The sequence below is a fragment of the Pagrus pagrus genome, assembly GCF_965226575.1.
Source record: "Pagrus pagrus genome assembly, chromosome: 5".
Lineage (NCBI taxonomy): Eukaryota > Metazoa > Chordata > Actinopteri > Spariformes > Sparidae > Pagrus > Pagrus pagrus.
Window position 1 is genome coordinate 22,550,516 of NC_140189.1, and position 286,138 is coordinate 22,836,653.

Here is a 286,138-nt window from a genome sequence, read left to right on the forward strand (position 1 = left end):
GCCTTGACTTTGAACCCGCTTTTGTGGTAAAATGGTTCTGTCAAATGACATTTAAAAAACGGCTGTACACTCATGTGGGAGCAGGACACCGCTCCAGGTCTCCACGTACAGGTGATATGAAGGTTAAAACACTCCACGGCACATTGCTGGGCTTGTTAAGAGTCTGGAGTTGAGTAAGCAATTCCCCGCTGGTCCCGGAGACACAAGACACAAGAATTCACATCAACACTGTACACAGGACTCAAATGATGCAACTCCTTCTCTCTTCTCTCAGCATGGAGCAGAGTGGAAAGAAAGCAGCGAGCTTCACTGCGGGACATGATGTTCTCGGGGTAGAAAAAATGCATTTGGTCTAGTGTAGCAACGCTCCGCTCCCCTCCAGTTAGCAAACAGCTTGAGTGGACTGATAGCACTGATAGTCTTGAAAATGATTATATAAATATGCTATGAGAAGCCCTGTTCTAAAATTGTGTTCATCATCTTAAAAGTTTTTGAGTTTATTTTACATTTTGAAGCAGAAATACAATTTTTATATATATTTTTCTACACAGTTCTCACCAATACGCACATTCAGTTCACTCATTAAAGCTCCTGTTCATGATATAGTAATACTGACGCTTTGGGTTTCCCAACTTGTCTAACAGTGGTGGACTAAGGACGTTTGAGGGGCAGGGGCGAAAAAAATGAGAGGGGCCCCAGCACGCAGAAAGTTGTGATACATTTCACCCTAGAGCACATTTTATCTACAATATAGTTCATCAATGTTGCCAAATATTGACGCTTTGGGATTGTAGGTCGGGTCGGTCACCATCCCTAAGCGTTGACGAGTTGGGAATGAGACTCAAAATTCAAATTTCTTACAAAGTGGACCTTTATTGTTTAATCACGGGTCATGATTAGCTCAAAGGCAGAATTGCTCGTAAGGATTCGCCAGATTGATGTTCACGAATGAAATGCGGGGGACTGCCAGATGTTCCTGCAACACGTTTTGAAAATTAATCCGAAACCGTCTTGTATGACTAGATAAAGTTATTTACATCAATAGAAGAGCATTTCAAGTTAAACAGTGGAAATCTTCCCTCCTTTGACGTCTGGATCACTCCTTTTCGGCGAAATTAATTCCATTCCCTCACTAACCAGAGCCGCCAACTAACTGTCAACAACAGGGAGAGAGGGACCCAAAAAAAGCAACATGCTTGGACTGAAGAGAACTCACATCTCTCTCCATCTGTCTGTTTGTGTATCTTCATGGAAATCGCAGACACAAAGGCGGGAGCAACCTGACAGACCTGCAGTCTGTCTACATCGGTAATGAAGTGGAGGCGGCATCGCTAATTGGACTTGATTGACGCGGATTTTCTCAATGTTTCATTGCAATACACCAAATAAATTAAGCCTTAAAACTCTTCAATTATCTGCATGTGTGTGTCACTGTTTAGCATTTAGTGTTTTTATCTCACTTTGTCTCTTGGTTGATGTGAGGACAAAACTAATAAGCACTTTGGAGACCTCGCCGGAGTTTTCTTTCAACCAGATGAAGTGAGGGAGACGAGCAGACAGAGCCACTTCACTTTTACAGATCAAAAACATGCGCTTTAACCTCTGATCCATTTGACTGAAGAGTGCTCTTCTTGTAGGGCCGCTGACAGACTCTGGATGATATAACAGCACTTCACACGCTGCTGGAAAAACAACACTTAAGCCAGCAGAAAGCCATGAGAGTTTAAGGCAGAAGAGCACTTAAACTGTCAATAATAATTCCATTAGTTTTCAGCACATGGATATTCAAATGGAGTATGACTATAAATCTCCAAATGTAGTAAAAATGGGGCACACTAATGCGGTCTAATGCTGGATTCTTCTAGTTTTTGGTGCTACACAGAATATGTTGCTAAATTGTTCGCACAAACCAGGCAGGTTGAAGAAATGTGAAACTGCAGAACAAAGAAGGAGAATAGCTGAAAAGTTGATGTTTGGTATTTTATTTCATGATTACATCTCACTACAGCACAGCAGCAGTGCTGATGTGTGATAAGTTTAACACCACAGTAAATGGAAAGTGGGCATTGCGTTGATATAGAAACATCCGAGCAGCAAGGAAGATGGTTAATCATAGAAATTGAGGTGATAAAACAGAAAATAATATGAGAGTCCAGTGGTGTGTAAGCTATTGACTTCAAGAAAACACATCCAGCTTTAGAGAAAACAGATAAAACATCAGCAGAAGCACCACTAAAGTCTTACAGCACAGTTTTGTTTTGTAACCTTAACAGCCAAAGACAAAAAGTGGACCCGAGAGGCCTAAGAGGACAACAGGGAGATAACACTAGCTCAGTAATATAATCTGGCTCCAGGCAATATCTCAATATCTCTGCACAAAACTGAGGTAATGTGCAAATAATATGTGGTCTGGGTCAGTAGCTGCTGAAGTGTACATGATCGAAAGCTGAGCTAAGGCATGTAAACGTAGCATAATATCAGAAAAATTTGGACGCTGTCCAAAGTTTGAGTTACAGTAAAATCCAAATTCAGAGCTCAGACTGCTTTATTTTAGAGAGTTGCAGGAGAAGGTTTATAACCTCACTGATGAAAACACCTCATCTCTGTTTAATCCACAAAAATGTGTAAAAAAAAAAAAAAATTAGCTAGATAGCGTTAGCAAAATTTACATCACAACAAGGGTCATTTGCGCATGTTCACCTCTGGCTCTGGGTTGGGTTGCCAGGTACCATGACACATATCCCAAATATCTCACTATGTTATTGGGAAATTAACGGGAGAAATTACCAATCAGGAGCACAGCGAAAGAGAGAGAGTGAACAATGGGGAGCATTGGGTGTTCAAAAAATGGGGTTTCTTTTAATTGAATAAAATGATACATGTATCTTTGGTAACATTATACCACCAGATGGAAGTTTTCATCCCCAAATAACTCCCAACCTTAGCTTGTCCTTTTACTTTGCAGTTACAGAGAGCACTGATACATACACAGGATCATTTAAGTTAACCACCAACTCTGTCCATCGGGGAGACATGTTGTTTTGCTCTGAAGACTTTTAATGCTCTGGAGGAATTGAACATGCAGCACTAATGATTTATTGCTCTTCTCTGAAATCTGACTCTTACTATCGAGCCAACTTTTGTATCAATGTGTGTTTGCGTGCTCTGCGAAATAAATGGATGGTTGTGTGTGTTAGAGGCGACTGTGATAAAGTGGTCATTTATTTCTGTTTCAGATCCTGAGGATAAACAAACATGATGTCCTCCTTCCCTTTTAGTAATTTGATGGATCATTTGGTCTGTGTTGTGTGTGTGTGCATGTGTGTGTGTGTGTGTGTGTGTGTGTGTGTGCGTGTGTGTGTGTGTGTATGTGTTTCCATGTTTGGATATGCTTGATTGTGTGCATGTGCATGTGATTAGAGGGCTATCCACAAAAACAAATGAGCTGAGGTCATCTCATCCGTGACTCCTGGTCACGACACCAAATGAAGGTACGAGAGAAAAAGTCGAGTTAATACAGCTGAGGACCTCAGTATATGGGATTACAGGAACGTGTCTTTAAGCAAACCCAATGGCTAAGTATGTTTCTGCAAAGACACAGAAAAGTTCAATTACTGTTTCTTTATGTTGCACCTTTACATTTAAATGGAAAGGAAGCGTTGTTGGTTTGTAATAAAAACCCTACGCCTGGCACAACTAACTGCTAACATTATATCCTGGTGACTGGGCTGTTTCAAGAATGAAAAATAACAGACTACATCACATTAACAGTCTTACAGTGGTGACTTAAAAGGCTTAAGAAGACCTGGCACTTGTCGATGCTTTTGTTATGCTGGCAAGATCAACTGTGATAATTGGCCAAGATTCCTGTTCCTGCTGCAGACTATGCCTGTTTTTATCAAGTCATTTCTTTCAGAAAAGCATTCATACCAAAAAACTGAAGAGAAGGAAAAGAAGAGAGAGGGATGGACAAGAGCTACCTAGAGCTATTACCAGCACTATTTGCGACTGTTGAATTGAGTCTCTTTGAAAAGGTCATGGCTATAACAAAGCCTGTTATGGAGCAACACTCAAACAAACCAGTAACTCTGCTCTATATTTATGTTCTGATTACTGCAAGTCATTCCAGTGGTTACAGAAAATATTTAACTATGTTGCACATTTTATGGCTGATATGCATCATTTCAAAGGAGACATGTTCTGCTCATTTTCAGGTTCAAAATTTTATTTTGGGTTACTACTAAGATAGGTTTACATGCTTTAAAGCGCCAAAAACACATCAGTTTTCTCAGACTGTCCAGTCTCCACTGTCTGAAACTCTGTTATAGCTCCTGTCTCTTTAAGCCCCTCCCTCCTGAATACCCAGTCTGCTCTGATTGGTCAGCTCACACATGCCTGACAGCAACAGAACAGCTGTGCAAATCAATTCTTGCGTGCCAAACTAGCCGCCAGGTATAACTTATCTAAGTGTGTGATATGGTGATGTAGTGTGATGTCACAAAGTCACAGAAGTGAAGGCGGGACTACTGATGAGGCGTTTCAGGAGCAGTGTTTTCTGTGGGAGAGACGAGCTTCTGTTGTTTGATCTAATTAAGTTTCAAGATCTTTTATGTGCACAAGACCAAAAATAAACACTGAGGGAAAGGAAAAAAACAAAAAAAGTATAATAGATCTCCTTTAAATGTAAACAATAATTTAACATCTTTATAATTCTGCTGCCTCATGTTGAGAACACACATCAAATAAGGTTATTGTGTGACATGACACAAGTCACTGACATTGACACAAGTCTTTAGTGGCTGCTGACAGTGGCTGATTCTCTCTGTTTCCACCAGAAGTGGTAAATAAATTCCAGCAAAAATAAACATCCCACAGTAAAAGTGACTGTGGCGCAGGTCTGTTGGATCAGTTCTGTTTGGTCAGCATGTCTACTGGCTCCCGTCAGCTCAGTCTTTACAGTACTGGCAAAGCCAGGCACTGCTGTTAGTCCAAAGACAAAACAATAAAGCAAAATTTATGTTTGCTCGACCCGCTGTGGCTAACTGACTTCTGGTTTGTGTTTCTTCTGCTAAAATGTTACAGCTCATATACATGCCCACCTTCTCTATATCTGATTTAAAGCTATAACACCACAAAATGCCAAACAAAGACCTCATTCATTCTCCATCATCAGTATCACCAGAGCTGGAATCGCACAGTGATATTACTGTTAGCCCAACAGCTATCATATTTCTATGAGCCAAAAATCCCTAAAATAAATCACACTTTCATTTATTTCGACTTGATTAATCCCATTAGAGTTTTTACATTATTACAAACACCAACTGCACTTTCATTTTTGACTCCCTCATCTAATAAAATGAAACCAATAAAACTACCTCAACCTTGCAGTAGTTCAGTGAAAAGGTTTACTGAGTGCTCATTTATCATTAAAGCACAAAAAAGTGAGGTTGAATACAAGTTTAAGGTAATTAGTGAGGGGGCGGTTAATGGATAACATTTTTTTAGAGTCTTCTCACATTAATAATGTGATATAAACATTGAGAAATGTCATAAATAATTATTAATTATCGAGCCCCTATATGAACCAATTCATGAACACAGTCCTTAAAATCAACAATCTTACCCTTAACTTACAGCAAACGATGACCACTCATAATGACTCACAACTCAGATGTAATACTTGTAATGTGGCCTATTACATCAGACTATAACACTGATTTCATTACTTTACTTCAAGCACTAAATGCCCATTTGCAGTAACTCACAATGACATTGTAATGCATTATATCAGCTATTCTAATGTGTTATAAAATGATTAGAATTCATTACGATTATGAGCATTGTAACACGCTGTGATTGATCGTAATGAAGTCATTATAAAATGCTTTTTAATGTCTTGTGATTATTGTTGAATGAAGCATCCAGAATATTTATGACTGCTGAAGTATGTTCACAATGTGGTGTAATGCTTTATAGAAATGGGCTTCATAGAAAGTGTTACTGAGAAATCCAGATGTTTTACATGTCGAGCTGGATGTCAAAGAGATCTGTATCACTAGTTTGAACATGTGGGCTGTTGTCTGGGAATCAGGCTGCTGGTCTGATGTTGTTTGCTACTCCTCCTTTGTTTACGTTCTGCATGTCACGATGACCGAGCAACACGCAGCTCTACAGACAGAGTTCAGTCTGTTGTGTTGACTTCAGATTCCTGGTGCATCAAAGCTTCTTCCCTCACCAACTTCTCTTTCACTGTACGTTTCTGTTGTTTTGTTTGAAAACGCCCGTCGCACTCTGTCTTTTATCAATTCTGCTTTTTTTGTGCCATATTATACAAAACGTGCCCTCTGTTTCATCGTGGTTGTAACATAATGTTGGCACGTCCTGGACACCCTGAGCAAAAAAATACTGGAATTAATGGAATGTATGAGCACATTATGCAAGATTTATTATCAACCCTAAGCTTGAATTATTTCCCAACACAGCTCAAATTGCACATGGCCAAGAGGTTAGCACAATTCCCACTGCATGTACACGCACAGTTGTTATTGTATTCTTCACTTGGTGGATATAATTCTGTATTTCACAGAGGCGAGCCTATTTATCACAGCATTTGAGAAATTGTAGGCATTAACATGATGCTGCATAGTTTAAAATAATGGCCACAAATGGCTCTAAATAAGGATAATAACGCTGTTCAACTTCCTGTTAAAACAAGGATAAATTACACATTCTGTGTACGCTGAGCAACTGAAGTGAAGTATGGCTGCATTAGCTGACGTCCAGTAAAAAATGCCGTAGAAACAACCCTCACTAGCAGCTGTAGCACAGAAAGCATTAACGCACATATTTCAAATCATCCACCCACCTTGCCCTGCAGGAAGAGAGCTTGTTTCGCCCCAAAACCTCCATCTGATTGGTGAGTGTCTCTCTCTCTCTCTCAGTGGCATTCAATACAAATGTGTTTGTGCTGCTAAGGAGGTAATTATCTGTGTGCAGCAGAAGCAGGTGTCGTTCGGCAGAAAGAAAATATGGCAACAATTTTGTAACGACCCTGTAGATCGTATTAATATTTCTACTGTATGTGCCTTAATTTCCTCTGATTTATTTCCTCTGTCTTGTTGCCTGTGTGATTGGTTGCAGGTGTGTGTGGTTAACTGAGTGAATGAGTGGAGGTTGTCCAGGGAGCTGATTGGTCCAGCCCCCTAACCAGAAGTTAAAAGGCCCGCTCCTCCCAGTTCCTGTGGGGGCTCTGCTCTCTCCACTAAGAGCCAGACTGCCAGCATGTCTGTTTGTGTACTAGATGTGTTTTTAAATAAAACCTTCAAAAATACTTTGCTGCTGGTGGTGCTTGGGAGCTGGTCAGAGGGGAGTCTCATTTTCATGTTGCACCCTGTAACTATAAGATAGTGATGAAGTACTGAGGGACAACTTAGTAACTACTCAGTATTATGTATCAGAACCTTGAGTGCACACAAACAGGAACTAATGTTTAAGTAATCAGTAATTATTGAATCGTTAGTTTTTGCGCCATCTGCTGGTTGGTTTAATTAATTAGAAGCTACTCATGAAGAAAGTTTTCAGTATGATCGATGAACTAATCATTACCTAATGGTTCATTAATAGTCTGTTCTCTAGAAACTCAGTATTATCTACTTTATGGTCCTCCAATATGAACTATTCGGTGTACTTATTAATGATTCATTACTTATGGAGTTGTTCTTGATTCATTCCTTACTTATTTCTTAAGTAGCTATTAACTAGCAACCATTAGTTAATGAGTAACTCCTTATCCGATTACTCTAATCTTACCTTGCAGTAATTTCTTACTTACAGTTACTTAAATGCTGTGACCATTATTAAGTGTTGCAGAAAATAGTTCCTACATTAAACGGCTCACAACAAGAGCTGTGGTGCATTATTTGAGTAACTGGGTCATGATTAGAGACCTTTGCCAGAGTTAATATTATGTTTGAGTGCCATCTAGTTAAATTATATTAGAGCGAAGGCAGACAAAACCCTGCAACTAATGAATCTAGATGGATAAGTAGCGCTACAGGTAAGAGTAAAACAAAAATGTAGTTCTGATTTTGTGGAGAACTGTCCCTTTAACATCCCCTTCTCTATCTGCATGCAAAAAAGGAGCAGCTGTAACGTTAATGCAGTTATTTAACACTAAATGGCAAAAAGATATTTCAGCGATAACTATGATTATTGCGTGAGCTCAATTTAAATTCTGAACATCTTCTAACATTCAACATTATTCCCAGTTGCTGTTGCAGTGAGAGGAGACCTGGACTGCACTGAGAAAGGCTTGAGCCTTCACCTCTATTACTGTTTAACAAGCTACCTCAACAGCTGTGGCTGACATGCCTCTCCTAATGCTCCCTCTTAAAGCACAAAGGGGTTTTAGATATTACACTTCACCGTACTTAAATACATTTTGCCTTGCTTCGCTGTGGCCATCGAGGTCTGATCCTGCGGTAATATGAGCAGGCATGCAGATCTATTACCCGATGAGGTTACTGCACTGAAAACAAAGGATCTCATCCAAATGCATCGTCATGATTCCAATAAGCACGGCCATACCTTTGTTATTAGGAGACTAAATGCCAACGCACAAAACAAAACGTGCATTACATGGATATTACATGTCATTAGTGGCAAACTGGATTCATGGCAAAGAAGTGAAACTGAACTGAGAATCTGTTTAGCTCTGCGGATGAGACATGTCAACTGAAGTGAGTGCAGGTTTGGGAACATGTTGTCCGAACAGGCCGACACAGTGCCGACTGAACAATAGCCACTGGCAGAACAGATTATTTTCTCAATTAGAGGCTGAATAATAATGGGTCATTTTCAGTTCAGTTACTGTGTTTATCAGAAACATTTCCCCAAGTTTTGGCAAAATGATCCATTTTTATTATCCGTTTTTTATTATTTTGAATTCATGAATCCAACTTATAAACCAAGTAATTTCACTTGATGGTTGATTTGGTTGAGTTCTGTGGACTTAATGATATTTAATTAACATAAAAGTATTAGTTAGTTTAATCAAGTTGCTGTATCGTAGGCAACTGGACGTGTTTCAGTTTCTTGAAGACGTTTCACCTCTCATCCAAGAGGCTTCTTCAGTTCTGACTAACTGGAGAGGAGTTGGCAGGCTTTTAAACTCTGTGTGGGAGTGTCCTTACAGAGTCGTTAAGGACACGTGTGGGTCGTTGGTCAAACCAGCCTTTATGTGGGCTTCTAAGGCTAGGTGAGCCCAGGTGTGAATGGTTGTTAAGCTGTCTGTTAAGCTTGCAACTGCATTTTTATTTTACTTTTAGGTAAGATATGTCAAGGATTTCAAAAGTAAACTATCACTACATGTGACCAGGGAAGTGGAAAATCAGTCACAGTTTGGGGGTCAGTCTACATAATGACATCATTGTAAATTGTAATGTACCTTGATATTCATGTTTTTGTAATCATTTGAATTGCCAGGATAACTGAACACCAACTTACTGTAGGTCAAAGCAGCCACATCAACAGTCAACAACAGCGAGGAGATGAAGTGGGGGAGAAATTCCCCAGACTCCCTTATAAAATCACTCAATTTTGAGAGTTTCTGAGTTAGGAGAAACTTTATAAAGTTTGTGAAATGCTGTGAATGACAAAATCTTAATTATTTAGGCCTTCTTGTAAATTCGGCTTATGTTAAACGTACTTTTTTTTTTATTTGTGGAAAAAACATCATGTCCGTTTGTCCCAGTTCCTATGTCTATGCACATGACCACTGTGTCAGATCTCCAACATTTCACTCAATGAATCATTGTCACCTGAGTCAATAGAAATATGAATTACATTGTCTTTTTAAAAATTATACTTATTTATATAAGAAAACCAGGCGGCCACAGTGACAGGAGCATTTTTACCTACCACTGCCAACATTTATCCTGTATGTGGCAGGTGGCCGACATTAATTTCATTGCTGGTTCAGTGAGCAATCTGCCTTTATTTTCTTTATATTGATAGTTAATAACCGGACTTGAACATTACTCTTAATCATTATGCACTATTAGATGTAATCAAATGACTAAAGCTATTCAAATATTTCAAATTGAGCCTATTTGTAATCACTCCTGGATGTAGCAGGGTAAAAACTTTATGGAAACTGTCCACACACTGTATTGTTGTGTATTACTGTTTCAGTAATGACGCCTCTGGATCATAATTGTAACGCAGTGTATTGTAATCCCTTTGAGAAATAACAACATCTAACTCAGCAACAACATCTGTTGATAGATTATTGCTGCATCAGCACCTGGGTAGTGAAGCAAAATGCTTTGGAAGCAGAATCTGAGAGCTCGAGTTCAACGGGTTCCTGCAATTAGCTATTGAAGAATGAGGTGTGACTTCAGCCCTCCGTGAAGAAAATTGTGCTAAACTGGCAGAAAGAAAGAAGACTAACTTACTCGTACTGTACGAACACAAACACTCACACACATTTAACTTCATGCCACCTGGAGAGGGGTGTGCAGTAAAGTAATAATCACACGAGAAACAGTGAAAACTGTCTCAGAAATAAAATTCTTTGCAGTTTCCAGATACATGAAGACACTACTACGGACAACCATGGCAGCTCCAGGACACGATGGCCCTGCAGGACCAGATCGTATCGGCCTCCAGCACTGACCCAAACTGCTCAGTCCCACACCACAGATAATCAGCACTCTGCTCTTACTTAGTAAATGGGTGTTTTTGAGAGCGCGTGCTGGAGGAGTTGTCGTGCTAGACTCCTGTTTCTGCTCGCCTCGCCTCTAAGACGGCTCCCGAATGCCTCCAAGGTTCAAATAAGACTCAGCAGGATGATGCGAACTTTGTCCAGACTGTCACGTCTGGTGGTGGTGGTGTCTCGTTTAAAACACCAAAAACTTTAAAGAGCATGGCAGGTTCATGAGAGGACAAAGAGGACATATTTTGCGCCTGAAAAGGTCTGTAAAGTCAGACACACGAGAATGAACGAACTCTGAGCTTTAATCTTACCAGCTGACACTCAACAGGGTCGTTTTTTATGTCTGGCCTCCTCAAAACATGAAAGTGAAGGAGTCTGACTCTATTGTCTCATTAAATCACCAGACTTCAGAGTCGACATTTCTTAAATGTGATCTATTGTTACAGCGCAGCAGAGAAAACACAGCACATATTCACACATTCAGCAACACCTCCCAAGCGTGCATAGTGTCCCACTTAGACAGGCATACACACACGCATACACACATATAGGCTACAACACATTCATACACTCCTTTGTAGATAACATCAGAAAGCTAATGTGACGATTCTTTGAATCCTTTGTAGTGTCTGCGTGCATTCAGTCGCCCACTTACACTTACATAACAGGTGAGTGCTCAGTATTTTAACATAATGATCAAACGTTTATCCACACAAAATGAACGACCTTTGCACCCAAGACTGCTAAATTCTGGGAAATTTAAAAGCCATCGGACGCCACATCTGGGACAAGCATGGTGGATATTTTTTGCCTCCATGATGTGGTCCATATGATTCACCAATACAATCGCCGCAAGCTCATTCCTGCACGACATGTCGAGCAAACAGGACCATGTTGTTGGCGCCTCTGGAACTGTGAACCAGATGAAATGTCTCCACCAGCATTTTTCCCAAACACAAGACATACCACGATTGTTTGTTTACATTCTTGTCCCCAGAAATCCTTCCTCGGGACATCATGTGCATCATTAAAAGAAGGCAGATACCCCAGAAAATCTGCCTTTGTCACAGCCTAATGATGGTAGGTATGCTGGAAAATCACCAAGTATGGTTACTGACTGATATTGATTGATCTGTGAATACATTATTTCAAAATGTTGCTCACTAACTTCTTCTTCTTTGTCACTGCCTACGTTACCTTCAACAACTGTCAATCAGCAGTATTGCAAGAAACCAGAGGCAGGATATGAACTGTGGCAACAACAAATACTAGTGGCCCAAAACTCCACAGGGTGCCTTTAATGCAGTTACTCTATTACACTTTCTGTATGTTACATGTTCATCAAGTTCATTTTATACCAACAGTTGAAACAACAATCACTTAAAGGTTCATTAACTAGATTTTTATGCTTTTGATCATATCATGTGAGCTCCATTAGCAGATGGAGTTTGCCAGGTTGGATGGAAGTCGAAGATGGATGAGACGTATTTAAAAATGCTCCTTAAAAAAAATGATTCGAACATCTACGATTCCAGTGGCTTTTGTCAATTATTCCTATAAAAGGCCTCTGTTATCAGTCGGACTACAGTGGAGTGCTGTTGCACCTCTCTAACCCTTTTAATTTAAGAACCCGCACACCTGGTCTGATCTCATCCAGGTAGTCCAGGACTGGGTTGTCGTAGGCCAGCTTTGCCTTCCTCTGTGTGGACTCTTTCTTTGGGCAAACCGAGGTCGTCTGTGTCGAGATGTGCTCCTCTTCTCCTCCCTGACCCGCCTCGCATGTGACGCTGCAGCAGCCAGTTGCCTTGGTGATCAAGCGGTCGAGTGGTTTGAGCGAGTGCATCCACTGGGGCAAGAAGTCCCAAGTCTGGAGCTTGGCGGGCAGGCGACTGGGGCTGTGAGCCTGCATCGCATTTACCATGGCGATGAAGACGGTCACGCCCAGGAAAGGAGCCCCAACGCCTGCCATGACCCGCCAGCCTGCCAGCGAGAGGCCCAGCACCAGCGAGGGCAGGAGCAAGAAGCAGAGGAGAAGGTACAAGACTGCGAACCAGCGGTACTTAGCAGTGCGCTCGCCCAGGACACGAGACATCCTTATCGGCAGACGCATGAAGGGAAGAGGATACCACAGCAGAATGCCGAAGACGTTGAAGAAGAGGTGACACAGAGCAATCTATGAAGAGAAGATACAGAGATACAAGGTCAGACTTTAGACATTTAGTTCTCTATCTACTGTAGGTATGCAAAGGTAGAGGGTGCCCCATCATTAATCATTCCGATTTCTTTTTTCATTATCCTCTCCTTTTCCTCAAGACCAGGATCGCACGGTCGACAAAACGATAGCACTTGGTACAGCGTTTTTAATGATATACAAGGTTATATTTAATGCACTACAAGCCCACTGCAATCCACAATCTCCACGCTTATGTCCCTTTTTCATATGCAATCAGGAGAGAGGTGCACCTCACAGACACAAAAACGAGGCATAATGCGATTCTAGCCCGGTGTGTCTGCGTGATAAATACAGCACATGAAGCTTTAGGAAATCTGCTCCGCGCTACACGAAAGCTGAAGGATGTAATTCATCACAGTCAGCGCGTCGACACGACCGGTTTGCCATCACGTAACACTCATTCCATGAACATAAAACTAATTTTCACATCCTGACAAACATCACTGTTTTTCCTGGAGCGTCCACGTAGCTGCCTCCCAGACCTCCTGCACTCTCAGTTATGCATAAATAAAAACAGGATTTTTAGTCTGCAATCTACATAATTCACTATAACTTTGGTGTTTGTGTGGGTGAAAAAGACATTTGTGTCTCCAATATTGTTGTCTCACAGTCTGTGTTTATCCCGCTCTCTGAGGGGCATATCAGAGGAAAATATATTCATGAAAATACTGTTTTTCCTCCAAAGAGTAGGATGTTGGTATTGGAGCCTTCACTTTCTTTTCTCTCATTTCCCTGCTGTTTAAAAATGCCCACTATTTCTGATAAAGCTGGCTTACTTGTATGGCGGCTGCTAGCTTGTTCCCAGGACTGGCCAGAGCTGCCAGCAGGGCTGTGGCAGTGGTGCCAATGTTGGACCCGAGGGTGAGAGGATAGGCCCGCTCCAGGCTGATCACCCCAATACCTGAGGGAGACGGCAGAAACATGGGCAGTAAAAATATTTGCCGTGTCTACTACTTTCTCGTAAACTAGTTAATGAACTCGACAATGTCAATCCCTTCCTCTGGTGCCACCATGTTCGAATACACGCTGTAAAAGTGCCCTCTTCGATGCCCCTGTGGAAGGTAAAACATGATAAAGCACCCTAGGGTGTAAGTATCATGACTTAGTGCGCACTTGTGCCCTTTTTATCAAACATCCCGAGTCAGCCACTGTTAATGAGAGTCCCGACATCTTTTCTCCAATGTTTAAAAATAACTTTTGAAACAATTTGACCGAAATTGCATATTACAGTACATACGAAATCCATCAAATATAAAATCATTTGTATGTGGTTTTGAGATGAACAGAAGCCAAATATTTAAAAAGAAACAGTGGAGTCTTAGAGGCTGAAACGTACTTTTGCCAGATAAGATGACTAATGACAGCATATGACAGCCAAAGCAGGGCAATGCTGCTCTGCTATCTGCATTCAGAAGTACTGATATTGTGTGAAAACGGTTGTTCTCTATCTGTTATCTTCTATTTATTTCCAATGAATGATACTACAACATAGCAACAGCAAGTAAAATAAACAGAAATACTTAATCAAGTATATCTGTGGATTGGAAATCCTCCATAGTTTCTTTCATTTTAGCTTTTTCTTTGCAAGCCGATTAATTACTCCTGTTTAATATGAGAAATTATTCCCATCTCACATTTATCACTGTGTAGCAGGCTGATGACTCAGTCATCACTGATTTTATATGCTTCATTTAGCCAGTGGCATACAGTGCTGGTTACGCAACATGTTCTTACAAACTTCACAAGACTCGATCAGTGGAAATGAGCAGGTTTATGTCCTTATTTGGCCCTGTCGAGCTCACAAATGAGATATTAGCCAACACGGAAATTTGGGTTATTCTCTCAATAGAATGAAAACACATTCATTTTAAATAGTGCATAATACATGTCCAGAGCAATTGGGTAAACCTTGAGATTTATTATTGAATGTCTGTTTCGAGGTTGTGTCGTTAGAATTTATAACATGATGCAAAAACCAGCGGCCCAGTTTACAGCAGCGAGTCTTCCAGGAGCGACTGACAGTGACAACATAAAAACAAAGTGATCACATAAACTGATATACATGTAAAACATGAAATGAGAGGGTTTTAGTAAACATTTACAGTGGCTGTGATTTCAAGCCTCAAATGCCAGAAGCGGAGTCGAGGCAAGTAACACGACTGACTTCTGCACACTCGGGTCATAACATCTGAAACTCAGCACAGTCCGAGTCCAGTTTAATAAGACATTATGAGGGACAATCTCCCTGAAGGCGCGCACCAAATCAAAAGATAACTGCAGGGTCAGACTGAGAAGACTCTTCACAAGTCCAGCTTTCACTCTGGATACTCGCTGGGAACGCCTCGGGGTTATTAACAGCACTTTTTGGAGAAAACTGACCAAACCGAACAGAAAGTCCATAATCCATAAAAAAAGAGTTGTTGTCACCTTTGACAGAAATAAAACATCATGATGGTGCAAGTAAAAAAGTTATTTATAATTATTAAAGGGGCTTTGTGTACGAATTTTAGAAAAATAACTGAAATGATCAACAAAATGTGAATAAACAGCAGCTTTGACATTATGATGATTCTGAAGTTAGCGTGCTAACCAGCTAGCCCCGGCCCATCAAAGTTCAATGTGCCTTTGATAGCTGTGTAAACACTAACGCTACCCCGGTCCCCGAGCTACCAGTACGAACTGCTAGCTGCACGGCTAACTCTGCTAACTAGCTAAAGGCAGCTACAGTGAGCTGTTAAGCTGGTGACACGCTGCCCCCTATCTGTTTTGAGTATTCTTCTTAGTGCACTGATCTCATTTGAGACAATAAAGCTCATTGTTATAAATGTGAAATGTCCTGCTTCAATTTATTATCTTTATCATAAGTGTTCGCTAACTACATTTGAGGTATTATTGCAAAGAATGTGTCTACATGGGCCAACATATCAGTATTGGTAATATCTGTTTCAGCATCGGCCCTAAAACTCAAGTATCGGCCAAATTTGACTGCTTTGCCAAACCGTGAATTATATCTGAACGTGCTTTGTTATTTATGGATGTTATGTGATCTGATGCAATGAAATGAAAATTCTACCAATGTCAAACTAACAAAAGGACCACAAATAACCCATCAGGCTGCAATGATTAAGTGTCCAGTCTGCCTGACAGTATTTCAGTAGAGAGAATCAAGCGGAGGACAAAGGGATCAAATACTTGTTTAACACTACTCACATAGCTATTATACTGTAACAACCGAGCGTTGCTGCCGCAGGTTTCAGACTCAGACAGGGGTGATGTCAGTGTGCAAGGTTAAACTAATATATTATTCAGTATTTTAATGGCTGGAGGTGTTGAAATGTGCTGTCGGACTGTGGTCAGTGAGGTGGGTGGTGGAAGAGAAAGAAAACAGTAGATGTCCATGAGAGTCAGAGAAACCCTCGCAGCGAGATTTTGTCTGATTATGCCGTATTCATGCTGTTCTGATTATGCTTTGTTCATACTCTATGCTATTAGCAGCTACTTGTTGAATAAAGGCAACACTAAAGCGTATTAATCCTTCTAACTCAAACTGACAGCACAGATCTGTAGAAGCACCACTTCACCATCTTAGAGCATTTATTGCAGAGGACATGTCACTGATGATTACTTGCCTCACTGGCAGTAACGGATTTCTCACAAGTTTATATATTGTCAATGTTTTAACTTAATTCAATTCACGTGTGCAACAGCATGGATAGCTCACCTACAAGAGGAGTCATGGCTGAGGTAAACACAGAGCTACTCTGGACCACAAACGTCACCCCCGCACCCACAAACATGGCCATGTATCCTGACAGCCACCCAAACGGATGCGGCAGGTCTGTGGAGATAAAGACAGGACACACTGTAACACTTCTATGTGCACACCCAAAGCAGCTTATAAAGGTTGTCTTGCTTTGTTTCCTCATTTTTCAGACCACATGCTGCATATTCAACTGCTACTCGTTGATGTGCTGTCTAAAAGCTCCAGCGGCTCAACAGTATGCCCACCTGTGTTGATGACTTTATGGATGACCTTTGCTACTTGACCTTTAAGAAGAGAGTTGAGTAGCTTGACTAGAAGCAGCAGACAGGTGCAGAGGACAGCCAGAGAGCCTGCCAAGAGAATCAGGCCCACGCTGAGGTCTGACAGCTCGGTGGACGCAAACAAATGCCTACCTGCAGAGTGACAGGGCCAACAATCATCAGCATATTACCCCCCGAGCACCCAGTTTTATTACATGTTTAACAGGACCGATGGTGAAAAGAGATGGCGTGCTAGAAATACATAATTAGAACCACTGTATTTGGATTGCATTCACAAGCGAGTGCGTGGGTTACATGAGTTTGAACTCACACTTCAGTGAGGATCGGGACAAGTCAGGACCTCGGCCACAGTCGTCAGCGCTCACATTGCCAGTTAACTGTAGGAAGGAAAGAAAGAAAGAAAGAAAGAAAGAAAGAAAGAAAGAAACTGTGATGAAACACAAATTAGGAACACAGTTGTCACTGGCAGCAGTCACAGGCTGCATTCGGCGCCAATGTGTGACACAATGGTCTGCATGTGCAGGAGACAGCAGAAGAGACAAGCCATTACCATAACAAGGTCAGTCTGGCACCATTCTTTCACCAAGCTCCTGTTCCTCATGTCCTCATTTCCCATGGCGATCCCCGTGATCACACACTTGTCCAGCTGAGGGTCAAAGGAGAGATATTTCTGGTCTTTTGAGTGAAATCATTCAACCAGAAGGCCTGTTCCCAATAACAGCCTGAGAGCAGAAGATTCACCACTCACAATTATTATGAAAAGGAAACAAACTTTTGTAAACCTGTCACTTCAGACAACAGCAGGCCTCTCACATGTACTCATTTGCCAGCTGAATGGCAACTGTGTGTGCGGATTTCATCAACTGTCGCTAACTAGCTGCCAAGCTAACGCTGGCTAAATGAGTTGTGAAATACCCCGTCTCCAGCATGATTTTTTATGTTTCCAGCTGATTTGTTATCAGCCGCAACAGCATCTGCTGGTAATGATTTCAGTTTGTGAGTGTGTGTGTGTGTGTGTGTGTGTGTGTGTGTATTATATATTGTTATAATATTGTCTTGTTATTATTTTTGTTGCATGTAACGGCTGAGTTTCAGTCCTCCATACAACACAAGTGAGGAATATGATATCAGATGGACTATAGCTTGTTTAAACTGTAAACTTCTCTACCAGCCGTCTCCACCAACTGTTACTGTTTTCACTTTGTGTGTGTGTGTGTGTGTGTGTGTGTGTGTCATCATGGCAGAATGTGTTTCTGCAGACATCTACTGTAGTGAGTATTTTGGCAGGTGTTTATATGTGTTTCTATATGTCAGTCTGTCTGTCTGTGGACAGCTTTTTGTCAGTGCGATAGCTTCACAGCTGTGCAGGACACAGTCACGAAGCTTTGCAGACGTGCAGGTGTTCAGATCAAAATGAAGGCCGAGTTTGAAAATGGGTGTGGGCTGAGCAAGGGTGCTGAAACAAGGGAGGAAGCAGGAAAGTTCTTATGATGTGACCTGTAGATCAGAAAACTTATGTCACCTTAATGATGTGCTCACTGCCCTGCGTCCATTACTATGTGGCTGTAAACCAGTTAGCCAGACGCGCTAATGGTTGCAGCTTACATTGGTGAAGATCAACTCTGTCTTTACTTCTCTTTCTTACACTTATGCCCTCCAAACTCATCAAAACAAATGTATATATAATAGCTTCACCTGTATGATGAGCTTGGTGACTGGCTCGGTGATGACCTTTAGCAGCTCAGGTGCTTCCTCCCCAGATTGAAGCCTGAAGCTGGTGACCAGCAGGTGTGACAACCGGGTCATTAGGCCACTCATCACCTCCAGCGGCAGCAGAACCAGGACCGACAGCCAGTTGAAGCAGTCGTGGATGGTCGCCCCAGCAAAGGCACTGCAGTGGGTCACAATTTATTTTCTGCTGTAACTAAGGTCAGCCATCTGCGTGATCATCTACTCAAACTGATTGCTTGTTAATCTGCTTTTCATGGCTCAACTTTTATGATGTAATGAGCATTTTAGTTTCGACTCAGTGTGTGAGTATATTGTGAAAGATCAGTAAATCATGTTTATTTTACCAGACACAGATTAAGTAACGTGCCATCTGTTCGGTGCCGTATCTTTCATGCCAAAAGGTTACTGGTGTGGGATCGATGTGGATCGGTGCCATTATTGTCGCCGCTACAGAAATTAAACTCAGATGGAGCCTGAAGCAAAGAGGCAGCTGCTAATGCTTTGTCTTCTTCCTCCTCTGCTTTATACCTTGCACTTTTATCCATCTTTCCTCCATCTACCCACTTATCCTCTTCACTTTTTCCATTTCAGTTTCTCCTTCCCTGATCTTCAACCCCCGACACACTCACGCTCTAATTTCCACCACCTTTCTTCACTCACCGTTGAAACTCTGCCCTCTCTGCTGCTTGCATCATGGCCACTATGGTGTTCGTGACTGATGTCCCAATATTGGAGCCCATGATGATTGGAACGGCCAACCTCACTTCTAGCACTGTGACATAAGAATAACATCAAACATTGCAAATGGATGAATGTCTCATTTCTCAACGGTAATGCACGTGACCTTCTGTATTTTCATTTTAATGGCGATGAAAGGTGATTGTAATTTGTAGGTAAGTGGAGTCATGCTCAGCCTTCACACTCTGCAGGGGGTTTATTGTTGAGGGTGCCTCTAATGATGACCTACAGGGAAATGTGTATAAATGCACCCACTCATACTGACACCCTTTCTTGCCTCTGCATCTCCTTTTCTCTTTGATAATGACCTATTATCTTTCTCCTAGCTCACTTACAGAGAGGATTCAGAAGCACAGGGGCAGCCCTGCATACTGATGTCATTTCATTTAATGAAAGTGAAACCGAATGAAACAGGGGCGACCTCGGAGCCCGCCCCAGCAACAGACAGGTCGCAACCTCACCATGTAATGGTCTTATGAGGCACTGTAAAATGAATACTGATGTAAATGAGTTCAACGCAGTGAGGGAGGGTGAAATGGTTTGATTTGATAGTGGTTTTGATCCCAGTCCAACCTGCCAGATTACAATAACTCTCAGATGGTTTGTACACATGGCCACCACAGCACTGCGGGTCAGTCAGTCAGTGTGTGGTAATACTCACACAACAGACGCATTCAATCCTGCAATGTTATATCATTCAGTCCTTTTAATTAAATTGAAAGGATGACACTGATGACACTGATGATATATATCATATCATCCTTTAAACGTGTATATGTAACTGCCTCAAAAGGGCTCTCTATCTAAACAAAACAAAAGAGTTTTACAGAGTGTCAAGTGTCAGATGTACTTACCCTGGGTGTGTGCCGTTGCTCGCCAACGTTAGCTTAGTGTAGTGTACAGTAGTGTACAGTACAGGCTAGTGTACATAAACTAAACTGTCTGTTTGTGGAAGATAAACACTGGATAAGTAACGCAAATAAACACAAATGTTCCTGCCGTCAAACTCACTTCACTGTCGATGTATACAGCATTACACAACCACCGATTGAAATCTGATTGAAATCTATCTGAAGTGACTCAGGGACACATTTTCACAGATGAGGTGATATTTAAAGTTTTATTTGCTTTAAGCTTAGTGTCCTAGTCGACCTAATGCAACGCACAGCTTGCGGATAATTTGTGGATTTCTCTGGATTTGAACAACATTGGAAACATTTGGGATAATGAAAGTACACAACAACAAAATATATAACAAATATCTAATTGTTTTTAGACATTTAATGAAGTATTGCTACGCATTATATCTTTAAAACAACATTATGTAGAAATTGTCATTCTGTGCCATGGCTTTGGCGCCCCCTACAGTTTCTGAGTGCAACACCACCACCTCTCAAATACAAATGCAATTTATCAGATCTAATGTTATGTGTTGAAAACTTGTATGTTGAAGTAAACGTGTGTAACGCTGTGATCCTACCGTCTCACAGAAGTTACATAGTGCAGAAACAAGTGACAGAGACACCGTTCACACTATTACAAGACACCGTACCATCACAATGATGTAGAAGCTGTTTTTTTAAGGTAAAATGTTACATAATGTTGTTTTAAATTAGGTCACAAGATAGGCGAAAGTGTATATATAGAGCGACATCTTCCTCTGTCCTAACGCACCTTCATCTGCTCACATTTATGACTTTAACATAAGCTATATTCGCTAATTTGGTCCTTAAAGCTCAACAGCAAATAAAGTAACATAATTTACTGTATCCTCCGAGTGGAACACAGCGTGAGATTAGGCTGGCAGCCAGAAAACTGAGATTATAACCGTGAACCGCAAATTAATTAGATCTATTTGTTATTGCCACACATGCACCATGGGAGTTTTCCCTTTTTTACTGCTCTGTATCTGTTTCTCTGTTTACTGCAAAACCTTTGCATGTGAAATAAAAGCCCGGAGAGACCCACAGGCTTAATGTATATACAGGACACACACAACATATATGAGACTAAATGAGGCCAGCCTGGACATATTTACGCTTCAGAGTCTAATTTAAAACGTAAAAATCAAACTCCTCCTATGTGACGCTGGCACATTTACACACACTTTTACGCGCCTACTCACATCCGGAGGCCACCAGACTGACGACGATGGAGGAGGAGGTGGATGAGCTCTGGACCAGCACAGTCACCAAGATCCCCACCACCAGCCCCGCCACGGGGTTTGACAGCACTGCATTGTCCCGGAAAATGTCCCCTGCCACTTTACCTGGTTGAATATGCCGCCCACACACACACATATACACACTATTGGTCTCAGACATGACAGTTGCCAAGAGCAATGTTAAACAAGGCTCAAAGTGCTTGTTCCCCCGAATCCAAAAAGGTCAGCAGATGAAACTATGCATTAAATTATACAGCACTGCCCCAGTAGGACATTGTGAACTGGTCCGCAGTGACTCACTTATTTGTCAAACATCAACCGGCTGAGTCACTATCAGCCTGCTGAGAGAGCAGTGAGGGTGATGGTACTTACCCCCTGCTAACTGGAAGGCAGAGCTCAGAGTGTCCAGGGAGCAAACAAAGAAGAAGAGGAGGATGAAGAGGAGCGGGATCTTGGATACATTTATAAGGAGCTGCTTTATTGTGTTTGGACTCTGTGGAGAGCTATCTGTTCAAAACAACAACAACAACAACGAGAGAGACGGTTAGCCTCACAATGTGCCCCCAATCTAGAGTGAAAAGCTTTTTTAAAAAAATGCACCACAGATAAGACAAGAATGGGTTCTGTTTCTGCCCGCTGCATCTTCGCTTTCTTGTGATTTCTGGATGAGAGCGATAGCCTCAGAAAGCAATTTCACATGTAGGGAGCAAAGTCATCTGATGTACTACATTACCCAAACGCAGCCAAACACTGCTGAGTGGCAGCAGGACTTTGCCTTTGTTGCCCAGACTGCGTGATCCTGCTGTGTCTTCTGAGCATGTCCTTATCTAATGAGCATCAGCTTCTGCTGTTATCATCTTCTCAAACAGACCAGACCTGAGATGAATGTGTTATTCTCCTCTCCGTGCCACTCGTGTACCTTTCTCTTCAGGGAGTCTGTTAGCCTCCCTCAGTGAAGGTGTATTGGATTGGTGATTGGTATGTTGCTTGTAGCCCTCAGAGCTGCTGCTGAGGTCAAGGGTGGAGCCGATGCCAGACTCCCTGTCCTCCTCCAACGGGAGTTTGGGCTGAGTGCCGTGCATCCTCAAGCCTGACAACAAAGTTCAAGAGTGCACCCTGAGATCAGCTTGGGGCATTTCACATACATGGAGAACGGTGAACGGCGGGAGTCAAAACGTACAAGTTACCTCTGCTGTCGAGCCCTGTGCTGCGTGGAGCGGACACTATAGTTATAGATCGAGAGGACATGGTGCTTTGAATGCTCTGTGGAGACACGGAGGTAATTAAAATCACAGGATGACACCATTGTAGAGGGAATGTGAACGTGTTTATCAGCCACCTGCAGCAGTAAAAAAGAAACCAAATGAGAGCAACATGTCTGTAAAGGAGCCCATCTCCCTCCGCGGAGAACAAAGGCGGCCCACATTGTTCGTAATTGGCAGCTGTCCTTGATTCGAGGTCATATCGCACACCACAACAAATAAACGCCCTGTCAGAATCAATAAGGCAACATCAGTATCCATGGAACTCGTCTTGTCCTCCGTTTCCTGCAGCTGCGAGTCGGCTCTTAAAGGGACTCTCCACTATCTATAGAGCAGCGACTCCCTTCAAAGGTTTTCACCGCTCTCGCTTTAAAGAGACCGTTTTTCCCCCTTTTCATGTCAGCCACTTTGCCATATTTTGGGGACTCCAGTGGAGGAGGGAGTGCTAATGTGTCTCTTAAAAGCAAAGAGGATGGAAGTGAGTTGAGTAATTACAGCAGCCCAAATTACAGTCATTACAGTCACCGCTGCATCGTTCTCATTCTGTGCGGCATCCTCCTGCAGGTTGTGATGTGCAGAGAGGCCCTGCGAGCATATGTACGTCTGTCTGTATGTGGGAGGGTGTGAGACAAGTCCCATAGATTGCAGCTGAATAAACTCTGAATGCTCTTTTTTTATTTTTTTTTTACTGAACGTTATCCTCTAATCTGTCTGCCCCACGCTCGTCTGTTTGACAGTCTGCCACTCTCTCTGTTTCGGTGCTGCTTGTGAGTTTGCCTTTAAGTCGGTATGACTCACGTGTTTATTTCTAATTCTGTTTAGGCTTCACCAAAACTTTTATGCTGATTGCATTTTACTTGAAGTGGAAAAATGAAAAGCTTTAATGAAACATTTAGTAACTGTTGTCAGTGATTGATGGCTGACTTGCAAACATTTTCTGAAGGATGTGGAGGCCAAGGCTCAATTCAGAATAAATAATTAATGTCAAACAATAAAAGAAAATGCCAGCGTTGATGGTGAAAACCTATCTATCTATCTATCTATCTATCTATCTGGCTTCAACACACGATATTCTAGGAAAGTGTTACTTCTCATTAAAATGTGATATTGCCATATGCAGTGAAGCACCTTACCTCGTCTGAAACAGTCGTAGGTGTTGTGTGTGAGACCCTCGTGGAAAGTAAAGGATCAGAATGAGTGCAAATCATCTTTAAATAAGTGACCAAGTCTGTAGGTGTCAGGAGAAGCACCTCATCACATGTTGATTAACTTGCCCCATCATCAGGGACCTCGTCGTTAATCAATGACTAAAAAGCCTTAACTTAATGATGCACAAGTTGGCAGAATGATGTTTGCTCAACTGGGTATTTTTCACCTGATTTTGGGGGCAAAAGACTCCAAGATGAAGAGGACTGTGTTGTTTCAGGCTGTCCCGGTTTGACTGTGTAAGAGCAGGAGAAATCTGACATCTGGTGGAAAATGTTGGAATAGGAAAACACCAAGTGCATTCATATTATCACAGCCTGGAAAAGATTAAAGTCAGTGTATTAAATAATCATTTCCTGCATGAGATAAGTCAGTGCAAGTATTGCAAAAGCGTACTGTGTAATCTGCTTGACTTGTGCAGAATTCAGGTACTTTGCCAGGACTCAAGATCAAGCATGTTGTGATTGGAACTGAACTATCTTTTTTTTTTTTTCTGAGATCCTCTTAACACGCACGTACACACTACCCGCAGACAATGTCCTCCTCCTTCTCCTCTTCGCCACGAGAGAAGGCAGTGATGGCTTGATACCAGGGTAATTGTTAATAATTAGTCCAGCTACGCTTCTGTCATATCAGCAGTGTTCTCAACCCAATATGCCAAAACCTGCTGACCTCAGACATGCAGCCATGAACTCAGAGAAGCAGAACTTAATAACTCCTTAAACTGAGTTGTCACTTTCCAAACTGTTATGAGAGCTGGGAGCCAGAGAGAAAACAGCTCTGTTGTTGTTGTGCAGGCAGCTGGACTACAGCCAAGGATGCTGCTGCTGCTGCTGCCGTCAGTGGTGGCGAGGAGAGAAATCCTTGAGATTTGCAGTGGAAAAGAGAAACACACACATATGGACGCACACATGTAATCACTTTTGCACACACATGGCTAAATCTCCGGCGTGGTTCCAGAGCTCTTTGATAAAAAAATGATGCCGTTAATCCGCTCTCCAGATGTGCACGTCACAGGGAGGCCGCTGCCACCACTCAGCTCAGGGGATAAACCGAACAGGGGCCACCAGGTCGCCATGCTGCTGCTCAAAACACACCTGCCAATCACCGAGCCGTAGGTGCACGCTGTCAGCCCTCCTCTGCTCCTCAGGAGGCAGCGTTATCCTGTTAATCTTACACCGAGGCAACCATATGATGTTTTCTGTGAGCTCTCAGTCTGTTATTCTAGTGGAGGGAATCACAGGAAAATGTCAGTTAATTATCTGTGGATATATGGCAAAAAAACAATTTGTCGAATGTTTGTGGTTTTGTTTGTGTAACATATGCTGATGACATGAAAACTTAAGTGTAGCTGCATATTTTGTCCAGACACAAGCGCTCCAGGAAGCGGGTGCACAGGTAGAAGTTTGGAGGAGTCGATGAACAGACGACTGGTTTGATGAGGAAGCGTTAAAAAGTACAGAAATGTCCTGCTCAGATGTGAACAGTTATATTGTCATGTTATAGTCATGTTTTATGTGGAAGGAAATACATTCAATGAGTTTTGGCGAGTGACACAATGCAAACATGACTTTGTTTGTTTGAGAAACCGGCATGGTTGGCGTGGCATGAGTAATTGGACAGTCCCAGGTGGAGCTGAGCGGCTTGTATCCATGTACACAAGCATCCTCACTGACAACTATCATCATTTATTCCTTCAGTTTGACACTCTGAGCTCTGGGAGCACTGTATTTTATTTCATAGTCTATGCTTTGATTAAATATTTCAACAACATTTCCACTAGCGTGCTGTGTTTTATGTCTGTCCTGTTATTTTTGAACCACCTACCTGTCTCCCTGCTGTTTTTTTTTTTTTTTACCAGTGGTGTTTTTCTCATTGTAGACGAGTCCTCAGTCTTGCAAAATAGATTTTACTCCTTGTGTCATTACACCAAGATATTCAATAGTCGAGGATGCGATTAGTTCATCAATTGTCAGATGTTTTATGTAAACGGATGGCAGCCATTTTCCTCAGGATGTCATAGGCTGCTGCTGCCTCCCAGGTTGCAAGTCAAGGACAACGTAGGGGAATCTGACTAATGGTTATCATTTCACCACCTCCTGATTGATCAGCAACTGAAAAGATGATGGGCAGTGAAAATCTGGAAGGGCATCAGGCCATATTTCAAGGTACAGCAACATATCTGATCCCGTTGTATTCCTTGTTAACATTACTGTTTGAGCGTGTTTCACTATATGATGATGAAGTCATTCACTTGCGAGCTACGTGAGCTGTTGTCTAGAGGAAGCTGGAGTGAAATGGTAACAGTTCGTCACATTCCCGACATTTACACGACTTGCAACCTGGAACACAGCAGTGTGACGTTTTCCACGGCCTTTGAGCTTCCCACCCTGAGCGTGATGTCATAGGAAAATGGCCACCGTGTGATTTTTGTTGTCTTGGAGAGCAGCATAAAGACAGATTCACTCGACAGCATCACTTTATTGACAATACACATTCAGTTCGGTATGTATACGACACTCACAGTACAATGAAACAGCGTCATCACGGGTGTCCTTTTGTTTACATGCGATTGTTTCAGTGTGCGCGAGTTTGTGTTCAGTTTCACATTTTTCACACCTTCAACCCATCTCAAATTAACTACTTAGTTGTACTTACTTAAATCATCTAGTTCACTATTATGCTCATTATTGTTGCATGTTTCTCTGTGTACATATGTACATTGTTATGCATGTTGTTACGATGATCTTGTAATCCCCTCGGTCCTTCCATTTATCACTTTAGCTCCTCTGTGGAGGACGAGAGGATGTCAGCTCCGTCAGGACACTCCTGAAAAACAGAAAGAGTGTGATAGACACAATCATACTAATTTTAAAAAACACAGTCATTTTATCTTCCTATGTGCACAGCTCACCTTCACTTTCTCCAGCTCTGGTCTGCCTGGGAGTGATTTTTGCGAGGAAAAGGCCTGTGAGGTGAGGCAGGGCAGTCACATTAGATCTGTAAGAGTGAGGATGAAACACTCGGAGGTATAAATGTCAGACCGCTGCTCACCTTCCTCGTCTGTTGCATCTCCTCTGTGGATTTGGACCTGTTCTTCATGTGCTTTTGAGGGGAAGTGGTGGTGGTGGTGGAACACTAGAGAGACAAAGAGAGTTAGAGGGAGGACTTTATTAGACACCACGGGAATGACTCCTGTATGACAACTGTACTGTATCAGGCTTTCACACACCTCACTCGTCTTCTGTTCCATGGCGTTCAGCGCTGACGCAGGTTTCAGATGCTATGGTATCCTTTGGAGTAGTGTGGTTGTACGGCTATAAAGACAGGAGAGAGAAAAAAGAGGAATAATAATGGTTACATAGAGGGTGTTTTACAAAACACACGTCTGCAGTTACGGCCTCTTTTCACTAGATGGCGACTCTGACTCAGGAACCTTTGTTGTTTCCACTTCACTGATCTTTTTCTGGGTGATTTCTTCCTCAGGAGATTTACCCTGGAGTTTGGTGCCAGTTGTCACACTACTACACCCATTATTGTTTCTTATGAATTGTAAAAACAGGTGGAAACACACCTGTTTCACCTGACTGCAAGCTGACTTTTCTCATCCTGGCAGAACTCATAGAAACCAACGATAAAAATTGCTTTGCTTGATGATGATGATGATGCTTCCTATCCTGTTTCCTTACACGTATCCTTCTGTGACTGCGTGTTAGAAAATAAAGGCTTGTATGAGTCAAAATAAACAGCAGACACGCAGATTAAATGCTTTAAAAGAAACATCATAGGTGTACAAGGAGGGCAGAAGAAGAGCCAGACAGATAAACACCCTCGCACACAGCTGGAGCCATGCAGAACAAAAAGTGATGTCTTCACAGCTGAGAGGCCACAATGAATACCAGCCAACAGTCACATCCACAGCTGGTGTTTGGAGGCCGAGCGGCCGGGAACAAAACACCTCTGGGTCTGGTTCAATTCGCAGGAGACAGATTTTATTTATTCTTTAAATATCTCAGGGTTGCCTGTCGGTGCCCGCTTCTGTCTGACAACTGACGAGATAGATCAGAGCAGAATACTTCCTGGCATCTCTCATGTTTCCTGATCTGCAGGACCTTTAAGAGATGGAGATCAGATTCAAATGGCAAGGGTTAGGGTTAGATATCAGAGCGTTCTGATGATGTGCTGTCGAAGATTGCAGCTACAATCTTGTGGCCTCTCTCGACAGAAAGGCACGACAACTGAGTTCTGGTTGTTCAGCACTGGATTGAGCCAGTTGCGAAAAGTTTGGACGTAGCCTAGTTTGACCGCAATTTCGAACATACGTCTGAGTTTACGCACTGACAACATTTTAAGATGTTTAAGATGAAGACGTAGTTTCATCGTAGGCATAAGCTACCAATTAAAAACACTTTTTTTGCAATCATTATGTGTTTTTTATAATGTTACAACTTACCCTGGTACCCTGTTATCTACCCAGTAACAGGGTACCATTATATTACCTGACACAGTGTTGTTGTCAATATTTTGCACTAGCTGCAGATTAAGGTTGTATCCTGGTAGTTATTACCATCATATCACCATCATCTTAACACCTTAACATTAGCTATTAGCCACTGGCATCTTCGCTATTGTGTAACAATGTGTTCTATAACAATTGGGCACAAGAGACCTCACAGTAATAACCTCTGCGTTAACAGGAGTAGTTGAGATAACGTCTCTGAGGTGCAACCAAACATCAACGCAGCTTCAATATCAAACAAACTAGTTCCAATGCAAAGTCAAGTGTGGACTTTACACCCTAACTTAAGAGAGAGGGCTTCAGTACAGCAGGTGCAACGGGCCACAGAGCTCCTTCTGACTGATGAGGAAGGCCAGAAGACACAGTTGAAAGCTTCAGAAATACCAAGTAAGTGGACCCTATGCTTGTGCTGACCTGTTCTATTTGATCAAGGACAAGAATGCATCAGATTTTCCGTAACTTGAGAAGAAATATTACACTGGGGGTGTTTTTTGTCGCAGACTTGATTGGCAGTGACATTAAAATGTTTGCAAAATCCTGATTGGTGTGCAGAAATTTGTGACATCACCTTTTTCTTACCGAGCCCCGCCCACTTCAGACCAGTAAACGAGCGAAGATAAAAACAAAATGTGTAAAAATCTTTCAGGTAAAATAACCGAAACTCTTCCAATCGTATCAGATCGTGTGTTTGCGTAGGACCCCGTCATTCATCGTGAAAAAACACTTGAGAAAATGTGTTTTCAGGGCCTTTAAGCACATCAGTAGTTTGAGTCATGCATCATTATACTGATGATTCTTACTTCAAAGTATATTTAGATTTTTGGCCTTTGCAAAACGAGAATTTACGTGAAGCCGAGATAAAATAAAACAGAGAAAGATAACCATCTGATCTGACTGAACCGGCAGTCGGTTCTTCCTGCTGCTCTACAGGAAGCATTCAGCCCAGGGCTCATGAAGAATGAATGGGAGCTGATCGACAGGAGCTCACTCTCCCACTGTGACCGACCCAGTGGGGTGTGCCCAGCGTCTTTCATACATTAGTCCTATTATGCACATCCATGTTGGCTCAGTCAACACACCCAGGGGTAGAGAAGACTGTACTCCATGCACTCACTTTAAAACGTGCATTAAGAGGCCTTTGAGGATAATCTCAGCCTTGATGGCGGGGCAGGCATTCACCGAGTGCTCTCTCTGACCCGCTCACCGAGGGAAATGACCTAAACGAGAATGATTTGCCCGCTTGCTTCACCCGGTCTCTGCCCCCTGCTCTTTCCTTGGTCACCGTCTCTGCATCTTCGGTTAGATGAGGAATCTCCCCTTTGTGGGTGAAGGACCACAAAGGCTGGACTGAAACGCAATGGAAGCACGTGTCCTTTGTGGCTGAGGTAGAAAGCCCTGTGGCTTTGAGAAACACTTCTCCATCGATTAATCCACATGAGCAAGCAGCCAAACAACAGCCAAGGTGACATGTCCAAAAACACTACGCCTCTTTGTGGCACGCATACAAAGACTGGCACGCGCACAAAAGCACAAAATGCTCATACATTATTACGTGGACATGGGCATATACGCACACAAAAGAAACGCAGGAACTTAAAAGCTACTCAGGAACTCTTTCTGCAAGGATGGACAAATAGAATATTTTGCCTCGCAGTCTTTTCCAACCTTTTCCGAACCGAGGAAGGGGCAAGAGGAGGCTGATGAATCTGAGGTAGAAGAGTTTAATAGGAGAAAAAAAAAAGGTTAGAAAATGCTGATGTGAGCATCCGCATTACGTAAGAAGAAAATCTGTCCTGAAGATTTGAATCCACAATAGACCGAGATTGGCCCAGCTCGAATCTTTGAATGTTGGGTCAACACTAATTAACTCCCCAGCTGAGAAGCGAAATGCGAAAGGAACTTTTTAAGCTTCATTTCAGTGAGCGTGACAGAGTTTCACAAGAACGGGAAAGAGGACACTAAAGTCGAATTACATCCACAGCATCACTCCTGCTGTCTTCTCGAGCTTTGCCCAAAAAAAGGTCTGCTACGTGACGACCCGCTGGAGACACAATCACTTCTGATCGTGCCTCCAACCGGTGGTCATCAGTGTTCATTCATACATTCACTTGAAAGCTATAATGATGACCAGAAACATCCTTTCCTTCACCTCGGAGATGTTTTCCACTCTTTTGGGTCGACTAATCCCCATGATTCAAGAAATTGAACCCTGGCCTGACGTTGCCACCTCGCCACATCTGTGTTGTTGAACATGCTAATCACAGAAAATGTTGTGGAGGTAGATTATAGAGGTGAATATAGCCCGTATACTTGCACACAGAGGTGGTCAGAGCACCAAGGTGAACATGTGGGCAGTAACTGCACCGACAGCCGGTTAGAGAGCACATTAAGACGGCTCACAGTAGCAAGGACATTATGTCCTGTAATTGATGATGATGATGGGGTGTCTGTTCTGCCACGCTGGTACAGGTGTGACACACATGTACGCACACACACCAACTTCCCCTCCAGCTGGATGCATTTAGTCAGCAGTCGTCTGACACAGCTGCTCCCAGTCTGAATCACGCCTCGACCATGTGCATCTCACCTGATAACTAAATCCACTATCATTTTTACCACACCGATTACAGCCCGTCCTTCACCGGCTCTGCAGAATCTTTCAATGAGAGCTAATGTGCCTGCATTGATCTGATGGATTGGTTTTGTTTTACACCACTTATGTATTCCTCGGCAGGACCTCTCCAAAGGCACAGTGAGTGCCATTCAGAGCTCCCATTAGCAGAGGATTGAGTTCAGAAAATAAACACTTCCAGATATTCAAAACCTGTTTGTCATCTATCCCAATGCAGAATACTGAGAGCAGAAAATAACAAAAACAGATAGGGGGAAAGCCTCGGCGCGTAATCTGAATGAAAATATGAGCTTTTTCTATGAATGAGGAGATGAAGCGGTTTATCTCGAGACAGCACAAGACATTTAATCAAGCACAGACACGCAGTGAGTGGCAGGCAGGAGGAGAGGATGAATGATGGGAGTGACGGAGAGAGAAAGGGCAGGTAAATACATCTGCAGAGCGATCACCCCCCCCAGCCCCCCAAAAAAATGAGATTATAGGGAAATGCCTCAGGGAAATTCAGACACTCACCTCCTTTTCTCCCTTCTTCTCCTTTCTTCTCTCAGTGCAGACGTGCAGTGGAGTGGATGGCACTCCTCATCTCACTGCTGCGATGGTGTCTGCGAGAGCACAGCCCTCTCTGCCCATTCATAGCTCCGCCGACGCACGACTCATGCATGGACGCACACACACACACACACACAGAGAGAGAGAGAGAGACACACACACACACACAAAAAGGTGTGCCAATCACAGTTGTGTCCAGCCTAGCAGTCTGGAGCTCTGGGTGTGTCACACAGGTATCATACAATGCACATTAATGATGAGCTTTTTTTCATTGTTTCAGGCCAGTTAGTTCAAGGTGATGACATATGACAAGGTGGGTGAAAGAGGCTTCCCAAACCTCGTGCCGCCACATACTCTAAAATATGCATGCAGCTGACATCATCCATGTGGATGAATCCATCTATGACTCATCTACTTTGTTTTGTAACACATACAATAGCCAAATGCACCCCATAATAGTCCTCCCAGGCTCCTCAACTGGAAAACACCTTCCAGCAACAAGTCCGTAGACAGATGAAGCAGGTCATTGGCTACATAAAGAGCCAATCACGGCGATGCAATCACCAACCGTCACCGTGCAAAAATGACATCAGTACATGATGGCATTTTAGAGGGAGGTTTGATGTATCCTGTATAAAAGATGGCAGATAATATAATCAAAGGTAGTTTGAATTGACGTCCACACAGACACGATACACATCAGACTCGCTTTACATTGCATGAGTCATACAGGCAAGACCACCTGGGCAGCGGGGTCCGACCGCACTTCCTATGAAACCAAACCACGTAGCATTTGCCAAGCCACACTGAAGACGAAAAAAGCTGCAACCTCACGTCTTCCCCCCCGACAACGAATACAAGACAGAAAGGATCACCACATTTCATTATTCAACACTTTAATTCTTTGGATACACCCTGCGGGATATTCTTGATGATCACATCATCTATTTAATTCCCTGTAATATCACATTACTAATTCATGATCTGAACCTTGAAACGTAGTCTGAGGTGGCAGGAAAACAGGACTGGACCAGGGCTTCTCAAAGTGCATCACAGCAAACAAAATGCATTTAAGTACCGCAAACACACATCTGAAAACAGCAAGTAAGCACACGGAATGAAAATTAGTAATTTAAAATCTTTGAAAATTCATCTTAGTAAAAAAATAGTCAATCTTAATTCAGATAAAAGGAAAAACAATTGTGCAACACACTTCAGATCCTCCCTCCCTTCACAGTCCTGTGGCGAAACATGTTTTTGTTTAGAGTTCAGAGAAAAGCAACGTGAGACAAACTTTACAGCATTAAAAACAGCTGGGAACACTTAAGCAAACACATCGGCTTTAGGGTGAGCTAAAACTTATTTTCAAACATTTTGGATACAATAAACAATTCATAGCAAACATTCTTCTCACTAAGACGTGTAGTGTTTCACACTATAAATGCTTGCTTCTTCTTTACATATTGCCTCAAAAGGCCAATTAGCAGCAGCAGAGATGGAAGTACACTGCTGTCTCAGAGCTTATTTGTAAACAATTATAAAAAGTGCTTGACCATTTTTCAATAAAAACGAGTTTCTATCTTTTGACATGATTGGCAACATGAAGTTGCGAGACGTTTGTCATAGTTTCTTCCCCCCCCCCCCAACGCACAACAGTCTTTCAAAGTACTGTTTCCCTCAAGTCTTTGGGCTTAGATTGTTCAGACCCAGAGGTTTCCTCCGCTGCTCCAGCTGAACTTGGACTTAATGGCGACTTGACTTCTTTGTCCTCTTTGGAGTCGGCGGTGGGGGAGCTGGCCGTGCTGGCCTCGCCTGGACCCTGGTCTGAGGACTGCTGCAGGAACAGAGGGATCTCCAGCTGCTCTTTGGTCAAAAGGCCTCGCTGGTCATCAACCCTGCAGCACTGGGCCCTCGTCAGCATCTCCAGAAACCCTGACACAAACACACACGCACACACATGCAAAACATCATGCTAATGCTGACATTCGTCAAATGAATAAACAATGCTTCTATTTTTAATCTAGGGAAGACATTTACATTTTACAGTTGGGAGTATAAGTTAGGCAAAACAGACCGTCAACTTATTCTTGGTAAAGAACGTTCTATAAATCTCTAATTACATAACTTCTTTCATCTAATAGTATGACGCTGTTCAAACTCGTCCTGGCCAGGATACTAGGGGTTGGGCTATATGGATAAAATATTGCAATATGAATGTTTTGATGATATAGTATACATTCTGGAAATTCAACTGATTGAAAGTTTATTCTTGAGCTTTTGAATGCATCACACAATCTTCCTCAGCAGGAAGTGTTTTCATCTGCTGAGAAAATTTGTGTGGTACGACTGAAAGCTCCAGACAGGCTTTTAAACGCAGCCTGTGGTGGGATTGTTTAGTCAACAACTCAGAAACATGACTAAAAAAACAAAAAGACAAGGTACACTTCCTTTATGTTGGACCTCGTCTTAGTTCAAGAATGAACCCTCATTTCAAAATGAGGTGTATTCAAAGTATTTCACCACATGAGATGATCACTAATAGCTGTCTTCCATTATATATCACCATATCGCCCAACCCCAAACTGTTGAGATGGCCTACCCTCCATGTCGCGGTTCTTACTGGGCTTGGGCTGAGTCCTGGCTCTGTCCATCTGAGGTGATGATCTGGCCTCCACACCGCCTGAACTCATCGCTCCCGCCTGGGACCAAAATAGATTTCAGCGATATCAATGCATGTTTCACAGGAATGATTGTAAACTACAGGTTATATGAATCACACAGGATTAAACTTTCCAAAGATCAACGTTGATGCTTTCTAACAAGGATTTCAGAGGTGTTGTAAACCGTCCCCACATCCTCTTGGTCGTTACTTAAAGGATAAGTACCGTTTTTTACAACCTGGACCTTATTTCTGGCAAAACATATGGTCATTTACTCACCCAGATAACTTTGGTGTCATTCGGCGTCGTTCGGACGAAATTAGATCCAGTGTAGCGGCGATATATCCATATAATGGGAGAGACGGGGCAGCGACACACAGCCTCTATATAACGCATTATCTGCCACGAAACTAGTTCATTTCATCAATATTTTGTTATGAAATGCTAGCGCTATTAGCCTCTGAGTCCGGGCTCGTCCGTTATCAACATCCGGGGTCAAACTACAATAGCAGCTACAGGTAAACAAGCCGCGCTGTCGCGGGTGCGCGCGCAGCTCAGAGACGACATCTTCCAGGTCAGAGGTAGTAGATCAGCCTACAGACCCCGGATGTTGACAATAGACGAGCCCGGACTCAGAGGCTAATAGCGCTAGCATTTCATAACAAAATATTGATGAAATGAACTAGTTTCGTGGCAGATAATGCGTTATATAGAGGCTGTGTGTCGCTGCCCCGTCTCTCCCATTATATGGATATATCGCCGCTACACTGGATCTAATTTCGTCCGAACGACGCCGAATGACACCAAAGTTATCTGGGTGAGTAAATGACCATATGTTTTGCCAGAAATAAGGTCCAGGTTGTAAAAAACGGTACTTATCCTTTAAACAAGAAGGTTGAGCCAGACATCACTCCCTCGTTCATATACAACCTTTGTGTTCAAAAAAATATCATCTTCATTAAATTTTTATTTAGATAATAACTAAGAACATCCAGTTCAGTCAAACCGCTTTTCAAATTTCATTAATCATTAAAATTAAAAAGGTGTGTGTGTGACTCTGTCAGCAGTCATTTTCTTCTTCTATGATGGCAACAAGATGTCTATTAACACTGCCTCACCTGTGTGGCTGCAGCTGAACCACTCGCTCTGGAAACGTCTCTCCCTGTTCAAACCAAACAAAGACATAAATCAGTTTCTAACAGTACCCCCACCTCCGGTACAAAAGCAGTCAGTGATGATGACGCTATACAGCCCAACTTCCCCACTGTGTTAAACACTGACATCAGCCAGAGAAAACATTCTTGACAAGAATTAAACTGGTCCTCCTGGGATACCGCCACTCTGATCGAATCTATTGCCGGCTTCCTAAATGCAGAGAGGCGCTGAGGCGGGGAGCGCTGATCCCGAGTGAAGTGAGTTCTGGTCTCTCAGCAGTTAGGAAATGAGGTGAGTGAACACGGCACTAAACAAAACAAATGGACTCAGACATTTCAACCCCGGAGAAAACAATGAAGAGACAGAGAGAGATAGACAAAGGATTCAGAGTAGGGATAAAGGAAGATGCAGACAGTGATGCAGAAGATCCAGGTCAGTAAAGTGGACAGTGAAAAGACTTTGCCGCCAGCTAAGAGCAATTGAGAGCCAAGAAATGCAGAAACAATTGTCTCGGATCCAGTAAGAGACAAAATGAATAGAAAGCTCAGCAGGGTTCAGGCTGCAGAAGAGAATAAACAAAGTATTACAAATAAATCACCCGCATCAGACAACTAACAGGGGATGGAGGCACTCACCTCATTTCATTTCACTGAACTCACTTCAATCACTTTCTTTTCAAATGTGGCTGCTTGTTTTTGCTGCTAGTATTAAATCGTGTACACATCATCCTCTCTGGTTCACATTTAAAATAAAGGTGCAATACGTAGGAATTTTAGATGTAAACAATGAAAGTCACTAAAATGATAAACAAAATGTGAAGAAATAACAATTATGATGTAACTGTATGAGGTCTGTGTTGCATGCTAACCAGCTAACCCCGCCCGCCCTGGTGCACAACTCTCGTGCTAGCGAACACAGTCCAGAAATCTAGCTGCATAGCTAACTGAGCTAATTAGCCGTTACTCTCCCATATCTGTTTTGAGCATTAATTCAACCGGTGGCCAATTCTTACATATTGCACCTTTAAAGAAAGTCAATGGGTTTTAAAAAAGTTAAAGTATTTTAACCTTTAGCTTTTTCAAGCCGTAGCGTCTTATTGGCCAGTCTGAACACAGTGCCGGTCATGTTCACAGTCTCGTCGCTTCCAACCTAAAACAAAGTAAAACATGGAGGACTCCAGTCGGAAACACAATCAGCTGAACAGTTTTGTGGAAATTAAGCTTCAAGACCCCACAAAAGCGATGCATGGCACAGAGAAAATACACATGAACGGATTACTAAAATGGTGCAATCCCACTTCTGCGGTTAGAGAATAGTGAAACATATTCAGTTTCGAGTGTTCACATTTAAATTACAGATCTTAAATAAATATTAACATGCACATTGACGTGTAAACTGTTAAGTAATTTACTTAACACAAATACAAGATTATGACAGTGAGATTTTAGTTAGCACACTCTGATAGTGTAATTTTTTCTTTATCTGAGGAAGCGCTCAAGCACAGGCTCCAAGAGATGATCTCATTCGCTAATACAGACACTAACCATGGTGACCAGGGCCTCTTGCTGCTTGAGATGGTGTTTCTGGAGCACAGCAGAGAGGGCGTCCTGCAGCGTCTTACTGGACTTCACCATGATCCCCACTGTTTTACCAGTGAAGGCAATCTCCAGCCTGAAACACACACATGAATTTGAATAAGCTCCTCACAAAGTCGGCAGTAAAACCGAGTCAAATGCAGTGCAGCACACTGTAATGATGTAATGCAGAATACAATCTGCCACCCAGTTATATCTTAACAGGAAATCCAACGTTGATAATGTATGCGATGAAAATTATGATTAAAATGATTGCTGCAGAGACAGCCAGTCTCTAAGTGTGGTGTTAACACAAGGACTTTCCTCTGACATGGTGACAAGTGGCATGCTGAAGTGGGGATGTGGGTGTGAAAGCCTGCTAGGGTGACAAAGACAGAAAAAAAAAAAAAAAGGAAGTGACACAGTTGACTCACGCAAACGTCACCCTGAGCTCGAGAGAAACCTGCTGATCTCTCAGTACGGAGCAGTCCTGGTCCAGTGACAAGGGCTGCTGTAGAGGGAGCAAAGGTGTATCAGAGAGAGACGAATTAAAGTGGCTTTTAGAGATGTCAGCATAGACGTTAAAATAAGTTTCACAATGTTTCAGAGATGAAAAGAGGGAGTGAGAGGTTGAGAGGATGTTAGAACAGGAAGAGCGTAGTCATATTTCTCATACCGCCTGTTGCAAAACAACCGTGCAGCGAGATATTTTTTAACAGCTTCATGGTTTAAAAGCTGCGGCTGCAGCTGTACACAGAGCAGCTGAACGCTCACCTTGTCTTTGCCGTGAAGATAGATGATGACATCTTTTAGGGGGAAGCCCCTCTTCTCACACAAGCTGGCCAGCATGTCTTTGATGGGTTGGCCATTATGTGTGGGGGCTAGAGAGGCGCTGCCATCGGGTAGGTAGACGCAGCAGTAGCCCCCTTCCATCCCTAACCTACCCACACCACCCAGCTCCGGAGACCGGGGACTCGATCTGCCGTTCTACGTCACAGATGGAGAAGAGTCGAAGGAATTTATGAAAAAATTAAAAACAGTGGAGCTTAGATTTTCCTCTAAACTGAAACCTTGAAGAATACATTCTGTCATCACAAAACTTTAACATCGATTTCCTATAAGCCAGCACCAGCTCCAGACCCTATCGTCATAAATGCACTGACCTCTATCTGCCTGTAGAGGGAGCCCAGCTCCACACTGCTGCTCGACTTCACTGACATATGCAGCTCTTTTCCAGGGACTAAACCATGGATGTTGGATGCATCTACCAATGTGGAAAAAGCAGGAGAGAAGGCCAGGGAGCAATAAAGTCACAGGATTTACATCAAGACATAACTCAGAAGTACAAGATCAGCCATTTGACAGGCACTACCTCCCCAGGATCCTCTTTTCTGACGCTGCTTCTCCGAGGCACTCTTTCCACCTGGCAAGCTGTTAGAGTCTGACGTCTTGTTCTGTTCGTGACAGCGATGAAAAAATGTCAAAACAGCTAAATTATAACAAGATCAAATCATTTGTTTTTCCCTTCTCCGCCCCTGATTCAATTTCCTCCCCATCACTCCACCTTCTTGTCACTAAGCGAGGGGCTTCTGGTAGCCATGTCCTCCCAGGATCCCATGCGGCCTGGCTGAGGTAGAGGTTTGCCTTCTACACTTGCCAAGGTGCAGCTCTGGTAGAGAGGAGAGCGCACAAAGCGCCTGTAGCTGTCCATCTTCATCAGTTTAAATATCTGACACAAAGCAGGGACCAGTGGTAAACACAGTCAGACAAGACGCCAACAACAATGTATCACTGAGCTAAACTGGGATTGTGGACTCCAGACAGACCTGTGCTTGAGCCTTGTTGAACATGTCAGGTGTGGGTTGTTCCAGGTCTTTCTCCTCCGTCTTGGCAGTGTCATCGATGTTGACAGAGTAGGGAGCGCTCTCAGACAGGTAGGTGTCATAGATGGAGCGAGCTGCTGCTTTCAGCTACAAAACACAACAGCTAAATCAGACTCGATAGGTAGGTAGGTAGGTAGGTAGGTAGATGGATAGATGGATAGATAGATTCACTGGCTTGGTGTCTTTCCTTGTTGGGCATACCAACAATCAAACACGTCTTAAGTATCCACACTACAAGTCATACAATCAATAAGTCACTAAAAGGCAATTCATTTGCCAGAGAGCTGAGCAACTGCAGAAACTAGGCTGATATGTGGACAGTCAACAAGCCTGTCAATGTCTGCGCTTCCTGTTTCTTATACATTTCATAGCTGATCAATAATTCTGCCTGGAGGGAAGATTATAGCAGTTAAAGCTATAAAAAGTGTCAAGAAGTCAAACAACTTAAAAAGGATGGCTGAAAAAACATTTTGGTCAATAGAAAATGTATGATACTCAATAAATTGTTGATTTATCTGGCTTGCCAACTAAGGCTACACATGACTCACAATAGTGTAACATAATGTTACAGCTGAGACAAGATGTTGAATATTTACAGTGAGGGAAACAGTTTCCTATTGTTTTGCAATGAAGTGAGTTCGTGCAGTTTAAAACACAACACAGCAGCACGGTGAGTCACAATTAACAGGTCAAATGATTCACAGTGTAAAGAGGTAAAAGATGTCACCATACCTCATCCAAGGAGCTGGCTGGGATTTTCCTGAACTTCTCACAAGCCTGCCAGAATAAAATGTTCTCCGCACTCACCTCAGACTTCAAGAAGGACTGTAGAGTAACACACACACACACACACTCACATATATGCCACACCCTAACACTTTAAGTATTCCTGAACTTGTTGAAAATGACAAAAAAAAAATAACACTGTTGAGTGTGTCTCACCGTAAAGTGTTGGACTCCATTGGGGTCCGCCAACAGCTTCTCAAATGAGACGGCCCAGCGCAGCACACTGTTGGCGGGGCTGGCCTCTCCGCCTGGAGTCCCTGGGAGACTGGAGCTGCTGCCTCCGCAGCTCCGCGCAGACATGTTCAACTCTAAAACACATCCAGGCACAAACACACCCATTTATCAGCGCAGAAAGCATGACAGAACGAGACTGAATCAGATGGTTTCGTGCACAGACATGCTGCAGTTCTTAGAAATGTGGGTTTTTCATGCTTACCTCCATCGGACACCGCCTGGCTCTGTGAATAAAGAAAGAAACGTTACAAAAAAGTCTGATGAGATGGAATACACCTCATTAAGGCTTTCATAGACGACTAGTGTGGTATTATTTAATAATTCCTATGAAAAAATTCAAACATTTACCTTAAAACTCATATTGTCTCAGATGTGGCAATCAAGGGTAAACCACAGAACAAAAAGTCACCCAGATGACGACTGTGTGGGGATTTTCAGATCATTTAAATATTACAGCAGCAGCTTCACAAGCACAGCGTACTCAAATAGTACAAATACAGAAGCTACATACGTATTTTCAGACGCACACTGGCAGGCATACATTTAGGAAGTGAAATGTGAACGCCAGCTGCATGTGTTTTGCTTTCTGTTTTTTTCCTCTGTGACAATGTAGTGCAATCAGTCGAGGCTGTTTTCACAGGAAGTGGTTGTGACACAGATGACAATGGCTCATTCAGCTTTCCGAGCTCACAAAAAGTCCACATCTTGTCGAAGTTCTCCATGTTTCAATTTGAGCATTTGCACAGTTATAAATGCTGCCAAACAACTCGGCGAACCGTTTGCACGCAGACTTGTGCAGACAGCCGTGTTCGGATGTAACTCAAATATCAAAGCACATAGATTTTGATCAAAAATCCCCCGGGGAGGTATTTCAGATAAGAGGATCATCAGGTTAGCTGGCTCCGTTTTAACTGAATCTGAGAGAAATCCTGGATTTTAAGTAAGAAAGACTAACATTCACACATAATAGCTGCTCAAGAATCAACATGTATTGAAAATGCATATAGGGTTGGCACAGTGATGGCCTTTTCATGTGCGGTTTAAATCTTCTCTTGTTTGTCTGGTGCTTCAGTTCCCACCCCTCACAGTCCAAGAATACGCAGGTACCAACTATAACACAGCCCAGAGGTGTGAACTGTGAGCGTGTGTGTCCGTCTATAGTCCTGCGAATAGCAGCCTACCCCCACTGTACACTGGGTGTGGGTAGGTAAACGAGGGAAACTCCATTCAACATTTAACTAAAAATGTAGATACGCACGGACAAACAACCGATCTGAAGGGTTTTATTTCCACCGGATGGAGAATATTGTGTCACATATCGAGTGGCTTAATCCGAGTTCAATGTTGTACAAATTATCTCGACTTGAATCACTTCTGCTTATTTGTCGTTTGTCAAGGCAGTTTTTTGCTTTTAAATCGCGCTTTCATTGTGAATTGATCTGTGCTTGACATCCAAACTTTGTCGTTCATACGCACGCAGCTTCCTCAGTTGTAGAAACCAGACTTCGATGTTCCTGATCGTTTAAGCTCTGGGGTTGGTTTTGTGAAATGTCTTTACAATTAGACCTGGGCGATCTGAAAATACCCATTGGTCTATAGCCGGACATGAAATAGCCCCTGAATTTCTCATTCGCACCATTGAAACATAATACTTTATTCATGAAATGATCTTTTTTGGCCCAAGTTATACCACATGAACGTGCAGAGGTAATCGTCAGACGTAGCAGTAAACAGGAGGATCCTGCTCTCTGGAGTTATCTGCCCTGACTGCTCGAATATAGAGCTATAAAACACTTATCTTAATAAGAAATTAACATTTACAGCAGCTTGAATAATGACACCAAGTACCTTCTCCTATGCAGAAACAGTTGGACGAAAACATCACTTAAAATAAGAGGAACGTATCCACAATATTGTTGCCAGTGAGACAATATGCTGCATGTGTGAGAATTTTAGTCCATGCAGGGTGAAAGTTTAATCAAAGTGTAATTATGTTCTTGACAACAGCTCAAAGATGACAGCTCTTGGCAAATGATAAACTTTGCCCAAATAAGGTTGATAAGGGCTGGTTGTTTCTGCAGGTGTGAGCTCCACTGTGGCTCCACCTCTTCAACTTCTTTGCTCTACTGCTCAAACTCTGGCTCCAAAAACACAACATGTCGGTGCCTACGAACACACCCGTCAGGAGAGGCCTACACAAACACACTTGATCCAAATCAAAAGGAAAGCAAAATGATTCATCACTGTCCGCTTCGTTTTGCACACAGCGCAAACAATATCGAAAGATCCTCTGCAAATTCTTTCAAGGAGGGACGAGATATCTGCAGGAACGTTTCTGATCACAAAAAAAAACTAATCACTCGGGGCACCTTTTTTTAAACCACAGCGGCAGTTAGGTCTCCTCTGTGAAATACATCTTAATATACACTTCACACCTCTTCCAGACCCGAGCCAGTTTTATCATTGTAATGGTTTCGCGCAGAGTACACCAAAGCCAACTCAGCCTACACATGACAGATTGGCAAACAGGCATGGCTCGGTTTCCGCTTCTGACTCAGGCAGGCCCGGTCTGTTTTCAGAAGCTACCAACTGTAGCCACACAGCCGGATTAGTTCTGGCACTGCTGAGGAGTTGGGACAGACGATACAAGGCGAACACAAGACACTGCTCTGCTACGCTGGCGGTACTCGGGCCTGGGTGTCAACTCAGTATGAGCACAGTTTAAAAAGGCAGACTGAAAGAGCGGTCAAAATCTTCAAAAGACATTCGTGTTTTACCAAATAATTACAAGGATACAACTTATAGGTATTCATTACACAGCACACTGAGCTCCAATGTATTCATTTGTAACACAAGTACGCCTGAATGAACAAACCGCTGGATCCAAAGCTGCAGAACTGAACCGAACCTAACAAGAGGGCTGTCGACTCACCATGTGGCCGACAGGAATGCCGAGGTTATTGCAGTTCTTCGCCATGGCGGCCCAGACACCAGACTACAAGTTTAAGTCTTAACTCGAAATGCACTCTGTCAGGGGACACAGTGAAGTGCTCCACCCAAACATGATGCACACACACTTCATATACACACACACACACACACACACACACACACACACTAAAACCCATCACTTGGGTCTTCCTGTCACTTCCTGCCTGGAAGGGAAGTCTTGCCATAGCAACAAGCCACAAAAGAGGAAGTATGGTTACTATGATCAAACTGCTCTCAGCCTACGTCTTGAGAAACACTGTGATGTGGGAACAGAGACGAGCTGAACGCACTCATTCCGCTTTTGATGTAGTCACTAGACACAGCTTACAACCATTATATGATCTTGATAGCAATTTCGCAGCGACAATGCTGCATCTGAGAAGGGTTTTTTAATTTTTTTTTTTTTTAAACACGTCACGCTTACTGTTACTTAGACGTCATTGAGATCCAGGCATTAAAAATATAACGCAAACTTATTTTTTACTGCCATACAGTTGTTTTATTAAAAAACCAACATGAAACCAATAAGCAGTAAGTAAAGAAATGTAAGGTTAGTGTCGCTTCCTGGTCCCAGAATGAAGTTTGTTAGCGGTGCTCTGTGGATGGGAATACATGTAGACTTAGAAGTCACACAGTCAACATGAACATGTCCTGACAATACAGGCATTTTAATGGCTTGAAAGAGAGTGCCTTGGATAGGGTTGCAGCAATATACAGTTTTCAAGGTATACCGTGCCATAAAGGTTATTGACATGTATGGTATTGATTTCTAAACTATTAGTTTTGTTAAATAGTTTATATATATTTCAAGATTATATGAAGTTTCATGCCTGTCAGGACATAATATCAGGCTTTAAACTCATTGTCTCACTTTACACTGTTTAGGATATTAAAACATAACTTAGCAATTAGCCAAAAATAAGCAATTAAATGCATGCAAGAATCAAATAAAATATTTATACAGGCCAAAATCACAATCACATTGTCCTCAGTGGGCTTTAGCAAGCTTCAGGTGGTGTGTATGTTTCCCTCACTGCAGTGCACCAGCATCATCACATGACCTCCACTGTGCAGGTGTGTAAACTGCCGTCCTCATACCTTCTTGTCCGCCATGACGCCACTGGTTATGGTGCACCATTTTTCATATATCCTGAATTTCCATGGTGCTGCGACTTTGGCCAGGTGGGAGAACCTGTGACAAAACCCTCTGAGAGCGACCATGTCTGGTGAAACAAACACACAGAGAGGTGAAAGGCAAAGCCTGGAGTTCACAGGTCAGAGTTAATTAACAGCTGCGGCCATTATTACCCGTTAGCCGAGTCGTGACATGCGCAGAGCTGAGCGCGCAGGTGAACGAGGGCGCTTTAATGAACCATGTCCGCAGCATTAGCATGCTAGTGATTAGCTTTAGCATGCTAACACTTGCTTCATGTGTTGGGTTTTTATGATAATAACTCTTAGCTTGTAAACACGTTGATGCTAAACCTAGCATTGAATCATGCTAATATTAATGCTAGCATGTTGTTGTAGCTTGTTACATGCTAACATTTAGCATGTCAGAATGCTAATGCTAATGTTAGAGTACAGCTGAAGCTGCAGAGATTGTGTTAATATTAGTTTTAGAGACACAACTATCCTGTCATGTACTGAATATGTGACATGTAGATTTATTGATCAGCCTGGTGCTACATGAGACATCAGGGGATCAATGACAGAAGCCTATTTAGTACACTGTTATCCAGTAGGCTGCTCCCATTGATCAGTATTGATCAAGGACTGCTCAAACAATTCAAAATGAATTAGACTACATAACCGAAAGTGTGCAAACGGCTAAATGTTGATGCCATGACTCACCATGGAAAGATATTGGTTGCAGGTATTGCCCAACACTGAGATATGCTGTTATTGTCAAGTGTTACAATTGTGAGTATCTTCTCGCTAATGTAGAAAACTTTATCAAGTTATTGATGTTTGATAACTTGATATTTCCCTCAAATGCAGCTTAAGTTAATACGATTGTTACGTCAAAGTGTTAACAGGAAGTCAGAATAGCTCAGCCTTTTCTTTTGTCTGAGTCTGTCTTGCACATGTTTTTGCCCCTCATTGTTACTATAGTCTATATAAGTCTTTAACTAGGTTATGGTTTGGTATCCGGGGGTTAGGTTGTTGGGGTTTAGGTGAGGTTTTGTTTCGGTTAAGGAAACAGGAAACACAAATTGATGGGAAACCAAAACTGGCCTACCTTATTAATTCAACCTGTTTTGTATTACTGTACATTATATTTGATGAAAGAGTAAGATGGCTTTGAGGGGATTGGCATGTAAGTTATTTCCTGTCTGTGTTTTTGGTTTTGTTTGTTTTTTCACTGGTGCTGTTTTCCTCCCACAGTCTGAACACATGCAGGTTTGGTTAGATAAAAAGTGTGATTGTATTGAAAGTGTTTGTGTTTTGCAATCTGTCCACTGTGCACCCTGCCCTCTTTCCCAGTGCAGACCGGGACAGGCTCCAGTTCCTCATGACCCTGAACTGAGAAGTGTTGAGATTAAAGAAGATCTGCAGCACTCTCTACTGGCCACTGCGCAGATGAATATGGACGTCTCCAATGAAAGATAATATTGTATTTTTGAGCTACCTTTCTTGAAATTCAGTCACTTTGACCACAACCATTCTGCGCAAAGTTTGACATTACATGATGTGTGCAAAGACGGTGGACGATTTTCTTATGTAAACCACTGTTTGCTGGTAACATCTATATCTCTGTCTCTCTATAATCCAGTGTCTGCCTCTCTGTCTTCTTCTCTTTCTATCTGCGTGTTAAAGTCCTCTAATTTTAACCTCAACATTACTGTCGCCGTTCCCATCGCTCCCACATAGAAAACATGCAAACAGCGGTCTTGTTTGTGCCATAAAGTTCCAGGAACGAATTTATTTGCATCGCTATCACTGTTTATAATCATTCTGCCATGCCTCCTCTGATGCAAACACCATTAGGTTAGGCAAAGCAGAGCGGTCATCAGTCAGCTCTGCGTGAGGAGACAACACCACCACAGGTAAAAATATTATAATGATATTTAATACCTCATGTACAAAATATTAATGACAGTTTCTATTTCTTTAAAATGTTGTTAGCGTTTATTCTTTTCGACGTGTATTAATGAAGTGCATTGGTCTCATTCTAGTGTGTCTACTGTTAACTTACTCTGTAGCCAAAGCAACTTAATAATATGAGTCTTTTCCAACAGAGAATAGTTATGAGAGAGATACCTCTATATGTTTTGCTTGGTCATCTTCTCATAGGTAAGGAGCCACTTAATTTTTTTGGTTGTCAGAAGTATTGATAGTTAGATACCGCGAGTTTAAAACGATGCTGCTCTTCTATCAGATTTTCAACCCGAGGCTGCACAGATAGGAACATTATAACAAATGTCTAGATATATTTTCAGCAGGGGTGGAAGTAACTGATTACAACGACTCAGATTTCTGAAATGAAGTCATTGTTTTGGGTACTACCAGTATTTCTTCAAGTCTGTAATTTTACTCCAACATAAGTACGCTTTACACCATGTATCTACTTAGTTACTTAAAATGATAATTGACTACTGAGTACCATTTGAATTCATATCTAAACTTCATTTGCATTTTGGTAGTCAGTAAGGCTTTCTGTTTACAAACGGGCCGATGAAAACCCTGATATACGGATACAAAACACAAAACTCTGCAGCAGGCGCAGGTTTGGAGACGTGACCACTGAGCAGAGCAGAGCCGGAGTTTGGAGTAATTTAGACTGAAGATGTGGAGAAACAGAAATACCCTCTGACTGAATGCTGCTATTGATAATACACTAAACATCAACAGTTAAAAACTAATACTCTGAGTAGTGTTGGAGAAGAATACTTTGTACTTTTACTTAAGTATTATATTAATACCAGTAGTTTTACTTGTAATTGAGTAATGTTTCAGGGTTAGGGTTAGAAAAAAATGATCCTATTTTGTGTGCCTTGGCCTTTTTATTTTATTTTTTTGCCGTGGTATCAAAAGAGATATTGAGTATAGTTTCTGTATCAAAGTCTAAAATTCTGATGATAATTCATTACAATCTTAATATATACATATGTATTTTTAATTCTTTATCAATATATATGCCTGATGAACTCTACACATTTTAGGTACCGATGGCTCTGTCTGTTTACCTGTCCAGTGTCTGAAATGCAACGTCACAGGAGAAACTCGGGCAGGTAAAACAAAAAGAAAGGAAAGAAATCAACCAAGACTACATCCGGATATGTTACGTAGCAGCAAATGTACATGAACATTGTGTGCCATTAAATAATTGTGACGTTGGATGCAAAGGGAAAATGTTTTTAACGCTGTTCCTTCCATCTCTGTTACCCCTGTAGATTCTTGTCCGCTCTGCTCAAACAAAACGACAATGTGCATCAATGGTTTGTGCCATCTTTCATTTAATTTGTTTACCTGGAGATAAATCCTGTGAATTTTACACACGGTACACAAGAAACAGTAATCAACCGTGTTGTGTGGGATGAGGGTTTATTTATATTCTCAGAAAAACACCTTGCACATTATTACTTTGTCTCAAAATGAACCTTGTGAATACCTGGGATGTTTTATATTGATATCCCCTCTTGTATGTTGTGACTGTATTCATTTCCATGTTTACTATCTCCCTCTAGTACCTCCAGCGATTTCATCCAACTGCACAAAAGGTAACCTGTAACCATATCCTTGTCTGTGGCAGTGCACTGAAACTTCAGCTATCTGATTACCGAACACATGTTGCTTCTTAACACATATTTTTACTCTGCCCATCAGACTTTGAGGTCACTGTCAACAGCACTGGATCCGAGGCAAAGGAGGGTCAAAAAATCACTCTAACATGTTTCCATAACCTTCCTGATCTCAATCTGAGGTTTGGTTGGAAGAAGGATGAGGAGGAAATCCAGGACCGTGGAAATGGAAGCAAGCTGGTTCTCGAAAAAGTGTTGACACGTCACGCAGGCAAATATTCCTGTTGTGTGAAGAGCCCTTGTGGCAATTATACGTCTCTGCCACACGATGTCACTGTAAGCAGTAAGTAGACCTCACCCAGTTTATTTCAAACAGCCACAAATGAACTTTACCTCAGTAATGTAGATTGTGCATTTTGACTCATTAACCTGAGGCTTAAATAGCATTTTACATTTTCTCATTTGAAAGTGAAAGAGCAGAAACATTAACAGCTTTGAAGCTATTAATAAAGAAACGCGCACCCCTGACCCTTGATAGCACGCGTCCTTACTGTCTGTGTTCATGCCGTTGTCACTGTTTCCCCATCCAGACGAGACCGTGGTGCTCCTGGTGGTCTGCGGTGTTGCTGCTCTGGTCCTGATTGTGATTATGGGGATGGCTATGAAGTTCAAGCTGAAAAGAGACAACGGTAAGAGTTCCAGTTCTGCTCGTCTGTGGTATCAGACAGCACAGGGGCCTGATGGAGTAGAGAGGGAACGATAATGAAATAAAGCACTGCCTCGTTCTCAAATACATCTTCTTTAATGATGCAAATGATGACTTAGCACAAAGACTGGAAATGGGGAAACAGGGCTGGCCTGGCTCTGTCCAAAGCTAACAAAAGGGCACGACTACCCGGCGCCAAGAAATAGTCTGTGTCCAAAATCACTCCATACTTAAGATATAGTGTACTATATTTAGTATATGTATAAATGTATCCCCCGTACAGTACCCTCAAAATTCAACGATGAATATAAAAAACATTCTCAGTGGTGTGTACACTCATTTCTGCTCACAATCCCACAATTCAGAACGTTACAGTTGATAGATGCAAAAGTCCAAAATCTTAATGAACTCCTCGTTGTTGAATAATAAACTCTTGCGCGTCTGTTATGTATGGTTTAGTGAATGGGTTGACGAGGAAGTGATTTTGGACACATAAGCTCAATCACAATATCCCGCCTAATTCCTTAAGCACCTGAACCCTCACGGACTTAACTGACCTCACCTGGTCAGCGTTTGAGTAATAAATGTTGCAAAGTAGGGATGAGCGATACCAAACTTTTTAATCATTAAACTTTCATTCATCATTAATCATTAAAAGGCAAATCAGGTGACTCATAGCCTACCAGACATTAAAGGCAAATATTAGTACAATTAAATCAAAGTCTGTGGTAATAACTGTAAAATATAGTCCATTATTTTACATAAATACTATTAAAGTGTGAAATATGGACAGAATTGAACTGTAACTGCTGAGGGTGAGAACAGCACATATAGCTGGAATATTTTCACATCTTAATGATTGAGGATTTATTTCAAACAAACCAGGGGTTATTCTGGAAAGAGGAAGAAAGAGAGTTTTTCCATTCTTGACACTGAGTTTAATGTGTTTACTTATTGAGCTGACATTTGTATTTATATAATTTTAGCATTTATTTCTTTTAAGAAATGTTGGTATTGATATTTCTCTTAAGGAATCGATACCAAGTGAACAGCAAAGTCTGCAGAAATGCATGAAAAGTAGGGAAAAGGGGCTACAACGGTTGTGAACGCACCTCAAAGTCAGTGAGTGTGGACACGGGTATTGGGTCAAATTGTCGTTTTTACTAGGCTAGCTGTTTCCCCTCGTTTCCTCCTGTCTTTATGCTAAGCTAACTGCTGCTAATGGCTGCGGACTCTAGCAACACATTTACATATTTACAGTCAAGAGAGTGGCTTTGATCTCCTCATCTAGCTCTGTAAACACATTACACAGAGTCTCAAACCACTCCCTAAATGTTTGCATACTGCTAAACTTAGAATTACATTTGACTTCTCACATCAAGTGTGACACCTCGCTCTTCCTCTTTCTCTCTGCAGCTAAACACAAAGAGAGGATGAAGCAGAGAGCACAGGCTGGGCAGAGTAGCAGTCCAGCTCCAATCACACCGAGAGAGGCCTAAATAAGAACCAATTCATCATATTCAGACATACTAAATACATACATTGTTTCCTTATTTGCTGTAGTATTATTTGCTGTAGAAATAAACCCTCTATTAATCTCTGTCTTTGAGGCTAAGTGTGTTTGATCAGGTGAGGTTACAGGCTTATGTACAGCAGGGTGGATCCATTGTTTAGCACAGCGCTCGTGTTAGCCACGCCCACTGAGCAGAAAGCCTGTTCAGTTGAGGAAAAGAGGCTAGAAATGTTTTAATCCAGACGCAGGACAGGCATGCTCCAACTAATCCCACTGAATGCTCTGCTCACAGGAGGCACAGTACAGACGACCCACACAGAGCAGCTTTGCAGCGGCTTGCATGTAATGGATATATGGGATGTTAATGCTATCCACTCTTCTCCAAGAGAGGGATGGATGTGAGGATTTGAGAGTTGACTTATGAACACAGAAATAATAAGTTCCCTGGTTCAACAACATGATATAATCCTTTAAAGTTTGTGTTAAGCTCTATGCACACTGCGTGTTTGTGTTGTTCTCTATTAACAGCATTTTCCCCCCTTTAACCATATGGTAAACTTTTTTTTCTATTTTGGTGTGTGAGTGTGTCAGGAAGGACTGTTTATGCAGTTTCCTCCTATAGCAGGTGGCTGAGGGATAATCCAGGTAAAGCCAGTGCAAAGTGGAGATGGAGGGTTGGACAGAGGAAGGGGGAGGGCGGATGGGGTGGCCTTTGCATGGATGACTAGGGCTAATTCTGGCCTCCTAATCCCAGCCCCATCCACCCTCCCCCTCTTCCTGCTCGCTAACTCCACGGCGCAGTGAGGAGCAATTGACGCCCAGGTAGACGTTACTATCACATACACATATAGCACTTAACCCGGCCGAGTTTACCGAGGAAGAAGAGGGTGGAAATACAGGGGAGTGCTGGTACCTTTTGTGAATAGCTAACCTGGGTGACCTGGATAGCTAACACACCTGTGTGAGCTTCACTGGAGAATGTAGCTGCAGCCCTCCAGCCAAGCCAACAGGAAACACGCCACCATGGGAGAAGCTCAAAAGGTAAGTGATCTGATCTGAGGGAACCAAATGTGACTATTTGTTCGGCAAAGAGGTGACTCACAGGTGGTTATAACTCAAAGTGTGTACTAGTATGTTTAACGATAGTTCTGTTCTGCGTCTGATTTCTGGATGATCTGAACTGCCCAGCTTTTTCAAATAGAGTTGATTTAGTGATTATACATCTCTGTTTAACCTCCTGATGCCCCTACATGTACAGCTACATATCACCTTGAATCAAATATTTAAAGCTACAGTGCCTCTTGTCAGCAGTGTGGCAGTCTGCTGGTTGTGCAACCTGTCTCCAGGCTAATCACATTAAACAGCGCACCATTATATGAATGGAGCTCGAATCAACGCCAGTGCTTTTCTAAATAAGTCAACAGATTAAATATTACAGAATGGGGGTGGGACAGGGAGAAGGAGGGTTGGAGCTAGGTGGGTTTGTGGGTGGAGCAAGAGGGGCTCAGATCTGTGTCAGTGGTGCTGTATGCAAGGGGAGCTTTGACGTCATGTCAGAAAGAGGTCATTGGGATCAGTGTGAAGGTGTAAAGAGTGTCTAAAAACTGTGTATGATTATCTTGGATGTTTCAGAGTATATCAAACCACAGAGGAAAGGAAAGTGATGTTCCGGTTTTCTGAGATCATAATGTCAAAAATAGCTGTTTCTAAACCAAAACATTATAGAAATGAACTTCCCCTGAATAGAAGTACAGTCTAACAGTTGACGGTCTTCCCTGTCCTCCCATGCCCCGACCACTCCTCCCTTGAAGCAGGGCTTACTCTCCGTCATTGAGAAACTGAAGGGATCCACAGAGCAAGAGGTCAGGATAGTGCTCCTGGGATTGGACAACGCCGGCAAGACCACCCTGCTGAAGAGCCTCGCCTCTGAGGATGTGAACACGATCACGCCAACACAGGTGATTTAGACTTACACATCAAAAAGACAAAAATTACAACTGTGCGGCCGGTCAAAGATGAGGGGAAGTTAACGGTTAAAAGTCGAAAACTCACAAGAAATGCCACAGTCCACAATCCTCACCAACATGCTTGCAGTTGATGTTTATGTGTTTTTCATTTTAATCAATTCATCTTATCCTGAACAGCTGAGGCACTTTATAACACGATGTTCATCATTAAGTGTATTTTAGATAATCATCAGGTTGCATCTGCCAGAAATATTACACCAATATTTTGTGAACAAACAAATTACTGTTCTTTAAAGACCGATGCAATTTGCCTGCTGTCGCTGAATCAAAATCAGTCGTCACTTTTCTTCAGAGATGGATTTCTCTTGTCTGAATGAGGCTTTTCAAAGGATATTTAGCATTTTCATGTCAGTGTAACCCAGAATTATAAAAGGCAAGGGGATTGAATTTAATCTCGTGAGACCAGCTGGACCAGTGCACGCTCTTGCTCAAAGTAATGGGATTCAGATGACCTTTGCGTTCACACTCTGAAAATGAAATGATTGGTCTTACAGTACACACGCTTCAACCGCCCATCAGGAAAATCATGATTTGAGGATGTCGGATCATCCTGTTATACTGTATGTGAGGATTTCCTGATTTGCATGCTCCTAACACATTTCCTGACGGTGTTTATTCGACCTTTTTTGATGTGATTATCTAACCTCTGATACCCTCGCATCACAAGACATAGAGACACAGAGCGGATGTACTGCCAGGTCCTGAACTAGTGTGACGGCTCATCAGACAACAGACAGAGAGGATGTAGTCCAGTATGCCCCAGCAATAATCGCCACACAGCTAAATGAGACCTGACACATAAACACATACGCTGCACTTGATCCTTCCACTCTTATCCTCAGATTTGCTCCTTTAACTGACCCTCAGGATAAAGTTGTTATACAACCTTGCCTTGAAACCAAAAGGAGCCGAGTTATGAGAAACGGCTGCGGATTAACACAGTGACCACTTCCTCATAAACACCCAGAGCACATGTTGCGCTCCTGCTGATATGTAATAAGGTTACAAAGAGGAGTAACCAAACAGTGATTAATTTAACACACACACACACACACACACACCTGCGCTCGAGTACACTGCAGCTTAATGAATTGCTTCATAACCATTTGCGAGGCTTTCCAGGTGCTGCTTACTGTAACTGTGTTAATCTGAAGGCAGTGATGTGCAGTACAGTGACTCCAGCTTTGTGTTTCACATCAGGGTTTCAACATAAAGAGCGTTGCCTCACATGGCATGAAACTTAATGTGTGGGACATCGGAGGACAGAGGAAGATCAGGCCCTTCTGGAAAAAGTATCTGGAAAACACAGACCTGTTGGTGAGTGAATACACTTAGAATAAAGCCATTCAAATTAAATACGCTCTGGGGGGACATTTGCTTTATTGTCCATCTGCAAGTGGCTGCTTGTGGAAAACATAAAAAGCATGTGGAGCCATAAAAATCTTGGACACACACACAAAGAGTTGATTCAGATTGTTTATACTCAGTTTACTATACTATACTTTTACACCATAATTTATGTTGATTGAAGTACTTTAAACTGTATCTTATATTCTCAGTTAACACTACTGTACTCTACAGGAGCAACTGTTTGCTTTTTTCATCTGTGTTTATGTTTCAGCATATTTTTATTCTCACACATTTGCTCTTTCAGATTTATGTCATTGACAGTGCAGACAAGAAGCGGTTTGAGGAGACGGGACTGGTGAGCTCGATGCACAGTTGTCATTTTTGCATACAAATACACTCTGAAGGGAACCATATCAAAACTACCTTAAGTTAATTAAAGGTCACATATTGTAGAAAGTGAGATTTCCGTGCAGGTCTAGAGGCCATACAGAAACTGTGAAAGTGTCAAACTGTCATTTCCCTGAGAAATACACCCAACCTGTATTCAGAAACTGTGCCCTTAAACGAGCTGTCGGGACTTTTGTGACGTTGTGATGTCACAACTATACACTCTACGCCCCCAGCATGGCTGTAGATGCAAAAACACCATTTGAGTTCAGGCCTGTGAGAGCTGACAGGCACCAAAACACAGCGTTCACACAGAAAAATGTGTTTTTTGTACATGTAAGCGTGTAAACATTTTCTAATTGAGACCCCAAATCACGGTATGAACCTGAAAATAAGCACAATATGAGACCGTTAAATGAATATATATGAAAATCTTTGTTTAGTTTTTTTAAAAAATCGATAACCTCACAAAAATCTCACGTGTGCAGGAGCTGTCTGAGCTGGTCGACGAGGAGAATCTAAAGGGCGTTCCAGTGCTCATCTTTGCCAACAAGCAGGATCTGGCCACAGCGTCACCGGCCAGTGAGATCGCAGAGGGACTCAACCTTCATACGTACCGGGACCGTGAGTGGCAGATTCAGGCCTGCTCAGCTGTGTCTGGGGAGGGAGTTCAGGTCAGACCTAGTCCCAACATTGATTTATTGATTTCTTCTCTGACGAAACCTAATTAACCATATACAAGTGCTGCCTGCCTTTCTGCTGTACAATACTGTGCCGCAAATCAGACTTTTTTTCTATCAACAACCTCTCTTTACTTGCTTAGTTTCATGGTTTTGACTATTTTCTCTCTTCAAACTGTGGAACTTGAGTTTGATTTTAATTTCCCCTCCACAGGATGGCATGAACTGGATTTGCAACAACATTGTGAATAAGAAGAAGTGAAGACACATCCCAAACAACTGACCAGAGTCAAACAGAGAATCAGTATCACATAAGGGACTTGACACATATTTTGCTTAATTTAACATCAACACCTGACCTACAACAGGTGCTGCTCCCCTTCACAGATTTGATTTGTAATTCTCTTTCTTACAATTTGTGTCATTTTTGTGAATATTTTGCAAATCCAGCTAATTTAAGTAAACATGTTGGCTACAATAAGTGAATTGGCCACTTATTAATCCCTGTTCTACCCTAAATATGTATGTTTTTGTTCCCCTTATACCGAGGATCTTTGTCTGGTGAATTTGTGTGCTTTCTTGAGAAAAACTAAGCTGTGTGTGTAGCCATGTAGAACTGTTGGGGTTTGTCAGTTACATAGACACCAGTTCAGTGTGAGTGTAACGTATGTGTTTTGAGATTTTTGACAATAAAATGATTAGTCATTTGTGCTATTTTGCTTTCTCGATTTCAAGTCTTGGCTATAAGTGATCATGATTCTACAAAAATGTATAGAAACATGCACAAGCAATTAACATTAATGGTCGAATAACGGTTTAAAAACTGTCAGTGACTGTAAATGCCAACTTTGTCATGAGTGACAAGAGAAACAATAACGAGCTGATCCACTCCTGCTCAGCTGTCAATTTGCTTTATTTTCCACAAGAAGATGACAAGCACCTCCATTGTACGTAGAGAGAGAGAGAGACTAATTGAGAGGCGAGAGTGAGAGAGTAAAGAGTTTACAATTATACACCCGCGTGGCAGAGCGAGATATGAAATCTTCAAGGCACAGCAGAACAAACAGTGCAAGAAATTACATGCAGAGAGGCTGACTAATTTCCAGCAGGGAGACTTTTTATTTTTTTTCCTCTTAATGTTTGTTTTACATGTGAATTCTTCTGGGACCGTCACATAGCATGAAGTCTCTCTTTGTCAGGAGCCCTTTCCACAGAGGTGCTTGGCCATATGACACATCTGTATCCAACTGTGAACGCTGTGTTTCTCGCTTCAGAAATACAAATAGTCTACTGTGTGTGAGCAACTCTGGCATAACATCCTCCCTCGCCTTCTGTCTTGAGATCTGTAATAAAAACTTGGCTCAGATCATGTGTTTCAGAAGACTTTACCAACATGCGGTTTATCGCTACTGAGACAACAGCGGTCAAAAGGTTCACAGCCCTGTTGTCTTTCTCCACATATTTGTCCTTAAGACTAACCTTGGTGTAGGCTAAGTCCTCTTTTCAGCCATTTTGGCTCTACTCAGTTGGATTTAATGGATCTTTTGTGTCTATTGTCTGGAGCTGTAATTAACCATCTGAAAGCACTATAAAATCACATCAGCTGGCAGGCTTTGTTCTGCGTCCTCCTCTACGTGAAATAATGCTAATGAATATTTTTTCTTTTTTCTTTTGTCTGGTATTTATGAGTGGGTTTGAGGAGGGAAAAAACAGCTCCCTGGCTTATTTGCTGTATGTGTTACCAAAACGTATGAATATTGAATCATCTCCATGGCAACTAAAATTTGATGCAAGTCCCAAAAAATATTTTTTTTTTTAGGCATCAGCTCCTGAGGAGGAGCACAGCAGGGGGTGTGGGACCAATTACAAGTTGTACTGAAGGACCATTATGGCTGTTTGAAAGAGACCAGACAGCACAGGAGCAGAGCCGGTGGAGAGATGAGTTTGCTTTTCACAGTGTGTTGCTCAGTGTCGCTTCTCGTACCAACAGGTGGCAGTATTAGAGAGCCTGATCTCAGTGCTGAGGACGAGGTGTGTGTGGTTTGACACACTCTGATTTCACAAACTGCTGTCCCAAAGCCTGGGTTTGAGTCGGCAGATACTTTTATTCCTGCACAGTTAACAAAAACAATACCGGTTCATCACAGATGGATTTTATAAAAGCTACAGGTGGTTTGGGTGTGCTGTTACTTTAGTTGTGTGCATATTTCAAACTAAGCTCGCTGTCATCTGTAAACACATCCCAATATCTCCATTTGTATACTTTGACCCAGGGGTGCCCAAACTTTGTTCCTCAGAGGGCCAAAACTGAAGCCTAATGGGGGGCCATGGGACAAAAGCACCCATCGTAAAAATGCAAAAATGATACTCCGATCCAAAGCTCCCTTAATGGACTGACTTCCTGCACAAAGTGTCACTCTGCCTGCCGGGCCAATTGTGAAATGTATTAATAATTGGGGATCTTACATTCATAAAGAGCATTTTAGCTGACAAAAAATAAAACTGCATAAACAGTGATTTATATTATATGAATTTTTACCTTAATTTTGATGGAAATCAAGCCCGATGGTGGGCCAACTTTGGGCTGCCCTGCTTTAACCCTCTGGGGTTTATGAGCATTTTCTTAATTTTTACATATGAATTATGGCCTGCAGGTGGTCCATGACGTAGGCCTGGGTTTTGGGCCAGAATAGGGCCAGCTGTAGACAATAAATATACAGCTGGCCTAGATATGGCCATGTCATGGGCAACCATGTTCTGGACCACCTGTGGACCATAATTCATTGCTGTATTTGGGCTGAGTGTGAGCGGACCGTGTGGCCCATCACTGGGCTGGACCAATTATTCTACATGAGAAGGTACTTTGATGCCCATCTGTTATAAAATCCATCCAAATTTGCAGACAAATCTCAGCTCTCTGTACAGTGAGGCACCCATTTTTCCGTGCCCACTGTGTAAAGGGATATTCTTTCTTCAATAACCTTAAAATTTCTTATGAAAAGATTTACTTTACTCATGTGGACTCTACCCAAATATTAGTGACAGAGATGAAAAATTGGACTGATAATGATTTCATACAACATGAGAAGCTTCATGTGATGTGTGCAAATGAAGATGAGCATTAAAACATTTTTTAAATCAAATATTTACTGAAACAGAAAACACACTATTTTAAATGTGCACATAATGTGAATGTTTTCATGCGCCACGCTTTTTGTTTTGCTTTTCAATTGTCATGCCATGCAGCAGATCAGTTTCTGTCTGGTGAACGCAGCCGTACTCTTGAGGTGATATGATGTCACATCCATGCTAGTGGCCCCATCAGCAGGTGTTGCCATGGAAACCCCCCCTCTGTTACTCGTGGTCCAGCAGCCACCTCTCTCTTCTTCAGTCCAGCGCTCCCTCTCTTGTCCTCCATTTCTTTCATTTTCCCCAAGCTGTGCTCATCAAAAGAAAGCCTGCTCAGAGAGACAGGACAACAACACACTCCAGGTAGGAACAAAGCACACTGTGTCTGTGTTTGGTCGTCTGTTAGGAAGATAATTAACCTGCTGCTTTTTAATACATGGAGGTGATGTTACTACAATGAATAATGTTGGATTTTTATTATTATCACACAGAAATGTATTGTTTTAAGGTGAAAATGACACAAAGTTTTAATGCCATGCTTCTTCTGTCAATTTCACCTTTGCCTTTAACGCCACCCGAATTCAAATTATCACTGCATCTTATTAATGTGGGTGTTTATCTGTGTATGTGGCAACCCAAACTAAAAGATGTCTTCTTACTTAAAGCTACCACTGAGGGCACAGATCCTTCCCTTCATGCCAGAAGTCGCCCTCCTGGCCTCCACAAAGCCACAAACACCCACAATGACTCCTCCGCCCGGCTTTGCCCCGACGGCCTCCAGCCTCCTGAACACCAGCGTCACCACCACACTGCTCCCGTGGGAGGAGTTGCACATGCAAGTGCACACTATCCTGATTGTCGTCATCTTTTGTGTCGTCTGTTTGCTGCTCCTTCTTGCCTTCTTCTACGCCTTCTGTTTCCACTGCTCCATCAAATCGTCGCCTAAAGACTCGGGCAACAGATGCAGCTTGGACCGTGAGGACGCCACGTATAAGCGCAGCTCCTCTGATAACCAGTCAGTGGGGAACGTTGTTTGACTGAGACACTGGACCGGGATGTCTGATGTTTGACATGTCTATGAATGTATTTATGTTACGATTGTGTTGTTTTAGTGGCATGTGTTGCAGCACTGTAAGGCAGACAGTAGTTACTAATTCCCTTAGCCTACATTGATTTAAATCCTTGAAGTGCTATTGATTTGTTCCCGATTGATTTGCTGCATTTTGAAGCTAAAATACGAGGGCATGAAGAGATAAGATACAGGTACACATACAGCAACACACAGACACAATAAAAACATATCCACATCCATGAAGATGAAGATGTGTTCAATAAAAGAGGAGTAAACATATGCAGATGTGAGTCTGAATAACAATGCCTTTGAGTGACAAGACAAACAACAACAAACAGATCCACATGCGGCTCAGCAGTCATCTAGCTTTATTCTCACTGAGCTGACAAGCGTTTACATTGTGCCGCGGCTGTGTGCATCTGACGAGACTGATACAGAGCAATGGATTTAGACAAGCAAGACAAAGGGGAGAGATGAGAGACGGACGGAGGAGAGATTCAGAGTGATTTTATTGACGGGATGAAACAAGATGTCAAAACTACAGAGCAAACGGTGTAGAAAATGACCGAGTTTGTGTCCAGCTGAACCAGGTGGCAGCGGTACTGAAACATGTTACACAATGGGCGACTAATGAGAGGTAATAACTGGAGGGTTGTCTGCGCTCTCGTAGGGTTTTTAAAGCTCCGAGGCAGCTGTTTAAACTGATCAAAGCGATTGATTCCTGTATTGTCAGAGCTAAATAAGCACTGATGATGCTTCTGTGCAACAAAACACCCGCAAGGCCTCTAGAAATTTCAAGCGTTCCAGACTAGTCCATGTGAACTCCACCAAAAAGGCTAAAATAAGAGCAAAAGCAGCACTCCTATCTGACATTTGGCCTAACACAAAGCTTTGAGTGAGTCGTACAAAGAAAGAGAAACACGAATGAATTTCTGGCTTCGTTTGTTCATGACACGGAGCACATGGCGCTCTTGGAGCAGCGGGAGTCACAGGAGCTGGCACGGGACTCCATGATGGAGTCTCTGCCATCAGACTCAGGCGAGTCCAGTTCCAGGTGAGCGTCCTGCAGGCCGTCCTGCAAAGCGTCCTTATAGTGGGACTGGGGAGGTAAGAGCTCATTTTACCACACTGATAACAAAACAGCAAGTGTAAAAACAGCACTGACAGCTAACAGTAACACAGGGTGGGAATCATGGCGGATGAAAAAAGGGACTTAACGGGAATGTCTCATGACCTGATTACTCAAAATGATCCACAGACCTTGTTTCTAGGAACTATTTTCTTACTAGTGAACTACACCCGCCATTAACAACATTAATGGCTTCCTCCTCTGCTGAGCTGTAAAGTTAGCTAGCTTGGTTAGCATAGTTAGCAAACCTCTCGTCCATAGGAAGATGCACACTTCCTTCTACGCCGAGATACACTTGGCAGGTGTAGCCCACTAGATAGAAAATAGTTCCTAGAAACTGTTCGAGTAACCGGGTCATGATTTCTGAAAAGACACATCGCTCTTCATTTTTTAAAATGTATTTTTTGCCGCTTTGAGAATCACAAGCCGAGTGCCATCTAGTCCCATTATATTGGAGAGAAGACAGACATCTTTACAGCTGATATATCCAATAGCACTACAGCTGAAAGGAAATATATGTACTTTTGGATTTTGGCCTGAACTGTCCCTTTAAATCTGAGTCATCTCAGCGGCGAAGTCTAGTAAACCTGGCACCAGACAGATATTCTCTCTCACCTTATGAACCGACATCTCCTCCACCCGGCACTCCTCCATCGACTCCTCCAGAGAATGGCCAGATATCTCCATCTTGATGCGATGAGAGCGGATAGACTTGACGTCATCCTCGTCCTCCCCCGCCACCAGTGGGAAAACCTGGGGGCAAAGTCAGAAGGAGACTCGAGGAAATCAGACACAATAACGGAGGCAATGAAGCTTATAATACTCAAGCGTATCTTAGTTGGATATTTACCAGTCTCTCGTCGTCCCCTGTGGCCTCAGGGCCTGCGATGTTAGCCTTGCTGATGGCCTTACTAATGGTGTGGGTCTCAAACTGTGGACACGCTGCCTGAGCGTTCCCGTCTTTGTCCCTCTTTCCTTTAAGCCAGTAGGTCTCAATTTCAACATTTCCCTAAACGTGGACAAAGAGAAGGAAAGAGAGATTTAGGTTCCTGGCATACGAACAAATATTCAAAGAAATGCTGTCGTAGGAACAATTTCTGTTATGGAGGGAAGTAAAATGGCGGGTGACAGATTTTCAGAAGTCAGAATCCCCTGATGAAAAATGAGTCTTATTGGAGTCTGCAATCAGCCGCCTCAGAAACCTTTGGGAGTCACTCTGCTGCCATTATCACTGAATGTAGAACATCAAAGTCAGACCCTGTGAGAAAATAGACTGGCAGATCAACAAGCAAGCAGCAGCTCTGAATACTGAGTGTGCCGACTCCCTCCCCGCCATGACACTGTGAGTTATTAAAGGAGACATATTATGCTCATTTTCAGGTTCATCATTTTATTTTGGGTTACGATTAGAATAGATTTACACGGTTTAATGCTCAAAAAGCACATCATCGTTTTCTCATTCTGGCCAGTGCAGCAACACTATTCCCCTCTCTGCCTGAAACACTCCTGTTTCTTAAAGGGCTCCTCTTCTGAATTCCCAGTCTCCTCTGATTGGTCAGCTCACACATGCATGAGCTGGCTACGTATGTGATGTCACAAAGACACAGAATTAAAGGCAGGGCTACTGACGAGCCGTTTCAGGACCAGTGTTTCCTTTGTTTTTTGGGAGAGAGGAGCTAAGCATAATAAGTCTCCTTTAATATTATTTTATACAGATTGAGGACGTTTATTAAGTCTGGCTGGTTGCTGATACACACATCTTCCATAAACACACACTGATTAGTGAACGATTAGTTTCAAGCAGGATGCTTGTGATGTGCAAACGATATGTATTTGCTTTTAAGAGGAGATGTTCTGAACAACATCGTTACTGTCTGATGCTCATATGTTCCTCAGCAAGACGTAATAATTACACGTTTGTAATTGTGGCTGCGTGAATGCAATTAATGCTACAGAAGAGTTGCTGTGGAAACAGTTTTGACCCCTAACCTTGATGGTGATGGTTCCCCTCCTCTCAAAAATAAAGTGACTTCCTTTCAGGTGCTCGTAGGTGGCGCTGCTGAGCTGAATGTGCATCTCCTGGAAAGCAGATAAAAGAACACGGCAGTTCAAACAAAATTGCAGGAAACTGTCACTGTAGTCATCTCTTCTCATAACTTTCTGTCATCATCTTTCTCTACCTTTCCATTGCTCTCCATGGCAGAAGCAGTATGGACTGTGTCACCGTGCAGACCGTAACGTGGCATCTTATGTCCCACCACACCTGCCACAACCATCCCAGAGTGGATCCCTGCGACCAGAACAACAGGTTGAGTCCACTCAGTCAGACACCGGCATGATAAAAGGTCAAGACATATTCTACCCACCGACGCGAATCTGTATGTTGTTGCCATTCGAGGGATCCTTCAGGTGGTCTATGGAGCGCACCATGTCCAGGGCCATGTCACAGATGTTATGCGCGTGATACTTTGTCTTCTCCGGAGCCCCGGCTACCACCATGTAGGCATCTCCGATAGTCTCGACCTGGGAGGAGACATGAAGAGCAGCTGTTACGTCGCGGCGCTTATGGATAAAGTGCGATAGAAGGAGGGAAAATGCACGCAAACCTTGAAGACGCGGTGCTTCTCGCTGAGCGTGTCAAACAGCGTGTACATGGTGTTGAGCATGGAGACCACCTGCATCGGAGTGATGTGGCTGCAAATGCGAGTGAATCCCACCACGTCGCTGAAGAGAATGGTCACATCTGGGAACACCTGGAGGAGGAAGATAAGAAAGTTAATGAGCAGAAGGGTTGATGACGCACACACGCGGAGAGGTGAGGGAGGGAGGCGCTCGTGGGCCAAAGCTAAGCTGGCTGCATACATCACAGCAAGTGGTATCAATGTTCTCATTTAAGTCTCTGCAAGAAAGAACATGAGCACATTTCCAACAATGTTAAACTATTTTTTTTTTTTAAAGAGCAGCAAATGTTAAAGGCTGAAACTGTTGCTTCTCACTCACAGGCCAACAGTAGCACTATCTACTATCCTGACCTCACAAGTGTTTACAGCCGGCTCTCCTTTGCGCAGCCTTTTAGCCACCGGCTTGGGAATCATCCTGTACAGGAGGTCATCAGTCTTCTTCATCTCATAGTCCAACATCTTCATGCTCTCCTCCAGCTTACTAGACTTCTTTTGCTCCTGCATTCACAACGGGGAATAAGACAGAATAACACAGTAAGCATGCATCTGTTTCTCTCATCTCGGGTCTGTGGGCGGCAGGTGATAGGGGGGACTTCTAGACTGAAAGAAGGCCCTCAGAGCAACTTTGCATAATGCAGGGTGACATGCGAGCTGATCACACGTCTAAAATGCAGCTGCACTTCAGAGCGGAGTGAACCTGTATGAGCGCCCTCTTCAGCTCCTCTGACTGCTGCGTGCCCGCCAGCACCAGGTCTCTGCTGGAGTCGTGCATGCTCAGGTCGTTGATGTACAGGCCGGTCTTAAACATCGCACTCAGGCTCTCCATCCTAGACACATGAAAACAATGATTATATCAATATAATGCACTACATCTATGACATAATCTTTTTTTAAAATATCCATATGATGAGAAATGTTATTTTTAGCTCCTTACCCCGTGAATAATGTAAGCAGTGTGAGTATGGTATTTAACATTTCAGCAGTTTTGTCAATACGGGCATATGAGCATTTCCTAGCAAAACAAAATGTTTTCGAAGAGGAGGGAGATGTTTTGGTAATGAACTCTATGGAAAACACTCTCAGTTGCAAATGGGTTCCCATTAGGCTCACAAGAGCTGCACTGTCTGATTACAAGCTAATTAGCAGCTCATTTCATGCATGGTAAGTGCTGTTAGAATGGGCCCCTGATTTGATTCACTGCCCAGGCTTTTATTTCCAGCCTCGTAATTCACTTTAGCTCTCGCTGCTTTTTCTGAATGTTTTACTTTTCAACTGCCGCGTTTTAATAAAGATCTGTGTCTACGGGTGTGCGTATGTGCGTGTGTTTGTGAGTGTTCGGGCCGTACACAGGAGTTCCCAGGAAGATGATGGACTCCCACTCTGGCATGTATCTCATCTGTCCTTTTAGTCTAAGGCAGCGGCTCCCGTCGCCCCAGCTCTCCATCGCATTAGCGCTGTTACCGTCTAAAAGAGGAGCACGGGAAAATGCCAACAAGACGAACCTTCAGAGAGGGGTTCAGGTTCAATTACAGCACTGTACAATAATTGCACTGTGTTCGTCCTAATGGATTTAGCATTTAAGCATTTTTAAAGGAAAGGTTTGACATTTTGGTGTACACGCTAATCCGCTTTCTTGCTGCCAGTGCGAGGTGAAGATCAATACCACCTTCCTATCTGTTTGTTCAATATGAAGCTGGTGCCAGCAGCCAATTAGCGTAGCTTAGCATAGAGACTGGGAATGGAGAAAGAGCTAATCTCTGTAAACAAAATATGTGCGTATGAATGCAGAATCTGTGGGCAAGAGACAGGATGTAGGGAATCGGAAGCATTCTGGTTTCTGTTTATAGTCTGAGTAGTACTGACCAATCAGGTTTGAGCGGACTTTGGTTGCCGGCAGGTAAACAAGCAATCTCAGAACCCATCGCCTATCATCTGACACCTATTCCTATATATATATGTACACAGAGAGTAGCTGAAATGTCGTCTCACACCCATCCTCGCATCTCAAGTTGCTGATCGCACTGCAAACAAGAAAAAGAGGAAGTCTTGGAGCGGATGTCTGTCATCCGGATATCCACTAGCTACACCGCAAGCCCGAAAACATTGGCAGTGACTCCCAGAGGCTGAATCAGATGCAGATGATATCCGATGGGTTCAGAATTTGGGAAACAGCTAACCTGGTTCTGTCTTACAGCAATGACAATAGAGAGCTGCAGGGGTGATGTATTTTTGTTGGCTAACCCTGAAGTTACCATCGCCCCGGTTCCCTCAGCTAAAAGCCTTGGGGAGTTTTCCATTGGATTTTGGATTGTTGCCGAAAATAAGCTCTGTGGAGTACACGAGCTTGTGATACACATTTCGTTCAGCAAGATAATTTCACAGATAAACGCCACTGAAATCGCCATAAGTAAAAAAAAAAGTAACGTTAGGCTATAAACAAACTATACTGTGGTTGCATGACTTCAAAGCCACCTACGCTGAGCTATAGTTTACACACTTCACTGTAAATCGATCAATCTACAAGTTGTAAAGTCAGAGTTGGAATAGTTTGCAACAAAAGTCCACCTGTAAAAAAAGGACTAGTGAGTAGCTGCGTCTCGTGTTTGGCATGACGGCATTTAAACACTCATGTCACTCAAACGCTATAAATGAAACGTGGGGAATTTACCGCCGTTTTTTATGTCAGAACAAAACGTGAAAGTCCCTTCAGCTTGTGTAAGACACAGTACTGATTTCGGGCATTTAACCAAAACAAAAAAAGCAAAACAATTAAAAAAAAACATTGCTTCGAGAGGAGGGAAGCGGAAGTTCAAAAATGATTATTTTGGGTCTCAGGACTCATCCTGCAGCACTCTGTTATTGGCTTTCACAGTTCTTGTGCCAGACTATTTCTTGGACGGAAGCAGTGACGTCCTGGAGTATCCGCTGCTTGGCAGGCAGAGACAGTGAAAACAAGACTTAAGAAACCCATCCAAGGAGTCCTGCACATAATTCCCTCTGAAAAATTATACATTTTTTTCAGATTTTTCTACAAATTAAATGATCAAGATAAAACATGTTCATTAATTAGTGAGCTTTAGAGATGCTGGTAGGCATTTTTTTGTTACCTTTTGACACAGCGAGGCAAGCTGTTTCTCCCTTTTTACCATCTCAATGCTAAGATAAGCTAACCTGCTGCTGACTCCAGCTTCATATTGAACGTAAACACATGAGAGCGGTCTCCAAAAGCAAATAAACACATTTCCTAAAATGTCAAACTGTTACTTTAAAGTGAGATTCGTTTGTATTTTAATCCGTCTGTGCCTTTATTATGTTTTATTTTGTCATTGTCAGCCAGACTAGTTCAGTGAATGTGTGCTGCACAGGTCTTGTAATTTGTATTTTTAAGATAACAGAAAGGTCATGACCTTTGTAATCATCTCCAATGATGGACTGGAAAGCCATGAGCTCCACATCTACGTCAGCAGAGCGATTGGCATTGTCATAGTCGGAATCTGTGGACAGACCACGGGTAAATCTTCAGAGCCAGAGACATTCATATTCACACACTCCACCGATGAAAACCAGGGCTCGTCTCAGCTCAGCTAAATTCATTTAAATTAAGCTGAAACAAGACATCAAACACTTCCATTTCTGCAACTGCAAGACCTGCTAAACTCTCCATTTTAATTCAGCAGCGTTTGAAGATTACATGTCGACGTTCGAGCCGTCGTACGAGAACAGACATCCATTCTACAGCACACTAAAACTGGAATTGAACGTGTCTTTAGCAACTGACTGCAGTGAAACTGATCCGACCGCGAGCCCACCAGACACACACCCCTGCGAGACTTTGCATGGCTCCCACTCTTACTCTGGACTCGGTTGTGAAGGTTCCTCTCTCTCTTCACAGGCTCCTTGGACATGATCTCAAACAGGTTGTTGGGGTGGGAGATGATCTGTGTACGGATTAAAGCGGATATTTTTCGGAGTCATTGTTTTTATTAAAGAATGCTGTTTGACCTGCGTCGGCTGGAAGCGTTAGAGTTGTCCCTGTCTGATTCGGGGACATGTCCAGTGATGTCTTACCATGTTCCAGGTGAACTCCACTAGGGGGCGAGCCAGCAGGAAGGCATCATTGATCTTCTTCCCATCCAGATCAGGGAAGACTGTGGCCAGGCCGGAGCCAACATTATGCACCACCATGTCCTCAAAAAAGCACAGACCTGCTGTTACTAGTCATTCATTTAACGCCTCATGTAATCATTAACTGCTCTTGATGGTAACTCAGAGGGATTACCTGTCTGAAGACGATGTTAAAGGGGAAGACCTCAAAGAAGAAGTCAGAGGTGATGGGCAAAATCTCCTGCTCTTCCTCGTCCTCCTTCATGATGTAGCGGTAGGCTGAGTTGTCAAAGTTCAGCCTGCAGAGATCACATACGGATCGATATGTTAATAACAAACTGAGGTGGAAGACATATTCAGATCCTGACTTAGACGTGCAGTATGTAATTTCTGCAGCTTTTATTCACGTTACGATTAGTCACTTTTGCAGACTTCCTTCCTCACTCTCTGACACGCTCCTGGGAGTTATAGTGACAGGCATGACGTGAATGAAGAGCACTGTTACCTCGAAAAAACTGTGAACATTGTTGGAAACATTTGGGATGATGTAAGCAGACAACTCAACAAAATATAGAACAAAGGTCTCGTCGTTTTTAGACATTTCATTGCGGAAATGTTACATATTATATCTTCAAGTAAAAGTACAGGAGTATTATCGGGAAACTGTAATTAAACTATCAAATGTAAAGTTAATTCTGGCTCCCGTGACTGATATATTATGATATATTTCATCATAAGGTTGACAGTACTGACACATCAATACAGTAGCATCATACTTTTGTGGTTAGAGGACGAGTAGCTGCTTTAAATTGCTGTGTACACAGTGTGTGTGTGTGTGTGTGTGTGTGTGTGTCTGTACCTCATGGTGACATGGGAATAGTCTCCGACCATCTGCTCAGACAGCACCTCCACGTGGATGTCGGTGTCGTAGAACTGTTTCCCCATCTGCCTCAGCTGACCCATGGCGTAGTGCAGATAGCCTTTACGTTTACTCCTGCAGGTGACAGAGAAGTCTATTTAATCACACAGCTTTCTCTCTGTTTTCCCTCTCCCTCTACTTTTACATCTGATGCCTGATAGTCTATCAATCCTCCCTCTGCCCTCCTCCTCCTCCTCCTCAGACCTGTAGTGGAGGGTGACACCGGTGGCGGACTCCTCCTGGCAGAAGAAGGTAGGAGGCTGCACCTTGGGGTAGCTGAAGCGCAGGTACTCGTGGAGATTATCGAGGCCATTGACAAAGTCACGCACATGACGGCCCAGCACCTGTAGACAGAGGGCGACAGGCCATGTTTAAGACAAGTTACTATGCCTTTAATAGTAAAATAACCCCTGCTAATGTAAAAAAAAAAGTTATTTTGGCATTTTAAAAGACCCAGAAAAGACTTCAAATCAGGATATCTTGCACTTTTGTATTATTATTATTATAAGTCATCAACTGGGTATGTTTCATGGTGATGTCTATTTTTAACCTATTCACCAACGGGGGCGTCATTATGATACGATATTCACGATAACTGTGATATTAAAAATTAAATATTAAGCAAATACGTTCAGCAGTGTTCATCTTTTGTTTATGATTTCATCTGGATGCCTTTTCAGGAGTAATTTTCATAGATAGTAATTCATCTTTTTGTACAGTCATGGTTACAGACCCTCCACCTCCCTACACTCGTAGTTTGAGGGAAATCTATTTGCCAAAAAAGAGACAAAACACACAGCGCACAACATTACAGATAGACTTGATTGCTAGAATTTCTTATCAAGTTTCTATAGAAATCATGAGATCTTTATCAAGAATTTGTTTTGCCACGATAATCGTGTATTTTCAGAAAAACATCAAACTTTCCTATCTGTATTCTTGAGGTTTCTACAGAGGGGTTTGTTTATCTATCATTCATAGCCTGATTTATAAAACATTTTATAGCAAAAAACATGAGGAAAATTCAAAGGAAAAAAAATATTCAAAGAGCTGTTGACAGTATTTTCAGATGTATTTTCTCAGATATCAAAAACAAACTCAGTAGGAAGCTCTGATTCAGATATATCCACGAAATAAAAACAAGAATTTTGAAACCAGCTTTATCCAATGTTAGTCAACGCCTCATTTGTGTATTTAAACATAACATTTCAGAAAAAAGTGTAATACAAAAAGTCTGTTGTCTTAATGCAATAAGAGGCCCTCGCAGAAAGCCGGAGCTGGACAGAATCCAATGATAACACCCTTATTTTTGAGAATATGCAACACTGTAAAGGTTGTCCATTTATCCCTAATTTTCAGCTGACTGATTTGTCATTTTTTCAAATGTCTAAGGACTCCACACAGAGTCAAACCTACTGTTCATAAACACTCACATTGATCTCTTTATACTGGATCGACAGAAATATCAACACAAATTATACAAAAAGATAACAAAGCGAGGCAAAGGTTTTAAAAATGTAACCTTTCACTCGCACAACTGTAGTTTAAGGACACATGTTTCACTGGGTATTTAATATTTCTCTCTCACGTCTAACACCTGACAGGTTCGATATTTTTTCACCTTGAGGATCCTGTCATAGCCGTACTTCCCAACGAAGCCCAGGAAGTAGACACCCCAGGAATTCATCAGCTCATTGTATGGCGTGCCTGTCACTCCACTGGCTGCCTTTGCTATACGGGGAATCACACTCTCACTGTACACCTGCAGACACACACACACACACACACACATATATATATATATATAGACCTTATCGTCAGGAAGGAAAATATATACTTTGACAGCAGGACTACGAGGCTACAGACAAAAGTAGACAGGTTACACAAAGACAGACATGTAACACCTATGTTTCACTGTACCTGGTGGGTGACAAAGGAGTGCAACCTGACATCTGCTCGCTCCCTGACCAGCTTCCACACATCATCGCCGTACGACTCCTTGATGAAGTCGTGCAGACTCTCACACAGCAGCCCGTACATTATGTCTCTATGAAGGCAGCTGAATCACTTCCAACAGTCCTCCCAAAGGCACCTGCGAGCGAATGAGAAAAGTTCACAATGGCGACTTTTTGCAGCACTGCAGTCTGAATTTCAATGTATTTACCTTTCAGCATGGAGCTATAAAAAGCCATTTAACTGAGTGTTACCGCTTTTGTTTTCTCTTGGCATTACCTGTGGAGTTTTGAACTTCCTCAGACAAATAAGGTTTCATCTGAAAGCCAACAGGGCAAACGGTTTTAAAGGTGCCCTCGTTGTGCGACCTCTTGAGAGTGAGTGGGCCTCTATTGTTCATGTGTCAGCTGTCAGCGCCTGGTGGCTGTGCGCCTCTCTCTATGTGACATGAACACACTGCGGAGGCCACCTCTCAAACACAGATGACACCAGTCACAAGAATTTGTCCTGGTTTCATTGTCTTGTTTTTTAAGGAAATTACTCAATTATATCAATGAATAGACACTTGTTATAATAGCTCTGTTATAGTCTCCTTATACATCCTTTAATTCAACTTCAGAATAGAGCAAATGTAAATATTGTGTTCTTTTTTAACACATTATTATATAAAAGCTTCTCTAGCTGTATTACATTTGTGTTAATTAAGGAAAGAAAATAACAATTTAAGAGGGGGTTTAATTTTGAAACATGCAAAGTGAGAACTGATGTACGATACAGAAGTGTTTCAAACTATGGAATGAACTCAGTGATGAGTTTAAATTGTGTGGCTTGCTGTTGAGTTAAAGCTTTAAAATGTAGAATGATCAAGGATTATAATTTAGAGACATATTTATTTGTTTGTTTTTGTATTGTTGATATTCTGGGTTATTCTATGGATGGTTAAGGATAGGCAAAAATAAGACTCAGGCTTCAGCCTATTCCTTTCTCGGTTATTGATTGTAAGAAATCTGTGCATAAAAAAATGTTTTGTTTCTTACAATGTATGTAACTGAAATTAATTATTATATATATTATATAAGCCTCAGGTTTAGTAAAATTACTAACTGGTCTAATGTATGTATATGTATAGTTACAGTTTTAAGCATTAGCCTATTTGGTTAGATTTATTTATTTATTTATTTATTTAGCTTATCCAGTTTATTTCTCAGGGACAGCATATGTTAATGACCATTACTGTAAATATGCCAGAATTAGCCAAGAGGCTAGTTTTCATCTCCCCGGCCAGGTTTAGAGTTGGCGACCTAAAATCAAGAACCAAGTTTAAAACAATGATCCCACTGTAAGGCATAGCAACTGCAGTAAGAGCAGGACAAAGACATGGACAGCAATAAAAGCAGAGCAAATTACAGTGCGACAAAAAAAAAAAAAAAGACGGATTACATCTTTAAAATTTGGCCATTTTAAAATGATGAAACGTTTTTATGAATATGAATGTACTGAATATGTTCTATGGCATATCAAAGAAAGTTACTCCTCTCACGTTGCCAATTTTGTTAATGGTGACTTACCTAATATTTCTTCTTTAATGATGATAATTGACTTTTCACTTCTTTTAATTGCCCCCCGGGGACAAATAAAGTTTTTTGAATTGAACTGAATTGAGTTGATGAACATTATGATTCTGATGAAGTGCTCCTCTTGTGTCACGAGAACAAAGTCCTTCATTCGGCTCTTGATTAAAAAACAGCAGCAACCAAAACTCACACGACTTTCCCACACGTTGTAGAGTACACACAGAGCAGCTGTAGTTTGTGCCAGCGCTGTTTATGTTTATTATATTAAGGGTCATTTGATCTGACCTGCTGTAAATGCTGAATATGCTAAATGCATTTCATTCGCACAAATGTTTTGGGGCGTTTAAAGACAAAAAAGAATATTTTAGATACTTAAATTTTATGGCTGTGTCCATTTTATTTTCAATGCTTGACTTTGAAGTAAATTGTATTTATATAATATCACATTTTTTGCAATCCAATGAGTTACTGTTTACAAAAGTTGCAAACTTGTATTTAGTATCTGTCGACATATCAAAGAAATGTGACCCTAACCCTGACAGCACCACACACAAGCTCAGGTCTAAGGGGATATTAGTTTCTTTTATGAAGCAAAATTGCTTTTTCTACTGAACAAACCACTCTCAAATAAACTCTTAATGCTTAGTGACTATTCAACTTCAGTTGTGTGTCTGCGGATGACTCTCTGTGACTCAGGATGACTCCACATTTTCTTTCAGAGGCCAGGAGGCTTCCCGCTGCGGGGGCAGTGGCATTGTGGAGCAGGGCAGGTGCGAAATCGATATCCAATCTCAACACGGATAAGGAAAATGTTTTTTCCCTCCAGGCTCCTGCTGAGCTCAATGAATCAATTTGTGGGGGGAAAAAAGGCTGCTCGATAAAGACTTGAGTTCAAAAAGGGCAGCCGAATATAAAGTTAAAGGGCATCACTTCTGGTGGAGCACAACATGTGAGTTTATGCAGAACTCACTGGAGTTTCTCAGCAGTTGGTGAGCCGGAGAATGGACGAAAACACACGAGCAAAAACATTGTATTGTTATTTATTACAATCTTTTACAGCGCCGAGCAACTGAGAGGTGTGAAGAACGGCCACAACTCACAGCGGTGTGAAAGCAAAGGACGTCAAAGGTCTCTCACCATCGAACACGGAAGAATAAAACCACCGCAGAGTTTAACCTTTGACCCCAACCTGGAGAACTGAATCGCAACCTCTGATCGCAGCGACCTCAGCTGCTCCCTTAAAACTGTCTGTACATGGGAAACATGTGGTGTGTGTTTGTCAAGAGAAAAGGAAGAGAGAAAATAGAAATTGTGTTTGTTTGCATCTATGTTTGCCGTGGAGAGGGAGGACACTCTGAGAGCTCAGTGTCACTGTCTGGACAGCAGCTGTCAGCACGCACACACACACACACACACACACAGAGAGAGAGAAGGGATCAGATTTTTATTATCAAAGCGGCTTGAGGTCGGGATGTAAATCTTTATACTCGCCCCTTCCCCTTAATCGCCCTTATGTACCCCCCTCTCAAATACTCCCTCCATCCATCCTCACCCTCTTACCCCTCTGCTAAAATAACCCTGTGAGGTAAGCGCCCGAGGCATCCTGGGACGACTTTTATACACTGTTCCTTCTCTGCTGAGGAGCGTCAGAGCGGAGTGTGGAAGCATCCGGGATTTACCACCCGACCACCCAGACCGGCTCCAACACCGGACATACAGACAGGCAGGAGACACAGGTAAGCACCGAGGCGAAGGAAGGGAGTGTAGGTGTTTAAATAAGCAGCAACGGAGGGCACGGCTCATTGTGTGGAAGCCACCATGTCCTCGAATGAACTGTAAACAGGGACGTGGTGATAAAGATTAAGATGCACTGTGGTTTTGCTGCAAGGTGACACTTTTCTCTTATCAATTTTCGCTGGTTACACTTGAAATTAATGCAACAAAGACAGCTCACATTCACAAGTATTTCAATTTAAGAAGTGTAAGCAGAATACCAGTAAAGTTGCTGCCTGGTCCCATGAAGAAGAAACGAATGACTGGAGTAACTTAGTCACGACAAATTGGAGGTGCACTTGATATAATTTGTAGATCTATAGTTTATTTAAGTTTATAATGCACAGGAAACCCAGTGGTGGACTCAGGATGTTTGAGGAGCAGGGGAGAAAAGAATAAAAAGGGGCACCCAGGAGGGCACTTTCTTGTGTTTCATCTACCACAGGGGTATCCAGGAGGGCACTTTTTTTTTATGTCTAAACAAACAAAATAAACAAACTGTCTTTGTTAAAAACACAATTTCATACTGTTTTACTTTGTTTATATTTGGCGGACCCTGCCACCTGTCGAGCTTCAATCAGTGTTCTGGGGACCTTATTTTCCTCTGAGAACTGCTTGTTTATTCAGTTATGGAAAAGATGAATATTTCTGAGTTTGTATTATTACCTCATTAATATTGTAAATATTAAAATTTGAATGTTTGAAAGTTTGAATGTCTTCTCCAAATCTACGTAGTGCCCCTTTAAGGTGGGGAAGTATAATCAAACAAACTACAATTCCTATTTACTTATCATAACTCATGCGGACACTTGTGTGTCCATCAGGTGAAGAAGATGATGATGATGATGATGCAATCAGGCGTGGATGACATCACCAAGCAGAGGATGCTGCAGGCGAGGGCTCTGTCCCAGGAGGCCAGGGGAAGTAAGTTTGGATGCATTCGTGTATATTTTGAATGCATAATAGTTGGAAGTGAACTAATACCCATATTAGTTTTCATAAATATGTGTATTAGTATGTAAGCTGATACACTCATTAGTTTTGCATACTGCTTTAAACGTTGCATCAACAACTTGGTATGCTCTTGTGTGCTTACGCCCATAATCAAACTGTCATAGTGTGTGATCACAGCTGGAGCTGTCAGATGTAATTGAGCCAAACATCAAAGTGTGTTATCCCACCGCCCGGGGACACGAGCGATGTGGTACACCCAAATCCCAGGAGCGCCGGTGTGTTGTTGAAATTCTCCAAACATTCCAGCGGGGACCATCCCAGCTGCACTGTTTGTTTTCCAGCGCTGTCTGCCAGCTATGCTTTGAAAAACCGAGTCCCCTAAACTCAGCAAAATGTGACTCCCGAACACAGGCCGATCAAAGGCAGCTCCTCCAGGGTGGCACATGCCCAGACTGCTCCAAACACTTTTCATGTGCGAGAAACAGGGCCATCCACTCTTACAAAGTCTTTCATCCAGAGATCCTATTTATATGCCCAGTTACCCATGCAACCCTGGACCACAACACACATTGCACACCCCTTGACATCATCTCGAGGCTATTTCAGACCCTCTGCTGTGCCATGATATAACACGAGAAGAGACCCGGAGCAAAAGCTGAGCAGATACCAACTTAGTGATGCTGCGCACGGTTTGGCTTTTATATATCAGTGCCCCTCAGCTGTTTCAAGTTGACAGAAACAAGAAGATCAGAGGACATGTTAAGTTTCGCCAAAGGTCCTTATTAGTCTGTTACTTTTCCTCTTTCCAAACGTCTGCAAGTTTCTGTTAGCATTGCCTCCGCACTAACGAATATTTACGCATCACAGCATAATAACCGAGGTGCGTAGATGTCTCTACTCTGATATTGGCATTTTGAAAATCCAAAAAAGATATTAAATACAATCATTGTCTGTCGTGTCGTGGCAGAGGGCCTGAACCTGGGGAAGAAGATCAGCGTACCAAAGGACGTGATGATGGAGGAGCTGAATCTTCCGTCTAACCGAGGCTCCCGCATGTTTCAGGAGAGACAGAGGAGGGTGGAGAGGTTCACGCTGGAGAACAGTGCCGAGGGTGCTTACAACGCCGTCAACGTAAGGAACCGAGAGATGGAACAGAGCAACACAATGACTCCTACCCACTGAACCTACACACCCAGTAGGTAGATAGATAGACCGCTGTCTGCTGTTTAAAGTACAGCAACAGGCACCAGTCACCTATTACACCAGTCGCACCCACAAAATGGGGCGTTTCCACCTCCATGAATGAGTGACATGTTTCGAAAAGAGTTTAGAAATGAGCTTCATCTACACTTTCCATAAACTTTGGAAAACTCCTTTATATATCCTTTATATTTCTCTTCATTATCATAATTGCATCATAGCCCTTTAGCACACCCTCTACATAATGCCATCCCTGCATTTCGCTTTGCTTGCTGAAAATATGAGTGTGTGACAAATAAATCTTTTGAACATTCGAATGAAATCTTTCTCTGCCCGTTTCCAAGGTCCATCCACAGGCCGTTCCTCCCCCGCAGATTATCCTACAGCCACAGGGAGGAAAAGAGAACCAGGCTTTCTCCATCCCTGGTAAGCATAGCCTGGTCATGAATCTTCAGAAGACTGTAGCAAAGAAGGGCAGACCTGAGGTCCTCGCTCCAGGTAAATGGTTAATACAGAGTGAAGAATGGATTACCACAGGCTGCCACTGGTCATTTAGGACTAGATCACTGCGATGCCAAATGCCTGGGCAATGCATGGACACTGTCTCCCTTTGATCTGCTGGTGTTCACTTTTTATGTGCGAGTAAATTACTTTTATCATTTTCAGCGGCAGGAGAGTCGGCAGTTTGTAGAAAGCAGTTATCTGTGAGCATCTTTGCTGAGTGCGTTTTGTGTATTTGGCCCGACAGAAGGAACTGCTTCCCGTCCGACTGACAGCGAGCGCTGCTCTGTTTGTTATCAGGGGTTCACACTGAGATCTAATTACTGTAGCTCCTATTGCTGACGGGAGTGGCATCAAAGGGATTTATATGTATATTAGACCTGCTGGTGCTTTGTTGGGGCTTGCTTATTGTGAAGTTATCAAATGCCGTTGCAATTATGTTCAAAACCAAAGGAATACCCTTTTTTGTCAACACCCTATTATGCTTACTTTGAATGTAAAAGACAAAATCACTCATAATTAAAGGTGCAATATGTAAGAAATTAGTTGAAAATGTTAGAAAAACCTAAAATTATTAACAGAATGTGAAAAAAATAACAGTTTTGACACTGAGATCTATATATTGTGCTGTAGAGATATCTACTTAAGTTCTACCCGACCCGTCTAAATCCAATGTTCTCCTGGTGCACAAGCTCCCAGTCTGGACCACTACATTCACGGCTAAACAGGCTAACTAGCAAACAGCAGCTACAGTCAGTAGTTACTCTAATGATGGTTTGTTTTGTGCATGAATTCGACTGCAGGCCAATTCTTACACATCGCACCTTTACACTCAAATTCTGGCTTTATCTTGCAAATTGCCCCTTTAAAGTACGACAGCTCTAATTACGACCACAGTGGTAAATCATTTTTACCCACTCACATTAAGACTTTTGTTTCTGTCAGGATATTCTGGCCCTCTGAAGGGAATTCCTCGGGAGAAGTTCAACGCGACAGTCATCCCCAAATCCTACTGCTCCCCATGGACGGAAGCTTTGGGGGGCACAGAGGAGCTGCTGAGCACCCTCGATGCTCAGCTGCCCCCGCTCCCACAAAGACCTGCCAACTACAGGTGCTTCAACAGGTAAATCTGCATTTCCAGTTTCACAAAGGAGAACTCTTAAATTATTAAATCCTCCTCACAGGCACCGAGACCCACTCATCTTCAAATAGACCCACCGATGATCTCACCATGTAATCCATCACAATCATCTCCTCCCTCGGCTCCACTCCATGTTTCCACAGTTGGAAAATAAATCTAGTCTCTGGCTCGCGCCTCCTTGGAGTGTGGCTGCTTGATGGCTATTTTGAACCGTGGATCTTGAAAGATGACCCACTGGTGTTGCAGCAAGCTTTTAATGCCCCCCCACAAGACAAATTGCGCACGAAAGGGAATCACCTTTCTCTCTGCACATGAGGAATCGCATCACTCCGGCACGGCAGGACAAAGGTTAAGCTTGGTCAGATGGAGAAATGGAGGATATATGAAAGACAAACTCAGGACTTTACTCAATTAAGTCTGTCAATCACTCGGTTTCTGCCAGCCTGTCTGGAACTTTACCCCCTGTGGAGGGATCCGTTTACATCCTTCAGATTACTATGAAATTGTGATGCCCTATTTAATTCTGCACTCAGCAGCTACACAAGCAGAATAGGCTGAGTTTGAGTCATCCTGAATCCCAGGTGGTTTTCTCCTGTTGACAGCAGCAGTTAAAATCAGAGATGATCACATTGGGTCTCATGTACCATCAAAAGGTTTTCCACCTTTATGAGATGGAGTCCGAGTCCGATATCTAGGGTCCTCTTCTGCCAGGAGGATGAAACACAATGCATTCGGCCTGTTTAGTGACGTCTCTTCTTTTTGTTTCTCAGATCTGCCATGCCATTCGGAGGGCCTATGACCAGCAAGAGGGTGATCCCAGTGATTAGCTTTGAGGCCGTGGAGTCCCAGAAGCTGCCCGACATTGCTCAGGAGCGCTGGGTACGGCGGCCCAACTTCAACAGAGCGCCCAAGGGATGGGGAATGGATTACAACCCTGAATCTAATGAACTATGAAAAAAAGAGCTGATCAGCTAAAGACTGAAGCACTGACCTATGCATGCTTCTCTTCTGCTACAAAGATGATGCCTCTGTTAATCACTGGGCACTGCAGGGGAGAGAAAAAAACTCCCACATGATATAAAGTGGTTTGCTGCTGCTGCTGAGTGGTTTGATCAGCAACTCACAGTGCTGGAATCAGTTCAATACTACAGTGGAGCCCAGTACAATGGTGCTACAGGCTGAACAATTCAACCCAATTTTCTCTTTTGCTATTGTGCTTTTTCCTTTCCTTCAGTGCGTTATAAAAGGTTATTTTGCATGAAAAAGGTTTTGAAAGCTAAAAAGCCAGAAGTCCACGACAGCGGGAGAACCTCTGTCCCACAGAAAACACTGAAGTGCCTCTTCAGTAATCCAGCCTTTAAGTCCATGAATTCTTGACATCACCATGTTGTAGCTGAAAAAATAATAGTGCCGACCTGAGACACTGTGAGTGGTGTTGGCTCAGGCGTGTGTGAGCTGGCCAATCAGAGCGGACTGGGTATCGGAAGGGGGGCTTTAAAGAGACAGGAGCCAAAACAGGGCATCTCAGACAGAGGGGGAATACAGAGCTGCAGCACTGGACAGTTTGAGAAAACTGATGTGTTCTTATGAGCATTAAAGCATGTAAACTATTCTAGTAGTAACCCAAAATAAAATGTCTCCCCTTTAAGTATTATCTTAACAATGTTTCAATATCCAACTGCCCTCTTTCCTCCTTCTAGTCTCCATCTGATACGTACATCTTTATTCTACCATTGTATCGTAACATTGGTACGGCTATAAGAACAAAAGCAGGAGACAACTCTGCTCTGTTAAAACAGCACAAGTATTAAAGAATAATATACACTCTGAAATGATTAATGACAAAATTGTGTCATTTTAATGACAAGTGAAAACAACATTCAAAGAAAGCCTTTTACAATAAACAAAGTCATTATGCTGTGAAATATTAAAGTTTGTGTCAAATAAAAAAAAAAGACAACGCAACTGAAAATCAACAGGTTTTTAAAAATGCTCCTCAGAATTTTACTCCATGTGATACTGTGCACGAGTTGACAAATACAAGTTGAACCTACAGTATACATTTTTATATGTACAATGGCTCCAACCAAAGGAGCCCGTTAAAACCTTATGGCCCCTGACCACACTAGCCAGTATGAGTCTTTTACCATGTTAACCTCCGCTGTTCAGATGCTGTTTCACTGCGAGTCATGACAAATTAATCTTGTAACATCCTGGTTGTCGTCTATCCAGACACAGATGGTCCTCGTTCAGTTCATTCACTGCACTGCTGGTGGCATAATCAGTCAGATGTTATCCTGTAAGAAATTACTTCTCTACGCGGTGCGTTTCTCCCACGAGTATTCTGCTGCCTGCTTCAGGCCCACTGACTGGATCTGAAGTGAAAGGACCTGACCAGGTTTGACGAAAGGGGGGAAAAATGACACCTAATCACAGAATGATTTCACTCTAGCAGCTAATCGCCATGACGGGAGCCATGTGCGGCATGGGCACCCATGCGCTGAGGGTCCTGGGAGGGGTAGTGGATGTGACCAGGAGGTCTCATGCTCATTGGAGGGGGCATAGGTGGAGCCATGGGACCCATGTGGTGAAACATTGGAGGCCCAAAACCTGATAGAGCAAATGAAAAAGAGAATAAAGCATTAGGCTTCTACCTTTTCTCACCATTTTAACTCATTTATATTATGCTACATGAATTCTTCTCAGCAGCTTTGCTAAACTTTATAGTTTTTTTAAGTAAAAGGAATCATTTTAATAACTCTTCTATATCTGACATACTTTACTATCCATCATCTGTGAGGTCATGGTTAGGGTTTTACCTGGAGGAGGTGGGTTGATGCCTGGTGGTGGAGGAAGAGCAATGTTCATGACAGCGGGTGAGGAGCTGGGGTCCAGGTTGAAGTAGTTTGCAGGAGCTTCTTCATCTAAAGCTGGTGGTGGAGGAAGAGCTACAGCACAAAGGACAACAGAATTAAAGAATAACAGTCAATAATTCAGATTATTTCTACAAATCAATCCCAATTGTCTGGTATATTTGAGCAAAAAGAAGAGAAAGAATCAACAAAGGATAAAAAGCATTCAGTACTTCTTCAAATTACACTCGCATGACTACGTCAATTTGCACACATACACAGAAATTCAAACGCTTGTTGTATTTGTAGACTCACCTCCGGGCAGTCCAGGTACTGGATCCAGTCTAGTGCCCATCTCACTGACACCATCTTTGATGCCATCCTTTCCTCTTGCTGCCTGAGATCTAAAGAGACAACAGATATAAGAATATATTTGTTAATCACACCACTTACTTTGATAAATACCATTGAAGGATGTTGACTATTCATGTGCCCCACGCTGCACCAATTCTTTGCCTTGGTGAAGCTCTTACTGTGTAATATTATAAAAGCAGTGAACTTTATTTTTAATTGTGAATGTGATGGTAGCATTACTCCAGATGGTTTATTTCAAACACACGTGCTCCTTGAACATGGTGTGATCAGCTTCTTACCTTCCCCACTTGACAGTGAGCCTTCGTCCATTGATGATGAGTTTGTTGAAGGACTTCTCAGCAGCCATTTCAGCTGACTGCCGCGTGGCAAACTGGATGAAAGCACACTGCTGCCTCTGGACTATGGTAATGGTGCGAATCTCACCAAACTGGTAAAAGTGACTCCTGCAATAAAAACATACCGATAGTCTCAAAACACGGGCAGTAAATGACTGATATTGCTACAGATTTTTAACTATATTTGCAAAATGAGTAAAGCCAAATCTCAAAGGCCACAGGAAGAAGAGCTTATTATGGAATACAAATCCTTACTTGAGATCTCCATCTGTGACAGTATCTCCCAAACCGCCTATGTAGAGGGTGCTGATGGACTTGTCCTCTGGTGGGTCCAGTCGGGGCATAGTTGAGGCCCGTTTCAGCAGCTTGTCAGCCACTGGGTCATTGATGCCGTAGTAACGGTCCTTAATGTTCTGGTCAGCAAGAGGGTCATCAGGATCTGTGGGCTTCTCATGCCTGAAAGGGAGAACAAGAATGAGTTATGAATGAATTACAGTCACATTAAATAGTTAAAACATTTTTTTTCCCCCTTAGCAATCAGTACTAATACATTTAAATAGATACATAAAGATTAAAATCAGGAGGGAGAAAAAAAATCAGTCATTAAGACTCACTCACCTGTAGGGACACTCCTCCCCTCTCTTACACTCTCCCTTCACCCAGAAGGAACAGATGTGCGGCCGGTTCCTCTTATAATATGGTGTGGTCCGGGCCAGTTTCAGCAGCATATCACTAGAGCTGGGAGCCTTGCCCAGCTGACCCACCGGCCGTGTGCCATCAGAGTTGGCTATCTGAAAACACAGAGGTCCAAACAGATGGATTAGGGCTGTCCCTTTGTGGGCCTAATTTAGTGAAATTAAACCAAACCTCTACTAACTCACTCCCACTATTTCATGTTTCAGCATAAACTACTTTAAGGATTTGAAATTGGGGACAAAGAAAAGTGCAGAGGACATCCCTACAAGCTAGTTTTAATTATGGCAGCTGTATGAAAATCACAATAACGACAAAAGATTGTGTTTTCGTCAGCAAGCAGGTATACCTCTCTCTCCATGTTCTGTGTGTAGTACTCTTTGTTAACATCTGACTTAGGAACCTCATCTTTCACTGACAGCCCAGTGTCTCTGACCTGGATAGGCAAACCTGTAAAACACAAAGTGCGACATGGGAGTTAAAATCACTTAGTTACATAATTCAGTGAGCCATAAAAAATGCACACAGAATCAGTCAGAGACTCACCATACTCCAGGTCCAGCAGACATGTCTGACAAACATTTTTCATTTTACTGCAGGTCTGACAGACCTCTGTCTTCTTGAAACGCATCCGTGTCCCTGGACACCACCGGAACACGGTAAAGGGTCGAGCACAGATCTGTCGGGTGAAGAATTAAACATAAGAAATATTCTTATATTGAACATATAGGCTGAGCCGTGTTGTGTGCTGTATAGCCGAGATGTAAAGTGTAAATGCAAAACATACCTTGCATTCTTTCCCATACTTCTCCTTGGTCTGTAAAACAAAGCATGAACAAATCAGAAGTCTATAAGTACCAACACAACAAGTAAATAAACAATTCATTATGAAGAAACAGTAATGCACACTTACCATACGGATGTAAGGGTTTTCTCCTAAACATGTCTGACACAGAATTGGAAAATCCTGGAAGATAAAGGGAGACACGTGTTCATTTAACAAAGTCTAAGCACCATTTCTGTTATTCTTCTGACCCCTGATGTACTCGGCCTACATTCTCTGTTTCACTTTCTGCTGTGAGCACCAACATGTGTGTCTAAAGGGGGTGCAACAGGACTTGCTCAGTCTCACTTTGCCATCTGTTGAAGGGATGCTGTTTCACACCAAGTGCTAACTGCTGAAAATGACCTTGCTCTGATCCATCCCACTGACAGCATCAACGGCCAAACGCCTAAATATAAGCAGCTCTTGTGGCTCAAACGTCAACTACATGGTCTAAGGTTGCAAAGTTTATATTCCGGTGTCTTGGTAAAACCAACATTGGCCTAATGCCCTGATGTGTCAGGGCCCAAGTGAGGAAACTTGATTTGTTGCCTTATATAGTCGCGTTATACGAGCCTATAAAAGGCTCGAAACTACAAATGCTTCATGAGCAAATAATTCATTGAAGGGTTATGATTTGGTTTATAACTTCAGAGTTTTACACTGACGTTAAGTTACGATGACCACTTTTCAAATATGAGGACAACCGGAAAACAACGAGCATGGTTGACATGATAACTCAACAAGTTTTAAATTTAAATGAGAGCCGTTTACAGCAAAGTTGTTGTTTTTTTCCTGGCATTTCCCCAAGTCGCAATACAAAGTTATGATTGCTCTGTCAGACAAGCGGATATGGCCCTTAACTAGCATCGCCTGCCAAGCTAACTAACGTTACAGTTTCAGATTTTATGACGGTATGAGCCTAACTACCTTACCGAGAGCATGGTCCAAAACATCAGACAATAACCTCATTGTGCACCGGATTGCTTCGGTTTTGCGAAACTCAGTTACGAGTGGAAATCGTTACCTGGTTAGCGTTTCTTGACACCACTTCGTTTTTATTATTGTTAGCCTGCTAGTGCTAGCCTTGCTTAGCTTAGCTTGCTAATTAAGCACAAATCACATTGAGGTTAAATTACGCTAAGTAGCTTTTTCTTAGTCTGATGTCAAATGTTATCATCCATTCTCTGGAGCTCAATACTGCTGGGTACAGACGGAAGATATATGCTAAATGAATTGACGTTCATATACAAAGACATGATATGAACGTAGCAGCCACGCTTCTACTACTAGCTAGCTAACGGGAGGCTAACTAGCTACCGAGCTAACCCGCCAGGTTTAAGCCAAGCTGGCAGATCGTATGATCGTGTAAACTCCTCAAACTGAACTGGAAATTATTTTGTCCCAGTTGTACACCCTGCCGTGCGCCGATTAAACATACCGCGTCTTCCCAGTTCTGTCTGTTGTAGGTGTTGGATCCCAGGGACGTCGCCATTTTGAAGAGTGTGAGCCAAAACGGGCCAAACAGGCGAAGACACAAGAGGTGTCAGACCACAATGCACCGCGCCAGAGAGCCACGTTTCACCTTAGGGTGTCGCCCTAGTTCAAGAAACTATCACACAATCTAATTAAGAAAAATGTGCAGGCATATATGTATGAAACAAATACTCATGTATGGAAAGTAGCACTGTTAGCTGTATAGCTAACAGCTGTATAGCTATTAGGTGTAACGTGCAGATGAAAAGGTGTGTGTGTGTGTGTGTGTGTGTGTGTGTGTGTGTGTGTGTGTGTGTGTGTGTGAGACAGGAAGTAATGGATATGGACATTACATTTAGGCCTATCTGACACTTTGCATATTAAGACTTTGCAAACAAAACTTATGATCATATAAAATATGATGCAATGCTCATTAATAAATAGCTCAGCTATAATAAAGTACTTGTGCAGCTTCACACTTGCCGGCTACAATGTTAAATGTTAATGCATAATATGTAAGGCATTAGCAACACAGTAGCCTTATGTAATTAACACAAATAACAATGTATCAGAGGGGCCGCTCTGCAGAATGAGTACCTTTGACACGTAAAGCACATTTTGCTGACAATGCCTCTTTACTCAAGTGAGATTCTGAACTCATTTTTCATTCTGGTAGCACTTGTTTTAATTAAGTAAAGGGTGTGAGTGATTTTTCCACCTCTGTGTGTTTGTGTGTCAGTAACACAGACAGACGGATTGGCTCCTGTGTGTGAGCTTGCATAAGCCAATTGTGTAGTCCGCTTACCGTTTATCTATCCACCTGTTCCAAATCAGGTCAGGGTGTCTCTGCTGTGTGAAACTCCAATTAGTGCAGCAAAGGATGTTTGAGATTATTTAAGGACATTAAGCCCCTAATGTTTATTTAAGGTCAGGGTGAGTTTGTGGAGTCAAAGGACAGGGATTAGATACAGGTCTGAAGAGCTGGCAATTCTTTCACGGTGCAGCTGCCGTTCAGGCCAGAAAAGGAAGTCTGCTGTACTTTTAGGCTTCTTTCAAATGAAAAACAACTCGGCTCCCCTCTGCTGCTTCTCGTGTCTGAGTTAGATTCACTCACTCCAAAGTATAATCTGCTGCATTGTGCTGATCAGCTTTGTGACACTGATTACCGATCAACAGTTGATCCTGTGATCATATTCCATGAGAAAGGGTTCAGTGAAATCTGCAGTAGCCTCCTCCGCCTGTTTCCTTTGGGTGCTCTCTCTGCGTCTTACCCTGTGTTTAGTGGGACACCAAAGTAAACCTCCTGGCCATGGCCGTCTTTGTCTTAATGAGTCGCGTGACCCTATCTCCTCTATCATGTGATGTGGATGAGACAGCCAAAGCTATTTTAAAGGAGGGCTTTGTGTCGGATTCAGCCGCTCCGTAATCAAAATCACCACCAACCTCATGAGTCACAAGGTCAGACGACGTGTAGGTGTACTACTACATCACAGCTGCTCCGGGTGGCAGCTCCATTCAGGAAATGATATCCTCAGAAAGCAGTGTTGATGCTTCTGTTGATGTTATGCACTGTGTTTATTTATGATCATATTTATATTTTAAACTCATTTATAGGGCACAAATCTCTAGGCTCAAAATGAATCCAGTCTGGGTCGACAAAGCACCAACACAATACTGGGTCAGTACCAGTGGGGTGTTGGTGTCATTTTCACTCTACTTTTGGGTTCCTTCATCAAAACAATCCTTCTGTTGGATGGTTTTATAACCACTGGTACTCGTTACCAACTTCCAGCACTGCCAGAGTTGCTCTTCATTGTGTTTTTTCTCCCTCTTTTTAAAAAAATACTTACATTTTTCTCCAAGAATTTCCTTCGGGATTAATAAAGTTGTATTGTATCTCATCTTAATATTTCATTTAATAATAATTCATTTTTTAAACTCTTAATTTATGAACATTTTTCACACGATCCACAATGTAAGAACTGTGGACACAAAGAGCAATTAGGGACAAAAAAACAACAAAAGTATAGTTCCTCAGAATATCATATAACATAATGTCATAATAATATAAGTCATATAATGACATTGAACAAGTGATGTTAAAGGCATATTATGAAACAGAGATTTAATGTGTTTCCCTTTGATGCAACACTGATTATACAAAAAAACACATTTTGCACGGGCGCTTGTTGCGTAATCTGTATGATGTGGTGACTAATCATCACGACCATCCCTGAGCTCTTTCTATATATATATATATATATATATATATCATAAAAACTTTCAGGGTAATCCCAGTGTCGCAGCATGATTCAGTTCCGTGCATGTACTTCCAAACACATCAAGGCGTCTGTAATCTCAGTATAGAGGAGCAGGGGTGCAGATAAGCCCCTGCAGGAGTATGATCGCACACCGATTTCTTTGAGGAGTGTGTGTGTGTGTGTGTGTGTGTGTGTGTGTGTATGTGTATGCATGCATGTATGCGTATTATAAAGCGGGGGGGACATTGTGCTGTGCTGGCGCCCCCTGTCGACAGTTATGGGCCACCGCCGGTGCACAGGGCTGCAGAAAGAGAGGGGCACTCTCAGATTTCCAGATCTCTCCCAGCCGAGTCCGCTGTGCGCCGCTTGCCTCCACATCACGGCCGACAGCAGAGCGAGACGACGACGACGACGACGACGACCTGCTCCCGGCGTGCTTCAATCCCCGCATTCACCTCAGCGAGCCAGCGTCGTCCCATACCCACCGAGAACCCACACAAGGTGAGCACATCGACACAACACAAGTCTCGTCGCGGTGTTTTCGCACATGTTTGGTACACGACCGAGAGCCGCCGCCGCCGCCGCCGCCGCTCGGTCTCCCAGGCCAGTGCTAGTGAACGCTGTCTGGCGCAGACGGAGAATGAGGCCAGTTTTTCGGCCTGACTCTCTCCCCCACCTCCTCCTCCTCCTCCTCCCTCGGTCCTCCTGGCTGGAAACATTAAAAAGCCCCGGTGCTATGGTGGAGGCTCGGTGCTGTAGCTGAGAGAAAAGGAGGCTAACGCTACGTGTTGTCGGTGGAAGTTTGTGCTCCGGGTAGCGGCGGTGTCCGGCTGCCCCGCTCCCACATTTAATATCGGCATTCCTTTATCCAGCCCCGAGACCGTGATGCAGCCCGCGAGCAGCGACAACACGCCAACTTGTTTCAGTAACTTTGCAGCTGCAGAGTTCCTCTTTTCTTTATTATTATTTTTTATCAAATGCTCAAGTTAGCTTAAACACCTCCCTCTCCAAACACTGTAGCTATCTGCCCACAAACGGACACACACTGATGTGTCTGTGCTTGCAATGAAAAAGGCCAAACGATTTTGTGTGTGCAAATCGGAATTAAAGGTCGATACGACCGTCGGCCACCTAATCTAATAGCACTGCACATGACAGGGGGCTGATAAAAGAGCAGCGTGGGAATGCGGACGACCGCTTTAACATGACTCAATTTGTGCAAATGATGCCTGGGAACTTGTGTTTAATTGTGTGCAGGCTCTGTGTTATGACAGCTAGCTACCTGTAGGAATCATCTGATTACAGATAGTAAAAGATCTCAACACTTACTTTGTCCTACAAAAGAGATAACACTGGCTGTGCTGTGGTTTATGATTGCACTGTCAACATCCAGCTTCCAGTGTTTTCTTTTCATATGTTGTTTATATTTTGCACCATGCACCAGTGATGCAGGGTCTCCTCCTGAATGTGCCCTCACTGTGTGTGTGTGTGTGTGTGTGTGTGTGTGTGTGTGTGTGAGGCTGCTGTGTTACTCATTGTTGTGTAAGATGGAGCAAATGACTGTCTCTCCACCCTGAGAGAGAGAAAGCTGCATCTATTAAATACTATAAACACTTGACTCCGGCTCTGTAGCAAAAAAAAAAAAAAAAAGGGGCAGTCCAGACCTGCCTGAAATCTGTTGCCTTGGGGTGTGTGTGCGCGTTGCGAGCGTGCACCTAATGTGAGTGAGAGCTTACTAAAAGGAGAATGACTCACGCTCAGAATGTGTTTGGCAAAGTCATAAGGACTTTCCCTGCGTTTCGCCTCGGCTGCAGAAGACATTCTTGTGCTGCGAGTGAAAACTGCTCGTCCCTCTGGTTTCATGTGTCATGAGATTTTATTCGACCGGCGCTCCACACTTTTTTGCTGTTTCCAAGCCATGTGTTGTTTATCACATGTTCCACCCATCGTTGGTTAAAATAAAAAAAAATGTAGGGCTTATTCCATTTGCAGATTAGATTAAAAAGTATCGCAGTCGCTGTCATTTGTTTGTCAAATTTGTGGAGAGCTGAATCTTAAGTTGCGCTCTGTTTATCTGTGCCAACTGTTTGTCTGGTTGTTCTAACCCTCCATCTGACTGCTCCCACTGGCTGCCAAACATGCTGTGATCTAGCGCTTTCAGTTGATGAAGGCTGCCACTGCTGCCGCAGCCATTTGATCATATATCTGCATCTCTCTTCACTTTAGATATGCCTGTGAAATGCTGCGACTGGGTTACAATGCCTACACATTGAGGTTGTTAAAAATACTGTAGCCGTCATCGCAGTGTGTGACAGATCGTGTCACCGAGCAGGGATTGGCCGTTTATCAAAAATGAGGCATGATCACAGACGATTCGTCATTTTACATTTTAGGCTTGAATGGGGAACGGAACGACTTGTCAGTCAAAGCGTTGACTGCTTTATCGCTCATCTCCACCTGGAGGAGGATGTACGTTTTAGTCGTACTGCAGTAACTATACCGTCACATGTGATGCTACACAAGGTAACTGTTGGGAACTGCAGTGCCCAACAACATGCCAGCTCTTGTATTTTTCCATGTCAGTGCCCCTTGTATCCACGCTCAGTGTGTGGGGGGCAGACCTCTCTTTAGAGTGGGGCTGAAGCCAGGCATCTTTCCAAAACTCAAGTCCCCCCAACCCTCACTGCTGGGTATAAGCACTGCTTTGTGCCACAGTACTGCTCCCTATGGTTCGTATTCATATACTACTACAACACCACTGGCTCTCTGGAATCTACAATTGGATGTGTACCCAAAATAGCCCGCTGTTTGACAGACAAACTCAGATGTTGCCTCATTAAGTCAAACTTTCGGATTAATAATATGCCAGGATGCAAGAGGCAGACTGCAGCGTTGTAACCCGTAAAAACACTTTGTGTGGAGGTGCCTTTGCCTGCCTGGAATGTGGCTTTGGCATTTTCTGGCTTATGCCGCGCTATCGTGAAGGGTATTGGAGAGCGGGAGCTGAGTAAATACATTTCAAACAGCACAGCACAACCGAGTATTAGCAAATGATCCGATAGCATCTGTAATCCTCAGGAAAACCTGGAGAGTTGTTTTTGAATAGTGCTAGCTTCCATCAGATAGTTGGCAGGCATCGGGGGTGTCCACATGTGTGACTGGCTCGCAAGGCTAGCGACGCGGCTGACTACAGTATGCAGGCAGATCAGATTACTGAACGATTAGCCATGGCCTCCTATCCCCGGCCTGGGGAAATGATTTTCCACTGTCATAATTCCCCAGACTGAATTACGCAGGCCAGTGACTCAGAGATACTCAATACTACAGGCCTGAGTACTGCACGGCATAACTGTTGCTCTCTGGAGAGGGGAGATAGGTTGAGAGTGGTTGTAGCATTGAGGACGAAATAGGTTTCTAATTTGAATTTCCAGTTGAGCTCCGGTGCTTGCTCTCAAGCATGGAAGATAATGTAACCAAGCATCCAAGCAGAAAGGCAGCGTTTATTGTGGTGTTTACCCCTCAGAGTGGACTTAAACATAAGCTGGAAAACCCTCCTGAAACTCTATACTGTCCCTCACATATCCTTCTATTGTGAAGTCAAAAATGTGAGCACATGTCAGATGGGCAATGAGGCAGTGTAAATCAAGCAGGCCTCTGGTGGAATTTTGCTGAATGGAAAGATAGACGATGAAGAGAGAGAAAGAGAGAGAGAGGGGGAGAGAGGAAAAGTGGGAGAGGCGAGCCGGTGGAGGTAGGACCATGTTTCCAAGGTGCCTACCCCCCGAGGCAGGAATCTGATACATTCCAGAGGCTCCTGTGTCCAGACGAATAATGGTGACTGGGGTGTAGCGTTTCATCAGGTGACACATGATTGGAGCGTAAGTGCTGGGAAAGTAAGAGCTATGTCATATGCTCAGAGGTAGCCAGCTCTGGTTGCCTGAGGGATCGGGAAGTATGCCAGAGGAGCAGGGACAGGTTATGTGAGATATGGATTTATCCCCGGCAGAAGACAGCTCAGTTTTTATAGCTCCTCTCCTTATCACACCCGCCACCGTTTAGATACAGACGTTTACATCATTTTAGCCGCTTAGGTGACACACTGATCTAGAGCAAGCCACAAATGAACGACGCAGTAGGACAACCCTTTAGTTGTCTTTGGTGCATTATACTCCAATGTGTTCTGATTAGGCTCCTACAGGCCGTTAAACGGAATAAGGATTGGCATTTAAATGGCTTCTGACGATTAACGAAAAAGTCAGTCGATCCTGTTTAGCTGCTCTCCAGGCAAGTTGTGGCATGAAGCCGTATTCTGGGTCCACAGCTCTCTGAGAACGGTGCGACATTAAGCTTCAGAGGTCTGGATCGACACCTGTGATGATGCAGTATCACAGAAAACCCAATCTATTGGCTTTAATTTAAGTCTCGAAGAAGAGTTTTCATCCACATCTCCTAAGCTAAAGGCTATTTATACTGCAGACGCAGAAAAACACCCTGTTTTATTTAGTGGTCAAAAAACAAGCTGTCGAGTGTTAATGGACTTCACCTCAGCCATTCCGGCGGACCCTCGGGGTACAGCGCGTTCATACACTCGGCGAGGGAGCTCTCGGCACTAGCCTGTTAATGAAGCCATTTTCAGAGATGGAGAGATGCAGTAATGGGAACGCACCACTTCACTGCGGGATATTCTAACCCCGTCCTCATCATAAGTGCTATCAGTCATCGGATACGATTAGATTTTTTTTCTCCTTTTATCCATTTAGACTCTCTGAAGGGTGTGTGTGTGTGTGTGTGTGTGTGTGTGTGTGTGTGTGTCTCATTGGATTGAGACATACATAGCATATATATATTCAGAAACATGGAGCCTGTTGTATTTGGGTCAAAGTCTGAGAACAAGAAATCTGTGATGAAGACTGTTTTGCCAGTGTGTGTGTGTGTGTGTGTGTGTGTGTGTGTAGATTACACTGCGAGTCTGTTTTAAATGTTACACATTAGCCTTACGTCATTGGACCTATGGCTTGGTGCTTAAGCTCACAGAGTGAGTGGGGAGGGCAGACAGGTGGAGGAGAGGGAGGAGGTTGGGTTCTGTATGTTTACCCAGTTGTCTGGTGGCCTCGGCTGGGTCTGGCTGCACCACAGATACCACACACAGGCTCTCGCCTACTGTAGAAGTGTTGTTGTGTGCACGGCTGCACTCACTCATGCCTCAAGTTGTACGCCATGTTGGTGTAGAGCTGCAAGGATTAGTCTGTGGCTAAGCTGATCAAAAGAAAAAGCCAAGTATTTTGATAATTGATTAATCATTTTAGTCATTTTTCAAGCAAAAACATTTGCATGTTCCAGCTGCTTACATGTGAGGATTTGTTGCTTTTGGTTTCTTTTTAATTTAAAGACGTCACTTTGGGCTCTGGGAAACTGTGATGAGCATTTCGCACAATTTTGTGACATTTAAGAGAAAAAAACATTATGTAGTAATTGTGTAACTAATTACTAGATTATTGAACATGAAAATAATCATTGTTTGCAGCCCTGTGTAGCATACAACCAGGGTTGGGAGGGTTACTTTAAAAAGGTAATTAATAACTGTATAGGAATACGTAATTACAGTTATTAAAATGTAGTCAGTAACATAATCTAAGTATCACAGTATTAAAGTAATGTAACGTTCAGTTACTTTTGGATTACCTCAATATGCAAATAAAGACGAGAGAAAAGGGATATCAACAGGATGACGTTTAGTTAATCTTAGTACAAGTGTGTATTAAGTGTTGTCTTGCGTGTGCATGGTGACAGACTAGTATATCATTCTTTATTTTAGTTGGTTAGTATTTCCCTTTTCCTACAGAATGTATCTATAATCTAATTACATATTTTTTTCTGTAACTTTACCGTATAACAGTTACCATTTTTGGGATATTTGGAGACAAACAAAAACAGTACTATACTTTCATTGTTTTTAGTGCACAATATGAATGGTATCTTGCTTCAAAACACTTTACTAACAAGCTCATATATACAAAATATTCCAAATCTTAACACCCATTACGTGCTGTGTTTATAGTATCAGTATAATATCAACTCTGTGTTCACTCAGTTGTCAGTTTATTAGGTACACACAACTGAAATGAATGCAGCCCTGCAATAAAGCCTGCCATCATGAAGGTTATTATGTGTGTTGAAACTGCTTTAGAGAAGTATTGATTCAACTTCATGGTCATTTTGGAGGCTGCTGTTTGCGGTGCTGTTGTGTTGTATTTTACCAAGAGGTGTTTTATTGCTATAAATGGGGTGGACAGAATACTGAGAACACTCTTCAGTATTCAACTTCAGCCTCTAAAATGACCATAAAGTTGAATGGGAATCCCTCTAAAGCAGCTCGGACAGAAACTGAACGTTCTCTTCATGAAGGTTTGAGTCATTTGAGACTTGTTATATCAGACTGCATTTAGTTTAAGTTATGTCTACCTATTACCAGACAACTAAGTCTGTAGTCGGTGCTCTTATCTTCTTATTGCAGCTGTCTTTGCTGCACTGTTTGACTTTTCTTTCTGAAGCTTAAACAAGATCACAGCTGTGACCCGATGCCGTCAGGAAGACCATGTTCTGTGTTTACCAACTAGAGTTGGTGTTTACAGTGCTGTCATGATAAGAAGTGGTATTGTAGGAAAGTGAGGAGCGAACACCTACACAAGGTCATGCAGAGGTTTCAATTTTCCTCTGTTAGCTTGAGATGACAGAAACGACAGCATAAAACCACTCTGTTCACGGTCCTGATGCTTCAGATCAGAGCGGGTCGGAGCATCATGGCGTCCCACCAGGCCCAGTGACCCTGCTCTCCTCTCTTTTCCCTCCGTCTCTCAGCCCCAGAGCAGACCACGCCACCACAACACAGCAGCGAGTCATCTGGTGTCCAGTCGGCTCCCATCTGTGAGTGCATTTGGCTCGACTGCAAACAAAGCATTGCGGCATGCGAACAGCCTCCGCTCCATCTAAACAGCCCGGCCCTGTCGCTATCTAGCTTGATCTTTGGGTGGAAACTATGAGCGCATTGCCAGGCCTATGGGTCATCTCCATTTCAATTCATTAAATTGTATCGAGGCATTGAGAATCCACCGTAACAAACTGACCACAGCTGATGGCATACCACTCCTCCATTTTGAATTGCTGAGGTGGAAAGAATTGTGCCGGTGCCGACCCGAGGTTTAGCTTCTGGCAGCTCCAAGTGTACCCCTCCACTGATCCGAGGCGGTGCCATGTCTGCCCAGCCTGCTGTCTCTCATCCATCCTGGGTGGCAGGGAGGTGTTTGTGTGTTGGTCTGTGTGTGTGTGCCTGTTCCTGTTCCTGTGTGTGCAGGACAGGTGTTGGCAACCCTGAGGTCAGTCCAGATGCGGCTGGGACACCTAGACAGAGGGACGACTGGAGACTGCAAATGACAGAAAGATGAATGAGCTTTGTTTTGCCGTTTATTTTGCCAATTTTACTCCGACGGTGCAGCTTTGAACCGGGTCAGTTGCGATGGTCAGGTGGTGTGACGGCTGGCCGCTCTTGGCGGGATGTGCTACAGCCGCAAGCATTTGGTGCTCACAGAGAGGCTTGGAAACTGTTTGGGTAAAGAAGCAAAACTAAAGGAGCCATAGTGGGGTGTGCAAGCCTGAAAACACAAACACCACCCTACCCCCTTCTGTGAAGTGTTAAGTGGCCGGATATGTTTGGTGAATGGGACACAGGTGTCTGGGCCGGGCTGTGTGTGTCTGGCCAGAGGTCTGTGTTTGTTTTCTCTCCATAATGGCCCCCAACTCTCTGCTGCAGCTCGACCGGAGCTCATTGGTTCTCAATGGACCGGGGTGGAGGCCCCCTCTTTTTTTTCTTCTTCTTCTTCTACCGTGGGACTGAGCAGTGGATGAACTCAAGTCAAGAATCTGATAATGAAATTCAAGACATCCCCACAACACAATGTTGAGCAGGCCTGGTGCTTTTTAGATTCCTTTATTCTTCCCTTTATCCCCCCGTTGCCTCTGATCTACCCCAGCAAAGCGGGCGTTTGAAGTTGTCAAGACTCTGGCTTTAGTGTTGAGTCCTCAAAGTGCTTATGTGACAGGTAGAGAAGAGCTGGAGGGGAGTAATGTGACTCCCACATAGTCCACACAGCCTCCCCGGTCTCCATCCTCTGCGCCCTTGCCTCCTGCACACAGCCATAGTCTCTCTGGTGATGTCACTCTGCTGAGCTCCCTTTTTGTTGAGTAACACCCCAAAGGTGCGCTTTGGGCTCTGAGGAAGACACACGCACATACACACACTGCCAACACAACCCCATACTGTGTCTCCCCAGGGAGCGTGCTAGGGTGAGGTAATGGGTTGTTAACCCCTCAGTCACCTCCACGTTTGGACGGCTTTCCGTCAGCAGTGGCTGCTATCACCGCCCTGATCTGATTGTTTGAGTCACCCTGTGGCCTCCCCAGATGGTCAGGCCTCAGAGCTGGTTTATGATAACCATACAGTTAATATCTGGCCCACATAACGCTCACACAGCTTCCTGCCCCCCCCCGCCCTCCCTCGCTCCCCTCAGACTCTGCTCTCATTTCTCCCTGCCACCCTCTGTGCTATTGTCTATGACGCCTTCTCCTGAGTGCCCTGTTTTATTTCTTTATTTCACTCATCTTTTTAAATTCCAGAATCCATTTCGTTTGTCCCCAGGCACAAAGGGTGACGGCTAGAGACGGTGTCGCAAATTAAATTTGCTCCCCTCGGACGTGGGCACGGTGGAACAGTAGCAGGAGAACGGGAGCAAAGAAAGCTGGAGGAAAAAGCCCATTTCCTATGCATTACTGTCTCTTTCCTCAGGGTCTGTGGGTCTATAGTGGAGTTACATCAACACCTCCATTGCCTTTTTTAATTTTCTTTTTCTTGCTCTCTCCCTCTCCGTCTCGCTCTCGCCGCCGCCGCTGCTGCTCCTTCTTACGCAGCCTAACCTGAAGGTCTCTCTGCTCTTGCTACCACTGCTAACACAATCTGACCCAGTTTATTAGTTTGGGTCTAGTGAATCATTAATCGAGGTTATCTAACTGTTCCTGTAATGATTCCGCCGTGACTCTTGTGTCAGAGCCTCTCTGTGTTCGTAACCGATCAAGCTGTACCTTCTCTGTACATTTGCGCTCTATCATAACCATCTTGCAGGAAAAGCACCGTCCCTCAAGCTAGACTATATGTTTAATAGGTGTGCCATGCGCTGTAATATGTCATTGTGTCAGAGCACAATACGAGGACTAAGTGCACTGAATGCAAATTAATCTTGTGGGATGGCAGCAGCTGAATAGAGTGTGGTTTTGGGGAAAGGAGGGGAGCACAGGGAGGGACAGAAGGAGGGCTAATGGTGGCGACAGAAAAGAGAGGGAGAGAAAAGAGCATGTGAGGAGGAGGAGGAGGGATGTGGGATGTAGTCATCGCCAGGCCCATTCATCATGCAATGCCTGCTGGGATGCGCTGGGGTCAGTCCCGCACAACACAATTACAGCCTGTTCTGGTGTGTTGTGCTCGGCTCCACTGTGTTCCGACTATGTTCTGTTGTCTTTTGTTAGATTTCCTCTGTTCTAGCTCTCTTGTTTTCCCCTCTGCATGTTTTCGTCTCGGCTCTGTTCTGTGCGCTTGTTCAGTGGCAGCTTTCTCATCTCTTTTTTTTCCTTCTGTTACATTATTTTTGAACTCGGTGCTCAAGCTATCACTAAATGATCTGCTGCAGCTCTTTGAGCAAAACATCTCAATTAGCTGAGCATTTGTTGTGTTTTTGTTTGTTGCTTTGAGTCTTAAACTCTCTACATTGTCCTTTAGCAATTAATTGCTGTATTTTCGTTCTTTCCTTCTCTCTTTCTTTCTTTTTCCGCTCATGTGGCGCAGCCGCTTGCAGGGCTGTTGTACCGGCAGCCTCCTTTCATCCACATCTGAATCGCAACCACTGGCTTGATCCATGTGATTGACAGGCCTGGTTAGCATGGGGGTGTGAGATGCTAGTAAGCATGTTGTTTACCCTGCCTGCCTGACAGTCCTCTATGAGCCCACAGATGTTTCCAGAAAAGCTGTAAATGTCTGCTATGTGCTCTAATGTCAGCTGACAGCATATCCGATCATAAGGATATCTCTTGTCTTCCTGTCCGTGTCTATTCCTCATGCAGTTAGGAAGAGTCTTCCCTGCCAGCAAACCTTTTAGATGGTCTGAAGGCCTAAATCAAAACATCAGACGGATTTAGCAACATCAACTTTTGAGGGCTGATCCAGGTATTCTTGTTAACATCATAGTACATGACAGGACTTCATGCTGTCACAGCGGCGTCCGTCTCTGTTACTTTTCAGAAAAACTATCCATCAGAGACGGTATAGATTCCCCCTATAGATAGATAGATGGATGATGTGGTTTGACTTTGGAGCCACTTGCTGCATATATTTAGATTTAACTTGTGGAGTATACATTGGATGAAAAACAAAACACTATTTAGATAAAAAACAAGCATTTTTATGTGATATATATAATGCAGGGGCGCCAAAACCTTTTCCCTTTGGGGGTCAAAACTGACTTAGTAAATGTACTTTTACATTTACGTTTTACATTTCTTTGCTGATAAAAGCACATGTTCCCAAACTCTAGGTTGAGGTCTTCGTTGATGTTTGATCAACGGTCCCAATCCCAAAATGAGAAAAACAGAAAAACTTAATGTTTAAGAAACTGGAGCCGTTAGAAAAAGGACATTTTTTAAAATGCTTGCCATTATCAATTCATTGTTGCAGCTTTATACAACACGATATATAATATATACTTTATTATATAAACAAATGTGGCTTCAGCATCTTTTAATAAAGCAGATTGAGTTGTTGTCAAGTGTAGTTTATGTATGTCTTGTTAATTAATGAGTTCTAATAGGTTCCAGTTCTGTGTTTTGGTTGGTAATGATGGGGCTGCTGCTCTTTGGTTTACATTTAGATGACAAATTATGCCTTAAATTAATGGCATCATTAGTACAGCTAGCCATATTCTGTCATATATCATGTTGATTATGGTGGATATTTATTTAGCTAAAGTTCCTTTCTGTTTTTTAGATATTAGTTTCTAAGCCTCATATGTACTTTTGATGATAAACCTGCCAACAAATTCCTTGAAATGACAAATACTCAGTGTTCTTTTAGAAATGTATTCTTGGCATAAACAAGCTGTTTATTAAACAGCATGCAGACCGTGAGGAATTATGGATCCTCTCGGGTTGTGTATTTGAGAAATGATTTCCAGTAGTTGTTGAAAGATTTCTTGTAACAAAACAAAAGACGAACGCACCCAAAGGTCCCAGAAGTTCACTTCCTCACCGAGGATGCATTTGGGTGGTGGCTGGGCTGACTGGAACTAATAGGAAGCCCCAAGATTGACTAAAAGAATGACAAACCGTGGCCAGAAAATGCAACAGTTTAAAATACGGAGCATCTGGAAACAATCTGAAACAATGGATTGTCTTCAGCAGGCTCTGTGTCAGACTGTAAGGACGCTTCTCCTTCCTGACTTTCTTGGGTTTCGGTCTCCTGAGACATATTGGGAAGGTGTCGGATGACATGGAAAGATCGACTTGGTATTCTTAGAGTTGACATTCAGCTTAAAACTCAGAACTGTAACTTGTGAACTGGCAGATTGGCAGTTGACTCCCACTTCTAAACCCGATAGGGTAAAATCATTGTGTGATCTAATCTAATTACTTGCTTACAGTATAAAGATCCATCCTTGATCTGAAAGATTCATGAACCCTGTAAAAGTGATCAGAACTTGGCTAAATTAAACGAAAAATATGTAAGTAGATTTCCAATAATTGGTTGATGTTCTGATAGTCACTTCTCCTCTCTAATCAACATGAGCCTGTCTTTAATTAGCCTTGTAAGCTCTACATCCAACAGTAAAAGCGACCATGTTGTATTATCTAGGACGAGTTCGAACCACATCCCATGGCAACCGTCTGGGTTGCTAACTACACCTGCTCAGTGCGTCCCCGACCTGCAAACGCAGCAGTCCGTCTGTCATCTAGTCGTCTTTTGTGCGCCCTAATGAAGCCGGGGAGCTGTGTGACGACATGCCTCACATTTCAGTCATCACCTAATTGTGTTGATGTGGAGGCTGATATTGGTGTTGTGGTGGTTAATCTTCCCCAGCGAGAGGAAATGGCAGAGTCATCAAGGGATACGACACAGCTAATTAGACTTGTGTACGCTTCCATGTGTGGAGGGGAGAGGTGGGGGTGAAGTAGCGGGAAGTGGTGCCAAAAAGGAAAATGTATTTTTTCACCTTTTTTGAAAGTTTTTTCTTCACGGATTGAAAGGGAACAGAAAGAAACTTCAAAACCCCGTCTTGAGTATGTGGCATAATTCTTTTGAATGTCGCACAGCTTAATGACAGCATCCACTCTCTGACAGGGGACAACCTGGGGAAACCTTGACATTCATTACGGCCTGACATTTTGCCCACTCCACAAATCTTTGGAGAGTCTGAAATTAAAGTAATTTGAAATTGCACACATAGCAAATGACCTACCGGTACAATAATGCTGTTTTTGACTTTATTCTCCCCGCGAGGAAAGCTGTTAGTAGCTTTGACTGATTAGGGCCTGAAGCCAGTGGCTCTCAATTAGAGAGAAGACAAAGCTTCAACCCTTGCTGCTGGAGAATCAGAAGTAATGAATTAGTGATAACGGTTTTAAAGACAACACCATTAGCGGGGCTGTCGGAGGAGGAGGTGGACCGCTCTTGCCTTGCAATTTGCAGGGTAGGTGATTTGGAGTCAAAAGGAATACAAGTGAAATGCTTTGGATTTCTTTTTCATTCCTCTGCTTCTCCCTCTGGCTACCGCTGACGGTAATATTAACCTCATCTCCACTGTGCTGTCCTCATGTGACCTGGGAGTCATCTCTTGGAGTGAGGAGTGGTCAACTGTTCGGCCGCTCGGGGTCTCGAGCCTTACTGAACTCCTAATGCATTGTGGCTCCCTTCGCTCGGGGGTGGGAGGGTCAGATAATATATTAAGATTATGTTGCGGGCTGTCACACAGCACTTGGGTTGAGAAGCACTACGCCAGCAAAAAAATTTTGCAGAGTCATACTTTGATAGTTTTTTCTCCTCTCCTCAAAGGCTGCCCGAGGCCTTGTTTGATTTAGTTTTAGATTCTGACCTATTGCCAATGACATCCACACCGCTCATCCCCCCTCATATTGACCGCCATTAGCACATACAGTGCCCGTATCAGTCAGGCTGGTGGTGTCACTGTTTGCCACTTTGCATTGCCCGGTCCGCCTGCGTCCGTGTTTGTTAGCGGAGGGGGCTCAGTCCTGTCACCTGAGGGATAAAGTAGTGCACGATGGAAACTTGTATCCTGTGAGGTATGCGGGACAGATGCAGATCCTCCGTTGGTTCAGCTGTTGTGCCCTGTGTCAACGGCGAGGGCCCAGCCTGTCTCCGTCTCTGTTATTGGAAGACTTTTAAAGCTGGACCAGATATTTACTGTTCATGCCTCTGTCAAATCTGGATTTAGAGTCATGGTGGTCCTTTTGCAGGGGTGGTTTTACTTAACCTTTTATTTATTCATTTGAATTTCTTATTGGTAAGTAAACATCCAATTTCAACCTCTTGCATCGTCTGTTTCAGGCCAAAAAAAAAATCCTACCAGACAGCCCATCTTTAACATATTGTGTGACATTGGTTTGGTGGTTATGGTTTTGTTGGACGCGGTGGCTTCTTGAGGTCAGCCCACTTGTACTGCTGGCGGCAGGGTGCCAGTTTTATCCCACTGCTTAAAGCGCTCCACTTGGTTGTTCTCTGACCAAAAGCTAATTACAACACCAATTTCAAAAAAGTGGGAACATAAATAAAACAGAATGTGATAATTAGCTAATCCTTTTTGACATGTACTAAATTGAAAACGGTACAAAGAAAATATATTTAATGTTTTTCCTCGTCAACTTTTTGTAAACATAAGCTTACTCTGAATGTGATGCCACCAGCTAATTGGTAACAGGTGATAGTATCATGATTGGGTATGAAAGGAGCATCCTTGAAAGGCTCAGTCGTTCATAAGGAAGGATGGGACGAGGTTCACCACAGGTTCACATGATTATACAAAGGATATTACTACACGAGCTCAGGAACACATCATAAAACCACTGTTCATGAAGTTAATTTAAAATGATCGCATTCTGTTTTTATTTACATTGGACAATGGACAAAATATGCCAAAGATGAGCTCCCTGGAGTCACAGTAATCAGATTCATACTGTGCATAAACAAACTGTACGACTTTATAAAGTAAACAGGAAGAGACTAAATCTAGCCATAATGGACTTTTTAATTTCCCTGGTATTTTAGGAACTTAAAAGACAGTCTTTCCCGATCCTGTTCATTTCTGACCTCATTATAGAGAAACAAAAGGCTAAACTTCTACTAATGAGTAAAACAGTAAAACACGCTTGTTTCTAGCGGTTGTCTCAGAGGTCACGCAGCCTCCTACAGTCCTGGTGCGAATGTCTCAGTGACCTCAACACTTCCCTAACCTGCTTCCATTATAATAGTGAAAACACAGTGGCGGTGAGCAAATTGATGGGATGTTGCAAGTTCTGGTGAGCACGACTCCAAGAGGGATCCATTTGTGACGGCTGGATAATGAACGTCACTTCACCTTTCCGCAGCCTCGCCCATTCAGCTGATGCGATGGTGACTTCACCCTCGCATAATGGAATCCAACCCTCCTTCCCGTCCCTCTTTGCTCTCATCAGCCGCTCGCTCTAATTAGATGAGGGTGATTTCAATAAAGTTACTGTCGTCCTCACTCCATTAGTTATATTAACACTCGGATTCCTGCCCCGGAGTCATCTATCTGTCCTCCGCCTTCACCGGGGGGGCCAATCCTCTTCTTTTCATGGATCTGTGTAACCTAGTTACTGAGGCCCAGCAGGGGAGGCCAATCAATTAATGAACAAAGGAGCCCGCTCACTGAGCAGCGGCGCGAGTCTGGGACTATAAACAGGGCGCTCCCAAAACATGGTCGCTGTCAGTTCGGCGCTCATCTGATGGATGTTGTTTTGCTTTGTTGTTTTGCGTGCACGGCTGCGACTACTATTACTGAAGAGTATGAAGCCAGCGGATAGCCGACTGCAGTGTTACCTGTATGAATGCACCCTGTTAGCCGACAAGAATACCAAGAACGTGCAGTGACAGAAGAAGATGAGTTAGAACAGTTAGTAACAATTCCTATGACACCAATGTTTATTATGCATTATAAGCATACTTATAATGCATTTATGATCAGCTCATAGCACTGTGTCATTGTTGACACAGTAAAATCATATCCATATCATCAATTGTAGTTATAAAAACTCATATCAGGGCTCCAGACCAACTTTTTACACTGGTTGCACTAATTTAGGTACACCCACTAAAATACAATTTAATTTATTAACGCATCATATAAATGATTCTAAACAGGAATAAAGGAGCAGATAAATGTTGTTTTTGGGTGCATGTGTGACCAAATTAGTCGCACCCTGGAGCCCCCTATATATTTATAATGCTTTAACAATTATCTTAACACATTGCAAATAGTTTTATAATGACTTATTACTTTATGAAGCTATACCCTGGTGAATAATTTTTTTAACGTTCATAGTGTATTATAATTAGCTGTCATACTTAAAAATTATGTTTTTATTAGCGCTGCATGATGAGGTAAAAAAAAATGTTTTTAATTGTATTACTTTGATTTTATGCTTTTATTTTGACAGATGTGATTGCAATGTTATTCACAGTAAGTGTCAGTCATTAATCAGCTATTTATCGGTGTTGGTGAAATTCTAGCTAATAAACAGCCAATCATATAAAATCACACTAATTTCATTGACTTAACAAGAACATTTATAACCCTGATGATAAAATAGGTGACTGTGCTGCACCTTGAAAGTTGTTTTGCGATGTACCAACAAATAGAGAGATGAAGGAAGAAGTAGAAAAAGAGGAAGAACCACCAAAAAGAAAAAGTCTACGAGTCTTAACACAACAAAATCTGAACAGAGCTCTGGAATGTTAAACCTTCCTTCTTTGCTCACTACATCTCAGCCTCTCTGGCCCTCAGGTGTGCATAAACTGCAGGTTAGGTACTTCCTACAAAAACAGGAAATTATTGGTTAGCTGTACAGACTGAAACAAAAACCATATCGTGCATACCCTAGTTAAATCATGATGTTGGGGTCTGTACCAAACAAGCATACCTTCTTAAATCTGCAGAATAAGATTCGTAGGCCAGTACGTCTCTGCAGCACCACAGTACTTCATCATAATGCTGTTTTGTCACACATTTTACCTTTTATCAAAAAATTGCAGCTTATGCGATTTAGATATTGTGATTTGGTCACAGTGCGATTTAGATAATACTTTGATTAATTGTACAGCTCTAGTTATAGTGCATTATAATAACTGTTATAATGCATTACAATGTGGTTTGATGTTAAGTGGTAATTTGGTGCTTTAAGTGAATTAACAAAATTAAAATCTATGCAAATGTTCAAAATCAATTTGTGTTTAACTGATCATGACAGACAATGATTTGGGTACTTTCTGAACAACATTTACACTTCACTAATGCATTTTCTCTCCCAAAAACTCACTTCAAAGACTTGAGTGACTCAGATAATGACTGAAACAATTCTTCTTTATTTGTAGCTGTATACAACGGGTCATAACAGTCAAAGAAAGTGCTACCAAATACATGTTTTCCTTCCATCACCATTATGTTTCATCATATTTGAGTTGTACGTCAATGGACTGTGACATTTTCTCCCATTGTGTTGTGAAAAGGCAGGAAATAAAATGTTTCAGATATTGTATAAAAAAAACTCAGACAAAATGTGTGAAGCTAACAAATAAGATGTGTGGTCAAAGGTTAAACGTCCATATTTGGTGATTCTGATCAGTCTCCCGTGGCAACAGGCAGATCTGGACGGACAGCCCTCCTCTTCTTCCCACCTGCGCTCTCTCGCCATCTTTCACCACTTTCTCATCCTTCCCTTTTCTCAATACCTCTTTTCATCCTATTGAATCCCCCATTTTTTCCATGCCTCACCTTTTTTCACATCCCTGAGCCCCACCCTCCCTCATTTCATCCTTCGTCTTTCTTCCTCCATTCTTTCTTCTGTCCAGCCGCCCGGTCTCTCTGTCATCCCTTTTTCTTAATCCGGCTATTCGTCCCCAGCGTTCCCCTCCCTGGAGTTTCGAGCTCCGTCTCCCTGTGTGTGAGATCAGGGAGCAGGCTGTTGTAACAAGCTGTTGAATAATGTAAGCGCAGGGCTATAGGCCAGGGTTTCAGTTAACCCTTTGATCTCTGATCACACAGTGGGTGAGGCGGACACATCATAAATGACAGCTCGACAGCAGGCCAAAGCAGCCCGAAGGCCTTTTTCGCTTCCGTCTTCCTCCACCCTCTACCTAAAGGCTAAAGTTCCCCCATCCGGTCTCATTGTCATGGCCTTTGTAAGCAGGAACGCAGAGAGCGTCCCTAGCCTTTGTTATTCTAACATTGATGTATAATTAAAGGGTTAGAAAAGGCAATGCTGAATAATTGATACTGGAGCAAAGATGTCATGGCATCCTGAACCTTATCGTATTCCGTATTTTCAGTTGCAGCGGAGATAAAAGATTAACCAGTTTGCTTTCTTTCTGGCCATCACGTTCAGTCTGCACTGATTCATTGTGGCACCTTGCTCTCCTCAGACTGAGCAGCTATTATCATTATTTCATTCAGCCTTATTTCCCCTTTGTGTACATTGTTAAGTGTCAAAACACAAGGCGATGGAGGCGAAACAGTCATATTAAATGCACAACAGCGATCAAGTTGGTACGTGCGTTACCAATTTGTATCAATTAACCGACCGAGTCGCGCATTTCCAATCTCAAAAAAAGCGTAGCCAGCACACCAGGTCCCATTAACCCTTTGTAATCAATACAGATTCCCCTCTCCTTAAGTGCTTCTAGTTAGCTTTAGAGCCTCATATCCTGAGGCTAGGGTGTATTGATCTGCTGGACTGATTGGAAGCTACCCTTCAGGAGGTGAAGGATAGCAGTGGGACTGGGGGATGTTTTGGCAAGAGAGGGGAATGAGTGGGTCTAGATCAGCTTACCACTTCCTACCCCCACACACACCTGTTACAGCCAACAGGAGGGAAAACACACCACTGAATCTGTGTGTGGAAGTGTGTATCTGTGTGTGTGTAAATTGATTGTGTGAAAATGACTGTTTGTGCGCTCAGGAGAGCAAATGGCTGAGAGGCGTAGCAAATGAGAAATGTGTTACATAGGGTTTATGGTGACGGCGTGTGCCTGAACCACATTGACTCTGGCAGCTGCTGGCCTTTTTATGGATGGGTGGCAGGAGACAGATTTTAGCTTTTACTTGGCTATAACGCTACGTGACAGTCTGCTTTTCAGATTGGGTGCTTGGACCCACAACCTACCGCCGAGCCACATGGACAGCGTCACATACTATAAACGTGCGCACATCTACTCACATGAGCGCACATATACATATACACACACCATTAAACTGTCAGCCAGCATGTGTGTGTGTGTATACGATGCAGCACTGTGGCATTTAATCCATAACTCTGACAGGTTTTCCTTGAACTGACAGGGAAAAGCATAGCTCTCTTCCCACATAAATACACACACACCTCGCTCTGTCTCTATCCTGCAGCCCCCTCGGCCTGTTTTTTAAAAAATAATGAAATACTGGGTTGATGTCAAAGTGTTGTGTTCCAGCACATACGCAATGCATGCAACCCTGTGGAGGCTTGACCCTGTGTGCAGGCCCCAGCTACCCCCTTCTGTAAACTGATATCCACGTGTGTGTGTGTGTGTGTGTGTGTGTGTGTTTGGTGTCACGGTAGGATACACAGCAGCTGTAGAGGGGAAATGGTAAGAGCCAGCACAGTAGACAGAGCGCAGATAGACCTGTCAGCTCCGTGACACCCACACATGCCTCACCCTCCGGTCCGGGACGAGAACAGAGGAGGAAGGGAAAGCAGCTCGGTCGAGGACAGGTAGCGCGGAATAGACAAGAGAACCGACCAGTGGCGGAGTCGAGACTAAAGCTGCGAAATGCGAACGGGATAACGGTGAGCCATGGCAGAGCTGTGTTTATTTTAGGGAACAGGGGGAGAGTTGGGGGAGAGAGGATAGGCGATCTGGCAGGTAGAATGCCAAAAAGAAAAAAGTATTCACCCTCTTCTGACACATAGGAGACGCACTACAAAATTGCACAGGCTCAGTCATGTCCTGCAAATAATTCTGTATCAGATTGAGGGCTGGACTGCGCCACTTTGTTGTGTTAAAGCTCTGTAGCTTTTTGTTTGTGTGTTTGCAAAGAGACATGGGCCATTGTACTTGATTTATTTATATAATAAATAAATCCAGTTCTTTCAAGAGTAAACAAAGTTGTGCAAAGAGACTCTGATGGCTGAGAGAGAGGGTGTGAAAGGGGAAGGCTTTTTTTATGTGGGTCAGGTGCCACTGATTGAATGAGAGGAGTAAGTTGATCAGGAGCCTCCTGAAACAAATTACAGAAGCAAAGTCCACACAAAACATTGGTCGTAACGTAAACAAAATCTGAGCAAGTCAACAATATCAGCCAGACATGATGCACCACTTCTGAAATGCTCCCAGTGGTGTATGAAGCCAAGACGAAACCACGTCACACACATGAGGTTGTAGAGACGTGCCTGGGGGAATGGAGGCGTAACTGCCCTTGATCTGTGTCTCAAACTCTGCTGTGTTTGGTGTTTAAATTGATGGGGATAGGACCTGGAACGTTTTTGGAAAGTCCTTAAATTTTACGTCCAAGAAGGTGTGGAAACACTATAAATCTTCTCCCAAGTCACAGCTTTCTGTCAAACTTCTGCAGGTTTTATCTGCATTAATTACTTCCACAATTCTTCCAGATCTTGCCACAAATAAGCATCTCCAACGCATCATACTGCAACAACCGTACTTCATGGTGGAGATGATTTCATTTCCTGGCCTCACACCAGCAAACATAAATGTTGCTTTCTGGAAAACCATAATAGATTTTGTGTCTCATCACACTATAAAGGCTACTTCAAATTTGCCTTCTGGCAAACACAATCTTAGATGTCATGTGATTTTTTTCTATTTTTTTCTATTTCTTATTAACAGCGGCTTTTTCTTCAGCAGTGTGCCATAAAACTGTGACTGGTGAATTCCCTCCAGGCAACAGTTGTTGAATGCACCGTGTCTCCCATCTCTCAACTGTGAAACGCTGTAAATTACTTCAGAGCTGTTTCTTGGTGGCCTTCATGCTGCTGTCCTTCAATGAGATGCTCACTTTTAGAGGACTGCCTTGTCTTGGCAAATACACAGCTGTGTCAGAGTTATTCCTTCTTTAATGATTGACCTTTACTGTAAAACAAGGGATACTTCAGTGTTCATTTTTTATTTGAGTGTTCAGTCCTCAGAATCTAGTTTTTGTCAGGCAAGTGGCAGATTACACAGCCGCTCTCTTTTCAGATTTGTACGATTTCTGACATTAAAGTCAACATACCATGCTCTCCCTATTATTCAACTTCTCATGGAATTGCATCTGTATTGAGAAATCTTTTTGTAGAGCTGCAGTTGAATTAATGCTAAAAAAACCAGCAAAGAAACAGTCTAAGGGGGGTGAATACTGCCACGTTGGAAAATGGGGGAGGATAGCGGAGCTTGACTGTGGTTGTGTTTCAAAAACTGCGACTGAAGCAGAAAGTGTGTGTGTGAGAGACGGAGAGGAGAAAAGCTGGAGCTGAGCTTCAAAAAACACACAGGATTTGTAATAGGATTCATGACTGGGGCTACAATTGGGAGTGTAATTATTGTTATTGCGATAAGCCAATCATGAGGCTGGGTATTTCTCTGCAGCCGCGGCTTTCACACATTTAGCGCCTGAAATTACCACGATGAGGGCACGTGTCAAGTGTGCACTGTTTGTTTATGTAAAACATACTGTATACAGCCCTCTAGACAAATTTCCACTTCCCATCCATTTATCTGTTGTTCCTGATTTGTGCTTTTGAAAGCGAGCTCGTGATTAGGAGCGCGTTTTCATGCAGGAGGAAAAATCCTATCCGTTTGATCTCGCAGGCAAAAATATGGGCAGCACAACAGAATCTCATCTCTTGTGTCAGCTATTCTTCCGCGCCGTGATATTCCCATGGGAACGCATTTCTGCTGCGCGAATCACAGTCAGATCAGTGCGGGCCGTTTCTTATCTGGACATGAAAGAAGGGAAGATGGAAGAGGGAGGTGTAAAAGGGAGAGAGAGACTGACTGAGAGAGGGAAAGAGGAGGGGAGAGGCTGGGCTCCCCCGGGAATTATAATACCTGAAAAATTCACTGGGCGGCCTCTTGAATCTAGCTCATCATCATTTCACGAGCAGGTATTGTACTTAGCCCCATCACGCTCCCAGATACATCCTCTGCTCGGCTGTTTTCCCTCAGTCTCTCCCAGATAGATTGAGTAGATAAGACAGTTATATTGTTTATGTGTGCGCCACAGGCCGTGTTACAGCATGCCCGGGGATTTTATTATTAGTTTGATCGTTTTCTTTGATTCATCCGCGGTCATCACCAGTGTTGTTGTTGTTTGATAGCATCTATGGTTCGCATCAGGTCAGCAGATCTCTTATTGCTGTTCCGCCGCAGGTGTAAAAGTCTTAATAAAACTGTTGTGCTTTAGTCAGAGTTTCTGTGGAGCTCGGGGTAGCTTTCCTCAGCTGAATAGGCAGTTGATTTGATCGGCAGACTCTGCAGCATGAAACCACACTGACAAGTGCTGTTATCTCCACTTGCCCTCTTCTACCCAGAACCCCCCAACTCCCACGCTTTACTCACACACTTACTCACACACTCACGATCAGTGTGACTTTCACCTCTGAGTGATGTCCATTGTCTGTATAAGGAGAGGCCCATTACGGATCCTCAGTCCCAATGGAGACATTGTGCTGGCCGCCATGCTCCCCTGTCCTTCAGCAGCGTCCTGAGATGACAGTAGATAAACAATGGGAACAAACAGTCACTCCCACCAGCATTGATCTGGCTCCCTCGCTCCCCCTCCTGCCCTCACCAACAACGCCACATTGATTCCACCTACACTCAATTTATATGAAAGCCCCCCTGCCCCACCTCCCTCCTCTACCAGGACTGACAAAAATGATAAATGACCAACCCTACCCTCCCTCTGCCACCACCTCCCTGTGCCTCGCTTTGGCTGTCCGAGGCACTACAAGCCTATTTCTCGCTGCAGAAATCCAATAGAGTGAGCTCCCTCTTTTCTCGGAAGTGTACGTTTTTTATATTCTTGTAGGTGGTGGTAGTCGGCGGACGGGGGGGGGGGACGACACATGCATTGCTTCACATCCCTTCCTATAATTTCTACACATAAACATGTCACTGGTGTAATTTCCTCCCTGCAGGGCATCCATATGCACAATGTCAAACCATCAGAAAAGACCAGCGAAGGAAATTATTATGCATATCAATGACACACACTGTAGGATCTGCTCTCCTGTGGCTGCTGGCTGAAAGTCTGCAGTGTCACTCAAAGATGAAATTATATGCAGAGACTCCAAAGCAGGGTCAATTATTTCTCTCTCTCATCGGCTTAATCAGGCCATTTTCTCGTTATGTGTCTGATTAATCTGTCCGCCGTATAATCACATGAATTAGATTACAGTTAATTCAGACATGACACCTTGGCTGTTGATCTGTTGTGGGTGATAATGGTTGACTGTACATCTTAATGGAGTCTCATCTTGCTGCATTGTTTTCTGTAGCATCTTTGCTACGTCTTTCCTCTCTGTGTCCTTCTCAGCTACTAATAAAGGTCTGCAGTATACAAATGATGTCTTGCCGTGATCTCAACACTTTTTTTTTTATTGTACAGATCCAGTGTCCCCACGCCTGTAAATGGGGCACAGAGTGTCTATAAATAGATATACTGTGGTAGCGAGCTGCCGGTGGTTATCAGCGGTGGGGGTGTGTGCATGCGGTTCTTTTTATGTGCTACATGTAAGTGATCGAGGCTATTGATGAAGGTGTTTCTTCCACTCTGCCCAACCGCCCAGGGGAGAAATACCGTTGAGGACAGTCTGTCTCACATCTTGGCTCCACCGTTCCCTAATGGCCCTTTCCCCGTTCCGTCTCCACCCCGCCATAGTTTTCCCATGGCTCCCACAGCTCATCCACACTGCTTTTCACACTGTGAGGTAATCCATTTTAGACTTCCTGCCGGTCTCAGATCCCTCCTGCTCGAGATCCTAGATCTAAAAGATGATGGGAGGTTTGGGAACCTAGTCCAAGATGAAAAAGACTCTGAGAGCACCATGTATATTTAATATTCTGCCCTCTGTGTTTTTATTCAGCTTGGTCTTAATCGTCCCCACATATTATGAATGTGTAATCATGCCATTATGCCTGTGCCTGCTCAGGTTATCATCACAGAGTATGATATCTGTGTTGATGGGATCTGACATGATCCTGCTAATGGAAGTCTAAGGGTGAGATCTTGCTCTGTCTGGTGCTGGATATACAGTACAATAATGGTACAGAAATACCCCAATTCTCTCTAATTGTCATTGAACACACTTTAACTGTCTTTCCATTCTGTTCATAATTGCTCCTAGGAAAAGATTGGGCTCCCGTGTCTGGATGTGAAGGAGCGCCTCTGCCTCTTTGTCCCATTACTGTGTCAACGAATAACATTGCAATCATTTCAATTATGACAGCGCTGGGACCGACGTCTTCAAGTAGGGCCTTGAGATGTAATTGGAGGGGCACGGGCGAATTGAGGAAAGGCATTTTTCTTCTGTGAAATTGCCTCAGTCTTGGGGACAGTAAATTGAGGTGCTGAAAAATGATGTGATAATTCAGCCGCATGGTTCGTTCGGGGAAATGGTCTGAAAGTCACTTTCTGGAGAATTAGAAGGCAAAACTACATTTCCCTCCCGAGTCCTCTGTCCTTCACGCAGTGGCATGAAATGAATTGATGAGACAGAGGGAGAGGGAAGTGTCGGTGTAAATGTTTGCAGCTAAAATGAAGCCGCCTGCTTGTGCATTCAGATTGGCTGAAGGGTGGGAGGCGGAAGCCGGAGTGAAAATTCGCCACCGCGCTCCACGCTATTTCACGGCCTAAGCCTTTAATCGCAGCAGCCACAATGGATGCATAAAATGGAATTCAAATTTCAGATTGATTGATTCTGTATTGATGAATGCCAAGGCTGGCTTAAGGAAAAGAAAACTGTGGCTTTTAAATGGTAACCTCTTTAACAAGGCGAGTCCTTGCTCCTCACATGTGCCTGTTTGTTGCTTTAGATGTGCTTCAAAAGAAATATGAAAATTCTCGCTTTTTGAAGTTTAATCTCTTGCTTAAAAAAAAAAAAAAATGGTAGGAGGCTGAATGCAAATACAGAAATGTGCTTTAGCTTTGCTTCCTGCGACTTGTGGTGAATTTCAACACAGTGGTAGCTGTTGAGTGGACACAACAACTCGAACACTCAGGATTCTACATTTGTCGCCTCTGGATTGAAACCAAGACCTCTAAATGAGTAACACACGCACCCTTTTATGACAAGATGAGGAGTATTGATGCATAGCATTTCGACCTCTGTCTCAATTTCATGTTCAATCCTCGCCCTCGTCACTCCATTGTGTCTCATTTCTTAATCCCTTCAAGGCATCTCACACAGTAACTGAGCTGGCATAAGCACATTTGGTACTGTTTGCAGTGTCGAGATTAACGGGATTACAGATTGGGGATTACACTAGTGTCATTCTTACCCGTTTAACCTTGACCGATGCCCCGGTGTAAGACTCAGCCTGTCAGACCAAACTTGTTTTAGTGTTTGAATGTTTGCACAAAGGCTCAGGGATATTTGTTCAGGGAAAAAAAATGCAAACAAAACAGTTGTGCTTTGTAGTGAGATAATTCGGACTGTAGATCTTCTAATGAGTCTCTCGGGTCTGCCTCCGCTGTGACTGTGTATCGACGTGCATGTACCAAAGTGGCTGAGACAAAGACTGAAAAGTGACAACAACAGTAGCCTTTTGATGAGGGTCATATGGATTACTGCCCTCCCTCTATTTCCTGCTGCTGTTTCCAAGCCTCTGAACACATCGTATCTCCGGCTTTTCCATGGAGGACGTGTGGTTGCCAAGGCCTGTGGTGATGGAACACAAAGGGTCATCGTTTATTTCTGTCAGTCAGTGGCGAGGGGACGGGGCAGCAGAGGGAGAAGGGGACACTGTTTGGTCCTGAGGGGCTTGGGGGGGGGGGGGGTTGATCCAGCTCTCCTTTTAAAAGTTTATTTGTCGAAGGGATCACCTACGGCTAGTCTGACTCCGGTTGACAGTGTTAATGTACTGACTCTGCTCACAAGCCCCGGGACACTTGGTCTCATTCACACCTCAAAAGAAGTGCAACAGCAGTGTCGGGGAGGGAGGGAAGGGGGAGAGGGGAGAGGGGAGAGGGAGCAGGACGTGCGAGGCTACATATGGCCAACCTTAGCGTTGTTTATCCAGAGAGTTGTTGCAGCTGAGGACCAGGCACCGTCCCCCTGTTCCTCATCGTCTCTCATTAATCTAGCAGTATGGTTCTGGCCTGCTTCCCGTGATGTAGAGGGAGCAGGTTCGAGTGGCCACCCACCCTGAGGGATAAGCATTAGTCTGTCCTCTCGGCCGTCACCTGCTATTGTTTACGCCTCCACTTCCTTCTGTCGCCGTCTTTCAGCTGCTATAAAATAACGAGGGAAATATTTTAATTGATGCTTGTCAAAGCCTCGAGATTGATGCTCGCCTTAGGGGTGAATTTCTTGCTCATTTCTCCAGCGACTGTTTTTTTTTTTTCCTCGAGGTTTGGTACTTGATCATCTTATCCTTTTGTCTCCCTTTCCGCTCATGATCTCTTCTCCCTTTGCTGCTCTTTTTCGTCTCATCGGTCGGTCTGCCACCTCCATTTAGGGAGACTTGTAGACCACGTGTGCAATTACAGAGCTCATATTTGGTCTGAGCTCTTTCCATCATTGAGAATGAAAAGGTCGGCTATCAGATATGCATTCGTCTCTATCTGCCTCTCCTTTTATGCATGAGTTAAGATACTGACTCTTCAGCAGACCGAAAAAACCCTTTGCACCTTTTGGCTGCTCTTTACCTTATAATATGTCTGCTGGCTGTACCTCTCGTCAGTTTCTGCTAAACATGAAATATTCATGTTCCCTTTTCTTCCTCCTCTGCATTTTTGCATCTATTACTGTGAAGGAAGGAGGACGGAGATGCTTGCGGTTGTATTTCTGTTTCTTCTTCTAAGGTATACATGGAACAGAAAGTAGGAGACACATTAGGTGAGATTGGCGTGCGGACATTTGAGATCCATTAGTCAGCCAGCGCTATATCCTCATCTCCATTATAGTCTAATGTATTGTGTTCTGTATTTAGCTAGTCTGATCTTAAAGCTTCACACTTGGGGCCTTGAGCTTTCCCTCTATTTGTGTCAGCCCCTCTCAGGCCATCGCCCCCTCTCTCCTTCTCCCTCTCCCTCTCCCCTCCTTCCTTGGGTTGTAGCTCTTTGTATCTCAGCCTGAAGGTCAACATTGGGAGGCGGTCATTGCTGCTGCGAATTGGGCAAGAAGTGAGACTTTCTGTGCCTCCACTGTGTTTGTGTTGTGTCACCATTTAATCTGCTTCCAAGCCGTGTCAACAGTGTCATTCGAGCCATGCCAAAGCTCACTGTGTCTCTGCAGACAAAGATAACATGTCTTCATTCTGATAAATCATTGACAGGAAATGACTTAAAAATGGTCTTTAAAGAGTGAAGCTGGGTGATAAATGTGTTTGAGATCATTGCATAATTAGTAAAGTCATTTTCCTGAATCAATATACAACACAATATGGTAAGATGTACGGGAAATCTAATTTTAGCTTGTTTATATTGATGTTCAATAACTAACTTGCTAATAATTATTATCTTAAAACCAGATTTTAAAAGATTATATGAATATATCACCAAGATATGATCCTGCTTGGGCTGAACCAGTTCATTGATAACACGTACTGTATGGCATTTTGGACCAATAGTAGCTCATGCAGCAGATCTTAAACTTCATCAGACTACATCCAGAAGAACACTTATTTTAAATCGCGTGATTAACAAAATTCAGATTTTATCACATTGTTTTCCTGAGTTGGTAACGGAAGTTACAAAAGAGTGATACAAATCGCTTCTTTCTCATATCTGTGAAGAGGTGCACATGCTCAGTACTGGTGTGTGTTACATGTGGAGGAAAAATGCATCCAGCGCATTTGTTAGACGTCAAGACTACACACTGCACAGAATGTAAACACAAGCTTGTTTATTTACCAGAAAGATCCGCAGGGCACCTTTTAATCAACAGAAGATTATTGCTTAAACAAAGCAAGCAGTTTGAAGATGAAACTTTGTTTTTTTTCTTCACTATTTTCATACATTTTATAGACTAGAGTAAATGATTAACCAAAAAAATTACCAACGGCTCACTCAATAATTAAACTGATTGTTACTTGCAGCCCTATTGTGTACCGAAAGTGGGTGAAAGGTGTTGAATTATCGCCCAGGCTTCATTACAAACACTCGGAAGTTGTCATTTACTTTTATTGTGTAACGACCAACACGAGTCCTTAGCCCAAAAAGACCTGAAAACAGTGTCAAGCCTCGGTGTCGTGTTAAAAGTCGTGTCCTCAGCCTTCTCTTCTGCTTCGTTGTTTGCTGCAGCAGTCACTTCCTGTGGCTAATCATACTTTGATATGCCATGGCACGAACCCTGGCTCCCTCGGAAACGAACAAACAAGGTACTGGGGGGATCTTCAAGCGACCAGGGCTGTTGGTTTTTGTCTGCTCCGCTGCGATACATTCTCTGAACGCCCACTGCTTCTTCACGGCCTCTCTTTACATTAGACTGCTGCCTCACTGTGAGGAGGATATTTGGACACGACTCAGAGAAAAGAAGTGATTTCTTCCACTGCACTCGGTGGGAGATTTAAGGCATCCTGTTAAGCTTAGCTGGAAGGCTCGAGGGGGGGCAGAGCTTCTCGCCAGAATGCTGACCTTGATTACATTATAAGGACACTATATGGGCACTATTTCCCGCTATGTTGTACTGTGTGTACATGAATGATGAGCGCCATGATCACTGGGTTATCTTTCTGTTAGGAGATACACTTCATGCTATACATTATTTCTATCAGGCTGTGAAAAATCAATTATTTATTGATTCTAATGCTATCAGATGGATGATTGTTGCCCACAGGACTCACTCTGCTGAGCACAGTATGGCCACTCTTGTATTTTTAATGTAAGTCACCTTTAATTAAGCCTCGGTTTATAGTGTTGCTGATAAAGCCTTTGATGGCATTATCAAATCCATTTTATGTCTGATTTGTGTCTGATGAGTCTTGATGGGTTTGGTGGTCACTGTTTAATGTCTCTGGGTTCAGAGGGTTGTGACTCTACTCTAATGGGTATCCAGGGTTTTATAAAGGGCTGTGTGTGTTCACCTCGATAGCTCTCCGGCTTAATGGACGGAGCATTTCCATGCAAAGGTAATGATGCTCCGTCTCAGTTCTCCACCAGGCCTCTAAATGGAGAAAAGATGTTTTTGTAAAGAGACTAACTCGCACCGCTCTCATGCTGCATCTTGTTCTTTTCACACTTGGCTTGATGGAGGTTGGCTAAAGAGCTGGTATATTATGATAGGTATGCAGAGGCTATGGGCATGTATACTGAGTGAGATAAGGTGTTTTCTCCCAGAGTAAAGGATCCTACTGTTGCCAGGTCTGTCTGTCACTGTCATCCACTCCTCTGCTCTTGGATCGCTTCCCTCTCCCATCTCCTCCTGCGCTCCATTTTGGTCTCGATACTGTTGTGGATTTGAGAGAAATGGAAGACGAGTGTCCCCGCGGGTGATGGCTCCACTTGTATGCAGTCGCACAGTCCTACTGGACTGAATTGTGAATTGGCTCGCCTCGAGGCTTTGTTGTCACTCACATTCTGACTATTGATTGTGTGGAGGCTGCGTGAGCGAGTGATGCTTTTTGTGCGTGCTTTTGTGTTTGCACACACAGGGGTTAGGTGTGTGTGTGTGTGCGCGTGTGTGTAGGGGGAAATTGGCAGCTCTTACTTTGTGTAGGTGAAAGCAAGGACTACTTTGGAGTGAACTTTTGGAGTGTTGGCACAGGCGGTATACACGCTCTCCCACATGCCGCAGAACCCACACAACAAAAGAATATGTTGTTTGTTCTATAGGAGCTGATCCGCTCTGATTTTAACATCATTTTCTTCTGTCCTGCTGTTTTTCTAGGTCGGGAGACTCGATCCTGAGGGAATGGTGCTGCTGAGATGACCTGCGTGACCTCACTTTTCTCAAGAGATCATTCTCCAATCAAAAGAGCGCAACAAAACCTCGCCCGGACATGGTTGGCAGGTTCACATGATGGACAGGTGATGGAGTCTTCCATCATCTTTCTCCGCCAGTGACTGCCAGCCCCCCCTCTGAGGCATAAGTGTGTACCAGCAGTCCAAGGCCCCCTATTTCTCTGCCATGGTGACATAAGCAGCGCTGCAATATGAGGGAGAGCCAACGTGAGACAGTCTCTTTTCTTTCTCCAGTAGCTGCTGCAGCTGCTACCTTGACACCGTTTGTGTTTAGCTCAATAACGAGACTGACTCTGTTGTGAATATCCCCTACCTGCGCACCGTTTTCTACCCACACCCAGAGAGACTGTCCCCAAGGTGTGTTGCTGGGCCGGTGGGGCGGAGCGGCGCGGCGTGAGACGATGCTGGGATGCGTGACACGAGTCCGTCGGCTGGTCCGTCTCCTCCCCCTGCAGACCTCCCTCCTCCTCCTCTTCCTCTTCTGCACCGTCAGCGTCTTCATCTCGGCCTACTTCCTCTATGGCGTCAAGCGGGAGCTGGAGCCGTCGGGAGGGGGCGTGTCCGGGTCCGAGGGAGCGTCCGCCGACTCCGATGACCCGAGGGTCACTCCGTCGCGGCTGCTGCCTTTGCGGGGCGTCTCAGGTGGCCCCGGGGTGGATCCCGGCGGGGCCAGGACAGATCCTGTGGTTTTGGTGTTTGTGGAAAGCCAGTATTCTCAACTGGGTCAGGAAATCGTGGCCATCTTGGAGTCTGGCCGGTTCAGGTACCGGACTGAGATCTCTCCCGGTAAAGGTGACATGCCCACATTGACAGACAAAGAGCGAGGGCGTTTCACACTGGTGATTTACGAGAACATTCTCAAGTATGTTAACTTGGACGCCTGGAACCGAGAGCTGCTGGACAAATACTGTGTGGAATATGGAGTGGGCATCATTGGCTTCTTCAAGGTTAGGACAACACTACACTCCCTCTGCTTCCCCCCTCCTCTCCCTCCTCTCACTCACACCTTCTGCCCTGTCCATCTGGCTCCTCCGTCTCTAAGGAGATGGGATTCGCAGGGTTGGAAAGACCTGCCTGGTTCAATATCACTCAGTCCCACTGCACTGTTTCTCTTATGTTCTGTGTATTTCTTGTTTTTCTTTTTCCTGCAATCTGGCCTATTTCGCTCTTATTTCTCATTTCTTGTTTACTCTGCTTTTGTTTTAGTTTCTCCTCAAACGCCGTACCTCTTTCTTCCTCTGTCTCTCTACCTCTCGCTAGCTCTCTCTTCTTCTTCCATCTCTCTCAGTAATCCCTAGCTGAGCCTGTTTGCCCAAGGCCTGTTTTCAGGTCTTATGGTTTTAATCACCATCTCTGAGCCATGGAAAGAATATAGAAAGAGATGTGGAGGCATGGAGGGTGATGCAGCGATGTTAGGCAGTGTAGGTGAAGGTTAGGAATGAAAGCCTGCTGGGATTTACTGGCTATTGGGAGAGAAGGAAGTAGAGCGAGGGTGTGCATCCCAATGCCCTGGACACACAACACTGCTGCTCTGCTATCTGAACCAAACTGTTAGCAGCAATAGTTATCTAGTTACAAGTCATTTCTAAACTGTAAATTGTTGCCTTTAGTACATACCTTCAGTCACAATTTCTTTAAGTACCAGCTTTAAATGATTTATATCCAAGCTATTTGTTTTTATGTACAATACTAAAGTAAACGTACTTCAAGGAACTCTTAACTGGTTATGAAAAGTCTTCAAGACTGATGCCTCAGCGATAATTTCTCAACAAAGAGTTTTTTGTGGTTATTTTTAACACCTTTCATTAGGTCGGATTCTGAAACTATTTTTTTCTGGCAGCATACTGATTATGACGTGAGGTGTCCTATGTAAAGGATGCACGATAGAGATTTTTTTTTTGCCCACCTGAGGGTAAGAGGGGCTGAGATGTAGTGAGAAAAGATGGCTGGTTTTAACATTTCGTCTGTTTCTTCTTCTCCTCCTCTGTGTTTATTGGTGGATCATAAACCAACTTTGAAGCCACCGATCAGTGTTTGTAAATGCTGCTCTTGTTAAGTCAGTGTAAGCAATTTTGCTTCATGTTACAGGTTTTACTCATCGGCCAGAATTTTAATGATGCCCAATAATAGCCAGTTATATAAATTTCCCACTTAAAGTCTGAGGAAAGAAGCGGCTCTGTAGTTTGGTGGTATGGCAGCAGATAGTTGGTTGTTGCGAGGCAGCAGCAAAACTGGCTGTAGGTATACATTTAAGCTATACCTACAAAGCTATAGTTGCTGTTTATAGTTCGCTGAAATTTAGCTCAACAAAAATACTATTAACAATAATTGTATGATCTTGCTGTTATTATTATTATTATTATTATTATTATTATTATTATTAAAGGGGTCTCTGGGGCTAAGTAAAGAAAGTCTGTGTCAACAAAACATTAAAATCAAAAAGGCATTAAGACACAAGATAGATTTTGCTCTGATTTGTTGGTCTCAGTGGAAAAAAATCAGTCACCATGTGGACACCACACAGTGCATGTTATTGTTAACTTTATGATCCTGAATCCAACAACCAACCACACACACACACACACACACACACACACACACACACACACGCTGCGGTGGAATTATAAGTAAGTGCCTGAATAAGTAGGACTTGTGTATCGGTGGCAGTAGAGATGTGACAGAATCGGAGAACGACAAATTTCGGAGGGAAAGTTTCAATGAATAATCACTGAACCCTCAGCCTTTGAATCTGTGAGGACACAGCAGGAGGTTATTTCATTTTGACTGCAATCTCGGCGCATAGCAGATTGAGCATAGCAGGTAGAAGCTGCCTCATGCCTTCACGTTTGAGTAGGCCTGACATTCCTTATTTCGCACATGATTGGAGAAATGGGGGAATTAGATCCAATACATTTCTGTCTTCATCACTCTGGTTTATGATGACTCTTGTCTCTGTCTCTGTGTTTATCAGGCCAATGAAAACAGTCTGCTCAGTGCTCAGCTGAAAGGCTTCCCCCTCTTTCTTCACTCTAACTTGGGTCTGAAGGACTGCACAGTCAACCCCAAGTCCCCCCTGCTCTTCATCACTCGATCCGGGCAGCCCCTGCCAGGTCCCCTCCCCGGGGACGACTGGACTGTTTTCCAGTCCAACCACTCAACATACGAGCCCGTGTTGCTGGCCAAGACCCAATCAGCAGAGAGTGTCGCATCGATGGGGCAGAATGCTGCTCTGCTCCCGTCTGTGGTGCAGGACCTGGGGCTCCATGATGGCATCCAGAGGGTCCTGTTCGGCAACAACTTGGTCTTCTGGCTGCACAAGCTGGTGTTTGTGGACGCTGTGGCCTTTCTGACAGGGAAGAGGCTCTCGTTGTCCCTGGAGCGCTACATCCTGGTGGATATAGATGACATCTTTGTGGGCAAGGAGGGCACACGCATGAAGGTGCCTGATGTAAAGGTGAGTTTGTGCATGTGTTTCAGAGTGGAAAAACTTTGTCAGAATAGGAACTGAACCCACTTACGTATTCATCAACTAGTGTTTTCAACAGCCCTTTTCCGAAAATATAAAAATTGCTTCGCACATGGCATGCGCCATCCTCTGCCAGTCATACAGAAACTCCTTCTTCTCGCTCCTCTTCTCCTTTTGAATGCCTTCGTCCCAGTAGGCCGCTCAAAGCTGACAGGCCCCACTGCTCACACTGTCACAGAAGCTCCACAGCGATGAATATTTCAGGGGCCCAGAGACATACAAAGAATGTTGAAAAGCTCCTTGCTTGCGTCCCCTCAGAGCAGAACAGACCACCCTCGCATGTGGAGGCAGAGGGTGTAAGAAAACATTATGGAAGAGGCATCAAGGCCTCCTCACTGGCAGCGCAACGGCAAGCTTTTAGGAACGAATCACACCCTGACAAGACGGAGAAATGTGAGAGTGAGAGAGGGTGTGTGCTGGGAGTCTCATCCAGCGTGGAGATCAAATGAAACAAACACCCGAATCAGAGGAGAGAAAAATATCAAACAGAATGAAGGAGAAGAGTGAGGCAACTGGGAGTGGATGTTGGATGTTTACCGAAAGAAACTTGCAGAATGAAATATGTATGTGGACACGCGTGCGCCTGGGCGTTCACGCTTCCTCATTAATGCACTCGTGCACCAGTATGAGCACAACGTGCGCTGACTCACTCTCCTTTCCTCCCACTGTTTCAGGCCCTGCTGGAGACACAAAGGGAGCTACGCACCCATGTGCCCAACTTCACCTTCAATCTGGGCTTCTCAGGGAAATTCTTTCACGCTGGTAAGAGGCGGCCTGTGAAGATGACCTTTGCCACTGTTAACTCGAGCAGAGATGAGAGCATGCACTAAAATGAATGATATAACACTTCTGAGATTAAAAGTTTTGATTCACATTATATTAATTTCGCCACTCCTCTCCTTCTCCTCCATGCCCTTGATTTATTTCTCCCGCTCATCTCCCACATACTTCACTCTAATATTTTAACTTTTCTCCCTTTCGCTTCTGACTATAATTTCCTCCCTTTCTTATCACTGACTTCATTTTAACCTCTGCCTCCTCTTTGTCTTTTTCCATTTTTCATCTCCTCCGTGTCCTCTTCACCCATTACCCCTTGTTCTTCTACTTACCTCCCTTGTCTCACTCCATCACCAACTGTCTCCTCCCTTCTTCTCTATCACGTTCAGGATCTGATGAGGAGGACCTGGGAGATGACCTGCTGCTTTCCTATGTGAAGGAGTTCTGGTGGTTCCCTCACATGTGGAGTCACATGCAGCCCCATCTTTTCCACAACCAGTCCGTGCTGGCCGAGCAGATGTTGCTCAACAAGAAATTTGCCATGGTGAGTCAGAGGGGGGCGAAGGTCAGGTCACAGCTTTGAGTGAGCACTGTGGTCAGAGTGATCCTTGCTTTATCACCCCTTCCTTTTTCAAAGGGCACTCCAAGGCAAGCTGTTGCTGCTTTTTTAAAGTTGTAATCTGTAAGACTTCAGTCCTTGTTGATTTGGCAACAACTCTGGTTTAATACTCCAGCAAACACTGGTGTGTTGACTGGTGTCTGTGTTTACAGTGCAGCCAAACAAACTGGAGTTGTTCTCATTAAGAATTCAGTCAGAAACAATTGCCACTACGATCAGATTTAATTCACCACACAACATGATAAGTTTTCGACACACCAGGAGGACACAGGGGACTTGGTTTCCTTGCTGAGGAGTTGGAGATGTGCAGCCTGTCGACTGCAGCTCCTCATCTAACTGCTCACTGTGGCTATTAAAAATGATCCGCTGACAGAAAAATATAGAAAATGACTGTCCGAATTTATAGGCACATTTTTGATGAGCTATCGCGGTGGTGAGTATCGCTGCTAATTGCAAATTTCATGTGGATGCTTCGCAATAAAAGCCACCCTGCATTTCACCTGTTGAAGCAGCCACAGTAGGATGTTATATTTGCATTAGCAGCAACTTATTACAGCTCTGATGCGGCCGTATGAGAGCAAAAGTTTTCCCTGTGAATTGCTTGTCCTTTGGTAATCTGGCATGGGAGTGGCGGACTCCACCACACTATATAAAAAACACTTTATGGAGAGATAATAACCAAATGTAAAGATATTAAATGATTTGTGGAAAAAATACCAGCATAAATAGTATTTAAAATTAGGTTTGGTTTCATGAAAGTCATTAAGATTATATTATAACTTTAAAGCATCATTATGTATAAATTGGCATTTTGTGTGATTTGGCGCCCCCTCAGTTTCTGAATGCAACTCTATTGTTGTCATAAATACAAACCCCAGGTCTGTAACAGTTTGTCAGATGTAATGTAGGTGCTAACTACAAACAAAACTCTTTACGTCATAACAATGTTATGAGTTTATTACTTGTATGTTGCAGAAATCATGTATGTAATGGTCTGATCCTTCCCTCTCACTGAAGTTACACAGTGCAGAAACAAGTGATGGGCGGGCGGAGTGACTGAGACACCATCCACCCTATTACAAGACACTGTACCATCACAATGATTTAGACGCTGTTATTTTTAGGTGGAAAAGTTGCATAATGTTTTAATATCTAGGGAACATGACTGGTTGTTCACACCTCTTCACTCTCTGCCTCTTGCCTCCTAACATTTCACTTATTCATTTTCAACCTGTAGGAGCATGGGATCCCCACTAACATGGGCTACGCTGTGGCGCCCCACCACTCGGGCGTCTACCCTGTCCACATGCAGCTGTACGACGCCTGGAAGAAGGTGTGGGGCATCAAGGTGACCAGCACAGAGGAATACCCACACCTGAAGCCTGCCCGCTTCCGGCGAGGTTTCATCCACAGCGGCATCAGCGTAAGAACACTTTTCATCCACACTGGGCATCCATAAAGGCCTCATTATCTTGTTACCTCTGGCCCGTTGCTTTCCCTCCACTCGGCTTCTCGATATCCATTACCTTCTCAGCCAATAATCCCTTTCAGGGTTCTCTCTCTCCCCATACATATGCTTTCTTTCATTCAATAATTATTGCTCCATCTGCACCTCCAGTTCTTTTTGTTTTGATTCTTCTCTCATGGCCGGTGGTTACTTGCCATCCTGCATTTGTCCATCATTCTCCTTCCCTCTCCGCCTCGACTTTTTAAAGTCTTGTCCCCAAAGGTGTTGAACAGATTCTCGTTTTCATTTTTTCTGTACATCAGAGAAGTCCAGAGTAAGGCAATCATCTAATTAGTTGTGTTGTGCTGCTGTATTTGTCTCAACAGTGGGAGATGATAACGTAGTCAGGTGAACAGTCTTGCATTAGACACCTGTCTGGGCAGCGCTGCATACAGGCCTCAGCATCATAATGAAGACTGACATGTCTGGCAACAGCACGCAAGTGTCTGCACATAAGCAACCACGGAAATGTCAACGGCCAGAAAAAACAACACTTTATTCGGCTTCGCAGCTCCACCCGGTGCTGCATAATGTAGTTATGAGAGCTGAATTAAAGTTGAATAGATTACATTCAAGAGGTTCAAACGAAGGAAAAAAATCTTATCTATTTCTCTCCCAGGTTGACCTTCAGCGCCAGTGGGAGACAGTGCAGCCTCAGTCCGGTTCCTTTGTAGTGTTGGCATTCAGTCAGTCTGTGTGGTCTCCGAGCTGTACTCTCGTCCTTGAGATAGCGCAGTGTGAATGGACAGTCTCCACTGCTTACTGATGATTGATATTCAGTTCCCCAGACACTCCAAACTGTAAACGCATTTCCATGAATTTCCATATAGACTCAGAGTGAATAAGAGGTTTGCTTTGGCTAGATGAGCTGCATAATATGAATGTTATTGAAAGCAAACAATGTGTGGGGTAACTGCCTGGAGTACTGACAGCTCCGCTCTCAGTGGAGGGCTGATGGTGTGTGTGTTTATTTGTGTGAATGCATTTCTTTTTTTTTTTATTTTAATCTGTGTGTGTGTGTTTTCTTCTGCATCTTTGCCCTTTTGGTATTGTGACTTTTTGTTTGTTTGTATCACAGGTGCTGCCAAGGCAAACGTGTGGTCTTTTCACACACACCATCTTCTATAAAGACTACCCAGGCAGCCCGAATGAACTTGACAAGCTCATCAATGGAGGAGAGCTCTTCCTCACTGTCCTACTGAACCCTGTGAGTCAAACACACATCAGCACCGCACAGCGTTTGTCTTGCACACTTGGAAACCCATTTAACTGGTGGTGCAAATTGAAATATCAACGAGGAGCGGGACAATGACTAGTCGGTGACTCACGCATTGATGTGCTCTCTCTTTTTACACTACTGTGAAAGCGTCTTTTATTACAGCTGAAATTTCTTCATATTCGTCAACATTTTGTGTTTTTGTCATGATAAAAAGGGCTACTTTTATTAGCATATCTGCAACAAATGTCACCCTGCGTAGCCTGCAGATAACTGTATTATTCTCAGTGGCTTCTATTTAGAAACTAAAATGTGTCCCAACTATGGAAGAAGCACCATTTGTTCAAACAGTTTCATTATTGAATTCCCCCGTATCTATTTCCCTGCCACTTTTTGTGGACATATATTGTCCTCATATTGTGTAGAAATACATTCAGCAGTTTATCTGTCAGGCTTTAGCAGTCTGAGACAAGTGGCTTTCTACCAAAGTTTCTGTGTATTTGGTATGAAATTCCCTCAGTGTTCTTTAGAGCTCGACCTGACTCAATTTTTGGGGCCGATGCTGATATCAGGGAGTAAAAACATTCAGATTCAGGTAAAAAAAAATCAGGTAAATCATCCAATATACACAAGTTTTTTGCAATGACCCTCAAATGTGGTTATCAAATACTAAATAATATAAAATTTATATAATATAAAAATAATTGTGACTGACAAAGATATGTAATTGGAGCAGGATATTTTACAGTGTAACCATAAAATTTACTGTCTAAAATCAAAATCAAATCAAATCAAATTTTATTTGTATAGCCCAAATTCACAAATCACAGTTTGCCTCAGAGGGCTTTACAATCTGTACAGAGACGACACCCTCTGTCCTTCGACCCTCGATTCGAGTGAGGAAAAACTTGCCCCAAAAAAGGCCCTTTTAACAGGGAAAAAATGCGGAAGAAACCTCAGGGAGAGCCACAGAGGAGGGATCCCTCTCCCAGGACGGACAGACGTGCAATAGATGTCGCATGTACAGAGCAGATCAACGAGATCACAATGTATTCAATTATAAGCGATGGTTGACAGGAGTGAAAGTACACAAAGATGTATTACAGCAATAATGATGAAATGCACATGGAAATGTGATTACTAGTGATAACAGTAGTAATGATCAATGGCAAGGATGGTATGTAGCAATGCAGTACGATAATAGTAGTGGAACGTATGTAACAGAGATGTGACTAATATTAGCGACAGTAGTGGTGGGTGTCAGGCAGGGTCATGGCAGTAGGTGCATCCACGATCAGGCAGGGCCATAGCAGTGGGCGCATCCACGATCAGGCAGGGCCATAGCAGTGGGCGCATCCACGATCCACGACCCGGGCGCGGCCAGGATCCAAGGGAGCCTGTAGGACTAGAAAGCACAAGGACTCCGGGGAAGAAGCAAGTCAGTGACATGCAGAGATGGGGCATGTATACAGGCATAATGTATACAGATGGAGAGGAGAGGAGAGGGGAGGAGAGAGAAGCTCAGTGTGTCATTGTCCCCCGGACTAGGCCTATAGCAGCATAACTAAGAGCTGGTCCAGGACAGGCCTGGGCCTGTCCTGGACCAGCCCTAACTATAAGCTCTATCGAAGAGGAAGGTCTTAAGTCTACTCTTAAAGGTAGAGAGGGTGTCCGCCTCCCGGACCAAAACAGGAAGATGGTTCCACAGAAGAGGAGCTTGATAACTGAAGGCTCTGGCTCCCATTCTACTTTTGGAGACTTTAGGAACTACAAGTAATCCTGCGTTCTGGGAGCGTAATGCTCTAGTTGGGTGATAGGGTAATATGAGCTCCTGGAGATATGATGGTGCCTGACCATTAACAATGCACTTGTTAATGGAATGACATGAGTGCACTGAAATAGTGAGCTTCACTGGAAATGTGTCATTCTAAATTACCCCAAGCATCTTTTTCTGCATTACCTTTAAAAAAAATGTTCTTAATGGCACATTTCAGATGACATGTATGCTGATACCAATATATATGCGATAGGCCAATTGATGTATGGGTCGGGTTCTAGTGTTCTTGTCTCTGCACCGCTGGCCATCCAAAAAGGGGGAAGTTTGTTTTAAAAATACGTCAGAAGACAGACTCTTGATTTGACTAAATCAGATAAACTTCTTATATGTCTTCTTGCACCCAACAAGAACTAGATTCAGTTCCCTTTTCACTTGTATTAAAGCAGGAAGGGATTTTTTTAATGACTAATATGAACAGGAGGAAATGTTACAGCGTGCAGATCCTGTTGCTGTTTTTCTAATTCGCATCTGATGGTTGTTCTAAGAAAAAACTTGGCCTTTAACAGTTGTGCTGTTGAAATACTGATGAGACGATTAAAATCCATTCATCTTTATAGAGACATAACTGGTCATGTCACATTTAGGGCTACAACTAACAGTTATTTTCATTTTGATTAATCAATTCATTGTTTAGTCTATAAAATACGAGGATATAGTGGAAAAAATGTCATAAATTTCCTAAAGCTCAAGAAGACATCATAATTTTTCTTGTTTAGACAGAAAATGAAATGAGGATCATAAACATTTGGAGAAATTCTTTTTGTCATTTAATATATTTATTATTTTATTTTATTTACTTATTTGCGCAGTAAAACAAAGCAGCAGAAACACGGCAACAAAAAAGAAGCAGATTGTGCAGGTGAGATTCAAAATCCCCGAGGGGCTTATAGAAGGAATCTCACCTTAATACGCATTATGAGAAAATATAGAAGTCCTGTAATCCTCAGAAATAAGCACAAACAAACATAGGATCAAAAGCAAGCATAAGGTAGACTATACAACAAATTAAAGTATCAAATCCAGACATTTTCAAACCCAGAACAAATCACTCGTTTGGCTTTTTATTTCAGTTGTGAACTCAATCAATATATTCATATCACGGTACATATTTCAAATACTGTGCAATTAACACAGTATACCCCGTATTGAGTTTACCCTCATCCCCTTTAATAATCTTACCTTTGTTGTTCCTTCCCATTCACAGATAAGTATCTTCATGACGCATCTGTCCAACTATGGGAACGATCGGCTTGGCCTGTACACATTTAAGAGCCTGATGATGTTCGTCCAGACGTGGACCAACCTCAAGGTGCAGACCCTGCCACCTGTTCAGCTGGCTCAGAAATACTTCAGCCTGTTCCCCTCCGAAAGAGATCCTCTCTGGCAGGTAAGATGATGTTGATGATGGTGATGATGATGATATGAATTATTTATATATTTTTAAATATATTTTTTTATATTTTTTTTGCATTAAATGTTGCATTTAGCGGTCAGTTCTGGACAGCTTTGTTTTCCAGAAATGGAATAAAAACACAACAATAGCTGACGATTGTTCTGTGGAAAAACACATTGCTTCCCTTTATATGGCATTTTACAGTAACAGCTTGGATCCCTTGCCTCACATCCTGTATGCAGATGCAATAAGTGATTGTTTTTTCGGTTGATGGAGAGCAATGTCGTCACTCATGCGAACATTTTCTATGAATGCATCTCCTTTGTTCACTGTAGTGCCTGACGAACATTTGATTAAACAAAGGTTAACCTGCTTTCTCCTTTATTTACATATTTGTTTTGAATTCTGCAGGAAACACGGTTAAAATATGGGATTGTTTATGTTTTTGTGGCTACAGGATCCCTGTGAGGACAAAAGGCACAAGGACATCTGGTCCAAAGAGAAAACATGTGACCGCTTCCCCAAACTGCTCGTCATCGGGCCTCAGAAGACAGGTGAGGCGCAGTACTTCAACACCCCCTACAGGATGAAGTGTGAAATGATTACATGTGAAGTTAGTCATTCAAAGCAGACGTGTCATGCTCTAAGTGGTTTGAATGAGGTTTTGATTATCAGACATGATAGTGGTAAATTGTGATTGTGATTCATCTTTACTGTGCTTCAAAATGGAGATTGCAGTTCTTTGAACCTTTTTCTCTTTTCTTACTCTTAATCTTTTTCATCCCGTCCCCAACACTCCCTCTTCTTCTCTCGTCCCTTCTGTCTCTGCCCTCTCAGGGACGACAGCGCTCTACCTGTTTCTCGGCATGCACCCTGACCTGACCAGTAACTACCCCAGCAAGGAGACGTTTGAGGAGATCCAGTTCTTCAATGGGCACAACTACCACAGAGGCATCGACTGGTAAGAAACCTCCAACATCATACCAACCACATTCAACCAGATATACAGGCAGAAATGTCCCCGTCATGTAATTACTGGGTCTTTAATTACACATCATGAATTTTATGTGTGTTCTCTCCTTTGGTTGGGTTGTTATCCTCTTGTTTTTAACATTTAATTTGGCAACATTACAAACTTTTCATCTCTAACTTTTCAGATGTAAACATCTCTTGATTCTAGTACATGATAAAGGCATGGCTGCTAACTGCTTTTTCTTTATCTTAATCATAGAGCACTTTGGAAATCCACTTTACAAAGTACTTCAAAAAGGCAGCTAAATAAAACGGATAAGACAGAAAATCGGGAGTTTTAAAAGAAAAAACAAACAGCAAACTGATAAATACAAGAAGACAAATAAAACATTAAAACTCAAGTAAAGTCAGTAAAGGAAATCAAGCAACACTTTAAGTCCCTTCATTGCAAATATTGTGAGATTCAATAATATCTAATATCGGCTCAAGCCCAGTGTAAACAGATAATGTCCGACAATATAGTAAAACACAGGTAATATCTTTTATATGAGCATTTCTGATGAATACTGTACATTAATAAGCACCTAAAAATGTCCTTACAGCTGTTTGTTTTATAAACCCTTAAATGTTTGTATGCTGGGTATAAATGCTAAATAGGGGGCTTGAGAATAAAGGCTTACAGGGGTTGTTGTGTACTCTGCCACAGTAAAAAACAGGAAACTTCTGAATCTCCAGTCATGTTTCTTTTATGTAGCAATTTGGGTGAAATATTGTGCAAGGCGTTTAAAGTGTTAAGCCGTTAAAAACGGTGCAGTTTAGTCTTATTCACTCATTAAATTGCAGACCCCGAGATGGTCGGGGTGTTTTCTGTTTAATGCAAATGAAATCAAGAAGCAAAATGCAAATGATCCCAAGACCACACACAGCAACAACAAAATCACTCATTAGTGAAATTCCTCAGAGTAAGACCAAAAACACAATTAACACCTATTTGGTTCGAAATTCACTATTTAGAGGTTCCTGTAGGTTTAATTGATTAGAAACCTGCATCAATGAGAAGCGTCATGCATCGCAGCATAAAGAGTCCTAACACAAAATTGACTTGGCTGGAAATGTATGCGAGTGGGCTGCCCAAATATTAACACTGTGCCGTGTTGCTAGATGTTTTTTTTAACGAGCTGTTGCACATGGCCGATCACCCACACACCGCACAGACACATTCTCCTTATCTACAGAGTGCAAATTGGACCAGATCAACAAAGCTGCTTGTAACACTTGTATGTTTGTGTTTGCTGTGTGTTAGGTATATGGAGTACTTCCCTCTGCCCTCCAACACCAGTTCAGACTACTACTTTGAGAAGAGTGCCAACTACTTTGACTCTGAAGTGGCTGCTCAGAGGGCCGCAGCCCTTCTGCCCAAAGCCAAGATCATCACCATCCTCATCAACCCAGCGGACAGAGCGTACTCTTGGTACCAGGTCGGTCAGACAGCTGCAAACCAGATAAACGACTTGTAATGTAAAACATTTTAACTGTTAAAAGTGTGGGATTTACACTTTAAGACTCAACCTCCTCACTTCTCTGTCTGCACACAGCACCAAAGAGCCCACGATGACCCGGTGGCATTGAAATACTCCTTCCATGAGGTCATCACAGCAAGCCACGACTCTCCAGTCAAACTACGGGTCCTCCAGAATCGCTGTCTGGTGCCAGGCTGGTACGCCATCCACCTGGAGCGCTGGCTCAACTACTACCACTCCAGCCAGGTACCGTGGGTGTATTCAGTATGCAAGAAGTCGACAAATACAATGTTTTTCTGGCCAGCCGGAGTTTTATTGGTGGCTGACAGGTGTTTTTCTCCAGCAAAGTTTGGAGTAAAGGATGTTTGTTTACCCCTGTGGACAGTCCTTACGGGCAGTCTTAAATCCACACGGCCATAAGGGAAGGGAGCTGCTTCCCTTGAGGGACAATCTCAGGAGAATATCGAGCTCTTATTGCCCCCAAAAGACCAAATCTGTCAGCTGCACATGCAAGATCAGTGAAGTGTGTCAACGTTCTTTTTTAGGGCTGCAATGATAAATCGATTAGTTGTCGATCTCGAAGTTAATTGCCAGCTATTTTGATGAGCAATTCATTGGTTTGAGTAATTTTGGACAAAAATAAGTCAAAATTCTCTGATTCCAGCTTCTTAAATGTGAATATTTTCTGTTTTTTTACTACTCTGTGACTGCAAACTAAGTAATTTTGGTTTCTGGGCCAAACAAGATATTTGAGGACATCATCTTGGGCTTTGGGAAATGCCAATCCACGTTTTCTGACTTTTTATAGACTAATGAATCTCTGTTGTAACAAAAATCTATCAGTAGCAGCATTTAATTCATTCTTGAGGTTTTAAGGAAGTCATTGTAGTTATAAAAAGATAAGACCAGGAACATTGTTAACAAGTTGATTTTGGAAGATAATTGTGTGTGCACAGCTTTTTGTTCCCGTCCTGACAGTTGTTACTGTTTGTGTCTTACCCAGTTGTTAGTCTTGGATGGACAGATGCTGAAGACTGAGCCTGCTTCAATCATGGATAAAATCCAGAAGTATTTGAGCCTGGCCAACGTCATCAACTACCACAAGATCCTAGCGTGAGTATCGTCCTTTAGGTTAAATCACTGACAGCTGGATTTGCTGAGTGTACAAATTTGTTTACAGATTTATTTACAGCTTTAGACTCTTCAGGTTATATTAGTTGTTGTTTGGAGCTGGCAGAGACCGCTCACTTTACATCACATGTGAATGTAACAAACAGATTACAAACAAATTTTAGTTTCAAGTGTTTAGCCAACAACACAAGGCAGATCACGGCCTGGTGTGTCAGGGCCAAATCAGTATCTGACAGTTAACATTTGTTGTAGTGGTACAAACTCAGAAGGCATTAAATGGCCAAAAAACACATATTTTTGTTTCTACATATAAATACAGGAAGGCTGTAATCAGTAACAGTAGATTTGAACTCTAAAAATAACTGATTATTCTGTCATTCACAATACATGTATTAATGTCTCCATTATGTACAGGTTCGACCCTAAGAAAGGCTTCTGGTGTCAGCTGCTGGAGGGAGGAAAGACTAAGTGTTTGGGAAAGAGTAAAGGGCGCAGGTACCCTGACATGGACCCTGAGGTACGATCAGTTGAAAGACTTTGGCTTAAAGGGGAAACACTACAGATGCACACATTTGCATACATTTCAAGAGCAGAAATCTGAAAATTGGATAAAGTGTGGTTCAAAACTGTTGTTCCATTTTGTTTAAAGAGGGAATTAATCAAAAATAACTCTCAACAGCCTGTTTTTAGTGATGCATTTGAATAGAAATCAGTCTGTGAATGATATATTAATATCATTAATATTATAATATTAACCACTCTGTTAAAACCTTCATACTATAGATGAGAATAAAACTGGAAAGTTTGTTGCCACTCGTCTGAAAGAGGACGTATTATTGAAGCAACATTGCCCACCTGTAGTGTCTCCCCTTCAGAAATCTATCTTACCTAAACTAATTTCTGCTATTTTTGATTTTTAAGATTGTGAATTTATCTTCCCCCTTTTTTTTTTGTCTGCTTCAGTCCCAGGGGTTCCTCAGGGAGTACTATAGGGATCACAACATTGAGCTGTCCAAGCTGCTCTACAGGATGGGTCAGCCGCTGCCCAGCTGGCTCAGAGAAGAGCTGGTCCACACCAGGTAGCAGCACCACAGGAGGAGCACACAGCTCCGCACACTGAACCACCGCTCGACCCCTGCTCGGGGTGGGGGGGGGACACTGGCCGAGTGACCTGAAACGTTGAAGATCCCAAATAGTTTTGAAAGAGACTGAAATATATGGAGCTAGAACTCAAAACTTAACTGCGTTCTTCCCTAATGAACAGTGGATGGTGAGCAAGACGAGAGCGAAGTTGCTTCCAGCAGCTGACAGCTCTCCCCTCGCTCCCTGAGCTCCGAGTTACTCCCCTGCAGGACAAACCAGGACGGTGGAAGCCTCAACGATGCCTCCACTGTGTCCTGAAGGAGAAGGAAAGGCTCAGTGATGCACAGGAGAGACCTTCAGTGTTTGATAATCACACCCCCTGCTCTCCTTAATCAAACCTTCTCTTCTTCGCATGATCTTGAAAAATCAACGGAAGGAAAAAAAAAAGTCTGACGCTCGAGCAGTCTTGACCGCTCTGGGAAACGGGTGGAAAGGATGAACACAACATCAGCCCGTGTCTCCCTCGATGAAGTTTGGAGCAGACTAAAACAGGCAGCGTAAAATTGACGAAATGAATGGCAGCCTGGTTGACAGAGAGACATTGGTTGCAGATGCCTTTGACATAAGTGAAGTGTTGGTGTGAGAGGAGAATGGGACGTCTGGCTGCATGTTGTAGCCTCACTTGATAGGCCTTGGTAGACTCTAGTTATCTCATTTACAAGTGCCAGGACAGACTCTTCATTAAAATATTACCACGTGGACTCTTGAGGGTTCTTCTTTTTAAGTTTTTGTTTTCTTTACTCAGATCTTGTTTTAACGTTTCTTTAATGCTGATGGCAATGCATTATTGTAGAATGTACCAAAACTAAACATCTTAGCTCAGTGTTCTCGATGTACAGTAGATTGATTCGTCAAACTGTTCGGCTCGGCCTCCTCTGTAGTCAGTTCCATGACCGTTAAATTGGCTAAAGCTGGAGCAGTAGGATAGATGTTGAAAGCACAATATTGAAGGCACTCGAGTGAACATCGATTCTGAACATAACCGGTTACTGGAAAGCACACTAACACAAATGGATCCTGCTACAATCTGTGAAGAAGATCATAAGCTAGCTACTGTATGTTGGAATAAACACTCTGGTCCGAGAGGTTCAGATTGTGTACAGAACAAAGACTGTGCATTTCAAATCTGTTCTCAGCATATTTTTTTTTTCTTTTTCTTTTGTTTTTGTCAAAACTGTATATTTTGTCTTATATTTTGTGTCATTTCATTTCCTAGATGAGTTTTAAGTTGGACGAGGAGAACAAAGCTGTCTCTGGGAAAAACGTTTAAATTTACCAGGAGAACCAACAGTAGGCCCAGTGAGACCGTACGGACGTTTGGTTGTCGGTCAAGGTGTTACCACTGCAACTAGATGTCAAGCATAGATAACAAAAAGCTGCTCTTACTGCAATAGTTTTGTACAATGTTCTGATGTAATAACAATGCACATGTTGGTCCTTTTATTTCCAGACTTTGTAATGTACATAATACGCAAAAACCCTCAGTAGACCTAAATTATTGAATGTGTTTGGGTTTACACTCTCCATCAGCCCATTCCCATAGTGTGAAACTGTCAGTGCTGTACTGAGGGGAGTCTGGATCATTTCATTGTGTCGCTAAGATTGTTTCCTCTCATGTCCTCTCACTGCCAACTATTGTACACAGGTACTGAGTCTCTCCATATAAAGTATTAAGTGATAACACATAACAGCAATGATGGTACTAATCTCCTGGACTGTATGATAAAGATTTGTAATTGTTGTCAATAATTTTTACAGTGTAACTAATATTGTCGGTGCTTTTTAATTTGCAAATAAAACACCACTGTATTTTTCAGTAGTTGGATCTTTTTTCCCTCTTTTCTCCTTCCTGTCTGAGATCAGAACAAACCTACTTTTGTTTGGTTGAGCGTCACTTTACAGTAAAAGCAGGATGATGGTGGCTGCTTTTGTGCAGAGATTTCTGGAAATTAAAATCACTGTTTGGTTTGAATCTCGAAACCAGACTGTTTCATCTTTTGGTTTCACTACCTGGTGAAGTACTTTCAGGAAGAAAAACAGCCTGAATCTCTTTCAAAATCACAGAAAGCATAAGCAAAGCAAAATTCACTTTTTAAGACTTGACTTGCAAGTGTCTCCTGTTACCTTCATTTTATTCCTTGTTGGGAAAACACCAAAAATCTACTAAGGAAGCAGTCCTCATCTGTTGTTCCAGGAAGTAATCGGGGACCAAATGCTTTTAAAAATGATAATAAAAGTTAAAATGGTTGGTGAAGATTCTCAGTCATCCAGGTCATGTTAATTCAAAGTGCTATATCATAGGCAACTGGAAACAAGTCCACAGTGTAGCACATAAGAAGTTAAAGTACTTGCCACAGTTGACATGTTCTCATAGTTACTACTGACCAATATTTCAGAATGAAAGAGCACTTTAGCATGATTAAATGTAGTCTAACTCCAACATAGTAGTAGTACTTTTAATGTTTGCTTGAAGGAAAAGTCCTATAACCTACAAATAAAGGTTCAAAAAGTGTTGACAAGTACTCTCATATCATTAGCCTGTTTATATATGTCAGGTGCATTTTGTAGTTTTGGAAAAGAAGTTGAGAAACAGGAAGGTAACACGATGTTGAAAAGGTGATGATACAAACTTAGAAACATTTATTATTTCCATAACTGAAGAATGAAGGTTTCCAGAATACTCTTTGAAGTTAGAAAGGCAGCAGGGTCCAACAAACAAAAAGTAAAACAATATGACATTGTGTTGTCCTTAAAGGTGCACTATGTAGTTTTGGGGAAAACATTTTAATCAGAAGGGAAAGATCTTCTTCTTTCTCTCTTTGTTTTCACGACTGAATAAACTGAATAAACAAACTGACCTTAAAGGACAACTCAATTTCATACTGTTTTACTTTGTTTATATGTGGCGGACCCTGCCACCTTTCTAGCTTCAAACAGTGTTCGGGGACCTTATTTTCCTCTGAGAACAGCTTGTTTACCCACTTATGGAAAAGACAAATATATCTGAGTTTGTATTTTTACCTCATTAATGTTGTAAATATATTAGTGAGTTTGAATTTAGTGCCCCTTTAAGGTCAATCTGCATATTCAGTTTATTCAGACAAAAATAAAGAGTTTATTAGTTAGTTATACTTTATTAAAGTAAAAGAAAAGAAATCTATGATGTGTTTTATTATTAAAATGTCTTCCCAGAAACGACATAGTGCCCCTTTAAAAATAAAATAATTAGATGTATATTAGGAGACCGTGGTGACTTTGAATTAGCACAAACAAAAAGATGATACCATAATAATAGGAGTAGTTAATAAGTGAAATTCAGCAGTAATAAACTGAGACTTCTTCTCTGTTGTCTGCCTCTATCAACAAGTGATGGTGTTGTTATCTGAACCAATCACAGCTCGCAGGCTCTCACTCTGCCTGTGAGCCCTCCCACAGTCCTTTAAAGAAGGGGGACTTTCCACATCTCTTCACCTTTCTCAGGAACTTGACCTGTCTGGTGGCTCTTCCTTATTTTCAACACCATTTATCCACTGGAGCTGCCGGACCTGCTTCAGTTTGTTTCTTTGAAGAAGCTGAGAAGAACTTCCAGCACAGATGGCCCACTCTGAAGAAGATGCTCGCCTGCCCAGAGGGAGTCTGACAGGCAGTGAGGAAGCCCTTATTCTCCCTGGAACACCCAGCGGGTGAGAGGAGCTTATCTTTTACATAAATGCACATAAAAACAGCTGTTTGCTCTGCAGCAGATCCAAAATGTCACCTTTGATATGAAAGTGTGTGTTCTTCTTTGTGTGGCTGAGGGATGCATCGCAATCAAAACTTGACTAAAAGTCGGGTAAAATGTTTAAGAATTATGTTTCAAGTTTGCATAAAGGAGTAAAACACTGATTGAACACATTTGTTCAAGTTGTGTTTATATTGTATACTGTTATTTCTAAAAGTAAGTGATGGTTTCAGGGTAAATGTCACTTTTTTTATTGCATGACATGAGTTCATGAAGTAAACAGTAGCTTTAGTTGTTGCTTTACAACATTTCATATGGTTTGATATACTTTAAAGCATCTTCAGCCACCTTCAGTCAGGCACTTCTCTTTACTCCAAGAGAAGAAGTCTGCCTGGCAACTTCTGATGCCGTCATGCTATTGGTTAATAATTAACCGCAGGGAAAAACATTGACCCATGTCCAGTGTTTCAGCTTAGAAATACTTTATAGTTTTACAATTTAACAATGTCTCTAATATATAAACATATTTTGTATTAGAGGAATAACTAAGCCTTATTGTTTGCCCTGCATCCATTTTTTGTTATGAATGTATTTATAAATACTTTCTAAAACACAACATGGTAAAGTCTTTATAAAAATGCTTGATTAGGTATGATGACATTGTTTTCATGCATTACATGGAAATACAAGTTAGACCAGTTTTTAGTGTTAGTTTTACTTTTCATTCTGACATACATGTTCATAACATAAGTGAATATACAGTTGTTGTTGTTTTTGTTGTTGCCTTGTACCTTTTAATGAGAAGAATAAAAACATTTAACAACTATTTTACATCTTAAATAGCCTCAAAATAGGAGTTGGATGCCTACTTCCTTAATCCAGGGAAAGGAGTCTGCCTAGTGACAAGTGATGCTCACATTCTATTGGCTGATTATGTGCAGCAGAGAAAAATGCTGACTGTATTTTTGTTTTAGGACTTTCACATTTATTACTGTAGGTAACAACATCCTAACTTCAAGGAGATGATGATGTTGCTTTGCTTTTCCTAAGGAGAGGACGATACCATCAGATTGTTGCTTTACATATGGGGCTTTTTTTGAGTGCCGGACAGTCCAAGAAACAAAAATGTCACACAGAAAGCTTTTGGAAATCCCCACAATTAATTTTGATACCTTAGAATATTTTGTCAAATCCCAAAAAACCCACTTTTAAGCTTTCTGAATTTGGCTCTGCATCATGTTATCTCCTCTCCCCTGCTGCTCTATTCTCTGCAACAGCCATAAATATGTATTTCTCTCTCTCAGGGGCTCAAACACTCGTGCCTTCAAGATTGCAGGCCTGACAACGCTGGCATGTCTGCTGCTGGCCAGCCAGGTCTTCACTGCCTACACGGTGTTCGGCCAGAAGCAACAGATCCATTCACTGCAGAAGAACTCAGACAGAATGTCCAGGCAACTGACCCGCTCATCTCAGGGTAAGAGGAGGGGTCAAGATGATCTCTAATGTGTCATAAATGAGTAATAGTCTGACAGGATGTGAGGAGGGAAGTAAGAGTGCTGCTTTGAGGAACTTGATCTGAAAGCTGGACAGAGAAATGAAAGCTTTCAGAGGAAAAGAGAAATTGGCTGTGTGCTATTCCTCATTTTCCCGAGATAATGGGATAATTTTCTCGAGATAACGAGACTTTGTTTTCCCGAGAAAACGATATAATTAATTCGAGATCTTGAGAAAACAAAACGATAGTGTAGTATATTAAATCGTTTCAGGAAACATCATTCGGTGTAGCAATGTCAGAGGAGCAGGAGCATATTGATCACCATGTCACATATCTTTTCAATCAAGGCCTGACACAGGCTGAAATAGCATTATGCTTTGCTATTACAGATAATATACACATAAGCGTGTGTAATCTAACAAGACGATTAGCAAGGCTTCAGCTATATCGGCGGCGCAATCTAAATGAGCCTGATGTCATCGTTAACTACAAAGCTGACCAGCTACGAGGTCCCGGGCGTCTCCATAATCTCAGGCCTATCATATCACAGTCATTATCTCGAGATCTTGAATTAATTATATCGTTATCTCGGGAAAACAAAGTTTCGTTATCTCGAGAAAATTATCCCATTGTCTCGGGAAAACGACAGTTGTTATTTCGAGATAATAATTCGAGATCTCAAGAAAACAAATGAAATTAACTTGTTATCACTGGAAAACGGGGGAAATAAAATTTATGAATGCATGGCCCTTTAAAACTCCTGAACACAGCTGATTTGTACGGAAGCCCTAAAGGGCCATGCATTCATACATTTTACGTACAGATCAGCTGTGTTCAGGAGTTTTTTTTGTTTGTTTTTGTAAAGCAAAATTTCAGTCACCTTTTTTGCAATTTCATAATTTTTGGTTTTGTTTGTTTTTTCACAGCTGCGGCTCCAATGAGGATGCACATGCCCATGAACAGCCTGCCCCTGATGATGGACTACATCCCAGATGAGGACTCCAAGGCATCCAAGACACCCATGACTGTAGGTTACCACCTGTCTTCTGGAAAAACTTTGATTCAGCTGCATTTAGGTGGCGACAAACTTATTTGAGACTTGAAATATAGCCCTGGATGCATTTTCAGTGTATTTGTATCCTTTGTCTGCTCCCTACAGAAACTGCAGGACACCGTGGTCAGTGTGGAGAAACAGGTGAAGGATCTCATCCAGGTATGTCACACTCGGTATCCTGTGTGTCCTCACATTGGTGATGTTGTGTTGTCACTAAGCTCTGCTCATGTTTTCAACAGGACTCGCAGCTGCCACAGTTCAATGAGACCTTCCTGGCCAACCTGGAGAGCCTGAAGCAACACATGAATGAGACCGAGTGGCAGGTAAAGGCACACACACATTCAAATGGAAACTAGTAAAATAGAAACAAATGTAGTTTAATTATCCTGTGAGTCATGTTCTTTGTTTTTTTTGTGTCTATGTTCTGCAGAGCTTTGAGACCTGGATGCGCTACTGGCTGATCTTCCAGATGGCCCAGCAGCAGCCTCCACCCCCAACATCACAGCCAGGTTACTGCAACTTTATGTGCTTAACATTGTAATATTTATCTGATGTTCTGATCCAGACTGCTGCTGTGACAGTAGGTGCTGGTTTTCCGACACCTCCAGTAGAGGGTTTAAGGACCATGGCTGTGATATTTCGCTGTGAATTGTATTTAAGAGAGATATGCTGAGCTGATGATGCAGAGCTCAGGAGTTTAAAGGATGGATACCAGTGGCTCGTTTCTCACTTTTACTGTCATTATCACTATTTTAGCTGGTATCAATCTTCAATCAAGTGTATTTCCCGAAACATAGCACTACTGCTTTAACTTTGCTGCAGTATTTAACACCAAACAGGCCTTTAACGACCGTTCTCCTCACTTTCATTACTCAGCCACTTTGATCAAGACCAAATGCCAGGTCGAGGCTGCACCTCAAGGACCCACCAAGATCGGATCCTACAAGCCCCAGTGCGACGAGCAGGGCCGCTACAAGCCCATGCAGTGCTGGCACGCCACCGGCTACTGCTGGTGTGTGGACGAGACCGGCGCAGCCATCGAGGGCACCACCATGCGCGGCCGCCCCGACTGTAACAAAGGTAGAGGACCACGATTAAAGGACTTTTCATCAACGCTGCATCTTGAGCTTCTCATGAGAGGCTGACTTTTTTCCTGTTTATTTCAGGCGCAGCTCCTGGCCGCATGCTGTTTGCACCCAGGCTGATGCAGAAGACCCTCAGCATCGATGATAGTGAGTGCTTCAAATAATATTTTTTTGTTTTGTTTAGGTGTTTATTTAGCATTTGTTGGTTTGCTCATAACTGTTGTGTTTTTCCTTTTTTTGCAGACTAAAAGAAACGAGGTGTGGGGTGTTTCTTCTCATCAAGATATCTTCGCAGACATTAGAAGTCATTTAAAGCTTGATGCTGACCCGCGTGCAGAAATGGTTTTAATTGTGCCTCCATGTACTCTCTTGATTTTAAATATCTTGCTGGCTGCTTGAAATCAAATCGATCAAGGCCTGTTACAATTTATTGCTTCTAATACTTTTTTTGTTTTAAAGACCAAACAATTGTGGGGTGTTCTCATTGACATTTAACTCTAGATGTGCATATCGTACGTGTTTTGAACATGCTTATCTGTGAAGAATGCTTAAAAGGTTGATTCACCCAAACTACATATTCTCTCTCTTACCCCTCCGAGTACCGAGACATGGAGGTAGTTCAGGTGTTACTTGCCCGGGTTTTAAGATACTGTCTCATCTGCCAGAGTCACCCGTTTGTAGTAGGTTTGTTTATGGTGCATACAGCATCGAAAAACGACATTAAACATGTTATCAGACTCTTTCAAGAAACCTTGTCCCCTGTTGCTCTGAATAATCCACAGAGCACACTGCGGACAGTTTTCATAGGGATTATTTGTCTGTTAGAAAGTATTTCCAATAAAACCTGTGTGCAGTGAGGTCTGTGGGTTCTTCAGAGAACAGGGGACACAGTTTCTTGAAAGAGATGTTGCTGCTTTAATTGTTCGGATGTTTTTCAATGTCGTAAGGGCCACAAATGAAAACCCAGCAAAATAAAGCAGAACTATCTGCATTGCCAAACATGAAAATGAAAATGTTCCAGTCTTTTAATTATGTAGTGTGGGTGAACCGACCTTTTAAAGGGTGTGACCGGACTGTATGAGGAAGTGACTTTCCTATGTGGGTGTTTGTGTTAAGAAGGGTTAATAAAGTTTTTCTAACGATACTGTTTGAATTTCATGATCTACTGAGAATAAATAACTGTTGAAGCTTTAGACAAAACAAGGCCTTAATAAACTTTAACCTGATTAGATGCATCGACACCTAAGTTCTGTTTGTGGTTTTAAGTTTCACTTTTTATTTAAGCCCAATCATTTCAGACTGGAGGCATTTCCTGTTCATGAACCTAACATGTTGCAGTTTCATCGTGCCTGTACACGATGTTGATCCACCTAACCTCCGTCTTTCCCCGGACATGTTCTAAGATCATCAAGAAGAGCTGGAGACAGTTCAAATGAGGCCACGCTTCTCCTCAAGCAGTCCTCAAATTAAGAGTCATACTTGAGTACAAGATATAAAGATATCATGTTAGAATATTACTTTACTTTGTATTAGTGAAAGTCAACCAAAGGAATAGTAATCGAGTAAAAGTCTCAAGTATCAAAAGTATTTTACTATTCATACATGAACTTGAGTATTAAAAGTACTGTAAAAGTAGATTATATATATGTTTGAATGCTGTTCACTTTGGGCTGACCGACTATCGATCTGGCCAAGTATCTAATTTTAAATTAATCATTTTTTCTGATAATCGTTATCAGTTGTTTTTTGTTTTTTTTATCTGACTGCAAACAAAATAAATCTATTTGAAAATGAACTACTTTGTGTCTAAAACTAGATGCAATCTGCAAACTAACTAGTAATCGAGTAGCGTTATCAAATAAATGTAGTCAAGTAAAAGTACAATACTTGCCTTCAAAATGTAGTGGAGTGGAAGTATATTGATGCAGAATACTCAAGTAAGGTACTTAATTACAGTACTTGAGTAAATGTACTTCTATCCCTCACAGGGTCTGAGACACTAGAGACAAATATGTCCTTTTGCAGCAGTGCTACAGTGAGAATAAATAACTGTTGAAGCTTTAGACAAAACAAGGCCTTAATAAACTTTAACCTGATTAGATGCATCGACACCTAAGTTCTGTTTGTGGTTTTAAGTTTCACTTTTTATTTAAGCCCAATCATTTCAGACTGGAGGCATTTCCTGTTCATGAACCTAACATGTTGCAGTTTCATCGTGCCTGTACACGATTTTGATCCACCTAACCTCCGTCTTTCCCCGGACATGTTCTAAGATCATCAAGAAGAGCTGGAGACAGTTCAAATGAGACCACGCTTCTCCTCAAGCAGTCCTCAAATTAAGAGTCATACTTGAGTACAAGATATAAAGATATCATGTTAGAATATTACTTTACTTTGTATTAGTGAAAGTCAACCAAAGGAATAGTAATCGAGCAAAAAGTCTCAAGTATTAAAAGTATTTTTCTATTCATACATGAACTTGAGTATTAAAAGTACTATAAAAGTAGATTATATATATGTTTGAATGCTGTTCACTTTGGGCTGACCGACTATCGATCTGGCCAAGTATCTAATTTTAAATTAATCATTTTTTCTGATAATCGAAATCAGTTGTTTTTTGTCTTTTTTATCTGGTTGCAAACAAAATAAATCTATTTGAAAATGAACTACTTTGTGTCTAATACTAGATGCAATCTGCAAACTAACTAGTAATCGAGTAGCGTTATCAAATAAATGTAGTCAAGTAAAAGTACAATACTTGCCTTCAAAATGTAGTGGAGTGGAAGTATATTGATGCAGAATACTCAAGTAAGGTACTTAATTACAGTACTTGAGTAAATGTACTTCTATCCCTCACAGGGTCTGAGACACTAGAGAAAAATATGTCCTTTTGCAGCAGTGCTCAATCTGCAGTGAAATGGCCTGGGGACCAGAGGGTTGCCGGTTCAAGACCCGCTCTGAACGGGCAGTATGTGTTATTAATTTTCTCAGCCCACAAAGGAAAATTAAATCTGTTCCAGAAACAGTCAAATTGCAAATTTGGAGATGCAAGCATTTTGTACAGAGGAGGATTATTATATTATTATATTTTGACCAGTGGGGAAGTGCTGATTCCTCCATGGTAATGATTAATTCGGGGGAAAAACAGCCCTCATTTGAGGAAGCACTTATTATCTAGAACATGGGTCTTCCTCTTAATGAAGAGCTGTAATCAAAAGGAGGGGAAGTTGTGATCACCTGTAGCAGAAAAAACAGAAGTCTGTTGAGAATAAAGACACTGGCGTTACAGTAGCAACAGATTTTCAACATCTGCAGCTACACTGATTATACGGTGAGTGTTTGAAGGCATACTTTGTGAAATTCATGTTCTATTGATGTAATTTGGGGATTTTTACACAATTTAAAACAGGAGACAAAGACACAATACAGACCATATTTAGAAAAACAATCCTTAGAATAAAAATAGGGGTTATATTTTTTGTTTTACCCACAAATAGTGAATATAAGCAGTTTATTTATGTTACAAATGCTCTTATTTAAAGCTTGATAAGATGTCTTTATTGTTACCAGGATGCCTTTCTTTCATTACAAAGCATGTTTGGTTCCTTTACATTTAGACATTTAAAAAAACTTTTCAGGACCTGCTCAAACCATAATATATCAAAGTCTCTGTTCTCTTTATCTTGACATTTTCAGGTGCTGCTGACGGTCCTCCAACCAACCATGAAGCTGAATCAGACACCGATTCTTCTTCTGCTTTTGGGACTCACTGTCACTTTGGGAGCGGCCACTTCTCCTTGCACTTTCAGCGACGACTGGACTCGCTGTGTGTGCGACATTATGGGTATCCTCAACCCACTAAGTTGGATTTGTATCGACGCTTTGGAGCTGGAGCTGAGAGACAGCAAACTGGAAGTCCCTGAGATGGATGTGGCTCTGGATCTGAATTTTCTTCGGTTGATGAGGATAAATAAGCTAATTCTCAACAATGTCACAATCTCCTTTTCATTCATAAGGACAGTGATACCTTTTCTGCCCCGACAATTGAAGGAAATTAATATAATTTCCTCCACTCTGGAAGTTGGCCAGCCTTCACAGCATCCAGAGTTACAGGAAGCATCTCAGATTACAGCCCTTCTCCTGGAAGACGTTACAGTGGATCCCTCTCTCCTCCAGCCGACCTTCCAGGCTGTCCTCCACTGGTTGTTTGGCTCCCTGACATCTCTTGGTCTTGTGCGTTCTGGCCTGGTTGAGATCGACTGCGACTGGGCTCAAAGGGTAGAAAACCTGACTAATCTCGACCTGTCAGAGAACCCCATCTCTTACACCGGCCTGCAGAATATCTCGCATTGCACTTCTCTTTCATTCAAGTCGCTGAAGTCTCTCAGTCTGAGCCGCAGCAACCTCACCTCCCTCCGGTCTCTGTGCACGCCCCTGAGTCTCACCCCTGCCCTCACCCGACTCGATGTCAGTCTGAACAACTTCTCCATCATCCACTTCCCACGCTGCCTCCAGGTGAAGCCGCTCAGGATGCTCAATCTCTCCCACTCTGGGGTCACAGAGGTTAACTCGTTACTCTCTGCATCTCTGGTAGAACTCGATCTAAGTTACAATTATCTGGAGGTGTTCAGTAACCCACTGCACACCCTGAAAAGGCTATATTTGTCTCATAACCGCCTGATCCGTCTCCCCTCTCTGGATAACCTGCCTTATCTCAGGGAGCTGAAGGTGGACAGTAACCTGCTTTCCATCCTGATAAGTGAGACAGGTGTAAATCTGAGCAAACTGGAGCAGCTTGATGTTCTCCACGCAGGGAGGAACCCTTATCAGTGTGACTGTGCGTTGAACGAGACCATCATCTTCCTGGACAGCACAGACAGTGTGTCTGTTGAGGACTACCCTGAAGAGTTTGTGTGTGCCTCACCAGCGGCCCAGCAGGGGACTCTGATAATGAATTTGTCTCTTGAAGGTTGTGTGGAGCCGACCAGTGGGACGCAACATCACCGCGGCTCTCCTCTCTGTTTGACACTCTGTGTAGGTTTACTGTCACGCCTGATTTATTTGTGCTGATGTTAGCAGCAGACAGTTTGGGGACCGCTTTCTAATAATGTACATTTTAAAGAGAGTTTAACTAATGGCTTTAGCATTGATTATTTCATTAGTTACTAAAACTTTTTGTCTAAGGTTGTGAAAAAGCCCTTTGACTGATTGGATTGTGTGACCGCTTACTTTCCCAGAGGGCTGCAGAGAAACTGGACCAGAATCAATTGTTGACAACTTATTAAGCATCCATTAAAGCTGCCGTATAGTGCAAAGTTAGGAGATTTGGAGATTTCCAGCACGGCAGGCTTTGCAAAAATAGAAAAGATAAACAAAATTCCTGATCTGGCAACTCAAGATTTGCTCTTACTAATAATTCATTTTAATTTTAGATCTATATAGCATCATACATGATTAAACCAATAAAATGAAGTAATGAGTTACAACTTTTAACTCCTTTTAACGGGTACCTTATTACAAGTTGTTTCCCTTGTGAGCAATAAAACGGAAAAATAAATCAAAGGATAAATCCACTGCCGATAACATTGTCACAATTTGAAAGCAGCATGAAGTCACTTTTTTACCTTTGGTTTGCACCTTTTTTTAAGAGCTTCAAAATCATTTTGATGGTACAGTGTCTTGTAATAGGGTGAATGGTGTCTCTGTTTCCGCAATCGCAGTGTTACATCTTTACTTTCAAGACATAACATTGTTATGACGTAATGAGTTTTGTTTGTAGTTAGCGCTGACATTACATCCGACAAATCGTTACAGATCTGGGATTTATGACAGTGGTGTTGCACTCTGTGTACTATGGGGGCACCAAATTGCTTGTATCTGCATTTTTTGAAAACTGAATGATCAAATAAACCTGATAGATTCATATGTGTTATTGATTATATCAGTATCATCTCTGTCTGTTATAAAATCTAAAATAAAATAATAAAGATGCTCATGGATAACCTCAGTTGTGACCTTTCCGTCCATCTTGGTAACCTCACCCCCCAACACCCGGACCAGTGAAAGTGGATTCTGACTCATTAATAATTTAGCGTGGCGTAATGAAACCGAGGTGACCCAGTGGTTAAGTTACACATACACATGGGATGGCCACTGTGAACATGAACGCACCTGTAAGTAGCTTCTTTTTACAACCACATTACTGTTCCCTTTGGTCATTTTTGACCACTTTCCATGTTTCTCCAGCTGTGTGAGGGAGCTGAAACTGTAAGAGTGGGACTGGTCCTTACGCCGATCCGAGGTAAAGCAAGGACAAAATTGTGAAATATGTTAATTTGCTGTGCTGTTGCTGGAGGTTTGAGTTTAAATGTGCTTTTTTTTTGATGAGCAGAGGGTAAAGAGTGTGTAGTTGTTAGTGAAGGAGGACATGGAGTGGACTACAAACCAGGCAAAGATGAGGTAAAACATTTGGATTCACTCACTGCGTCGATCAACATTCAGCCATTGTCGTTCTGAAAGCTGTCACTGCTTTTTTTTTCCAATCAGGAAGTGAGGTCCCTCTCCTTTGACCAAGCTGTGACTGTTGACAACATACAGGTACAAATGAACTCTGCTATTTGAGCTACACTGTTTTTACAGCCTTTAATAAAAAAAATGCTGGAAAACTAAAAGTCTGAATATAAACCTGCAGAGTTTATACTCTGAGCTCCTACAGCCTCTCACTGGCTCCACATCCACGGGTTGTAATGGAGCGCTGCTGATGTGTGGAGCCTCCACAGAGAAGATTAGCACCTTGATTGATCACAATATCATCAAACAGGTGGAGCCCAAAACAAAACTACACCTTATATTGGCAGATTTGTATGCGTTCTCACTGTTAATCTTGCTCCTCACTCTGTCGTAGGTCTTGACAAATCTGTTTAGTCGTGTGTTGTCACAAGCGAAAGAGGAGTCGTTCATCTCTGTGTCTGTCCTTCAGGTTTGTCCTTCTATTTAATAGCATAACCACGAATCAGAGTAGACACAGCATGGTGCAGGATAACTTCTGATTTTTGTCAATGTCAGTTTTATCCTGATGGCAGTGCTTTGGATCTACTGAGCTCCAGCAGACAGACTCTAAAGCTTGTGACACACCCTGTCCTTGGAAGGTGAGTCCAGGATTGATCTGATAAACAAGAAATAGATATTGACCTTGATTATCCATGCAACACTTGTACATTTAAGAAACAAAATACAACAATAATGAAAGAAGATAAAAGAGAAGATGAAGACAAGATAAAACAAGATAAAGTGAATGAAAGTGAGTGAATTAAGGGAATGAAATGTGAACCAAATGTCTTTTTTTTCTCAGTCTTGTAGGAGGTTTATGTGAGGTGTGTGTGTGCTCAGCAGAAGAAGCCTATACTTTGTATGAAACATGCAGGGAGACGCTGAAGGCCAGCGCAGCCTCCATTTCCAGCAGGTAGGTCAAATAAAATCTGGGCATGTAATCCATTAACAGATTTACTCTGGATGGATTAATCACAATGGCTGATCACACCCAGAGCTAAGTGTCTTAGTGTCGCATGAGTGATCGGATTGTCACGTAGCAGATTTATCTCATGAGGTTGTTGTACGTTGTGTCATTAAAGTCGCCCTTTCCTGCACTTTATGAATGAATGAATTCTGTTATTGTCTCCACGTGATCATGGTGTGTGTTTCCCTCAGATGTAGTTTCCTGTTCTCAGTGGCTGTTGAGTGGAAACTTCATCCGGAGCAGGCGGAGTCGGAGATCTGCCGCAGCAGACTGCAGCTGTTCAGCTTGGCAGGAGGAGCCAGCAGGGCTGACCTCAGAGGGTCGGTTAGATACTCCAATGCAGCACAATATCTATTACATGGAGCTAAAAATGATATCCTAATGTTCAAACACTACTCAGCCACATTACTTAAAGGAGACCTATTATATTTCCTTTTGCTTGTGCATGTAAAAGATCTTGAAAGCTAAAAAGGCCAAAGTCTGCACCAATAGAAGCTCGTCTCTCCTACAGAAAACACTGCTCCTGAAATGCCTCGCCAGTAGTCTGACCTTTAATGTCGTGACTTCATGACATCACACTACGTCCCCATGTCACACATTTACATAATTTATGCTTAGGGCCTAGTTTGGCTCTGTTGTTGTTAGCAGTGCTGACTCAGGTGTGTGTGAGCTGACCAATCAGAGGAGACTGGGTATTCGGGAGGGCGGCCTTAAAGAGACAGGAGCTAAAACAGAGCATTTCAGACGGAGGGGGATTACAGAGCTGCGGTGCTGGACAGTATGAAAAAAAAAATGCTTGCAAACCTATTCTAATAATATCCTCTTAATATTTGGATTGGTACCCTTGTCATTTATTTAGCTCTCACCAGTCATTCAGGATGTATGAAAAGAGTATCTCAGTCTTCCTAATTCTATAAATTCAATCAAGTCAATTTATTATAACATTGACATCTGCAGACTTGATAGATTATTACAGCTGAGTAAGACTTTATTAATGACTCACTAAGTTTGACACCATCAAGATGCTCTGCAGTCATTTTTAAGCCGGTGAGTGGTTGAACTGTTCCTGGTGAATCAAAGAGCAACAAATCAAAATGTCGTCTGTGAAATAATTGAATATTTGTCAAGTCAAGTCAAGAACGAAGACGTCATTTATCATTCCCAAAAACAAAGTTATGCTCAAGAGCTTCTGACATGGAAGGACTTTATTTGAGTCTAGTTTTATTTTCACTTGGTGCGTGTGCATTGATGTGGAACAGCTTCAGAATACACCTCAGAAAACAGAAAAATAGGTATTGATGTTTTGGAAAACATTTTGCTGACTGTGTGTGAAGTCCAGTCGGCAGTGGCATTTTTGAAGGTGTAGTTTGATTATTGCAACAGTAAAGTATGTTGATTTCTTGGGCAGTACCAGCGAATACATTACATCAGTATCTGGTGCGTCCGGTTGTTTATTTGGATGATGTTTCAACCCTCAGGCCGTCTTCTAGATCAACAATCAGAGAAATGCATATGAAGCCAGAGTGTGCAACACTGCTTTTCTTTTCTAAAGTCAACTTCCAGTGATCAGCACCTCACTACAATCCTGTGCATTACTTTCCCATTAAATACTCTCCAGAGTTAACCCACTGGTGAAGGTTCTGGACCAAACCCAGTGTGAAGCCACAACAAGCGACAAACTCCTCCATTGTCTCCTAAATGATGCTTTAACAGGAAATAGCAAGACAGTACTCATCTACTGCATCCACCCTCAAGGTAAATGGTCCTCTGAGTCTGTTAATATCAACTGAACCAGAATCCTTTCAGCATGTCAATGACTCCCTTATCCATCAGGTGTTCTAGATGACGAGACCCACTCTGCTTTAGCTCTGGCCCAGAAAGCGAGAAGTTTGGTGACTAAGGCCACCGCTAATCGCTGGTGCCCAAGGGCGACCGAGCGAGAGATCAGAGATAACATCATGGAGATAAGAACCAGGATGATGACACAGGAGGAAGATGAGGTTCACAACACCTACAGACTGGCCGAGCTCACACAAAACCTGCAGGTAATCCTGAGCCTGATACTAAACCGTACTTCCTCATCACCTTGTGTTGGGATTAATTGAGTTCATAGCCGATCCCTCCAACAGATTGTGAAGAATCAGTCGTGGGAGAAGAGGAGGGAAGAGTCAAAGAAGACAAGAGACAAAACGCAGGTTTCTACCTTAATTGTTTACTTTTCCTCACAGCAATATGATAACAAACTATGAAAATGTGTTTCCACCATGTTTTGCACTGATTTGGCAGAGTTGTCAGACCCCAAATAGCAACTGGCACGGCAGCGAACATAGAGAGAGCACAGACACGATGAAATATTTACAAGAGCAGCTGAAACAAGAAATGCAAGAACATATCAGAGGTAAGACAAAAGCATAAGACACTTTATTCGTCATTGTAGGCTTATATGAAATTATTTTTGGTAACTCTAAAAGACTAGCACTACAGAAAACAAGTTTAAAACAAGATATAATTAAGATATTAACAAAATAAAACAAGATGAAACAAGATACAATCAAGATAAAACAAGATAATACAAGATAAAAATATGATAATAAATACTGTCTACAATATATATGTCGTATGAAAAATGTGCCAACTTCAATATGTAAGGATGTCAATGATATTATGTGTGTTTCTCATATCCACAGAGGGTAAAGGGGATGTAAACAAAGTCCAGGAGAGAGTGGCAAGAATCCAGCAGCTGAGGGAGGCTCTCAGAGAGGAGACACTGAAGAACGGGGCTGCTACAGAGAAATCTGACCTCTGTCAACAAGTAACACTCCATCGAACTCCTGTGGTTATAGATATAACATTGCACACCTGTAAATCTGATTGGATAATGCATTTACAAGGCTTTGTGAATGCCCTATTAGAGACATGAATAAGATATATTTGTGTGAGAGTGGGCAAGCAACACCGAGATATTTACTTTGCCAATTTAATGCTCAGTCTCAGTTGGAATACAGCAAAGCCCAGGAGCGGAGGAGGCAACTTAAGGAGGACCGTGGGAGATTAATTCAGGAGGAGGTGGAGAAGATGGAGAGAGACTTGGCCCAGGAGCTGGTGAGATAATGAGATGCACTGTTGTTTAACATTATTCAGTTTGCGATCTATCTTAGCTGAGGATGCTGAGTCAGTTCAAATTAATGCAAGGCTAGATTTATGGTGGGCAGTGGAAACCACTGCATTTGCAACTTAATTCTCTGATTTCCTTGCATTTTTTATGGTTTCATCCATTCCTCCTGCTAGACAGAAGGCCCCCAGAGAGAGCTGCTGGTGCTGACCAGAGAGAGGCAGGTCCTGGTGCTGCAGATAGAGGCCCTGCGCGCTGAGGCCCAGCAGGCTGAGAGAGACCTGCAGGATCAATATCACAGACACCAAGCAGAGCTGCATTGTTTAAGAGAAGAGAGCCTGCAGGTAAAGGTTTGGTGGATCAGTGAGAGAACACTGATTCAAATTATCATCACGTTTTCCATTTATTTAGTACGACCTTTACTAGTCTTTTACCCATAGATAGTGATTCAGTTTACACATAGGAGGTAAATATATTTGCGTGAGTCATCTGTACTGCACATATTATTAGTATACAGTACATGAACGAAGCAGGTTTTACTTCAAATTCTGTTGATAATTTTAGTTAATTATTGAATGTTTGCAACTGAACTTCCCACATATTGCACATTTAATGTATTGCAGAGTTTACAGTGTTGGATACAATAGCAAATGTGAAGCCCCAATTATTGAAGAATAAATCTAAAAACTGTATGTTTTAACTTAAATATATGAATTTAAAACAGCTCTATCAGGCAGATTCTACAAAAGATCAGGGAAAATGAGTATTTTTAACAGAGGCCTGATACAAAAGTAATTAAAAACGTACAAAAAATGAAATAAAAGTCATTTATCATATAATCATCAGTTTGTTTAGTTAAACTGCAGCTGTTTGATAAAATGTTTACATAAAGAAGCATCTTGAGCTCCCGCCTGCATCACCCCTATGTTTTTCTGTTATCTGTTTCACTGCTCTCTGCTGTAGGTGTTCAGAGCGTTTCGTCAGGTAAGTGAAGAGCAGAGGAAGATGTCAGAGGGCAGATACAGGAGCGTGCTGCTGGAGGCTGTGCAGGATGCCGTCTACCTCTCTGCCCAGAACCAGCAGCTGCAGGCTGACAACAAACAACTCCATAAAGGTCAGTGTATGTTGCCTTACCTCTGCTGGACTGTCTGTTTTATTACAGATCTAATGTCTGAGGTTAAATGTGACAGGAGTGCTAAGAGATGATTTTTCCTCCCACTAGCGTTTAAACATTCTTTTTCTTTTTACAGCACTGGGAGAGTTAAAGGATTGTCTAGCTGTGCGAGGCGATCTTAAGGCTGAGCCTTTATCCCAACAACAATGAATATAAAACTATGACTACACTATTTATGAATCAGTATGCCTCATGTAAATCATGAGAAATAAACAGTTTTTTGACAATTTATTGGTTTTCATTAACACACTGTGTAACACTTTGATATTATCTTTGACACTGTTCTTGGCAGAAAATGACAAAACAAAACAAAAGATGACGATAGCAGCATTCTTCAGAAATGTTTCACTGAAGTTGATATAATCCAGACTTGCATTTTTATTTAAATTTACTTGCAAAAGTGTAACAGAACTAGAAATTAAACTAAATAAGTGATGTAAATTATCCAGCTCAATTGCCAGAATAAAATGTTGGCATTGTACATTTCTGCAAACCATGGACATGTTAAATTTGTATGCTTCATATCAACATTTGTAGGATATCATGTTCAGATTTCATGTGTATGAGCGGACTGTCTGTCAATATCTGTGGTTTGCATGAACGTGCACTGACAACATTTGTTTTGGCAGCTGGGTTTAAATTGTCAAATTAGACATCAGCTGACATTATTAGTTACCAATGAAATACATGTGTTGAATTCTGGATGTCAAAGTCAGAAGGCAGATAAACAAAAGGCAGGAAAAAAGAAAAAGAAATCACATCTGAAACTTTAAAACTAGAACACAGAGGTTATACTGTAGGTAGACTGTAATGAGTCGAGTTATTTTGCGGCTTCAATGAGCTGTGTGGTTCTTTTGTTGGAGACCTTATTATCTGTAATAAAGGTAAGCTGCCAGTCCAATCATAGACACGGGAAGGAGGAACAAAGGTGTGAGCTGCAGCCCTAAAATGGCCCAAGACATGAGAGCATTAACCAGCATGGAGCAGGAAATGACAAACAGTCTGGTGATCCCGCTGCCATGTTTGAGCACCACGGACATCAGGAGTCCGTTAGCTGCCTGCCCGGCGATAATGACCCAAACCACCCCAGAGTATCCCTCCAGAAAGCTCTTTTCGCTCCCTACAGAGGAGAAGGAGGAGAGTCCATTGATGGCCACACCAAACACATAGAGGTAGAGATTCTGCAAGCTGAGGGGTAGCTTCTGGCTCTTCAGCACTCTCTCTGTGTACACCGCTGCCAGGCCTGAAACAAAGCAGTACACCAGCACAAGGAAAAGCCCCCATGCTGTGATATGAAGCCTGGGACCTTCCTCGGCTTCAGCCCTCTCAGGGTCTCCTAGATCCAGGCTGCTGTAGGTGTGGCACACGCCTGCACTCATAAGAAGCCCCAGAGCGAACCACTGAGCGGACCGGAGCCTCTTGCCCAGGCAGAGGGAGTACAGCAGAGCAGTGGAGGCAATTTTTAAGTTAGACAGGACTTGGTATGAACTTGGGTCCATGTAGGCCTGCATGAGAACCACCAGGTTGTTGTTGAGGGCGTAGAGTATGGCAGGGACCGCATAGGGCGCTACAAGGACCAGAGGTGGACGGGCAAGTAAGGCAGAGGTACCTCCAGTTAGAACAAGAGTCGCCAGAGAAATCAGGAGCTTGGCTAACTCGATCATGACAACACATGACGAGGGGTTGAAAGGGATTTGACCGTCTACCTTGGTGAGAGTGATGAGCGGTGCGTGAGAGCCATAAATGAGGACCATCAGCCCAAAGAGGACACCCCACTGAATCCTTCTCACCCACTGTCTCCTGATCCTCGCCGGGGAGCTGGGCCCCACGTTCTGGATGACAATCATCCTTAATGATGCAGAATAAACAATTTCTAACAAATCTGAATACTGATGGAAGTGCAAAAAACCCTCACATTCTGGCTGTTTTAAACTAAACAGCTATAAATCTCAACAATTTAAATATTAATGATAAAATAATGGGATGCACTACTCTCTCTATAACTCTGTAAATAGATAATTAGCTGAACAATAAAAGGTGTAGGAAATGTTTGCTGAACTAGCGCCTGTTTTAAACATGAGTGATTCAAAATTTAACTGGCTCAGATATCTGCTCCAGGCAGAAAACTAAGCCAAGTAATGAAATGTGATGGACCAAACGTTAAAACCTCGTAGGCACAAACTCTTGTTAACAACAAACAGAAGAAGTGGAAATGAAACACAGCCGTATTTAACTGAACCTGAAACACAAATGCGGATAAAAAAACAACAACTTTACTTTAAGTTCAAAATGAAATTCCAGTTATAACATTACTTCCATAGTCCGGTCTACACAGAAATCTTGCAGGCTGATCCGTCATGAGCCACTGAGAAGCCAGCAGCTACGACAAAATTTCTTCCTCTTGAGCCCGTTATGCCACTGGCAAGAGTAGTAGTAGTCAGGCCAAATTACTTTGGACCTTTTTTCAAGTTGTTCATATACTCTTTCACGGTCCTTTCAATGTTGGGCACGTCATAGTTCTGTGCCGCATAAATGCCAGTCATTGTTCCCAGCAGCACTCCGAGGATGGCAGAGGAGCGTAGTTTGGCCACCACATAGCCGGCCAGAAAACCTTTCAGAAACGGGGATCCCAAAAATGAGCCTCCCTGAAAGAGCAGAACAAACATAGGAGGGTTTTCAGCACAGAAAGCTCAGAAAGTTACAAGTTAAAGTTACAGAAAAATATATATATTTCCATTAGAGATAGATTTAGTAACAAATGTGATTACTAGCAGGACTAAAATGTTTAAACAAAGAGAAATATACTAGTCTGTAACAATGCACATGTGGACACTTGACAACACTGACACATCTCACACAACATACATCTGATCTCAAATGAAACCAAATATACAATGAAGATTAAATAAAAGACATCTTATTGATATCTTGTTTCTTTATGTGCATGTGTTTGGTACTGAGGTATCCAAAAGTATCAGAAAGTAAACAAGTAACATTACTTTATTATGGCGATACTTCGACTAGGTTATTGACTAATAAGTAACTTTTAATTTTATAAAATGTTAAAGTTACCCTCCCAACCATGACAATATAACAACACAAAATAATCACAACATAAGGCAGAGGCCAAATTGAGCAAAGGGCAAGGAAAGGGAGAAAGATATTTAAGCTGTATTTACTTATGTTTATTTCATTACCTTCAGTGAGGAGAAATGCATTCTAGTTTAAATAATACAAAAGCTGAAAGAAGGAAAGAAGAAGTCAGTTATCGACAACACCTTACCTGAGGGATTCCTACTGAAACTTCGCTCTCTACTCGCTTCTGGATGTCCTCCAACTGATTTCTGAGCTGCGTCAGGTCTCTCAACTGTTTCAGTGGATCCTAAAAACACCAAGAAATGCACATTTGTATTAGAAAAAACAGCGTGTGACCTCAATGTTAACCGAGGGCAGCTAACCTCACTGGTCAATATAACCTAAAGCTGACTTACAGTTGCTATAATTTCCCATGAGGAGCTTCTCTGGTCAAAAACCAGCCAGCTCTCTCAAAGTTTGCTGGTTAGCTTAATTGGTGGCTACATAACTTAGCCTGCTCAAGGATATAGCAATTTAATTTAGAAGTCATTACGGTCCCGTTGACTCAATTTTACAGCGAACCACTGCTGAGACGGACAGTTTATTCGTCCTCCTCCTCAGTTACTGTCATCTGACGAAACACGTGAAATTAATACATTTAAAACGAGAGCACAGGAACTCACTCACCTTGTCATCCGCCATCTTTGCTCAGTGCGGTGATCAGTGTTCGGCTCATATGCCTGAAGCTGTTGTTTGTTTCAGCTCGATTAGTCTGGTCTGGGTAGAACATGCAGTAGTTTAAAGCCCCCTTTCTTGTCTTTCAGGATATTTGGGGCAACTGGTGATAAATAAAAACTATGGTTAGAAGTTGGGGGCAGCTCATGGAGGCATATAACCCAAATAATACTTGTTTTGATACCCTTAAGCACTTCTGTGCTTATTTAACACTGTTTGCCCTGTGAGGTATTCACTTTTTCTGTAAGGCAGCACCAAGGGCTCAAATGAAAACCTCTTTCTCAGGAGAAGTAATTATATATACTAAATATATCAAAGATAACTTTCAGCAGAAATATTCAAGGAGTGACAGTGTGCTATATATGTTTTTGGATTAGGCCGTCATTTTCCTCTCTCATCAGGGTTACAGTGAATTTATCAAATTTTCAGTCACAGTATACAGCCTATCCCTTCTGCTTTTGTCTCTTTTTGCAAAAATCTTCCTTATCCTAGTAACTGGCATTACTTTTTGTGATATAAAATATGTTATGTATAGCATTAAAAAGAGCTGTCTGTTTATTTCCAAAAAACATTGTTCTTTACATGACACCACCTTTAATCAGTGATATTTGTTTGGCAGAAGGCTGCTGTCGTCTCATAAATACCTCATTACCACTTAGAAAAAAACAAACAAAAATGATGTACATTTATTGATTCTTTCTGATGTGCACTGCCCTTAATGGTACTTTTACTTTAGATTTTGGCATGCTGTTTCCACGTTATTACTCATAATGACTGATTTTACTTTGGTGTTTGGGTTATTAAGGTATTATGGAGACAGTATACTGTAAAGTCATGATTATATTTGCAAAGTGTACGTAATTTCATTAACAAAAGGCCTCTCATTCCTGTATGTGACTACACTAGACCATGAATGAGTATGCATCATTTAATTTCTTTCTAATTATGTTCTTTTTTTTTTTACTTATTATGTCATTTGTGTCTCTCTCTCATTTCTACCTCATTTTAACATCTTAATTCAATATAGTTGAATAAAGTAGATGTTTTTATTGTATTTTATGGGCTTGGCTTCAGGCCACACAACCACTGACCCTACTCTGTCTTGCTCCAGGCTTACCACTGATGTATTTTCATACTTGGGGGCACTTAACTGTGCAAACGGCGCCTGTCCCTGGCCACAATGTTCACTCTCTGAAGGAAGGGCGCACGCGTTACTTTCACGTGTCAAAAACGTCCGCCCTGATTGGCCGGCGCTCGTTTAGACAGGTGTCGTGCCAAAAAGTGATCGTCTGCCAGAATCTGATTTCCGGCCGCGGGAGCGCGCACAGCAGCCCGTTGAGCGGTAGCGTTTAAACGTCTGGTTTTCTCTGGATGAAACGGTCATGATATGCAGATACACACAACTGTACGTCCGCAATTATAGCAAAGGTATGTGTCTTAGAAAGTTTAACGTTTGTTGTTACGTAATTATCACAACTGTGGCCAAAAGAAGTGGAGTTTGTAGCGAAATCAGGCCTGACAATTACGTGATAGACATGTCCCTATGTGCTTGGTATGTATGATGCCTTTTCTTTAGCCCTGTCTTATGAATTAGACTGTAATGAATGTGATTTATAGGTGTGGATTTTCAATAAAGAAATGATCACTTTTGCAATTATCCTCGTGACTCTGCATTATCTTTTATCTGATCTGGGCTCTACATTTGCTTCCCATGTTGGGATGTGTCTTGTACATCTAATATTCTTGTTTATGCCTACTATTTGGAGACAATACTATGAAAGACATGATTCGGGAGGGTTAAAAGCCTATAAAATAACAGTTTTCACCTGCCAAAAAGTGATTGAAGGACATATGCAGTTACTGAGAGGTTATTTCTGCCTAAATATGACTTGATCTCTTTCTTGAGCTTCATAATATGAAGATCTGAGCTCACAGGACAGCTTGAAATTCTTTTAAAGGACCATTACAACAGAAAATGTGCCTTTTCACCTGCCAAAAAGTGATTGAAGGACATATACAGTTATTGAAAAGTTATTTCTGCCTAAATATGACTTGATCTCATTCTTGAGCTTCATAATATGAAGATCTGAGCTCACAGGACAGCTTGAAAATCTTTTAAAGGACCATTACAACAGAAAATGTGCCTTTTCAGCTGCCAAAAAGTGATTGAAGGACATATACAGTTATTGAAAAGTTATTTCTGCCTAAATATGACTTGATCTCTTTCTTGAGCTTCATAATATGAAGATCTGAGCTCAAGAGACAGTTTGAAATTCTTTTAAAGGACCATTACAACAGAAAATGTGCCTTTTCAGCTGCCAAAAAGTGATTGAAGGCCAAATACAGTTACTCAAATGTTATTTCTGCCTAAATATGACTTGATCTCTTTCTTGAGCTTCATAATATGAAGATCTGAGCTCAAGAGACAGTTTGAAATTCTTTTAAAGGACCATTACAACAGAAAATGTGCCTTTTCAGCTGCCAAAAAGTGATTGAAGGACATATACAGTTATTGAAAAGTTATTTCTGCCTAAATATGACTTGATCTCATTCTTGAGCTTCATAATATAAAGATCTGAGCTCACAGGACAGCTTGAAAATCTTGTAAAGGACCATTACAACAGAAAATGTGCCTTTTCACCTGCCAAAAAGTGATTGAAGGCCAAATACAGTTACTCAAATGTTATTTCTGCCTAAATATGACTTGATCTCATTATTGAGCTTCATAATATAAAGATCTGAGCTCACAGGACAGCTTGAAAATCTTGTAAAGGACAATTACAACAGAAAATGGGCCTTTTCACCTGCCAAAAAGTGATTGAAGGACATATGCAGTTACTGAGAGGTTATTTCTGCCTAAATATGACTTGATCTCATTCTTAAGCTTCATAATATGAAGATCTGAGCTCACAGGACAGCTTGAAATTCTTTTAAAGGACAATTACAACAGAAAATGTGCCTTTTCACCTGCCAAAAAGTGATTGAAGGACATATACAGTTACTCAAATGTTATTTCTGCCTAAATATGACTTGATCTCATTCTTAAGCTTCATAATATAAAGATCTGAGCTCAAGAGACAGCTTGAAAATCTTTTAAAGGACCATTACAACAGAAAATGTGCCTTTTCAGCTGCCAAAAAGTGATTGAAGGACATATACAGTTATTGAAAAGTTATTTCTGCCTAAATATGACTTGATCTCTTTCTTGAGCTTCATAATATGAAGATCTGAGCTCAAGAGACAGTTTGAAATTCTTTTAAAGGACCATTACAACAGAAAATGTGCCTTTTCAGCTGCCAAAAAGTGATTGAAGGCCAAATACAGTTACTCAAATGTTATTTCTGCCTAAATATGACTTGATCTCTTTCTTGAGCTTCATAATATGAAGATCTGAGCTCAAGAGACAGTTTGAAATTCTTTTAAAGGACCATTACAACAGAAAATGTGCCTTTTCAGCTGCCAAAAAGTGATTGAAGGCCAAATACAGTTACTCAAATGTTATTTCTGCCTAAATATGACTTGATCTCTTTCTTGAGCTTCATAATATGAAGATCTGAGCTCAAGAGACAGTTTGAAATTCTTTTAAAGGACCATTACAACAGAAAATGTGCCTTTTCAGCTGCCAAAAAGTGATTGAAGGACATATACAGTTATTGAAAAGTTATTTCTGCCTAAATATGACTTGATCTCATTCTTGAGCTTCATAATATAAAGATCTGAGCTCACAGGACAGCTTGAAAATCTTGTAAAGGACCATTACAACAGAAAATGTGCCTTTTCACCTGCCAAAAAGTGATTGAAGGCCAAATACAGTTACTCATTTAGGCAGTTACTTCTGCCTAAATATGACTTGATCTCATTCTTGAGCTTCATAATATAAAGATCTGAGCTCACAGGACAGCTTGAAAATCTTGTAAAGGACAATTACAACAGAAAATGGGCCTTTCCACCTGCCAAAAAGTGATTGAAGGACATATGCAGTTACTGAGAGGTTATTTCTGCCTAAATATGACTTGATCTCATTCTTAAGCTTCATAATATGAAGATCTGAGCTCACAGGACAGCTTGAAAATCTTGTAAAGGACAATTACAACAGAAAATGTGCCTTTTCACCTGCCAAAAAGTGATTGAAGGACATATACAGTTACTCAAATGTTATTTCTGCCTAAATATGACTTGATCTCATTCTTAAGCTTCATAATATAAAGATCTGAGCTCAAGAGACAGCTTGAAAATCTTTTAAAGGACCATTACAACAGAAAATGTGCCTTTTCACCTGCCAAAAAGTGATTGAAGGCCAAATACAGTTACTGAGAGGTTATTTCTGCCTAAATATGACTTGATCTCATTCTTAAGCTTCATAATGTAAAGATCTGAGCTCACAGTATGCTCCTGATGTTGGACTGAAAGGGATGCTCTGCCTCAAAGTCACTTCATATCACTCATCAGTTATATTCTGAAGAATATATCTTAACCACTACTTTTCACTACTTTAAACTGTGGAAAGGGCCAGTGTGAGGTGGTAATCTGTCACATATGATGCTTCAGGATAAAGATCAGTCATTTTGAGGCAGAAAACATCTTCAAGTTACAAGGAAGGAGCTGCAATCACTTTTTGGCAGGTGAAAAGGCCCATTTTCTGTTGTAATTGTCCTTTACAAGATTTTCAAGCTGTCCTGTGAGCTCAGATCTTCATATTATGAAGCTTAAGAATGAGATCAAGTCATATTTAGGCAGAAATAACATTTGAGTAACTGTATTTGGCCTTCAATCACTTTTTGGCAGGTGAAAAGGCCCATTTTCTGTTGTAATGGTCCTTTACAAGATTTTCAAGCTGTCCTGTGAGCTCAGATCTTCATATTATGAAGCTTAAGAATGAGATCAAGTCATATTTAGGCAGAAATAACCTCTCAGTAACTGCATATGTCCTTCAATCACTTTTTGGCAGCTGAAAAGGCACATTTTCTGTTGTAATGGTCCTTTAAAAGATTTTCAAGCTGTCTCTTGAGCTCAGATCTTCATATTATGAAGCTCAAGAAAGAGATCAAGTCATATTTAGGCAGAAATAACTTTTCAATAACTGTATATGTCCTTCAATCACTTTTTGGCAGCTGAAAAGGCACATTTTCTGTTGTAATGGTCCTTTAAAAGATTTTCAAGCTGTCCTGTGAGCTCAGATCTTCATATTATGAAGCTTAAGAATGAGATCAAGTCATATTCAGGCAGAAATAACATTTGAGTAACTGTATTTGGCCTTCAATCACTTTTTGGCAGGTGAAAAGGCACATTTTCTGTTGTAATGGTCCTTTAAAAGAATTTCAAACTGTCTCTTGAGCTCAGATCTTCATATTATGAAGCTCAAGAATAAGATCAAGTCATATTTAGGCAGAAATAACCTCTCAGTAACTGTATATGTCCTTCAATCACTTTTTGGCAGGTGAAAAGGCACATTTTCTGTTGTAATTGTCCTTTACAAGATTTTCAAGCTGTCTCTTGAGCTCAGATCTTTATATTATGAAGCTTAAGAATGAGATCAAGTCATATTTAGGCAGAAATAACATTTGAGTAACTGTATTTGGCCTTCAATCACTTTTTGGCAGCTGAAAAGGCACATTTTCTGTTGTAATGGTCCTTTAAAAGAATTTCAAGCTGTCCTGTGAGCTCAGATCTTCATATTATGAAGCTCAAGAAACAGATCAAGTCATATTTAGGCAGAAATAACCTCTCAGTAACTGCATATGTCCTTCAATCACTTTTTGGCAGCTGAAAAGGCACATTTTCTGTTGTAATGGTCCTTTAAAAGATTTTCAAGCTGTCTCTTGAGCTCAGATCTTCATATTATGAAGCTCAAGAAAGAGATCAAGTCATATTTAGGCAGAAATAACATTTGAGTAACTGTATTTGGCCTTCAATCACTTTTTGGCAGGTGAAAAGGCACATTTTCTGTTGTAATTGTCCTTTACAAGATTTTCAAGCTGTCTCTTGAGCTCAGATCTTTATATTATGAAGCTCAATAATGAGATCAAGTCATATTTAGGCAGAAATAACATTTGAGTAACTGTATTTGGCCTTCAATCACTTTTTGGCAGGTGAAAAGGCACATTTTCTGTTGTAATTGTCCTTTACAAGATTTTCAAGCTGTCTCTTGAGCTCAGATCTTTATATTATGAAGCTCAATAATGAGATCAAGTCATATTTAGGCAGAAATAACATTTGAGTAACTGTATTTGGCCTTCAATCACTTTTTGGCAGGTGAAAAGGCACATTTTCTGTTGTAATGGTCCTTTACAAGATTTTCAAGCTGTCCTGTGAGCTCAGATCTTTATATTATGAAGCTTAAGAATGAGATCAAGTCATATTTAGGCAGAAATAACATTTGAGTAACTGTATTTGGCCTTCAATCACTTTTTGGCAGGTGAAAAGGCACATTTTCTGTTGTAATGGTCCTTTAAAAGAATTTCAAACTGTCTCTTGAGCTCAGATCTTCATATTATGAAGCTCAAGAATAAGATCAAGTCATATTTAGGCAGAAATAACCTCTCAGTAACTGTATATGTCCTTCAATCACTTTTTGGCAGGTGAAAAGGCACATTTTCTGTTGTAATTGTCCTTTACAAGATTTTCAAGCTGTCTCTTGAGCTCAGATCTTTATATTATGAAGCTCAATAATGAGATCAAGTCATATTTAGGCAGAAATAACATTTGAGTAACTGTATTTGGCCTTCAATCACTTTTTGGCAGGTGAAAAGGCACATTTTCTGTTGTAATGGTCCTTTACAAGATTTTCAAGCTGTCCTGTGAGCTCAGATCTTTATATTATGAAGCTTAAGAATGAGATCAAGTCATATTTAGGCAGAAATAACATTTGAGTAACTGTATTTGGCCTTCAATCACTTTTTGGCAGGTGAAAAGGCACATTTTCTGTTGTAATGGTCCTTTAAAAGAATTTCAAACTGTCTCTTGAGCTCAGATCTTCATATTATGAAGCTCAAGAATAAGATCAAGTCATATTTAGGCAGAAATAACCTCTCAGTAACTGTATATGTCCTTCAATCACTTTTTGGCAGGTGAAAAGGCACATTTTCTGTTGTAATGGTCCTTTAAAAGATTTTCAAGCTGTCCTGTGAGCTCAGATCTTCATATTATGAAGCTCAAGAATGAGATCAAGTCATATTTAGGCAGAAATAACTTTTCAATAACTGTATATGTCCTTCAATCACTTTTTGGCAGGTGAAAAGGCACATTTTCTGTTGTAATGGTCCTTTAAAAGATTTTCAAGCTGTCCTGTGAGCTCAGATCTTCATATTATGAAGCTCAAGAAAGAGATCAAGTCATATTTAGGCAGAAATAACCTCTCAGTAACTGCATATGTCCTTCAATCACTTTTTGGCAGGTGAAAACTGTTATTTTATAGGCTTTTAACCCTCCCGAATCATGTCTTTCATAGTATTGTCTCCAAATAGTAGGCATAAACAAGAATATTAGATGTACAAGACACATCCCAACATGGGAAGCAAATGTAGAGCCCAGATCAGATAAAAGATAATGCAGAGTCACGAGGATAATTGCAAAAGTGATCATTTCTTTATTGAAAATCCACACCTATAAATCACATTCATTACAGTCTAATTCATAAGACAGGGCTAAAGAAAAGGCATCATACATACCAAGCACATAGGGACATGTCTATCACGTAATTGTCAGGCCTGATTTCGCTACAAACTCCACTTCTTTTGGCCACAGTTGTGATAATTACGTAACAACAAACGTTAAACTTTCTAAGACACATACCTTTGCTATAATTGCGGACGTACAGTTGTGTGTATCTGCATATCATGACCGTTTCATCCAGAGAAAACCAGACGTTTAAACGCTACCGCTCAACGGGCTGCTGTGCGCGCTCCCGCGGCCGGAAATCAGATTCTGGCAGACGATCACTTTTTGGCACGACACCGGCATTTGATTGGTTAAAGACCATAGCAACAAACCGCCATGTTTTTTCCACAAGTCGACGAGAAACGAAGCTACTTTACAGACATTTATGCATCGCAAATCCTTGATTTAATATGACGCAAAGACACATTTCAGCTTTAACTTATCGTCGGCACAACGCCTGAGTTTTTCGGCGATTTCTAAAGGGTGTTCAGAGCAGATTGTAGCGGCTCGGGTCGTCGTAGGTAAGGCTTCAATAAGACGGCATTTCATTGGATGACTCGGTGACTGTGCAGGCAGTATAAACACACGCCATTAAACCTACTTTTAAAGCATGGAAGGACCAGTGTTTTTAACATGCCAGCGCTGTATTAGTCACACTCACTGCCTTGTGCAGGACGAGCTCCCGTGGTATTTTATCTGGACACAGACACTGTGGGGTTTTTCTGTGTGCATGAACTTCCAGCTCGCAGTCACACTGTCCTACTTGCTGTTTCTTTTATTAGACAACGTATCTGTGTTTGCCTCTCGTCAGCCTCGCACTGGGCTATAATAAACTCCTGACATTCAGACAACCATGGCCTACTATTAAAACATTGTACAGCTTCAAATTGGGGTGTTAAAAGCTCAGTATTATACAGTGCAATATACATTTAGAGCAGCGTTATGTAACTTATTTTCATTAAAATCACAGCTTCTAAATAATGTTGATGGTACAGTGTCATGTAACAGGGTGAATGGTGTCTCTGTCTCAGCCACTCCGCCCCCCATCACTTGTTCCTGCACTATGTAACAGTGAGAGGGCAGGATCACAGCTTTACATACGTTACATAGTTTTCAACACATAACGTTGTTATGATGTAATGAGTTTTGTTTGAACTTAGCACCTGCATTACATCTGACAAACTGTTACAGACCTGGGATTTGTATTTACAACAGTATTGTGGCCCTCAGAAATTGTGTGTGTGGGGGGGGGGGGTTGCGCAAAATCGCCCAAAATGCCAATTTCTACGTAATGTTGCTTTATGGTTCCCATTATAACTAAAACTAATCCAATTTGATACAAATTCCCTGCAATTATATGAACCTTCATGAAGGTTCAAACATGGACAGTCAAACTAACCTCATTCGATTTTCATGTTGGGCCCAGATTCTTTGAAAGTCATGGAGAAAGCAGAGGTGTTCGACGTTGTGAAAGTGACTGAGGAGGTGGAGAGCTGCTACAACCAAATGAAGGCGACGACCCCTAAAAAGAGGAAGAGCAAAGCTCAAGAAGACAATGTTGAGAAGCCTAAGAAGCCAAGGTAATGTACATAGTCCAAAATAACTTTTGCTGTGTCTTAACCATGGACTGAACCTAGAAAAATCAGAAATGTCTCTCCCATTGTCTTGTACTGATTGTAGATGTGGAATCTGTCTGTCTTAGGTCTGCCTTCCTGCTCTATTACTTTGATGTTCACCAGATTATGCAACAGGAAATCCCTAATCTGCCACAGTCTGAGATCAACAAGCGTATCAGCGAGAGCTGGAAGAGACTCAGCGTGGCGGAGAAAGCCTACTATCTGGAGAAGGCCAAGTCTGAGAAGGAGGGCATAGACAGTAACACAGTAAGCTACATCCTTAAGTTTTATATATATATATTTATATAAGTGAACCAGTGCATCGGAGCATCTGCAGAACCTTTGTTTCACTGATCCTCAGAATAAAACTTCACCATGTCAATAACACAGGAATAAGTTGGCCTGTTCTGAAGGAAATTTGAAGGTGCGCAAAATGGTTATTTAGATATTTTTCCATGGTCAGCTCTTGTGAGTTTAATGATAGTTTCCAGGAGAATCTGAATCATGGTTGATGCCGAGTGAAACTCAGAAGACACAATTAACTAAAAACAATTTAAGACTCAATTGAAGAACAAAATGAGTTACAAAAAAGTTTGATAAACTTAGCAATTAGATTTTTCCTGTAAAATAAATTCTAATAAATTCAGGAAAAGTGTTGTGTCACTTTATAAAGTAAATTAAGAACAGTGCCAAGCAGTCAACAAAGCCAATCTTTTTAAAAGGTTTGTCCAGATGGAGTGCTTCATTATAGCTGTTTAGTATATCAGAGCCCTTCTTTATGATTACTTACTGCAGAGAACTCATGTAGTCAACTGGATTGATTTCATTTGTAATGAATACATTTGGCTCATGTAACTACAGATAAAGTCAGAATGAAGTGACCAATTAGCATCAAGTGTCACAGCAGAGATGAAGTAGCTTTTTCCTGCTTGGCAGCTGCCTAATTCACTTGTCAAAGTGGTTCTATGGACAGACATGAACAATTTTCTTGATTGTGCTTTTCCCTCAGCCGTCCCTCAGTCCCTCCAAAGACCTGCCAGGCTTCCGCAAAATCCTCCCCAGAGCCAGTTACTTTTTCTTGTCTAAAGGCTGCATGTCAAACCACCAGCCGGGTGGCTCTCAGTCAGAGGTGAGCTTGGACCCTCTGGACTCTGCAGTGGAGGGAGGCCTGCCTTCTGTCTCTCTTACCCAGGAGCCTCAGTTCACACCTCTTGGGTTGGCCGCCGAGGTGGAACTACCCGAGCAGCATGTCGTTGTTGATGACATAGCAGAAGAAACAGCAGTGGCGACTCATCCCACGGACCCCCAAGGAATCGCGCACTCCTCTTCCTCCTCTGTCTCATCCAAAGCCATGACCTCCATTGACGCCCATGTCTCACAGGGCTCTGCCAACCTTACGGCCAGTGAGGTCACGCTTAAAGGAAATGAAACAAGATTTGTTGGTGGTGGTTATGGTGGACCGTTGGTGCAGCAGATACAGGGCGAAACTGCACAGGTGGTTACTATCATACCCACCCAGGTGAGACCTAAGTGTTTTACTAGTGAGCATTATTTTAGTCACAAAAAAGTGTTTAAACTAATGCATTGAGGGGATTTTTATTCTCACTTCAGAACCTGCTGGAGCACAAGTCTTTGGCAGGTGTCAGCTCTGTGGGCCCAGTGATGATGGTCTCTGTAGGAGCCAGCATAGAACAAAGTGCCAAACCTTCATATAAAATGGTAAGCAGCCACATTAATCATCCACCATATAAATGTCAGCACTGAAATTGGCAAGCAAAGGGTCTGCAAACAGAAAAAGACAATCAGGAATGTCACTACTTAGATTTATGAAATCTGATGATTGGAGGCGGTAATAGCAGTTGAGAGGCATGAACTTCCATGTTTCCCTCTGTTTCGCAGTCTGTGAAGACCTACACCCGGAGAGGTCGAGGGAGGTGTCTAAATCCTGGATGTTCATTTGTTTATGTCACCCGCCACAAGCCACCAACGTGCCCTGAATGTGGGAGCCACTTGGGCGGAAAATGGATACCCGCTGTAAGTGTCGAGCAATATCAGCGATATTCAATCTTATGTTAACATCCAGGCAAAGTAGTGCAGAGATTCAGCCTCCTGTTTTTGACCTGCGGTTCAAGTCAGGTAACCTTGCCTTTGTTTATATCTCAGGCAAAGAAGACACCAGAGAAGGGAGCTGCGTCCAAACCACAGAAAGCTGAAACCAAGCCTAATGAAAGCTGCCAACCCACACCTCCCACAGCTCAGGAGGGGAATGCTGATGTCGGTAAAACAAACACCACTGGGAGCAAAAAAGAAGTTCAGCGGTGCCCCAGGAAGCAGCGCGCAGCTGCAGCTGGAAAGCCACCAGAGGGCAGCAGCACCAAGGAGCAGGAACAGACAAAGTGAGCTTCCATGAAATTTCACTGCCACAGTCCATGATTGGTGTACCGTCAGCCCAGATTTGAATATTAAGCATGTTGTGTTTGCTACATGGACCCAAGTGACAGTGACAGTTGAGTGAAAACTGTGCTTTACACCATTTCCTGATTGGTGCTTTAATGCTTATTTCAAGTTACAGTATATTCAGTAGAATAGAGCCTGAACAATACTGGATTTTTGGGGCCAGAACCAATCTTAGGGAGTAAAGAAAATCTGATATCGATGTCAGCCAATAGTCTTATATTCACAGAATATATACATAAACGTCAATCAATCAGCATCAGTCAAACGCTTGGCACAAAGGTACGTATGTAATGGAGGCAGCATCATTTTAGAGTTTAACAGTAAACTTTATTGTCCAAAATGACATCAGCTCACCAAAACAATAAACTTCATATTGTTTTCATATCGGGGAAATATGTGCCGATAGCGATATATCTATCAGAAGCCAGTATCCGCCAATAATATTGTCCGACCGATATATCCTTCAGGCTCTACAATAGAGTCTTTAAGATGGCATAACACAAATCACATGAAACATACAATATGAAGTTTTGGTTATAGTGTGTACTGTGTATCTCACTTGACATACGCTTCTTCTGTCATTGAGTAGACAGTTGAAAGACGGCCTCGTGGGCGCGACAGTCCAAGGTCGAGACAGAATCAACTCCACTGTTCAGAAGAGGCCTGTGAGACCCATCCTGCCTGCCTATTACAGCACAGGTGAGATATAACACACGGCACACAGGCAAATATCTGTCGTCAACATAAGCTGTCACCATATGGATTAACATATCGGCTTGTGTCTGTGTGTCTAGGCCGTACTTTGCTTCAGATAGTAACTGTCCCGCCTGAGAAAGGAACGTCACACAGTGCAAACAACAATAAATCATCTTCTGGTACTGTGCATCATTTGATTTGATTTCTTATTATACCTTATTAATCTTTCAGTCAGTAGTTTGGATACAGTTGTGTGTTTGTTCAGTGCTTATTATTATTGACTACCTTTATTTCAAAGAGAGGAAGTGATATGATTGTTTTAGTTACTTTCTGAGGTTTCTGCTCTCTGATGTTCTGATGTGGTCGTTTTCTAACCACAGCTTCCCGAGAGAGTTTCTCAGGTCTCAAACCAAACACTTTAAAGCAGCTCGGCCAGACGGTCCCCACGACCTCAGCCAAGCAGGTTGACTCACACAGACACACACAAATGGAAACAGCAGAGATGCAGATTTGGTCCATCACCCTCACTTCCTGCGTGTCTGTCCGCAGGATTCTTCTGTCGCTGCAGACGGAAGCCAGCCTGTGTCTTCACCGGCTGACAGTAGAGTGAATATCCTGTCATTCGTGCCTTTAAAACAACAACAACAACAACAACAACAGCAACACACTGTCTCCAGCTTTGTCAGTGTACTTCTATGTTCTGCACAATTTTTTCATCAAATTAGACTTTTTCGGATTACTTGATTTGTGGGTAAATCTTGCTCTTTTCTTTAATTCTTTTAGGATTTGGGACTGTCTACAGCACGAGGAAGGGGCCGGTGTAAAAATCCGTCCTGTGATTACATGTACAAAAACAGACACAAACCTGCCGTGTGCCCTAAATGTGGCTGTGAGCTGACCCAGAAGAACGCCAAGGAAACAAAGGTGAAAGCTTACTTCCTCCAGACTCTTCTTAAGTGTAGATGCTGTAAGATTAGTTTCCAGCTGCATCTCTCACCTCTTGACCCTTTTAATGAGTCTCCAGCCAATCTCGCATCCTGAGTGGCTTTTTAGCAGTCTGATGACGAGGCCTTTGATGTCAAGTCATTCATCTTTGCTGTTTTCTCTCTAAGGCTTTCGAGTGAGCGGGACTGGTGTAAATCTGTTTTCGTAAAGTTGTAGCAAAGTCTGAAAGTCTGTCCGTCGCAGGAATTAATTTAACCCAGCAGAAACTTATGAACAAGCCCATATACACACTTTTCTCTATACATCACTTTCACTTTAGTCATTATTAAAGCTAACCTCTCACATCAAAAGTCTTTTTTATATCATATAATATGGATAAATTGCTCTTATCGCTTCTCTTTTTCTCTTTTCACAGTCCGTGACTCTGCTCGATCCATACCAGCCCCTGAGTCCTGCTCAGAAGGACATCCAGCGTCAAAACACCCTCCAGTTACTACAACGTTCCCTGCAGATTCCTGAGAGCGAGACCGAGCTCCAGGAAACGTTGAGCCTCATCCAGGAGCTAAACAGTCTGCAGATCGTCCTGGTTCAGACAGCCGACCAGGAGCAGGATGGCAACGGCGAGACGGAGACGCTGGTTGAGTCCGGTTGGCCTCAGTTCTACGAATCGGCAGCGACTCACTGCGGACTGTGCAACTACCCGCTCTTCAAAGGAGGTCAGAGGTGAGAGGACGGGTAGTGGGATGACAAGGGAGAGCAGAGGTGGGCTAATGTTTGTTGTTTCTATTCTGCGTCTGGTTTTTCTGTCATATTGTGTTGACGTCCTGTTCCCTAACGTGTGTTATGTGTGTGCCAGTACTGTTGCAGGTCAAGAGGACTGCTGGCTGCTCACTGAGACACTCATCCAGACCGCCTCTCTCCAGCTTAAGGTGTGTCTCAACGTTCAGTGTCTGGCTCTGCACAGCTTCACTGACCTGCATCCAGGTAAACAGCACCGCTCACAACAGCTTGTACACTTGGTTCATTGTCCTGCAGCGCGCAGTCAGAGATGACTTTACATTTATTCACACAAAATATCTCAAACACAACAGATCAGATTGTGGGTGGGAATTATGCGTATCTTTATGGCAAGCCTTTCAATTTTTAATCACTAGCAGTAAGAGCAGTTGTAGATTGTAGAACAATTGCTTTTTGACCTGTTAGATTAAAACCAACACATACATAATGTCATTTTAGCTAGTAGTAATTGTAAATAAAGATATCTATAATTAATTTCTTACTGGCCAAAATGTTAAGTAGATAGGTTCCTAAAATTTAGTTCTGACTGAAATGTCAGCTTGGACTAATAAGTAACTAATAAGAATGTAATGTCTGATGTTCACATATCTGAAATACAATTGTTACTAGTGAAAAATTGTATTTGTACTAGTAGCAATTATATTTGAGATATCTCCAGTTTCTTCTATAACTAGTTAGAGCTGCATTTTAGGTATCAAAAAAGAAATTTCCACTTCACAATGGCGACATCCATAAGGGTTGAAATCAAAAATGCAGTTGTTGATATTTGAAAGGGGCATTACATTTCCACTAGTCAGAATCCATTTTAAACACGTGGAAATTCAATTGTAGATATCTGTAATGGATATTCTTACAAGTGAAAAAGGAATTACTTATTAATTACTAATTAGACTAGTGTCATTTTTAAATGTGAAATATATTTGTAACATGTCAAAATTGTTTTATAAATTAAACATCAAATTAACATCTTAACTGGTCAAAATGTAACTTCCCCTGATGAAAACTGAATCAGTGCTAGTCAGCCCTACTGATAAAAGGCTAATAGGGCTTGCCATACTCCTGTTTCAGCTTTTTCTGAAATACACTGATTGCTCCAAGGTGGATGCTTCTGCATTTTTTTGCACTCACCAAATGTTGCCAATAAGACTTTTCCTCAGTTGCAGTGATTTGCTGATTGTCCAAAAGAGCGTGCCAATACACGTCACGCATTTTCCACTGCTCGACCCTCTCAGACCCACTTACAGGAACTCTGTCTTCAAGTTGTTTTATGTTTTTTGGAGATGTTGATGAATACCAGTACAAAAGTTATAAAGAAGCCCAGCTCATTCTGATATATTGCTGCTTAATTTGGCGAACAGACACATCCTTATGGCAGAGTTTGATATCAAAACGCAAAAACGATCATTGTTATTATCATTTATTTTTAGTGTTTTAACAGAAACTTTCTGTTGCTTGGTATGATCAACAGTGTGTCGTTCTTGGCTGAAGCTTCTCACGCAGTTGTTTTTATCATTTGTGGCCTTAAGACCACATTAGACAATATTTTGCTCCTGTATTCATGGTAACAGCAATGCTTCCGTCCTAAGCAAGATTAAAATAAAAACAAAAACTGCGGTATGGCCTGCAGCCAGCTTCCTCCATGAACTGTGTGGTTCTTCTTTTTGACAGGCTTGTTCAACATTGGGAACAGACTGCTGGTTAGTATGGACCTGTTTCTGAAGGTCAGGGCCAGTATCAAACTGGGTCATCCCCCCTCTCAGGCAGCCAGGAAAGTATTAGACCACGTCCCCAATCACCCTGGTAAATACCGGATTCCTTAACTCTTTGTTGCACTGTGATCTTTTCCGATCTTTGATCTTCTCTCTCCCACAGCATATCCTCTATGAAGTTTCTTTATGTGTCTTCCTCTTTGCATCAGTACACACCCTGAGTCCAGATGAGTTATCTCAAATTCACGAGCTCCTCCTGAGTGGCTACTGGGCCTTTGAGTGTCTGACAGTGCGAGATTACAACGATATGATCTGCGGCATTTGTGGTGTTGCTCCCAAGCTGGAGATTGCGCAGAGACACACAAACAACGTGCTGGAGCTGAAGAATGTGGAGGTGAAAGAGTAAACTACTGTTACATTAATGCCCCAAAGCCTAAAATCAAGATAACATTGTAAGAGCTTTTTTAACATTGACAGAACCGTACAGTGCTCTCCCACATGTAACACACAGAGAAATTAATTAATAACACTCTGTCTGTTCGGCTCTGTCCTCAGTTCACCTGGCCTGAGTTCTCAGTCTCCGATGAGGTGCACGTGGATGACTTCTGGCTCACCATGGAAAGCGAGGCTATCGAGCAGGCGACTTTCCCCACTGACATCCCCATCACACGGGTGGATGCTTCCATCATCGCTCCCTTCATCCCCCCACTTATGAGGAGTCCCACTGTTATCAACACGGAGAAGGACAAGGTCCTGTCACACCCACCTCAGCCCTCAGGTACCTGATTCTACCGACTATCTATCTGACTGGGATTTTTTTTAAAGGTGCACTATGTAGTTTTGGGGAAGACATTTTAATCAGTAGAGTAAAAACTTCACAACTTTTTTTATGCCGAAGCAAACTCAAACAATTATATTTGGCGGACCCTGCCAGCTTTCTAGCTTCAAACAGTGTTCTGGGGACCTTGTTTTCCTCTGAGAACAGCTTGTTTATTCAGTTATGGAAAAGAGTTTTTATTATTTCCTCATTAATATTATAAATATAAAAATCCTGTATTTGAATTTCTTCTCAGGGGGCCAGTTTACCACGAATCACAATATGTATTCATATTTTTCCCTCTTACTTCAAGTGTTATCTATCCATCTATATTGTTTAGGTATGAGTTGAGTTTTTGCTTTCTCTTGAATACAGTGGAAGTAGATGGCACTCTGCTTGTGGTGCTCAAAGCGCCAAAAAAATAGTTACTCAAGATAAACCACAGACCTTGCCAAGAGCAGTTTCATGTCGGAACTGAAGATTCGGCCTATTTATTTGCACCAGTAGGTTTTAGTAGTTTTACCGCTAACCGTATTGCTGGAAAACGACTCTGAAATTTCCCAATGTGGCCCGGCCTTAATGACTTTGAGGGAAAATAAAAACAAAAAACAAAATGAATTGCTCACATCTAGACTTACAGCTAGTTTGATGTCAGGTTCCAGATTTATTTATTAATTTAGGTGTTTGTTACTTTGACTTCGATGTTCAGTGATCCATATCCATTTGTTTTGTTTGACTTTTTTAATTTGAACATGTAAAAACAAAAAGTACAATATAAGCTTAATACAAACTAAGTTAAGAATAACAAAATGAAAAGAGAAAGAACAGAAAACCTTTAAAACAAATTCAAATGAATTGAAAAAAAAACCAAAACACACAGTTTACATACTCAACAAATTAGTAGGAAGAAGTTTACACCTCTGCACTACCTCAGTTATTCATTTTTGCGTCTTAAGGTACAAAAATATTTACTTCTTATTATTACTTCTCATTAAATGCAAGAAAAGGCAGACATCTCTGTAGCAGGTGTCTCCAAAACTCTGCAACTCACGGCAAAACAATCTAGATGGATAAATAGCACCACAGGTAAGAGGGACAAAAATGTTTTTGGGGTTAACTGTCCCTCTAAATTTATGTTGTGATTAGTGGCTTAATGTGGTCAAAAAAAAAAAATCATATTTTTAAGAGTTCAGTTTTCATCTCCTGTTTTAGGAGATCCATCAGTTTTGGTGCGTCTCATTCATGACGGTCAGCTGAGACTTGACAAGATTGAAGATCACAGTGAGGAGGAGCTGAGGACGATGCTGGACCACTGCGGGGCGAGCATCACCTCAGACGTCCCTAAGGTATTCTCCAGTGTGTGTGTGTGTGAGTGTGAGTGTGAGTGTGTGAGTGTGAGTGTGAGTGTGTGAGTGTGAGTGTGAGTGTGAGTGTGAGTGTGAGTGTGTGTGTGTGTGTGTGTGTGTGTGTGTGTGTGTGTGTGTGTGTGAGAGACAGAAACAGATTGGATAAAAAAAGTGTGGCTGTGGGCTCATCATGCTCACATATTGCCCATGACTGGAAGCAAACACGTTTACTGTAAAATACGACCAGGATACAAGTGTTACTGTTTGAGTGAAAACACTAATCATGTGAGAAGTTCTTGGTCCAAAGTAGAGGAAACCCCCCTCCTCCTCCTCACCCTAGGACTGGTAAGACTCAAGGGTATTTCAGCAAGTTCAGAAAAGCGGTTTCCTTGTTCATCACTCTTGAGTTTGTGTTCATCTCATCTCTGCTCGCCTTGGTGTGCTCATGTCTCTGAGGGTGATTGTTTTCATCAAATCCTCCTCTGTCTCCTCCCGTGTCAGAACGAGCTGCTGGCCTCCCTGATCTCCCTGTACACAATTGTTCATAGTGGCCTCCCCACGGCTCCACAGCCCCCGACACACCTCACCGCCGGCAGGCTGTCCAAGGTCTGTCCTCACAAGGTACGACTAGCAGCCATGTAATTCTTTTGACCAGTCGTTTCACCACACATTGTAGCGTTTTAAAGCTCCAAATGCAAAAATCTTTTTATTTTTTTTATTTTGTATACGCACATTAAAGGTGCAATATGTAACAATTGGCCACCTGTAGCATTCATACTCTAAACAAATGGAGCACAGGAGCTTTGGAGTGGAGCTTGTTAGCATGCTTACTCAAGTAGATATCTCTGCAACACAATACATGACGTCTTTAACATGACATTAACACTGTTATTTCTTCATTCTCTGTTGATAATTTCTGACCTTTTTCAACAGTCTTACATATTGCACCTTTTGAAAACTGAAACTCAAATGTTTTGTTAAGAGTCTGAAGGGGTTTTCAGTGTCTTTCATCTATTTTTCTTTGAATCCAGGTGGTGAGTGGCTCCAAGTACTTGGTCAGAGGAGAAACAGCGCGTGACCATGTAGACCTCCTACTATCCTCTCGCTACTGGCCGCCAGTCTATGTCAGTGACTGTGCCCGTAAGGTGGCGCTCTGTGCTGACATGCAGTACCCAGAACTGGCAACCCAGATGTGGGGCAGGAACCAAGGCTGCTTCTCTGACCCTTTCGAAAAGCCAGAGGTGAGCAATTGAAATTAAATCCAGTTATCTATGAAGGAAGTCACATGTGTGTAGCCCTCAATGTAGCCCTGTCTTCTTTGTTATTTACAAATATTAGCCATGTAAAATTGAAAGGAAATGGTAAAAACGTAAATTTAAGGCTGTTTTTATTTTTTTTCTTAACTTTTGTTCTTTAGTTTGTGTCGTGTGCTGAGCTGCAGGACCAGCCGTACAGCGCCGACCTCTCATTGGTAGCAGAGAACCAGCAGGTCCACCCCATCACCAAATCATCTTGTTGCTGGCTGGTTCATCCTCCAGGAGCAGCCCAGGAGCCTCCTGCTCCTCCGTCAGAGCACCACTCAATGGCCCTCTGCAGAGATCTGGAGCCCTACTTCAGCTTGATCGCTGAGCTTAAAAACAGAGAAAAGGAAGAGGAGGATGACGAGGGGGCAGAACAGACAGAACAGATGGACAAAGCTGAGAAGGAGTCCACAGAGAAATCCGAGGACTGTTTTTCTGTACCTGTTGTTTTCAACAACACGGCTTATTACTACCTTTACAACCGCCTGGTAGATTTCCTCACCAGCAGGGACATCGTGAGCCAGCAGATCAACCAGGTGGTGAAGGCCTGCCAACCTGGGGAGGTAGTGATCAGGGATGCTCTGTACCGACTGGGAGTGGCACAGATCAACACAGAGAAAGAGGAAGATGAAGGAAGTGGGATGGAGGGACAGATACAAGAGGGAGGGACAGAGATGTATGAGGTTGTGCTTCCTGAATAAAAGTGGCAGAAGGAGGGGTGTGCTGAAGATAAAGACAGGAGTGCAGATAACAAGAGAGACAACCATGAGGAGAGAAGTGCTACCAGAAAGATCCGAGACTTTAGAAGTGACCAGCCTGAACCATCAATACATTGTTGTCAGGTTTTACTGATGTGAGGAAATAGGCTGAATATGGATAAAGCGGGTTGAATTTTGCAGAATGGACCTTTATTGTGGTTAATGAAATTAATACAGAGTTGTCAGTAGTGTTTACTGTGTTTACCTATAACTACAGTAACAATGTGTGTGAGAGTAAAATAAGTCAGTATGGTGCAGACTGAATGTCAAAACATTTCAAATGACTGAAAGAATGTAACAGTATTTTGTGTCTTTTACCAATAAGGTGCCAAGATTTAAAAGAAGTGAGAGTGTGTGAAGTTTCAGTTCTCTCCTGTGACTGAAGGAATGTAAACAGGATTTTAATTACTCTGCTACTTCAAGCTTAAATGTACATATTTAATCATAAAGCATATGTTGTATTTATTTCTGCTTTGCGTTTTACACTCGTACCTCTCACCTGCCACTCGTGGCCTTTTGGACTGATGTGATCATAAAATGTATCTGTACATTGTGCTGAATCGTAGTGTAATAATGGACCTTGTGGTCTTTATTTTGGGTTTCATTTCCTTTCAATGAAAATCCATTTAAAGGTGTAATTTGTAAGGAATTACCATAATTCAAAGGTTGCTCCAGAACTATAGGGGGCAGCATAACCTCTAACTGGTGCTCATTTCTCTTTGCTGTAGCTACCTTTAGTGTCTAGCTGCCGTTAGCAAGTAGCTCAGTTAGCCGTGGAGCTAAGTGGTTCTATTTGCTGACTCAAGTCTGCCAGCACTGCAGTCTCAGATAACAGAGGGGCGACCAGATGCCAGTTTGAAGACCGGACATACAGTATGGAGGTGATTTACAGCCGCTCTGACCAAGACTATGACTCCAGGCATGTGAAGACACAGTAGGTTTGGGACAGGAGAGGCATGAAGTGTCGGGTTTTACGATGAGTTAACGAACAAAGCAATTAAGCTTGACTTGACAAAAGAGAAACTTGAATTCTGAAAGTGTCCCAGCATCTCCCAGCTGAAACTACGCAAGCTATTGAACTATTGAGCCTTTGGTGGTACAAAGAAGTATAACAAGACAGGGCAGGCCAGGGCTAGCTTGTTAGCATGCTAGCTTGAGTATTATATTAGATGTCTCTGCAACACGTCTTTGACATAACATCAACACTGTTGATTCTTCACACTGTTGATAATGTGAGTTCATATTTTGATTGTTTTAAACTTAAATTCTGGCCATACCTTACACATTTCTCCCTTGAGGACACACTGTACAATCAGTTCTCTTACTTCCTGTCAACCAACCAGCCTTTGAGAATAAACTGAAGACATTAGTAGATCTGCCTGCATGAAGTCTCATCATCAGAGAGATTACATTTCATGTTAGTAGTGGTCACTAATGCTTTGCTTAGCAATTACATGATGATTACCATGATGATTCAAAAATTATCACAGAGGTCCAGTTTAATATGTAGGACATGATCAAACTGAAACCTGAATCATTAAGATATGCACTTGTATTATTCTGTATGGCTATAAGTAACATATGAAGATAAATAATTCATGTTATTAAACACTGATGAAGCCTCTTTACTGGGCGTTGACTACAGATACGCCTATCAGAAGTGGAGAGACATACTCCATCTAACGCACACTACTACATACCAGTCATGTGATGTGAAAAGAGGCTTCAAATGTCATCGATGTCACGGTTAGTGGAGAGCCACAGAGTGGAAAAGCTCCAGACTCTGTAAAGAATGGGACGTCTAATGTTACTTCAGGCAGAAAACCCTCGATGCAATGCAGACAGGTTCATATGTTTTCTATGAAGTTCAATTAAGAGGAGCGTTCATTAGCAAACTGCTAATGTTGAGTCAGACGAGAATTAACAATCATTTTAAAGTGCTTCATAACCAGTTTTGGAGGAGGGTTTCGGAGTCTATCCCAAAGTAAAAGTACTACAACAAATCTGAAACAATATGATGTGATGTTGTGTAAAGGTACGTAGGTACAATCAGGAAAAATGTTCAGTAGTATTAGTTCAACAGTAGGTGTTCCTCACCTGCATGTTATTCTTATTCTGAATGTGTTTATATATGCAAAGAGGGACACTTTAAATCCAATTCCCTCTGTATTTTATTTTACATTTTTTTCTTTCAACTTGGACCTCCGTAATAACCCAGTTTTTAACAATGCATTTGATTGTGGGGTTTTTGCCTCAGGCAAAGTCATCTGGACTGTGAATTTACTGGAATTGTGTACAAAGAGCTCAGGGGACTTTGACTCATGGGTGTCGGAGCCGTTACACTAAATCACGATGACAAATTAGTGTTTGGTCCCCCCTACTTTCACCGTGTTGGAAAGGCGTCCGTCTAATTCACTTGGCACTCTTTTAGGAGCGCTCTGTCGGTACTTTATTATCTAATCCATTCTGCTTTCGTACTCGCAGATTGACCCATAGCACGTGCACACCGCTCACGATAACAGTTAACTAAGCCTTGAACGAAGACAGTTTGCCAGGTAGAAAGAAGGGAAGCATGACAGGAAAGAGGAAATTAAGATGGCGAACGTGAAAGGGAGAGAAAGAAAGGGATGAAATGAACTTAACAAAACAGGATTTGAGGTTATCACGGCAGGGAGGAGCACTAGCTGTAAGCTTTTGTTATTTTTATTTGGTTCTGGGTTGGATTTTAAGTTATTTGCTTTTTGAAATGTCACAAATTATATTTTTAGCCAAAAAACAGTCTACATATCAGGGGCCTGTGCCACAAAATAAATAAATTAGTCATCAAATACATTTCTATACTTTTAGCTTTTTAATATCTTCAGATATGCGTCTGGATTTAAATGAACCCATCATTTTCTTAAGCTAGTTTTATCCAGATAAAAGTGTCGATCCACTTGTTAGAAGGAATCATGACATCTGCTCAGAGATTGTCCCACCCACGTTTTAAACGCTTCCTATGCTCATGCTTTGCCTCCACTAAGTTTCAGGAAGAAAGACTTGCAGCAATAATAATAAAATTAGGAAATAACCTACTTGGCTTGAAAGAACTTCAACATCTCACATGTCAGCCTAAGTAAATTTACTCTATTAATCTAATGAAGGTTAATGACCAACAACACAGAACACAAATATTTTACAGGACGACCTATCACGCTTTTGTAGAGTTTACCTTTCCTTTCGTGTTTTATGTTCTTGCGCTCTTGAGCTTGTTATTTCTGCTTTTTATAACTTTAAAACTGAAGTGTTTTAAAGCTCAACAAGGCACAAAGCCTGGGATGTTTGTTTGTGCTGTTGGCAAAAAGTTCATTAAAAATGACAAGTGATCTTTTTTTGGACCACTGTTAGGAGAAATTCCTTCTGAGGTGTTTCTGGAGCAGAGAATGACTCTGCAGAAGCACTGTGGAGATTATGATGCTTTACTCAAACCCTGCAATGTCTCAGTTTCTTGATGGACAACTGAACAAAGAAAAATCTGGCACCTCACAAAGTAGAAACAAATCTGAAAGTGGGGAGCTACGACAAAAGAAGAAATATGATTTTAGCTGAAACCACACGAAGGAGGAAAAGCATTTAGATGTTCTGTAGTCTCAGCGGTGGGATGAACACTTCCCTATGAAGATTTCAGAGTTGTGCAATGCAGACAGACACTGTGGGAAATGTTCCAGAGGAAATGCAGATTGGACGTTATCCAATAAAAAAAAGGAAGTGTGGAGAGAAGCAGCATGGTTTCTATCGCCACAAGAAAAACAGGCACCGCATCGCAATCCAGTATATAAACTCGACAGTGGTTTCAGTGGTAATACTTCAACACCTCTGCAGTTTTTCAGTGATTTAATTGGCAGCTTTTGCATTGATTGTCTCATTTGCACAAAAAAAAATCCACAAACACATATATGAACTATTGATACTACTATCTATTCTACAACATTTAAGCGAAAATAAAGATTATTCTCGATTTACATCATGAGATTTATACATTTTTAGATATACATTATAGCTTATGTGTTATTCTAAAAATCTCCATACAGTTGGCAGTGTAGGCTGACTGCTACATACAAACATCAGTGAGGCTTACATCCAAAACACACGTCTAACTCTACAGGAAATGAGAGGAGTCGGTTGTGCCATGCAAAAAAAAAATCCCCGAAAAACTTTCACATTGTCAAACATGAACCATTGTTCATCCGATCCGTGACGGATCCACAGATTTCCCAGCTCAGCTCAGCTGTGTCCCCTGCTCCTCAATCACACGAAGCACTGGTTAATGAATTGGATTGAAGTGGAACAATCACATGTCGCCACTGACTGACAGCTACTGTAAGTGTGTCACAAGAAACATGGCAATGACCAGAGCACAGAGAGGAAAACAACGCGGCCATTCTTTGCCTTCTCCACGGTCGATTTGGCCTGTTTATAGCGTTGAAAAACACTCACATTGTTCAATTAAAGTGAGCAGATAATAAACTTAGAGAGCGCATGAAGATGGGCAGACTGTCGGGTCGCTTCCTCTGAGGAACGCATGCAGTAAAACGATGAAAAGGAAGTGAACCTGCTGACAAAAGTGACTGAAATCTCCGCAACAACAAGACATGCACTCTCTTGGGGCGGTAAAAAAAAAAAAAAAAGTCATAAACATGGTGTAAAATATAGGATTAAGAACACTCTCAGTGGAAAGGACAAGCAGATTCTCCTGCAACAGATAAGACCTCAGATGCATAACAGAGGCAGTGATAAACAATCTGTTAGGATAAGGTACAGCTTCGGATGCTTATGCGGTTTATTTCCTCCTTTCATGTCTGCAGTCGGTGTTGGACGTGGCAATTTCTAGTCATGGTCTGCAAAGAAGCAAGTCACATGCTTGCTGCAGCTGCTCGTCTGTCTGGCGAGCAGACACGACGCGGCAAAAAATAGCTGTGAAGGCGACTCTCTCTGCAACTGTCCGAGCTGTTGTACCATTGACGGTCGTACTTTCCCCGATGCCTGCTGATGAGTGATTGGTCTGCTGATTGATTGACTGATGGATTGATTGATTGTTTGGCGGGTTCTGGCTTTTCAACAGAACTGGTAGTTGTTGGTCTTCATCAGAGGCTGCTCCTCTTCCACGTGGTCACAAGACTGGTCACAGGGGCCATCGCAGCACTTGGGCTCGTCACACACTTCACCCTCCGTAACCTGCTGCTCCACATTTTGGTAAATTAGCTGTGGAGAGAGGCATCGTTAGGATGAGGAGTCTCAAAAAAGCCCCCCCCCCAAATCTTTAGATTCACGTGACAAATGTTTCTTGCATTCAAACAGTATTTTCTATCAAAAAACACACTTTTAGGTTCCTTGTTTATGCAGCAGAGGATGTTTCCTTGTCTCAAATCCATTGGCAACAGCTCCTAAATAAGATTTTATCACAAATTGGTTTGACAGTAATGCTAAATCTGCTGTGTCTTCGGGAGAATTAAGTGGGGAAAAAAATGAGGGTTTCCTGAGGACATCTTCGTCACATGCTTTGTTCCATGGATAGTTTTTGCAAAGCCAGACTGGAGTCACTGAGCCCTGCCACGCTCCCACTCACCTGTTCCTGCTCAGGTTGGTCCCCAAGCAGTCTTTCTATCATCTGAGTGATCTTGCTAAACGTCGGCCGCTCTGTAGGTTCCAGATTCCAGCACATCTTCATGATCGTGTAGCTGAAACAAGGGGACAAATAGACCATACATGGTAACCAGACTCATATCAGAGAAGATTTATCCTAAGCCCACACTTCTCACTGCTTAATCTTTTTGGTGTAAGATCATGAATCCGTATCGAGCCAAACTAGACAGCGAAAGGAGCGGCTTATAGAGAGGCTTGTTCATAAACACCCCTGCCCCTCCAGTCTCATTTCGCTGCCGTGAAATAGCAGTTACATGGCTCCCTAGCATCGAGATCATGTGGCTAACAGGCAGAACTGAGGCCTGACTCACAGCAGAACAACAGATGATTAGGCCCTGACTCAGATCCAGTCCCCTCAGTTTTCCACAGCATAGTTATTCCGGGGAGTGTGACAGCCACACCAAATCAGCAAACCCAGATGTTAGGCCCCTCTGAGAGACTGGGAAAAACACTCTCTTTATTTTTCCATGACAGTGTCTTGTTAAGACGGAGTTGAGGTCTGTTACTTTTTAAGTTTGGGGTTAGGAGATAACCCAAAGCAAGTACATTAAAATCAGGAATAATGGAAGTTCTTCATGAGGTTGCCTCGTGTGGCTGTTATTTATGTAAGATAAGGGCAGCGAAGAATAAAGGGGTCTTTGTTCAGTTCGGGATGAACATTTGGGAAAAACTGAAATCAATTCAGGATCAGCTGTTTTTATAAATCAGTTGTTGTGAGAGCTTATATAAACTTAAATGTTGCAAGATGCTTCCGCGTGTTAGCAGCGGTTGTCACAGGTTAGCACAAAGGACCACAGCATTAACACAACAGTCTCTCAGAGCCTGAGACGTAGACTCAGTTGTTAAAATGCAGCTGATAGTCACTTGATTCTCCAGTAAAACTCAACTGATAATCAGGTGACACAAAGTAGAGAATTAAGATTGGCCGGACAAGAGGCGTTTTAAAGAAATAGCGGCAGCGGTAGTCTTTTCATGTGGCAGACTTCTTTATGTCGCTGAAGGGTGGAGCTTACATCTCGGGGGGAGCGAAGTCTGGTTGGGACATCTGGTAGCCACGCTTCACCATCTTGTAGAACCTGGAGTCCACAGCCATGCTGGGGTACGGGCTCTTGCCTAACAGAGGAACATATACTGTAATTCAAGGCGAGCAAATCATGTGTATGATTGATTGATGATTGATGGTTTTGTTTAATTAATAGTGCAATTTGTAAGAAGTTTAGCTGAAAGCATTCAAAAATGAAAACTATCAACAGAGTGTGGAGAAATAACAGCTCTGACATGGCCTCTATGTATTGTGTTGCAAAGACATCTACTAAAGTTAGTACGCTAACCTGCTAGCGCTGACCTGTCCCAGTATAAAGCTCCTGAACTAGCAGTGTAAACACCAGCAGTCTCCCAGTTCACCAAACTCCCAGTCCGGGCTGCTAGCTGCATGGCTGGCTGGGCTAACTAGCTAACGGCAGCTACAGTTTGCAGCAGTTAGCAGTTACTATAGCGATATGCTGTCCCATATTTGTTTTAACAACAGGTGGCACGCTTTTACAGATTGCACCTTTAAGTGTCGTGCACTTAACAGAGCTCAGCCCATATCTGCTTACAAGACACTAACATGAACAACACAAAGACGGCCACAAGTTCAGAGCATTTCAGGGCATACAAGTCAATGAAAGAAACCCATTATTATTATGTTGTGTTTGGTTTGTTGTGTTGCATGTATTTTCTATAAATAAAGCTAAGATATAGTTCTCCTTCTTAAAGGGCAAACTCAGTTCAACTGAATGGTTTCTCAGGTCACTGTGCACGTGAAAGAGGAAAGGATCCTCAACAACACCAAAGTCACACAAAACACATATACCTCTCTTTAAATTAGGTGTTAAAAAAAGGTTCTGTGTAGTTTTCTGAGCTGAGGCTTATTCAAAATCTCCTCTTTCCATTGTTGCTTATGGATGTGTAATTTCTGTTGGACTATTTATAATCCAAATAACAGAGGTGGGATGTAACAATGTAACAAAACTTTGTGACTGCACTTAAGTAGATTTTTTAGGTACCTGTCTACTTGAGTATTTATTTTTCTGACAACTTTTTACTTTTACTCCCAACATTTTAACACACATTTACCACTTTACCAACCCAAAATGTTTAAGACAAATCCTACTGATTCTACCTTTATTTATTTAGTTTATTAGTCACTTTTTCACTTATATTAATATGATGTGAGGTTCAGTTAGCTTTGCACAGAAATGTCCTTCAGGGGGATACTTTTATACTTTTATACTCTTTTTTTTTTACATTTCACAGCCTGTACTTTCTTACTTTCACTTTTTGACTTTTACCAGAGTTTACCTTTTTTTAATTTATTTATTTTTTACTTCTACTTGAGTTAAGAATAGGTGTAATTTTGCCACCTCTGGTATGTCAGAAAGATGTCACTACATTGTGTGAATGTAGGGTGCATATGTGTACACATGTTCTGACCTAAAGAGAAGATCTCCCACAGGAGGATGCCGTAGGACCAGACGTCGCTCTGGACGGTGTAGACACAGTCAAAGATGCTCTCTGGAGCCATCCACTTCACTGGCAGACGAGCCTTCACACACAATGTAAAAAGACAAAAAGTGTTATTAATTTTTTTTTTTTCAGAATTGTCTTTAACTTGGTTGAGTTTCTCTTAATTTAATACCTTAATGTTATTTATTTATTTCAAAGGACCAAAATAAACTACTTCTACTACTACTCGTATTAAATTTAAAGTAAATGTTGGATCTAATCTACTTACGTTGCCCTTCACCACATAGTTGGAGTCATTCATGATGTCACGTGCCAGACCAAAGTCACAAATCTTGGCCACTCTGTGATCAGTCAACAGGACATTCCTTGCAGCGATGTCTCTGTGAATACACTGCAAACACACACAAACACACACAGTTTGACGGTGATTTTGTTTGTTGTGTCTGGGTGAATACCAGCATATTCTACATCCCAGCTGCTGCTGCTGCTGCTGCTGCTGCTGCAAAGTAAATAATCAGAACAGTATTTTCTGTTGCAGGTGTGTCTACATTTTATTCCTTTATGGGGTAATCACTCACATTTTTGGCAGCCAGAAAGTCCAGGCCCTGAGCCACTTGAAAGGAAAACCTCAGCAAGTCATCGATGTCCAGCGGCCAGTCAGCAGTCTCCTCACAGGCAGTGTCTTGAATTAGATATGCATGTTACTAACGCCCAGGGTCAGGAAGTAACAAGGATTATACTTTTCATTGGCACGCTGCAGCATTATGACTGATTTGTGTTCATTTCAACTGGGACTTGGTGAGAAAGCTTTTTACCTTGAGAGGTTTCCATATTTGGCAGCTGACTAGGTCTCATCTCCAAGTAGCTGCTCAAGGACGTACTGGAGATCCCACTGTCACTGTTGGATGGGGAAAAAAACAAGAGGACGTCAGCAGAATCAGAAAACACAGATTGTATGTTTTTCACAAATGCACATTTGTGGTGATGTACCTTCTAATGAAGTGTTTCTGATTGCAGATGTTCTTGTAGTCATTCGAGTTCTCCATAATGTCGGGAATGTTCATGACAAAGTTCACGAACGTCTCTGCCTTCTGGCGAAGGAAGTTCAGGAGGTCGCCGAGGCTGCAGTATTCTGTGATTACAAGCACCGGTCCTGATGAAGAAACACAAGTATGTTGTGACTCTCAACAAAGTTATTTCAGATTTTCTATAAACTGGATGGCGGAGAACTTCCATAAACATGGATTTTACAATATTTTAATTTGATCAAGCGTAATACAGGATGCTGTCTGACCTCCATAGGTGCAGGCTCCCAGTAGATTGACAATGTTCTTGTGGTGTCCCAGGTGGCTCAGGATCTTCAGTTCAGACATCAGAGCTTCCCTCTCATCTGAATGAGCGCTGGCTGCAAGACACACATTATAAATAGTCATCATTATATCATCCCATCTGATCATGTGAAACAAATGATTTAGGATTTCACCACGAGGCATTATCAGCTGTATTCTCCACGTTATCTGGAAAAGGTTCAGATTTGCCAATCAAATCGGAGGTCTTGGCATTAACTCACCTTTTAACATTTTCACAGCCACGCGCATCATGTTATCCTTCTCGTTTCCCAGACCATAAGCTGTGGCCTCAACAACCTTTCCAAAAGCTCCTGCACCCAGGATCTTCCCTGGTCGGACAGAAAATACAACAAGAAAGAAATTTAGCCTATAAAATGTTGGCATTTAAGTGCATCTGAGTCAGTTGGGGATAACATGGTGCTAACCCAGCTTCAGCTTGTCTCTTGGGAACTCCCACTTCTCATTGTAGGGCAGCTGAGTGGGGTCAATGAAGGTGTAGTTGTTTCCATCTCTTGCCTCGATGATCTTCCAGCGGATCTCATACCTGGGTTTCTGAAGATGGAAACAGGAGCTAATGGTAGTAAACAATAACAACAAAAATACTGCATCTAAGTAGCTCATATCCTGTGGAAATTAACAATATCTTCCAATTCAGGCCACTCTATGTTTTATGGTTACACTTTAAAGGTTAAATATATGTTGATATAATACATTTTGAACATTAATTTAGATGCAAACATAACCTCTTTTGCTCATTTGCACTGTTGTATGTTGTATAATTGTGTGTTTTTAATGTGTAGTGTATGCGTATTTATGTACTTGCAATGCTAGACCAGTGGACTGCTTTTAAAACCTGGTGCCTACATTACCCACAATGCAACTTAGCCACTGAGTGACATCACTGGAGGCAATTAAGTAAGTTTAGGAGTTACCCTTTAAGAATGTAAGTACATCTTACCTGTTTATATTTGTAAAGCAGGAAAACCAGAAGCACGAGGAGGATGGCCAGAATGCCTGCTGCTCCAGTCAAGGTGGAAGTGAAGAGTTTGTCTACACAATTCAGGAAAAAAAAGAGTAATTGTAATTTGTATTCTGTTTGCATTTGTTTATTAAAAAAACAGTTTAATAACATCTACAAAGGTGACCCATTCATGTGACTGAGCGATAACAAACTGAGAGGCACAGAATCCGTGTTCACATTCAAATGGCTCACCAGAAACCTCCATGGCGAAGGTGTCGCTGCTGACGCCGACAAGGTTGAAGGCCACACACTCCACCGTCATCCTCCGGCTGGACGGCCCCACGGTAAGGACGCTCTCCACCTCCACGGCCCCGTACTCCTCCCTCTGGACCTCCACCGTGGGAGCCTGGAGAGGGATCGCCATCTGCAGCCCCGTGTGATTTTCATTGCACCTGCCTCGTTGCAACACACACACAGTCAGACAAATGCCCCGAGCAGCTGCTGTGGGTCAAAGTGCCAGTTTTTCTGTGCAGTGATACTTACGTAGGCCGTATCCCAAAGCACTGGTACCAGATGATTCTGGGAGCAGGATAACCAAATGAGGTGCAAGTGAGTGTGGTTACGTTTTCCCATCTCACCACGGCAACAGGTCTCTCTGCCAGTGAGGAGAAATCAAAAAATGTATCAGATCTGAAAGAAATGTTTCGACCCGAGAGAACTTAATCACGCCACAACACTCATTCGATTTCTTGACTGTGTCACTTACGATACATTTGCACTTGGAACGTGATGGACGCGTTGGCCAAGTCACTCCTGGCGTAGAAGGTGTACTGCCCCTGCTCCTGTGCGTTCATTCTCTTCAGCTGCAGACTTGCATGGTATCTAAAATAAACAAACCAAAAAGAGGAATGTCTACAGGACCTGAAGTGACTAATTCTGCGGTCTGAATTCAGACAGTTCCTGTGTATCATCGCCGAGCACGTCAACAATTTAAAAACAGAACACCGCTCTTCCCTCTAGCCGCAGTTTCATGACCTGAGGAAATGAATGACCTTGATGTTCCCTGTCAAATTTTACCAAAAATGCACCGACAGCATGTTTTAAATCCAGAATAGCTTCCCCTTCCTGTAGTACACTTGTACAATTGTTTTTAAAAACTGCGCTGACATCTCCACACCACTTTTCTCTGGCTTTGTACCTGTTGTTGTATCTGATGAACTTGTGCTCCTGTGTGGATGTGTTGGGAGATGTTGGGGTGTGCCATCTGTGCTCGATGATGTGGGGGTAGGCTTCGATGAGCACGCTGAGCTCCAGATCTTCTCCCTCGTTCACCTCGACCGAAAGACCCTGGTGGGCCAGTTTAGGGGACAGCTGGGGCAACAGCCTGATGTAGGGCTTATCTGAAAGAGAAATCCAAACAGTTTGTTTTCAGCGGCTAACCCTTACCCCAACTCCAGCCCAAACCCCAACCCTAACCTTAACCCCAAACCCCAATCTAAAACCCAACCCTAATCCCAACTCCAGCCCTAACCCCAACCCTAACTTAACCCCAAACCCTAACCCAAACTCAAATCTGAACCCCAAACCTAGACATAGCATAGCAAGAGTGACTGTCTCTGCGGCTCACCTACAACCAGCAGGTATGTCGTTGAACTGTTCACCCCTGCTTCATTTGTGCCAATGCAGGAAATGTTTCCTGTGTCTGCAAGCTCCACAGCAGAGATGGTCAGGATGCTCGTTATGTCGAGGCGGTTCTCTCCACCGGAGCGAACCTTCTCCTCTACTATCACTCTCTGAAGACAAAAGGAAGAAATTCAATCAGAGTTCAAATTATTATTACTACCGCAATCAAGAAAACTCCCAAAATGCCTTGCACTGACCGACTTGGTGGTGTAATTCCAGGTGACGTTGTAGTTGAAGTTGGGGTTGTGTGTGGTGCAGCGAATCTTGAGCTCCTCTCCAACAATGCGCACATATTCATCCGTCTCCAAGAAGACGTATGGAGGGAAGCGAAGCTCTAGAGAAAAGGGAAATCATAAATCAAACTTGATGCACATGTAAGTTCAAATTACTGATGACAGCTTTGGGTAATCATTCCTCACTCTGAATGACGTTGATGGAAAAGGCCTTGGACGTCTTCTCCACTCCGTTGACCCTGGCTGTGCAGACGTAGTCAGCGTTGAAGCTCGGGTGGAGGCTGTGGATGAGAATCCCACGGTGCCGGTAAACTGTGAAGTTCATCCCCGGCGGCACGCTGGTGCCATTGTCCATGCGGAGGCCGAGGTCTGTGGCCGCTGGGTCGGTCAGCAGGCAGGGCAGCAGGTAGTCCTCACCCTCCTTCCTCACCACCCGCAAGGACGTGCTGCTGGTCCAGAACACACGGTTTGGATCTAGTAAAGAAAGGGATGAAGACAATTTTCACAAAATGCCCCAAAATCTCTCAAAAACAGCCAGTCAAGGTAAACCAGCACAGCTTGTCTGAGCTGGAGACACTGTTTGACTGCCACAGCTTGTGGAAGCGTATCCTCCTGGTGCGCACACAGAATAGTCGGACTCTCATTTCTCAGAGCTCACCTTTTACGTACACATGCACTGAGGAGATCAGTTGACGTTGCTTTGGCATGGCAGTGTAAAAACATCTGTATGTCCCAGTGAATTCTGCAGTGGGACGTTCCACCTTAAGGGTGCGGATGTTCCCGCTGCCCCTAGAAACAAAGCGTCTGTGTTTGGCTAGCCTCGTCTGCCAGTTTACGGGCCCGTCGCCCTCGCACTTCAGGTCGAGAGAGGTCCCAGGTCTGACCACCACATCTGAACTCCCCACCGCCTTAGAGTTGAACTTGATCACCGGACGCCTCCATTCCACTGAGAAGGAATTAAAAGAAATATGAATGAGTTAATTAATTTTTTAAGGCAATTGAAACTTGCCTTTGTGGATGAAGTTTCAGAGGTTATGTTTGCCCTATTGTGTGTGTTCTCATTATGATTCGAGACTTTGTTTATTGTTTTGTTCCTTTCAAGACAACTGAGAAGCGTCCGCATTGTGATTCTGCTGTATTTTGGAAGAAATCTCCTGAATCCAGGAAACAGATTGAAGACTTGGACCCTGATAACATCCTTCAATCGCTCTCGCTTCTGCTTTTTCTCGCTATCTCATCGCTGGAGATATAAAACTGTAAATATGAAAAAAAGCTTTGCATCTGATGTTATTTTTACAAGGGCTGTCATGTTCAGCACTTAAAAATAAGAGAGGACACACATTTAAAGGATAAGTTCACCCAAAAATGAACATTCAGTCAGTATCCACTCATCCTCATGATGATGGAAAGTCAGGTGAAGTCTTGTAGTCCACAAAACATTTCAGTCTCCATCTCCTTCAGCTGTTTAGGAGAATGCTGCACTCTATTTTGCTGTAAAGCTCCAGAAATGTTTTGCGAACTATGAAACTTCATCCAACTCCAAGTTGATAATGAAATAATGATCCTGAATTTTCATTTTTTGGGTGAACTTATCCTTTAATGTGTTCAACGTGAGCATGAGTAAAGGAAATTACATTTGTCAGGCATCTTTTTGGAAGAAACTGCTACAAAATATAGATAGTTGAAGTTTTGGTGATAAACAACAATGCCCTCAATGACGAGGAAGTTTGTTGTTATTCAGATGGACAATTCATTGCAAACTTAGGTTTTTGGGGGTTGGACCACTTCGGTGCATTTCCTGTTAACCTGTTGAGTCCACACTTTCGATAAAGGTTATCAGATTCTCCATTTAGAGGTTTGTACATTGTGTTTTGAAGCTTGAAGCAGAACTGAGATTCCAAGATCAGCATTTTTTCAGTTCACCACAACACACAAAATCATGTAAAGAGACCAGGAATGAAATGAAATCAAACCAATCAGCATTTTAGATCTGAACCTCCTGATTGTTGATGTAAGCAGATGCCTTTCCTCCAAGCTCCTGTCTTAATCATCAAAATGAACTATTCATCCAACCCCAAAATGACCCCAATTACACCTCATACAGTAATCCAGCAGAAAGCAAAGCTAATTCACTCAGCCATAATTAAACCAAACAACAGATGCTCTTATGTGTTCAATTCAAATACATGAAATCAGGATTTGTTGCTCGGCGGGTGATACCCATATATGTGGTGCTCAGAGCCAAACTCAAATTGAGGTGGGGGTGGGGATGAGAGAAAGATAGCATCACAAGAATGACCCCAAAAACAACTCATGATGCTGCAGACAAGTGTCCTGCTGATGACACACAAAACAGTGTCAGATCTCAGCATTTCTCAGCTTTTCTCAGCTCCCTACCACGAGTTTATGCCATGAAATGTACGATGAAATCATTCGAGAGCCACACACGAGAGCATGTTAGGCCTTCCTTTAAGCGTATTTTGCACGAATAATTGGTTAGTTGTGGTGCAAACATGTCATTTAAAAAAATATACGTGGAGTTTATTTTAAACGCTCGACTTAATTCCATATTTACAAAAACCTTCGAGAGGTTTTTACAAACTTAACTCTCCACATCGTCAGACTTTAAATCCTTCAAATCAGTATATAAATAATAAAGAATTCACTTCAGAGCGCTCTTCTTTCACTTGCGTTGTCTTATTCCAGATTGCGTATCGTACATTTAAAGCTACAGTAGCTGTGTAAAAAGAACCGGAGTAAAAAGAGAAGACACTGAACACACAGCAGCTGTAGATTTTAACAGTCAGTGTTTGTCGGGCCTTACCTGAAGCAGCAGAGGCCACGATCCCCATCAGCAGAGTGAGGTAGGACTGCATCCTGGATCAGCTTCAAACCCGCAGTTTGAGCGTTGTTGTTTGCTAAGAAACACTCTTCTTTTGATCTGTGGCGCGCCGGAGAGAGAAATGAGAAAACCTCCTCCTAAGTTGTGCCACCACTCCCCTCCCCGGGTCAACTTCTCTTTTCTGTCCGGTCCGAGCAGTTTTGCCCATAAAAACGAATCTATGCTTAGTAACAATCTGTTTTACTGTTTGTCTTCTAAATCAGGAAACTAACATGAACTTCATTGCAATTGACATTTCATGATTACAGTCAGGGAATTAATAAGTCAGTACACCTGAAAATACAGCTGTATGGAGGCATCACTCATGTATTTTAAATGCACTCACCTGCAGATGTCCGCAGCCTAACAGACGGGTGAGAGAACTTCCCTGGGTCTGATGTTTCCAGCATCCAGAGCTGACACAAAAGTCCCTTCTTCCCTTTCTGTTTGCCTCTGCCCTTCTACTCCCTTCTGCTTGTTTACTGTCTCTTCACCACAGAAGTCACACAGCAAACATGAAATCTCTCAGACAGCAAGTGGTGGAGGGTGGAGGGAACTGTGCGTGTGTGTGTGTGTGAAGAGGCGGATCAGCATATCACGCTCAACAAATTAATGAGCCAGTGCCAATTTGCCGCAGAAAGGCGCAATTCTCCCAAGATATCCGTTGAGGTGAGACTAATCACCTTCATTGCTGCTGAACCATGGCAGCCATTCTTTTCTAGCCAGGAGAGCGTGGACTTGAGGGAGAGGGAAGGAAAGTCAAAGGGTTCTTAGAGATCTGACCGAGGAATCAGAGAAAAGCTCTCAGAGATATGAGACTGTAGAGTGAGAAAGGAGTCATTATGGATGTGTGCAGCCTCTTCCACGGAGGTTATGGGAATATTTGTCAGAGAATGTGCCGGGAAGAAATGTAGCTTTGTAAAAGTGAGACCAGCCAGGAATTATTTTCAACCAGGATTAATATGTTTTGTTATTAAATTTAGTATTTTTAGCTGTTTTAACAGTGCACAAAAGACAGACAGTTCAGCCAGACGAGAGCCACCGGGTTCACATGATTCATAAAAGAGTCACACTCCCAGTGCTACTACGATAATACACATTTATTGTCACATTTACAACATATAAAATGGCACATATAAAAAATACATTTGTAAACTGCTTTGGTACCATAGCTTGTGATACAGTGATCTTGTGCATTTTTAATTGCTACAGAAAGTTACAATGTGTTGTTTTAAATGGTGGATTAAGTACTGAAAGTCGAAACATTGTGTAAGTGAATGTTATACAATGCAGTAGAGGACTAAAAGCATCATTTTTTTTACATGTGCACATATGGCTATCTAAGGTCTATTGAGCACAGCAGCCCTTTATATCAGCGCGCAACAGTAGCTGCAAGACAAAACTCTGTCAGTCTATGCAAAGGCACTCGTGTGCCATCTTGTGCTATGGCAGTGATACGCTGTGTTTATTATATTCACTTGTGTGAGTCACCGGTCGTCACAGAAACTGCTTTACTGTAACAGCCACATATTTTCATTTATTCTATCTTTATCCTATTTATATCTTCTTCATGAATATCCTCGTTCTTCTAAATAAAGTGCAAATCTGGCACAGAACTATGTAATAAAACTACATAAGGAAAGTAAAAAATTCACAAATGACACAAATACATTTCATATAATCTTCACAAAAAAAAAAAAAGAAAACAGGTAACCTCTATATGGCGTATGTAGCTAAATATAATGTATTTCTCATCGTAAAACAGTGCATGTAGAATCTGTCTGCATTTCAGGCCTTTTTACAAAGTCTATTACAACACAGTGAACACAGTTGTTGATTGTACTTCAGGAAAAAATGCAACATAATTATTTAATCCACTTAAATTTCGATGACGGCGAAAGTTTGGGGATTTGCATATTCTTGTTTTTTCCTGTTTCTCTTGTGTGTAAATGTGTTTATTGTTTGTTTTTATTGTTGTGTAAATCTTTTGCGTTTGTAAAACTAATAAAATCTTTCATAAAAAACTAAAAAAATGACCCGCGTCTCTAAGAATCACCACTGTTTGTGAACAGTAAAGAGTTGTTAAAGTAGTAACAGCCAATAATATGTCTCAATGTAACTAACTAAACTAGCACATGTCTAATAAGGCCTCATAAGTCTCCGGCAACAATGAAAAATACAGTAAATGCATGACGTCACACTCAGGGTGGGAAGCCCAAGTGTCACACTGCTGTAGGCTATTTCAGGTTGCGAGTCGTATAAATGTAGGGAATATGACAATACATTATCATTTCACAGCTTCCCAACTGATCAGCAACTGAAAAGACGATGGATAATGACAATTTCCAAGGGTCATCGAGCTGTTTTCAAGGTTGAAAACCTATTATCTACAGCTAACGTTAGCATTCAGCCTCCTACTAGCTCACGATACTGTTTGATCGTGTTACATCATACCACAGAGTAGCCGTAATTTAACTCTAATTATCAACGCACATCTTGGATTCATTTATTTAACGTTAGCTAGGGTATGCTAATGTTAGCTGACGTTAGCTGCTGTCTAACGGTAGCTAATGGGTTATCAAACATGTTGTTTTACCATGAAATACGGTCCAATGTCCCTTCAGATTTTAACTATTCATTGTCTTATTGGTTGCTGTGAAATAAAAACAATTTGTCAGATTCCCCGAATACAACATCGTTCTTTTGATTACAGCATTCGAGCCTCCCACCCTGAGCGTGACATCAGAGGAAAATGGCGGCCATGTGAATATGGTCTATAGGAGTGTGAGGAGAGTACCGTATATGTTGTAGCAAACTTCCAATCAATGGAAATGGAGCTGGAACCATTTTGTAGTTTCAGAGGTACTAAGTGTGACACAAAAACTGAAAGAAAGGCAAAACTTTCTGAGTGCTTAGTGGAAAAACAAAGATTGCCTTCTTAGTCTCAATTTTGCTACATTCTAATTTAGTCATGTTCCCTTTTTCGAGACCTGTTCAAAAAAAAAAATTCCCAGAAAAGAGCTCTTTTTTCCCTCAAGGTTTCCTACGTGTGGCTACAGGAAGCTGTCTTCTACCTCGGGCGTTCCTGAGGAGCCGAGCAGAGCGTCTCTCTCACTGGTCTCCTCCAGCCTGTCCTCTTCTGGAAGGGTTTCAGCCGTGTCCTGCGACATGGAGTCAGTCTCCTCCTCCAGAGCCAGAGAGCTGAGGGCAGGAAAACAGAACACTCGCAGTCATGCATGAGTCAGAGGAGGACATTAGTCTTAGTCACTATTTATTAATGTCTCTTTGTGGTGCGGATCCTGATCTTCCTAAATTGTTTTTATCAAGCAACCACAAGTAATTTTTAACCCAAAACTGAAACTACACACTCATTCGCTGAACATTTAAAGAAACAATGCATCTTTTGGTTTAAAGGGTAACTCCAACAATTTTATACATTTAAGTGTGTTTACAGGTCTTGGGCAGTACTACTGCATATGTAAAAAAGGAGTATAAAGCCTTTTGTACGCGTGTAGTGATGTCACTCAGTGGCTAAATTGCATTGTGGGGAATGTAGGTTCTGCTGTTTCGATATTGATCATTTGTTTTTAAGCTATCCATAATGAGTCGAACAGTGTCATAGGAGTGCAATGCTAGACTGCTTTTCAAAACGTGGCGCCCACATTACCCCAAATGCAATTTAGCCACTGAGAGACATCACTCGAGGCAATTTATCAGGTTACATGCAGCTTCCTCTGGAGCCACAGAAGGCTTTATGCTAGTTCTTTATATATTTATCCAGATACAGTAGTACTCCCCAAGCGTTGTAAACACACTTTAATGTGTAAAATTGGTGGAGTTACCCTGAAATTGCTTGATCTAATGATTTTGACATCAAAAAGTAGCACTTCTTACTCCTTTAAGGTGTTAAGCAGCATCAGCTTATCATCCTGATCCTGTTTGTTCTATTTTAGAGGCCATCAATAGGGCTGCAGCTAACTAGCTAATTTTCTAAAGCCGGACGCAATGTCTTGAAATGACTTGTTTTGTCCATTTTGATAAAAACCAAAACATACATAACTTAACAATTTTTAAAGAACATAAGAAAGATGACTGGTGAAGTAATTCATTATAGATTGGCCCATGCAGTCACTCCCGAAGTGATTGACAGGTCTTATAACAAAGACGATACTAATACTAAAAAAGTTCAATATGAGTTATGGAAAAAAAATACTTTTAAATTAAATGTGTAAATATATGTCTATTTTACAGTCTTTTAAGCCAACTTTGCTTGGCTGCATGTTTATGTATGCTATAAAAAACACGTCTCCATGTCGACCTCCATAATACAGCTATTGTCACAGCTCAACATCTGGACGAGTGGGTGTGTGGTGGGAAAAAACTCTGCTCTTGTTAAGCAAATACATCCTCATCTTTCTCACAGCCCGAGCGTTTGGCACATGTCTGCAGCATCAGCGGCTCTGTACCTTGCAGGGCTTTCCGACGGCACATCGGTGAAAACTTCCTCCGGCTTGGGGTCTGGGATGGGAATGATGTATTCGTTGTATGAAGTTATGCCTTCCTGTGAGTCTGCCTCCTGTCTGAATTCTCCGGGGCTCAGGTTCTGGTCATAGGGGTCCGGGGGGAAGGAGAAGGAGGAGGGGGACGGGGAGCCAAATGCTGGGTTGGCAATCGGAAAGGGTGAGGAGAGTCGGGGCTTGGTGCGGGCAACTGCCGGGTGGTCGCTCTTCAGGAAGTTGTCGTTGACTTGGCTGTATCTCTGTTGTCAAGAGACAGTGGTTTGATTATTTGAGCAATGAGGAATGTTAAATTATTATCATGAAGTTACTAGACAGAACTTTAATTTCTTGTTGATTCTGGTGGCCTATGTGGACAAAAGATGAGGAGGATGAAACAAAGTAAACTCTGTTTTAGTGCCGCACCCTACCACCAGACTACAGAGCAGCTTCTTTCCTCAGGCTGTGAAAACCTCAATCCTCCGCACTCGGCAACAAAAATAGTTTTAATGGTTTAGAGTCAGACTCAGTGACAGGCATTGAGAATCACAATACAGAAATAGCCAGTCTTCTCACTGATTTGCTTTTATAGGTCATATCGAGGCGTCACTTTTAAATTGTGACTGTTTAATTACCAGTTAAAAACTCCTTGTAGGACATTTAGGGAATCAAACTGGTGGACAATGTGTCTACAAATAAATCTGTAATTTTCTGAACTAATTGTAAACTAAAGGATTATTTTATCTTACTACTGTCTTAAGACATACTTTTGTCCCACATCCCCTGTTAATTGACTTCATGCAAACATAACTGATATTATATAGTTTATATGCAAACATTCAACGCTTAAAGGTTGTTTAACAAACACAACAGTGTCATAGAGATGACACAAAAGAGGAAGAAGTGCTTCGATCATTTACTTACACAGAAATGCATCTAAATCTTTACTTTTTCTGAAATATTACCTGCTGGATATACTTAAAGTATCAGTAAAATGTAAAGGTGCCCGTTAGGCAGTATTATTAATGGCTTATCATTTCAATGGATTAATGAGGAAGTAGACAGGCCTGGGGAATAACTTTAATAGCTACTTTGCAGACTGCTGCTGCATCAGAGCCAAAGTAGAACATTTAAAACAATTTATTTAATTAGAGATTGATTTCAATAATCAGAAAACTGCTTTATTTCAGATCTGATAATTGGTTGAACTAGAGTATACAGAATATATGTTTGGATGGCTTTCACTTTCACCTTTACCAAAGTAATATCTTACAATATCTTTACTTTTACTCAGGTATTACTTTTGGGCCTTCAACTGGCCACTAGAGGGCAAACAGGCCGACTGTGAGTAAATGAGTGAATACAGGAATTCATTAAAAATATAACCTCACCCGATTAGTTTTTAATATCTGAAGATCTGCTATATGTCATATAGTGTTATGTGTCCAAGCTCACAGTTTAATGTCTCACTGACCTTTTTATAGCTCTCTGTCAGCATATTTCCCACACTGTGGACCAAAAAGGAGAACTCAGGCCTCTTCTCAAACTTCTCATCCCAGCACTTCTTCATGATTTCGTAACTGCAACATAAACAAGATAACATTAATTTATTTCACTTTCATGTCAGAGTTACTGGAAAGGCAACTATAACTACAGTGACACTCACACTTCATCAGAGGCGTGGGCTGGTTTGGCCATTCGGTAGCCTCTCTTCAAAGCGCTGTAGAACAACTCATTCATGGGCAGATCAGGATAAGGGGTTCCTCCTGCAGAGAGCATTTCAAATCATTTTAGTCATGCACAGGCTATGAAATTGAAACAAGAACTAAATATAATCTGTAAATGTAAACTTCGATAAATCATAAGTACACGAACCAAAATATGTCCAGCTAAGAAGAACATTGTGTCAACGTTGAGGACATTTGACATGATAATTTAATGTTATTTACTTTCACACAAAAAACGAGCTGACGCAACAACAACAACAAAAAAAAAGGATGAAAAAACCCAGTGAATGTCAGATTGAGACGTGGAAGCACAGAGAATCTTTAGTTATAACTTACAGAGGCTGGATTGTGAGTTTGTTTTTCACCACTAAGGCTAACGCGACATACAGTATGTAATAAACTGTCTCCTTTGTCTTCATGGTAGTTTCAAAAACATCGTGGGAAGAGGCAAAGAAAAAAAAAACTCACAATACTCAAGGAAATGCAGTTTTCAAAGCTTGACTGTGCCTAATAAGATTAAGACCTCATATGAGGCATCAAACAAACTGGTATGTTCTTGAAACCAGACATGGAATCTGAAATGTGCTTCAGCTTTATATGCACACATTTATTTTATTTGAGACACATGTTTTATTCTCATACTTTATGGTTCACCACGAAGAGAGCAAGGAGAAAGTGTGCGTGTGGCTTCAAGAATTAACAAGTCGAGCAGGTGAAACTAGCACAATGTGACCTATATAAGCGATTCAAGAAGATGAATACCTCTTCTGTGTAAACCAGTTCTGGTTTGGATCGATGGCTTTTTTTAATGTGTGTGTTTATGGGTGTGAATATGTATGTGTTATAACTGACCCAGTGTGAAAATCTCCCAGAGAAGAATGCCGTACGACCACACATCGCTCAGGGTGGTGTACAAATTGTGGAAAATGCTTTCTGGTGCCATCCACTTCAGGGGCAGGAACGTCTGAACGACAGAAAAAAACAGAAAGCTATTTAATTAGTCAACTGGGTTAAAAGTCCAGTTTGCTGTTTTTGCTTCCAATGCAAATCCACTCAGGAACTTGTGCGTAATATTTAGTTATTTGGCTGCAGTGTTATCAAATTTCGGTAATAAACAATAAATAACATTCATTTGTAGCTGTTTTTTTCCAGACCGACTTTCTTGAAGTGCATTTTAACGCAACATGAATAAGAGCCAGATTTCAATGTAATGTAAATGTATACGTTAATGTAAAGGGTCACATTTAATACAAAGTTTTTCCATGAATGTTGACTTAATTTGTACAAACTAAATAACTAGATGTGTGATAAAGAAGAAAGAATAACCAATTACTTTGTTTTCCAATACTTTTTTGTATAATACTTGAATAAAAACACATTATGTTTATTATGTCTGAATTAATTGAATTTAATAAGCACATTTTTTTTTTTTAAATATTCACATTGACATGAGAGAAAAACTTTGCATTAAATGTGACACTTTACATTGGACTTATTTAACTTAAAGTTAGATGGAAAATATGTGATTGTGAAAACTTAAAGGTGCACTATGCAACTTTTTTACAGGCCTATAAACAAAGCAACAGAGCTCTTGATATGGAACAGCAGTTTGAAAGAGCTAACATGACTTTTAGGCCTGGACACGTATATGGATATTTTTTTAAGCGGACATTTTCGTCCTCGTTTTAAAAAATTACTCTGTCCACACCACAGAAATGTCTCTGTCATACGAAGAGGCAAAACTGAAAACGATCGCCTCTGAAGCCTGCAATGCCATGCCCGGCCAATAGGTGGCGATTAGCAAAATGTAAAATACCACAGAAGAAGAACGTTATTAGCATGCGCAGTCAAATGGTCCAGAAGAAGCAGTCAAACGGCGGCAGTTAGGGTAAGAAGTTACGGCGAAGGAAAAGACAATAGAATCTTTTGTGTGGACCGACGATGAAGTAGAGTTGTTGCAACAACGTTACGTTCATGTGTAGCGCTGAGATGAGACCTGAAAGTGCAAAGTACACATAGATAGCCCGGTACATGTCAGCCATTGTTGGTGACACCCGTTTTGCTTCAATGCGCATGTGCGAACAGCTTGTCACTAGGCGCTTGTCATCATCGTGTCAACACCAGCTCCGTTTAACATCGCTACACGGATCCACTCAATCGGATATTTTTTTATTTCTCCACTTTTTTATTCGTTTAAAAATATTTCCGTTTATGTGGGTGAAATCGCCGTGTTTGTGTGGTTGAGAGGCCCAATTGGACAGAAAAATGTGTGTTGAGTTTTGGTAGGGTGAGAACGCAAATAGCCCATCTAGAAGTCCTATAGTTCAATAATATATGACTAAATAAACAAAACTGTTACTAACAAAGTTACATAATGCACCTTTAAAGTCAAAATAAAATATTTTCTGATTGGTTTAATTATTTTCATCGTAAATCCCTGATCTCTGCACTGCTGTTGCCACTTTGCCACTTACGCTGCCTTTAGAGATGTAGTTGGAGTCATGCATGATGTCTCTGGCCAAGCCGAAGTCACAGATCTTCACCAGTTTGCCCTCGCAGATCAACACATTCCTGGCAGCAAGGTCACGATGGACGCACTGTGGTGGAATAAAAATAATAGAATTAAATCAAATCGTTGTTTTTTACCCTTCAGAAACAACAAACAACAAGCGAGAGAGAGCAAGATAGTTTTACAGGAGAGCAAAACAAAATATAACCATACTTTATACCGACTCTTTTTACAAAATTCAATCTTAGATATTAAAACTTAATAAATATGTTGATGGCAATATACTTAAAGCAACATTATGTAACACTTTTACCGTAAAATCACAGCTTCTAAATCATTTTGATCGTACAGTGTCTTGTAATAGGGTGAATTGTGTCTCTGTCTCAGCCACTCTGCTCCCCCATCACTTGTTTCTTCACTATGTAACTTCATTAAGAGGGCAGGATCACAGCGTTACATACATGTTTACTTCAAGATTAAATTGCTTTATTCAACAACATTTTTACATATTTTGTCGAAGTCAGTGTTGGGTTTGATTAATTACTTTGAATTGCTTTAAAATTCAACTCTGCCCAATCGGAAATAGAACGAGCTCACCAACAGCTTTAATTATATTTATATATTACTAATCTTTCCCCAAAATGAAACTTACGCCCCTCTGCTTCTGACCCCTTGTTATATAACGTTAACTAGTAAACTTTACAGGTGTTGATAGGTCACTTTAGTTATCCTCAGATCAAGCCAGGCTACCTGTTTCCCCGAGTCCAGTCTTCATGCTAATCTAAGACAACCAGCTGTATCCAAACATATGCATCAGCAAGAAAGTGAATTAGCTTATTTTCCAAAATGTGGAACTATTCCTTAGAATCTAGCAGCTTAAGTCCACCATTACAGCTACATATGATGAAACACTGATCTTAAAATCCTACATTCTTGGAGGCGAGGAACTCCATCCCCTTTGCCACTTGGTAGCTGAAGCCCAAAAGATCGTCATAGGTGAGAACGGTAGAGTCGCTGATGACCAGGTCCAATCTGCCGCCACCTTAACACGATGACAAGGTGAGACAACAAACGTAAGAGGTAGAAGAGAAAGCGAGGGGGACATCATGAATGAGGACATTGTCTTGATGTTGGGAAACTCCGCCTGTCCTGTGACTGCATGGGTTGAATTGAAGCTCATGCCTTTCATACGCTGTAACGTTTGTCTGCACATTCGCTCCGGTCTGAGATCAAAAAGCAAACTGTGTTCATTGAATTATGAGGCAAAAACAATTAATCTGTTCAGGAGTTCCACAAGTCCAGTGATTAAAAAGAGCTCCTTTCACTCATAAATACAGGGGAGTTCCTCCTCTTTAAGCAGCAGACAGATATTTACTCATTAGCCTCACATTATCTTTAAATCAACTGTGTCTCAGTCTTTTTGTTTCCTGTGTAAAGCGAGCTAAATTCGTCATACTTGTTTTCAATTACATCTCTGGAAAACAAATTACTGTCAGTATAGACCGTGGACGGTATGATATAAACACGAATGGTTCGAGTCAAACCTTGTTCCTGATAGATCTCCTGCTGATAGGGAGACTCGTACGGAGAGGGCTGGATGTCCGCATACTTGATGGAGTCTATCTGCTCCTGCATGGGCACGTAGAGCGACGGCTCGTCTTTACTCATGTCCATGTATCCTCCATCACTCTCACTTCCAAATGAGACGTAGCTGGAGGGACACATGAAGTGTGAAAATGTCCTGAAACTGACCTATATCATCCATACACGCATACATTCATGGTTCTTCATCATCAATACACTTTATAGGAGAAAGTAATCTGCGGTATGTGACAGTAGATAAAAGTTATACAGAAGGCTCCTTTGTGCAGCTCTGGACAGAGATTTAGTGCCTGTTCCTCTCACCCTTTTCTCTGGCTGAGTGGAGTGCTCCCTCCTGAGATGAGGCAGCTGTCGTCTTGGTTCTTCTCAGCGTAGTACTGCAGGAGAGTGTGCTTGTTCCTGTGCAGGTAGTCCACCAGGTCACCATAGCGACAGTACTCGGTCACCAGATACAGAGGTCCTGATTAATGGAGGAAGAAAAATCTAAATTTAGGATTCACTAAACACTACTAAATAAATCATTATAGGCAGGGTACGCTTGTACTAATTTACTAAGCTAGTTAGATGTTTGGGGAAAGCCTTTATAATAATATTAAAAGAAAAAACAGCTAATTAAACTGGTACATTTTTATGAAATGTTCATGATTAGTTGATAATTGATTTGATACATTAGTTACTTAATATTGTATAAGAGAAGTTCAGTATTGTAAAAAGTACCCTAAAGTCATACTTCAGTAAAAGTAAAGATATTGTGTTAAAATATTGGTTAAAGTGACTCACTCATATGAATAGTATTTGAGTAAATGTCATAAAGTACCTGATAATAAATGTACTTAAAGTATCAAAAGTAATTTTCTTGCAATAAATGTACTGTATCAAAATAAGAAGTAAAAGTATATTATAAATATATTTACATGGATGTTGTATATACTCTATACTCTTGGTTGACTGATTATCAGATCTGATATTAAGCAATTTTCCGATTATTCCAGAAATATATTTAAAAATGCAGTACTCTGGCTCTGATATACAGCATGCAATCTACAAAAAAATAATGAATTTATTATCAAATGAACGTAGTGTGTAAAATTTACAACATCTGCCTCCAAAATGCAAAGAAGTGAAAGTAAGTAAAGTTCACCTCAAAACTGTACTTAATGGTGCAATACGCAAGAATTGGCCACCTTCAATTCATACTCCAAACAAATAGGGGCAGTATATCACCAGAGTAATCGCTAACTGCTGCTTACTAAATTCTTGTTATGCATCCATGACAGTAGCTACGGTTAGCTTGTTAGCTCAGTTAGCCCTGCACTGAGTCAGACTACCAGGTGAGTGTTGGTGTTTACACCGCAAGCATTATTGGAGTTTTGCACCACTGTAAGAAAGAGGTTTTTTAGGTTCAGGGCTAGCTAGTTAGCATACGAGCTTCAGTAGATAACTTTTCAACACAGTTCATAGACATCTTTGACATAACGTCAAAACTGTTATTTCTTCACATTATGTTGATGATTTAGCACATTTTTCAATGTTTAAAACTACATTTCTTATATATTCCAACTTTAATAACAGCACTCGAGTAAATGTACTCAATTACATTTCATATTTCAATATCCAAGCAACTGATATAAAATCCTTTTAACCTTTTCCTGCCTTTGGTCTTCGCTTTTGGGTCCTACTAATTACGATTTGTAACATCAGACATGCTCATGAATAACTTATTCATTTAAATATGGTTGCCGTTAAAGCGATATAGCTATTATGTGTGAATTATTGAACATTGTATAATTGTAAAAATTATGTGTGCTGATATTAAATGTATAACTGACATTTCATCACTGTGGTTAATAAATAATCAGTTAATAAATAATCCATACCATAAGTGTGCATAATAAGTAGCAGATAATGAGTTTACAAAACTACACGTTTTTATCGAATGTTACATCATTAACTGATCATGTGGACTATGACCTTTCACATTAACATTTTAAATAGCTTATCAAACTGTTGAAGCGCTTTCCCTTTTTACTGTAAAGAAGCAGCACTTCCAGCTGGAAATCATGAAAACAAGTGAATTGAGCACTAATGCACAACACTTAATAAACTTTGAGATACACACTTGAATCAAGAGTTAACTCATACTTTACTCAAAGCTCCCTAAAAAAAGTGATAGATTCATACAAGTACTTCCTTTCATTCATCACTTATGACCCACTAGGAGCGTGCGTCACTGTCTATTTCTGCAGAGACCCTGCCCTCTGCCAGTAATTTCAAATTTTCATATTATTTTGTGTGTTCAGGACGTTTGTGGGCGTAAGTGATTCTGGAGAAACAAAGTTGATTGTTGAGTCATTCACAGGATGTCACTACGGTCGTTTATGCTTAATGTTAGATATGCAAACAGTTATGGACAGGACCTTCGGTCTGGACGCATCGACATCGACATCTTTCTCCAGAATCTCTTACTGCACCCTTGAATGGTGTGGTTACAGCAGCTGACAAATCCTGCATAGTATGCCTTTAACTTCATATCTGTAACTTTTAGATCCGATATAGATGTGAGACTGAAGCACCAGGACAATGCCCTTCACCAAAAATGACTACCCATGACGTACTTGTCATGGGTATTAGCGCAGTATAGCACTGGTGCCTACCATGTTTGGTGCAAGCTCCCAGTAAGTTGACAATGTTGAGGTGAGGACCCAGGTGACTCATGATCTTCAACTCTGACATCAGAGCCTGAGTCTCACTCCTCCTGGCTGTGGCTGGAAGGAGAGCGAGAGAAGGAGGTAGGTATGAGGGCAGGAGAACTAAACATGTTCGGTTCAGGACACACTGCGTCCCTGCCAAACTGCTCAATGACCCGTTGGCTGAAACTTGAACCAGGCTGGCAACGAAACTAAAGCTCAGCAGGCTGCTGCTCCCTCCGTGCTCCCAGGAATATTGCTCTGATGTCACAGTGTTTGACAGCTGTACGCAGGGGACTCTACTGTGGTCCACACATGGCTTTCTACTGTGTTTTTACATTGTATGACTTACATTTCAGCATTTTCACGGCCACCTTTGTGCTGGACTGGGAATGAGTGAGACTATACGCAGTTGCTTCAACCACCCTGCCAAAGGCTCCTGATCCAAGAGTGCGACCTGAAACACAAAGAGAGGCTCAGTAGGACGCAATGTGAATGCAGCATATGGCAGACATGAAAAGGAAAAGAGGCCCTCTGTGTTCATTTAAAGATTAATCTAAGCAAATTTCTCTTGTGTGATTACAAACTGGCTTGAGCAAGTTATGAGAGATGGTCCAGATTTATAGGGCCAATAATGTAGTAAGTAAACATGAGAAGAGAGTAATTTCTGTGTGCGTAATCAGATTTGTATATGCGTAGAACAAATCTTGAAAACTGTCGTCAGATCTGCAAATGTCTGTAAATGTGCAGATAGGCTTCATACGTATGATGACACTTCTACAATCAAATCATACTGTATCATGTTAATGCTAATGGCCTGACTTTCATATCGGGAGGAGGAGCGGATGTTGGGGAAGTTACAGGCGAGAAGACTGCCAAGCCGGTAACTGCAGTTTGAGCCTGCTTTTAGACCTTTTGCAAGCATGACACTGCCGGATATTTTTAAAGATTGAAGAATGCCAGACATGTTTGAGGCGGCCAAAACATGTATTTTAAGCCAAAACAGGATAATTTCCAATCCCTAAACAAGTGGGTTTTGTGCCTTAACCTGACCAGAGCAGAAGCATACCTTTGTCACACGATGAAATTGAAAAATAGAATCATCGCCATTTATTCTGGAGATTGTGTTGCCTGTTGATAATGCTGTTGGAAAAATGTTTGACCTTACTAACATTAAGGACAAGTTTATTAATTTATTTTTATTACTACTAGTAGACAGCAAGAAAAGCAAGAAGACAAATGTGTAAAGAAGTGTGTGTGGGAGGGAAGGGAATATTGTTGAAATACAGATGCTTGACCTTGAAAGAAGGGAGGTAATGAGATTAATGGTAACTGGTATGAAAATGTGGTTAGCTCCAATGTGGATAAGTTAATTTTATGAACAGTAAGAATGTAATGGTACTAAATTCATGAAGGATGACATCGTGGTGTCCAAAGCTGGGAGGAACTTGAAGGGAGATGAGGTTTAGCATAAATGTGAGTGACGCTTTGCCATTAGTTAAGTTGACTCCCCTCCCCCCTGCTTTTTGATAATAAAACCCAATCATCATTGAACTCTGAAGATTGATGAGTGTATTTATTTTTAAGAAAATGAGGACGGAGATCTGAACTCATGTGGCCCAAGTAAATAATTTCCACCCCACAATGCTGCTTGAAAATAAAGAAATGAATTGAAAGGGACCAAAACAATTCGCAAATGCAATACCAGGCTACATATCTGTGAATGTGTGCACACATCTGTAAATATGTACAGAGACATTAATGGCTGAAAAGAATTGGTTCCAAGAGATGGAAAAATATACAAGTCATCAGTTACAACTCAGGCTGGCCTCTCAAATCTTTTTACACGTGATATCTGCTACACTTCTTCCGTGGCAGATATCTGCAAACATGTGTGGAGATTTTTCTGAGCCTCAGTAGCTACACAGCCTACGTGCCACCAGTCAGTTTAAGCAATTCTCAATACACATTTATGGATTCTTTTACACAATCTGATAACATTCCAGTAAAGTTGCGAAACTTTCCACTCACATTTGTAAATTGTTCTGCCACAATAATGGCCCCATACAGATAACTTTCCTGAGGGCCTCAGTGGACTTGGGAAGCTTCCTGTTTTTAAGGAGCAGCTGACTACAACACATCATCAACAACAAAGGTTTAAAAAGAGCTTTAAAAAATGAGGTGGGATTCAGGCCAAGAAGACAAGTTTAACAAAACTCACTTAGTATTCTAGCCCCATCTATGCCCAGACGACCCAAAACACCCACAGCACTAAAGTCACCTGGTGATATTTTGTCTGCTCTGGTCTGAGCAACAAGCAGACTGCCGACTAAAAGTCTGTTTTGTCTGATAATAATAAGTGATCACAACTAGTTATAAAGCAATTCATATATTAATCCAAAATAAAAATACTGAGCAATAAAAGCAAAGGGAAGTTGTTCCTTTGATCCCAAATGTATCAAAAATAATTATATTTAACTAAAAGTAATAAAACTAAAGTAATAACAAAATAAAAATTAAAAAAACATGTCAATGATAATAAAGTTGGCAAAAGGAAACCAAAGGGACATAATTTAGCTTTTTGCAAACTGTATATTAACTTATTGTTAACTTTACTTGTAAAATGTGTGTGTATTTTCTAATTTAAATGATTTTAAGTATGGATTAAGTAAGTAACACAAATACATTTTAAAGCTATCTATTAATAAAACTGTGTTTATGTTTGACTTGCCTGCTATGTATATAAATAGTGGCAGCACATCCAAGTCAAAGTCAGTTATTTTTTCCACAGCCTACATCACATAAGGTGTCTCACTGGGCTTCACATGCCGGCAGCTCTCCATACTATCATCTGTCCCTGTTTGCCTGAGGACTCACCCAGCACCAGGTGGTCTCGTGGCATCTCCCAGGCCAGGTCGTACGGCAGGTGGATGGGGTCCACATAGATGTACTCATGACCGTCCTGGCTCACGGACTCGATCACCTTCCACCTGATCTCATAGCGAGGTTTCTGGGGATAAAAAACACACATGAGACCAAAACAAAAACATCTTCCTATATTTTGATTTAGGTTTAGTTTAGTGTGTTTCTCACCTTCCTCCACACAGCGATGAGGATGATGATAGACATGATGATGATGGCCACTAAGGCCAGAACAGCAGCCAATACTGCCACCTGGGAGAACAGAGCTGCAACAGGCAGAAGGACAGAGAGCATGAGGTTCAATTCAAACAGAACAATGTCCCGAATTCTCAACAGACTTAAAACTTCACTTTATTAACATGTTGGCAATGATTCTGCAAAGAAAGTTTCAGTTAGATGACATTTAAAGCTTTAGTACAAATACACATATTTTATCTTCTCTTACTGTTTGGTGAAACCTTGTGAAACATAAACCTTTCAGACTTAAATCTCATTTATTACCAGACCACCATGTGTTTGTTTACTTAAACCCGACAGTGTTAAATGTTTTCCTTTAATCATTGTACATTTATGATGTGAAAAGAGAAAACTCATACAAATAAAGTTCTACAATTTTCGCTTCTCTTTGTAAACAGGACTCGTATCCTTCAAGTGACACAGCAATAAAAAAATGGGACAGTCTTAATGTGACACCTACTGCTGGACACCAGTTTGACGTCTCTTCTGTCGACGAGTCCTTCTTTATTGCTGGTCTCACAGCGAACTGTGACCTGCTGGGGCTTGTGGAAGGTCACCTGGCTCCGCACCTGGCTGGTTTTACGAGTCTCACTGAAGCTGACGTTGGTCCGGATGCTCAGCACCTCTGGCTCTGGTATCAGCGGCTGCCAGATCGCTGTCTGGTTGCTGCACCTGCAGCAGGACAAGAGATCAGCAGGTGGAATCACTGAAGTTGTGCACAATTTGAAAGTAAAATAAATTTCTGTGTTTGGTCAACCCCTCAGTGTTTGTTATGTGACAGCTCAGTGATGAATGGAGGGTGGCGTGACTTACTTGAGCATGCTGTCACAGCTGTACCACTGTATGGTCGGCGTGGGGACCCCCTCAGCTACACAGGTCACCAAGTGTCTCTTCCCAGGGAGGTGGTGGTCTGTCAGGTCTTTAATCTGAGAGGGGACTACACACAGGGGGTACAGCGGTCATTAATCATCACTGACATGGATAAAAAAAAGACTGTTCAAAAAATATGTGCTTCAAGACCTTTGCTGCGGTTTAAGAACTAAAAACATACAAAAACACCCTGAATGCTGTGATAAATTTATAGTTCTTAAAACGATCTCTCACCTCTGACTTCCAGGTCAAAGGTCACTTCCTTTGTGTCATCTCCATTTGAGACAAGGACGGTGTAGAGGCCCTTCTGCTCCGTCCTCACCCTCACCAAGGTGAGAATAGTGACATACCTGAGGTAGAGCAAATACAGACAAGAGGTGAGGATATTTTTTAAAATATGACTATTCGCTGTTCCTTTCTTTGAATATGCATGAGCTGCCAAATATTTGTCATAAAGGGGAGAGATTTACATAATGAATGTATTAAAGATGATTGAAGAGACCAGAGATTTGACTGGACCTACTTTTTACATACAGAGAAAGGGAGACTCTGCAAAATTTTCTTGACCAAAATTAATCATGTGAACATCGGACATAAAGTATTTTTCTTGCTCATAGTAGACCAAACCCATGGTAACCCTAACGCTTTGAGACGTATTTCCCAGGAACTCTGGGATATATAAAAAAAAAAAAGAAACACCCTTGACTTCTCTCCTCTTTAGGTCAACCCCTTAGGATATGCATCTCCCATCATCACACTATAAACATCTTGATAAGCTCCTTCTAAATGCTCACAACTGAATTTTGCATGATTGCATCAAAGCCAGTGTCTGCGGATGACTGGTTTAATTTTGTTTCCCTTATTGTTTTGGTTGTTGATCATATCACATTTTCTTGTTTGTTTAGTTAGGGGGACTATGTGGTTGTTGTATACTGTACTTATTGTAATTTTTTGTTTAAATTCAGTAGGGTTTGCTGAAATAACACATCTGGTATTTTTCTCTCTTTTTTATTTTGAGGTGTGGACTATTGATGGTGTTTGTTAACAGAGGGCTTGTTTCTCCATCTGTGAATCGAGCATGTGGATGATATTTCACTTTGTCATATTACTTTGTAATATGTGAAAACATGGTCCCACAATTAAAACACTGTTTGGCTTTTTTTTTCTGAAAGACATCTGTGAGTTGTGACAGGTATGTTGTGTTTATGGTTCCTGTGCGATGAATGATGGAGTCCGGCCCTCTGGAGAGTATTGTGTTTCTCTCTGAAGAGGCCTTATCTGGTGTTGACTGATGAGAGCTGGACGCCTCCGGAGGCTGTCACCCTAACACAGGTTCTGTGCTGATTGTTTAAATGTATGAACTCATATGAGTTTATTACTTTATGGTATGAAGGGCATGTTTATAGTCAAAAGACAGCTGAAAGTCTGGCTGGATGTCTCACCTGATCTCATGCTCTTGTCTGGTTGTGATGGTTTTGTCTCCCTTGATGGCGGTGCCATCTTTGCTCCAGTGGACCTGAGGGGGAGGGTAGGCTTCAATCTCCACTCTCAGCTCCACGTTCTCTTGGAGCTTGGCTGAAATGTTTTGTTTCTGAGCAGCCTTCACAGCCACAAAGCCTCGTTCTGAGGAAAGGAAAAATGTCATTAGCAACAATAATGCACATGCCATACAGTTGATCTTTTGCACAAAATGTACAAAATATATGTAATTTATATTGGAATAAAATAATATATATTATCCGTGTATTCATGCACATTCTTTCTTTTTGTCTTAGTGTAATTCTTAATCCTGCAATAACCTTTTTTGGCACTTGGGGGCAGCAAAAACAATCCATGAACACAACACTGACATACATCACCTTTTAAGTTGATATATTGAACTTACACATGTACAAGACACTGATTAGCACTCTCTTTCAGCTTTGTTTTCCTCTACAGCCATGCCTAAGAAAAATATTTGGCTCTTTAGCTGCTAAATGCTCCACTAGTTGCTAACTTTGTCTGCTGCTGTTTGGTGCTAGGCAGGTAGTGTACAGGAGGTTTTAAGAGCTGTTTCACTCTAAACTGCTGCGGCCTAAAAGATGTTGATGGGAGCTCTGAGAGTGAACTAAAATAGTAAAATTGCAGACTGGAAATACAAAACAATGAGCTAAAAGACACCATGAAGCTCTATATGCCTGTGAAAATGTGCAAGATCTGGTAATAATTCACTGAGAGAGTGATTCATTGTAAACATAAAAAAGGATTACAATATAGTTTTATAATAAATTAAATTCATTATAATCCAGTCACTTCACTGGACAGCAGGCTCCAGACAGTGCACTGTGCTGCTGCAGCTGACCTCCTGTGGTCAGACAGCATCTGTCTTTTCCACTGAGATGTCCAGAAAGCACCACTAAACTGTCCTTGTCTCCATGGAGCATGGAGGCTCGAGTTATTCAAGGATTTCATAAACATAACACACCTCGCTGCAGATAGAATAAGCATTCACAGACCCAAATACATTTAGTGACTGTCAAGGGAGAACGAGGGAGAAAAGCTCTGTGATGAGTCCTGTTTTTATCTGCTGAGACGCTGGACTTTAACTGTATGTTAATGGTTGAAGTCAAAACTCAGTTGCACAAACGTTTCATGTGTGCTCGGAGTTTTATTCCCAAAAGTCTGAATATAGAGTTGCTGTACCCCCCTGGTGTGAAGCTTTGTTTTTCAAGATATCACTCAGCGCATCCGCACCGCGTCAAAGGTTTATTTCACACTTTGACCAGAAATAAATATAAGATGTCTCCATTTCCTTTAAAAGAAGCGCCTCTCTCACCTTGACTCGCAAACGTTTACATAATAAGCAGTCTTCCCTCTGTCAGCGAAACACAATAATAATCTGTCAAGCATCAGTTTGTTTTAGTTTGGTGTGTATGCATGTGCGTGGGTAACTCTAACCGAGCACAGTGATGTTGACACTGGCAGAGGCGGTCTGGTCTTGGACACCCTCGTGGACATGGCAGATGAAGTTTCCGCTGTGGGCCACCGTGGCACGAGGGAAGATCAGGCAGGAGCGCATGTTCATGGCGGACAGGACGTCAGTCAGTGGCTCGACCTCAATCTTCTTGAAGAGAGAGGAGAATAACGAGGATGTGACATTTCATTATCAGGTTGAATATGGTCAAAAATTCATTTTTGCTTATGCACCACACAATACTTTTCCTTTTCCACCATTTTTCCTCCAGTTCTTTCTTGTTCTGGTTCAGTTCTTGAACCGGTTCCATTCAACATTCCTGGAACCTCGTGCTATCTGCTGAACCAGCCTGCATTTCGAGTTTTTTCTCAAAATTCTTACTTATAAGATTAAAGTCAGAACCCTGAGTGGCACTAGTCCTAGTAGATGTGTCATCAACGGAGCGCACTGCAAAATTCACAAGGACCTGGAATATGACCTCTGCTCGGCCACCTCTGGTAGAAATGCACCGAGTGGTTCAAAATTAGGCACACGAACCAGAACGGAACTGGTTTCATGTTTGTGGAAAAAGGTGCCAAATGCTGTCTGATTTTGAGTAAAAATGTCTGAAAGTTTGTCATCAAAGCTTCTCTGCGGAGATCTTTCTATAAACAATCCAAAATGAACCCAAGAAGAACCGATTATTACAATACCAACACCACATGTTACGAGAAAAATATCAGTGGGGGATAAAAAATCGAGGTGCGTCTCTACATCTTGTTGCAATCTGGGCTCGGTCATGGGGCCGGAGAGTGATCAGGAAGGGAAAGCTGAACAAAAGCGCTTGTTCTGCTCCACTCCTACTCACCTCTCTGTTGGGGATATCCCAGGAAAAGAACACCAGCTCCACTCCGTGCACGGTGCAGTTTACTGTCAGCGGTTCACCCTGCTTCAGGACGGTCTTTGACGCATTGATGTAGGCGTCGATGGCCTCTGGGACTGGGATGGGAAGGGAGAGTGTGGGGGAGAGGTGGTGGTGATGTGATTTATCAGAACAATATGTAGGATAATCTCCTTCACTACTAAACAATCAGTAAACAAAATTAGAACCAGAAAACAATATTTTAACTCATTTGGTGGCTGGCTCCTTTACAGCCTTAAAAACTTTACAGCTGCACAAAAGTAAAAAAAAAAGATGTTCTTCAAATTTCTCCAAGCAGCTTGTGCAGCACTTTCTCACGCGTTCTCCATCCAAACGATTGTTCTCTGAGCCCAAAAGTCCGGTTTTTACCTCATTATCTCCTCACTAAACCTAAACCTGTCTCAGTCTCTGCACACCCTGCAGTAGCCAGTCTTCCACCAGAGGGTTGTAAGGTGACCAAAGCATGTGTGATAATACAGGAATCAATTATACTTTTGGACTCACAGAGCAATACTTTGGCTACAAAACTAGCAGAGTATGCTGCGTAAGCCGTTTGTAGAAATGTGATGGACATTTTATGGGTATTTTTATGGGGCTTTAAAAAGATAGACTCATTAACTTTAATAGTTTGGGTGTAGGCTGAGACTGAATTAAAGGGGCCAACTGTGTGTGTGTGTGTGTGTGTGTGTGTGTGTGTGTGTGTGTGTTTGTGGGTTCTCAGGAGTTTCAGCACACATGGGGGTGAGTCGATAATGGAGCATTTTTATTTTGGGACGAGCTGTTTCTTTTCAAACACCTACCGACAATGCTGAAGACGTAGAAGGCCTGAGACTCTTTAACCTCTCCGTTCAGCTCGCCGCGACACACGTAGGTCCTGTCCTCCAGCGGTGCCTTGTAGCCCTCACTGGGGACATAAAGCCCCCTGATGGGCAGATCAGTGTCCTTCTCATACAGGGTGACATTGATGTCGGGATTAGTGACCACACAGGGGACGGTGCTTTCCTCGCTGGTCTTTGTTACCATGCCGTGGGAGCTCTCTAAGAACCACACATCAGGGTCTGTGGACAGGAACATGAAACGTTCCATTAACTTAACTGTGGCTCAAACAATTGCCTAAACAGTTCCCTACTGCATACTAATCAATCTTTATAGATTTTACAGTTAGTACACAAGAAATCAGCATTTTATACAAACTGGATAGTTTTTGAATTTGAGGCCTTGATTGAAGATAGACATAAATATAATCATGGGTCATTTAAGGTGCTTGAATTCATATATTTTGTGCAAGAACAGAAAATTAAGTTCTGTTGATATTGTTTTTAATTGTAGAGAGCTTCTGTAAAACATGTTGGGTCCCTGAATTTGAGGTAATTGGGCCTGGAAAGTTCTTGAAAAGTCCTTAAATTTGAAGTTTAAGAAGGTGTGGGAACCCCGCTTTGACTTTGGCTAAACAGTTTGACGCTAAACAGTTAAATCACAGCTCAAAGAACCAGGCCTCACCTGGGACAAAAACAGCCACCTCCTTAACCTCTCTAGTGCCTCGATCAATGCACTGATACACCCCCGCGTGCTTCCAGCTTACGCTCCACAAGGTCAAAACACTTGTTGTGCCGCTAGTTTGCACGATTTGGTAACTTTGACTGATGTCATGAACTTGCTCCAATTGGAAATAAGGCACATCGTCCCTCTTAAACTCCCAGGTAGTCTCCCCTGAGCCAGAGCAGGTGAGGATGAGAGAAGAGCCCTCGACCAGGACGAGCTCTTTGTCATCGGGTGTGATCTCCAGACAGCTCGACTCAGTGCAGAGATACAGGAGGGCTGCAGATGACACAACAAGAGAAAAGGGGTCAGGCTGGAGGTCAAAGAGACGGCAGCATGAGGTCGAGGGTTAAATCAACAATACATGCCAGATCCTGTTCTATCTCTAAATGATGAAGGATACGAGTTGTCTGGAGAGGATGTGTGGGAGGATAATGATGCCTTTGTCAGTGACAGATTTATTTAAAATGACAGAGGTCAGTTTGAATGCATCAAAGTACTTTGTTATCTCACAGGCTGAACTGCTAATAAGAAATCCAAAAAGACTCATTATTTTTTTAAAGGTCCAGTGTGTAGGATTTATGGTGATCTATTGGCATGAATGTAATATAACATTCATAATTATGCTTTTGTTCGTGTATAATCACCTGAAACTGAAAATCTTTGCACCGCCATGTTTCTACAGTTGTCCAGAAGGGACAACGGAAGTTCAAAATGCCCATCTTCACATGACTCATGGAGACTCCAGACAGTTCCAGGAAGATCCAAGCAGACAATTTAAATGCATGAATACAGGAAGACTGAAGTACAATGTTTGGCAATGATTGATTGATTTATTGATTTACAGTAGTACAAGGAATGATGATTGGTTATTGTCAGGGTAAGAATACCAGGGTAAGCCAATCAGAGGCAGAGTAGAACAGCTCATGTCTTGCCATCCTCGGTAAATAAATACCAATTGAAGCAGGGGGTATTCAATTGTTGCAATCTGGATCCCTCACCATTATATGCCACTAAATCTTACACACTGGGCCTTCAAGTGTCTATACTTTGTGTCCATCAGATTACTGAATATACAATGAATAAAAGCTTTTGAAAATGATCTTTTACCCTCAATAAGCATGACTTTTTTCAAGTTGTGACATTAAAATCAGATGACGTTTCATTGGATTTGTTGGAAAATGAAAAAAATCCCAGTTTGCTCTTTGCTTTCCTGCAAAAGCTCTTGTGGTCCTGTTACAGATCCTTGCTTGTTTATTGAAGGTTCTCACCTGTAACTGTGACTGTCAGATGGAGCATTGATGCCATCAACCTCCTCATGGCGAAGCCTTCAGTGCACTTTGTTCTGGAAACAGAGGGTAGAACAACGCAGGTTAAACTTTAACTTTAACATTTCAGGAAAGGCAGGTCAATCTGTCTACAAAATATGCAATAAGTTCCCATATCCAATTGACACACAACAGCACCCCAGTTAACATCTCTCCATAAGGCTTCATATCATGATGAATTGATTCCTGCCCTCGTGAGCTCCGGCGGGTCAGATTAAATGAAAGTTTATAAGATAAATCACAATGCATTTCCAAACAATCTGCCTCCAAACAAAGTAAATGACATAAAACTATGTTCCGCTCATGGTTTAAGAAACAAACAAAAAATATTCATGTGTTGTCAAGCTGCTTCCTTTAATGGTTTCTGGTCGGCACGCAGAGTCTGAGGTGCAGATGCAGCTCACTCTGGAGGTATTTGATGCCTCGCTGCACCAGGACAGAGCGACAATGTCTGGCTCTTTTTGTTCCTGGTTCACCAGCATTCTGCCCACTAACAAACGGGTCACTGTGTGCAGCTTTGCAACACGCTCGCTGGCAACAATACTGCGTCCAAGCTATTCTAGAGCCATGCTGAGCCATTAATTGGTTTTGGTGTAAACAAAAGTGAAAATGAGGGCATTCACATACGCTGCTGACACAGGATTGACTCAGGATTTTGAAAGGTTTCTGTGGTTTTCCAATACTAATGAGATATCAGGTTGTACACCAACATTGCAGCATCTTTTTAAAGTTATATTGAGGTCAAAGGTGCCTCATAGTTTCTATACCTTCCTCCCATCTTTACTGTTTGCCAATTTCACTGCAAAGTAAGAAGGCATAAGCTGAGACTGAGGAGGGGAGGAATGGTTTGTTATTATGTTTGGGATGGGGGTTAAGGCCTGCAGCACACAGACGTCTGGAAACAGTTAAGGATGGATCACAGGCCTGTACGCAAGAGGGTGGGAAAGGGAGAGAGGGCGGAAGAGCGAGGCTTGGGAAGAGCGAGGGTGGAGGAGGAAGAAAACGAAGGAGGCAGTGGAAAAGTTGTGAAATGTGTCTTGCGAAATGTTACCCAATTTAACGGGCTTACTCGATAATGCAACCCAATTTTACAATCTCTATTTTAAGAAACTGGACTATCTTCATACATGATGTAATGGAACACGTGTTTTAATGACTTATTTCCCCATTTTATCTGAAGCTATTGAGAGTTTTGTCAGTTCATTTATCAGTTGAGCACATCTGGCAACACCACTTCTAACACTAAATCCGTAGAAGTGTATTGAAGTTACAGCGTTATTTTCAGGTATTAAAGAGATGGAACATCCAACCAGTTCCATGTTTCATGACTAAGCCAAAGCCAGCTACTCAAACCAGATCCACATTGTCTCTCCAAATTAACTGCCTTTGGCACTTCCGCTCCCAAAACGAAAAAGCTCTTGAGTTGTTCCAAAAACATGACTGCTCCATTTCCTCCCCGGCCTCCTGGTTCTAATAAAAAGGGGTGAAGGAGAGACAGCTAGAGAGCAAGAGACAGGGAGAGAGAGAGAGAGAGAGAGATACTTTTCATACACACATGCACAGATTTGCACTAATGTATGCTACATGCGCTAAAACACATATACTGTACAAGCAACCTGCCCCCATCTTCTTCACCCACCGCCACACACACACACAAACACAGTCACTGGCGTATGTGTACGGTTCACGTTCCCACAGTATTTCCCTGAAACTTTCCCAGGACCGCTGATACACTTGGGACCCTGCTGGTCATGACGTTAGAAGCAGGGGGGTCACTTTATCCCCCGGGGGCCCCCAGCAACCAGCGGCGAGGGACCGTCCACTGAGGAAGCCATACATCAGTGCTTACGATTGCCAGTAACCTCGGTGTCAGCGACGATGACTGTGAGCGACAACAGCCAATGGCATGTGTCACTTGGCACCATGAAGACTAACAAATCTTATTGTGACTGGCGGCTGCTGCTATTTTCTGCTAAAGCAAGCCAAAGAGCTACATTGGGGCTACTGCAGGATACAAGTTTACATCTGAGATCAAACGGCAGAAAGGAGTCTTTGCTGAACAAGAATGTCTGTGTGTTCAGATCTTATTCCGGCTTCTTTGAAAGGGGTGGAAAAATAACGTTTGGCTAGTGCAACACGATGAGGTTTTATGTTGACCGCTGGGCAGTGGGGGATTCTTTGAGAGGGAATCTGACCCTCAAGATAGGATGTGCTGACGAGGAGGGAGCCAGAAAACCACTTCAAATAGTGTTTAGAGAGTAAAGATGAGATTTACTTAAGATTTAAGAACATGAATCAGTAACTTCAAAGTCGTAGTCTTGGTGTGAGGAGAGACTTAAAGCATACCTGTAATGCTTTTTCATTTGCATGCAAAAGATCTTGAAAGTTAAAAAGGTCCGCACCAACAGAAGCTCCTCTCTCCCACAGAAAACACCGCTCCTGAAACGCCTCGACAGTAGTCTTGCCTTTAATTCTGTGACTTTGTGACATCACACTACGTCACCATGTCACACATTTGCATAAATTTACCTGGCGCCTAGTTTGGCACATGAGAATTGATTTAGCACAGCTGCTCTGTTGTTGTTAGCGTTGCTGGGTCAGGCGTGTGTGAGCTGACCAATCAGAGCAGACTGGGTATTCAGTAGGGCGGGCCTTAAAGAGACAGTAGCTAAAACAGAGTTTCAGACAGAACTGCAGCACTGGACAGTATGAGAAAACTGGTGTGTTTTTTGAGCATTGAAGCATGTTAACCTATTCTGGTAGTAACCCAAAATAAAAGTATGATCCTGAAAATGAGCATAATACGTCTCCTTTAGGGCGTCTTCTTAACACTGTGGAAAACATGGCTTGTTTGTGTGCTCATCTCTGTCCTGGTTCAAGTGTTAAAAGGGTCAAGACACGAGTGAATCTGCCAAGAAAGTTTGGCAGCATGTCATTGACTTTGTTTCCAACTTAATAAAAACACTTAGAAGCAGTTTGACCCCTAAAACAGTTGTTTGAACCACAGAGACAACATAGTAGTGATTGAGACAACAAGAAACATTTACGGTATCCACGAGTCAAGTCAAGTGGTCCTCAGTCTGATGATGAGATCTTGTAGGGGGTCTTAAAGATGATTTAAAGGATCCAAAAAACCCTTCTCTAACACAGATGTTTATTGTTGTCTTTTTAATCTTTGAAACGGGATACTCCATTCCTGCAATGATCGTGGAGGTCTGCAAAAAAACAAACAGTGTTTATGTGAGTGATGGCACAGTAATCACCATGACGGATAAACTGTTATCCCACTGTATGAGTTTTCCCACAGATGCTGGGAATTTGGTGGCTGATTGACCCTCGCTGTTTTTCAGAAACAACCCTGCAGCACTCAAAGTGTCACTAGCTAATGAGGAAGAATGCTAAAATCGACCTCAGCAGTACGCACGCAGCCCACGCACAGCCCCAGTCCCACAGCAGCCTGTAATCCCACTTCTGGGATTATCTATATATATACACATGTAGCTGTAGCTGCATGTTTTATTTAAACATCTGGCAGTGATGAAGAAGTTCTCGATGAGGTGGGAACTGCTTTCTGAAACACATTTGCTGCCAAGTGTTTGCACGAGCTTGTCCCAAGGGGGGGAAAGGTTGCGCTTAGAAAACGGGGGGGAAAGTGTAATCTATAACAAAAGAGAGAAAGATGTCCAAAAAGCCTCCCGAAGTGCAGCTGGAGAGCTCTGACTTCCTGTATGGGGAAATTTTCTGGCCTTGTGTGGGTGTAAGGCAGTGATGCATCAGTGACACAGCAGACCACCACAACCTCTAACCAAATAGTCATGGAGACTACATTAGATACCAAAAACTGCAAAGAATTAAATTTATACAAAGAGAAAAACTGCTTTAAATAACAAGCTGCACAGAATCAAGAAAAAACAAGAACAAAGAGCAAAGAAAGAGAAAGACCAAACAGAAAAAAAAACAATCAAGATGCAGAAACAGAGCACTTAGACCGATGACAAAGCATGACAAACCATAGACACACCACAAGAATACTGCACACGGCAACAGACAGTGGAAAAAAAAGACAGCAAAGGCAGCACGCAGACATACAGAATACAATTTATGGGAAAGACCACATCAAAGCATAGAGTGGGAAGGAGCGCACACACAGCCTTACATCACAGACGGTCATGTTTACTCTGCTGAAGTGTACAGGAAGCTGTGATCTGCAAAACAAACAACTCCAATTTCGTGGTCACTTCTTTCCAATGCAAACAATTATAGCTCAAATAACACAGACTGTGAACTAACACTTTATCAGGACGTGTACTAAATCATGTCACTAGAATAGCCACAGCGCAGCGTAAATGTACTCGCCGTACTCGTCTTTTTTAGTTTTAAGAAGGATGTCAGTTTTCCTGGATGGATCTCTGAACAGACGGACATTGGCGAGCTCTGTGGGAAAAAAATGACCCAGTGTGTCTTTGTTCAAACAAACGTCCATTTTTATCACTCGCCTTGGACAGACCGACCCCCCTGAGGAAAACCTTCTGGTCCCTCGGCAGCAGACCCACGATGCACTGCTCCCACCCCAGGCGGTCTCACTGTCCCCCAACGTGAACATAATGTACATTACTAACTGCAGGCGAATGCGTAAAAAGGCGGTTTCAGTGAGGATAGCACACGCCATCCAACATGCTGTCAGAATATGTGAGCGCTGTGATAAGCAGGAAATGCTTAAGTCTGCTTGTGGAGCATGTGTTTGTATCATAACAATCCATCTTTTGGAAGAGAAAAACAGTTACACTTCTAACTTCGAAGCCCTCAGATATCTTCACGTACGTAGAAATATCAATATCCACACAATTCTGTTTCCTGTTATCTGTTTGTTAAAGGAAACTTTTTTCTTTTCCTTCAGTTTTTTATATAGGTTCTTGTGCATGTAAAAGATCTTGAAAGTTAAAAAAGGTCAGAGTCCACACCAGCAGAAGCCTCTCTCCCCTAAAATGTCCCGTCAGTAGTCGCGCCTTTAATTCCATGACTTTGTGACATCACGCTACGTCACCATGTCACACATTTGAATAATTTATGCCTTGTTGCTAGTTTAGTTGTTAGCGTTGCTGGGTCAAACGTATGTGAGTCGCACAATGAGAGGAAGAATTGGTCGTTACCATTGACAGATCACATGTTCATATGATTATCATTCTGTTTCCATGATCTGAGGGGAGATGCACATGTACTAGAAGCAACCACTTTTACATTGCATGTGTAAATTTGATCTTTTGTTTGGATAAATATGTTGATTAAAGCAGCCTTAATGAGAACCTCAGAGCTCTTAGTGTGTGTGAACATAACTGAAGCAAAATCCACATGCACTGCTGACAGTTCCAGTCAAATGGAAAAATATATCATCATTGAAAAAATCCCCCACATATTTCTACACTCAGGAAACTTGTCTGTGTCATATTAGTTTTGGCAAATGTTGACTTACTGTCTGCAGAACAGAAAAGAGGTCTTAAATGTTGGCAACACTTGTAAGATTTGGCTTACTTACAGTAAACTGACCCCCAACAAGACGTTGCTGTTGCACGGCTGGACACAGGATTTTGAAAACGTCTGAATCAGCCAGAAAAACAGCTTGTATCCTGTAACTTTAGAGCTTGAAGCCACACTGAAGCCATCTCAAGTTTGCATGATCATATTCTGGTTCATTTTAAAACCTCCCTCTGGTTAGATTTGGGTCAGTATCAGGATACAGTGACTGTGAGTGGTCTTGCCTCAGCAACCAAAGTGACTCTGTACTCATGCTGAGGCAACACATGTTTGGGAAACTGTGGGTCTCAGTTCGCTCCCTTTCAAACAGAGTTGTAAATGCTGTTTGTAGTGGCGGTGGGGGGATGTAAAGGGCTTCTGGGTAAAACTGACGGTTGTAGAATGACAGCGTTAGATGTGGCTCCTGTTTGATATCAGTTTAATGGTGTAGTTTTCTACTCATTTGGGAGCCTAAATGAAGGAAAAGTGATTAAGATATCAAGAACTAAAGCAGCTGCTGTCATTGAAGTCAGTAAATCTTTAGGTTTCTACCAGTTAGGCTGTAATTTTGTGTGTGTGCTTTGTCCCAGCCAATTCAAACTTTTGCTGCTCGTAGGGAATACAAGGATATCAGATATATTTGCTAGTATAAGCAGCGCCATATCCGCCCACATTTTTCTTTCCCACCCATCTGCACGGTGTTGCCCTCCTTATCCTGCACACCGGCCGTCAACTAAACACTTGAGGGTATGAGACCCCTAACCTGCCCCGTGAGAAATGGAGGACGCCTACACACACACTTCCACTCCCTCCACTCTTACACACCCAAGCCCCCCTGAAAGAAAGAAAGAAAGAAAGAAAGAAACAGCTGACTACTATTAGGCCTTACTGATTTTAAATTACACTCGTTTCCCTAAACAGGATCATTTTGAAATTAACCGGAAAAGGAGGGAAAAGAGAGACAGAGAGGCATCGATATGGTTGATAATTTATATTACCTGTGTAGTTTTGGCATGTGTACGTAGAGTTATGTTAACATTAATTTATTTCTGAATTAGCACTATTATAAGCACACTTATAATTATCCTAGAATCGGAATATTCTTATCTTGTCAAAACAACAGAGGGTTTTCCTTCGTCCTCTCTCGGTGCAATGTATCACCAATTCCAGCATGTTTTTGTTGGACGTCAGCACAAACTCCAGAGAGAGAGAGCTTAAACAGAATCTGATGGACACCATAACTTCCTGCTGAAAACCTGTATTTTTCCTGATGCAATAAAGTTGGAGAGGAGATTCTAATATCTTTCAGATGAATGGGTGGGAGAAGTAGAACAGTGTAAAAGTAGTTTATTACGAGCCAGTCTTGGATTCAAAACGTATCTTAATTGCACAGTATGTAATGTCTACCACTAGGGGTCTCTGGATTTAAAAAGAATAAAGACACAAGTAGCATGGGATTGATCAAGCTATGTGACTCAGGCAGAGACAACATATATATTTCGTCACGTTTGCGCAGTTTCCTTCCTCACTCTTGGCAGGAAGTTATATTAACAGCCGAACAAAAGAAATCCTCCTTAACCCCGAACAAAATTGTTGGAAACGTTAAAGAAACATACGTACTCAACTCAACAAAGCATAAAGAAGGTCTGGCCTTTTTTTGACATTTTAAAGTAGCATGATATAGAAATTGGCATTTTATGTGATTTGGCGCCCCCCACAGTTTCTGAGTGCAACAGGTGCTAACTACAAACAAACTCATTACATCATAACAATGTTATGTGTTGAAAACTTGTATGTTGAAGTAAACATGTATGTAATGCTGTGATCCTACCCTCTCACTGAAGTACAGAAACAAGTGATAGAGACACCATTCACACTATTACAAGACACTACCATCAACATGATTTTGAAGCTGTTAAGGTAAAAAAGTTACATAATGTTGCTTTAAAATAGAAACATATATATATTATATTACTACAGTATTATATATTACATATTATATCTTTAAAGCCCCTAAAAAACTCTTATAGGAAGAGTTTGACGTTTTGGAAAATGGACTTTGCTGTTTCCTTTCTGAGCGTAACGTGAAAAGATTGATACAACTCTGATGTCTGATTGGTAAATATGGAGCTGCAACCAGCAGTCAGCTAGCTTACCTTAGCTTTGAGCAAAGACTAGAAACATCAGGAAACGGCTAGGTCTGGACCAGGAGGTCCCTGTAGGCAGGGATTTCTCTAGAACAAAAAATATCTATGAAAATAAAACATACTTAGTTATCTTTTATTAAGAGTTTCACACTCAAATGCTCCTCTAATCTTCCTCATTAGGACTGATTGATTAACAGGTTTTGTAGGTTTTGTTTATGAATTTTTTTTTAAAAGTAACTAGTTACTACAATCATCCTATATTAAATGTAGTTGAGTAAAAATAACATTATGTCCCTCTAAAATGTAGTCCTTAAAGCAGGATACAATGGAAATACTCACATACTCCCAAAATACTGCCATACTTAGTTACTTTTCAGCACTGTACTCCTATGTGTGAACAACTTCTCTGTTATGTGTTTAAAAGTTACATTTTTCTTTACATCTCAAGGCTGATCTCCTTTAAAAAGTTTGGTATTATAACTGAAAAAGAAACATTTCCTCCAGGAGTGGCTGCGTTCTCTGACTGAAGATGAGATGCAGCTGCCTGTCAGCTCAGTGTGAGTGGGTGGGAGGAAAAGAAGGAGGGAACGAGGGGGGAGGCCAGATGGACGGGCAGCCGTACAGGATGCTGTATCGCAGCACAACTTAGTGCTCTTCATTAAGGCTGTGACTCTAATAAGTGTATAAGAACAGCAGCATTTAAAAAGCAATGACCGATAGAAGGGCACAAGACAAGCACAGATTTACAAAGAAACAACAGCTCAGATCTAAAGTATGAGTGATGAAGAATGAATCAGTAAATAAGTGACTGCCAGAGAGTGAGTCAGAGAGGACTATATTTAAATATGAAAAACAAGACACACTCACCAATAAGTGTAGGAATTATCATGTGATGAGATGTCCGAGTCTTGATCCAGATCTAAACAATACTAGTTTTCAGAGCACGTTTGCTGAACAGCTGTGCTTTCAGCTCACGGAGGATAAATCACCAAGAGGACAGAATGGACTCAGTGTGTTTCAAAACTTTCTGCTGAGCTCAAACTGTTACATGTGAGCCAAATCAGACTCCTAGCATGTTTTCTGCATGGTCATAATGTGAAGCACATTTTCTCAGAGCGGCTGGCATGCGGAGAGCCCAGAGAGCCAGGAAACAGCTGATGACAAAGGATTAGGTCTGGGCCAGGGGAGTGGAGCTGACTGGGCCGTGCTGCATCAGAGCCGGGGAGAGGAGCTTCGCTGCGGTGCATACCAGCAGCCTGACGCACGGGGAGAAAAATCCCCACTGCTCAGGAGACAAATCACTGTGTTTTACAAATCCATGCTGTTAAGATTTGTCAGAGCACTGCTTTAAAGTTAGTGCTGTGAAATGTTCTGCTAGAGGCACCCAGCTGAACTATGACATGAATGCAATACCGTCTAATACCGTTGATGGTAAAAGTATGACATGCATGCAAGTTTCCAACGGCTCATCTGCAACAACAATACAAGACAATGCCTGGACTGAAATATCCACAGAGCCGGAGAAGACTTCAAAGGGAAACTCCTAACTGTAGAAGAGGAGAGCAGCACACACACTACACATGCCAACGTTGTTTACAGCTAATTCAGATGCCCCCATATCAAAAAGGTCATCTGCACACACAGAAGACAGATGTGCAGTTAACCAACCAAACAACTAAACATTGCAGCAAGCAGTACATAGCAGGGAAGTGCTTTCAGGTGCAGAACATATGGCGGGATTAGAGCGCAGAGACATGCATGCCACATGTGTCTCAGCCATGAAACAGCTCACATTGCTATAATGTTACTCATTCCAGGTACTAAAACCTTCTGCTGTGATGAATGTGAGGAGATGATACGAGCGATTGTTTACGTCTGCTTGGCCCTGCGTTCCTCAGACCGGACTGAATCACAGCTTTACGAGAGATGTACATTCAAAGAAGGGTGACCGAGGCATGAAGCTATGAAGAAGAGCTGGTATGTGAAGATCCATGCACAGTTACAACGGAGGATGCTGATGACAGTGACTGATGCCAGGTCTGACATCACTGCACAGCTTGTCAATGAGTTTCTCCATGTAGCTATGCAGAGAAGATTAATTATATTAGGACAACTCACAGGGGGAGGAAAGAGACTGATGGTTGAACGGCGAGGACCATCGGTTCACTCAGGGTGACTGAAGAGGGCTGTATAAACAAGCCCTTTAGCAGTGAAGCACAAAGTGGAGCGCATACAACCAGCGTGTACTATTAACCCCAATGTGTTTGTGAGAGAGACTCTGGGATACCTTGTCAAACGTATTCTCTTCGAGAGAAGATAAACATTGTTTGTAAAGAGTGAAAAGGTGTCTATGTACAGAGATGCAGGCCGTCACCATGTTGATGTTTGAACAGGTTGCTCACACTCTTTCACATTGTAATTCCTGTTGTGTACACATGCAAGTATGCGGGCGACAAATACCACCAACACGGACACATTCACACACACACACTAGCAACAACATTAGACCAAATAGTGTTAAAAAGAGACATTTAAATCATCATCTTAAATGATCAGTTTTAACCAAGTTATATGAACCAACAGTCCAGTGTTGTAAGGATGAGCTGCATCCTCTCTGTGACAGACAGCTGTGAAATGAATCTGTCACAGTGAGCTTCCCGTCCAGGCTAAGTGAATATTCACCACTTTGTCCAGCACATCGGCCAACAGCTGCCAAGCAGCCATGACTAAAAGTAAAATCCCTGACAGTGACACAGAAGTAAGACCCCTTACCTTCAGAGCGATCCTCGAAGCATTGACAAGTCTTCCCTCTCTGTCCGAGCAGTCGGCCTCCTCCTTCTGAAATCAGAGATTTCCAGCTCTCTACAGGGACTGCTCCTTCAGATGTATAGATCCCTCAGATGTTCAGAGTCTGAGGTTAATCTCTGCTGTCCCGGGAGTCCGCTGGAAGAGGTACTGCTCTGAGCCCGGCTGTTTGTTTAGTCAAATCACAGCACCACGGGGGTCTCCTCTCCTCTCTCACACTCTGAAAAAGAAGCCTGCCCACCGCTCCCAAAGAGCGCTGTAAGTTTAAAAAGAAGTGTTCCCAATGGACACATGCGCACACTCTCACACACACACACACACACACACACACACACCGCTTCACTGACAGATTCACACAGAGGAGGGAGTCAGTGGCCCGGCCCTGCTGAGGCTGGAGTAAGAGTGAGTCGGAGAGGGAGAGGAGGGAGGGAACTGCGAGGGGGAGTTGAGCAGAAAGCAGTAGAGGGAAGTTTGAAAAAGAAAAGGCAGTGAAGAGAGAGAGGGAAAAGAAAGAGGTAGAAAACTTGAAAATACAGATCGAGTTCTGCTTGTTGTTGTTCGGTAGCAGCTGAGAGTCTCCTGAGCTGGAGTGATTTGTTTATGAATGGAGTGGCGAGCAACTGGAGGTGAACTGAGACAGTCTCTATTGGCAACAGCAATCTGGACCGCATCTAACCCCTCCATAAAACAACAAACACAATAAGAAGGAAGAGAAAGAGTGAGAGAGGGAGAGAGAGAGTGAGAGCGAGAGTGAGCGGTCCAAGCAGGACAAAAAAAAGGTTTTGGCAGTGCTCACGGTGCCCTGCTTTGGAAACAAACATAGAAGTCTCAGTTTCTCAGGAAAATAACCTCACTTACATAATCACACGGCTAGAATCAGGTGTAAAAGAGGTTAAACACATAGTTCTTTTAGCTTAAGTGAACCCATTCCTCTTAACATGTTAAATCTCTTTGTATGTCTGTTTTTATTCCCTTTCTTTTTTCCATTCATCCCACATAAAATAATTCAACACCTCCCTCTGTTCTCCCCCCCTCTCTACTCCTTTCAGCCCTTCTCTCTTTCAAACACATGCACGCACCATGCAAATACTTCTGTTTTCTATACTGGCTCTCTCCCTAATTTCTTACTTTCCCAGGATATGAGAGGAGGGCTTGAAATTCATAACGCAACCCTGCAGCTGACAAGGGCCTTTTCTCTCGAACAAGGGCTCGGGGCAGACAGAGGGGAGGAGGGAACAGGGGCTAAATTGGACAGCAACCATGTTCTCCTCTAATTGTGAGGGTAAATCTAAAAGCCCTGCGAGCAGTAATTAGAGAGGCTGTGAGCCCTGGTTGTTAGATAGGAGGGGAGCGACACCAAACAGGACTGTCCCACCTTAACATCTATTTAGTTCTTTCTATGTTATTAACACCTACTTGCAAAAATACTGCCCTATATCCACATGCTTAACTCCATGAATCCCCTCTTGTATGTTTTAGTGCATGCAATGTCAACTGTTGATAATGCAACAATGATACACATTATGCAATACTTCTACACACACACAATCCTTTATCAGCTAGACACACACATCCTGCAGCAAACAGCTCTAACAGGACACACTGGGTGTAAATAACTGTTTAAAGCCAGTCTAATGAAGGCATAACTTTAGCATGTTGTTATAGTTGAGTCGTGTTTTATATGTCGTTGCTTTATATTTGGCAGCCGTCCTTGTTTATTCCTACAGTTTGACAGAGAGGCCAACCACTTAACAAACTGCTATAACAATACACTGCTTATTCAGAACAGCTAATGAGTGGCTTCTCTCACTGCTGATCTGGACTGTTGCCATAGCTAGCCCTGTGTTTGTGTTTTACTGGGTTTCAGATAAAGTGCGAAGTTATCTCTCTGTGTCTGACAGGCAGGGGCCCCTGGAGGCCCCTGGGAGGGCGGAGGGAGCTAGGAGCAGGAAACTCTGGAGGCCTGGACCTGGAGCTGAACCCAACACACCTCTGATAGATGAAGATGGATGAAGCCATGAAATGACTAGTGTGAAGTCAGATCCATCATAAAGTGAAGCAATAAAGGAGGTAAGAGTCATAAGGCTCTGCAAGACTTGATTCAGATGTTACTTAGGCCCAAACCTGAAACACTAGGACTACAATCGTCGTCATCATCATCATCTTCATCATCATCATCATACTTTAAGAAACCAGATCTCAGGTAAAAACAAACGATGTTATTCAAGCAGCAATACAGGAAAGAAAAAACTAAATTTGGAGTGACAAAAATCATTTGATTAAATGACTTTTCAATTAAATAAAATTGTTCCGCAACAATTTTGATGATCAAGTCATCATATATTTTACATTTTTTTCATTTAAGTAAAAATAACAAACATCCCTTTGTTGTTCTCTAGTGTGAACAAAGTAAACTGGATTTTTGTTCAAACAAGAAGTTTAAATTCAAGGTATTAGAGTAGAGCTGTAAAAAAACGATTATTTTCATTGTCATTTATTCTGTTGGTTATTTTCGCCACTAATCGTTTAGTTGTTTGGTCTTTAAAATGTCAGAAAATGTTGACAAATGCTCACCAGTGACGCCCAGTTCAGCTCAGTTTACTGTAACAGAGGAGTAAAGAAACCAGAAAATCTTCACATTTAAGAAGCAGGAATCACAAAATGTTGACTTTTTTTCTTTAACAAAAATAGTCAAACAGATTGATAAATAGTTGGTCATTAATTCAATATTAATCGATTAATCATTACAGCTATATCTTAGATTTGGGCATTTTCCACAATTTTGTAGATTTTACTAATGAAATAGTTAATCACTTCGTTGAGAATATAACTGACAGATTCATCAACAGTGACAATAATCATAAATTGCAGCTCTAATTCAACTACATACAGAAGATCGTAAAGGAGATGTTAAAAAGATGTTAAGAAGCTAGAGGCATCCTGGTGATGTGTGTGAGTAAGACACTGACCATGTAATTATAACGTTCACAGTTCAAGTCCGGTCAGGGACCTTGGTTGCATCATCTCATTCCTCTGTCCGCCCTCATTTCCTGTCAGCTCTCTGCTGCAGACTGTCTAATAAAGGCATATCCAGAAAACAATACATACTTTCAAACAAGAGAAAAACTTAGTGGGGGACAGTCAACAAAAGGATGGTAAGTTAAATCCACAAGATCTACTTTAATCACCACCTCTATCTGGTTTGAGAGATTCAATAAGTTAACCAAAACTTTGGGCTTAGGCCTTGTCATTTATCAGGCAATTCTGAACACAGGCCAGGTGGCTGAGTATACACTGTTTGGTCAGTTACTGAATATGAATTACATGGTTACTTTTGTTATCATTAAAGTAATTCATTGGATTACAAAAGAGTAATATGTATCAATACTTTTTGATTGGTGGAACGACTGCTACTGATTGAACTTTCCATGTTTACTGAACACTGTTTATTTTTTTCTCCCGCCAGGTCCACCACAAAGTAAAGCCATTGTCTAAGAAAGCCCATTTGTCTGATGTCTTTTCATGACTTAACAGAGCTTTGTTTGTCATCACTATAAGTTTCACAATTTTAAAATTGCCATATTGAAGGACGCAATCAAAAATGTAAACAAGTACTCCTTGACGATGTAACTCTGATCTAATTTCCCCTTTTTTAAATGGAAAATGGGCTGATTATAGTATCTTTTGTGATCGGTTTACATAATCCCAATTACACATAATACTTTACTTCCCATCCCTGACTACACACACGGGCTCACACTATGATCAAATAAAACAACTCGGGGGGTGAGTTCTCATTCTGAGTAAACTACTTAACCTCGTCATCTGTGATGCTAAATTATGCTGATGCATATGGTACAGCAAAAATAATATAAAACCACAATAACTGTCATTCGCAATTAATCTGCAGATTTTTTCAAGATTAATTGATTAAACTTTTAGTCTATTAAATATCAAGAAAAATCCGAAAAATGTTCATCAGGGTCGCCCAAAGTGACATCTTTAAAGGAGACATATTATGCTCATTTCTGCTTGTTGACATGGGTCCTTGATGTCTAAATGGACTGATAGTAACATGCTTTGGTCGAAAAAACCGAAGGATTGAGCACAGCAGGGTTGTTTACACACCAGTTTCACAGCCCTGCTCTCAGCTGCCGGATTCTGACTTTTTTTTCATTATGTTAATGAGCTACTGCGTGCGCCGCCCACTTCTTCCTGCCGACCGGAAGACGTGAGGACGGCATCGCGGGACCATGGCAACGAGCGACACACAGCAACTTTCAATAAAGTTGAGAAAAAAAAAACGAAAAAAAGAAAAAAAACAACAACAACAACAACGAGCAATACACAGCGCGGCGCAGCTTTTCAGTGTCCGTGCCTGCATGTAACTGATAGTAGCACAGCAGACATGTAGCAGGTAGCCCCTGTCTCCGGCTCCAAAACAAAGTAGTGATTGCTTTACTGCAGATAACGTTTTGGTACTCTCAGGTCTCTCATGCCAGCAGCTAACGCTACAGGCTGTAGCATTAGCTGTACCGTTAGCTGTAGCCTACAGCTAACGCTACGGCTAACGCTACACACGTATTACATGTATACCAACACACAGAAACACGGTCAGAGGACAGTCTCCCAGAGCCATGACATCTGCCAAACTACAGCAGCTCCTCGTGCTGCCTGTCACACAGTCAGCAGTGCATTCAGACAAGACACGCTTATAGAAGTTTGCTTACACACTGTCCTTTAGCACAACATGCTAATGAATGAACGTAGCTCACTGGCTGTGAATATCAGACCAGTTCATACCGTTTCCTCTGCGTGTTCACCGCGAAACAGCAGCGAAACGTCCGCGAACAACTGACACACACAACTGAGACGATTTCACCCCGTCTCCTCTGTTTGTTCACCGCGGAGCAGCAGCTCACTGTCCGCGAACAACTGAGACATTTCACCCCGTCTCCTCCCCATGTTCATGGCCGAGCAGTGGTTCACCGGCCGGTTAGAAGCGATAAAATCTCATTATCCTAATTCATTTTCTCAATTCACCGTCATGTTTTAAAAGAGTGCTGATATGACAATTAAACGTTTCGTATCATTAACATTATCGTGAATCCTACGGCCAGTAAGCCCAGCGTTGATAACTTCACACGTAATGTTAGTTCAGCCTCATATTTACATCCACGGTTAGCGTTAGCTCATGTGCTAAACGGCCAAAGTAACACAAACTATACTGTTTTTTAAATACTTACAGTTCCATCATTGACAGCGGGTATGGATCCATCTTTTAAGGGACAATCTCGTTGCCAGTCCAGCGTTATACTGACCCTGGTTGCTGAAACAGTCCGGGGTGAAGTGACTGGCACAGACCGTAACGCTTCTGCTCACTGAAGCAGGGACCCTGATAAATAAAAAGTAGCCTCTTCGCTCTGATATCCTCTTTGGTAGGAGGCAATGTAGCGAAACATGAGGATCCGTGCATCCGACGACAGAGCAGCAGTGCTCGGCTTTCGGGTCGTACATGGTAGCGGTCAGGCTGTCGCGTACAAGTTAGCGAGGGGGAAAAAATGGCGGATCCTCGTTCAGGTAGCTGGCGTAATGTGGGAGGAGATACGCAAAGAGTATCCAAATCACCCGGACTGTTACGTCACAATCCGGGTGAAATCCAAACGGCTCGTTTAGAGACTCAATTCCTGACTCTGCCAGGTACAAAATATTGACTTAGTTGTCAAAACTCATGCTTAGGGGGTGGGGAGGCACTCCGGATACGCAACTATACATACTAAAGCAAGGAAAAAGTCAGTTTTGCATAATATGTCCCCTTTAAGTTTCTTCTTTTGTTCAACCAACAGTCTAAAAACCAAAGAGTCTTCATTTGTACACAAAAGCAGCAAATCTTTACCTTTAAGAGGCTGGAACCAGCAAATTTTGATGAAAAAATACGCTAACAATTCATCGATTTCCAAAATACAGTAGTTGGAAATCGATTTTCTTTTTATTTGACTAATCACTTAAATCGCAGCCCTAACAAATCCACTGTCCAGTGTTTGACTGTCATGATGAAGCAGAATCTGACAGATAGGCTGCAGGGGTTTGGCACTTGATAAGTACTGTTTACAGGCTTTATGTGGACTGTAATAGGTCTTAGAGGAAGCCTGACTGTGGAAGATGATAGCTCTGGGTGTGTCTGGGCACCGACAGCAGCTCTGACACATGTGAGCTTTTAGAAACGGTGAAACCAGTCTCTTATTAGTTCCCCTCGCTGAACCTGAACACCAAGATGACTACAAGAAGAGCCGTGGGAACACTGTTTATGCTGCACTGTTTAAACTAAATCTCCATACATGCATTATTATTTACAGGAACCCCTCATTTAGATAAATATTAATGTTTATACAGCCTGAGATTTTATCTTTGGCACAGTCCAGTGGTCTCTATACATTAACATATGATCTAAGGTATACTTTAAGTGCTAAAACCAAGTTTCCTTTAGTTGTTTTTACTCTGGAGGCAACGATCTAATGTATTTCAAGCTTTTTGTGATGTGTTGATTGTTTATGTTGCACTTTCCTTAATGTTCAGGCCTGTAGCACTTTTCTCTCCATTAACATGAGCCTGCTTCATGCTACCAGCTGATGGCTGTTACAGCTCATAATGAGTGTTCTGACCAAGATACTAACATGAATCTTTTATGAATGTTTGATAGATGTAGAAGGACCATAACACGTAGAATATAGAGTATGATTTACAGCATGATATTCTGAGTACTTCAACTGAGTGAATAAAAGGTATGAAGCCAAGAGCAGGTTGCAATGGAAACAGCAGGTTTGTATCTCTGAAAGACTCCAAACCTCATTAATAACCTGCCAGTTATCAGGTTTTTGCTGCCATCATGTGGTTGTTTTATGCATGAATGTAGAGGACGATAAATCTACACATCCTTACCATTACGTTAAACTTCATTTCAAAGGTCAATTTCTGTATTTGTCACACGTATGTAACAGACTATGCTATACTTCACTACAGAAAGTTTGGAGGGTGTTTCATAAATAACATATTTATGAGCTTGTTGCCTGTTTTTCACCTGTGTTTCCCAGAGTGTCTTCAGCTCACTGTCATACCATAAGAATAACATCCTAAAATCCTATCAAATATGTCTTCCCGCATTTTGAACAATTATATAACAACAAAAATGACAATATCTTACTGAAATCCTGGGAGAATAAAAAGAGGAAGTTGGATTTGTTGCCCTTTGTTTAAAATAAACAGTCAATGGGAAACATGTCTAAAGAGGTACAAATACTTAAACATGACAGTAGGTCTACTCCCTGGTAAAACATACCTGATTACCTTTACTCAAGTACTGTAACTAAGTACAATTATGAGGCACTTGGACGTATCTTTTCTGTCCTATGCCCCTTTTCTTAGTAGTAGTATTTAGTTTGGATCGGTTAATTTCTCAGGTTATGTGGAGAGCCGCCCGCAGTGTTATTTTTGGTTGTTTTAATGATTAATGGTGTCTATATTGGTTCAGAAAATACAATTTGGTTATCGCTGCTGCCCCCACTAGCAGCTGGGCCCCAGACAGTTTTACCTTATTTCCCTTATGAGCAGCCCTGCTGACAGCTACTGTTTCTTGACAGTTCAACATTTTACATTTTCTTCATTTTATTTAAAATAGTTTTAGCTTAAAAAAATGTTATTTTAAACTAAAATACCCACTTGGATAGAAATGAATCAAAATTAGCCTAACCTCAATATAGCTGCGACACTGAAGTAGCAGGCTATCTGTCAGTAATAGCTAATAATAATGTCGGCTACATCACTGAGCCGCAACATTTCCAGGAAAATTGGGCTAACATGTAACCAAAAAAATGTATATTGTAGGCTACTGTTAAAGACACTGAAAACACAATAAAATGAATAAAATCTGCCTCAGAGTGTATAGAAATACTTTATGCTGCTGATGTATTATGTTGAAGAGATATTTAGCCTACTGACGTTAGCATGCTAACCAGCTAGCTACGGCCCTTCCTCTTTCAAAGCTCCAGGGCTAGTGGCGGGAGCACTAGCTGCATGGCTAACTGCTAATAAGCCAAGGGCAGCTACAGTTAGCAGCAGTTAGCGGTTACTTTGCTTTTACCCCTATTTGTTTTGAGTATGCATTGGACAGGTGGCTAATTGTTAGGCTACATATTAAACCTTTAAGCCCGGTTCTGATATTATTTCGAGTAACCTAAACACTTAAAGTTTTGACTTTTTTAAATCCAAAAGTAAATAAATGACAAGTAAAGGCACTTAATGTTGATAATTTCTTACCTGGCTGTGTAGAGAAACGTTTATTCTATACTTTCACTTTTCCTTCTGCTCGTGGCTGCTGCACTTCTAATAAACTCCTACTCATATTTTGATTTACTGGAGATCACATGACGCTGCATACACACCTGCGTGCACGCGCACACTTCACGCACACCTCACACGATGGCCTCCATCACAATGCACACTGGGTTGAATTGGGGTCAATGCCCTCACGTCGCCAAGACGAGCAGGCAGGTGGGTCTCAGGTAAAGCGTGACGTCATGATGGTACTTTTGAACTCCTCGGCAGTAAATCTATAAAGGTGTGTTAGTCTTACTGCTCAGGTAGCCGGCCAGTAATAAGCCTGAACCTTAGACTGGAGTGACAACAGAGCGCCGGAGCCTGCTGGGAGTAAACACGGAGGCCTAACATGCGCCAGGCAGTCTGATCCACCGAGGTCTACCTGAGAGTCAGCCCACCTGTCGGACGAGGACGCCGGTATGTACAACTCACAGTCGGCCAGACACCCGGCTCAGACCCTGTCACTGAACACTCAGTACCTCCCGCCTCCCTATGACTTCACCGGTTATCATCACGTCCCGGGAGTCGGTGACCCGTCGACAAGCCCCTGGAACCCGGTGTACGCTCCCCGGGAGGAGTACCCGTACAGCTTCCCGGGGTCGAGCCCCAGCGCCGGGCAGGTCAGCTTCTCCTCCGCGGAGCTGAGCGGCACGCCCACCGCCTCTGGAGGGGGGTTCACCCCGTACAACTTCATCTCCGGGCAGGACCCCTTCAGCTCCGGCAGGAGGAGGCCACATGAATGCATCAGACCGTCCGTTACAGGTGGGACTTAATATAATCTGTATGATGTAATTATTGGTCTATAATAAATCATCCATGTTAAGAATTATGTATTTAAACACTTGATCAGGCTCAGAAAACTCTTATCTGATGTTGTGCGGACACATATTCTGGTCTATCCTCAGGCTGATCACATATCAGACCTTTTGTCGTGTCAGGAACAGGAAATGTGCCATCTAGATAACACCTACCCTATGATTAAGGATGCTAAAATTAACATTTACTATAAGACAGACTCCTGCAGTCACATGACAAGCCAGCATTTGAGGGTGTAGATATGACACTTACGGTGAAACACATATTCATAGACGGGAACTATTTCAACATGTACACAGAGTAAAGTCAGACTGACTGCGCACACACATTCATCAAGCTTTTCGCCTCACCCCTGCAGCGTGTTGTGAGATGTCAATGCAAAGCTAACAGTGGAGGCCGTGAAGTCTGCAGAAGTGTAGCTCCCCCACCCTCTCTGTCCACTGGGTGGGTGACAAACTGGCTAGATAACACAGGCACTGCAGGAAGTGTGCGGACCGAATCTCCTCTAAAACGTGAAAAGTCAAGACATCACTTGTGTCCGTGTGTGTGTTGGTGTGCCTCGATCGATGCTGTCACACAGTCAAGATTTCCGATCAATAACTGACTCACCTTTTTCCTAAGAGATTATGTGTGTGTGTGAACATGCGTGTCAATGAATAGCTGCCTGTGTAAACACCTATGTAAACACCACTCACAGTGATAAGGGGAGCCACTGATGCAATGCAGTTTGGAGTCTTTACATTAGTAATAATTAGCGTGATTAATCGAGTTGATGAGGCTTTAAGTGGCGCCTGAACTTGAACATGGCACCAAATTAGCCGTCTGTTTGGCCGCGACTCACAAAGCACGTGACACACTGACATCATAATCATTCTTGTTAATTACTGGTAGGAGAACACACCAGTCAAGTGATTCAAACATGTGTCTTTTGTATGACTAAGTCAGGGTTGTTTTGTGTGATTCAGGGGGAAAGACTCGCACGAAGGACAAGTACAGGGTGGTGTACACCGATCAACAGCGCCTGGAGCTGGAGAGGGAGTTCCAGCATAACCGCTACATCACAATGAGGAGGAAGACTGAGCTGTCAGTGGAGCTGGGCCTCTCTGAGAGACAGGTGGGAGGACTGCAAAGCAAGTTAAAGTTCGAGGTAGAGGGGAACGGGGTGGAGATATTGGAGGAAGCACAGGAAGGGTTACGATGCAGGCGAACAGGTGAGAATCGGAGGGACGTGACTGAAAAAGGCGGGCGCGAATGTGAAGGAAGAATCGACCCCAAACTCAGCAGCAGCTTCGGTGCTTAATCAGGATGCATTCAGTTACAGTTTTAAGTGTCTTACACCCACGTTTTGGCTGCACTCCAAGCCCAATACACAGTTACAGCGTGTACACGCATAAAACAGAAGGAAATAGACATGAAGCATGAAAATAAGGTATGTTACACCGCCAGGGTGGTGCTCCTGTCAAGTCACGCCATTATGGTCAACCTGCAGTCTCCATCTGCGGAGGAAGACAAGCTCCAGTAAAAGCCAGTAAATGGAAGCTAGATTTAGTTTAATTAGGTATGTAGCTCTTGATGAACAGCGGCCACTGTGGCCTATCAGTTACAATATCGGTAAATGCACCACCAACTAGAGTTCATACCGGACCAAGTAAAGGCTCATTTATGCCCCTTTTACAAATGAAGATAGACGTGTCAATCTCAGATGATCTAACTGTAACAGCACACATAGATCCATGCGTCCTTCACACTGGCATAGATAATGAGCATGAGTCCACTAAAAGGCAGCTGAGATTCAAGAGTTCCTGACGACAACAACAACAACAACAACAACAAACATGGCGACAGTGGAGGAGGATGTGATAATGTATCTGTGTAGAAAGAGTCAACTGGACTCTTTCCAAACTTCTTCACCGTGTCCTATGGTTGTCTCCCCTCAGTGATTGGCTAGACTGCCATTTATAAGTATTCTTTCTGTAATTTAACTCATACTCAAGTACACATTACACCATGTAATCTACTCAGTTACTTTTAAAATCATTATTGAGTACTGAGTACAATTTGAATTGATATCTTAACCTGTCAAATTCATTTTTGTAGCCAATAAGGCTATCTGATCACAACAAAACAAACCTCTGCAGCAGGCCCAGGTGTGGAGAGGTGACCATGACCACTGAGCAGAACAGAGCAGGAGTTTGGAGTAATTTAGACTGAAGATGTGGAGAAACAGAAACCCCTCTGACTGAATGCTGCTGTTGTTAATGCAAATGCTACTCAGAGTAACTAATACTCTGAGTAGCGTTTGAATAGAATACTTTGTACTTTTACGTAGATATTATTTTAATACTTACGTATGAACTGTGCGTGTACTCGAGTACAGGTTTTCAGTAGTCTTTCCACACTGCGAACACGGATGAAAATTAACATAGAGTAAGGACAGAGGGCTCTGTCCATATCCATATCTGACATTCAGCATAAATGAGCCTTAAGGCTATAGCACCAAAACCCCAGAGTGTAATGGATGTGTGCTATATCACTTATGAAGTCAACTTTTCACTTATAAGATATTTCTTATTGCAAAAGTCACAGTGGACTGGGTCCAGAAAGCAATAATAAATGGATTGCAAGTATTTCAATGGACCTACCAGAAGAGTGCGTCTTTTTCAGGAATGGATGACCAAAGGTTGCTGCAAGTCAAAGAGGGTCATATAGCGGTTGTATTAGGTGAGAAACATATTTCGAAATGGGTGAGTTTGTAGCTTTCGTTTTGTCTGTCTGTGAAACCCACCAGCTTACTTTGGTTGACACCTTTTATTTCCGCTTCTGTTTTATGTGAGTTGAAGACATGTCAGAGCTGAAGTGTGAGAGTCAGGAAAGACTTTGGTTGTATTTATTTCAAGTGATTCACTTCGTTGAGTTACATTATATCAGATTAATTATATAATAAATTATAATATTATTGGAAAACAGGAATCCAGTATTGGTGCATGTAGTTGCTTGGTGCTTTGTTTTTCATCTCGTCATGCTGACATCCACTTGCGCAGAAAGTTCTCCAACAATGCCATTTGGAGAAAGCAGCATTAGAAGAAAGAGCAGAAACGTCTGTAAACCATAATGTTATGCGGCCAAACAAAACGTCTCTCATAAGTGTTAATGGTGAAAGCCTCCCTCTTGTTCTCATGATGTTATAATTGGTATCATATTTTTCTCCGCCTACTCATTCTGCATGTTAAACCCACAGTTGAGTGCAAGTCATTGTGGGAAAGAAGGAAATTGCTAAACTAAAGCAGAAGTAGGCGAGGCATGGTGAGATAAAGTGAACACAGAAAACCCAAATCAAAAGTTCATCATCCGCTGCAGATAACAAACTCGATGGTATATAAGTCAAGATAAACCTGAAAACGTTCAACTACCTAACACGTAATCTTTGATGCTGATACCTCATGTTTCTGTCTGTTTCAGGTGAAGATCTGGTTTCAGAACAGACGTGCCAAAGAGAGGAAGATAAACAGGAAGAAGCTGCAGCATTCCCAGCAGGCCTCTACAACGACTCCCACCCCACCTGTGCTGGGTGGACCCGCCGACCCTCCGATCACCACCAGCCCCAGCAGCAACATCTTGTCTGACACGATATCAGAGGAATACTAGCTGGATTTCACGCAGAAGACTGATACAGTGTGAAACATGTACATAGTGTTTTTTTATAAGTTTACCACAGAATGAATGAAGATGATTCAACATGATGTTATAATGCTGCACCCCCTGCTTTTCACAATGACGAGCACGTCACGACTGACGCACTGATCATCTCACAGGACTTTAATGTGTTAATATGGGTGTTTAACAGCACAAAGATACTGATTAAGGACAGCGAGTCACTTGTCAAGAATTGTTGGTTGAAGCCAAGTTCTTCTTTCTTCGCCGTAAAAAAGATGTTGATATTTGTCTGAGCTGTGGTTGAGAATGCAGATGTCCATGTTTAGTCAAGCATCTGCTACATGGTTGAGAGAAAAGCAATAATACGTTTGTTTTGTAATGTTTTCTATTTTGTTCTAACTGCACGAGGAAATGCATCTAAAAGTTGAGTATAAATACAAATGAAAATGAGTAATCCCACTTCCGCCGAAACATCCAAAAACAGCCAGTGCTTATTTTTGGAGAAATAAGACAATGCTAATTGGTCTGTCCATCACATTTGAATTTACAGGAAATAGAAACCGAGAGAACAGAGCATGTTATGTTTGTCACTACTAAGAGAAGACAAAGAAACATACACAAGATGGAAAAGTTCAACAGCTTTTTAATGTTCACTCTGTTGAATTATTGAAGCAGCATAAATCATGGGAGTAGATCATAAGTATTAACAAATGGGTTTTATAGGCGAATTAGAAGGAGTGAATGCACAGAAATGTTAAAAACAGGAGGTAAAAGCGATGGGATTTTGATATGCAAACATGTCTGTTGGCATGTGTGTGTAAGCAGTTACACAGACGAGAAGACACAAAACACTCAGTAACAACAGTTTTTCCTAATTTTGACTTAAAATGTGTTTTTATTTCCTTTTTTCAGCTACAACGTCGCGATTACAGCAAGGAACCGAGAGCGTGTTAAGAAATGCCTGTGGAATAAGTTGTTCAGACAGTGTTAAGCCACATCCTTAAAACCAGCTGACACATGACTCATTGTGCCATGGTCATTGGACCAGTAAGCCCACAAAACTCAACTTAAAAAAAGGACCAGCCTCTGTAATCTTATGTGACTTATGTACTGTATGTATGAAATGCAAAACTTAACTGTACATGTAAGAACTGTCGGCACGCTTTGAAAGATTGTTCCTGTTTGTAGGTCACAGAAGAGGAAGGAAAAGTGGCAAATGTAGCAATGTAAATTTAGTACGGACCAGAGTCGGCCAAGGATTTCAAAATAAACCACTGAACCAGAGACTTTGTGTTGCAGCGAAAGAAATTTCCAGTCTTCTCTTTCAGCACTGTGCCCATACTTTCACATGTTTTTTAGCAGATGTTTATGTCACTTGTTTATGCTGCTTCGAAAACATGTTTTGTTGCACATTATAGAAAAAGCACGCTCAGTGCGGAAGCTTATTGATCTGGTTTGTATTTCTGTGCATTAGCACTTACCACAGTCACCAGTTGTGGGTTTTTCTGCTTTCACAATCTTCTGAAACATTTCCACAGAACAAATGCTCCTTCATGTACCAATAGTGTAACTGTTTATCCAGCCACAAAATTACTCAGTTTATACATTACTTTAATGAAATTACAATCTAAGATTACCAAAGTTTTGTGTCATAATTGAATTATAAAATGATATAGGCCACAATGCAGGATTTTAATGTCGTAACATTTATCTCCCAACACTGCCCGTCTTTACATTCACACTGCTTCACAGTAAACAACTGTACTGTACTGATTATTTACTAAATAAAACTTTTTCAACAAACTCTACTCTGCACAATTGTTGATGATTCTGTCAAATTTTAAATCACCTGAAGGTCAAACACTGTCGTGGTCAGGATTTAAGAATTGTCACCAAAAACAGCAGACTGTTTTATAGTTGATTACCTTTGGCATGGCAATGTAACATCACATGAACGTGTCACGACAAAGACAAAATCACCTGGTTTTTATGATCAAAAAATAAATGTTTGATTGTAGGTCAAACAAAGCTATGGAGAGCTAAGGTCCAACAGCCTCATCTCTTTTGATTTCCTGTGTTTTTATACTTAACGTATTCAAAGGCTAACAGCTGCAACAATACTGACAATACAAACAATTTGATAACCATACAGTTATTTTATTAAACAACGTAGTACTGTGTGACCGATAAGATGACAAAATGATCCTGGACTGTGTTGTATATAGAGGCAGTTTTATTACACTTGCTCCTGTGTTGTCAATTATTTGCTCAGTAAAGCAGGTCAGTCAGAAGTTCAATTGGGAAGAGGGTTCATTTTAAAAAAGGATCGTAGGCGGTTGTTTAAGGACACTATGAACCATAAACACCAATTTTATGGCTGTGTGGATCAGCTGAATGGCAATCCATGGCTGTCAACCTTTAACCTCAAACTATCAAACCAATCATATTATCTCTGTCTTTGATTAAACCCACAGCAAGGATACAACGATAAAACACATTGTTTGACATTGAGAACACAGAGAAACTCATTGATAGTAAATGGTGCTTTAATATATGTATATGTATATATATATTTCACTTAAAACAGCAATTACAAAGCATTTCAAACAAACAAAACTACAGTCAACTAAATTGCACCAGACTTTTAACAAACCATTATTATTACATTACATTACATAAATAGGTGTTTCAGAGTGATACTGAGCTGAAAAAAAAAAGCCCTGCCTGAGGATGAATACACTGGCTGACCCAGTCCACGGCCTTAACAAAAAGCTGTTTGTAGATGCAACCTGAAAAGTTACGCCTCCAAAATGTTCACTATGTGCTTACACAAGTGGCAACTTAACGCAAGAGGCTTCATTCAACTGCAGTCGAGCGCACCCGTCTTTGGCTAAGCTTCACAAAGATTGTGTCTTTTAGAGGAGGGAGGGAAACAAAGAATCTAGGGAGACGTTCAGATGAGTTAACAGAATGCCTAATTAGACTCTGGTGAATACTATTAACTCATTTAAATCAGTTAAGATGTAAGTTTTATGTGATTAAGTTAGAGAATTATGCTGAGTAGATTCATGATTCAAAGTATGTGTCACATGCTCTGGCAGTAAACCCTTGAATCTTGAATGTGCAGAGGAGTTACTGGTTAGCTTACGTAAATTCTCCTGTATTCGTTGTCATCCTGTCATTGACATATGACGTGTTTTGTATTTTTCCCTCTTCAGCTGCTCATAGATCATTAACGGCTATAAATAACATTTTGATCTACTTGATTTAGATGCATGTTTAATTTAATTACAGACAAATATGCATATTTTTTCAGATGTTGAACTGAGCTGGTTGATAATAGATCATTAACTATTAAAGTCATCATGTTCAAATGACTTTATATTCAGTGCAAAAAATGTGCATAAATATCCACAATGTAATTAGTTTCCCTTTTAGACTTTAAAGTTGGAGCTTGAAATGACTCAAAGTGTATTACTTATACCTTATTAAACTCATTAAAACATCACTGAAGAGTGTCAAGAGTTAAACAGTAAATAATGCTGATATCTGTACCTCAGTTGTGGCTGGTACACTCTGAAGTGGAAGCCACAAAGTCATAGGAAACGCATCAAACTAAATATAGAAAACCTGATGGTGTTTAACGATAAGCACATCTCACATTCAGAATCTGACAAGCTGTTCGGTCCCTTTCCTCTTGAACCGAACAAGTTTAGTAAGCTCTACATGTTGTCGTCCCTCTCAGTTCCCCCTTCCTTCAGTAAAGGAGAAAAAGGAAGACGCTCTTTTAAATGGTGTTCCTCCTTTGGCTGTGAACGCTCTGTTTTTATTAAACGTTTAAAAAAAGAGGAAGTGTGATCAAATTTCAGAAGAGCTGCATATGCTGAAGCTGCAGGCAACTCTGAGAGATAACAAATAGCTGTGAAATTTACTTACTTACTCACACTTTTTTTTAAATCATTGCATTGAAGTGTGTGGACAAATGGTTTGAACTCACTGGGATAAGTAAGTGGTAAGAATCACACCACGCAACCAAAACCCAATGTTGTAAGACTGAGCGCCCATGCGAGAATGTGAGAAAGCAGAAGTGTTTACATCATGGAAACGAATTCATTCTCACTGTGAACTTCCTGAGCGACAAGACATTTGTCTACCAACTTATCTTTGGGCTGGAGACCGAAAGGAAGCCAGCAAGGTTTTAGTGTGAGATTAACTCCCACACACTGCATAATTCAATAAATCAACAAATGCAAGAGCGGTCTCGCTAGTTTATTTGATAAACTCAGACCCTCAACTGATGCATTCACATTGGTTTAATTAAAAAAAAAAAGATTTAGGTCAGGTGCACCTTTATTACTAACACAAAGTAGCCATTTAAGATCAAACGTAAACACAGATGATGGACCAGCATAAACATACTGAGGTCACATTTTCAGAGCACTGTGGAAATGTTCATATCTACCAATCATTTTAGAGTAATAACACTAAAGAACAGCACTTCATAATACAGTCCACAACTTACAGTGTAACTTCCTGGCATTTACTGTGTAATTCTTTGCTTAACTGACTGAGTAATTCTATTTTATGAATAAGTACATATATAAAACTTACAGGTTCCTACTTGTGCTTAAATTTGGGTACAGAGTGACGAGGGAGTAACACACAAATTTTAGAGGAAAGGAGAAAAAAATCATACTGTGAGTATTTTGTAAGTACTGGATACCTACTGGTTACAGAGCCAAACAGCTGACAACAATGACATCCTGCAGTACCCTAAGTAAGGTTTATTATGATGTCATATTTCTCACAGGTAAATATGAAGGTGGATCAAGCTTAAACTTGATAGCTATAGGGGGATTTTCATTCTTTTAAATGTAATACAAGGAAAGTTGAACTAGTTATGAAACAGTCTCAATTTAACACTGATCCTTCTATATGACCTATATAGATTTGATCTATTTTTAAAATATATCTAATAACCGAGTGTTCTTCCTTTGTTAATCCTATACGTGCACAGTACTTTGGGTGTAGCTTGCCTGCCAGAGGCACTTACGACTGTAAAAAATGACATAAGAATATACAAAAAGTTTTTCTCCTTATTGGATTTTATCTATAATAACAGAGAAATAGGTTATATCATAATTAACTTACAGCACCGCAGGATGTCATTGTTGTCAACTGTTTGGCTCTGTAACAAGTTGTTACCCAGAACTTACAAAATACAGTATAATTTCCTCTAAATTTCCAAAGTGTTACTCCCCCGTACTTAAATCTAAATACCAGGAAGAACCTGTAAGTATTGTACATGTAGTTATTCATAAAGTAAATAAAATCATCTTAAAATTCTTTCTGTCATTATTGCAAGTTTACAATGTTTGAACAATGAAATAAAAGCAGATATGCTTATAAATTAGGAACAAGTAAAAATAAGAAGCACAACATGTGGAACAGAAAAAGGGAGACAGTAAAACATTCTGGATACCGAAAAAAATGTTTGTTAAAAAAAAGATAAATACACAAAAAAAATGATTCCATAAAAACGAGCCACACTCTGATGCCCACTAATAATAATAATAATAATAATAATAATAATAATAATAATAATAACATATTATACATACATATTATGATTATGATTATTATTATTATTATTATTATTACAATGTGCTGGTGGCTTACATATATTTTTCATCAAGGTGAAACACCTCCTCCATCTGCCTTCAGTGGTGCAGTCTTTGTAATAACTCTCTGAATCACCTGTCTTTACGGACCATGGCGTACACACAATCATCTCCCGCTGGTTGGGCAGCCTGCCGAGGTCGCCCTGAAAACTTGACCTCGCCGTACTCCACCCCCGTCTCTGCTCTCTGCTGCGCATGCCTCCCCTGCCGCTGCACGATCCTGACATCAGCATATGTCAGCTCCTGTTCATCGTCTTCTTCTGTAAAGTAAAAGGAAGAAGTGGCACATATATATTAAATGACTGGATGTGCTTAGTGACTGTACATTAGATTTTTAAAGGATAGTTTGACATTTTGGGAAGCATTCTTACTGAGAATAAAGTGGTGTCAACCTTCTCATCTAAATCTTGACAAGAAAGCAAGTGTGTTAACCAAAATGTCAAACTAAAGTTTTGTTTGCTACCTTTGCGTTTGTTGTTTTGCCGTTTCTTATGAGCACAAACGATTGCCACGCCGACCACGAGGAGAATTACCAGCACAGCCAGGACGCCTGCCATAACTGTTTCAGTACAAAAAGACACAGTGACACACAGATCTTTAAGGTTCACTTCAAGTTTTTCTTTTTATGAGGACATACAATGATATAAAAATGGAAATGTTTTTAATGAATCCACTGCAGTTGAGTTAGTTTCACTTACTGTACCAGTGGTCAGCCGTGAAGAGGGGGGGCTGAGTTTGACCGGTGGTTGTGTTATTAGTGGAGGGTTTATTTGACACTGTGATGCCAGGCTCCTTACCCTCAGTGGTCGAGGTGTGGGCTGTGGTTGACTCAATACACAGGGTGTTATTGGCTTCAAACACCCACTGTGATATTTGCGTCCCATTGGAGATGCATTCAATGAATATGAAGCCTATAGAAAAGAAACAGATCATCACTGATGCACAGAGTGTCAGAATCAGTGTTGTGATTATGAGGTTATTTTTCATCATGTTCTCACTCACCACAGGTAGATATCATCTCTTCCTTCGAGACTCTACTGACGTGGTTGCTGACTGAGCAGACCAGTTGTCCTGAGACGTTTTGTCTCAGAGTGATGTTGTTACTGTCTTTATTTCCAGAGAGGAGCTGAGCGTCTGTCAGTGTGTGTCCATCCAGAGTCCAGCTGTACTGAGGACTGTCCCCTCCATCAGAGGAGCAGGACACCCTCATCTCTCCCTGGGACAGACACTCAGAGACCAGCAGGACAGAGGACACAGGAGCTGAAGGAAACACACTCACATCACTTTTGATATTAACTCAATCTTGGTCATTCTGTACAGTCTCTGATACAGAACAGACACAGATACAAATATATGAAGAATATAAGAGATATGTAGTTTAGCAATAGAATATGACGTGTGGTTACTTAAAAAAAGAAAGTTATTTACCTTGAATGTTCAGCTGTAGAATCAGAGGCTCTAATTGTCGTCCCGTTAAACCAAAGCTTTTTAAAGTATATTCACCACCATCAGTCCTGCTCAGGTTATTGATCCTAAATGTTCCATCACTGGGAGTAAATGAGGATCTGTTTTTTATTGTATTAGGCACAATCTGATTCGTTCTCCCATCGAGTATTATTGTTTTGTTTTTGAACCATTGGTATCTTCTTAATTCTGAGGTGCTGTCCATCAGCCGGAGGACCACAGTTCCTCCCAAAGCTCCATCACACTGAGTCAGATTAACTCTGCCATCACAGTTGGTTTCCACACCTGGACATTTAAAAGAAAATGTTGAAAACACAAAAACCCAAAATTTGATCATTTCATGTCTACAAACTTAATGACACTGACAATATTTTAGACAAATGCAAACACTGATCTGAGGCAAATAATAGTGGTTAAGTTTTCTCTCTCTCTGATCACGCTATAAAAACAGACTTTTATCACATACACTTTCACAGGTCTGTGACTACAAAACAGTTAAGATTCAGCCAACAGAAGTATTTTTCATTTCTTCATTTAGTTAACTTAGTAAACCCCATCCGTCCATTGGAAAACTCATGCAGTGTTTTTTTTTCACACCTACAGAATTTTGTGTTAAATTACACAGGCAGTGTTGATTCTTCAGTGTTTTCTCGGGGGCGCTCCGGCCAGTGATTATCATTATGTTATATAATGTGTCACCAACAAAAATGTATGAACTCCTAACCTTTTTTGAAAATAATTTCCTGTGTTCACATGAGCAGAATTTTCAAATATAAATAACATTAAAAACCAGAACAGTTAAAACCTAAATAAATAACAACCTTAATGGTGTCACATTGCAAATAACTCACATAATACGACTAGTGACGATCAACACATAAAACATTTTGAGGCAGTGGTGCACAGTATATTGCCCTTATGGGAAGTTTAAGGGGGTTTTGTAGTTGTCATTGCAACATGTGCCAATATAAATAGCAATCAAGGGCCCTTTCTCCAAATGTCTTTGCCTGGTTTGCCTCTCCTGGCGGTGTGCCTCTGCACACGCAAGATATATCAACTTTTCCAGTGATACCAAACTATATTTCAGGCTGTATTTGGGGGAAAAGTAGAAAATCATGCAGGAGATATAGAGAATGAGCCAATTCGAAGTCACTTTTTCTTCCATAAAAACATCTTTAGTCTTAGGCTTAATTAGACTAAAATAACATAACACAATGTCATTGAGAAGAAAGAAGAAGAAAATCAGGGTACAGGATACATTAATTATCTGAACTGTTGGGGATGAAGTGTTTTAATCCTAAAACTATTATTCAATAGATTCATTTGTAGGAGATAATTGCACATGTAGAACTGATTGCCCTAACCCTGCTCTTGGGAAATACAAGATATATCTTTTCAAAAAGCTACTAAACCAGAAAAGCTCAAAGTTTCAAATCTTAATTCATCAATAAACGTGGTAATTTCTAAGAACCAACAGGTCGTTTCCAGCCGGCAGTATTTGAGCTTCATTACACAACACTGAGGAAGATGTCTGTACTGAGCTCATGACGACACTTAAAACTAATAGCAGTGCAAAAAGTTAAACTTGTAAAACACTTTATCACTTTAACACATGGTGTCAAATCCAATATTAACATGTAATTATTGGTGTTCTTAGTTCAGCAGCTCACCATGAGAGACTCTGAGCAGCATCAGCAACAGTCCAATCACAACTTTCATGTCTCCTCAGTGTTCAGCCTCTGTTGATCCAGTCAGCAGCTTCCAGACAAACTTTTCTCCTTCATCCAAAGGCAAACGTGCACATCCTCCACTGAGCGACCTGAAATGTGTCCTGAAAAGTAACGAACCTCGGAGGAGACTGTGTGAAAACTCTGGCCAAACGCAGCGTTGTTGTATTCATCTTTTTATAGGCAGAAAGGAGAAAAGGAAGTGATGTCAGTTTCACTTCCCCTTCAGCCCAGACCAAGAGGGCCACATGGGTGTGATGGACTGAGTGGAAGAGAGGGAAACATTCCTCCTTCGTACCAAAAGAGGATTTGAGACTGACAGCTGCCGTTTCTCAGATGTTCAAAAGAAAACAAAATAAGCATTTCATGCATCAAATTTAAGTTAAATTTGATCTAAATACACAACCTGGGACGTTGTCTTAACCTCGTAAACTTCCTGTGACCCAACCACACTGTAAATTTTAAAAGTTGACTTTACTTTAAAAAAGTCAGGAAATGGGTAACCTCAGAATTATCAAGTGTAGTAGACAAATAAATGTAAGTTGTACGAGCTAAAACGTCTACTTTACTTGGTAATTTTGATGTAATTAGTTTCCTTGATTTTCTTAGCTCACTCTGCCAGATTTTGCAGTGATAGGTCATTATTGTAAGAGCTTGTTGAGCACATGGCAATTATTCACACATTTCAAATTCAGATTTAGACAGTGACATTTTATAAATACTATATATTATATTATCATATATTATATTGATTATTATATTCATTTAAAGTATGTTCTATATTGTACAGAAATGTGTAAAATAAAATTTCTGTATTGGATTTTGCATAATGGGAATAAACAGACATATTTCAGATAACAGTTAAATTAAATATTTAGTGAGGAGTTATAATACAATAGCAGTAGTATATTTATGACATGATGTCAACCCAGAGATAAAGTGGAAGAAGAGATGCCGTTGTTGCCTTTATTGTTCCCGTTAGAATAAAAAGGGTCGTTGCAGTATGTCAGATGTTTCTACACTTTATTCCTTTGACATAAACAACCAGTCTGAGAGCTGTTAGTTTGTCTTTTCTCAGAATCATCAACTATGTGAAAAAGAAAAGGTGACAAAGTGCCGTAAGTTGCCAAAATATGCTATATTCACATCGTGCTGTTGGGCCTCAGAGGTCTGGAGCTTGAGCTATTTCTCTTTAATGTTACTGGAAGCTTAGCTATAAATCCTCATGTCTTCCTCCTCTCTCTCTCTCTGACTGTCCTCTCATTAGAGTCTGTCGCCCTCCACTGGCAGCTCATTAAAGGAAAATGCCCCAAAATATTAAACTGCAGACATTGCACTCGCAGCAATAAACGCTCGATATCAAGCGAGGCAGAGGCATTTTATGAAAGCTTTTTAAGGCAGGAACAGCTGTATGAATAATTCTTACTGATTATTATTTTTCCAAAATTGTTCACTTGTTCTCAACAGACAGTTTTACTCAATACAGAATTACACATAAACAACAGTCGAGTCTGGAAGTTTTATTCAGGTCTCAGCAGTCGATAACGGTACAATTCATGATCAAAATGTCAAACATAAAAGTAGCTTCCTCAGCTGATTGAGGTGTTTTCAAGCGAGCTAATTTAGTCCAGCTATTTATCCCCCAAACTTCAACTTTTCTTGTTGAAGAAAAATATAAAGATTGAAAGAGTCAGAAGGCTCGACTTGTGCAGTAGAACAAGGGTCACAATGTATAACCTTCGTTCCTTGTTGTTTGTACAAAGTTACATTTCAGATGCAGAACTTCTCATTTCAACCATCATAACAGAGTTCTCATGGTCCATCTCTTCAGGGACGTTATGGAAAAGATAAATATTTCTGAGTTTGTATTATTACCTCAATAATACTGTAAATGTTAAAATTCTGAGTTTGAATTTCTTCTCCAAAACTACATAGTGCCCCTTTAAGCAATATTACACAAGAGGGTGCGCTTGCATCATCACGCTCGAGTGTAATATTGTGATTATACAACTGTTACTAACAGTAACTTTAACACTAAAATAAAAGCTATAATTCAAATCTATTTAAATTGTGATTTTACCTTCGTTTACCTGGAAATACACAGGGACAAAACATATCTGCAAAACTCTTATGTAATCAAGACGGCAAGGCAACTTGAGCTCACGTTAAGGTTTTCTTGTGATCATGGGATAAATACCACACATAAAAACCAAGAACTGTCTTGCTTGCTCGTGTAACAAACATATCTACTGAAAGAAAAAACATTTCTATGGACAGATTGAGCTAATATACATCTGTGAGCTTTGCTGGCCTATATACTTTTAGGCTAGTAGCACCAAGTATTACATCTATATCCCTAATAACAGTGCAGAACCAAACAGCACTCATTAAAGCAAGTCGCTGCACCAAATAACTCATTTGATCCAGTTCATTCAATTATATACATAAGTTCGAGAGGTTCTGCAAACGCAGCGGTTGAGTTCAAGTTCTGAAATAGTTTTATTAAAGTATCCTATAAATGTTAACAGCTGCAAGAAACAAACATGGCCAAACAGGAGGTCATAGTCTTTAGGTCCAGTGTGGATTGTGATTTATTTTTAGGTATAAAAATGTACATTAACTCAAGCTATTTCGAAGGTTCTTGGTTTGAAGCTCATGTGTATAATTCCTCATCTTCATGTTCCCAGACTGAATAAGCAGACCGGAGTACTAGCAAGGAAGCTAAGCTACTGTGCACTGTATTGAGCCACATCAGCTGTTTGGGTCAACTTTTACAGTTAGGAGTGAATTTGATAAGAATAAAACCGGAAAAGATTTTCAATTTTTTAACCCTATTTTCATCCATGAAGACACATGGGCAATGTGAGAGGCGGCACTGAGGTGTTGGTTCAGGAAGTTAAAGTTCAGATGAGGAATTCCTCATTTCAACCATCACAACAGCGTTCTCATAGTCCATCTCTTCAGGGACAGCAGAGCCTTCAGCTGTCTTGTATTTCTTCTTCTTGCAAGCAAAATAGATGGCGATCCCACTGAATACAAGAATCACTACAGCTGCTCGCAAACCAAGTATGAGCCAGGAGTTATCTGTCCAGATAGAGACTGTCCAGAGACAACAATCACATGTCAAGTTATCACTGTGACGGGACAGAAGAGTTAGCCGAGTAATAGTTTAAATAGAGTGTGTCTCCTTACCTGCAATTGACTCAGTACACAGGGTGTTATTGGCTTCAAACACCCACTGTGATATGTGCGTCCCATTGGAGATGCAGTCAATGAATATGAAGCCTATAGAAAATAAACAGATGCACAGTGTCAGAATCAGTGTTTTAATTATAAAGTTATTGTTCATCATGTTCTCACTCACCACAGGTAGATATCATCTCTTCCTTTGTGACTCTACTGACTCGATTGCTGACTGAGCAGACCAGTTGTCCTGAGACGTCTTGTCTCAGGATGATGATGGTACTGTCTTTATTTCCAGAGAGGAGCTGAGCGTCTGTCAGTGTGTGTCCATCCAGAGTCCAGCTGTACTGAGGACTGTCCCCTCCCTCAGAGGAGCAGGACACCATCATCTCTCCCTGGGACAGACACTCAGAGATCAGCAGGACAGAGGACACAGGAGCTGAAGGAAACACACTCACATCACTTTTGATATTAACACAATCTTGGTCATTCTGTACAGTTTCTGATACAGAACAGACACAGATACAGATATATGAAGAATATGAGAGATAAGTAGTTTAGTCAAAGCGTTTATGTTGATCAATGTTACTTATTTCCTCAATAAGTTATTTACCTTGAATGGTCAATTGTAGAGTCTGAGGCTCAGAGCTGCGTCCAAATGAATCAAAACTTTTCAGAGTATATTCACCACCATCAGTCCTGCTCAGGTTGTTGATCCTAAATGTTCCATCACTGGGAGTAAACGAGGATCTGGTTTCTAACAGATTAAAGACAATCAAATTCTTTCTCCCATGCAGTATCATTCTTGTTTTGTTTGACCACGTGTATCTAAATATTTCTGAGGCGCTGTCCATCAGCCGGAGGACCACAGTTCCTCCCAAAGCTCCATAACACTGAGCTCCGTCCTGTCTGCCATCACAGTAGGTTTCCACACCTGGAAAATTGGAAAAAAGATGAAAAAGGTCAACAATTTTGATCCTTTGATTTCAACAAAATGAATGACAAGGCACCATTGACAAATATGTCAGCCCGGTAGTCTGGATATAATGTTAGCAGATAACATTCTTGCAAACCACAGCTACGTCCAAGGTTGACATTTGTACCAGACGTGGCATATCAAATTCACATTAAATGCTTATTAGTAGACTTTCACATCAGGAGGTGGAGGGCAAAAAAAACCATCCGCGATAGTGGCAAACAAAACAGGTATTTTAGGGTAAACCATGATGTTTTCCTCACCCTAACCAAGTGGATTTTGTGCCTAAACTGAAGCACAGACGAAAAAATCTTTCACTTTTTCAGAAAAACATAACACAATTACATTTACATTTGCAAAAACACCACGTGGAAGCCATGGCGGCTAACAGAATTTTGTATTCTGCATTGTATCTCCTGAACCAAACATGATAACATAGAAAAGCAGATGTCTACCCCTGCTCAAGGATTACAATGATACTATATACTACATCATATATTGTTCAGATTAACAGTTAAAAGAAGAAAAAAAGGAAACTAGATACTTCAGGTGATATGTCAAAAAATCACTTTATCATAAAAGCATGAAACTTGGTACAGTTATACACTTTGGGGCCCTGAACATTTTCAGATGTGGAGCCATTGCAAAAATGTCGCGTGGCAGCCATGATGGTCATTTTACTTTCCACCATAACTGAATTATGTATTGTATTATATCTCCTGTACCAAACAACCTGACACAGAAATGCAACGTCTACCCCTAATGTTTTGATGCTCAGTGATTATAATGATACCATATACAACATCATACATTGTTCAGATTAACAGTTAATAGTGAATTCAGGCATGTTGTGTGAAGGAAACTAGAGACCATCTGGCTTTTTAAAGAAATTTTTAGGGGAGTACTGATATACATTTAACACATAAACATTATTTGTTGTATAGTCATATATTGCAAAAATGATGTATGGCTTTAACAAAATCCCACAGCACACCTGGACTTGCCTCATGGCACACCAACTGGGAACGACTGCACCATGAAAGGTTTTTTGTCAGTAGCAAAGATCTACGGTATGTCAGCCAATTGAAGAGCAACTTTTTTTAAAGAATATGTCAGTGTTTGGTGGCATTTATATTGGAACATTTTTGATCCCACAGCTACATAAAATGTGTCAAATTAAAAAGTTCAACATCTCACCATGAGAGACTCCCAGCAGCATCAGCAACAGTCCAATAACAGCGTCCATGTCTCCTCAATGTTCAGCCTCTGTTGATCCAGTCAACTGCTCTTAAACTGAGCTGTCTGAAGGGTCTCTGAAAAAGAGGAAGAAGAAAAAGAAGATGACATAATCAGTTTCAGATAAAAAGGCGTGAAAACTACGGCCAACACAGGGTGTTATAAAAAAGGACACTTTGGGGGTGAAAGAGGAAGCTGAGTTAATGTGGTCATTACTTGCAAAATGATCAACTCTAAAAGTCTCAGAAACAACTCATGTAATTGTCCAGTTTAAGCTTCTTATATAAAACTATTCCTCAGTTGCAGCCATTTTGTCTAGTTGTCAGACGAATATAAACAGTCAGTCACGCAGGGTGTTCTTAAGATATTGCAGTTGGAGGTGAAAGAGGAAGCTGAGTTAATGTGGTCAGTACTTGCAAAGTTATGAACACTAAAATTCTCAGAAACAACACGTCAACTGCTTGACAAGCTGATTTCTTCTCATATGAAATATCTTGTTGTGTCCTTTGAGCTTTACACTTAGAGACTTAGACTGAGACAGATTTTATTGTCACTCTGTGAGCAACAAATGAACACTGAACAACATTTCGTTTCAGAGGCTCATCATGTAATTAAAATTAAAGTATATCAAAAATATCTCAGTCTCAGAAACAAATCATGTAATTGTGAAGTTTCAGCTTCTTATATAAAACTATTCCTCAGTTGCAGCCATTTTGTTTAGTCAGTCACTGAGCTTTGCACAACATCAAACCATCTGAAATAGTGAAACAAGATGAATTCAGGTTGAATGCTCAGAAATCATGTGATGTAACATCAGAAAAATGTTTCTATTGTTTTGCTTTACATCCATTTTCACTTTGAGGTCACCCAGCTTTAATTATCATACATATCTTGTAAACCAGAAAGTCCTGTAGACTTATCGGGTCACTACCTCTGTGAAAAACTTTATTATTGAACCTTTTGGTCCAAAGACCATCGTCATGCCGACATAAAGGTATTTCAGGCAGACGGAGGATACATCCATCCCCACCTGAAGTCTGTTGAACACAGTGAAGTCTCAGTATCATCATCAGGGCTCATGTTTTATTTGTCTGTTTCAATACTGGACTACTTCAAACAGTCAAAGCTCACACGACATCCTCAGACATCACAGTGATGTTTCTCTTGTTTTCCACAACACGTTAAAGGAAGCAGAATATTGCAGCCAACCAGTTCCTCATTGAACAGTATGACTGGATGTTAATGTCTTATATGCTTTGAAACATTATCATATGTTAATCTAATTGTTTGAATTTCTTTTCAGTTATATGCTGATGTTTACAACCAGTGTGGAGTCTGAAAACAAAGTGCAGGTAAAACTTTTAAACTTTTTTATTCCTTTAACAAAACCCGTCTACAGTCAGAGGATTATTGCTTTGTCTTCTGTCCGAGTCATATATCAACAAGGTGAAAACAAAGAGGCGTGATGTTATGCCGTATCTCCAGCATTTACTGACTGAACAAAGCAATATTCTGCCATCAAACTAGATTTTGATGACAACTGTTCAACATCTTGGCTGCTCATTCATAAACATGAGTGAATTGTTAAGAAGCCGTCTTAAAACAAGTGTGATTATCAGTAAACTGTGAAGTCAGACTTCATGATAAAAGCTTTGTGACCATGTTGTTTTATGTAATTGTTGGTTTGACTGGTAGTTGTGGTGTCATTCACTACTTAACAAGGAAGTAGTTTTTTCAACTTAACTGATTAATTCAGTTCCTCTTTTACAACAGAAATACACCCAAGGTACAAAAATATACACGCTTACATTGTGCTGTTGGCTCTCAACGGACTGAAGCTGTTTCTCTGTAATGTCCCTGGTTTGAAGTTCATCTGAATAGATCCTCATGCCTTCCTCTCGTTTAACTTGTTAAAGTTTGTGACCCTCTACTGGCAACTCTTCATTAAAGCTAAGACATTAAAACATTGCTGACATCGCATCTACAGCAAAAAACAATTAATGTAGAGAAAGCCAGACTGTTTTATTAAAGCGGTTCATGATCAAAATCTCAACAAAAAGACAGCTGACCTAAAATGATTGACAGGTAATGAAGACAGTACAAACAAGAAAAAACTTACATTGTTACTGTTTGTAAACAAAGCAAAGCAAAACAGATCACAAAAACACAAAAATATTATTTTGATATGAAATTAGTCCGACTGAATGACTTGAATCACATTTTGTGAATATGCCAGTAAATCTCATGGTGTGAAATGACAGTTTGGGCTTTAATAGACAATATTAAAGACATGCTTTGGGTGCAAAATCACCATTTTTACAATATACAGGATAACATAAGACAAGTACCGATACAAAACCAAAACATAAACAAAAAAATCAAAAATATATCAAGTCAATGGCTCCACTCCACTGATCACAGAACTAGGGTCACAACACATAACATTTGTTCTATCAGAGCTTTCACAGTGACGCAAATGCAGAAAACACTCACAGACACTTATCATGGGAAGTTGTCTGTGAACTGCTAAGTGGTGAATTTATTAAGAATAAAAAGCAGAAGAGAATTTCCTCTCTAAACCATATTTGCACATCCTTAAAGACACAGAGCCAACAGCTGAGAGGCGACACTGAGATGTTGAGCCAGAAAGTTAAAGTTCAGATGCAGAACTTCTCATTTCAACCATCACAACAGAGTTCTCATAGTCCATCTCTTCAGGGACGGCAGAGACTTCAGCTTTCTCGTATTTCTTCTTCTTCCAGACGAAATAGACGGCGATCCCGATTAATATCAGAATCACCACAGCTGTTCGCAAACCACATATGAGCAGGGAGTGATCTGTTCAGATAAAGAGACACAAAATCAGGAGTGGATTTTCACTTAAGTACCATGGGTCATCTCTGCTGGAGGAAGCAACACTTTGATTAGTGAGTGGAGATTTTTATGGACATTATGATGTTACTCTCCTTAACCACAGTGGACGCCTCTGTTTCTGTGATCATGGTCAGGGCTGGTGGTGGCTTAACTGGAGTATTTGACAATGTGATGCCAGGCTCCTTACCCTCAGTAGTCAAGGTAGGGGCTGGTCTTGACTCAATACACAGGGTGTTATTGGCCTCAAACACCCACTGTGATATGTGTGTCCCACAGGAGATGCAGTCAATGAATATGAAGCCTATAGAAAATAAACAGACCAATCACTAATGCACTGAGTGTCAGAATCAGTGTTTTAATTATGATTAAAGATTATTGTTCATCATGTTCTCACTCACCACAGGTAGATATCGTCTCTTCCTTCGAGACTCTACTGACGTGGTTGTTGACTGAGCAGACCAGTTGTCCTGAGACGTTTTGTCTCAGAGTGATGTTGTTACTGTCTTTATTTCCAGAGAGGAGCTGAGCGTCTGTCAGTGTGTGTCCATCCAGAGTCCAGCTGTACTGAGGACTGTCCCCTCCCTCAGAGGAGCAGGACACCCTCATCTCTCCCTGGGACAGACACTCAGAGACCAGCAGGACAGAGGACACAGGAGCTGAAGGAAACACACTCACATCACTTTTGATATTAACACAATCTTGGTCATTCTGTACAGTTTCTGACACAGAACAGACACAAATACAGATATATATATATTTTGTTCAGTCAAAGCATTTATGTTGATCAATGTTACTTATTTCCTCAATAAGCAAAAAAAGTTATTTACCTTGAATGTTCAACTGTAGAATCCGATGCTCTTGTCGTCCTCTTGAATCAAAGCTTATCAGAGTATATTCGCCACCATCAGTCCTGCTCAGGTTATTGATCCTAAATGTTCCATCACTGGAAGTAAATGAGGATCTGTTTTCTAACAGATTAGACTGAATCAGAGTCTTTCTCCCAATGAGTATTACTGTTTTGTTTTTGAGCCATTGGTATCTTCTTATTTCTGAGGCGCTGTCCATCAGCCGGAGGACCACAGTTCCTCCCAAAGCTCCATAACACTGAGCTCCATTTATTCTGCCATCACAGTAGGTTTCCACACCTGGACATTTTAAAACAGAAGATGAAATAAAGTTAACAATGTTGATCCTTTAACTTCCAAAAAAGAAATAACATTGAGACACAGTCAAAACTACAGAAACAGTGAGGTTGCTGCAGCTCTCTGGCACAGGCCTGTGACCAGTGGTGGAAAGAAACTAAGTACATTCACTAAAGTACAGTTTTGAGGTACAACATTCATTTTACAGATAAAATAAGTTGTCACTTGTCACACCGCGGTGAGGGGTGTCTTGTCCTGGGTTTATTGTCTCGTGAACTTCCTGTTTTGTTTTGAAAAGTAGCTCTCCTCTCGTTTCAGGTCACTTGCCCTTCCTCATGTGCCACCTGTCTGACGTCTCCCCTGATTCCTAATTGTTTCCACCTGTGCTCCCTCACCTGATGTGTCTTACGTCTCCCTTTGTTCTGTGCCAGAGTGTCTCGTGTTTGTCACGCACCCCAGCCCTCGTCCACAGCCCTGTTCTAAGCCACGTATCAAGTTTGTATTTCTTGCTTCCTCTTAAGTGAGTGATTTTTTTGTTTGTAATTATTTTTATGGAGATTCAAGTTAAAGTTCATAGCCATTTGTTTGCCTCCGGTGGAGTGCCTCTTTGTGTTTCATTAATTTTTTTCATAGTCAGTCGTGAGAGTAGTTTTGTTTATAGCCTTTTCCTCCAGTTGGAGTGATTTTCTGTTCTAAGTTTTTTGTAGCCTATGCGCCAGAGTAGTTTAGTTGTCAGCCTTTTTCTTTGCCTCCTCAGGAGTGATTTTCTGTTTAATTATCCTTTTTTCTTTGAGGTCATTTTGCCTTAATTCCTTTTCTGTTCTGTTCCTTGTTAACTTAGCCTGCAGATTAGATATCTTGTTTCATAGCCTATTTGTTTGATCACTCTGTTAAAGAGTTCAAGTGAAGGATACAAGTGTCTCAATAAAGCCTGCTCCAATTGCTCTACATCTGCTTCTCAGTCCTCCTTCCCTGTCCAGGCCTGACATCACTTTTATCAGATGAATATTTTACATAAACATAAAATACAATATATAATGTATTGACATTGATGAAACTAACCAACAAACTGTAATGACGATTAAATTAACTCAAACTTGCAAACATTAAAATGCTCCTCACATGGTAATGCATCAGTAATCATAATAACCTATAATTCATACAAATATAAATTGTACATGATGATATATATGAAATAAAACACTCGTACATTCTATAACAATTTTGTTAATTACTCTTCCTACTAAATTAGGAACTATTATATGTTTATAAGAATCTAAAACTTTCATGTATTAATAAACTTTATTATTCATATTTGAATGTGTTTTGTATTAAACAGAAATAGTATTTTTTTTATCTCCTCAGACCAAACTATGAATATATATGTATCAAATATATGTTCATGAACATTTTAAGTTGAGTCACTAAAGTACACATTTTTCAGTAAAACATTGTTTTTAAGCGTCTTTCAGTCACTTTTAACTGTGTACAAATGTTTTCAAACCTTGTATTTCATTTCATATCTGTTATTTGTATTTCAATTTCAGTAATAACAAATAGTAATAACAATTTGAATTTCCTGTCATACATACATAGTACTCGTAGTACCACCGGAGAAATCTATCATGTTTCACTTTCAAAGATCTTTGGCAGTCACATCAAAGCTGATAAAACATATCTAATTAGATTTATTTAATTTACATATAACATGTGGGTCAGTGTTTGAGCTGCAACACATCTGAAGATGATGTCAAACTGTACTTTTAGAACATATTTGATCTCACACCTGCATTAAATGTGTCAAATCAAGTTCGTAGACATGAAAATGTTGTGCAGTTGAGCCATGAACAAATATGTGACAGTAACACATCTAAGAAGAACCTTTATATATTGAAGAAATTGTAGTTCTGGTGTAACGGCATGATGTAACTGTGATTGAGATTCAGATTCAGCAGCAGCTTTATAACTCAGGTGGCAATCCTTTCTATACACAGCATTTGAGTGTGAATAAAATAAAGCAGCTTTCATCAGGTACGTCAAATTAAAAAGTTCAACATCTCACCATGAGAGACTCCCAGCAGCATCAGCAACAGTCCAATCACAGCCTCCATGTCTCCTCAGTGTTCAGCCTCTGTTGATCCAGTCAGCAGCTTCCAGACAAACCTCTCTACTTTATTTAACAGCAATCATGCAGATCTTAAACTGAGCAGCCTGAAGTGTCTCAGAAGAAGAGGAAGGAGAAGAAGAAGAACAAGATTAAGTCTTCAGCGATCAGTTTCAGATAAAAAGGCGTGAAAACTCTGACCAAGCAGGGTGTTCTTAAGATATTACAGTTGCAGGTGAAAGAGGAAGCTGAGTTAATGTGGTCAGTACTTGCAAAGTTATGAACACTAAAATTCTCAGAAACAACACGTCAACTGCTTGACAAGCTGATTTCTTCTCATATGAAATATCTTGTTGTGTCCTTTGAGCTTTACACTTAGAGACTTAGACTTAGACAGATTTTATTGTCACTCTGTGAGCAAAAAATGAACACTGAACAACATTTCGTTTCAGAGGCTCAGCATGGAATTAAAATTAAAGTATATCAAAAATATCTCAGTCTCAGAAACAAATCATGTAATTGTGAAGTTTCAGCTTCTTATATAAAACTATTCCTCAGTTGCAGCCATTTTGTTTAGTCAGTCACTGAGCTTTGCACAACATCAAACCATCTGAAATAGTATAACAAGATGAATTCAGGGTGAACGCTCAGAAATCGCGTAATGTAACATCAGAAAAATGTTTCTAATGTTTTGCTTTACATCCATTTTCACTTTGAGGTCACACAGCTTTAATTATCATACATATCTTGTAAACCAGAAAGTCTTATAGACTTATTGGATCACTACCTCTGTGAAGAACTTAATTAATGACCCTTTTGGTCCGAAGACCATCATCATGCTGACATAAAGGTATTTCAGGCAGACGGGGGATACGTCCATCCCCACATGAAGTCTGTTGAACACAGTGAAGTCTCAGTATCATCATCAGGGCTCATGTTTTATTTGTCTGTTTCAATACTGGACTACTTCAAACAGTCAAAGCTCACACGACATACTTAGACATCACAGTGATGCTTCTCGTGTTTTCCACAACACGTTAAAGGAAGCAGAATATTGCAGCCAACCAGCTCCTCATGTTAATGTCTTATATGCTTTGAAACATTATCATATGTTCATCTAATTGTTTGAATTTCTTTTCAGTTATATATTGATGTTTACAACCAGTGTGGAGACTGAAAACAAAGTGCAGGTAAAACTTTTAAACTTTTTTATTCCTTTAACAAAACCCGTCTACAGTCAGAGGATTATTGGTTTGTCTTCTGTCCGAGTCATATATCAACAAGGTCAACATCTTGGCTGCTCATTCATAAACATGAGTGAATTGTTAAGAAGCCGTCTTAAAACAAGTGTGTTTATCAGTAAACTGTGAAGTCAGACTTCATGATAAAAGCTTTGTGAACATGTTGTTTTATGTAATTGTTGGTTTGACTGGTCATTGTTGTATCATTCACTACTTAACAAGGAAGTAGTTTCTTCAGCTCAACTGATTAATTCAGTTCCTCTTTTACAACAGAAATACACCCAAGGTGCAAAAATATGTACACTCACATTGTGCTGTTGGCTTTCAACGGACTGAAGCTGTTTTTATATTTTGTGAATATGCCAGTAAATCTCATGGTGTGAAATAACAGTTTGGGCTTTAATAGACAATATTAAAGACATGCTTTGGGTGCAAAATCACCATTTTTACAATATACAGAATAACTAAGACAAGTACCGATACAAAACCAAAACATAAACAAAAAAGTCAAAAATATATCGAGTCAGATGGCTCCACTCCACTGATCACAGAACTAGGGTCACAACACATAACATTTGTTCTAACAGAGCTTTCACAGTGACGCAAATGCAGGAAACACTCAGAGACGTCTATTATAGGAAAGTGTTTGTGAGCTGTGAAGTGGTGAATTTCTTAAGAATAAAAAGCAGAAGAGAATTTCCTCTCTAAACCATATTTTCACATCCTTAAAGACACAGAGCCAACAGCTCAGAGGCGACATGAATGAGATGTTGAGTCAGAAAGTTAAAGTTCAGATGCAGAACTTCTCATTTCAACCATCACAACAGAGTTCTCATAGTCCATCTCTTCAGGGACGGCAGAGCCTTCAGCTTTCTCGTATTTCTTCTTCTTCCAAACAAAATAGACGGCGATCCCGATTAAAATAAGAATCACAACAACTGTTCGCAGACCACATATGAGCAGGGAGTGATCTGTTCAGATAAAGAGACACAAAAATCAGGTGTTAGTTTTAACTTAAGTACCATGGGTCATCTCTGCTGGAGGAAGCAACATTTTGGTTTGTGCGTGTGATGTTCGCGCAGAGTTTTGGACATTATGATGTTATTCTCCTTACCCACAGAGGGAGCCTCTGTTACTGTGATCATGGTCGGGGCTGGTGTTGACTCAATACACAGGGTGTTATTGGCTTCAAACACCCACTGTGATATGTGCGTCCCATTGGAGATGCAGTCAATGAATATGAAGCCTGTAGAAAAGAAACAGATCATCACTGACGCACAGAGTGTCAGAAGCAGTGTTGTGATTATCAGTTATTTTTCATCACGTTCTCACTCACCACAGATAGATATCGTCTCTTCCTTCGAGACTCGACTGACGTGGTTGCTGACTGAGCAGACCAGTTGTCCTGACTCGTTTTGTCTCAGGATGATGTTGTTACTGTCTTTATTTCCAGAGAGGAGCTGAGCGTCTGTCAGTGTGTGTCCATCCAGAGTCCAGCTGTACTGAGGACTGTCCCCTCCATCAGAGGAGCAGGACACTCTCATCTCTCCCTGGGACAGACACTCAGAGACCAGCAGGACAGAGGACACAGGAGCTGAAGGATACACACTCACATCACTTTTGATATTAGCACTAACTTGGTCATTCTGTACAGTTTCTAATACAGAACAGACACAGATACAGATATATGAAGAATATATAATATATGTTGTTCAGTCAAAGCGTTTATGTTGATCAATGTAACTTATTTCCTCAATAAGTTATTTTTATTTATTTACCTTGAATGTTCAACTGTAGAATCAGAGGCTCTAATAGTCGCCCTCTTGAATCTATGATTTTCAGAGTATATTCACCACCATCAGTCCTGCTCAGGTTATTGATCCTAAATGTTCCATCACTGGGAGTAAATGAGGATCTGTTTTCTATTGTATTAGCCACAATCTGATTCTTCCTCCCACTGAATATTGTTGTTATGTTTTTGAACCATTGGTATCTTCCTATTTCTGAGGCGCTGTCCATCAGCCGGAGGACCACAGTTCCTCCCAAAGCTCCATAACACTGAGTCAGATTAACTCTGCCATCACAGTTGGTTTCCACACCTGGACATTTAAAAGAAAATGTTGAAAACACAAAAACCCAAAATTTGATCATTTCATGTCTACAAACTTAATGACACTGACAATATTTTAGATGTATGCAAATACAGATCTGAGGCAAATAATAGTGTTAGTTAAGTTCTCTCTCTCTCTGATCACGCTATAAAAACAGACTTTTATTACATACACTTTCACAGGTCTGTGACTTCAAAACAGTTAAGGGTCAGTCAACAAAAGTATTTTTAATTTTTTCATTTAGTTAACTAAACAAACCCCATCCGTCCATTGGAAAACTCATGCAGTGTTTTTTTCACACCTACAGAATTTTGTGTTAAATTACACTGGCAGTGTCGATTCTTCAGTGTTTTGGTACCCACGCAAAAATTCCCCGGGGCCGCTTTGGCCAGCAATTATCATTATGTTATATAATGTGTCACCAACAAAAATGTATGAAATCCTAACCTTTTTTAAAAATAATTTCCTGTGTTCACATGAGCAGAATTTTCGAATATAAATAACATTAAAAAACAGAACAATTAAAACCTAAATAGATAACAACCTTAATCATGTCACATTGCAAATAACTCACATAATACGACTAGTGACGATCAACACATAAAAACATCTTCAGTCTTAGGCTAAACTAGACTAAAATAACATAACACAATGTCACTGAGAAGAAAGAAGAAGAAAATCAGGGGTACACAGGACAATTAAATATCTGAACTGTTGGGGATGAAGTGTTTTAATCCTAAAAGCATTATTCAATAGATTCGTTTGTAGGTAATTGTATGTAGAACTGATTGCGCTAACCCTGCTCTTGGAAAATACAAGATATATCTTTTAAAAAAGCTACTAAACCAGAAAAGCTAAAAGTTTTAAACTGCAGCACTTGTCATTCTTGTATCTTAATTTATCAATAAAAGTGGTAATTTCTTGGAAACAACAGGTCGTTTCCAGCCGGCAGTATTTGATCCTCTTACACAACACTGAGGACAATGCATGATGATACAGTATATATGAAATAAAACACTCGTACATTCTATAACAATGTTGTTAATTACGCACCCTACTAAATGAGGAACTCTCATATGTTTTTAAGAATCTAAAACTTTCATGTATTAATAAACTTTGATATTCATATTGTATTGTATTTTGTATCACACAGAAAATGTCTATTTGTTTTTATCTCCTCAGACCAAACTATGAGTATATGTATCAAATATATGTTCATAAACATTTTAAGTTGAACCACTGAAGTACAAATTTTTTAGTAAAACATTGTTTTTAAACATCTTTCAGTCACTTTCAACTGTGTACAAACATTTTAAACTGTGTTTTCAATCCTTGTATTTCTTTCGTATCTGTTATTTGTATTCAATTTCAGTAAAAAAAAAAAATAGATACCAGCTTGAATTTCCACTAGCATTGAACGCATAAATTTGGCAGTCAATCGAACATCAAAGCTGATAAAAACATATTTAATTACATTTAATTAATTTATGTGTAACATGTGGGTCAGTGTTTGAGCTGCAACACATCTGAAGATGATGTCAAACTGTACTTTTGAATATGTTTTATCTCACACCTGCATAAAATGTGTCAAATCAAGTTCGTAGACATTAAAAGGTTGTGCAGTTGAGCCATGAACTAATATGTGACAGTAACACATCTAAGAAGAACCTTTATATATTGAAGAAATTGTAGTTCTGGTGTAACGGCATGATGTAACTGTGATTGAGATTCAGATTCAGCAGTAGCTTTATAACTCAGTTGGCAATCCTTTCTACACACAGCATTTGAGTGTGAATAAAATAAAGCAGCTTTCATCAGGTACGTCAAATTAAAAGTTCAACATCTCACCATGAGAGACTCCCAGCAGCATCAGCAACAGTCCAATCACAGCCTCCATGTCTCCTCAGTGTTCAGCCTCTGTTGATCCAGTCAGCAGTTTCCAGACAAACCTCTCTACTTTATTTAACAGCAAACATGCAGATCTTAAACTGAGCAGCCTGAAATGTCTTCTCATAGTCATCGACTTCGGATAAGAAAGTGTGACAACTCTGCCCAAGCAGGGTGTTCTTGAAATAGTATAGTTTGGAGGTGAAAGAGGAAGCAGAAGTAATTTGGTCATTACTTGCAAAGTTATGAACACTCAACGTCTCAGAAACAACACGTCATCTGCTTGACAAGTTGAGTTCTCCTCATATGAAACATCTTGTTGTGTCCTTTGAGCTTTACACAATAATGAACTCACTGAAAAAGTAAAACAAGTGAACTTTTATCCTCTAATTTTGAGAGGCAGAGCAAAGATGAATGCAGGTTGAATGCTCCAAAATTGTATTGGTGTAACATCAGTAAACATGTTTCTGTTATTTTGCTTGAAATGTCCACCTTGATGTTACAAAGTTTTAATAACTATAACATTCTCAGATCTGTGTGTTGTACAAAAACTCTGTGAAATAACTATTTTTTTTGGTGTTATACTGCATCAACTTAATCTGATTAAATCCACATTAATTCACAAAATGGGATGAAACATTTCTGCCAACATAAAGTAGTTTTAAGCAGACAGGATGTTTGTATGCACTTATATGAAAACCTGTTTGTAGTCGATTTAACAGAGTGAAGTCTCAGTATCGTCATCAGGACTCGTGTTTTATTTATCTGTCTCAGTACTGGACTTCAAACAGGCAAACCTCAAACAACATCCTCAGACATCACAGTGATGTTTCTTGTGTTATTCACAACATGTCAAAGGAAGCAGAACATTGCAGCCAACGGGTCGTATCAGGGTCGCACTTTATTTAAGAGCAAACTCAGAAGACGTAATGAGCTGTACTTTGTATCAAATTAGGCAAAAACAAGAAAGGATATGTTCTTTATTAGAAAATATAATAACACTGTTACACCCTAACTAACTAATAAGATGTAACAAGGTGAACTTTATATTACATTAGACAAAAAACAGAAATAAGAGTAAACAGACAGTTATAACCTAATTATAAACCATACACATAAATCATGCTGTAGTTAGAAACCTCATATAATGCTTTATTAGACCTAAAATGAACTATTCTTCGACACAAATGTACCGAATTGTACTGTAGAAACCAAATAAGAGAAAGTGTTCCTGCTCAAACTCACCTGATTCAGATGAATGGGTCATTATCAAGCTCCAGCACAGCTTGATGAAGGTATTTGAATCAGGTGTGTTGGAACAAGAAAACATCTAAAACATTCAGGGCAGGATTAAAAAACACTGCTCTGAAGTATTACAAGAGCTCTGACATTGCACTAGCAGCAATAAACACTCAATATCTAGAGAGGCAGACAGTTTTATTACAGCTGTAAGATTATTTTTATTGATCAAAATATATAAGTAGGCTTGCAGTCAATGTCCACTGAGGAGGGTTGTTTTAGTAAAGCCTATTGGCTCTTACAGCTCTACTGATTTTTACTCCTTCTGAAATGTTTACATGTTCTCAACAGAGAGTTTTACTGAATACAGTTATCCATAAACAACAGTAACCTCTGAGAACCAGTAGAGGAAAACCTCACACCTAATACTGATGATGAGTCTGGTGTCAGCAATCATTAAAGGTACATTTAATGATCAAAATGTCAACATAAAGGAAACTTGCCTAAACTACCTGATGCCACATGGCTGACAGGTTTTGAATACAGAACAAACAACAAAAGCAGCTAAATCAAAGCTTGATTAAATTACATTTGACGGTTTTGAATATACACCAAAGAAGCTTGCCATTAAATGTGACATTATTTACATTATTACTCGAAGACAACATTGACATATATTTTTAATTATGATCAGATGAGAAAAATCATTATTCACATAATTAAATATTTTCTGATGCAAACATTTAAATCACGTGTGAATATGCTCATAAAATGTCACTTTGGTCTTTTAGATACCAAATCAACATTTCTAGAATAAACAGCTAAAAAATTCAAAACAATTTATCTCAAGAAAAATATCAAGCATGTATGAAAAATAAAAGTCAGACAGCTCCATTTGTGATCATAGAACTTGAGTCACAATATATAACCTTTTGTTCGATCAGAGCTTCCACAGTGACACAAATGCAGAAAACACTCAGACTTATCATGGGGAGGTGTTTATGAGCTGCTAAGAAGTGATTTTGAGAGGAATAAGAAGAGACGAGAATTTTTTTTTTACATCCATGAAGACTCATGTCCAATCACAGCAGCTGAGAGGCGACACTGAGATGTTGGTTCAGAAAGTTAAAGTTCAGATGCAGAACTTCTCATTTCAACCATCACAACAGAGTTCTCATAGTCCATCTCTTCAGGTGCAGCAGAGCCTTCAGCTTTCTCGTATTTCTTCTTCTTCCAGATGAAATAGACGGCGATCCCGGTTAAGATAAGAATCACAACAACTGTTCGCAGACCACAAATGAGCAGGGAGTGATCTGTTCAGATAAAGAGACACAAAAAATCAGGTGTTAGTTTTCACTTACTTAAGTACCATGGGTCCTCTCTGCTGGAGGAAGCGACACTTTGATTAGTGTGTGTGATGTTAGTGCAGAGTTTTGGACATTATGATGTCTCTCCTTACCCACAGTGGACGCCTATGTTACTGTGATCATGGTCGGGGCTGGTGTTGGCTCAGTACACTGGGTTTGGCTGGTTACAAGCACTCTCTGTGACAGGTGCATCCCATTGGATAAGCTGCAGTCAGTGAATCTGAAGCCTACAGAAAAGAAATAGATCGATAACTGATCCGCTAATCTTCAGCATCATAGTCATCAAACTGTTTTCCACTCATCTTCTCACTCACCACAGGTAGACATCCTACTGAAATGGTTGCTGACTGAGCAGACCAGTTGTCCTGAGACGTTTTGTCTCAGAGTGATGATGTTACTGTCTTTATTTCCAGAGAGGAGCTGAGCGTCTGTCAGTGTGTGTCCATCCAGAGTCCAGCTGTACTGAGGACTGTCCCCTCCCTCAGAGGAGCAGGACACCCTCATCTCTCCCTGGGACAGACACTCAGAGACCAGCAGGACAGAGGACACAGGAGCTGAAGGAAACACACTCACATCACTTTTGATATTAAAACAATCTTGGTCATTCTGTACAGTTTCTAATACAGAACAGACACAGATACAGATATATGAAGAATATATAATATATTTTGTTCAGTCAAAGCGTTTATGTTGATCAATGTTACTTATTTCCTCAATAAGCAAAAAAAAATATTTACCTTGAATGTTCAGCTGTAGAATCTGAGGATCTAATTGCCGTCCTCCTGAATTATAGATTATCAGAGTATATTCACCACCATCAGTCCTGCTCAGGTTATTGATCCTAAATGTTCCATCACTGTGAGTAAATGAGGATCTGGTTTCTAACATATTAGACAGAATCAGATTCCTTCTCCCATTGAGTATTACTGTTTTGTTTTTGACCCATTGGTATATTCTTATTTCTGAGGCGCTGTCCATCAGCCGGAGGACCACAGTTCCTCCCAAAGCTCCATAACACTGAGTCAGATTAACTCTGCCATCACAGTAGGTTTCCACACCTGGACATTTTGAGACACAAGTTGAAATAAAGTTAACAATTTTGATCCTTTAACTTCCAAACAATAAATAACAATGAGACACAGTCAAAACTACAGAAACAGTGAGGTTGCTGCAGCTCTCTGTCACAGGCCTGTGACCGGTGGTGGAAAGTAACTAAGTACATTTACTAAAGTAGTTTTGAGGTATTTGTACTTTGCTTGAATATTTCATTTTAATGCCACTTTATTCTTCTTTATTCTTGTTCTTTTTTCCTAGGCAGAGTGCCATATTGTTGGGAGGCTAGGCACCCGTGGTGAGGTCCCTTCACTTTTTGTATGCGGGTAAACACACAACCCTTTCTCGGGGTTGTTTAATCTCCTCAGACTAAATTATAATATATATGTATAAAATATGTTAATGAGCATTTGAAGTGGAGTCACTAAAGTACTAACTTTTCAGTCAGAGATTGTTTTTAAGCCTTCAGTCACTTTTAACTGTGTACAAATGTTTTTCAAAACGTTTTAGTCTTTTGTATCTGGTATGAGTATTTCAATATCAGTTAAGAAGAAAAAGAGGGAGGTGGGGCGCTTGAATTTAGTCACACAGTATGTAAATAGTAGTTAAACACAAGCCTTTTACAAATTGCACCAGAGAGCTTTCATGTTGTTTCACTATCACAGATCTTTGGCAGTCATTCAAAGATTAAATAAAAAACATATTAAACTGTATGTATAACATGTGGGTCAACGTTTGAGCTGCAACACATCACTGAAGATGTCAAACTGTACTTTTAGAACATATTTGATCCCACAGCTGCACAAAATGAAATGAAAGTTAAACTCAAACTTTTCTGGTTTATTTAATAGCGAACATGCAGATCTTAAACTGAGCAGCCTGAAATGTCTCAGAGTACGAAGAAGAAAGGTGAATAGGCATGAGATATGTGTTGAAACAGTACAGTTTGGTGATGATGGAGACAGCTGACTTGATGTGATCAGTACTTTGTAAGTTATCGACATAAAAGTCTCAGAAACGACAAGTCATCTATGTGTACAGGTTGTCTCCTCATATAAAACTATTGTTATTGTTGTGACAGGAGTTAGTTTTCATGGGTCATCTCTGCCGGAGGAAGCAAATGTCTGCTTAGTGAGTGGAGAGTTTGTTGGTGGCTTAGTTGTTATAGTCAGCACTGCGATGCCAGGCTCCTTACCCTCAGTAGTCATGGTCGGGGCTGTTGTTGACTCAATACACAGGGTGTTATTGGCTTCAAACACCCACTGTGATATGTGCGTCCCATTGGAGATGCAGTCAATGAATATAAAGCCTATAAAAAATAAAAAGATCATCACTGATGCACAGAGTGTCAGAATCAGTGTTTTAATTCTGAAGTTATTTTTCATCATGTTCTCACTCACCACAGGTAGATATCGTCTCTTCCTTCGAGACTCTACTGACGTGGTTGCTGACTGAGCAGACCAGTTGTCCTGACTCGTTTTGTCTCAGAGTGATGATGTTACTGTCTTTATTTCCAGAGAGGAGCTGAGCGTCTGTCAGTGTGTGTCCATCCAGAGTCCAGCTGTACTGAGGACTGTCCCCTCCATCAGAGGAGCAGGACACCCTCATCTCTCCCTGGGACAGACACTCAGAGACCAGCAGGACAGAGGACACAGGAGCTGAAGGAAACACACTCACATCACTTTTGATATTAAAACAATCTTGGTCATTCTGTACAGTTTCTGATACAGAACAGACACAGATACAAATATATGAAGAATATATAATATATGTTGTTCAGTCAAAGTGTTTATTTGAATCAATGTTACTTATTTCCTCAGTAAGCAAAACAAGTTATTTACCTTGAATGTTCAACTGTAGAATCTGAGGATCTAATAGTCGTCCTCTTGAATCAGAGCTTATCAGAGCATATTCACCACCATCAGTCCTGCTCAGGTTATTGATCCTAAATGTTCCATCACTGTGAGTAAATGAGGATCTGTTTTCTAAGCCCAGAATTAACCAGAAAAAATTATCTCTACCAAGAGACAAAGGGGGGCTGGGAATACCAGACGTGTATTTGTATTATCTTGCATTTAATGCCAGGTATTCACTTACTTGGGGCTATAAAAAGAGTAGAGATAGAGGAAGTTGGGATTGGTTGGAAGATCAGCTTGTAAAACAGAAGTCCAAATTTACATCATTGTCCTCACTTTGGTATACTCCTATTTCACCAAAAAAAATGGATAACTGCATTATTAGGTTTTCATGTAGCATAAGCAAAGAGATTCAGAAAAGAATAGATATTACAAGATCAGCTCTGCCATCCTCCCCAATATGGTATAATACTGCCTTTAAGGCAGCTGGGAATCCATTGTTTAATGCTGTATGGTATAATCATAACATCACTGACATTTCTCAAATTGTAGAGAACAAAGAAATTCTCCCGTTTGGGGAACTCAGAAAAAGATATGATTTAAACAAAAATTGTTTTTTTCAGTATGTCCAGTTAAAATCAATTATTTCCAAACTCCCCAAGGAATATTTTGATTATAATTATGAGATAGACAAAAAACTTCGATCCTTAATATCAAACAGAGGAGCAGTCTCAGGTCTATATAAGCTTTTGCTTCACTCCTCTGCAAACCCTAACATAAGAACCCAGTCACAATGGGAATTTGACTTAGGGGTCAATTTCACATCTGCAGAGTGGGAATACATCTGGCGTGATTTTAAAGCTATTTCAAAGTCAGTCAGAGGTAGAGTAATCCAATTGAAAATCCTCCATAGAGCGTACATCACTCCCTCTAGACTTAAAAACATAGATCCCAGTGTTTCGAACCTTTGTTGGCGTAACTGCGGACAAGTGGGAACGCTGGTTCATATGTTGTGGCAGTGTCCTATAATTAAATGTTTTTGGACAGAAGTCTGTAAATTAATTTCAAGGTTTGTTGATGTTGAGATTGTACCATGTCCAGCTGTGTGTCTGTTGGGACGCAGAGCGGCTCAGCTGAAAACGAAGGAACAAAGGAGGATGACTGGTTTGGCCTTTTTGGCTGTGAAGCGAATGATTCTGATGAACTGGAAAGTTCATAGACCAAGATGTTTTTCATTGGAGGAGTGGGTCTCTGAATTTTTTAATCTCCTGGGTATGGAGCGGGTGGCAGACACGTTGAATGACACTGGGTTCAGGATCAGAGACATTTGGAACCAGGTGCGGAAGCGCCTATTATCATCACAAATGTTATTCTGAAGGACTTTAAAAGTAGTTAAATGTGTCTGTGTTCTCTCGCTTGTTCTGTGTGTCTTATATGATCTGAAATCACACTTGGCACGCACTGTATATTTCCCCTTTATGTGATGTTGTTGTGAAATGTCTGTGTTTCGTTGTTGTTATTGTTGCTGTGTGGTTTGTACTGTGTGTCTTTCGTCTGTATGTACTCATAAAAATTAAATAAAAAAAAAAAAAAGAGGATCTGTTTTCTAACGGATTAACCAGAATATGATTCATTATCCCAATGAGTATTACTGTTTCGTTTGTAAACCAAAGGTATTTGTGCATTTCTGAGTAGCTGTCCATCAGCCGGAGGACCACAGTTCCTCCCAAAGCTCCATAACACTGAGTCAGATTAACTCTGCCATCACAGTAGGTTTCCACACCTGGACATTTTGAAACAGAAGTTGAAATAAAGTTAACAATGTTGATCCTTTAAGCTCCAAAAAATAAAATAACAATGAGACACAGTCAAAACTACAGAAACAGTGAGGTTGCTGCAGCTCTTTGGCACAGGCCAGAAAATCCTTTCCGTCCGCCGACAGCAGGTGCTCTCATCTCCGCCACCAGCATTATGTGCCCGCCAGTGTAAGTGTGTGCTTATGTTATAAATATTGTATTCGTTTAATTAAATGCATTTTGCTGAAGGTGCAAATCCTGAAAGTGATTTTACATCGTGCATCCTGTCATGCCTGTGTAACGTTAGCAAATGTTATTGCATTTAATCATGACATGATTTGGCCTGATTCCCTGAGCGGAGTCCATCTGACAGCACAATGATAATCCACAGGTAATAACTGACACTGACACGCCCCCAGCGTTTCACAGCAGAGAGAAGTGCTTGTTTTTCTATGATTTTGAGACCTAATTTTATATACTTAGCATTTTTTTTAATCTTTCAAATTTGGCTCAATGGTCAATGATACATGTTACATAACACAATTTTTTTGCTGCTTTACACGCACTTTAAACTCATTACAAATTATGAAGTCCATCACTCAGTTTTTTTCAAAACCTGTAAAACTTATAAAACCTCTCCTCCCACAATTTTTGCTCAATTGTCACCAAACTTGCTAGAGAGCATCTTCAGACCGTACTCCACAAAACTTGTTTCTCGGATTTTTGATTTATCAAAAATTAAGCCTACAGTGCATCAAAATGTTTGACTGTAAGCAGTACTGTAACATATACTATCAAATTCTTGCTAAATACATTTTCAATCTTCCTGAAAAAAATTGAGAATATTTTGCAGTCATGGTTGATGGACTTTGGCAAATATCAGAATTTTATCTCAAAAACTGAATTTTTGAGAACATTTTGAATTCGGCTCTCATGGGAACAACTGGAGTCAATGTAAGAGTGGCATTTTTAAACATCAGATTTTCTCTTATGCAGCAAAACACTTTAAGTTAAAAACAAATCACCAACATTTCCATGCTGTCAAGATGCAATTTAAGTATTATCAGATTTTTGTTCAGGTAACGGAATTTCTGACATTTTGACCATTCTTGACATCTGCTCAGTTAGCTCAGTGAGTTAGGAGCTGGTGCTTTGAGTCAGGGGTTGTGGGTTCAAAACCCAGCAAGGATGATGATGATGATGATGATGACAGATCAAAATGTCAGATGTCCTCAACATGAAACACAAGACAATGTCCTGATGGTGGCATCACAGCAAGCCTCTAAATTAAATAAAAGGTTAGGACAATTCCAAGGGCCCGGCACTGACTGGGGGCCCTTTGAGGGGCTAATAATTTTATTATCTATCTTGAATTATTTAATCTGTCATGGGGCCCAAGATTTCTAGCGGCGCCCCTGCTCAGAATTGCCTAAATTTGCCAAAAATAGCCTGGACCCGACCCATCGCTGCGCAGCAGCTATAATCTTTCTTGTTGTTTCACTTTCACAGATCTTTAGCTGTCACATCAAAGCTGATAAAAACATATCTAAGTACATTTAATTTATGTATAACGTGTGGGTCAGTGTTTGAACTGCAACACATCTGAAGATGATGTCAGACTGTACTTTTGAACATATTTGATCTCAAAAACTGCATAAAATGTGTCAAATCAAGTTCGTAGTCATTAAAATGTTGTGCAGTTGAGCCATGAACTAATATGTGACAGTAACACATCTAAGAAGAACCTTTATATATTGAAGAAATTGTAGTTATGGTGTAACGGCATGATGTAACTGTGATTGAGATTCAGATTCAGCAGTAGCTTTATAACTCAGTTGGCGATCCTTTCTACACACAGCATTTGAGTGTGAATAAAATAAAGCAGCTTTCATCAGGTACGTCAAATTAAAAGTTCAACATCTCACCATGAGAGACTCCCAGCAGCATCAGCAACAGTCCAATCACAGCCTCCATGTCTCCTCAGTGTTCAGCCTCTGTTGATCCAGTCAGCAGCTTCCAGACAAACCTCTCTACTTTATTTAACAGCAAACATGCAGATCTTAAACTGAGCAGCCTGAAATGTCTTCTCATAGTCATGGACTTCGGCTAAGAAGGTGTGACAACCCTGCCCAAGCAGGGTGTTCTTGAAATAGTATAGTTTGGAGGTGAAAGAGGAAGCAGAAGTAATTTGGTCATTACTTGCAAAGTTATCAACACTAAAATTATCAGAAACAACACGTCAACTGCTTGACAAGTTGATTTCTTCTCATATGAAACATTTAGTTGTGTCCTTTGAGCTTTACACAATAATGAACTCACTGAAAAAGTAAAACAAGTAAACTTTATTCCTCTAATTTTGAGAGGCAGAGCAAAGATGAATGCAGGTTGAATGCTCCAAAATTGTATTGATGTAACATCAGTAAACATGTTTCGGTCGCACTTTATTTTACAGTTTGTTTCTGTTATTTTGCTTGAAATCTCCACCTTGATGTTACAAAGTTTGGTCGCACTTTATTTTAGAGCACACTAAGAAGACGTAATAAGCCGTACTTTGTATCAAATTAGGCAAAAACAAGAAAGGATATGTTCTTTATTAGAAAATAAAATAATACTGTTAAACCTTAAATAACTAATAAGATGTAACAAGATGAACTTTATATTACATTAGAACAGAAACAAACAAAAAACAGAAATCAGAATAAACAGACAGTTATAACCTAATTATAGACAATATACATAAATGACACTGTAATTGGAAACCTCATATAATGCATTATTAGACCTAAAATATACTGTTCTTCGACACAAGTATATCGAAGTGTACTGTAGAAACCAAATAAGAGAAAGTGTTCCTGCTCAAACTCACCTGATTCAGATGAATGGGTCATTATCAGGCTTCAGCACAGCTTGATGAAGGTATTTGAATCAGGTGTGTTGGAACAAGAAAACATCTAAAACATTCAGGGCAGGATTAAAAAACACTGCCCTGAAGTATTACAAGAGCTCTGACATTGCACTAGCAGCAATAAACACTCAATATCTAGAGAGGCAGACAGTTTTATTACAGCTGTAAGATTATTTTTATTGATCAGAAATATATAAGTAGGCTTATTTTACAGTCAATATCCACTGAGGAGGCTCTAACAGCTCTTCAGGCACGTGCACACACATAGGGCCCAAGGGGTGCTTGAGCCCCTGCCCTTTTTGCCTCGAATTAAAAAGTGCCCTTTTTGTGTGTTGTGCATAGGGATGTAAAAAAACGGCGGTATAAATGCAAATACAACTACTACTGCTACTACTACTGTAGGCTAATAAAATAATAATAATAATAATAAAATAATAATAATAAAATAATAATAATAATAATAATAATGAAATAAATGATTAATAAACCAGTTTTATTGCTTTTAAGAATTGCAGCTGAATTGCATGTCTTCCAAACCTCAGTATTATGATCCTGTAAAAAAACTCATGTTGACAATAATTTGTTGGCACAAAAGAAATGGCAATTGCACATCACTCACGGCTACACAAGATACACCACTAAGTAGTTAGCTTTCTATAAGTACTTTGTGTATTAATTTTACATTAATCTACATATTGTGTTATTAAGGCTTGAAAAAAAAATTTGCGCGCGCACATAGTGCCCTTTTCTGACTTTGAGCCCCTGCCCCTCTATAATCATGTGCACGTCCCTGCAGCTCTTATTTTCCACTGATTTTTACTTCTTCTGAAATGTTTACATGTTCTCAACAGAGAGTTTTACTGAATACAGTTATCCATAAACAACAGTAACCTCTGTGAACCAGTAGAGGGAAACCTCACACCTAATACTGATGATGAGTCTGGTGTCAGCAATCATTAAAGGTACAGTTCATGATCAAAATATCAACATAAAGGAAGCTTGCCTAAACTACCTGATGCCACATGGCTGACAGGTTTTGAATACAGAACAAACAACAAAAGCAGCTAAATCAAAGCTTGATTAAATTACATTTGACATTATTTACATTATTACTTGAAGACAAAATTGACATATATTTGTAATTATGATCAGATGAGAAAAACAAAAAATCGTCATTCACATAATTGAATATTTTCTGAGTAAAACATTTAAATCACATGTTTGGATATACTCATAAAATGACAGTTTGGTCTTTTAAATGCCAAATCAACATTTTTAGAATAAACAGCTAAAAACTTCAAAACAATTTATCTCAAAAACATCAACTTTTCTCTTCTAAGAAAAATATCAAGCATATATGAAATATATATAATAATAATATAATAATAATAATAATAATAATAATAATAATATATATATATATATATATATATATATATATATACATATATATACATATATATATATATATATATATATATATATATATACAGAATCGCCACAGCTGCTCCCAAACATATGAGCAGGGAGTGATCTGTTCAAATAAAAAGACACAAAATCAGGAGTGGATTTTGACTTAAGTACCATGGATCATCTCTGCTGGAGGAAGCAGCAGTTTGATTTGTGTGTGTGATGTTAGTGCAGAGTTTTGGACATCATGATGTTATTCTCCTTACCCACAGTGGACGCCTCTGTTGCTGTGATCATGGTCGGGGCTGTTGTCGGATCAGTACACTGGGTTTGGCTGGTTACAAGCACTCTCTGTGATAAGTGCATCCCATTGGATAAGCTGCAGTCAGTGAATCTGAAGCCTACAGAAAAGTAATAGATAACTGATCCGTAGAGCAGCCTGAAATGTCTCAGAAGAAGAGGAAGGAGAAGAAAAAGAACAAGATTAAGTCTCTGACCAAGCAGGGTGTTCTTAAGATATTACAGTTTGAGGTGAAAGAGGAAGCTGAGTGAATGTTGTCAGTACTTGCAAAGTTATCAACTCTAAAAGTCTCAGAAACAACTCATGTAATTGTCCAGTTTAAGCTTCTCACATAAAACTATTCCACAGTTGCAGCCATGTTGTTTAGTTGTCAGACAAATAAACAGTCAGTCACTGAGCTTTGCACGACATCAGACCATCTGAAATAGTGAAACAAGATGAATTCAGGTTGAACGCTCAGAAATTGTGTGATGTAACATCAGAAAAATGTTTCTATTGTTTTGCTGTTATATATTATATGTTGTGTTTATGTTGTGTGCAGTTATGTGTTGATGTTTACAACCAGTGTAACATGGTGCAGGTAAAACTTTTAAACTTTTTTATTCCTTTAACAAAACCTGTCTACAGTCAGAGGATTATTGGTTTGTCTTCTGTCCGAGTCATATATCAACAAGGTGAAAACAAAGAGGCGTGATGTTATGCCGTATCTCCAGCATTTACTGACTGAACAAAGCAATATTCTGCCATCAAACTAGAATTTGATGACAACTGTTCAACATCTTGGCTGCTTATTCGCTAACATGAGTGAATTGTTAAGAAGCCGTTTTAAAACAAGTGTGATTATCAGTAAACTGTGAAGTCAGACTTCATGATAAAAGCTTTGTGAACATGTTGTTTTATGTAATTGTTGGTTTGACTGGTAGTTGTGGTGTCATTCACTACTTAACAAGGAAGTAGATTCTTCAGCTCAACTGATTAATTCAGTTCCTCTTTTACAACAGAAATACACCCAAGGTACAAAAATATGCACACTCACATTGTGCTGTTGGCTTTCAACGGACTGAAGCTGTTTTTATATTTTGTGAATATGCCAGTAAATCTCATGGTGTGAAATAACAGTTTGGGCTTTAATAGACAATATTAAAGACATGCGTTGGGTGCAAAATCACTATTTTTACAATATACAGAATAACTAAGACAAGTACCGATACAAAACCAAAACATAAACAAAAAAGTCAAAGATATATCGAGGCAGATGGATCCACTCCACTGATCACAGAACTAGGGTCACAACACATAACATTTGTTCTATCAGAGCTTTCACAGTGACGCAAATGCAGAAAACACTCACAGACATTTATGATGGGAAGTTGTTTGTGAGCTGGGAAGTGGTGAATTTCTTAAGAATAAAAAGCAGAAGAGAATTTCCTCTCTAAACCATATTTTCACATCCTTAAAGACATACAGCCAACAGCTGAGAGATGACACTGACGTGTTGAGCCAGAAAGTTAAATTTCAGATGCAGAACTTCTCATTTCAACCATCACAACAGAGTTCTCATAGTCCATCTCTCCAGGTGCAGCAGAGCCTTCAGCTTTCTCGTATTTCTTCTTCTTCCAAACAAAATAGACGGCGATACCGATTAATATAAGAATCACAACAGCTGTTCGCAAACCACATATGAGCAGGGAGCGATCTGTTCAGATAAAGACACAAAAAGCAGGTGTTAGTTTTCACTTACTTAAGTACCATGAGTAATTTCTGCTGGAGGAAGCAACACTTTGATTAGTGTGTGTGTGACGTTAGCGCAGAGTTTTGGACATTATGATGTTACTCTCCTTACCCACAGAGGGAGCCTCTGTTACTGTGATCATGGTCGGGGCTGTTGTTGGCTCAGTACACTGGGTTTGGCTGGTTACAAGCACTCTCTGTGACAGGTGCATCCCATTGGATAAGCTGCAGTCAGTGAATCTGAAGCCTACAGAAAAAAATAGATTGATTACTGATATAAGCTAATCTTCAGCGTCATAGTCATCAAACTGTTTTCCACTCATCTTCTCACTCACCACAGGTAGACATCCTATTGACGTGGTTGCTAACTGAGCAGACCAGTTGTCCTGACTCGTTTTGTCTCAGAGTGATGATGTTACTGTCTTTATTTCCAGAGAGGAGCTGAGCGTCTGTCAGTGTGTGTCCATCCAGAGTCCAGCTGTACTGAGGACTGTCCCCTCCATCAGAGGAGCAGGACACCCTCATCTCTCCCTGGGACAGACACTCAGAGACCAGCAGGACAGAGGACACAGGAGCTGAAGGAAACACACTCACATCACTTTTGTTATTAACACAATCTTGGTCATTCTGTACAGTTTCTGATACAGAAAAGACATAGATACAAATATATGAAGAATATATAATATATGTTGTTCAGTCGAAGTGTTTATGTTGATCATGTTATTTCCTCAATAAGCAAAAAAAGTTATTTACCTTGAATGTTCAATTGTAGAATCAGAGGCTCTAATTGTCGTCCTTCTGAATTATAGATTATCAGAGTATATTCACCACCATCAGTCCTGCTCAGGTTATTGATCCTAAATGTTCCATCACTGGAAGTAAATGAGGATCTGTTTTCTAACAGATTAGACTGAATCAGAGTCCTTCTCCCAATGAGTATTACTGTTCTGTTTTTGACCCATTGGTATCTTCTTAATTCTGAGTAGCTGTCCATCAGCCGGAGGACCACAGTTCCTCCCAAAGCTCCATAACACTGAGTCAGATTAACTCTGCCATCACAGTAGGTTTCCACACCTGGACATTTTGAAACAAAAGTTGAAATAAAGTTAACAATTTTGATCCTTTAACTTCCAAAAAATAAAATAACAATGAGACACAGTCAAAACTACAGAAACAGTGAGGTTGCTGCAGCTCTCTGTCACAGGCATTACAGGCATACATTTACTAAAGTACTCTGATAAAGTGCAGTTTTGAGGAACATTCATTTTAAAGATATAATAAGCAGTCACTTTGATCAGATGAATATTTTACATAAACACAAAATACAATATATAATGTATTGACATTGATGAAACTAACCAACAGACTGTAATGACGATTACATTCACTCAAACTTTCCAACATTAAAATGCTCCTCACATGATAATGCATCAGTAATCATAATAACCTATAATACATACAAATATATATTATACATGATGATATATATGGAAAATAAAACACATACATTCTTTAACAATTTTGTTAATTACCCTTCCTACTAAATTAGGAACCATTATATGTTTTTAAGAATCTAAAACTTTCATGTATTAATAAACTTTAATATTCATGTTTTAATGTATTTTGTATCAAACAGAAATAGTCTTTTTGTTTTATCTCCAAACTATGAATATATATCAAATATATGTTCATGAACATTTTAAGTTGAGTCACTCAAGTACTAATTTTTCAGTAAAAATAACTGTATAAATAACTGCTTGAATTTCCCATCATACATGTATAGTACTCAAAATAACACCAGAGAAATCTTTCATGCTGTTTCACTATCAGAGATCTTTGGCAGTCAATTGAAGTTCAAAGCTGATAAAAACATATTTAATCATATTTATTTCATTCATGTGTAACATGTGGGTCAGTGTTTGAGCTGCAACACATCTGAAGATGATGTTAAATTGTTTAACATATCTCTATCTCACACCTGCATTAAATGTGTCATTTTAAATGAAAGTTCAACATCTCACCATGAGAGACTTGCAGTAGCATCAGCAACAGCAACAGTCCAATCACAGCCTCCATGTCTCCTCAGTGTTCAGCCTCTGTTGATCCAGCCAGCAGCTTCCAGACAAACCTCTCTACTTTATTTAACAGCAAACATGCAGATCTTAAACTGAGCAGCCTGAAATGTCTCAGAAGGAGGAAAAGAAAAAGAAGAAGTTGTAGTAATCAGTGATCAACTTCAGATAAGAAGGTGTGACGACTCTGATAGGGTAATAAAATAATACAGTCTGGAGGTGAAAGAGGAAGCAGAAGTAATTTCGCCATTACTTGCAAAATTATGAACACATACATTCTCAGAAACAATATGTAATCTGCTTGACAACTTGAGTTCTCCTCATATGAAACATCTTGTTGTGTCCTTTGAGCTTTACACAATAATGAACTCACTGAAAAAGTACAAGTAAACTTTATTCCTCTAATTTTGAGAGGCAGAGCAAAGATGAATGCAGGTTGAATGCTCCAAAATTGTATTGATGTAACATCAGTAAACATGTTTCTGTTATTTTGCTTTAAATTTTCACCTTGATGTTACAAAGTTTTAATAACTGTAAATATCTTAGACATGTGTGTTGGATCAAAATCTCTTAGAAAGAACTTTTGTGAAATATTTTCAGTCATCAGATCATCATCAGGTAAGAGTTGTGATTTTTACTCTGTTACACTGCATCAACTTAATCTAATTAAATCCACATTAATTCACAAAATGGGATGAACCATTTCTGCCAACATAAAGTAGTTTTAAGCAGACAGGATGTTTATATGCACTTATATGAAAACCTGTTTGTAGTCGATTTAACAGAGTGAAGTCTCAGTATCATCATCAGGACTCGTTTTATTTATTTGTCTCAGTACTGGACTTCAAACAGGCAAACCTCAAACGACATCCTCAGACATCACAGTGATGTTTCTTGTGTTATTCACAACACGTTAATTGAAGCAGAACATTGCAGCCAACGGGTCGTATCAGGGTCGCACTTTATTTTAGAGCGCACTAAGAAGATGTAATGAGCTGTACTTTGTATCAAATTAGGCAAAAACAAGAAAGGATATGTTCTTTATAAGAAAAGAAAATAACACTGTTACACCCTAACTAACTAATAAGATGTAACATGGTGAGCTTCACAAATTAAAAATCAGATTAAACAGACAGTTATAACCTAATTATAAACCATACACATAAATCACGCTGTAATTGGAAACCTCATATAATGCTTTATTAGACCTAAAATGTATTATTCTTCGACACAAATGTACCAAATTGTACTGTAGAAACCAAATAAGAGAAAGTGTTCCTGCTCAAACTCACCTGATTCAGATGAATGGGTCATTATCAGGCTCCAGCACAGCTTGATGAAGGTATTTGAATCAGGTGTGTTGGAACAAGAAAACATCTAAAACATTCAGGGCAGGATTAAAAAACACTGCTCTGAAGTATTACAAGAGCTCTGACATTGCACAAGCAGCAATAAACACTCAATATCTAGAGAGGCAGACAGTTTTATTACAGCTGTAGGATTATTTTTATTGATCAGAAATATATAAGTAGGCTTATTTTATAGTCAATATCCACTGAGGAGGCTCTAACAGCTCTTTATTATTTTCTACTGATTTTTACTTCTTCTGAAATGTTTACATGTTCTCAACAGAGAGTTTTACTGAATACAGTTATCCATAAACAACAGTAACCTCTGAGAACCAGTAGAGGGAAACCTCACACCTCATACTGATGATGAGTCTGGTGTCAGCAATCATTAAAGGTACAGTTCATGAGCAAAATGTCAACATAAAGAAAGCTTGCCTAAACTACCTGATGTCACATGACAATAGGTTTTGAATATACACCAAACACGCTTACAGTTATATTTGACATTATTTACATTATTACTCAAAGACAACATTGACATATATTTGCAATTATGATCAGATGAGAAAAACACAAAATCATTATTCACATAATTAAATATTTTCTGAGTCAAACATTTAAATCACATGTGTGAATATGCTCATAAAATGTCACTTTGGCCTTTTAGATGCCAAATCAACATTTTTAGAACAAACAGCTAAAAAATTCAAAACGATTTATCTCAAAAACATCAACTTTTCTCTTCTAAGAAAAATATCAAGCATATATGAAAAATAAAACTGAGACAGCAGAAACAAATGCAGAAAACACTCAGACTTATTATGGGGAGGTGTTGAGAGGAATAAGAAGAGACAAGTATTTTAACTCTAATCTGTTTTTACATCCATGAAGACTAATGTCCAATCACAGCAGCTGAGAGGCGACACTGAGATGTTGGTTCCTGATGAGCAGGGAGTGATCTGTTCAGATAAAGAGACACAAAAATCAGGTGTTAGTTTTCACTTACTTAAGTACCATGGGTCATCTCTGCTGGAGGAAGCGACACTTTGATTAGTGTGTGTGATGTTAGTGCAGAGTTTTGGACATTATGATGTCTCTCCTTACCCACAGTGGACGCCTATGTTACTGTGATCATGGTCGGGGCTGTTGTTGGCTCAGTACACTGGGTTTGGCTGGTTACAAGCACTCTCTGTGACAGGTGCATCCCATTGGATGAGCTGCAGTCAGTGAATCTGAAGCCTACAGAAAAAAATAGATAACTTATGTAAACTAATCTTCAGTGTCATTATCATCAAACTGTTTTCCACTCATCTTCTCACTCACCACAGGTAGACATCCTACTGATGTAATTGCTGACTGAGCAGACCAGTTGTCCTGAGACGTTTTGTCTCAGAGTGATGATGTTACTGTCTTTATTTCCAGAGAGGAGCTGAGCGTCTGTCAGTGTGTGTCCATCCAGAGTCCAGCTGTACTGAGGACTGTCCACTCCCTCAGAGGAGCAGGACACCCTCATCTCTCCCTGGGACAGACACTCAGAGACCAGCAGGACAGAGGACACAGGAGCTGAAGGAAACACACTCACATCACTTTTGCTATTTACACAGTCTTGGTCATTCTGTACAGTTTCTAATACAGAACATAGATACAGATATATGAAGAATATACAAGTAATGTAATACGTAGTTTAGCAATAGAGTAAAACATGTATGTTCATTGAGTAGTAAAAAAGAAAAGTTGTTTACCTTCTATAATCAGCTGTAGAATCAGAGGATCTAATTGTCGTCCTCTTGAATCAAAGCTTTCCAGAGTATATTCACCACCATCAGTCCTGCTCAGGTCATTGATCCTAAATGTTCCATCACTGGGAGTAAATGAGGATCTGGTTTCTAACTGATTAGACACAATCTGATTCTTTCTCCCTGAGTACTAATGTTTTGTTTTTGAACCACTGGTATCTGTGTATTTCTGAGGCGCTGTCCATCAGCCGGAGGACCACAGTTCCTCCCAAAGCTCCATAACACTGAGCTCCATTTATTCTGCCATCACAGGAGGTTTCCACACCTGGACATTTTAAAACAGAAGATGAGATAAAGTGAACAATATTGATCCTTCAACTTCAACAAAGTCAGTGACACTGAGAAAAAGTCAAAACTACAGAAACAGTGAGGTTGCTGCAGCTCTCTGGCACAGGCCTGTGACCAGTGGTGGAAAGTAACTAAGTGTATTCACTAAAGTACTCTGAAAAAGTACAGTTTTGAGGTACTTGCCACTTTATTCTTCGATTCCAAAACATTCATTTTACAGATATAATACTGTAAGTTGTAAGTTTTTTTCAGATGAATATTTTACATAAACACAAAATACAATGTATAATGTATTGACATTGATGAAACTAACCAACAGACTTTAGTGATGATTAAATTAACTGAAACTTTCCACCATTAAAGTGCTCCTCACATGGTAATGCATCAGTAATCATTAAAACCTATAATTAATGCAAATATATATTATATATGACGATATATATGAAATAAAAGAGTCTTACATTTCCATATTTGTTTTGTTTTAAAAATCTGACTTTAACAATGTACATTATTAACCTTTCTACTATATTAGGATCCATTGTCATTTTTAGCAGTCCAGAACTGTTAATGTAATAATAAAGTTTATCATTTAATGTTTAGGTATCAACCATTAATAGTATTTTTGTTTTATCTCCTCAGACCAAACTATATATATATATGTTTATATTACTGTCTTTATTTCCAGAGAGGAGCTGAGCGTGTGTCAGCGTCTGTCACATCACTTTTGATATTAACACAATCTTGGTCATTCTGTACAGTTTCTGATACAGAACAGACATAGATACAGATATATGAAGAATATATAATATATGTTGTTCAGTCAAAGTGTTTATATTGATCAATGTTACTCAATGTTAATGTTTTATGTTAGTAAAATGTATTTACCTTGAATGTTCAACTGTAGAATCTGAGGCTCTAATAGTCGTCCTCTTGAATCAAAGCTTTCCAGAGTATATTCACCACCATCAGTCCTGCTCAGGTTATTGATCCTAAATGTTCCATCACTGGGAGTGAATGAGGATCTGGTTTCTAACAGATTAGACACAATCTGATTCCTCCTCCCATCAAGTATTTCTGTTCTGTTTTTGAACCATTGGTATCTTCCTATTTCTGAGGCGCTGTCCATCAGCCGGAGGACCACAGTTCCTCCCAAAGCTCCATAACACTGAGCTCCATTTATTCTGCCATCACAGTAGGTTTCCACACCTGGACATTTTGGAACAGAAGTTGAAATAAAGTTTACAATGTTGATCCTTTAACTTCCAAAAAATAAAATAACAATGAGACGCAGTCAAAACTACAGAAACAGTGAGGTTGCTGCAGCTCTCTGGCACAGGCCTGTGACCAGTGGTGGAAAGTAACTAAGTACATTTACTAAAGTACTCGATGAAGTGCAGTTTTGAGATACCTTGTCTCTTCAGACCAAACTATGAATATATATATGTATCAAATATATGTTAACATATTAAGTTGAGTTACTAAAGTACACATTTTTCAGTGAAACATTTTTTTTTTTTTTTAAGCCTTTTTCAGTCACTTCAAACTGTGTACAAACATTTTAAACTGTACAAATGTTTTTCAAACCTTGTATTTTTCCTGTATCTGTTATTTGTATTTCAATTTCAGTAAAAAAATAAATAACAGCTTGAATTTCCCGTCATACTGAAAATAACACCAGAGAAATCTTTCATGGTGTTTCACTTTCACAGATCTTTGGCAGTCAATCGAAAATCAAAGCTGATAAAAACATATTTAATCATATTTATTTCATTTATATATAATGTGTGGGTCAGTGTTTGAGCTGCAACACATCTGAAGATGATGTCAAACTGTACTTCTGAACATATTTAGATCTCACACCTGCACTAAATGTGTCATTTTAAATAAAAGTTCAACATCTCACCATGAGAGACTCCCAGCAGCATCAGCAACAGTCCAATCACAGCCTCCATGTCTCCTCAGTGTTCAGCCTCTGTTGATCCAGTCAGCAGCTTCCAGACAAACCTCTCTACTTTATTTAACAGCAAACATGCAGATCTTAAACCGAGCAGCCTGAAGTGTCTTCACTCAGTGATCAATTTAAGAAAAGAGGGTGTGAAACCCCTGACCAAGCAGGGTGTTCCAAAAAATAGTCCAGTCTGGAAGTGAAAGAGGAAGCTGAGCTAATGTGGTCAGTACTTGCAAAGTTATCAACACTAAGGGTCTCAGAAACAACACGTCAACTGCTTGACAAGTGGATTTCTCCTCATATGAAAGTGTTCTTCAGTTGCAGACATCTTGTTGTGTCCTTTGAGCTTTGCACAATAATGAACTCATTGAAAAAGTGAAACAAGTAAACTTTTTTCCTCTAATTTTGAGTGGCAGAGCAAAGATGAATGCAGGTTGAATGCTCCAAAATTGTATTGATGTAACATCAGTAAACATGTTTCTGTTATTTTGCGGTTTGAAGCTCATGTGTGTAATTCCTCACGTCATCTTCCTCTCTCTGTTTTCTCATTAGAGTCTGTCTCCCTCCACTGGCCACTCTTTAATAAGGCTGAATTCCCTAAAATATTGAAATTGTTCTGACATTACACCTGCAGTAATGAACAGTAAATATCTAGTGAGGCAGACTGTTTTAGTAAAACCACTTGAGCAGTAAAAGCTCCTTGATTATTTTTTATTGATTAGTACTTTTCCTGATATGTTCTCAACCTCCGTTGAGAGTTTTACTGAATACAGATGCACGATATGGATTATTTTTCAGTCGATACGATAACTGATCATTACCTGACTCTCATGGCCGATCCCGATTAAATAACTGATAATAAAAACTAACATTTTTATGCTTTTTCATGCACACGTGAGTGTAAGAAAGGCTAAGATGTGAGGAGCAAAGATGGTTTATTTGATATTTCATAGCTGTGATGAGACTTTTTTTCCTCATGATGTGTTATTCTTGTAAAAAAAACATCCACACCAGTGACAACATGTCTGGCTCCTGTCTACATTGTGTAGCTCTACACAGGTGCAGCAGTTTGGCGTTATGAGCGTGACAACAGTGTTTATTGTTCTTCGCTGTGTTTATTGGCTGCTCACAAAACAATTTTAAAGGCGCGTAGCACTGTGTGTAGATGCTGCACTTGTTAAGTCATCGAAAGCAACAACAGTAACTCCTCTGCTAACTCACCTGCTAATACTGATGATGAGTCTGGTGTCAGCAGTCATTAAAGGTACAGTTCATGCTAAAAATGTCAACAAAAAGTTACATAAACTGACTGATGTCACATGACTGACTGAATACAGAACAAACAAAAGTAACTAAATAAGGCTTACTATTAAATTTGACATTATTTACATTATTACTCAAAAACAAAAGGTGAGAAAGACACAAAATCATGATTCGCATAATTAAATATTTCAGACTCAATCACTTAAATCACATGTGTTAATATGCTCATTAAATCACAGTTTTGTCTTTATGGTGCCAAATCAACATTTCTAGAATATACAGCTAAAAAGTAAAACGCAAAACTTAAACAGTTTATCTCCAAAACATCAACTTTTCTCTTGAGCTGCTAAGAAGTCAATTTGAGAGGAATAAGAAGAGATGAGGATTTTAACTCTAATCTATTTTTACATCCATGAAGACTCATGTCCAATATCACAGCAGCTGAGAGGCGACACTGACGTGTTGCGTCACAAAGTTAAAATAAAGATGCAGAACTCATTTCAACCATCACAACAGAGTTCTCATAGTCCATCTCTTCAGGTGCAGCAGAGACTTCAGCTTTCTCGTATTTCTTCTTCTTCCAAACAAAATAGACGGCGATCCCGATTAAAATAAAAATCACAACAGCTGTTCGCAGACCACATATGAGCAGGGAGTGATCTGTTCAGATAAAGAGACACAAAATCAGGAGTGGATTTTGACTTAAGTACCATGGGTCATCTCTGCTGGAGGAAGCAACAGTTTGATTAGTGTGTGTGATGTTAGTGCAGAGTTTTGGACATTATGATGTTTCTCTCCTTACCCGCCTCTGTTACTGTGATCATGGTCGGGGCTGTTGGTGGCTTAGTTGGTACAGTCAGCACTGTGATGCCAGGCTCCTTATCCTCAGTAGTCAAGGTATGGGCTGTTGTTGACTCAATACACAGGGTGTTATTGGCTTCAAACACCCACTGTGATATGTGCGTCCCATTGGAGATGCAGTCAATGAATATAAAGCCTATAGAAAAGAAACAGATCATCACTGATGCACAGAGTGTCACAAGCAGTGTTGTAATTATCAGTTATTTTTCATCATGTTCTCACTCACCACAGGTAGATATCATCTCTTCAGATGAATAGGCAAGCAAATTGTGTGAAATAGTTTGGAGATGATGGAGGAAGCTGACTTAATGTGATCAGTACTTGGCAAGTTATCGTCGACACAAAGTCTCAGAAAGAACAAGTCATCTATGTGTACAATTTGTCTCCTCATGTAAAAATATTCTTATTGGTGTGACAGGAGAGTTAGTTTTCATGGGTCATCTCTGCCGGAGGGAGCAACAGTTTGATTAGTGAGTGGCTTTATGGATATTATGTTACTCTCCTTACCCACAGTGGATGCTTCTGTTTCTGTGGTCATGGTCGGGGCTGTTGGTGGCTTAGTTGGTATAGTCAGCACTGTGATGCCAGGTTCCTTGCGCTCAGTAGTCGAGGTATGGGCTGTTGTCGATTCAACACACAGGCTGTTATTGGCTTCAAGCACCCACTGTGATATGTGCGTCCCATCGGCGATGCAGTCAATGAATATAAAGCCTATAGAAAATAAACAGATGCACACAGTGTCAGAATTAGTGTTGTCATTATGAAGTTATTTTTCATCATGTTCTCACTCACCACAGGTAGATATCGTCTCTTCCTTCGAGACTCTACTGACGTGGTTGCTGACTGAGCAGACCAGTTGTCCTGAGACGTTTTGTCTCAGAGTGATGTTGTTACTGTCTTTATTTCCAGAGAGGAGCTGAGCGTCTGTCAGTGTGTGTCCATCCAGAGTCCAGCTGTACTGAGGACTGTCCCCTCCCTCAGAGGAGCAGGACACCATCATCTCTCCCTGGGACAGACACTCAGAGACCAGCAGGACAGAGGACACAGGAGCTGAAGGAAACACACTCACATCACTTTTGATATTAACACAATCTTGGTTATTCTGTACGGTTTCTATACAGAACAGACACAGATACAGATATATGAAGAATATATAATATATGTTGTTTAGCAACAGAATAAGACATGCATGTTGATCAATGTTACTAAGTTCACCAGTAGGAAAAAAAGTCCTTCACCTTCTACAATCAACTCTGATTGTCGC

The 286,138-nt window shown here is 41.2% G+C and overlaps 18 protein-coding genes and 3 long non-coding RNA genes across 35 annotated transcripts; 9 read left to right on the plus strand and 12 right to left on the minus strand.

The window, feature by feature from the left end:
• Positions 1-12,016: 12,016 nt before the first annotated feature.
• Positions 12,017-22,875, minus strand: slc34a1b (solute carrier family 34 member 1b; the record flags this gene model as incomplete). The annotated part of the gene is made up of 11 exons (XM_084352828.1): positions 12,017-12,890; positions 13,727-13,851; positions 16,672-16,788; positions 16,959-17,122; positions 17,471-17,640; positions 18,690-18,885; positions 19,386-19,497; positions 21,589-21,732; positions 22,000-22,134; positions 22,547-22,717; positions 22,815-22,875. The coding sequence occupies 11 exons, from the start codon at positions 22,873-22,875 to the stop codon at positions 12,300-12,302; spliced, it is 1,986 nt and encodes a 661-aa protein (XP_084208954.1). The 3' UTR covers positions 12,017-12,299.
• Positions 22,876-26,556: 3,681 nt separating this feature from the next.
• On the minus strand, positions 26,557-31,898 carry LOC311257502. Its single transcript, XR_014622628.1, has 5 exons — positions 31,760-31,898; positions 27,328-27,412; positions 27,150-27,233; positions 27,010-27,063; positions 26,557-26,924 (listed from the first exon to the last, which is right to left on the minus strand). It is a non-coding gene; the product is annotated as an uncharacterized lncRNA (long non-coding RNA).
• Positions 31,899-32,674: 776 nt separating this feature from the next.
• Positions 32,675-44,913, minus strand: rgs14b (regulator of G protein signaling 14b; the record flags this gene model as incomplete). Of its 4 annotated transcripts, none has more annotated exons than XM_084352912.1 (16): positions 32,675-33,727; positions 34,416-34,494; positions 35,574-35,617; positions 36,678-36,759; positions 37,155-37,281; positions 37,619-37,695; positions 37,959-38,171; positions 38,348-38,448; positions 38,557-38,638; positions 38,749-38,913; positions 39,011-39,154; positions 39,800-39,892; positions 40,010-40,161; positions 40,290-40,311; positions 44,177-44,301; positions 44,387-44,913. In XM_084352912.1, the coding sequence occupies 16 exons, from the start codon at positions 44,568-44,570 to the stop codon at positions 33,456-33,458; spliced, it is 1,962 nt and encodes a 653-aa protein (XP_084209038.1). In that variant the 3' UTR covers positions 32,675-33,455. The 4 variants fall into 4 exon arrangements, with proteins under 4 accessions (XP_084209038.1, XP_084209037.1, XP_084209039.1 ...); XM_084352911.1 differs by having other exon boundaries at positions 34,395-34,494; positions 44,387-44,911; XM_084352913.1 differs by lacking the exon at positions 44,387-44,913 and having other exon boundaries at positions 34,395-34,494; positions 44,177-44,299.
• Positions 44,132-50,131, plus strand: LOC311257336 (uncharacterized protein). Of its 7 annotated transcripts, XM_084352920.1 has the most exons (10): positions 44,263-44,352; positions 45,566-45,695; positions 46,070-46,128; positions 46,321-46,375; positions 47,245-47,313; positions 47,476-47,520; positions 47,770-47,802; positions 47,909-48,166; positions 48,414-48,512; positions 49,946-50,131. In XM_084352920.1, the coding sequence occupies exons 4-10, from the start codon at positions 46,330-46,332 to the stop codon at positions 50,026-50,028; spliced, it is 633 nt and encodes a 210-aa protein (XP_084209046.1). In that variant the 5' UTR covers positions 44,263-44,352; positions 45,566-45,695; positions 46,070-46,128; positions 46,321-46,329; the 3' UTR covers positions 50,029-50,131. The 7 variants fall into 7 exon arrangements, with proteins under 7 accessions (XP_084209044.1, XP_084209042.1, XP_084209046.1 ...); XM_084352918.1 differs by lacking the exon at positions 44,263-44,352 and adding an exon at positions 44,132-44,152 and having other exon boundaries at positions 45,566-46,128; XM_084352916.1 differs by having other exon boundaries at positions 44,260-44,352; positions 45,571-46,128.
• A 411-nt stretch (positions 50,132-50,542) lies between these two features.
• On the plus strand, positions 50,543-55,155 carry arl3l1 (ADP ribosylation factor like GTPase 3, like 1). The gene is made up of 6 exons (XM_084352511.1): positions 50,543-51,083; positions 51,854-52,000; positions 53,270-53,386; positions 53,724-53,774; positions 54,295-54,480; positions 54,701-55,155. The coding sequence occupies exons 1-6, from the start codon at positions 51,066-51,068 to the stop codon at positions 54,746-54,748; spliced, it is 567 nt and encodes a 188-aa protein (XP_084208637.1). The 5' UTR covers positions 50,543-51,065; the 3' UTR covers positions 54,749-55,155.
• A 2,546-nt stretch (positions 55,156-57,701) lies between these two features.
• LOC311257129 lies at positions 57,702-58,966 on the plus strand. The gene is made up of 2 exons (XR_014622581.1): positions 57,702-57,978; positions 58,281-58,966. It is a non-coding gene; the product is annotated as an uncharacterized lncRNA (long non-coding RNA).
• Positions 58,967-59,174: 208 nt separating this feature from the next.
• On the minus strand, positions 59,175-69,839 carry LOC311257128 (soluble guanylate cyclase 88E-like). Its single transcript, XM_084352600.1, has 19 exons — positions 69,753-69,839; positions 69,441-69,612; positions 69,142-69,282; positions 67,725-67,864; positions 67,461-67,595; positions 66,777-66,900; positions 66,566-66,685; positions 66,351-66,435; positions 65,905-65,991; positions 63,844-63,961; positions 63,195-63,324; positions 62,849-62,995; positions 62,423-62,569; positions 62,183-62,339; positions 61,997-62,106; positions 61,806-61,895; positions 60,667-60,825; positions 60,432-60,569; positions 59,175-59,786 (listed from the first exon to the last, which is right to left on the minus strand). The coding sequence occupies exons 2-19, from the start codon at positions 69,558-69,560 to the stop codon at positions 59,634-59,636; spliced, it is 2,301 nt and encodes a 766-aa protein (XP_084208726.1). The 5' UTR covers positions 69,561-69,612; positions 69,753-69,839; the 3' UTR covers positions 59,175-59,633.
• Positions 69,840-72,702: 2,863 nt separating this feature from the next.
• Positions 72,703-78,300, plus strand: LOC311257852 (myozenin-2-like). Of its 2 annotated transcripts, none has more exons than XM_084353787.1 (6): positions 72,703-72,783; positions 73,645-73,744; positions 74,742-74,905; positions 75,319-75,472; positions 76,421-76,598; positions 77,387-78,300. In XM_084353787.1, exons 2-6 carry the CDS (start codon positions 73,654-73,656, stop codon positions 77,568-77,570), a joined length of 771 nt encoding a protein of 256 aa, XP_084209913.1. In that variant the 5' UTR covers positions 72,703-72,783; positions 73,645-73,653; the 3' UTR covers positions 77,571-78,300. The 2 variants fall into 2 exon arrangements, with proteins under 2 accessions (XP_084209913.1, XP_084209914.1); XM_084353788.1 differs by having other exon boundaries at positions 75,319-75,400.
• A 146-nt stretch (positions 78,301-78,446) lies between these two features.
• Positions 78,447-83,253, minus strand: rbm22 (RNA binding motif protein 22). Its single transcript, XM_084353786.1, has 11 exons — positions 83,136-83,253; positions 81,785-81,838; positions 81,659-81,688; positions 81,418-81,550; positions 81,221-81,321; positions 80,797-80,969; positions 80,434-80,634; positions 80,122-80,286; positions 79,784-79,872; positions 79,436-79,564; positions 78,447-79,226 (listed from the first exon to the last, which is right to left on the minus strand). The coding sequence occupies exons 1-11, from the start codon at positions 83,187-83,189 to the stop codon at positions 79,072-79,074; spliced, it is 1,284 nt and encodes a 427-aa protein (XP_084209912.1). The 5' UTR covers positions 83,190-83,253; the 3' UTR covers positions 78,447-79,071.
• A 2,436-nt stretch (positions 83,254-85,689) lies between these two features.
• On the plus strand, positions 85,690-132,389 carry LOC311257738 (bifunctional heparan sulfate N-deacetylase/N-sulfotransferase 1-like). Of its 2 annotated transcripts, none has more exons than XM_084353581.1 (15): positions 85,690-85,932; positions 114,859-115,879; positions 117,904-118,386; positions 119,133-119,220; positions 119,625-119,779; positions 121,092-121,277; positions 122,440-122,568; positions 125,619-125,801; positions 126,265-126,361; positions 126,645-126,768; positions 128,083-128,257; positions 128,375-128,545; positions 129,303-129,412; positions 129,845-129,947; positions 130,394-132,389. In XM_084353581.1, exons 2-15 carry the CDS (start codon positions 115,334-115,336, stop codon positions 130,511-130,513), a joined length of 2,670 nt encoding a protein of 889 aa, XP_084209707.1. In that variant the 5' UTR covers positions 85,690-85,932; positions 114,859-115,333; the 3' UTR covers positions 130,514-132,389. The 2 variants fall into 2 exon arrangements, with proteins under 2 accessions (XP_084209707.1, XP_084209708.1); XM_084353582.1 differs by lacking the exon at positions 85,690-85,932 and adding an exon at positions 104,431-104,598.
• A 1,649-nt stretch (positions 132,390-134,038) lies between these two features.
• cd74a (CD74 molecule, major histocompatibility complex, class II invariant chain a) lies at positions 134,039-139,072 on the plus strand. Its single transcript, XM_084353077.1, has 9 exons — positions 134,039-134,256; positions 135,599-135,768; positions 136,716-136,816; positions 136,949-137,002; positions 137,083-137,166; positions 137,274-137,352; positions 137,720-137,923; positions 138,010-138,075; positions 138,172-139,072. Exons 1-9 carry the CDS (start codon positions 134,168-134,170, stop codon positions 138,174-138,176), a joined length of 852 nt encoding a protein of 283 aa, XP_084209203.1. The 5' UTR covers positions 134,039-134,167; the 3' UTR covers positions 138,177-139,072.
• An 8,696-nt stretch (positions 139,073-147,768) lies between these two features.
• Positions 147,769-149,958, plus strand: LOC311257560 (uncharacterized protein). Its single transcript, XM_084353243.1, has 6 exons — positions 147,769-147,842; positions 148,132-148,256; positions 148,433-148,546; positions 148,733-148,900; positions 149,520-149,670; positions 149,807-149,958. The coding sequence occupies exons 1-6, from the start codon at positions 147,791-147,793 to the stop codon at positions 149,878-149,880; spliced, it is 684 nt and encodes a 227-aa protein (XP_084209369.1). The 5' UTR covers positions 147,769-147,790; the 3' UTR covers positions 149,881-149,958.
• A 130-nt stretch (positions 149,959-150,088) lies between these two features.
• Positions 150,089-151,849, minus strand: LOC311257559 (putative UDP-sugar transporter protein SLC35A4). The gene has a single exon (XM_084353242.1). It carries the CDS (start codon positions 151,575-151,577, stop codon positions 150,600-150,602), a length of 978 nt encoding a protein of 325 aa, XP_084209368.1. The 5' UTR covers positions 151,578-151,849; the 3' UTR covers positions 150,089-150,599.
• A 132-nt stretch (positions 151,850-151,981) lies between these two features.
• LOC311257561 (SLC35A4 upstream microprotein-like) lies at positions 151,982-153,574 on the minus strand. The gene is made up of 3 exons (XM_084353244.1): positions 153,493-153,574; positions 153,014-153,112; positions 151,982-152,375 (listed from the first exon to the last, which is right to left on the minus strand). The coding sequence occupies exons 1-3, from the start codon at positions 153,505-153,507 to the stop codon at positions 152,178-152,180; spliced, it is 312 nt and encodes a 103-aa protein (XP_084209370.1). The 5' UTR covers positions 153,508-153,574; the 3' UTR covers positions 151,982-152,177.
• A 7,956-nt stretch (positions 153,575-161,530) lies between these two features.
• hmgxb3 (HMG box domain containing 3) lies at positions 161,531-174,156 on the plus strand. Its single transcript, XM_084353918.1, has 21 exons — positions 161,531-161,717; positions 162,623-162,776; positions 162,899-163,079; positions 163,822-164,331; positions 164,424-164,531; positions 164,712-164,846; positions 164,976-165,208; positions 165,859-165,968; positions 166,064-166,144; positions 166,346-166,428; positions 166,515-166,646; positions 166,749-166,889; positions 167,326-167,633; positions 167,767-167,894; positions 169,377-169,508; positions 169,627-169,811; positions 169,973-170,195; positions 171,447-171,580; positions 172,082-172,201; positions 172,612-172,821; positions 172,998-174,156. The coding sequence occupies exons 2-21, from the start codon at positions 162,637-162,639 to the stop codon at positions 173,580-173,582; spliced, it is 3,879 nt and encodes a 1,292-aa protein (XP_084210044.1). The 5' UTR covers positions 161,531-161,717; positions 162,623-162,636; the 3' UTR covers positions 173,583-174,156.
• A 3,341-nt stretch (positions 174,157-177,497) lies between these two features.
• On the minus strand, positions 177,498-189,382 carry csf1ra (colony stimulating factor 1 receptor, a). Its single transcript, XM_084353919.1, has 22 exons — positions 189,283-189,382; positions 188,880-188,996; positions 186,714-187,001; positions 186,242-186,529; positions 186,020-186,156; positions 185,767-185,932; positions 185,338-185,539; positions 184,906-185,021; positions 184,683-184,794; positions 184,392-184,591; positions 184,137-184,228; positions 183,604-183,730; positions 183,400-183,507; positions 183,124-183,234; positions 182,820-182,982; positions 182,645-182,727; positions 182,408-182,511; positions 182,098-182,220; positions 181,797-181,908; positions 180,335-180,434; positions 179,245-179,356; positions 177,498-178,880 (listed from the first exon to the last, which is right to left on the minus strand). The coding sequence occupies exons 2-22, from the start codon at positions 188,929-188,931 to the stop codon at positions 178,734-178,736; spliced, it is 2,943 nt and encodes a 980-aa protein (XP_084210045.1). The 5' UTR covers positions 188,932-188,996; positions 189,283-189,382; the 3' UTR covers positions 177,498-178,733.
• Positions 189,383-190,018: 636 nt separating this feature from the next.
• Positions 190,019-225,470, minus strand: pdgfrb (platelet-derived growth factor receptor, beta polypeptide). 2 transcript variants are annotated; one of them, XM_084353838.1, is made up of 23 exons: positions 223,138-225,470; positions 212,651-212,724; positions 211,341-211,658; positions 210,641-210,898; positions 209,787-209,917; positions 208,924-209,086; positions 207,429-207,609; positions 206,221-206,336; positions 205,930-206,053; positions 205,577-205,788; positions 205,051-205,145; positions 204,835-204,967; positions 202,310-202,414; positions 201,925-202,035; positions 199,574-199,730; positions 199,213-199,379; positions 198,598-198,710; positions 197,634-197,756; positions 196,012-196,123; positions 195,099-195,198; positions 194,907-195,012; positions 193,403-193,695; positions 190,019-192,137 (listed from the first exon to the last, which is right to left on the minus strand). In XM_084353838.1, the coding sequence occupies exons 2-23, from the start codon at positions 212,697-212,699 to the stop codon at positions 191,990-191,992; spliced, it is 3,315 nt and encodes a 1,104-aa protein (XP_084209964.1). In that variant the 5' UTR covers positions 212,700-212,724; positions 223,138-225,470; the 3' UTR covers positions 190,019-191,989. The 2 variants fall into 2 exon arrangements, with proteins under 2 accessions (XP_084209964.1, XP_084209963.1); XM_084353837.1 differs by having other exon boundaries at positions 208,924-209,089.
• A 5,938-nt stretch (positions 225,471-231,408) lies between these two features.
• Positions 231,409-237,696, plus strand: cdx1a (caudal type homeobox 1a). 2 transcript variants are annotated; one of them, XM_084353840.1, is made up of 4 exons: positions 231,409-232,305; positions 233,325-233,473; positions 235,819-236,042; positions 236,926-237,696. In XM_084353840.1, the coding sequence occupies exons 1-3, from the start codon at positions 231,963-231,965 to the stop codon at positions 236,002-236,004; spliced, it is 678 nt and encodes a 225-aa protein (XP_084209966.1). In that variant the 5' UTR covers positions 231,409-231,962; the 3' UTR covers positions 236,005-236,042; positions 236,926-237,696. The 2 variants fall into 2 exon arrangements, with proteins under 2 accessions (XP_084209966.1, XP_084209965.1); XM_084353839.1 differs by having other exon boundaries at positions 235,819-237,696.
• A 4,070-nt stretch (positions 237,697-241,766) lies between these two features.
• LOC311256929 (uncharacterized protein) lies at positions 241,767-250,306 on the minus strand (the record flags this gene model as incomplete). The annotated part of the gene is made up of 6 exons (XM_084352341.1): positions 250,242-250,306; positions 248,682-249,002; positions 242,697-242,954; positions 242,393-242,605; positions 242,158-242,253; positions 241,767-241,954 (listed from the first exon to the last, which is right to left on the minus strand). The coding sequence occupies exons 1-6, from the start codon at positions 250,288-250,290 to the stop codon at positions 241,767-241,769; spliced, it is 1,125 nt and encodes a 374-aa protein (XP_084208467.1). The 5' UTR covers positions 250,291-250,306.
• Positions 250,307-253,383: 3,077 nt separating this feature from the next.
• LOC311257164 lies at positions 253,384-254,103 on the minus strand. The gene is made up of 3 exons (XR_014622591.1): positions 253,982-254,103; positions 253,553-253,810; positions 253,384-253,455 (listed from the first exon to the last, which is right to left on the minus strand). It is a non-coding gene; the product is annotated as an uncharacterized lncRNA (long non-coding RNA).
• A 21,312-nt stretch (positions 254,104-275,415) lies between these two features.
• LOC311256907 (uncharacterized protein) lies at positions 275,416-282,851 on the minus strand. 2 transcript variants are annotated; one of them, XM_084352323.1, is made up of 6 exons: positions 282,706-282,851; positions 281,688-282,008; positions 280,461-280,779; positions 280,042-280,281; positions 279,823-279,957; positions 278,548-279,677 (listed from the first exon to the last, which is right to left on the minus strand). In XM_084352323.1, exons 1-3 carry the CDS (start codon positions 282,752-282,754, stop codon positions 280,613-280,615), a joined length of 537 nt encoding a protein of 178 aa, XP_084208449.1. In that variant the 5' UTR covers positions 282,755-282,851; the 3' UTR covers positions 278,548-279,677; positions 279,823-279,957; positions 280,042-280,281; positions 280,461-280,612. The 2 variants fall into 2 exon arrangements, with proteins under 2 accessions (XP_084208450.1, XP_084208449.1); XM_084352324.1 differs by lacking the exons at positions 278,548-279,677; positions 279,823-279,957 and adding an exon at positions 275,416-275,544.
• Positions 282,852-286,138: the final 3,287 nt, after the last annotated feature.

Excerpts from the sequence above, each read along its gene's own strand:
- LOC311257336 (XM_084352915.1), top strand. The coding sequence starts at position 44,298 with ATGTCTGGTGAAACAAACACACAGAGAGGTGAAAGGCAAAGCCTGGAG. Across the intron at positions 47,314-47,475 it reads CACAGGAGAAACTCGGGCAG|ATTCTTGTCCGCTCTGCTCA; the intron begins GTAAAACAAAAA and ends TTACCCCTGTAG. Across the intron at positions 47,521-47,769 it reads AACGACAATGTGCATCAATG|TACCTCCAGCGATTTCATCC; the intron begins GTTTGTGCCATC and ends ATCTCCCTCTAG.
- arl3l1 (XM_084352511.1), top strand. Across the intron at positions 52,001-53,269 it reads ACACGATCACGCCAACACAG|GGTTTCAACATAAAGAGCGT; the intron begins GTGATTTAGACT and ends GTTTCACATCAG. Across the intron at positions 53,775-54,294 it reads GGTTTGAGGAGACGGGACTG|GAGCTGTCTGAGCTGGTCGA; the intron begins GTGAGCTCGATG and ends TCACGTGTGCAG.
- LOC311257128 (XM_084352600.1), bottom strand. The coding sequence starts at position 69,560 with ATGTACGGGCTGCTGTGTGAGAGTCTGCACGACTTCATCAAGGAGTCG. Across the intron at positions 62,570-62,848 it reads CGGCTGTAAACACTTGTGAG|GTGTTCCCAGATGTGACCAT; the intron begins GTCAGGATAGTA and ends TTCCTCCTCCAG. Across the intron at positions 62,107-62,182 it reads CAACATACAGATTCGCGTCG|GGATCCACTCTGGGATGGTT; the intron begins GTGGGTAGAATA and ends TTCTGGTCGCAG.
- LOC311257852 (XM_084353787.1), top strand. The coding sequence starts at position 73,654 with ATGATGATGATGATGATGCAATCAGGCGTGGATGACATCACCAAGCAG. Across the intron at positions 73,745-74,741 it reads GTCCCAGGAGGCCAGGGGAA|AGGGCCTGAACCTGGGGAAG; the intron begins GTAAGTTTGGAT and ends GTGTCGTGGCAG. Across the intron at positions 75,473-76,420 it reads ACCTGAGGTCCTCGCTCCAG|GATATTCTGGCCCTCTGAAG; the intron begins GTAAATGGTTAA and ends TGTTTCTGTCAG.
- rbm22 (XM_084353786.1), bottom strand. The coding sequence starts at position 83,189 with ATGGCGACGTCCCTGGGATCCAACACCTACAACAGACAGAACTGGGAA. Across the intron at positions 79,873-80,121 it reads CTCACTGTCAAGTGGGGAAG|ATCTCAGGCAGCAAGAGGAA; the intron begins GTAAGAAGCTGA and ends TTGTCTCTTTAG. Across the intron at positions 79,565-79,783 it reads AGTACCTGGACTGCCCGGAG|CTCTTCCTCCACCACCAGCT; the intron begins GTGAGTCTACAA and ends TTTGTGCTGTAG.
- LOC311257738 (XM_084353581.1), top strand. The coding sequence starts at position 115,334 with ATGCTGGGATGCGTGACACGAGTCCGTCGGCTGGTCCGTCTCCTCCCC. Across the intron at positions 115,880-117,903 it reads GCATCATTGGCTTCTTCAAG|GCCAATGAAAACAGTCTGCT; the intron begins GTTAGGACAACA and ends TGTGTTTATCAG. Across the intron at positions 121,278-122,439 it reads TCATCCACAGCGGCATCAGC|GTGCTGCCAAGGCAAACGTG; the intron begins GTAAGAACACTT and ends TTTGTATCACAG.
- cd74a (XM_084353077.1), top strand. The coding sequence starts at position 134,168 with ATGGCCCACTCTGAAGAAGATGCTCGCCTGCCCAGAGGGAGTCTGACA. Across the intron at positions 137,167-137,273 it reads TGAATGAGACCGAGTGGCAG|AGCTTTGAGACCTGGATGCG; the intron begins GTAAAGGCACAC and ends TATGTTCTGCAG. Across the intron at positions 137,924-138,009 it reads CCGCCCCGACTGTAACAAAG|GCGCAGCTCCTGGCCGCATG; the intron begins GTAGAGGACCAC and ends TGTTTATTTCAG.
- LOC311257560 (XM_084353243.1), top strand. The coding sequence starts at position 147,791 with ATGAAATATTTACAAGAGCAGCTGAAACAAGAAATGCAAGAACATATC. Across the intron at positions 148,547-148,732 it reads GAGACTTGGCCCAGGAGCTG|ACAGAAGGCCCCCAGAGAGA; the intron begins GTGAGATAATGA and ends TCCTCCTGCTAG. Across the intron at positions 149,671-149,806 it reads CAACAAACAACTCCATAAAG|CACTGGGAGAGTTAAAGGAT; the intron begins GTCAGTGTATGT and ends TTCTTTTTACAG.
- LOC311257559 (XM_084353242.1), bottom strand. The coding sequence starts at position 151,577 with ATGATTGTCATCCAGAACGTGGGGCCCAGCTCCCCGGCGAGGATCAGG.
- LOC311257561 (XM_084353244.1), bottom strand. Across the intron at positions 152,376-153,013 it reads TTTCAGTAGGAATCCCTCAG|GGAGGCTCATTTTTGGGATC; the intron begins GTAAGGTGTTGT and ends CTGCTCTTTCAG.
- hmgxb3 (XM_084353918.1), top strand. The coding sequence starts at position 162,637 with ATGGAGAAAGCAGAGGTGTTCGACGTTGTGAAAGTGACTGAGGAGGTG. Across the intron at positions 166,145-166,345 it reads CAACAATAAATCATCTTCTG|CTTCCCGAGAGAGTTTCTCA; the intron begins GTACTGTGCATC and ends TTCTAACCACAG. Across the intron at positions 169,812-169,972 it reads TGGAGCTGAAGAATGTGGAG|TTCACCTGGCCTGAGTTCTC; the intron begins GTGAAAGAGTAA and ends CTCTGTCCTCAG.
- csf1ra (XM_084353919.1), bottom strand. The coding sequence starts at position 188,931 with ATGCAGTCCTACCTCACTCTGCTGATGGGGATCGTGGCCTCTGCTGCT. Across the intron at positions 185,933-186,019 it reads GGAATTACACCACCAAGTCG|AGAGTGATAGTAGAGGAGAA; the intron begins GTCAGTGCAAGG and ends TTTTGTCTTCAG. Across the intron at positions 183,235-183,399 it reads GGCTGTGAAAATGTTAAAAG|CCAGCGCTCATTCAGATGAG; the intron begins GTGAGTTAATGC and ends TGTGTCTTGCAG.
- pdgfrb (XM_084353837.1), bottom strand. The coding sequence starts at position 212,699 with ATGAGGAGGTTGATGGCATCAATGCTCCATCTGACAGTCACAGTTACA. Across the intron at positions 204,968-205,050 it reads TCATCGCTGTGTGGAGGAAG|AAACCTCGCTATGAGATCAG; the intron begins GTGAGAAACACA and ends TTTTATCCCCAG. Across the intron at positions 199,380-199,573 it reads CCACTCAGCCAGAGAAAAGG|CTACGTCTCATTTGGAAGTG; the intron begins GTGAGAGGAACA and ends GTGTCCCTCCAG.
- cdx1a (XM_084353839.1), top strand. The coding sequence starts at position 231,963 with ATGTACAACTCACAGTCGGCCAGACACCCGGCTCAGACCCTGTCACTG. Across the intron at positions 232,306-233,324 it reads CATCAGACCGTCCGTTACAG|GGGGAAAGACTCGCACGAAG; the intron begins GTGGGACTTAAT and ends TGTGTGATTCAG. Across the intron at positions 233,474-235,818 it reads TGGGCCTCTCTGAGAGACAG|GTGAAGATCTGGTTTCAGAA; the intron begins GTGGGAGGACTG and ends TGTCTGTTTCAG.
- LOC311256907 (XM_084352324.1), bottom strand. The coding sequence starts at position 282,754 with ATGGAGGCTGTGATTGGACTGTTGCTGATGCTGCTGGGAGTCTCTCAT. Across the intron at positions 282,009-282,705 it reads GCTGCTGGGAGTCTCTCATG|GTGTGGAAACCTACTGTGAT; the intron begins GTGAGATGTTGA and ends CAAAATGTCCAG. Across the intron at positions 280,780-281,687 it reads TCTACAGTTGAACATTCAAG|GTGTGGAAACCTCCTGTGAT; the intron begins GTAAATACATTT and ends TAAAATGTCCAG.